This window comes from Vespa crabro, chromosome 1 (genome assembly GCF_910589235.1).
Source record: "Vespa crabro chromosome 1, iyVesCrab1.2, whole genome shotgun sequence".
Classification (NCBI taxonomy): Eukaryota; Metazoa; Arthropoda; class Insecta; order Hymenoptera; family Vespidae; genus Vespa; species Vespa crabro.
Genome location: NC_060955.1, coordinates 15,614,233 through 15,897,171, shown reverse-complemented (window position 1 = coordinate 15,897,171; position 282,939 = coordinate 15,614,233). Strand labels below are relative to the sequence as shown.

The following is a 282,939-nucleotide window of genomic DNA, read 5'->3' as shown; positions in this document are numbered from 1 at the left end:
ATGTAAAATAAATTTTGTCTAATTGATATGACATTGTAAAAAAAAATACATTAAGTATCAAGTTGTATCAAGCAAAGGATTTTTTTCATGATAATGATAACTATATTAACTACAACGAAACAAATGGATTATTACCTACACATTTCACATATTCATAATATTTAAAAACTTACTTCAACATTTCATAATTCTATAAACATACGATAAAAACAAAATTTGTAAATATGAAAGAACATACTCCTTTAAACCGTAGTGGTAATATATTTTAGGACAATATTCCATGAAATTTATCAAAAGAGAGTTTTCTTCGGAAAAAATAATTAATATATACGTAGAAAGTAAGCAGAAACCTAAAAAGAAAAGAGACGTTTATTAAATTACCAAAGATGAAATCTTCGAATAAGTGAAATTCATAATTTGTAAATCAATGATCCATTAATTATTATTTATTATTGATTATCCAATTCGACTTAAAGGGAGAGGCGATAATTATTTTATTTCATGACATAAAGATCGTTCGTCTTTTTTTTCCATAAACACGAATAACATAAATAGCACGAATCAGTTTCACTTTCTCTATACGATCAGAACTTAGAGGTTGTGAATTGCGCATCCGATTGGTTTCACTTTATGAAGTAGTAAGTATTATAAGCATTCAACAACGGATTTGAGGTCGCGCATATGATCGTCTCGCTATGATTAAGATTGAAACAAACAGGGAAGGAAGGATTTGACACATGGGTGGTTCGCCGTCGAGCCACTTTGATGAACTTTCTTCGTCCACTTCTTCGACTCGTGACCAACCAAGTATAGCGAAACGCAATTACGCATAGAAAAAGTGGTACAGCGATAAATCAAACGGTTTAATTCATGCAAATAGAAAAATATAACGATCGAATATCGCAATGAATGCTATCGTATCAGTATTTGTCAATTTCTGTTTTATCTTCAAATGGACATTGACAGGATTGTATTTTTAAAAAGCAGACCCCGATAAATGGTTATTAATCAAATAACAGCAGAACTAGTTTATATTATATTTAAAAAATAAACATATTTAACGTTTACTCGTAGTAAAATTCTTATCATTCCTGCTCACTTTCTTAGCAATCAAAGTAGTTTGAATAATCAGAGCATACGGCTGATATCTTTGAACTTGCAGATTGTAATGAGTGAAACTGATAATTTCCTTTCCTTAATGAGAATTCATTAATGAAATGATTATCTTCACTGGTTAAACTTCTTTTTTTTTAATTAATATCATATTTGCACGTAAAATAAAGTATATATTTTTATTAATTCACTGTATTTAGCTTTTGACATATAAAAATTCTTTTTTAAATAGAAGTTTGTAGAATCGCATATAGAATCGGTTAAATTTCGATTGATTTCGAATGACCATCGGTATAAACATATATACGATGAAGAAGCAATTTGTTCCGGTCACTTTGATAGACAAAGAGTGGCGAAAAAACGGGGATACTGTATAGCAACTTTCGTGGCAAGAGCGATATTCATTCCTTGCGAACTCGCAGTCTGCATTCGTTCAGCACGATCGCGGTGTGCTTTCAGACGCGCTCACTTTCTTCGAGTTCCTCCGCAGGATCTCTCCTCAAACGATTACGAGTATTATCTCTGCCTCTTTTCTCTCATCAAATTTTAATCGTTTCTTTAATGCCTTTGCTTCAGATTGCAAAGAATTAATAAAATTGTCGAAGATGTTTTTCGAGTGCGTATTACAATGAAAACAAAAGTAACGATAACAACGGCGAAAACAAGACAACAATAACGATATGTAACGACGAATCTGTATTTATTTCTAATCGATTGAAAGAATCGTTAAACAATTTCACGTGCAACGGACATGAATTATTTGCGCTGTGGATTCGTAGCGATTCTTCTTTTCCTTCTCGCGATGGTCGATTGCACCATGATGAAAATCATTCGAGACGATCATTTAAGTAAGTTCAGATGAAGTTGCGAGTATTTGATTTTTTCTAAAAAAAAATTGTTATAAGAAAGAATTTTGCTACCAAATTTTTCTAGGAAACATTTTTCAATGTTTAATATTATTAATGTTTTATTAATATTTTACTTCGTTTCCTTGTTTTATCTCAAAGAGAAAATTTTTAATTCAATCCTCCTCTGTGAATTAAATTTCGATCGGTCTCGCATGAGAATTCGCAGAGGGCAATTGAGGAAGAACCAAAGTTTTTGAAATAATAGAGTGCGGATGTCCAGCAGCATCTCATAGGCAACCACGATCCACAACTTTTGAGAAGAATAAAGTAACATCCACGACGTCAATGACGTCCAATCGACAAACGGCTGTTTCTACAACTATCTCTACGACGGGACGAATCTTTAACGGAAAACCCAGTAGAAGAGGATCTTGGCCATGGCAAGTCTCTCTGCAGCTACTACATCCAAAATTAGGTTTTATCGGTCATTGGTGCGGTGGAGTTCTCATCGATCCTAAATGGGTCATTACGGCGGCACACTGTATCCACAAGTTAGCATCCTACTCGAATAATCTGAGCATTTCAAAAAGTATAAAAAAAAAGTGATGTCATCAATCTTTTTGCTCTTAGCGATCTCTTTAATCTTCCAATCGGTGCCTTATGGACGGTTGTGGTTGGAGAAAGAGAATTAGATTCCGGTAGTCGTGGATCAGCCAGATTACCCGTCGAACAAGTGATACTTCATGAGAGATTTAATAATTATGTTCACGATATCGGTGAGTATATGTTACATCAAAAAAATGGTAATACTTAAACAACGAATGGAATATCAATTAATTAATTATACGAACTTGCGTCAGATTTAGAAGTAAAATAAGAATCACACATGTCAGTAAATAGTACATATATACCAGCCACCATTCAAGGTGATTGAATAAACAGAAATATATAGAACACTGATCGTATATTTTTTTTATCTTTTTTTAGCTTTAATGAAACTTGCTAGACCAGCGCCTCTTTCCAAAGTAGTGAAGACGATATGTCTTCCAGACGCGGAGGAAAAACTCACGGACAGCAATTGCGTAGCATCCGGTTGGGGTCGTTATGGACCTTCACCATCTCTCTCGACTGCACTCCTCGAGGCTTCGGTGCCATTGTTAAATCTCGAAGAGTGCTTACACGCTTACGGAAAATCCGTTCCTATTGTTAATGGCCACTTGTGTGCTGGACACATTGATGGCTCTTCAGGAAGTTGTGTTGTAAGTATTGACGTATAGTCATAGTTAAAAAGAGCATAAATAGAAAAGAAAATTATTTAAATCAGTTTATTCTTTCTAAAAATAAATTCTCGTATCACGCTGTCCCATTTTCCGACCGAATCGAACCAAGTGCTGTACTAAGATTACTATTATAATGTCTTCTTTCGATACACTCAAGCAAATTGTACCCCGGCGCCTTTCGTCAAATTAACATTAACTCGTTTGAGATTGGATTATATTGACATGTAAATAAAATAAGAAATAAGAAAAAACAGAAAAACAACATTAGAGGATAGCATCAAGAAAATGATGTTGCTTTTCTTTCTTACACTTTCTCTATTTCTCTACACCGTGTGTAATGTTTTTTTGTGAAAATACGAACGCAACGATTAGTCTGATCGATCTATCGTCATGAAATGGTCGATTTTAATGATTATGCGACGCATCAGTCCGCTCATTTATACTGAATCGGATTTCACGTCGAGTAATAGAGCATGTTTTATGTTTCGAAAGTGCTAATTCAATTCTGATTAGTCTTCTCTTACGCTTTCACGTAATAAAACATCGTGGTTACAGTGTGCTTGTGGTATTAATGCTATCAACATAATCGGTAAATGTTGAATCATTTTTAAAACGTTTACTTTATCTATCTGTTTTTGCATCAGGGAGATTCTGGAGGCCCCCTACAATGCCGTCGTTCAGACGGTGTCTGGCAATTAGCCGGTGTTACTTCTTTTGGTTCTGGATGTGCTAGACCAGGATATCCCGACGTTTACACCAGGATACAGCACTATTTGAATTGGATAAGAAACATTATCGACAATGATAGTGACATATAGATTATTATTCATCGTGATTGGATTATATGAAGCAAGTTACAATTTATAGATTATATTCAATTATTGCATGTTTGTATATATGTACGTATGTCATGTATGCACAAAGTGAGTCACATAAGTTATTAAAAGTCAATATCTATAATGTTTACAATGTATTAATAATTTATGTTTTTTACAAATAATTTTTAAAATCTTTGATGTAATCTTTCCGAAATTTTTCGATTTTTACTATTGCTACATAATGAAATAATATTTTGTAAGAACTGCGCCATTCTGAACTTTTGCTGAATGTGTTTATATACATTTTATTTTTAATTTTACGTTATATTTACAACGTACGATAAAAAAGACATTTGTTACCTGTATAACTTAAAGAAGAATGAAACCTAATAGAAAACTACCTAGTAGGAAAAAAGTGTAACGGAAACATTCTCTTCTTAACTTTCGAAAATAGCTTTTCGAAGAAAAGCTATTTGCCAGCAGATAGAAAAATTCATCCGCGTACTATTGCGATTGATATTCGTTTCCATACTCGAGACAAGGAGATCTGCATTTATATAGGATGTATTACGAACTTCCGTTTTCATAGGGACGTTGCATAACATCAACATTATATATGTAATACAATCAAAGTGGTTGCGCTTCTTCGATGAAATTAGAAATATCGATTTATAGCTAGGCGTACGCAGTACAGTCCAAGTATCCACGTATATACATATTATTACATTGAAGTGAATACATTAATTAACGTAATACGAAACACTCAACGTAGGAAAGCCTACGTAAGAGTATCTACCAATAAAGCTACTCGATGCATCATCTGAAACAAGAAATCGTATTAAGTATTATTGTTCCAATTTGACAATAAGTGTAATTTAATTTTAAATAACTCTATTACATTCTGTATACTAATTATTATTATTGTTGTAATATATATGTTACATATAGATATACATGTAAATATATTGTCTTAAAAAAACAAATGAGAAGCAAGACATTATTATAGAAACAAAGTATGATATTGTATATATCTTCTATTGATATAATTATAAGAAAAAGCTAAAAGCCTGTAGTTGAAGGGTGAAGTTTTAATTCTTTGGTACTAAGTTCGCAAGTTTAATAACGTAGTTAAATTCTGTGTTATCGAACAGTAAATGCATCAGGTATGAGCCAGACAGCTATTCAATTATTTAATAATATATTTATCGCATCGTGTTATTTTAAGAATAATGAAAATATATAGAATAACATTATATTATTTAAATAATCTTATCATGCTCTTTCTATATTATTTCCCTAAGTTTCTTGATTCAAGTACTTGATTAAAATAAGCAATCACAAAATGAAATCATTAATCGAACTAATATGATAATAATCAACATAATAAATTATTATTATATACATATTATTTTATCTGTTTTAGTCATATTTACTCGAAACGCGTCATTTATCATACACACACACATACACACACACACACATTTACCAATTATATTATATGCCTTGTTACGTTATTGCGCACCTGGTGTTGTCAGTATTACTGTTCCATTTACATAGGAAAGATAGAAATATGTTCGGACTAATTAAGCGTTATAATGAAATTTCTTTGCTGCTTAGATATCCACCACATGTGTCATATTTTTTTAATGTCATATAATAATGCACACCGATAATAAAATAACATTTACTTGAGAACTTAACGTTTAGATAACAACAAAAAAGCTAATATGAATCAGTCTTTGTAATTTGATATTAAAACAATATATAACAGAGTAGCGCAGACTTACAATTAGGTAGAAATTTTGTCGGGGGTAAATATTAATTTATACCATTAGTTGATTAACTATAGAATTCTTTCCCTGGGGACAATGCGAAAGGGTGTGCCATTTAATGTTAATAGCCATATTGTACCACTATCGTAAATAACATACAGACTTAATCATAAAAAGTTCCTTTTTTAGAGAAAAACAAATCACTTTTTATTTTTATTTTTATTCTATAAAAATATATAATTTGAATAAATAAGATATTTAAATATATATTTATCAGGTTTAAAATTACGTAGGTATATTTAAATCTACAGATTTATCCCGCGCAAGCCAAAAGTGGATCACGTGACCCTTACTGTATACGTCATCGTAGTCGCCTGAAAGACAGAAAGGGACGCCAAGGGTAGATTGGGAGCGGCGTGAAGAGGGAGGGTACGAACCAGCGACGACGCACGAATACACTCCACCTCTCGCGTCCATGGCGAGCGGTACAGTCGGGAGTGAGAGTGTACGTTCTCAATCAGTAGGACACTTTCATCGAGCTGAGGAAAGTGAGGGAGACCGTCATTTCTTCGAGAAAACCTAGGTGGGAAAGAAAAAAAGTGGTTAGAGACGATTAGATGGGGAAAGAGAAGTGAAAGACGAGAATCGCGAGAAGAGAGTGTTCAGTAGAAAGAAGAAGAGAGGGAGAGAGAGAGCATGGAGAAAGGGAGAGACAGTGTTGCAGTAACGTCGACTCATCGTAAAAACATGTTTCAATTCCAAAAGAGATCGTAGCTTGACTCTATTACTTTCTCTTTCTTCCTTCCCCTTCTCTCCTTTTTTTTCTTTATTTCCGTCGTCTTTCGAATACCTATAGGATTCGAATCGAGATATATACGCGAGAAAGTAAAGAAGAAACGAGAAATGCGAAGGATAGAGACGCGACATTGACCGCAGAAACAGGCAGGAAAAGGACGCGAAGGAATAGAATCGGTTTCTCATCGTGGAAGGGAAGAAAATGATGACGACTGCACGTGCAGACGCGCTCAATACGAAAATGGAAAAAAGAAGGAACGAGAGGGAGACTCGATGAAACATTTCCTGAAACGGTAGACGGAAGAACGTCGCCGGGGGAAGCCTTTTATTCCAAAGGGAGTCCCTCGGAAGGGAGAAAACGGACGCGCCGACTACTGCGACACGAAGTAAGAGACGACGTTGAATGCTTCGATGCTATTATATTAGATTCTTTTCCGTGATCCGATTACAATGTTATTTCTTTTGACCTTCGATTTTCTTTTCTTGATTTCGAGAACTAAAAAGTAACGCGCTTTAAAGGTAAATTTTTCGCGAGAAAAATGGGTGCGTCGAGAAAAAGAGGGTTTAACGAATATCGAATTGATTCAAAATGGCTACGTCTTTTATAGTCCGCATCGTAACGTAACAGAACGATACGTTTATATTTATGCTTCAGCAGAATGGAATACGTTGGTAACGGTGATTTTTACGATGCCGACGATGGACAAATTCAAATCAGGAGAAACGTTAATTCGAACTTTTCGTATAACCTTCATGCACTGATTATGCCTTTTTGAACTTGAAATAATACAGAATGCGTTAGATTGTACAGTACGTAACAAGACGACGAATTTGTATGACCGTTGAAACGTTTCTTTCGATCATTTAATTTTTTTCTTATATCTATTAGTTTATAATCTATTTATCATCGTTATTCGTTTTTTCATAATTTCTTATTTTCTTTTTACAACATGTACATACAATCACATATATAGGATGAGTCATTCAATTTGTTAAAAGTCAATATTTCAGTAACTAGACAAAATCTCGAATAAAAGAACTTTCAAGCAAATTTTATAGAATTTTTTCCTTTTTATATGTAACAATAATATTTTTTTTTCTAATATGTATGATGTTATAAATTAGATATCCTATATACTATTTACAAACGTTTGAAAATTAAGCTTTTCTGCTCTTTTCATTAATTAGTTTGTTCGCTCAAAACATCTTTATTTCAGGTACGAAAATAGACAAAGCTATTAACTGGATGATATAAAAGGACTTTCGTTGGCTGATCAAACATGAACAGAAACAACAACAATAACAATAACAACAATCATAATAATAACAACAATAATAACAATATGTCATTAACCACACCGCCAGCGATACATGTCGGTCCGATAATAACGCCAGGTTCGAATGAGACCATTTCTATAGTGATACCGTTGTCCGCTCAATTGGCCACTGTTTCCGGACAAAAGGTCGAGAAAGCATCTTGTAAGGATTGTGGGAAGGATGCAAAGCAACGTTCACCGAATGGAGCTACACCGCGAATTAGAAATGATAAGACGAAGGGTTGTCCTTATCCCACTTGTACACGATACGGTCGCGCTTTTTCAAGGGCACATGATTTGAAGCGTCACATTGCACGACATGAAATGCGGAAAGAAAAGCTGATGGATGGTGAGAAGGGACAACTGGTCATCGGTTGCCTTGAATATGCAAAGAATCTCGTAAACGATTCTGCTTTGAGGACGAACGAGTCCTTTAAGACAGAAATTCCTAGAGATACAGAAACTAACGTTAAAACGTACACATGTCCTCGTTGCAAGAAAAGATACTTAGAGGAAGGCAAATTTAAGGCTCATCTCGCTATGCATGACAAGGTAATCATTGTCAAGGTAATCACAGATAATAAAATTACTTTTAACATTGTATAAAACTAATATCAATCCTTGATCTTCAAATATATAATATCGAAATTTCAGACAATGGCGAAGAACGTATGCACTCTATGCGGGTTACAACTTCAGAATGAAGCCGATATGCAGGAACATATGAAGCAACACGCGGGTGCTATCTTGCACACTCAGTCGGCCCAGTCGATGCCACAAAATGAAAAGGAGGATGATTTCCTTCTCGAAGAGATGCTTCTACTGCATAAAAATCCACGAAGAACATCGTCTTCCGAAAAAACAGTCGATGTTGCTAGTGGCAAAGTCGCGACAAAAATTAGGTGCGACTACTGTTCGAAGACTTTCAAAACAAAATGGACATTGAGCTCCCACGTAGCCGCACACGAAGGTCGTTATCAGTTTGATTGTGCCCAGTGCGGCAAGAAATTTGTGAGAAAGAGTCATTACGAGGGACACGTACGTTCCCACGAAGCAGCGAGGCCTTACGTATGCGAGCAGTGCGGAAAGACGTTCAAGGAATTGAAGCACAGACGCGAACACACCAAAAGAAAGCATCCTGGAAATCAGAGTGCTATACAAAATCTCTTGGATAGCATCAGTCCGTGTGCATCTGAGGAAGTGCCGGTCGATCAAGCTAAATTTACTCTCTTGATGCCGGTGAACTTTACCGCTTAACAATAAGACGTATCGAATGTATTGATTTAAAAGCTTTTTCTCTCGTATGTATATCTAGAGATATGATAGACTTTACGTTGAAATCTTTGTTAGTTTTCTGAAGATGCACCGATAAAAAAAAAATTAGCATTAATGAGTTTCAATTTCTTATATATGGCGTATTGAACTTTTTTTCTACATAGTCTTTATATATCTTTTTTAATGGTAAAATCAATGTATTATGTATAACAATGATGAAGTTATTAAATTATTCTTTTGTTTTGTCTCGTCGAAAATTCTTATACAAAATTTTGTTTTCGAAAAATTCGAAAGAAGACGAATAAATCTTAAATTTGCTTACGATGGAACAAAGAAGATAACAAATAAATGTAACGTTATTTGCTGTGCACCATTTCTAGAATATTTTAATAAAATTTTAATATCGATGTGTCGACGAAATGCCAGAGTCATTAACTTTATTACTCGTAATTTTAATACATCTATAATATCATCCTAATAGAATACAAATATTATTATATTACTTCAATATTAGGGAATAATTTTATATTTATAGGTAATAGCGGGTATTTACCAAGAATCCTGCGATTTGCGTTTTTATAACATTACATACTTTTAAAAATATTAATTGTGTTTAAACACGATTATAATGAACGAACTATTTCAAGGAACGATTCTTTTGTTTTATTATAGCAGATATTATATGACATTTTAGTTTTTACTAAATTTTCACTCGAATATATTTTAATAATAATATACGAATATATTTATTTTCTAACGACGAAACGATATATTACGTTGATATGTTTAACAAAATAATAATATTTCGTTGGCTATATTTGTACAAAATTTGAAACGCAATACGAAAAGACAAAATTTTATCCAAATTAAGAACATAGCTTTTATTAGGATTTCTTTTCAAATGAACCCAAATAAGCGTCGAAAAACATCATCGAGATGCAAAGAGCAGAAGAATATGCAAAAGCATACGGTCGATGAAAGTTTTTACTACCACACTCTGGACACACTTCCACCAGAAGTTTTAGAAATAGTATTACGTTTATTACCCTTACATGATGTAGCTACTGCAGTTCGTCTAGTGTCCAGGTGGAATATCTAACGAATATTCATTGAAATATAATAAATTCTCACCTTGATAAAAATATGTTGATATAATCACTATCATCATTTATTTATTAACAGGAATAAGTATTAATCGGTGATTCATATTTGTAATCAGTTATTATACTTGCATTTTTAAATGTGATTACCGGTTAATATTTATACATAATAATAGCAAATAAATCAAAAGACCATATGATTTTTTCAGACGTTGTTCGAACGTCGCTACGATAGTTTTGAATACTTCATTTCTTATTGCTGGTACAAAACTTGAAAGTGCAATGAAACATACAGAAACAATGATAATGAAAGTTAAGACAGGTGCTGACCTACTAACCTTCAGCAGAGTATTCAATATCCTAGAAATGGTCATGGCACAATACAAGATGCTCAGAGCTGTAACTTGGAGATATACACATCCTTCAAAACCAGAGAAATTTTCACGACTTTGTTTTTATGCTGGTAGTCTGCTTGATAATTTAAATAGTTTGCTTCATCGTGCTATAAATTGTCCTGTTTCTTTATTTGGGCTCCATCCGCCAGATTCTAGCATTATTTTCTTTATATCTGATTGCAAGCGCTTTATGAACTATTTTGAAAAAAATTCTGAATGCAAAGTGAACAGGTAAAAAGAAATATACTTATATGATAAAATGCAGAAATATATAAATGAATAAAAGATAAATGTACAATACCTCCTTTTCCAAATATAATTTTTATTTTCTATGTACTTACAAAGTAATTTTATGATTAGATCTGTTTTGGTGTCCGGATGTAAAGCTATAGATGTTCTAGACTGTCTTGCAGAAGGACGTCAAGTTTTATCATTTAATATATTGTCTAATGAAGGAATCAAAAATGGTATTATTAGTATGAAGCTAAAATATGTAATAAAACGAGCTTGGTTCACTTGTCTAAAAATTCCAAGTATACCTGATGAAAATTCTTGGAAAGACCAGCAGCGTTTTATGTACCTCAGATTACGTCGTTTAGTTAGCAGTGTCAATGAACATTATTATGAAAATTTACAATATGAACGAGAATTACTTTTTCAGGTAACATTTATGTTATAATGTGATGACTAATATTTTTATTTTTTTATACAATTTTATATTGTCATCTTTTAATAATTATTGCTATATAAAATTTAATTAAAACTCATCATATTTTTTATCTTAAATAACTTTCTTTCAATTTACATGAAAGTATAAATATTTTCATAATTTCATACATACAATATTAAATAAAAAGCTTTGTATATAGGAACCGTCCATACCACCTCCAAGAATACCACCAGTATCCACATATTCTGGTTATGGAGAATATGGTGGACAATTTTTTTATTATGGGAACATGAATAAGTATGCTTATGAGAGCAAAATCAAATCCTTACCAGTAACTGATCACGAAAATGTCCAAGAAGATATTGAAAAAATTCATGGAACACCTTGTTTCAATCTCATCATAGCTGTAGAATTAAAATGTTCACTAGAACTGGCACCTTTTACTGTAAGAACTTTATTGCAGTCCAATGAGCTAGAAATATATACGAAAACAACTAATCGGCCAGAGCTTTATTTAAAACTCGATATCATGTGTCCTGCTTCATTGGCTAATAGATTACCAGGAAATTTTACTTGGGAGCTTAATAGTTCTCGTCATATACGTCATTCTTCTTAGTACATTACAAATAAATTTTTTAATTATAACACAAAACAGAAAAATGGTATACTTTTGTTAGAATTGATGTAATCTTTTGATAAGCAAAAGATATTGGAAAAATTGCTATATAATTTTTAAATTTTTGACATATAATCTATTATATTTTAACATATAATCTATTATATTAATAAGAATCAAAATTTTTATCATGTTTTATATATTATCATCAAAATTTTGATTATATGTTTATAATTTGTCAGGAATTCATTTAAAAAGCATCCTTCTAAAACTAAAAATTTATATATACTATAAACTATATACTAGATTTTATCTTCCAATAACTTTATTATAATGTCTCATTTACTTGCATAAAATTAATAATAATACTTCTTTATGAACATTTTAATTTATTTTTCTAAAAATTTTAATATTAAAATTATAAAAATGTTAACAAAATTAAATGACTTCCGCATTTAAATTATTGAGAAAATAGAGATTATATATATATATATATAATCTCTATTATATATATATATATATATATATATATATATATATATATATATATATATATATATATATATTAATATAAATAATTTTATCAATAATATTACAATAATTAAGTAAAATCTATAAATAAAGAATCAAATTAATAAGGAAAAAAGTAGGGTTTAAACAAATTAATAAAAAATTACAATTTATAAAGTTTATATGCATTTATACAATACTTTCCAACTTTCTAATTTTTAATACCTAATTGCATATTTTCTGCAAAATCTTCTTCCAAATTTTTCTGTGGTTGCCACATTACATCATTTAGTTTTTTAGCACGATCTTCCAATATACTATATGCGAAATGATTGAGGAGGATACCTTTAGGAATAGCGATTCCTTGAAAACGATAAATAATTTCGTCATCGTCTGACATTAACTTATGAACGGCAGCAACAGTACAACGTCCTATTATATTTGTATTACTTATCATAGGACCTTTACTAATATCTATATGATCTCCTATTCTATAAAGAGTAATTTTATTATCAATACTATGAGCAGCAATATCAGGTATTTGTCTAAATTTAAACGGATTTTCATGAAACATTTCTTTGGCAATATTTTCTGTTGTTTCTAGTCTTTCTACAGGTAACCCACTATTTATCAGTTTTACAAATAAAGCAGACATTGCTTTTAACTCTGCTTCCGATGGTTTCCAATCATGTAAATCAATAAATACATCATGTACAAAACTCCCAGACTTTATTACAGGTGTTGGAAAACTGTGTAAATGTACTGTTATGTCATCTTTAAAAGCAGTATCTGCTATAGCACCCAGAATAAAAGAACAAGTTCGCCAAAAAGCATAATTCACTGTACTTATCTTTGGAGTCAACATGCTCAAAAGTTCTAAGTTGCAATTAGATGTCAAAGGTTTATGCATATCCCATGGATTTCCATCAACTAATGCTAAAGCAGATACATTAGTAATACCTTCAGAAATATGTTTCGCGCAATCATGAGGAGTTGAGATATCTTTATTCATAACTAAAACAACTTCTTCTATTGGTGATTGATATTTAACTTCAATTTTTTCTATTCTACCAATAGCAGCTCGTTGAATTTTTTTCTGTTCATCGAAGAGCTCATTTCTTCTTTTCTTTGCTTCTGTTTTTGATAATATACTCACATATCTTGAAGATATATGTGATTGCAACTTCAAATTATTTAAACACAAGCTTCCACATCTACAAAAAATCATATAATAAAACTTATAAATTCACAATTTTTTAATATATTACTAATTACTATTGAAAATATCTATAAAGAAATTAGAAGATTGTTTTGCCCATAAAAACCTTTTACTACTATGGTATATTTAAAATATTACACAAACCTTTGAAACATTTTTGAAAATTTTGAAAGGTTAAATGAATGTTTTCATTTGAATGAATCTTCTTATTTTAAGTATTTTTTCTTATGTCGGAATGTAATAATTTATTTTTTATGCCATGAATAGAATATTAGATAATTTCATAAATTATTACTTTAGTACTTATTTATAGATTTTGTCGTAAATCGCTAAGCATTTAATTCATTTCCTCAGTACGCCTTATTTAATTATTTGCAATAGTTATAGATATAAGAAATCTTAGTTACAATATCAAACATAGACTACAATTTCAACCTTGCATTTGCAAAGTCAGATGGCGCTATGAGTACATCAGAATATTGATGTAAATATCAGGGCGCGATTGAATATTACATTAAAATTATATTTTTAATAAATAAACAGCATATCGATAAGTAACGTGTATTTAATAATAATTCATACATCATTCAAATAAAATAAAGAATTCGATAAATTATTACGCCACCTAACGTTTAAAATATAGAATTAAAATTGTGGGCAGATTTTTTAAAAACTGGAAGGTTCTGAAAAGAGTCAATAAGAGAAGTAAGAGGTTATGGACGCCTGATTCACGTGTTCAGCTTCGAGAATATTGTAAATACTTAGTAAGTTTAATTACATTTTATGTACATAATCAATAATACAAGATTATTTTATGACAGATATACAACAGAAGAAAAGAATCCATATATCTTCTATATAAGTTTTGTTAAAGTCTAAATACAATTTCAGTTGGTATCTATTAACGAACTAAACAAGTTAGTGTGAAATTATTCTATAATAAACAATTGAATTCAATAAATTTATTGTTATAAAAATTGGTCGTTTTTAGTTAAATGGGGCGAAAAGCGAAATTCGATAAGACAGTTATACCTAGTGGTAAAGGTAAAAAGACGAAAAAGCAAGGAGATCCAGTATTTCCTGGATTGGCAGGTATATTAAATTAATTTATTTTAGTTACAGATTTAAGTATTAATTTATTTTTATAATTAACATAAAAAGTTATTGTATATGCTATATATTACAGTGAAAAATGAAAGCACATTAAGCCATCGTCAAAAACAAAGAGTTAAAAAAAGATTATTAAAGAAACAAAAATTAAAAGAAAATGCACAAAATATTAAAAAATTTAAAGATATACAGAATAGTATACAAAGTAAAGGAGATATAAAGAAAAATGTAGTTAATGCTATTAAAAATAATATTACTGAAGATATAAACAGTAGCATGGAAATTAATGAAGAAAATACAGTGTCTAGTAAAAATGATGAAGTACAAAACAAGCTAAAAAGGAAAATAAAAACAAAACTTTTACCTAAACCTACAAAAGAAAACAATACAGAGTTTGATGAATTAACAAATAATAATACAGAAATTGATATTGATAATAAGCAATACGATAGAAATAAGAAAACACAAAGTAAGAAATCTAAGAAAATTAAAAGCACATCATTGAAAAATATTGTGAAAGCAACAACTATTAATACAGAATCTAGTTTAGAAGAAAGTAGTGATATGGAAATAAATAATAAAAATGAATTATTAATTATATCTAATAAAGAACAGAATAAAAAAATAAACAAAACTAAAGATAAGACATTAGTTCATGCTATGAAAACAAAAAATGATTATACAGATTCAAGAAAAGAGAAAAATAATGAGAAAAATAATTACAAAAATAAAAAATTTGATAAAAATAATGAAGTACAAAGTAAGAAATTAAAAAACACAAATAAATTATTGACTGATGATTTGGAAGAAGAAACTGATGATATGGAATTTAGTGAAGATGAAGAAACTGGAAACATGAATTTTGATGAAAAAGATGATTTATTACCTATAGAAAAGGCAAATAAAAAGTTAAGAAAAAAACAAGAAAAAGAAGAGTAAGTAAACAAATTATTATAACAGATTCATTTGTAAATAATTACAATGTTATTAAAAAAAGAAATTATAGAATAAAGTCAAAATGCAGACACATTACAACAAGTAAAATTATAATTAATAAATCATAAGATGCGTATGTTATAATTAAGAATATATAACTTATTGTATGGTTTATAATTCATCATATATATTAGTATAAAAAGTTAATCACATTTCTATAGGTAAAATATACTTAAATATTTGAATCTAATAGGGAACTTGCAGAAGCAGAAATGAAAGAAATGGCAACCCAACAAAATATGTTTTCATTTCCAATGGAAAAAGAACTTGCAAATGTTACAGACTTAAAAGAAATACAACAACGTATACGAGATGTTATTATGGTGTTATCAAATTTTAAAAAATTACGAGAAGAAAATAGGTATATTTGCTAATATGTTTCTTTTTATGTGTGTCATGATTATTGTAAAGAAAATAACTACTGTTATATTGCATTTTAGATCACGCTCAGAGTATTTAAATTTGCTTCAACATGATCTGTGCACATATTATAGTTATAATAATTTTCTTTTGGAAAAATTAATGCAGATATTTTCATTGGATGAATTACTTGAATTCTTAGAAGCAAGCGAAGTACAAAGGCCTATGACCATTCGTACAAATACACTAAAAACTCGGCGTCGTGACTTAGCAGAAGTAAGTTCATAAAAAATAATAAATATTTATAATTTTAGTATTTTAATTATTTTATTATTACTTATTATTTATAACAATTTTTTTACTTCCTTAGGCATTAATCAACAGAGGTGTTAATCTAGATCCTATAGGAAAATGGACAAAAGTTGGATTAGTAGTGTATTCATCACAAGTACCAATGGGTGCAACTCCAGAATATTTAGCAGGATATTATATTATTCAAGGTGCATCAAGTTTTCTTCCTGTTATGGCATTAGATCCTAAGGAAAATGAAAGAATTCTAGATATGTGTGCAGCACCAGGAGGAAAATCCTCTCATATTGCTGCACTTATGAAAAATACTGGTATTCTCTTGTCTAATGATATAAATCAAGACAGGATAAAAGCTATTGTTGGTAATTTTCATCGACTTGGCATTGCCAATTCTATTATTTGCAGTTATGATGGAAGAAAATTATCTTCTGTAAGTATAATACACACACACACACACACACACACACACACACACTAAAGCTTGTTATCAATATGTTACTTTTGCATGATAAAATGTATTATTTATGCATAATTAATTAAATTATATATTTCTAGATTATTAAAGGATTTGATAGAGTATTATTGGATGCTCCATGCACTGGCACTGGTGTTGTTGCAAAAGATCCTAGTGTAAAAACTAATAAAGATGAAATAGATGTACAACGCTGTTGTACTTTACAAAGAGAGTTATTACTAGCGGCTATAGATTGTGTAAATGCTAGATCCGAGTCAGGTGGTATTATAGTTTATTCAACATGTTCAGTTCTTCCAGAAGAAAATGAGTGGATTATTGATTTTGCTTTGAAGAAACGTGATGTCAAATTAGTACCTACTGGTTTAGAATTTGGTGCTGACGGTTTTACGAATTATAGACAATATAGATTTCATCCTTCTCTTAAATTGTCTAAACGGTTTTATCCACATGCGCACAACATGGATGGATTTTTTGTAGCAAAACTTAAAAAATTTTCTAATATTATTTCTAAAGAAGAACAAATAAAGGAAACATTGGAGTGAAAATTATATAAACAATTTAACATTCTTTCCAATTAAAAATATTACTACAATATATATTTAAGATCTAACATTACTTCATTAATTTTTAATATTGATATTAAAATATTAATATAATATAAATTTAAATTAATTTACATAAAAATGTAAATGATTTTATAATGTTTATATCGTGCCTTAAGAAAATAGATACTTTTAAATATATATATGGATATATTATATATATTTTACATAACATTGAAGAAATAAATTATACAACTTGTTTATAAAATTGCAATTAAAAGATCAGTTCTCAAAAAATGTATTATTGATACATAATTAAAAGTATTTTTGTTTATCAAATTACAACTACAAACAAAAATGAATATTATTTGTTAAAATATACATTTTCTAAATTTTTTGAACACTGGAGATTCAGTGGAAAAATATACTTTTTAATTGTTTGTCACAAAGTCTTTTTACTTCATCTGTAATAGATATCAAGAAATTAACAATTTTGAAAATATAAAAAGAATAAATATTTTCTTAGAGTATATAGATATTTTCTTAGAGAATATAAATATTTTCTTGAAGTATATAGGATAATTTATAACAAAACAAAATTGAGTCTGTGCACATTTAAAAAAATGTACATACCATCGATCTCTAGAATACTGGCACTCTTTTGCTGTATTACAACAAAAAATTCTCTCAAATTCGATAATTTTCCAATAACCCAATAATCACTTATAGTTTTAATAATGATCTCACCAGCTTCTTTTAATCTGAATAACAAAAAAGTATGATAACCTCATAATGTCAATTCATAATTTAGAAAATTACTAAGATATAACTAAGGATATAAAATTCTTACCTATTAGTATCGTTATATATATCAGTAATGATTCTTAATACTTCAGGAGTAGTTAACACATTAGAACACCTTCTATTATCTAAATGTATTGTACTTTTGTAAGCAAGATTAAGTTTATTAAAATATAAATATTTTGTAGATGATTCTGGTGTCACTATAACATGTTTTGCACATTGTTCAGCCACACAACTAACTAATGTAGTTAATTGTGGGCCAAGAAAACTATCTAAACTCTTAAAAAAGTCTATTAACAGATTTGTTTTACCTGAAAAAGTTTATATATAAATATATATATTTATATATATAATTACACCGTTACTTTATTATATATATATATAAGTGATAATATTATATATTATATATAATATATATATAATATATTTAAATAATTTAATAAATATTTTCTTTTAAACATGTTATCTCGACAATAGTTCGTTGCAACTTCTGAATAATCATAATATTTAATTACCCTGGTATATAACATAAGGAATTATATTCTCGATTAACTTACTGTCAACAAAGAGACATATTGTAGCACTTAACGCACGATACACAACTAAATATAAAGATACAGGTTTGGTTGAATAATTAATGAAAACTGTGGGAGATTTTCCTATTAAACTTGGTTCATTGATACTGGAAGGTCCAATAATAAACCTGTTGATATAAATGCAGATAATAATGTTTTGTAATACATAATAAAAGATTTATACATACTTTCCATAATGGGAACTTGTGAATGGTGATGGAGAATTTCGAGGCATTGATCCTCCGTGTAATTCTTTTTCAAGATGAGCTGGTAATAATGTGCTTACTAAATAATTATATACTACTTGCATATCTTCTGGTTCTAATCCACTCCTAAATATATATTAGAAACCATCTGATTTGTATCGTATTTATAATATAAAACTATTAAAGCATTAAAACTATTTACCATACAACCTGATCATTGTAAAGAAATGCTGTATATTTGACTTGAGAAAACATTGCTTCTACAAGATTCATAAAGCATTGTACTTGTAAAAATGTGATTTTGTCAAGAGGTAAGAATTGCAAACCTTGAAAAACATCCAAAATATCACTGTTATTTAATTTTAATGATAGCAGGTACTAAAACAAATATGTATAGATAAATCCTTGTAACAATGTAAGATTGTAAACATTTGTTATAAATTATATTAATGTACAATATATTGCTATATTTAATACATAAACTATTACTTACTCTTGAAAAGAAATGCTCAAGTTTATGTTTTAATAGAGTTATGGAACCACAATCAGGATCATTGATTATCGTTTCAAAGGAACCCATAAATAATCGAAACATAACATAAGTTTGTTTTAATATAGCTTGACAAACACTACTCGAGACTTCATCATTTTGATATTCCATATATTTGTTACCATCCTTTTCTCTACAGACGTATGGTATACCAACAATCTGTGATAGAAATATAAAATATAGCCTTTATTTTACATTATTCATACTTATAATGTTATTTCACAATATCTTACCATTACCATCCAAAAATCTGGTTCTGGTTGATAATAAATTTGACGAGTTTTATGTGTATGACAATAATCACAAGGTTGTCCAGGATTAAAAGATCTAATTTATTAAATAACAATAGGAATAAAAGTAATCTAAATTAAATCATTTTCATAATAACATAATAAATAAAACATGATTATACATACTCTGTGAATTTAATAATTGCTTCACTAAGACCTATATTTTTAATTTGTACATCTAATTCTTTTTCTGGGTAATAATAAAGTATTTTTTTCTCCTCCTACATGAATATGAAAACACTTACAAAAATGATAAAGGTTATGTTTATGTAAATTTACTGTTTAATCTATATAATTCCTTTTTAAACAAATTTACAGTATTATAATTTGAATAATATGAAATATTCTTAATATTCCTAATTATATTAAGATACTCACTTCGCCTTCTTTTTTTGCATATGTGCCATTGAAGATATAAAAGTGCTCCAAAGTAATTTCAGGTTTTGATGTCATTTCGATTAATAGTTAATAATTACAATAATATTAAGAAAATCTGAACACAGATCTGACAAATGTATATACACAACTTTCATATGATTATTTATTTGACATATTAGTCAATAGCTGAAGTAAACATTGTGAATAAATAGATAGTTTGGTGTAAATATTAATAAGCACTCTGTTTTAATCAATCTTCTATCATGTAGCCATGCTTCAGTCGAACGATTTAAACCAATGAAAACAAAAAGGTCTATCGATAAATCGATACATAGTCTAAGAATATATTTTAAGTCGAGTTTCCAATCTTTTTAATCGCTGTTTTTCCGTGATGTATTTCAATTTTTGAAAATGACGAATAATATATAAATTAATATATATTCGTATATATTGAAGTGCCATTTACTGCATATCATATAAATTGTTAATAAAAATTTTTTTCTAAACTAATTTATAGAAAAATAATGATATAACAATAGTAAATATTTATTACATATCAAAATTAAAAAACATTGTTTCGACATTTAATGAGGATATATGTATGTATTTACATACATGAAAAAGAACAAAACTTATTGATATATTATATTTACCAATTACATTCATATATCATAATTTTTATATATATGTATATATCATAACAGTAAAATGATATACATATTATCCTTTTCTCTTTTAAAGAATAAGCAAACTTATTATGTATATTGAATTATTTTGAAAATTAAGTTTATCAGTAATGAGCCCTTTGTTTTATTTAAAACTATGGAAGTTACATTAAATTTCATGTAAATAATTTTAAAGAGCATAAAGTTTAAGGACGACAACGTTCCAAAAAGCGTGGATATAAGCACACTTCCCGAATATGATACCTATTTAGTAGCCAACAAAGAAATCGTTCCAGACCTAACCCATATCCTCCATGTGGACATGAACCATATTTTCTCTAAAATCAGTAACGAATTTTAAGTATATGGTTATAAATAAAGTAATCATATTACTATTTTATTTGGCTATTATTTACCTGATCCGTATACCAATAGTATGGTGAAGGATTTATATTAGCCCGAGTATATCCTTCCATCAATTCTTTATAGTCCCAAATACGCATTGAACCACCGACTATTTCACCTACACTTGGTAAAAGAACATCTACAGACTCTGTAAGTTGCTTGTCTTCTGGACAACGTTGCATATAGAAAGATTTAATTTCCATAGGAAAGCGGCAAAGCATAATAGGCTCATTAATCATGTCTGTCATTTTCCTTTCTGGCATTTCTGGGATATCCTGAAAGATATCATTTAAAATATAATATTCATGTTTCTAATGAAATTATCAAAACGCAAAATTTTATTATACTTCTCCAAATTCGTAAAAAGTTCCATCTTCTTTTGTTATATTATTAACTTTTAAAAATTCAATAGCATCGCTATAGTTCATTCGCTTAAATGGTTTTTTAGGCGTTTTAAATTCTGGATTTAATTCTTTAACCAGATAACCAAGGGGAGATTGTAATACACGCTCCACTACATCACAGATCAAATCTTCTACTCGATCGAGCAGGTCATCGAATGTTATAAAAGGACATTCGGCTTCAACATGTGTATACCTACAAGTTTGAACTTCATTTTAAAGTATTATTCGTATATCTATTTATATAAAAAATAAATATATCATTATCTTTACTCAGCAAGATGTCTTCTTGTCTTTGATTGTTCTGCTCTGTATGACTGAGCAATACAATAAACATCTCCCATTGCTGGAATACATGTTTCAAGATAAAGTTGAGAACTTTGAGTTAAATATGCTTCTTCTCTGAAAAAAATATTCTATTTTGATTTATCTTCTATATGCAAAGTTATCTAAAAATTTCTTTATATTTGTTATATTGATTTACCCAAAATAGTCTAATTTAAATAAAGTTGAACCACCTTCTACTTGAGTTTGTACCAATGTAGGAGGCGTTACTTCATAATAACCTCTTGCTTTATAGTGATCTCTAAAAGCTTGCATTAATACAGATCTCATCATTAGAACACGTGCTGTCTATACAAAAAATATATTAATAGAAAATTAATAATACAACCTAAAATTATCGTTGTTACATACATTTTCACCGCGAATCATGATATGTCTATTATCTAATTGTACATCAGGAAGAGCTTCTTCATTTAAAATGGAATCAGCACCTCCAGGTGGAGCTTCTCCAATCAATTTCCAATAATCAACGCACAATTCATGTCCACCAGGTGCCTATAAATTATGAATGTTAACATTTACATCTTTAATTTTGAATAGAATTAATTAATAAATTTATGCTTAACATCAATTAAAAATATATAGTAAATATATAAAAGTATATATGAAAGTCATACACTTTTTCCTTCAGGAACACATTTTAAAGTTCCAAATAATTCTACTGAAGCTTCAGTAGAAAGTGTTAATGCATCATAAGTTTGACACAGTTTATCATTTAATACGCATTGTAAGAAACCTGTTCCATCTCTTAGTGTAATGAACATAAGAGCTTTTCCTATAAACGAACAATTTGATTAATGATTTAATAAAATTACATTATATAAATAATTTTTTCATACCTTGGCGTCTCAATCTATGTATCCATCCAAATATTTTAATTCTTTTGTCTCTATAATCTAAAGCTTTATTTATTTTAATTCTTGTTGCATCTGGGAAACTCTTATCTTCTTCAATGACAATTTCTTTAGCTTCCTGTAAATTTTTTAATCTTTTTTCTTCATCTTCTTGTAGTTTTGCTTGCTTTTCCTCATTCTTATATTGCTCTCTTGTCCAAATCTTCTGAATTTTCTTTAATTGAGATTTACTAGCTGGTTCATATCTCTTTTCACTATCTCGTGAATCTTGGTAGATCAATGGGAAAGGCTCTTTACCAGCATGTCTCATTGCTTGTAAAATCGTCTTAAAAGGATTTTGTTCTGTGCCATCTCCATTTTCATCACTACCATTTTTTTCCGATGTATAAATTTCACCTAGAAAAACACAAAGTTTGTAAATAAAGGAAATAATACATAATTACACAAATTTATTTTTAATTATTATAGTTTGAAGTATTTTTATTATAAGATTTATTATAAGATTTTATTATAAGATTATTATGAAAGGAGCAGCTCTATTTGTTAATACATATCTGCTTGATAGCAATTTATAATGTTTTACAAAATTGCATCATACTACTAAACACGGTATTTTATCTTTTTTTTCTATATTATAACCTATCATATACGTACCTAAAGTTAAGTTCGACAATTTCGGCAATGTTTTATCGGGCATGATAAATATATTAATTCTGGGATCTTCTATAAAAGATTTAAAAAATAATTTTGTTGTAATTTAATGAATTAAAACAATATGTAAATGTATAAGAATACATATACTACATAAAAAATCTGTTAATCTGCCGTTTTAACAGTAAGGTGTATATATATGCAAATTAAATAAAAAAAAACTTAACGGTGTTAATCACGTCTATATTTTTGTAACGATATTAATGTACCTTCTAATACTTCTATCTTCGAATAATTATATATATCGCGGATTCAGACGCAGTATTCACTTTCCGGATCAATCTTCTTATTTCAATGGTTTCGATGGCGCTAGTATAGTGCCATCTTGGGACAAAATCAGGTGGTAGTCAATTTTACCTATAATATCGATTGTAAATAGATTCGTTATGCAAAAACATTTTAATCATTCACCATTGAATATTTTATAATAGTTAATTCATATTTTGAAATAAGTAACTATTTCTTCCAATATCGTTTCCATTGTTGCAGATTATTGCTTAATAATAGATTAAAACTAATCAAATATTTATTCAATATGTTTATACGCGTAATCACTTGCTGATAATAAGAAATCAATCGAATCGTAATAATAATTTATTCTGTTTCATTTATGTGGTAGCAGGACAGCCATGATGGTCGTGACATAAAACATGAATCACTGACATAAATATATGCTTTTTCTAAATGTGTACCATATATTCAATTAACTATTAAAGCGTATTTATTATTTACGTTATATAGTATTATAATATTTTAATATATAAATAATTTAATAATCACTTTATAAAACTATAAAACTTCCATCGTATTGTAAAATTGTAAGAACAAATAATTCTAATACAAAATGTTTACAAAATTCATTCATATACACAAAAATCCTTAAGTCTTTTCATCGATTTTATTGTTTCGAATAATTATAATAAAAAATGTTCCAAAAGTATAAAAATCAAATCAAAAAATCACGTTGATATTATATCTCATATCCAATATATTAACCTTTTCATTTTTTTCGCGTAACGTGCACATTTTCGAGCGTAAAATGCTTTTCCGCATAAGATTGCGATAGACGTTCCGGGTGCGTATAAATAAGTAGATTTGGTTGTTCGTTTGGAAGGGCCAGTAAACGCCTTCCAAACATCTATTTTTGCTGGGAACAGGAAGAGATGAGAAAACCATCTTTCTTTTCTTATTCCCTTTTCCTCAGATGAGGCAAACATAATGTAGATATTTACCTACTAGTAAATATGTACGTATATCGTATATACATATGTTGCATTTTTTATGTACATGTTTTTGTCTGCAAATTTATATCATGCATATATAGGTATGATAATCATTTATAATAGAGTACATCCTCTCTTTCTTTCTTAGCAAATTTTTGAATGTGTAAAATAAATGTAGATATATTTAATAGATATTTATATTATTGTATATGACTATGCTACTAAAGATATAATATACCTGTTATACATACAGATATAGAATAAAATGGATACTAAAAATATTCCTATATATATACACATGTACACATTCCTTTACGTGTAAATCTTCTCCTTCATCTTTTTCTTCGTGCCTTTCGTCGATCAAACGCGCATGCCTATTCGCGTTACCACTCCAAGTTGTACATCGCTGTAAATACGAAGCCGAGACGACGTTGCCTACTGAAAATAATCACGAGAGAGAAGGGACGCGATGCAAAGCCATGTCTTCGTTCGTCGCACATCGCGACGCCACAAAAGCGATCAACGGGCGTCGGCATCCCCGTAACAGCGATCTCCTTTGATCCTGTTTTTCACATAAAGGCTATTCTTTTAAAATTATCAATAGATATATAAATAAGCAACATGTTGCGAAAATTTTTTCTATGTCGAGAGTGAATCGACAGATTTATTAATATTAACTGTGATTCCATCGTGATTTTTGATTCTGGTTACAAAAGAAGTTCTCTAGAAGAAAAGTAAAACATTTTTAGGCGTGGCAGATTCATGGTGCATCAGAGTAATTTCAAAAATAACATTCGAACATATTCGTGAACATTTGTAATCGTATTTTACGTTTCTAAGACAAGATGCGATATTCAGGATATTTAAATTGTTACTATTTTTGATAATAAAAAGACTGTTTTACGTAACTATGAGCGATAAACATCCCACGAGGAGGAATTGGATGGAACAAAGAGCTTGTAAACGATCCGATCAACATTAAGAGCCAGCTTTGAAATTCGACTAGTTGATTAAACATTGGAAAGAGTCAAAAGGCAGTGGTGAGATTATACCGAAGGCACCTTTCGGATGTCGGTGATGATTCGCAGATTCATACTGTTCCATACACACATTGCCAGGGTAAACAGTGTCCGAATAAACCAGATTCTAAACTGATTATAATCATTCGGCACGCGATCGTTTCTTCGGTTTTGCCAAATATAATTGAGAGAATCGATAAAACTTTGTGAGTCGGAGAAGATTTTGCCAAAAATCGTTGTTGATTCATGGATCGATGGTACTGACCTCGGATTTCAACGTATGTACGTATATATGTTATCAACTTGAAATCTTGTCGCTTGGGCAAAAATGGCGAAAAACGGTAGACCCGTAGTCGAAGAATGTAATATTCAAGATTTCGATAAAAGAGCGCGAAAGCATAACAGAATCAATAAGAACAAGGAAAAATTCGAGGAAACAAATTTACCGTGTCCACCACCCGATCCTTGGATGTCTCCGAAATACTCACAACCTGTTCATAGTTCATCCGTAGAACCATCGCAAGAAGAAGACGACATTATCGCTTACTTAGCGAGTATTCGTACATCACCACCGTGCGATAGTCGTAACTCTGATTGTTTATCAAGAAATTCAGCGACGTCGACGATGGCCGTGGCGAATCTCTATACGGAGGAATCCTTCGAGCAACTGGACAGGATCTACGAAATGGCGGAGCAAATACTGGAACTCCGCGATCGTAGCTCGAAACTATTCAAACGTGTTAGAGAGTTAGAAAGAATAAAGGTATTGAGAACGGCGGATTTGCGTGCGGAGAAAGCAATTTTGGCTAATAAGGACATAAGTAGTGATTTACCAGATGAGGATGCTGGTTTTGCTGAATCTTTATTGGACGCAATAATATCGAGCAGTCGAGATTCTCAATTTCAAAGACGAAATCCGAGATCACCGGCTTTTTCGAGACAAAGAAGTCGATCGCTTGCCATGTCTGAACAATCCTTACCACGATCACCGAATCTAGGTAATCGTTCGGCACTTGGTATAGAGAAAACTATCTTCAGGAATGAAACTTCTGGTGTACCGAAAGTTTCTAAATGGACCAGAGTAAAGGCTGCTTTTAAGTGGGAGAGAGCCTGTCCCAATGATATGACAGATTCAAACATCGAACAAATATCAACGACACCGAGCACACCGACTACGAAGTATCTTCGAATTCCAGATATTACATCTGGAAATTGGTCCTGTACAGGAGAACTCTCGGGACCCTCCACGCCACTCGGCCGACCCTCCTCAGCTTTTTCTTCCAACGAAGATGTATTCGATCGTAAGATTTAAAATTTTGAAAGTTTACTTTTATGAGAGCAATTTAATTTGCAAACTCAAAAAATAAATTTTTCTTAGATATTTTGTAAGTCTTCGAGATTTTTTCAAATTAAACATTTATTTTTAATAAGAAATTAATATAAGATTTCTTTTGAATATTTTTTTAATATCTTCTAAATTGTCATTTTTTTTTTAAATATATTATTTGTTCTATCTTATAGGTCAACGAAAATACATATCTGACTCTGCTGATCAACGAATGTCCCGAGCGAAAGAAGTTCCGAAAAAAAACGAATCTAACAAATCGTCCGAAGATGACGTTACCGTAACTATCAATGACGACACGGTACAGCATGCGAGGGAAATATGTGAGGTAAAAGATCTTTTGCCAAATTACGTGTGGAATTTGATATCATGTACATATGTGTACGTAACACTTAACCTACATATAGAAGAACCAAACGATCAAGGTCTGCTTCATGCAGGTGCATCGTTAAATGTCTTGACGAATTTATGGAGTGAGTCATTAACAACGCGTTTATCTATTATATATATATATATATATGTATATATATATATATATACGTGTATATACAATGAATCCGGAAAATATATGTATGTACGCTCTTTGAAATTGAATAAATCCTTTTCATATAACCAAATGCTTTTAAAATTGTTAACGCGTCTAGAGAAATTAATTAACTATTTAAAAATACTTCATCGTTTTGAAAAAAAAACAATTATTAATTTTTAAAGATTGTACGAGTAGTTTATACATTACCGTAAATACTTGAAAAAATCCAATATGAAAATTTTGTACAAATATTGATAATAAAGAAATTCTTTTTCATTCGAAAAAATTCCAAGCGTTTGCCAATAAATATTCATAAATTTCGTAAAATTTCATGTACGCAGAATTTTTCTCTTCCGAGACGGAATCGGTCCACGAGCTTGTCGATTTAAAAATACATCGGACAAGCACGCGTGGGGTACGCCCGCATCTTCTGAATACGTTGAACTGACATCGATCGTACTCTTGGCCGTTAACGATTCAACTTGTTTATCGAACATTATTGAGTAAACGCATATTTCTTAATGATACATAGGATATTTGCAAGATCATTGGCAAATCTCCAGGATATCGTGTTTACCTTATAAATACGATTTTAATTCTAAAATTGCACCAAATGCAAATATCGCGAGAACGCCAAGTTATAATCTATTTTATTGTTACTAACGGAAAAGCAGAAGTAACGATTTATTTTCAGTATATGCGTGATCAACCTTACCAATACTTCAATAAAATTTCAATATTTCATCAGGCATATTTAAATTTTTGTACGTTTAAATTCTAATTTAATTTTTTCGATTTTCATAGACTAATCAAGAAAAACCATTAATTCGAATTGCGACGGAGAGCACTCCTGAATTGCAAGTCAATATATCTGATTTGAAATCTTCATCGAGTTCTGATAAAGATACAGAACCTACGCTTAAAAATCTAACACCAACTTTAACTATCACAATACCATCTAGCGAAGAGGAATTCAGAAACATTACTTCGCCAGAATCTACTTCACCACTTCCTTCTAGCACGCTTGACTCCGGTCAAAATTCACCGCATCAAGGAAAAGCTCGTCAAAGTGGCCAGAGTTTGACGGAATTTAAACAACAGGTATAGTAAACAAAATAGAAAATGTAAAGATATACGATTGTCTTTTAAAATTATGTTATTTTTTTATCAATCTTACAGCGATCCATTGTGGAAGAATCGGCTTCAAAAATCCAGAGAATGGATTCTAAGTGGAACAAAGTTAGACGAGCTTTTCTATCCAATACTGCTTTCAGTGTCCCACCAAGTCCAGTGAGAGTAATAGCTAGACAATCTTTTCTTCAGGATGGTAATATTTATTTTTATTCAATTATTAATAAATATTACAAGTTTTTCATTCTTTGTCTTATTATATTTATATCGACACGATTTTATAATAGCATATTACGTTATCGTTTATTATTTTAATTTTTTAAGTGCAGCTATACAATCATCTAAATATTTAGAGAATGCTTGCATCTCTAAAGTGTGTTCTTTCGTTGCTTCGTTCATCGCTTCTTTATGACATTTCAAAATATTCTTCTGAAGTCTTTTCACTTCGTTAAATTTCATCCGTGTTTCTCTCATCGTTTGCTCTAAAATCTTTTCAGCTTCTTCCGTATATTTCAAAAAACATTTTTTAGAGATCGGAGATGAGTTGTCGTAATAGCACAAATGTATCAGAGCAGCTGCTTTTTCAATACATTGAAAAGTCTCATTTTGTAGTTCTTCTAAAATCGATTCAATTTGTCTGACACCAGGCATTAGGTCATAATATAAAGCAATAAACGTGTTTCTTGCGCGATCCTTGAATCGAAGGACTGCTATTCGTGTATCAGATGCGAAGGCAGGATCTAATTGCATCAATTGTTGAAGTCTTCGGTCCAAACACTCTGAGATACTTTTTACCCATTGACATGCATCAGTTTTATCCACACTTATCTCTTTCTTCAAAGATTCAATAATTGCTTGTTTTTCTTTGTTAACAAACTTAGTTATGCTTTCGATCTGGTTTTTCATGCGTTTACACGAGTCATTACATTCCGAGGCTATTGTTTTGCTATTACTCTGAAAGGTTGAAAAAATAAAAGCATATACCTGTATCTAAGTGTGTGCAAGAGAGTTAGTCTTACTTCACTCAAAGCATTTGATTTTTGATAACACAAATGAAAGAGAGTTTTCTTCGGACATCGTATGGGAGTCTCTGCATTCTGCCTACATGTGTCATATGGTTTTGATTGATCTTTTATATTACACTCCGATTTACTATTCTCGTTAGAAACTAATCTTTTGCCGATAAACTTCATGTAATACAAATACGGTGGGAGTTTTGATGCATCATAAAGAATTCGACCTGTTGTGGAAACGTAAAATTTATACGGCAGCATGCCAAAATAATATGATCAGGTTAATCCACTTTGTAAAACAAATGGTATACGCAAGTAAATGTCTAACTATCGACGATGCATCGGCATGAATAACAAATTATATGATAGTAGTGTAATAATATTATTATATGCACATATAAAAGTATGTTATATGCAACGATTAAACAATTTAACATATATTATATTTTAGAATCAGGAACACCTAGAGCTCGTAGTTGCAGTGGCAGTGTAGAGGATTTATCCAAGAACTCCTTCATGTCAAACACTCAACTGGAAACTCGACGAGATTATCAAGCATTGCGCGAAAAACTTGGAGCTGAGTTTCATCAAAAACTAATAGAATGGGAACGTTTAAAGAGATCTACGGGAGGCAGTACGAAAAGCACTCGAGATGCATTTACTCCCAGCAATGGTATAATATTTACATACTTTAACAAAAAATAATTAATCACTAAGTAGACATACCATTTTGTTGAAAATTTTATAAATATGTATACAATTTTGAAATTTGTTTTTTTTTTTATTTAAGGAACAACACCAAGTAGTCCTCACGAGAGTTTGCTTTTGGCGGAAGAAAGATTAGCTCCAGAATTCAAGAAGAAACTTCAAGAGTGGAAACGATCGAAAAAAGGACGAAGAGCAAGTGCTTCCACAGAATCTCAACGAGTTAATCGACGACGTTTAACGGATTGGCAGCTTTGGCTGTATCCTTCAAAACCGGAAATAAAAGCTCAGGAAGTGATGGGTCCTCGTCGTAGCTGTGGAAGCGTTGGAAGTACCGGTAGCATTGGAAGCGATAGCAGACTTCACTTATGTGAGGATTTTGTAAAAAGAATGGAAGCTTGGAAAAAACTTAGCGAGGTATCAAGAAGGCCACCATCTACTCGATTAGGTTTCACCTCTGGTATCGTGGATGAGACAGAATTTCTTGCTTTGGACAGAATTCTTTCACTTTTCGAAAACCTCGAACAGGAAACTCAACAGGATAGTGATTGGTTTAAAAAAAAATCAAAGTAATTGTCAAATGTTTCGTTACATTTGATAAATTTCAGAATTCTTTTAAGAATAATTATGAAATTTTTTTGTCTAGTTTGACCGAAAAGTCGCAAAATTTAAAATCTGGTAATGAAATTTTAATCCGGACATCAGTTGGCTCTTATCGCTTCGAAGGAATATCTCAAGAATTTACCAGAAAATTATATGATTGGGAAAAGTCTCGTGGCATATCCCCGAGATCTTCAACATTTCGTTTATTAGATCCAGCTTATGCGTCTCTTAAAGAAACGGTGAACGATTCAACGACGACTGATGACACAACTCCAGCAGGTTGAACTTAATTCTATTTTTTTAAAGAACATTAAATTAATTCTGCATTTTTCGTTGCTTGATTATAGATGAAGAGGAAGTCTTCCTTAGTGGTATCAAAAGATCTAAATCGGTTGGAAGTGTTGTCGAAGCTAGTGAACGTATGCAAGTATTTGTTCGTCGCTCTGCTAGTTTATGTTCGTTGAACTATTTGACTGAAAAATTGAAAGGAACAAATCTTATGGCTGATTCCCCAGCACTTGGTAAATAATCCCAATTAAGTTCAATATTCGTTATTTACAGCAGTAAAAATTTATGATAATGATTTCAAATTTTATAGTAGATTCAGAGAGAAGGCCAGATACCTCGGAAGATGGGATCATTGACGATTTTGAACCAGAGGCTGTGATAGTCGATATCGAAGACGTCATCGAAGAAACGGCTAGTCCCTTGAGAAGAATTCAGCCTCATCAGACTCCAGTTTACTCTGTAGCAGCCAGCGAAACGACTAGTATAGCTGTACCTCTTGGTATGGTGACGTCTAGTCATGAACCATCTCCAGCGATTTTGATGGAAGTCGAAGATGATCCGGATAGAGAATATTGGGAATCAAGAAGCTGGAATTTGAGGGCAAATTTTTCGAGTCGGAATTCTTCTGTTCCAGGCAATTGGCTTCCATTATGGGACGAGAAGACACATTTTTCAGCATATGATAAGACTAACCCAGAGTTTGAAGAAGATCGACATCGAAGATCAAATCATTGCTACCAACATGTTTCCGATCAAAAAACGTGGCCGACTGTTGGCTGGAATAAAACAATTAAGTATCCATCTGATCGCTCCTTCGAATTAATTCAGAATGAACGATTGTTTGATAATAACGAGGAAGAATTTAATTGCATGAATTTGAAAAGGTAAGAGAAAAGCGTAAAGAAAAGAGATCCCGGAATATAAATATATATTTTTACATTAACACATTGCGTACGGCGCTCTGCGCGCTCAACGTGCTCCCAAGACCCGCACATTTTTGAACGCTCTAGAAGCATACTTGACAAGCAATAGGATGCGTATATACACATTTTTAATTTGCATTTGATATTATATTTACATAAATTATTCTTAATTATAACTTAAATTTTCCACGCCAAGGCTTCATCTGGCGACAGGTTCTGATGAGGAATATAAACGGTTTAAAATTTTTTATCAGATAATTGTAAACAAGTTCTATTTTGTAGAGTCTATCACTATTTTCATTCATTTTCATGTTATCGTTAAAATGTAAATATCTTATAACCTGTTCAAACCTGTTCCTACACATTAATTTTAAAAAGATAAGTATATACTAGCTATACTGAATGATTATTTTTGCATTTTTGGAATGTCAACATTTAGTTATTTCGCTAATCATTTGTCATAAGAATGCGCAAAGCTTCATTACCCTGGTAACGTAACAAAAACATTTGTCTCTGGTTGCTTATGTCATCGATTCAGTCGAAAAAACATGAAAACGAGATATCTCGTGATCCGTACGCAATGTGTTAATAATTCCTTCTTTGGATTGGAATTGTTATTACGTTTTTGAAACTGGCATCACTTTTACATTCTCGCAGATTTTATATTTTGATTCCAGTGATATACTAGGTATTCGTTTTGGTGGCAACAAAGATGATAATACGAACAAAATTTGGATGATGACTAATGAATGTATTGGTAGGTATATATTTACCGTTAAAATAAAGAAATAATATAATACGTATTATTATTATAATATCTTTTTTAGAAGATACACTTGTGCATAATGTGTCCAAATGCGAGGATATTCCGACTACAACTACGGAAACTAGAGCTATGGAAGAAATGGAGGAACCAATGGTACATTTTATATATATCATTACTTCGTCTTTTAATTCTAAGAATATTTTTATTTATTTTTTCTTCGGTTTCACATATAAGAAAAATTATCGAGAATCTTATGATATTGAACAATTTTGTTTAAAAATCTTCCGAGAAGATAAGTTTTATCATAACACGATCGAAATTAGCGTCCTGTCGGTACAACCAGGAGTTGCCGTACGAGAATAACGAGGAACAAAGGAGCGAAAAGAAGGAGCTGAAAAAAGACGAGGATAAAAACGACGTTGACGACAAAAACGATGACAAGAAAGAAATCCCTGATAGAAACAAGAACGACAGGGTCTTAAACTTCTCTTATCATCATCAATCTGGAGCTGTACACATTGTCGATAATATAGGAAACTTATCGAGAAGTTCTACTGTATCTTCGAAGTCTGGATCGGGTAGGAATATAAATGTAAAATAAATCAATTTTTAACGCTTAATCCATTATTATTTATTATTTATTGTATATAATTAATATAAATTTAATCATATACATTAAATATACGATATGTATAATAAATATTTCCTTTCTTTTATGTATAAAGACTTCTTTTGGAATAATGATGTTGATGCAAGTGAAATCTCAAAGAAAGAAAAAAATATTGAAGATGAGTTCTGTAAAGATAAAAAAATATTTCCATTACGTCAATACACTGATGTTAATGCTATGAAATGCTCTCACGATTTTTCTTCCTCCAGTATTATTGAAAACAAACATGACAACAGTAAAGAAATTCGAAACACAGAAATTTCGAAGGAAGAAGAGATTGCGAGGGAAAACATATCACTCGTAAAAGAAATTGAAACAATCAGAAAAACAGAAGAGAAACAATACCGTTCCTTCGAGAGGATTTCAACGCCGTTTAAGAACGGTAATCTGGAATATCGTGAGCCAACTATTAGAACGACGCCATTAACTGTATTGACTCATGGCGGAGCACGTTGCGTTGAAAGGATCATCATCAACGAAGAAACTCTAAAGAAGATAGTCGTTCCTACGGCGAGTAGCGACAGTGCGAGCAACTCGTCAAGATCGAAGAAGGATGAAACTTTGAATATTTTCAATAATTATTCAAACTTGGATGGAGCTTGTAACGACAACAATAAGCTTCCTCTTGAACTTGACTCTCACGTTGTAAATCAAAATGTGAATAACGGCGTACGAGCGAAACAGAAAGCAGAATCTACTTCTCGAAACGTTTTCATTAAGACCAAACGTATGATATTTTCAACTTTTCGTCGTGCTTCTCATGAAAGAGATATCGACGAGTCCAATTCAAATCGAGTGGAAAGACCAAAAAGCAAGAGTAAGAGTAAATCGAGATCGGCATCGCCGAGAACTTCGCGACATGAGACAGTGCCTCGTACGCCTCTATCTCTTCCATGGATCCTTCGATCTTCTTCGAAAGAGCCGGAAAAAAAAAAATATCACAGGCGTACATGTTCAGGGGAAGACCGTGTTGTTCAGAACAATAAAATAATAACTGAAAAAGAAGGAAAGAAAATTAGTATCGAAAATGTGGAAATTAGCTCAAGTACGCGTGACGAAGAAATTAATAAAGAGATCGCATATGCTGAAGAAAAAAAAGTAATAGAGAAGAAAGATGAGGAAAATAAAAAAGTTTATAGAAATCCTATTGATGACGGGTACGAAGAAATTATAGTTCGAGAGACTGAACAGGATCATCGTTTATCTGGTACTTTAATAAATTCTGAATTGTTTAGTTTATACCACACACATATTTACATAGAATTTAATTAAAAATTTAATTCTTCTAGTCGTACCAATTTTCGGAATACAGGAAGAAGATGAAACAGAGCGTTCCATGATAACTGAGGATAAATTGCCTTCAGATCTTGTACACAAATTACGGATCCTTTCAAATGCGGCGGCGAAAAGAGACGGTAGAATTGGTAGTTGTATTGCTACAACGACAACAGAGTCACGGAGTTCGAGAATACAACGGGCAAAAGAAGGCTTTCTATCGCGTCGTGGTGGTCCCTTATGTCAGTCCATGCTAGAGCCTTTGACACCCGTAACTTCAAATCAAAAGGATAATCCACTTTCCATGGACGATCATAAAGATTTGACTTTGAACATCGAAAATATAAATTGTGAAGATACAAATCAGGATCTTACAGTTGAGTAAGTGGCTGACAATAAATTTAAAAATCGATATTATATTATGAATCAATTGCGACATTCGTATTTTTACTATAATTTCTAACGAATGTAAAACTTATTTTAGATGTCCGATTCAACCGTCATCCGTTTCACAATCAGCAACCTTTTCTCAGAATTCGAATTCCAAGTCTGATTTGGTAAAATCTGCGAGCGCAGGAATGATAAACGTCGATCCGGATACTTTTGGTCGGCTTGCTAGTAGTAATCGTGGATGTGAATCCTTACCACGAACGATATCGAAGCGACAAGATTCTGATGGACCCTTAGCAAGAATAGTCAATAAATTAAGGATTTCAAAATTGATGCGAGGGAAGGACAATGAAGACGGAAATATGAGTACGATCTCCACGTTGTGTCGGCAAAGTTTACTTATTGACGTTCGCCCCGATCTCGAGGAAAGCCATGAAAACGAAAATCGGTCGGACGAAGACGAGAATGAAAATAGCAAGGAATATCGGTAATGCTAAAGTGATAAAAAGAAGAATTGAGATTTATGATTGACGATGTTTAACGGTTTAATCCTATTCCGTAAATTACAATTAATTATTTTATCAAATAGAAATGAATAATGCGAAGAGCTAAGTATATCTATTCATTTTCATAATCTACTATTTTCATACATTAATGATGCTTAAGGAAGAGAAATTTAAATAATAAATGACACGAAATATTTTATTAGTCTAGATTTTATTTTAAGAGTGTACTGATATATTGAAAATATCTTCTTAAATATCAATTTATTCATATTTGATAATTAATAATCAATCCTTTCGTCACTGAATGGATTCATGTCCATCATCTTACGATGAAAATCATAAAAAAAATTGAAAATACAACTCCGATCCATGAGAGACGACGAAACGAACGCGTGCACAATACAATTACGCATCCGAGATTGTGAATGTTCTAAACAGAGTTTACAAAGCAGTAGAGTAAAAATAGAAAGGAAAAAACAGAAAGAGAGAGAAAGAGAGAGGGAGTGATCATTAGCTTGAGTAAACACACGCGTAGGACGATGCCGAGTTCGAGTGCTCGCTGGTGCAACGGGCGGTAAACAAGAATGGCGGCTGAAGAGGGATCGGGTCCTTCCGAGCCGGTGTTCGATTAAATGGGATTAATGTCCCTGGGGCAGTTTCGAGTGGCGAGATACGCGCGTGTCACGCGCAACCGGCTTTGCCGCGTGTTCCCTCTCCCCTTTCTCTTCCTCCCACTCTGCACCTTTTTCGTCCATTCTTCTCACCCTTGGGTTGCTTCGTCAACCCCCACTTTCCCATCAATTTGACTTCCCTTACTCCTTGATCATTAGATTCTTCTTCGCGTTTTCGAGTCTGTCGCCGTACTAACGTTCCACCATTTTCCAAGCAAGAAAGACGGAAGACAATTAAATGCGTAACTAAATAATAGTGTATAATAGGAAAAGAATGTTTCTCCTGTGTTAAGGTTCTTCGGTCGAGTAAAGCGAATATCATTAATTTTCTGATTAATGAACAAATCACTCGATCAAGGATGTTAAATTTTGTTCACACGTGTAATACGCCAATTGTATGCTCCCGTGACATCGGAACTCCAATTGTCTTGAACATTATGGAAAGTATTTTATTTCACTACACTATATTTTTTTTGCTCCAATAACGGTTCAAAATATTTATTATTAATTAAATGTCTTTTAAATGTAACATTTTTGAATGCTATTTAACTAGATAAATACTTCATGAGAATTATTTTAAATAATCAGAAAACTTCATTTTTATAAAAAATTTCTTTAATTAATCCTTTCGAAAAGAAAGTAAATATTTTTTCTCAAATAAAACATTTCTAGTCTCGCATTATTTTTTTTTCCGATAATACTGATCTTGCAATTCTACATTCTTTTTTTTTATTTTGTTCATTTAGATATTCGACGTAGTGGATATTTTCATATTTTTGTGAAAGAAGAAAAACTTATTTTTAAACAATATTTATCAAGCGACTTCCTTAATATAAAGAATGTTTTAGTATCCTGAAAGAATAGAAGGATAATTCTGAAAAGAGAAGAGTATCTCTAAGAAGTAACAAATAGAAAATATAATAAAAAGAGAAAGAAAGAACCTAGAATCAAAATCAGGATCTTTTACCGATTTATGAGCTTAAAGAGTCGGACGCGTAGAATCATGGAGGCATTGCACAAAGGCGGTCGTGTTTTTGGTTGCATTCGGTGGGATCGACCTCTCATCTACCTGCGTTTTATAATCCGGAAGTATTCGCGCGAACACGCATCGAAAGTCAAAACTAAATGGGACTGCTGTCATATTGACAAAGCATAAAAGAAGTTTACACGGAAGAATTCCGATTTTGATTTCGATCTCCTTTAGTAGCTTTTCCTTTTATTCAATAGACTTTCCGTTGTAAGGATCACCTTATTGCGTAGGCGCGTTAGGAGATTAAAAGAACGACATTGCAAATTCTCACGTTGAGCTTTGAATTGGAAGTTTTTGTGTAAAAGTTTTACAACAATATTGTGTATTGTATTATTTTCCAAGGAAGCTGGTAAATTTTTTTATATAATAACAGCGTAATAAAATATTTAACGGAGTATTTAGTACTTAAATGTTAAAGTAAACATTTTTTAGGAAAAGAGTATACTCGAGCTAAGTGCGAAATATGGTAAGTCGTAAAAGAAAAGCAAATATAATTTGATAATAGTACGAGAGAATTGAAAAGTTAGCTTTTCAAGTATCCTTCTTTTAAGAAAGCAATCGGATGTAGTTTATACGACCTAAATAATTCTAAATAAAAACAGAATAATTCTAAATATAGCTAAACATATTTGATCATCTTCACTTTATTATAGTATTCTTGGAAGTTTTAGTGGCATTGTTCGCCATCATTGAAAGATTTTTCGACTGAAAAAAAGGAGAAAAAGAAATAATTAAGAAAGGTAGGAGATAAAAAAATGTAAATATTTCCAGCGAACAATTAATTATTTAAGGATGTAAGGAGCTTCATCACGATATCGCTTTGCAAAAAAGAACGGTAGTTGCTCGTCCAAGCAAGTGACCAGATCGCCAATGTCAAAATACTTCCATCGATAGAGGGTGGTTTAGCGAGAATAAGAGAGAAAGAGAAGAGACGAAAAGGATTGGAGTGAGAAGGACGAGAGGACAAACGACGCCGCATCGTTGTCTGATCGTGGAGATTGCTTTATTTGAGAAGCGGTTTAAGTTAAGCACGCTGCACGAGTAGCCCTAAACTCTCCGCAAATACCTAACGTCGTCTCGTCTCGAAGGAGGAGACCGCATTAAGGCGTAACGCATTAAGCATCGGAATAATGTAATCTTGTGGTTGGAATCAAGCGATAAATATAATCGGTCCGTTGAAATTTGTCGGTAGCGCGCATTCAGCCGAATCCCTATCTCCATCACTGCACCTGTGTGTGTGTTCTCTCTTCCTCTTTCTTATTCACCTCTTTAGGAACGCCGGATGTATCTGGTTTTATCGGATGAAGTCGATCAAAAATTTTGATCTCACTTTGCGATATCCGTCTTGCATTTTTAATTCTACACGATAGGAGATTTTTCTTTTCTGTTATCGTCAAGAAAAGTCTTTCGAAGATCAATTCGAAGAAGAGGAAATATAATGGTCCTCACAAAAGAAATCGCAAAAACGAGTTATGAACTCATGATCACAAATAGTGATTTAAAATAAAATTTTTCAATTTTCTAATTTTCTAGTTCAAAATAGTTCCCATTCGATTTCAGCTCAGGTCGCACAAAATTTCATTTCACAGTAAACAAGAGCAGACAAATCTATAAAGGAAAGAAATGAAGAAAAAAATAAAATGTAAAGAGGAGTCGAGCGAAACGATGCGCATCCACTTATACGTTCGGCCGAGTATTACAAAGCGACCGATTCGGTGCACATATAAATCAGTCGACTTCCAACGAGGACGTACAACAAGCCGCTATTCTCTCGCGCGACAAACTCGCGCAGGAGTTGCAGAATATCTTTCTCTTTCTCTCTCTTCCCTCTCTCTCTCCTCTCTCTCTCTCTCTTTTCCCTTTCTCTTTCCCTCTCTCTATCTCTCTCTTTTTTTCTCTCCTGTGGGGTAAGATCGATCGTTCAATTTGAAGCTCACGGCTGTGGGATCGTTGCTAGGCAGGGTGGTCCGATATTCCTGTCGAATGTTTGACGGTCACATCGAATAGCCCGCTTTATCGGAATATCCACGTTTCAACCTTTGAAGTCAAGTGTAGACTTTCTACGAAAGATCTTTTTGCGATCAGTTGCTTGTTCTTTAACAATGAAAGTATGTATAGATTTTCCTAAAATTAGTTATAATTTCTTGCGAAAACTTGCCTCGTAAATACTCATAAATTATTTACAATATAATTCTGATTATCTAAAGATAATTATTGGATATTCTTGTATCGGAGATATTATAATTTACTTCTTACTTTAAAAATTCTTTCAAAAAAAGAAAAGAACAGCGGTAGTTCTATGTAAAAGCAGAATACCAACAACTTCCCGTGTAGTAACTCATTTGGATGGTAATTTTCAATGCTTTTCAAAATCACGGGACTATCATTTCGTTTAATTTATATCTTCTGTCGTGTAAAGATACTCATTGAGTTCCTAGGGTCGTAAATTTTATTAATACCGTTATTGTTAACCGATGCATTTTGAATTGCAAGAAGAATAGTTATTATATAATTCTATTAATGTTAAATTATTAATTAATCAAAATTAGATATTATCGAGATAAATAAGAAACCAATTTTGATTGCATTTTTAAAACAATGAGAAATTTACTTCGTTCCTAGATATTCTACATCTTTTTAGATAGATATCCTAAAATATCGGCTTAATATAATTTGTCGGAATCACGTAAAGGACTCGGACGTCGGAATCTCGTGTTACGAGATCATCCTGAAGCTTTTTAAAAGAAGAATGTAACTTCATAGATTCACTTATACGATAGACACAAGTGATATTTTGAAAATTTAAATATTTTGAGAAAAAGAGACCTTCTTTGCGAGAGGATACAAAAAGAGTAGGAAAAAAAGACGGGAGAGAGAGAGAGAGAGAGAGAGAGAGAGAGAGAGAGAGAGAGAGAGAGAGAGAGAGAGAGAGAGAGAGAGAGAGAGAGAGAGAAAGAAAGAGTGAAAAAGGAGTCATCGTCATCGTCATAGGAAGAAAATACTGCAGGTTCTCAAATTGCGATGAAACCGGGCACCAAAGTGTCGTGCTGGTTTCGTATGACGGCCGGACCACCGATGACGATGATGTTCCTTTTTGATCGAACATTCTTTGACTTTCCTGAAACTCATTAATTTATACCTGTAAATTTGTTGGAAATTGATTTTCTTCGCAGAACTCAGAACTTCGTGTTGTGAAATTTTCTTCTAAAATTATTAGGAAAGAAAAGGGAAAGTTTTACAAGATGAAATTAATTTATCTGCAAAAATTTTATTCACAAAAATATCACTTTGTTCTTCTTTGTCACTTATCTCAATTACAATAAATTATATGTTATGCTATATAATACAAGGTTTAATTAGTTTTATTTATCGCTTAATTAGTCAGACTATCGTACAAAATATACAAGTTATCGGTGGGTGATAGTATATACAGAGGATATGATTGATATCTGTAGAAAGGTTGTACGCGTAATGCTGCCTGCATGATCTCGTTTTCAAAAACAATTCATTATCATTCGATACCCTATTGTTCAAGATAATACTGATATTTTCGTTTGTCACAAAGTATATCGGTTAATTCGATTGATATTATATATATCTGATTTGTTAAAAATTCGAAAAGAGATTCAAGATGAAGCAACTCCTATCAAATGATCGTTATTGTAAAAGATCGTAAAGTGCCGTGATGTAAGATTGTGCCATTTGAAGAGTTTCGTATTTGGATAATTGCCTATCATTTCCAAGCGAAGGTAGATAAGCTCTCAACCTATCGAAAGCTTTGTTAAGATTCTGCATCCGTCTTCTCTCTCTGGCATTGGCAGCTAGTCTTCGTTTCCTAACCGTTGTAGAGCTAACGTATTTGCCTCGTCTCCTTGTATCTCGTCCAGAAGAAGTAGGATTACCGGCTGAATCAGGACCGTCGCTTGTCTCTTCATTGTCTTCGCTATCAGCATCCATTGTTCTGTCCGAAAGACCACTAGAGTTGCTGATGACGCTTCCACGACAGGACTGAGCTTTATCGTGTTCAGCTTCCCCATCAGCATCCACATCCAATTCTTCTCCAAGATCTACGGTGTCCAAACGCGAGGATCGTGTTTTTCCAACCACGACACAACCAGTACTATTAGCCATTCTCTTGGTTGTATATCTTTGGTCTTCCACTGTCCCGGATAAAAGACGATAGGAGGGACCCCCGATTATATTAATTTCTGGTTCCGAAGAAATCGAGAGTGTCGTAGCAGGGCTGACGGATCGTACACTCGCCGTAGGGCTTGGAGTGTGCCAGCCGTCGCTTCTGTTACTTTCATATAACACGCAACGAGGTACAGTCAAAGTGCTCACTGGAGGCAAGCCAGACTTTGTTTTGGTATAATTCGGTAATTCCAAGTACGTACATGTTTCGACTTCATCCTCGCGTGGTGGAAACATATAGCCGTAACGAAACATTTCCTGAAGTTCCATAGTACGAGAATCAGTATGATATCACACTGAAAGCTCCTCTTCTCTTTGATCTTGATCGTTTGCACTGATCCTAGATCTTCTATCAATAAATGATTCAATCTAATTGAGAGACAAAAAATTTAAAGCTCTTCTTTTTTATTACACTACTTGAAAAAATAGTACCATACACGAGATCAAAAGTGTTTCCGATAATCTTAAACGCGTACACACCGAGTCGGCCCTCGGGGTGATTCTGAAGTCTTGTGAAAGCGCGCCAGGGACTTTATGCATTCGAGGAGCAGGCACCCTTGTGGAGCACGTGCCGCCGAACCAATCGGAGAACGTCCAACATCCCCACCACATTTTTAGTTAACTCTTAAGTGCGGACCAGGCCCTGTACGCATTCGGATACCGCAACAGGTGGCCCGGCGCCTACGATGGCTACACGAGAAGGGAGGAAAAAGAAAGAGAGATCCTCAATGTAGGCTTTGCGTTCTCTCGGAAAGTCTCACTCTCTCTCTCTCTCTCTTCTCTCTTTCTCTCTCTCTCTCTTCTCTCTCTTTCTCTCTCTCTCTCTCTTTCTGTGTTAGAGTGCCATCTTCTTTGGGATATTCGTTACTCGTTGCATAGATCGTGTGACTCCCGATGAAATTCTTCGTGTGAAATTCTCACGGTCTATCGATCGTTTTCTCACTTCAATACAGACGAATCAAATCCTTTGCTTTCATCAAAAGATAGTAGCTATAATTGTTTAATATTAAAATCGATAAAATAATAAAGAGTAGATGCTACTAATAGGCTAATAAATTGTAGTGCTTTCAATATGTGATTAACTTTACTATGTCAATTTTTAATCAGACTTTAATTCAAGTTTGCCTAAAGAAAAAGAATAACTTACAAATTTCATATTTTTATAAATAAAAGAATTAACAAGATATCTATTATTAATTTTACGGAAAATCTTAGTGTAACTACTTAGTTCTGGTAGCGTAAAAAAGAAAGAATGCTTATAAATTGGTTAAGATCTACCTCCGAAGAATTTGGTGCTCACAGGCTGCGATGGCTTGGACTGAGCCACAGAGTACAGGTCCATCTCTTGCGTTCACCGAGCTCAGAAGAGAAACGAGGATCGTATCTTGCAAAAAGGGTGCAAATACCTTAGGGACGTAAGGTCCAGTTACATCTTTACTCGCTCAATTAGCGAAAACAGGTAGGATAAAGTTTGTGGCAAGCATGAAGGTGGTCTCGAGGCAACCCGATCTCTCTGTCATTCCCCTTCGAGGGACACAGCCGTCTTGGATTTCGAGATCGTCCGAACGCCGTCCTAAAATTCTTCTTAAGTAGCGGAACGATAATCCTCTACTTAAAAACCTTTCGTACTTTTTCGTACACCTTCAACGAGAGCGCATGAACGAGCGCAAGCAACAGCCACGAACTTCCTAAGAAAAGCCTATGCGATTTGTCCACGATAACTGTTCCTTGCTTTTTTCTTTTCTTTCTTGTTTTACCTTTCTTCGCGAATTCATGATTCTTCCTTGTTCCTTGTCGACTTGGAAAGAGTAAACCTATACAGGTGGTAAGAAAAATGCTTTTTAAGAGAAAAAAATTGATCGGCCGATTTTATGAACTTTCTTCTCTCATATCGATATCGTCGCGTAGCTTCGCGAGATCTATCTTTTTGCTTAGACAGGCGTGATACGAAAATCGATCGGTTTCATTTAATATCATCTCGTTTTGGAATAGAATCGTGGCGGAACCAATAATTAGGACCACAAGACGTAAGTCCCACCGCTTGCCCTTGCCCCGTACAGCTATAACTTCACCCACCTTTCTCGTCTACCTGCGTGCTTTCAGACCGAAACATTCGCTCAACCCGCTCCATTCTGACATGCCGTCGATTTAGCTCGGTCGAATTCATCGGAAGGATCTAACATTTTGAACATAGACCCTCGGTGCAACCTCTCTAATGTAAGAACAATAACAACCGGGATGTACATCGGAATAGCATTTTTTTGGAAGCTACAAATGAGCCTTTTAGAAATTAGAAGAATACAATAGAAGCAAAAAGGGGGTCTTTTAGAAATCATACGAGTACGATTCTTAAGAAGAATTTATAAGATATACAATAGCTAGATAACTAGATATAGTCAGTAAGTATTATATTTATTCAGTTTGTAAATGTTTTCAAATTTGTTATCTTTATAAATTCTATTCATTATAATCTGTGATAAATATAAAGTAAACAAGTATTTAAAGAGAAAAAACATATTTTACACAAGGCTTATAATCAAGATTATAAAAATAATTTTACTTTCTTAAATTTCGGTCAGAATTGCGAGGAAAAATATAAAGTAAGAAAGGAAAAAAGAAGCCATAAGAGATGGGAATGGAAAGATGTTGGAAGAGAAAAGGATGAGAAAATACTGTCGGAGGCGGCTCGAAACAAGGTGGGTCCAGCCACGGTGATACGCCCTGGGCGTGAGTCCAGTAATTAAATACAAAGTGAACTCATTTGTGGAGCTCGGTGGCAAATAACATGTTAGCCGCCAAGTAGAGCTAATTTATGAGTGCGCCGTATGATGCACCAGCTCTTGGCCCTCCACGAAGTCAATCTTTACCATTTATATGTTCTAAGATCTACATTTTGTTCCATAAATATGCATTCGACCAATAGAGATGTAATGGCCATCGCGGAAAAATTCTAAATCAGAACGGACTGCCTGGAATTTCAAAGATTAACATTTATTTCTACTTTTCTTTCGTTCTTTGTTTTCCTCCTCCTTTTTCTGCTTTCGATCTTTCTTTCTTCTTGACGAATTTACCCATCTCATCAATAATTCATCAGGAGGAACATGCCGATATGGCCCTGAAATACGTGATTTTAAAAACATACGAACACGTCCGACGAGAAATCAAGAAGAATAAGATCAATAGTTCGTGATCGAAGAGGGCTCTCGATCGTTTTTTTCAATCGACAATAAAAATTTTATAAGAACTAGCATACATAGATAATAAGATTTATCAGTCCATAAATATCTTTTTAATAACTATGTAAAATATTTTATATCAAATTTAATTCTTTATTCTTTAATTTACAAGTATCAACGAGTCATACATTTCAGGAATAAATTTCGTGTTATCAAAGATAGCAAAATAGATGAGGTATGTTGTCAGACACGAGAACAAACCGATTCTCGTTTCATCGGGCAGTTATAGTTTCTTTCTTGCCGTGTCTACCATCGTGTCAGACGGTCGAAGAAGAAGAGGACGGAGACTCGTAGAGGCCCTGTTAAGGAGAATGCGTGCCGCGCTGATTCTCGGAATACAATTATCGCATTATCCGGTTCCGCTTTGAAATTCCTCATTTTGTCGTTTGAGGTGCGGTTCGCCATCGCGGGAGCCATCGTTATACGTTGTTAAAGATCAACAAGCGTGCTACTATGCGATGTTTTCGAATTATCTTTCATCGAAAATGGGAAGAAGAAGAAAAAGAAGGAAGAAATGAAGAAGAAGAAGAAGAAGAAGGAAGAAATGAAGAAGAAGAAGGAAGAAATGAAGAAGAAGAAGACGGAAGAAATGAAGAAGAAGAAGAAGGAAGAAATGAAGAAGAAGAAGAAGAAAGAAATGAAAAAGAAGAAGAAGGAAGAAATGAAGAAGAAGAAGAAGGAAGAAATGAAGAAGAAGAAGAAGAAGGAAGAAATGAAGAAGAAGAAGGAAGAAATGAAGAAGAAGAAGGAAGAAATGAAGAAGAAGAAGAAGGAAGAAATGAAGAAGAAGAAGAAGGAAGAAATGTAAAAGAAGAAGCGTAGGGTCAGTTTTCGTTCTCCAAATTTCTTTTATCCATGTCTTGTGATGTGAACCTAATAATAACGGCACGGATAGTAAATAATAAACGAGAGATGCATATAACCAACTGAGATTGATAAATAACAGAGAAGCGAAAGGAAATCTTATTTTCGGCACGAGATACATCCAAAATGTGTCTAGTTTCGTTTTCAGGCCAATATTCCAGTCGCGATTTCGACGTGTCATTTTAAGACGCTACATATGTATCTTTCCTGCGTGTTTCGCAGAACCATAGTTAGACTAACTATGATAATAACAGATACTTTCGACAGGTGGAGATATATTTCGCGACTATTTTGTGAAAAGGAATTTGTCGATCCTTTTAAATGAGTTACTTTTAAATAGCTAGGTAGATATAATATTTTCTCTTTACCTATGTAACAAGATACAAATTTGTTGGACTAAACACCTTGACTTATCAACCTTGTTAGATAATTTTGGAATGGTTAAGATGATATATGCATATTTCTTTTCTTCCCTTCAATGTCTCACTACATACATAGTATTTTTGTTGTCAATGATATTTAGGTTTAAGATTATAGATTTTTTAGTTTAAAATTCTCAAAAAGTTCTCGTTTTTTTCGTTAAACAATTCTCAAACATATTGGTCTTGCTTGTCTAGCTATAAGATGATAGCCCAATGTGTCTTTGACATACGATCATCTTACCAACCATATTTCGATGTTGATCGTAAAAAGTCAGTCTTGCGGTTTCGAAAGAGAGCCACACACATTCGTCGAAATCATAAAAACCAACAACATTAGGAAACAACGAATCGTTTGTCGGTTGGTAGGGGTGGTCGATTCGGGACAGAAAAGTCGTAACCTCTTTTAAAGTAGGATAGCTAGTTTGTGAGCTGCTGCTCCATTTCCCTGAAAGCTTCGGACGATTAGCGATTACTACCAGCCTGAAAATGGCATATCGGTATGTGCTCAAATCACTAGGCGGCGACGTGATGTGATCAGACGCGGAGAATGGTGGACAACAATGGACGAAGAGAAAAGAAAATAGTTTCACCGTGAAATAAAGTTATTGTCCATAATCGGTCGCCCTAGCCGGATAAGAGGCGCCGACGGCGATGCGAAGCATTCACTTCGGTGGTCACCACCGGACGTGCTCACGTTTGGAGACACCAATAGACCTCAATTTTTGGTAATGTACATCTGTTTTTTAACAGCTACCAGGATATTTTTTGCGCTTCTTCTAAAGAACTTACTTTTTATGTTTACTTCTAATTCACAGTACGAAATATTTTTATGATTAGAAAAATAATGTAATTAAGAAAACAGATATTTAACTATAGAGAAACAAAATAGAATCCAGTTGTCATAGGAAGCTATTTAAACAAAGAAACAGGACCAATTACACACGACGCGTGGCCACACAAGGCCCGGTGATTTAACATTACAAAAAAAGAAGGTAAAAAAGAACTTCAGTGTCGTTACGGACGTAATATATGTATTGTAATATAGTAACGATCTTCGTTGGTTAGAACCGCAGAAGGTAGTCGTAATTAACTTAAGCCTAATAGAGCGTTTAGCGTAGGTTAGTTTGAGGTAGGTTCGTCGTATTAGCATAAATCATGGAGTCAAATTCCTGGCGGTAGAAGGAGTGGTAGTTTATCATAGTTTAGAAATGAAGGGGTTACCGCTCTGATACACGTCGCTCGTTATTATGATAGTGCTCGAGTCAAATGGGTTTTCCAAGATGATCCAACTGACGTTAAAGTCTCTGACGAGACTGCATATATCTAAACAGTTGAATGTTTCTCAATGGCGCGGAAGCAGCATGGTTAACATGGTATTGAAATCTAGACATTATTATACTATTACAATGATCTAATGGAATGCGGTTTTTTTATTCTATTAGATTGAACTATTTAGGGTGAAGTAATTGATAGTAAATGACAATTGTTGCAGAAGTTTCAATGTCAAAAAATTGACTAATACTTAATTATTACATATGTTTATTTTTGAAATTATTGAATGATTCTACGGATTTTTAAGCTTTAAGAATAGAGTAAACTCCAATAAACCAAAAAATCGTTATTTCTGAGGAGTAACGTAATCAAGAATGCACATTAATATGATAACCATAAAATACTCCGCGAACGTTATCGATCTCAAAATAGCGGGCAACAGGATGCGAAGACTGCTTAATATTCAATATATAACGCAAAAATTGAATATAACGTTACCGGTTGTTCGCGAATTCTGCATGCAAAATTTAATGCGCGTGCAAGCGACTTGTGTGGTCCCGCATAATATACAAAGAACTTCGTTCGTTCGTTTAGACCTTAATCTTTCAAAAGAACAATTCAATTACAAAACGAGAAGCACGATAGAATAAGAAAAAAGATAAAAAAAAGAAAATGTTCTTCTTATTTCAAAAATTCGCTGCGCGCCATTGAAAAAAAAAATTTCACCAATATATACTGTGAGAAAAAGATCTACTCGTATCGTTTCCACGCCCACTGAGAATGTTTCCGAACTCAAAAGAATGGGTCGCGCGTGCTCGCGATAGAAGAAGAAAAGGAAGCTGGAGAAAATCGAAAAATGAAAATAATTTTTCGACTTTTCGATCGGTCAAGCGCTTGGCATCCATGCGCACGATTAAAGAAGGTTCTGCCGGAAAAGGGTTTCCAATCGACGAGAAAACGCATAAGGTCGTATCCCAGAATCCCAGGTCGTATCCCAGGATGATGGTACTCTCGCCCAAAACCCATAAAAACGCCCATCCTCTTCTGATTAACGCCGCTTTAGCGTCACGCAGAATTTTCTTTTTTCGTTTCTTCAAAAAATCAAGAGAGGGATAATTAAAAGAATACATGTTTCACTTTTTTTCTTGGATCCTGACGTAGCTTTTATTTTATTACTATATTCACCAAATCTTAAGTAATTATCATGTATACTTATGAAAACTATTGTAAGGAACTTATAGAAGGATCACTTCTATTCTACATGACAGATCACATCACTCGAGTTTCGATCCACTCACAATCAGCAGAAAACGAGTCTTATTAGCAGCGGAGACGGAATAAACGGAACTAAACGTTCTAAACGATACCCGCACAACACAATGCAACAACAGCGATCTCGCACGAATGCAACGAAGAAATATTTTCGAGTTTCTCATTGGCAAAAACGCCGAGTAGCCAGCAATTCGTACTGGCCATAGAAATGCTAACGCACCTTAGAAACTATCAAAGGGACCGCTTTTGAACCAATGATCGATCGTGTCCGAATGGAAGAAATGTTGTATAGTTGGAGCTCGCGTGCCGATGCCGCTCATTGATCCGCGGCATGAGAAAGTTCCAAATTAGTACTATAACGTTTTTACCGTACCTCTCGTTTCCTTCCTTCCTTTCATTCTTCTTCTCCCTTATTTCCCCCAAGAATTCGGAGAACTGACAATATAAGAAGTCTAAAAACAAATTATGTGTTAAAAGCTGATGCGAGTTGTGCCGTTGTACCATAAACAAGAATACTTGAATTATTTTCTCTTGATAGAATGTGAGGATCGATTAAGAGATTTCGCGCGAATATCTTTTTTATCCTATACATATTACCGTTAAAAATCGGATATCAATTTTGATAAGTCTTCTTACGTAGATATTTTCATATAATTATTTTGCTTTAATATAAAATTGGTTAAATAATGTACTAATCAATAACGTCCAAGTGTGTATACGAATTACTTCAATAGTAGAAACTGAATAAATTAGATTGCTTATCTGAAACTCATTACTTTCAAATAAAGAACGTACATAATTTGTCAATTATCACTCATAGTTTCACGGACGTCTGAAACAGTTTACGCGCGAGCCGCAACATTCATTAGCATAATCCTCGAAAACGTCAAGTGTTCGTACCACGGTCAGCCGTCGGCTTATAATAACAGGTGGTTCGATTGTTAGGAATTAAATTATCGCCTGGGGTCGGCACGCATACAGTAAAAATCGATAATCGATAACTTGGTAGCCGAATGAACGAACGTCTGCACGTAAATCACAAGGAACGAACCATCATAATAGTTTAGCTTCCATGTTGCACATTCCTAGTAAAAAAATATCCACAAATTTTTATTGCGTTCACTTTATCGTTAATTCGCAAGAAATTTTATCTATATTATTCCATAAATCGTCTGTTAATTTTCAAATTATTCACCGAAAGATTATTGTCTTTAAAATATCCTTCCCTGCAGGGAGAGACTTTAAGTCATTTCGTATTAACATAATTACCAGCGAATTAGAAACAAGCAAACGTTTTACACCTTACATAAATCATCTAAAAAACGAAAAGTTAAGAAAGTCACGACAGAAAAAAAATTAGGAATTATTTAGAAGAAATTATTAAAAGATTCATACTGAAGTTCATAATTTCGAATTAATTTTATCCTGAAGTCGATAAATAAAACTTACTTCACATGACTTAACGCATACGATCAACTTCGATTGAAGAAGAAGAAAAAAGGCATAGAAGATGACAGACAGAACACAAGTGTCAAGTAGAGGGGGATAAGATAAAGAGAGAGCGGGACAGAGGTGTGTGCCATAGCTCGCGTGTTCTCAAAGCGTGACCGAAGAAGAAGAAGAGGAGTCCGACGGTTCGGTCGAAGAAGAAGCAACGATCGGAAGCAAGTTAAGGGCGGGGAATCGGAATCGAGGACTGGCAGCACGCGCCAGCCACACGCCTCGAGTCCTCCGGCCGGTCGAGCAGCCCTTCTTCGTTCTCTCTTCGCCCTCCTCTTCCTCCACCACCTCCTCTTCCTTCACCTCCTCCACCTCCTCCTCTTCCTCCTTCTTCTCCTCCTTTTCCCCTTCCTCCTTTACTCTACGTTCTTCGTTCTTCCTTGCGAACGCATACACCTGGGACAGTTGGCAGGCGAGAGACAAGAGTCCGAATCGTCTACTAGACCGTGTCTTCTTTTCCTTCGCTTCGTACGAGAGAAGTGATGAAGAGAGAAGCAGAGGAAGAGAAAGAAATAGGGAGGGACGTACGAATCAAAAAGTTACGTGCGAGAGAAAGGTGTCAGAGAAAAAGAAAAAAGACACAAAGAAGAGTGAGAGAGAGAAATAAAAAGAGAGAGAGAGAGAGATATTCCCTAATCGTCGACCTAATCGTACCACCAGCATACCCTTCGAATCGATCCCTAGATTACCGTCTTTCCACGCACGTGCGTTTGATCGAAACTTTTTTCTTTATCTTTCTTTTTCTTTCTCCCTCTCTTTCTCTTTCTCTCTCACCGAAAAAAGGGAAACGTACTACGTACGTAACATAAAGACGTTAATGGCGGAAAGGAAGTCGCGGCGAAGAAGTTTGGTAGATACCTGATTTCCTTGGACGGTAGTTTGCCCGGTCGGTAGATTAAACCCTCAAGGGAGAGCGGGTGCAGCCTGCTGCTAGCCGTATGCTCTCCATATGGCCCGGTCCTCCCTCAAAAAAGCAACCCGTGCAGCTCGAGCTCGCGAGTGCCTTCCATTCACCCTATCGCTTATTAGACTACCTTTGAATCCCTTTGTGACACCTCATCGATCGCTACTCCGTAAAGAAATCGCGAAGATCGAACGTCATTGATCTTTTTAGTAAAATAATTAGCCTCAATATCTCGAGATAGATTAGTAGAATTGACCTGAGCGAACTATGTCTTGTAAATAATAAATAGCAAATAGCTTCTTTTATTTTCTAATCTAATCCGAATGTTAAAATTGAAACGAAATAATATTTTAGTTCTACAGCAATGAAAATTACAATTTTGTTTGGTATATTCGTTATTTCGTATGTTTATTTTTTCGTCGTTGAAATTGAAATTGATAAAAAAGACAAATTCGTTAAGTTCTCACGAAGTTTTAACGATAAAACAGGGGCCTAAACGCCGTGCGAAGAAGGCGGAGAGAGAAAGAGAAAAATACAGAGATAACGAGAGAACCGAATATATCGGAGCCGCCCACATCCGGAGGTTGCAACGGCATTACATCGAACACCTTCGGTATCATGGCACAAAGAGTTTGTTGGTTTTACTCATACGGCTAACTACGCATTTATCCTGCTCAATCTGGCATTCTATCATAAATTGAGCGGCAGCCATAAATTCACCAAGCCGTCGGCCAATTTCGGATAAACGTGGCCATGCTCCTCAATATGGGAAAGAGGAACCAAATTAACGGTTCTCCTTTCGATCCTTTATCAATCTCCATATGAAAGAGAACGTCATTTCATCAGATCAATTGAATTTTCACTTTGTCTTTGTTTTTTACAATATTAGGTAGTAATAAAGGAATGAAATCAGAAAATAAAAACACATATCTACACACATGTATATTTAGACACAAGTGATTAGAAACCATTTAGATCAAATAAAACTAAAACGATTCTTAAAATCTAAAAATTATATCGATATCCATAAAAATCCATCTTACTGTTTTATATCTCAAAAGAAAGATACGACATCCTCTTCTAAAGGATTTTTCAAAATTAATATTAGGAAACTATATAATAAACGAGTTTCCTTTCCGGTACCCAATCGTCAACCCTAAAAGAGAACCACGATTTACATTCGAGCAAGTTCGAAAAGAAGAATTGACTTTCTCGTGAACGTTTTGCTCGTCCTTTTTAAAATAAATAAAAAAAAAAGGAAAACATGAAGATTTACCCTGTCTTGAGAACACGAAGATCGATGTCTTATCGTTCTCGAGATCCAGATACGGAGGCGACATAGTAAAGGACGACAAGAAAGAGAAAACAAAAGACTGAGATCTTCGTGAAATGGTACCATAAAATTTCTAGCATTTAGGAACGACGCAGACCGATCCGATCCGACGATAGGAATGCCTCTACGCGTTGAAATAGGTGCGAAGAAGGTCTTTCGAAACGGCGACATCCAAGATCATCTCTTTTTCTTTTTTGTCCGCTCCCTTTCTCTCTTTTCTACTCTTACACAAAAAATTTACCTGACTCTCTTCATCTGTGGACAGTGTACGATCAGATTACAAACGAAAGGGGGACTTGGAGAGAAAAGAGAAATTTACAGATCCTACTTCGTTTAACAGAACATCGACTCTACCGGCACCTTTGCGATCCGCGGATCCTTCGTCCTTTTTTTCCTTTTTGTTACTCCCTGAAACATTATACATAATCAATGAGACGATGAGATAAACGACAAGAAACATGCTTGTTCGTTAGGTTATTCGCTGTTAACGACTTCCTGTTCGTTGGAAAAAAGAAAAACAAGAGATTTTTTTTTAAGGACTTAAGAGATGGATTGATCACTATCGACAAGTAAAACACGAAGTAGTTGTGTCGAGAGTAATCACTTGATATATTAAACTCGTTTCTTGATTCATTGGAATCTTGTACCGATATACTTTTACATTAACTTTCTCGATAATTAGTCATCTGTTTATAGTCACACTTCAGTCATTAGCTATGACATAATTTGTTTTTTTGTCTATTAAAGTTACTTGAAATGAATGGTTTATTATTTTATCCATCGAAAGGACACAAATTACATATATGAATAGAAAATAACAGTGATATTATGTTTAAACGATTAGTACAATCGTTGATATGCTAATATAGTAAATTTCCGAAGAGAACCGCTCATTTGTTCTAACTAATATTAGTGGGCGGTTGAGAGCCGTGGGCGGGCAACATGGTTTTATCACTCTTTCGAAAGGCTTTGTCTTATTGCCGATGGTCAAGACCACCCCGCATTTTAAATTTGCCTTCCAATCTTCCACGGAAGACAATACCTATATACACTTTCCCTTTTTTCATTTTTAGTCGTCCGTTATACAAACAATTTTAATGATATCAGTTCAAAAAAATACCCTAAATCAGCGAAAAGTTCGTTAGAATCAAGCTATAGGAAAAGTCGTTAAACTTTTATCATTAGTGTAATACTGTAATTTATGTAAATGAATCTATGTAATAGTTGAGAGGTATACATGGGCAGTGATCACATTAGAACGCAAAATAGATTAAGATTTTTAGGATATTAGCGTTTATTTTGTCTCGCTTAATTAATGCTGACAAATGGAAAATACAAAAAAAAAAAAAACGAGAATCAAACTATAGCGCGTGTTGTAGATCTTCCCTCATTAGGACAAAACTTGCTCGATTTATCCGTTTACGGTTGTGTGGGCCACCCACAGTTTTGATCGCGAAATCTTAATGCGATACTAATAAAAATTATCGTAAATGTAAAATGTTTAATTTTCACAATACACAAGTTATTTATCCAATAAGTAAAGTATTTAGTTATGGTTTAAAGAAATATAAAAAGATTGAACTAAGGAGAGAAAGATATCACCGAGTCTGTTCGATCGGACATTAATTTGCTTGTTATCGAAAGAATGAAATCTACGATAGAATCCTCACAGCCGGAGAACGCAGATCTATCGGAGGCAGAGATCTATCGGTGGGTTGAATATTCGATCTTATGATACTTAAGAAGCTTGTACGGAACCCATTTGATTAAAAAAAGAAACGATTGGAATTTTCGTTTATCTTCATGCGAAACAGGTGGATCCTTTAAAGAAAAAAAGATATGCACTAGCATATTCGAAAATGCATCCTCGTTGAAAATTAGTTTCGTCAAAGGAGCGTCTTATTTTTCAGGAGGCATAAAAGGGGAGCCACGAACTCACGATGCGTATAATTCGTTCGGTTCTCTTGCGTTATATGCGGACGATTTCACAGCAGTCATTTGCCCTTTCTTTTATGAAAAGTGGTGCAGAGAATTTTTTTCCCGTTCATAGGAGGGTGATCATCTCGAAAAAGAAAAAGAGAGATCGTATAGAGATAGGTGGGATCACCGAAGGACCACCCTGATATGTACCCTGATGAGAGGAACCATAATGAAAACGGTGTCCGATGTCTCATCGGGAACGTTGACACTTGTAAATGTCGTTAATGTACTGGACATCAGTAGCAGTAAACATTGTTCTTGCGACTAAACATATTATGAAACACTATCTTATTTGATTCTTAACAATACAAGATCTTTGTAAACTGTTGGTTGTATCTCCAAAATAAAAAAACATAGTATCTAGCTCATAAATAATTTCTTTAAAAAAAAAATATTTATATCATGATTAGGATCAAAATGAAAATAAAACAAGTAGTAAATAGAAAATATCGAATCAAATGTCATACGGCGAAAGACCTATTCAGTCTGTGTAAAAATATTGACGTTTAAAGACACGAAATAAGTGCCAGTGCTCGACGTAAAATACATTGAAACGTTTTTACCGGTTGCATTTAACTTGTCGAAATGATGAGCTTCTTCACGTACCGCACGTACGAAATCATTCGTTTTGTAGATCGTTTAGTGTCATACTTTCACGACTACGATCACGCGCGCATTGAGCCATCAAAACAGATATATTGAGGAAGAGGCGGAACAGTTATTACAGACGAATGGTTCTTCTCTTTTTCTCGGTTACAAATCAAATAACACTTTACCTTGACCGACAGCACAAACACATGGCCGCAAACGCAACGCACAAGGTGAATGCACGCGCCGTACCAACAATAAATGTAATTTAGTTTTTCATAAAGACTTTCACGGGAAAACATATATTTTTTGTTTTTACATGATATTGGGGATATTACATCTACATATGTCGTTCTGTATAGATAATATAATAAGATATTACATATATACATGTTTGTATATTATGTGTATGTATAACTAACCACGATTTGATATAACGCAAACGATGTATTACGAATCATGTCTGACAAGCGACCGGAGGAAGATCTGAGAAAGGGAGAAAATTATCCCGTCAAGATATTAAGACGAAAATAGCAGAGCAACGTCCGCCCACGCTCGCAACTCATTATAAGCTCGAAGGTGTGCGTCTACGACTTCTTTGACCCCGTGATCCTGTTTTAACACCTTTCGGTATCGTTACATTGTAATCCGGTAATTGCCGACCGGCAGGGGATTGTCATAATGTTAACTGGACTGGTCTCGGTCTATACGAAAAAGAACGAACTTTTTCTTCATCCTCTTCTTCTACGCATCGTCGATCGTCCGAAAAGAGGCAGAGAAGGAGAGAAAGTGAGATGTTTGTGGTAGCAAGTATCATAACTAGCGCGATTATTATCCCGAAGTATATAATCTCAAGAAGCGTCGATATAGTCAATAAAATCTGTAATATTACCGATGGATTTTTACTAAGCCATTGAAAACGAAGCAAAATATTTCCTCCAAAAATAGATTCTTTTTAACTTTTAAACAAAGAATATATTTAAATCAAGAATTATTTAAAATAATAACACTCTGATCAAATGATATTAGGAAACACTTTATGAATAAGATATCGCAGGAAATTCTTATGAAAAAGGATGGATACGTTGTGAAATTAAATTTTATAAAAAAAGAAAAATATTCCATTTTAACGATAACTTCCGTTAACGATATCGAAGGAAACGACGCATTGTAAGTGTTCTTTTGATCGATTAATTTGCAATTAAGTTTCGCCACGTGTCTCCCACCGCTAGGAGCGGAAAGAACGCATGCACATTGAGCACACGTGAGCCGCAACACGTGTATGTGGTAACACAGCTGCGAGGATTCACCTCGGAAATGATCCTTTCGCGTATCTTCTTTCACGATGCGTAGCTGAGAAAACAAAGTGGCAATTGCAAAGAAATAAAAACTGCAGAGGTTTCCTTTTGCTACAAATTTAACTTACTACTCTATGAAGGCTTATGTAATTTCTATAATAATTTGAAGAAGAAAAGAGAACAGGGCAAGATTTTTTGAAATAAATTCGATCTCGAAACTCGATCCAGGCCGTAAATTTCTTCCTCTCCGGATCTCATCAGCGTTTTAAAACAAACAGCTCCACCCTTTTCGACGAACCATAAGACGCGGCCAATTCGATAATCAAATAACGCCGATTCGATCGAACTTTTGCCTCCATATAATTAAAGGAGATATAATTAAGGTAGACTCTTTTCGAAGAGAGAAAAAGAGAGTGAATGTATTAAGCTATTATTGGTTATTAGCCGCTTTATTAGATTAGGCTATCGAAAGAAGGGATGGTACCACGAAGGAAAAAAGGAAATACGTCATCAAGCGTGTTAAATTTTGTAAGGATTACTCATGAATGAATCATCTATTATGAGATAAAATAGTTCTTTATGTCTCGACTTAAGAATGAAATGATTTAAATGAAATATGTAACATAAAATCGTAAATATATTTATTGACTGCATCTAAAAAAAATGAAAATCATTGAATCGAGAATAGCAACGAAAAAGAATTCTATTCATCTGAAGAATCGGACTTATATGTATATCGAAAAAACGATTGTGGAATATTGTTGAATGGGTCGAGTAAAAAATAAACGTTTGTAATAGAACGCAGCCCGCGAGAAAGTCTTGCCGCGCTCTACCTTAAGACGCCGATCAGAATCCCTTCGTCAAGATCGATCCTCCGTTGAACAGAGAGCCCAGGACCCTTTCTCGCGCTGCTTTTCCTTCGTGAAACGTCCACACGAAATGTCTCGTGAAAGGAGGCCCTATAAAAATGCCCTCGTCGTTGTCGGCGTGTTAGAGAAAGAGAGAGAGGGAGCTGGGCCACGAGGCCGTGACTCGAAGCACAACACTCGAGTCGCGACGAGAGATCGATCGATTCTCCTTCGAACTAGAAAGAAGCATACGACCACCTATATATTTAGCATATCCCCTATAACTGACAGCATGTTATTTCACCAACAAATAATACGCAAGGACCATTGTGAATCCGAGCCGAATAAGTGTGTGTAAGAAAAAGAGAGAGAGTGAGCACTCGAGACTGAGAGAGCACCCTTAAACGCTTTTAAATACGCGCGGACGCTGCTTCAGGAGCGAAGAGGAAGAGGAGAAGAGAAAGAGGAGGTGGGCCAAGGAAAAGGTCGATCGGCTGCAATGGCTACGTCAATCTTCTCTCTCTCTCTCTCTCTCTCTCTCTCTCTCTCTCTCTCTCTCTCTCTCTCTCTTTCTCTCTCCATCTCTTTCTTTCTTCTTTCTGTTCCTTTGCTACCTGCTAAATTACTATAGCGTCGAGAGACGACGATCGTTCGAGGAATACTTTTCTCTTTGGAGGCTCCAATTATCGCACGGCGTCGATGAGCACACCCGTATCGCGTTGAAGATACGTCGTACATAGGAGAATGGCACCCGGACCTATTCTTGCCGTCATTCTCCGAAGCTTCTTTACTTTTTCTTTTTCATTTTTTTATAGCCTGTACTTCTGCCGACTATTAAGTGTTAATCGTTCCGACAGTCAAATCGGGAAGAATTCATCAGTTAGGTAAAGATATTCATTTTATACGAAATATATATTTGTACTTTTCTTTTCATTATTCATTAAAGCATTCTTCTTTTATATCCCTTCCTCTCTTTTCTTTTTATCGTAAATAGGATGATTCGTTCATTCAATTTCACGCGACGCTATCGATCAGATTAAGAACAATAGTATATTGGTTAAATCGCATTGTAAACAAACTGCCATCTACATTAAAGGGTGAGAAAGAGAGAGAAAAAGAGGACTATTGAAGGTGAGGAGAGTAGAAAGAGGGTCATTATCCCTCTCAAATTTCTGCTGCATGCGATGGACCAGAAGGAGAAGAGTTTAGCCATCGTTCAACCGTCCCTCACCCTTGCCGTCCATTTGCCCTCTCACCGTCCCTTCCTTCCTTCCTTTCTTTCTGTCTTCCTTTCTTCCTCTCATCCTTCTTCTCTTTCTCCTCCTTCTTTTCCTTTACCTGCGCCCGTCCTGTCCTCAATCTCGCCGCAATCTGCAATTCCCACGATTTCTAACTCGAGACATCCATACGGAATGAGTGCGTGTATTATATGCAAATCCTTAAATATACGAGTATATACATTAGTAATAAATATATACTATATCTGTAAAATAAATAAAGTTTACTTATATTTTGTAGCTATACATACTGTGTAAATATTTTACATCGTAAAAAAATTGTATTTATTTTCAAAGAAACGAACGTAAGTCAATCGACGGAGTTTAGAAAGATTGAGAACTTAAATAACAAAACTTTCTAAAAAGATGCACTGTAAGAAAGTTTATTGATATGTAAAGATATAATGTTCAATCATTAGAAACGATATCGCTTTATAACCTATGATATCTCGTGAGACACGTGAGATATTCAGCTAAACGATGTTCTGATATTCTAATCCTTTGAAAGATGCTGGTCCCACGCAAAAAGATGCTGTTTCGCGTCACAGCAAACAGGATTACTATTAGTTCCATTTAGCGAATATTTAAAATTGTCAGACACTCGTAATATACTTTAATCCGACCTCTTTTGCAACATCCCGGCTCATTATTCAGTCGTATATCTCACGAGATTAGGAGAATCGAAATGAACTCGGCACCTATTCGTAGTTGAAAACGATTCCTGGACTCTCTTATTGTGATCCAACGATCGTCGATTTTCGTTTTTGTATATATTTAAATCACCGGCTAACAGTAAAAAAAATAGAAAAAAAAGAGGCAAAATGAGAAGATGGGCAAACCAGAGTCGACTCGGCTGTCCTGGATCAGGTCAACCGAATACGCGTAAGCCGATTATTACTGAGAAGAGTAGAGAAAGAAACGAGAGGGGAAATGGAAATGGAGACCTCCTTAGACAAAATGTCGCGTCGACGCGTTCGTAAATGTGCACCCGTTCGATAGGTCGTTTGGTCCTCTTAATGCTAGATCTTGTTGTTGTTGAAATAAACCTAGATCGTCACGAATTGTATTACCAACAAAAAAAACGATATATAGATTTTCAAATGATTTTGACTATAAAGTAATTTATTGACTATTTATTACTTAAAACATATATCTATGTATTTCATGAAAGTGTGTAAACGAAGAAAAAAAATTACCATCGACGCATCACTCTTATATCTATCGGAATTATACCGCACTGACTAATTGCTTGAAGGAAAATAAATCCAGCCACCTTCTTTTCGAAGGGATTAACGAGGAGGAGTCACGGGACTTGAACGTCCAAGAAAGGATCACGACCCAAATTTGAAATTTGTATTAGTTGGGTGAAGAAGAAGCGATTAGTGGCTCAAAACCACCGCACATTCAAGTCCGACCTACGTCGAAGACAGAGAGTTCGTCAGAAATTCGAGCTAATTGACGCCAAAGTGGAAAAATTGATTTCCAGGACGCTCTTCGGCGCGTAGAACGGCTACCGGGAATTGTTTTCGATGGTCCAGATTTTTCCTCCAGAGTTATTCGTTTTAAGTATCTAAAGTCTAATTTTATTTCATGGTGCTTGTGAACTCCCACGATATGAAAAAACTAACAAAAAAAAATAAAATGACTTCTAAATAAATCACTTATCGTGAAAAATGCTCAGAAACAAAATTTGTTTTTATACTTCAACTTCCTTTTCAATTTTCAATGGCATAATTTCGAGAAAATTATATTTGAGCTATGTTCAAAAATATGAACAGATTTGGATATAAAAATTTTTTCAACAAATCTCATGATAAAAATATTCTTATATAACATGATACATTATTTTTATATAACATTCAACAATGAATGTTTAATGAAAATGTGTTTAATGAAATAATGAATGTTTATGTGAAAGGGGTGATTACGAATAGATAAATCTTTAATGTAAGAGTACGGAACGACCGGAAATGTCGGCGTCATGACATTCGTTAGAAATCGAACTCACCGTTCATAGTTACACAGCAAAAAAGCAGGAATGATTTTTCTTAGGAAGATGTGGGGGATCTTGTTTCCGAAAATTAATATTAGACGATGGAACGACGGTACCCTAGTTATTAGGACCTACGAAGTGCCTTTTGAAACGAGGGGGTGGCGCCCGTGATTCGGGGTTGTAACAAACTTTCCACGTTCAATGTTCCGCTTTCTGTAGCTTTCACATCCCAAACCAAAAAACATATGAATGGTACATGTAATTTTACTATACATTCACATATGTATATTTACACGTTACGTTTACAATTATAATTATTACATTTCTTAGAACGCTAATAAATTCTATATTTGTAGTTTCCACACACTTATAAAAAAGACGTAGTATATTATCCATTTTTAAGGATTAATTCTCGCCAAATGAATGTTTTCGAACAAACCGATTGTTCACGGTCAGATTTTTACATTAATTTAACCTATAGGCCTTAAAAAAGAATCTGTTGCAATTCTAGCAGCGATCAGAGGCCGTCGGCAATTTGTCTGACACCAAAGAGAATAGAAGGGAAACAATCGTGCGCTCTTTTCAAAAACAATTCGTGTATTGAAATCGGCAATACAATGGACTTTTTGGTGGTGAGCACCAGGGAGCGCCCGATGAAATAACGAACCAAGAGAGAAAGAGAGAGAAGGAAAGAGAGACAGTGGTGGTTATAAAATAACAATGCGGCACCCTCCTGTGTGACCGACAGGATCCTTTCGATCGGCAATAAGATCCATTTTCTCAGCGTTGAACCAATTTCGTGCCGCTTGATTCTTCCATAATGAAGCATAATTGAAATAAAGAATCTAGGAGAAAAGTGTAGGATACATATAAAATGTTCAATTATTTATTTTCCAATAATATTTTTAAACTATCAAGATCAACGAAATACATGAATTCGAAGCAAAGTCCTCGATTGAAACAACCGGTAGACCGAGCGCAAAAAGCACGTACTTTTACCGAAAACCTAAAATTACACAGTGCATCGAAGAAGCGCCCCACATTCTGACGCTTGCCAAATTTCAGCGGGCCACGATCGTACCTCCGTGATCCCCAGTGATTATCCACTTAAATCGTGAAGTCGCGAGCAATTATGTGGGGGTGCTAGGGTTAATTCGATAATTGCGAGTAATTACCACCTATCCGCGAATGCAAATCCCTTGAGATCTCACCGCGGTACTGTATTTAGGTATGTTTGAAACTTTCCATATTATCCTCCCACGAAAAAGGCATCAATATGCTTACACTACATAACTGTGAATTATAAAAAGAAAACCTTTACTTCTGTTTTAGTTTTCAACTCTACAAGTTGAATCAGAAAATAAATAATTTCACAATAAAACTGTATCTATTATGATTATTAAATAATCTAATAATTTAATTTTTCTAAATTAAATAAACAATCTAGCTTTAAATATCCATTTTAAAAGTAATAAAATATCAAGATTACATGAGCTAACAAAAAGTTATTAGAACGCTTCTTCGTTGCGTACGCGAAGCCCACTAAATTCTCTTTTAGCGGACACGTGGCTATAAGGTTTTAGTGTCGAGTCACGAATCGTTCTTCTAAAATGAAGACACTAGTCCCAAAATGTTTTCTATGAAATTTCCGAGGTAAATTCGGTTAAACTTTGATCAAACTGATTTCTAAGCATATCATTCTCATCATCATCACCATTGATTAACCGCGATAGTGACATCATTTATACTCATAAACGAAAGATTAACCAGAAATGTTTGATGAAAATAAGTTAGAAAAAGAGAAAGAATCGAGTCAAGTTCATTCGGTCGGGCGCCCAGACGAAGGCTAAAGAGGGGAGAAGCACGCGTCGGCCACGCTCCCCGTGCACACACCTGGGGCCAGTTGGCTAGCGAGAGGAGAGACGAGACTCCCTTTCCACTCTAGGCACAACCAATGTCCAATTATTAACAAATTATGATCGCGAAATTGGACATCTTCCGGAAATACGGGAACGAGCTCAAAGCATCCTGATCGTGTCGGAAACTTGCTCTGTCGGTAAAGAACGAAGAAAAGAGTAAAAGGAAAGCACGAGCGGGAAATTTGTTAGCGTGAAACGAATGAAATGATGACACGCGACCGATATTTCGAGAAAACAATCAAATTTCGAGAAAAGAACAAAATTTCACGTTAATTCTCATCGCGATTTTAATGAAACGTGTCGGTCAAAAATGTATCGTTTTATTCGAGAAATTATGATGCATAAGGTTTAAAAGAACTTGCATAATATTAAAAAGAGGAAGTTGAGAGAAAATCAGTCAAGCGAATGTCCTTCTAATAGATTCTGAATTCGGTCGGACGCAGTTCCTCTCATATGATGGGCTTCGCTAGTATTGTGATCATTTTGCAACGTGACTTTTGTTTTACAAAGATCGATGAACGAGAGAAGATCAATAATAATTTGTCTTTTTAACTATAAACAATGCCGACAGGAAAGGAAGCGAACTGAGCATTCCATGTCAAGCATTAAAGTCGCATTAACTGAAGTCAAACAGGAAAAAGAACGGTCTTCCGGTCCTTTAGTTATGTGCTGTTACACCTTACAACACGGAAATCACACGGGAAAGCCCAATTTTTCTTACGTTCCCAATTTTGCGCCTTTCAATTATAGACAATCGCTTTCGAAGATTCATTGTCATTTAGAAATTCAGTAAATTATATACTAAAATATGATTATAAATAAATAGAGAAGAGAATACATCAGTAATTTTCACTATGGATTTAACTTTTTGATTTAGATGCATTTAGAGATGAAGATTAAATATTTCAATAACAATCATTTCAATGCGTCTATTTTAATAAAGAAAAAAAGGATAACGTTTTTGTTTGAAGGATCAATCGCATTGTCGATGAATATGAGTAAAAAAATAAAGAAAAAGAACGGATGGGATCTCTTATATGAAGAAATTAACGAGATCTCGTTTAGTCTCGCCATAAAACGTGCAAAAAAAAGGAGTAACGAATCGGTGCCGGTTTTGGCGCTCTCTAAGACGCCTGAATTCGGTGATCGTGCGCCTGATAACCCGGTTAACCCTACCAGCCCGTTATTATAATATTTGCCGAACCGAAATATAGTAATTGCTTATTTGTTCGAGCCCAATTACCGCGTGGCCCGCGCACGCCCATGGATTCTCTACGCGGTACCTAGTATCTTTACGTGTTTCCTTCAGCTATACAGGGTGAGTCTGATTGAACTGAGACAAACGGGCTATAATTCTTTTCTAAACAAAAAAATAAATATTGCGCGATTTTATGAAATCTAATTTTCTGTACAACTATCATTTACTTAGAATCAATATACTTATCGAATGCAATTATATCTGATTTTTGAACACAATTATATTTTTTTTAATTCAATTGATTCTTTTCATTATTTTATGTGTAAAAATATTAAGATAAATTTGTCGAAAAATGAATATTTGGTAATATATTCGAAGTTTTATGTTAAAAATCTATTTTATATTTATATTAAATATAAAATATCCATCCCTATATATCCATCTGATACTTGATCAATTCAACCACCACCCACTTCTACAACTTGCACCTATATATTCCTTCTTTCTTTTCTTATTTTTCATCCACCTACCTACCTGTCCGTTTACTCCCGCCCTCGCCGACGACTTGCCGTAACGATTAGGTTCAAACAATCAGATACAGCCGGATCGGCACGTAATGTCTATTATTGCGTTCGACGTCAAAATAACGACACGTTAGTTTGAATGTTTCAAAGATATTCGACGTTTCTTCTACCGCAAAACGTGCTTACGTTTGTTTTTTTGCGAATTACTGGTTTCATCAGAAGAAAGAAAGAAATCGAAATTTACAGGCAGAGTAATTTTTTTACTTTTTCAAAAAATTCGTTTTTTATTAAACGATCCATGACACATAACTTCTTATAAAACTGCTATATCTTCGGTTCTTTTTTCTCTTTTACGGATACAATTTAAACATTCATATACATTATTTATTATTCATTGATCATTGACTGTATTTATGATATAAAAATTAGTAAGGTACAGCAATACTATTGGATCATAATCCTTTAAAAGAAATGAACCTGCGTTCACTAAACTTTGAAACATATTGTGATCTCACATTACAAAGATAGATTTAATCCAGAAAAAATCAAAAATGCTTACATTCATTCTGTTCATGGCTTCCATAGCTTTAATAATCCATCTTCACTGTACGAACATAACAAGTTCTGATGAGGATGATGCGCTAAACCGATTACGTCCTTATCATGTACCTATGATCATAAAAAATAAAAAAAAAGCATTAAAACGGAATTTATAAATGAACTTTCATTAATAATAGATTACTTACGTTAAGAGTTCTCTCCAATTTGCCAGATGATGTGGAAAAACAATAAAGTACGAGATCTTCGCCAACACAATAAATGAATTCACCGCGTGGACTTACAACCGTACATACAAAGTCTCCACCTTCTCGTTTACCACTCGAAAATGACCTTACTATCTGTCCTTGCATATTCATAATAACTACAGTATTTGATCGATTACAAACAACAAAATGTTCTGGATTTCGTGGAAGAGGATGTACACTGTTTACTGTTAAATCGGCAGCACCCAAAGATTTATAAGTTCCTATGCACTCTGTTGTTTTTAAACTCCAAACCTTTACAGTACCATCTGAGGAAGCACTATGAAATAAAAGGTAATAAATTTGTATATATGTATAATAAATGCCAACAAAATTATATCGGCAATTATTTTTGTACCTAATAATATTATGACCGTCAGGTGCAAATACAACCTCATTGACAAATGAAGTGTGCCCTCGAAATTCCTTAAGAGTTTTACCAGACTTCAATCCGTGTATTCTAAAAATATAGAAAATAAAATAAAAAGATAGTATATCTAATGTGAAACAACTGCTAATATAAATTTTTATTATAAATTTGCTTTTATCTACCTTATAGTGGTGTCAAATGAAGCTGACAAAATTTGACTATTATCTCTACTAAATTGTAAACAAGTAACGCCTTTTGAATGTGCTTTTTCAAATCTCCTTAGACATTGACCACTTTGTACTCTCCATACTTTCATTTTTCCATCTTGCCCACCTCCTGCTAACATTTCACTATCACGACTAAAAGACATTGATAAAACAGCTTGTTCCATCATCATAAAATTATCTTGAGCTTGATATTTCAAATCTTTTCTTATTTTCCCTGTTGTGAAATTCCAAACTTCGATAAAACCATCTACAGATCCAGTGACCAAATATTGACCATCTGGTGAAAAACGAGCACATTCTACATGTGATTTTTGTCCAAATTTGATTTGCTTCGATAACTGTGTAGGGTATTTTTCATCCTCTTGATCTCTCACTGCTGCTTTTCCTCTAAATAAATCTATCGTTGTTCCTGGTGGCAATAAACCTTGATGTTGTTGCCATTTTAATGCTTGACCCAAAAGAGCAAGCAATCTGCTAGAAGGTACTACAGAAACTTCTCCTGCAAGTGCAGTTGCTATATAAGCTCTTCTTTTCTCTTTTGTACTTCCATCTGGATAAGCTTCACGTGGATCAAAATATGAACGAGCAAGCAGATTCTCTATATAATTAAATAAAAAATGTTATTTGTAGGAATTAATATATAAAAGAAGATGAAAATATATATAAATAAATATATTATCGCTTTACCCAGATGTATGTATCTTTCAGGTTCTTGTTGTTTCATCATAATCATAGGATCTGTTTGCCTTAACAAAGAACGTGCTGCTCCCAATTCTCTCAATTCAATTAATTCTAAAACAACCTTTTATACAAAAACAAGTGAGATAATTAAATTATTTTATATATTTCCAGAAACTACTTACCTGCTCATATAAATCTATCAGTTTTTTATCAGGTAACTTCAAAGATTGTATAGCTTTAAGCACTGTGTCCCAGTGACCATTATTTATATCAGCCACAAATCCATCTACACTATCCACTGTATTAAGTGATACTCCTGTTTCCTCCTGTCTCATTACAATCGTATATAAATAAATAAAACAAATAAATATAAAATATAAATAAATGCAATACGTCAAGTACCTGTAAAGTTTGTAATGTTTTTACAAGATTAGATTCTTTCAAATATTGTTGTATCAAACGAATCACACTGAAAACAAATAATTTGATATAATATTCACTCATATGATAACAAATAATATCGACATTATAAATATATTGCTTACTCAGCAGATTCTATTTCAATAGACATTGTATATTTGAAAAATAATTTACATTAAAACAGATTATTAATTTGGTTATGTTGTGTCAATAAAATACAGAATACATTCAATCATAAATATATTCTATAAAACGAAACGAAATAACAAGGTAAAATTGAATGAGCTAAACTATCGGTTAAAAGTCTATTCTGATTGGATTATACCGCTCATGAATAACCAATGAGAATACAACCGTGTTATGCTAAACATACTATACATAAAGTTATCATTTTCAATGTGCGTAAAAACATCAAATAAAATCATTTCTATAAATGATGATTTTAGCATTCATAATTCTATACATTCTATTAAAATCTATATAATATCGATAAAATTTTATAAATAAAAATCATTTTTAATACACTATACTTTTTATCCATCTTTGCGACAAATTCGATATCTCAACATTGTATTTTACCACAAGTAAAAAATAATATTTTTAAATTAAGAATTCTTATTTAAATTCTATAAAAAAAAAATAAAATTTTAAAATCCATATAAAAGTTATTTAACCTTAAGAAGACGTATTCGATAGATCCAGAAATCAAATAACATAAGATTATTGCAACTTACTTCATGCATTGACTAGTATTAGATATATACGTTACATATCATCAGAACGCACTTAGGCTTTTCTCAATAACTTTTTAATGATTGTTCCAATTAAATTCTTTTTGTCAAATGTTTTTCACACGTATATTTAAATGTCGTTTACTTTATGTATCTGCTCAATCTTTAATATTCTTCAGGTACGATACTACATACATACACATACATACATACATACATAATACATACATACATCCGCGTATCTTTACCTTGTAACTACCAACGTCGTTATTCAAATATAACCTATATAAATTATCGTTAAGTTGTGTTGTGGATCATACATGCTTTCCTTGTTATAATTATTCGTGTTAATATTTTTGAGTGGATATAAATATACAACTTAAAGTAAACATTTAAGAGAACTTAGAATTTATCGATTATATAAACAATACTAAATAATTATAACCAATCGTTTTGTTACATATTGTTGAAAAAATTAAAATCATAAAGATACATTTTTAACATAACATGACATTGATTATTTTTCATTATCAAGTATATTCAAATAGAATTATCAAAAGAAACTATTTTAAATGGTAGTTTATTTATAATTTTTATACGATTATATCAAATAAATTATTATTATTAATTTTTAAATAACTACTTGCTTTTTATAATCTACTTTTTATTAATAATTATAATAATGTCATCTCTTCAACAAAATGAAGAAACTTCACACACGGAATTTATTATTGTTAAGTAAGAATTTACATATAATGATATTATTAATTAATGTTATTATATGTGAAAATATATATGAATGCAATAATAAAATATTTAACTTCTTTGCGTTTACTTTACATTTGAAGTATATACTTTAAATATATCATAATTTTTAGACGTAGTTCTCCAGAAAAAAAAGCATCATTTGCAAATATGCCAGTTCGTGATTATATTGAAAAACGATATGAAATTATCAAGTCACCAAATGATAAAAGGTTATATAGAGGCTTATTACTTTCTAATAAAATGAAAGTATTATTAATAAGTGATTCAACAACCGATAAAAGTGCTGCAGCTATGGATGTTAATATTGGTAGTTATCATAACGCACGAATTCATTATATATATATATATGTATAACATATTTTTTATTTTAAGGTTACATGAGTGATCCAGATGATCTACCAGGTCTAGCTCATTTTTGTGAACATATGTTATTTTTGGGTACAGAGAAATATCCTCAAGAAAATGATTATAATATGTTTTTATCTCAAAATGGTGGTACAAGTAATGCAGTGACTTATATGGATCAAACTAATTATTATTTTGATGTTACTCCAGACAAATTAGAAAATGCTTTAGATCGTTTTGCTCAATTCTTTTTAAAACCATTATTTACTGAATCACTAACAGAATTAGAATTAAATGCTATAAATTCTGAACATGAAAAAAATATAACAAATGATTCATGGCGCCTTCGCCAAGTGGATAAGTCATCATCCAATTCTAATCATCCATTTTCAAAATTTGGTACTGGTAACAGAGAAACATTAGATATTATACCAAAACAGAAAGGTATAAGCGTTAGAGAAAAATTACTTGAGTTTCATGAGAAATATTATTCTGCCAATATTATGGCTTTATGTGTTCTTGGAAAAGGCAAGTAATAATGATGTGATATTCTTACTTAGAGTTAAACTATTTGCTTATTAACCCCATAGATACTATAGTAGTTTTCCACTAAAAATAAAGAACCATTATAGTAACTATATAAAAATATAACTTATTCAATTATTACTTTATAGTAACGTAGATAGGAATAAATATATAATTAAAAACATCAAAATACTTCGATCGATTGTGGTAATAATATACTTAATACACACTCCGTGATACTAACAGTTAATATACACTTAGCGGTAGAGCTGTCTATACAGCGATATAGCTACAAATCCAGCTCAGCCTTAGTGAAAGTATTAAGATATATATTTTTCTATATCAATATAATTTTACATCCATTAATTAGAGAGCTTGGACGAACTTGAAAAGATAGTAGTGAATCTGTTTTCTGAAGTAAAAAACAAAGAAGTAGAAGTACCAGTCTGGCCTGAACACCCTTTTGACAAGGAACATTTCCAAACTAAATGGTACATTGTACCGATAAAAGATTTACGAAACTTAAATATGATATTTCCTATTCCTGATATGCAAAAATATTATAATGCTGTGGTAATCAAAAGGATTATTAAAATATATTCATGTTTTTATGATCATATTTTTCTAATTTATATTTATTCTTCAGCCAACACATTATATATCACACTTGTTGGGACATGAAGGAGAAGGTTCATTACTTTCAGCCCTTAAAGCAAGAAATTGGTGCAATTCTTTGGTAGCAGGTAGACCAGCATCTCCTAGAGGTTTTAGTTTCCTGCATATTTTTGTTGATTTAACTGAAGAAGGTATTAATCATATTGATGATATTATCATGCTAACATTTGCATATATTAATATGCTTAAGAAAGAAGGACCAGTTGAGTGGATTTATAAGGTATAAACAATTTACATTTATTTATATTATGTTTTATATATTACTTGTAACTTTACTGTAAAATATATTCTGATTTGTAGGAATATCGAGATATTGCAACAATGAATTTTCAGTTTAAAGAAAAAATTTCACCACAAACATATGTGAGTTCAATAGTACAGGCATTACAGGAGTATCCTATGGAAGAAGTCTTAACTGCAGAACGTCTTTTCCCAGAATGGAAACCTGAGTTAATTAATTGGGTAATGGAATATCTCATACCACAGAATATTAGGGTACAAATAGTTGGAAAAATATTTGAAAGTATAGCTGATGAGACAGAAAAATGGTATGGAACCAAATTTAAAAAAGAAAAGATACCACCAGAAATAATTGATAAATGGGCAACTTCTAATTTTAATTCAGATTTACATTTACCACTTAAAAATGAGTTTATACCAACCAAATTTGATATGAAACAATTACAACCTGATGTACGTAAATAATATTAATTTTTTCTTTATTTCACGTGAGTAAACATGGATATACATATTGTAATATGTAATAATTCGTTTTACTTTTAGTTAGACAAATTCCCTGTAATTATAAAAGATACTCCATTATTAAGAGTGTGGTTTAAACAGGATGATGAATTTTTAATACCTAAAGCTAATCTTATTTTTAATTTTGTGAGGTACAATATACATTCTCTCAAAATTATATGCGAATATAAATTCATATTTATAAAATGACTAACTTCTTTTTATAATTTTTTGTATTTCCACAGTCCACTTGCATACATAGATCCTATTAATTGTAACTTATTATACATGTTCGTACAATTGGTTCGTGATTCTCTGACTGAGTATGCATATGCTGCACATTTAGCTGGTCTAAAATGGGAAATAACCAACAGTAAATACGGAATTACGGTAAGCTAACTTATTCATTAATTACATATTGTTTGAAATATATTATTAGCAAAACTTACATTCATTCATTTAAACTTCATAACAATCTAATTTCTTGTTAGTGTACAGTTATATATAATCATACAAAAATATATATTTTTCTAAAAGTGTCACAAAAGTAGCTAGTAATTTTATATATTTTGATTTTAAATACATTAGTAGTATAAAACATTATACTTCTAATCCGTTTTACATAAAATAATACAAATTATCCATGTTTCTTCTGTAATGAACAAATAAATATTTAGGAAAAATAATATAAAAACTTTGATTAATATGTAAAAAAAATATATATATTAAATTCAAAAATAGCTTTCATTATTTATATAATATATCCATATATCCAATATGTACAAAATATATCCATAGAATAATATTTTATACTATGATCTTTATCTTTTCTGTATTTTACTCTAGTTCAGAAATAAAAAATATATATCCTGTTCGAAATATTTTTTACTATATGGGTTCTTACAGAAGAAACGAGGAATTTAGAACAATATATTTTTGAGTGGTCAAAATAAATAGCTTCATCCATCATTGATTTTTAAAAGAATAAAAATATAGACTCAACCAGAGTCATTATTAACTATGCCCTCAGCTATTGATTGGAGGCTATGATCACAAGCAAAGTGTGCTGCTAGAGAAGATCATGGATAGAATAGTCAACTTTAAAATTCAACCGAAACGATTTGAAATTTTGAAAGAAAATGTATGTATAATTGCATATATTCTAATAACATTAACTACAATATATTAATATAATATCTAAATTTCAGTATATTCGAGGTTTAAAAAATTTTGGAACTGAACAGCCATATCAGCATGCAGTGTATTATCTTGCTATTTTATTAGCAGATCAAGTATGGATAAAAAATGAATTACTAGAAGCAAGTTCTCGTAAGTGCACATTTAATAATTATTCTGTTATAAATCTGTCAAAATTAATTCTAAATTTGTATATATCTTAATTTATTTTGTATTATATCTATATGTATGTATATTTTCACAGATCTAACAGCTGAAAGAGTATTAGAATTCATACCACAGTTTTTAAGTAAAATACATATAGAGAGTTTAGTACATGGTAATATGACAATGTCAGAAGCCATTGACATGGTTCACATAGTGGAATCAAAATTAACTACAAGCATACCACATATGGTACCACTTTTGCCAAAACAAATGGTACTCAAGCGTGAAATTAAATTAGAAGATGGTAATATGTAATGTACTTATATCTGATTTAATAATATTAATTTTATCACACTTAATTCAATTTATAGGGTGTCACTTTTTATTTGAAGCAGAAAATCAATTTCACAAAAGTTCTTGTACTGAAGTATATTACCAGAGTGGTCTACAATCAACAGAATCAAACATGTTACTTGAACTTCTAACACAAATAATTTCAGAACCATGTTTTAATATCCTAAGAACAAAAGAACAGCTGGGATACATTGTATTTAGTGGTATAAGAAGAACAAATGGTGTACAGGGCTTAAGAGTTATCATTCAAAGTGATAAACATCCAAAACACGTAGAAAAAAGAATCGACGAATTTATGAATACTATGTTGGTAAGTTCAAATTTCAATAATGATAATATTTTTCATCTATAATTCCTCTTAACTATTTCATCTAATGCTTCAATAACTTCTTAAAATTTTTCTATTTTTAATGAAATATAGAATCATATATCAACTATGTCAGAGGAGGAATTTAATAGACACAAAGAATCATTAGCGGCGCAACGTTTAGAAAAACCAAAAATGTTAACTTCTTTGACTACTGATTTTTGGAATGAAATATCATCGCAACAGTATAATTTTGACCGTGCAAATATTGAAGTTGCTTATTTAAAGACTATAACACAAGAGCAAATACTACAATTTTTTAAGGTATATGTAATTATTAAAGAAATTATCTATTATTACTGTTTCATAATCTATGTTTATAGGAAGTTGTTTTTAATGAAACACGACATAAGTTGAGTATTTACGTAATTTCCATGACAGAGGATGGTGCAGGATCAATAACAGAAGAAATTAATGAGAAAAAAGATGAAACTTTAAGTAATGCAACTATTACATCAGTTAAAACAATTGATGACATTATGTCATTTAAAATTAGCCAACATTTATATCCGCTATTAAAACCTTTTTGTAATATACCTAGAAAGGGTACATGCTCTTCTAAATTATAAAAATGTTAATTAAAATAAATTAATATATGTATACTTAATACATTAAATCAATACAATTGATTAAAATGAGTATTAATACTTGTATTTTTTATCAAATTTTGTTTCATTTTCTTTTTAATATCATGAATCAATAGAAATATAGTCTACAAATATTGTCTTTTTAAAAATTATGCTAAATCCTTAAGTAAATCTTCTCGATCTGAATGAAGTAAATAAGTGAATGATAAAAATTTCTTTTTTCTTTTGTTTTAAGTTTTAAGTACAATTTACAAGAGATCTGTCGAAGGCAAATCAAGGTCCACTGACCAACTTCGATTAACCTTAATCGATATATATGTAGTACTATATATATGTTAATTAATGATTATCTCTATAACAAAAAGTAAAGCCATATGTCTTTTTAATCTATATTTTCATAATATCAATAACCATTTAAAAATTGTATACATAGTATGAAACAAACAGAATATTAATTAAAATAAGTTAAGAAAATATATATATTTCCATACTACGTATACAATTTTTAAGTGGTTATTAAAATCATGAGAATATAGGTTAAGAAATATGAAAGTATAGGTTAAAATTATAAATAAGAACAGTTAAAAATCTGCTATTGGCTACATTAATAATCGAATTAATCGTTGATTAAAGTTACTCGAATCAGTCGAAATGGGCCTAAACGAGGATTTGTATTGTTTGTCCATCATGACACATCTGCACAGGTTAAGCCGTAATCAGATTATATTGAGGATTAGATAATACAAATAATAATCAATTAATCTCGTATATAATTATGTGATTATTAATCGATTCAAATATCGTTTTATACTATTTTCTATGGCTTAAATTGCACCAATCAGTGATTGTTCTTTGGAAAGAGTTACATCCTATTTTTGATCATATTTGTTCCCTTGAACACTATAGATGGCGCAGAAGATATGTGATGGCAAGTTTGTAAGTATTGTTTCCTTATTTCTAATTTGCTAACTATAGCTTCTTCCCTGACTGATTCTCTTTGGTTTCGCTGACCTCGAGTGTCCAGAGTCCTCCTTGAAGCACCTCATATCACTCATACGCCTGTAAAAGAGTGGTTCTACGGTTGTACGTGCTTTAATGTAAGCAAAATTTAAAAATAATCTTCTTTAAGGCGTATCGTGTATTCACTGTACGATTCGTACGTTCCACAAGGTTAAAGGATTTTCAGAGATTTCGGCCATCGTGATCTGTCTGCGCGACCTTAACCTCAGACTTACAATACTCCGATATTTATACGTGCTATGTTATATTTCTATAATTAATGAATGTTATTGTCGTGTGTGATTTTAACAAGTTAAGTACAGAGAATTAAAAACATTAGTACACGCAATTTCTTGAAATATACAGGTAATAACTTGGAAGTTAAATATTACAGTTATACACGGTCATTAGAGCGTCGTTTGTGACTTCTAACAACTCGTGTGACAATGTCTGTACTCATCTTTAGAATAATTTTTTTCTTCGCCAAACAATAATACAAATATAAAAAGTAATATACACGCATTAAATTATATACATGAAAGAATCTTCTCTTAATTTTTCAATACTTTTTTTTTCTTTATGAAAATAATAAAATAAAAATAAGATAACACTGAAAGCATAAGTATTTCATATATAAAAATTGATTACAATTTTTAGTATTATTTGAAACTTTTGCAAAAGAAATCATATAACATCTTTGAATAATAATTTTATTTATTATTTCAGAAGGGTATTGTATGAGTCAAAAAATAGAAAAACCGATACTATCTGGTCAGCGCATAAAGACCAGAAAAAGAGGTAAAATCTATTTATATATTTTTCATACATTTGAAACAAACAATGTTTGGTCTTAAATAATTTCTCTATTAAGAAAAAATGACATGCTACATGTAAATATTAAGTAGTAAATCATATATTAATAACAAATATTTAATGATAAATATTTGAATTGATCACTGAATATTTAATGAAGTAAAATAACAATATCATCATTATACTGTTTTATATTGAACAGATGAAAGAGAAAAGTATGATCCAACGGGTTTCCGAGATGCAATTTTACTTGGTTTGGAGAAAACTGGTAACGATTTAGAAGCAATTTCTAAGTATTTAGATTCAGCTGGCTCCAAGTTAGACTATCGTCGATACGGAGAGGCTTTATTTGACATCTTAATAGCTGGTGGCCTCCTTGTACCAGGAGGTTCTATAGCTCAAGATGGCGACAAGCCTGTTAAAACAACTGCCTGTGTTTTTGAACAACCAGAGGATATGGAATCTATGCGGAATTTTGAACAGGTATTAATGTATTTAAATCATATAATATAAAAAGAAAAGTCATACGTTATCATTGTCATATTAACAGGTCTTTATCAAGCTTATGCGGCGTTATAAGTACTTGGAAAAAATGTTTGAGGAAGAAATGAAGAAGGTGTTAGTTTTTATGAAAGGGTTTTCACCTAAAAACAGAATCAAGTTAGCAAGAATGACAGCATTATGGATCTCTAATGGATCTGTACCACCCATTGTCCTTTCTGTTCTTATAAACGAGCATTTGGTTAAGGACAATTTAGCATTAGACTTTTTACTAGAAGTCTTTGTGACTTGGAAACAAGAAAAAGGTCTGCCTAGTTTAATGACTGCGCTCAAAAAAGGTGGAATTGAAGGAAGGTATAGTAGAATTTGGTTTACTAAAATTTCAATAAAGAATGCTCATTAAATTAGCTTGATATCACTTTAAGTGAAAAGGAAAAGTAATAATTATAAACTAATCAATATTATTCTCTTTTTAACTTGATTAATATATAATATTATATTTAAATACATAGGTTAATGGAATTTGTGCCACCAAATAAACGAACAGAAGAATATTTTCGATCTGTCTTTGAAGCTGTTGGTTTAGCTGACATAGTAAAGCTTCATAAAGCTCAGGCAAGTCAAGAAGCAAAGAGGGATTTGCAACAGTCTCTTATAGATGATTTAGCTAACAAAAGATCTATGAAGGATATAATATTAGATGTCAAAGAAATGGCACAAAGAAGTGGTATACCTGAACATGAAGTGATTGGATTGGTAATTGCAACATTTGATATTTTTATTGTTTATATATCTTCTATATTTTTTATTGCATTTTATTAAATTTATGTATTTTCAGATTTGGAGCGTTGTAATGACTCAGGCTGAATGGAATAAAAAGGAAGAACTGGTAGCTGAACAAGCAGTGAAACATTTAAAAATGTATACTCCACTGTTTGATGCTTTTACATGCACTGCCAAATCTGAGCTTGCTCTACTTCTTAAAGTCCAGGAATTCTGTTATGAGAACATGTGCTTTATGAAAGTCTTCCAGAAGATCGTCTTACTCTTTTACAAAAGTATATTTATATACAAGAATATTATTATTTTTTCTGATGTTATATATATTTACAACTGTTAACTTATCTAATAATAAATTCTTGTTGATATACATTTTAGCTGATGTAATATCAGAAGAAGTGATTCTGAAGTGGTACAAGGAGGGACACTCTGTCAAAGGAAAAATGCTCTTTTTGGACCAAATGAAAAAATTTGTAGAATGGTTACAAAATGCTGAAGAAGAGTCAGAATCAGGAGAAGAAGATTAAACGATAGATGTGAATATAATTAGTAACTATTGATATCAGGAATATGTAAAGTTCTTACATTCAAGAGTTTCATTTTATTTCAGACAAATATAAACATCATTGCCAATAAGTAAATTGCATTCTGTCCAAAATAATTGAGACATTTTAAATAAACGATGAAATTACTAATACTACATGAAGAATTGAAAGGACAAACAACAATGCGTGGAAATCGGACACACTCCAATTAGACAGATGCAAAAAGATGTTTAAATTGTTAAAAGAAAGAAAACAACAATGATAATATTGACTACCAATTAGCGTGGAAGATGACTTGTAAATTTACAATGTCTCTGAATTGTATTACTTTAAGAAAAAATATTTTGTGTTACATTTTTATAACTCCGCCATAAAATATATACGGAATAACAAAGAAATTATTAAAAAAAAATCTTTATCCCTGTGTACGTACAATTTTCGGAATCCCATCTTTCTTTGTATGATAATATTGTATTAGTTTATAGAAAATATACTATCAGGTGGTGTGTGTTTAAGACTTGAAGTTTCAGTGAATCCTATTTTCCTACAAAATGTAGAGTTGATAGATCAGTGACATAATAGAATTATTCAAAATATGGGTTTATTAAACAAATAATATACAAAATATTAATTTTTCATGTATTTTATTAATTTTATATTTTTAAGGATTTATATATATTATAAGCAAGTTCTTCTCTTATAACTTAAACTGTAACAATGTAACAATATCAATTATACCACTTTTCTGAACTCTTATTTATATATGCTTGTTGATGCAATTGATTGTTTTCGTATTAATGTTTTACCGTTCATAAATGGTATTAATGGTTCCGGAATTTTAATACGCCCATGTTCGGTTTGATGAGTTTCACATAATGCAATTATCATACGAGGTATTGCACATGCTGTACCATTTAACGTATGAACATGAATAAATTCTCCATTATGTGATTGATATTTTATATTTAATCTGCGAGACTGATAATCTGTACAATTACTACAGCTTGACAATTCACCAAATAGTTTTCTTCCAGGCATCCAACCTTCCATATCTACTTTCCTGTTAAAAGCACAAATTTTTAAAAAATTTATAAGATTTATAAAGTTTATAAAATTAAGAAGCTGAATTATTCATTTATTCTAGGTAAAAACATAAACTACCTATAAGCAGAAGCACCCAATTCATGAGCTGGCATATCAAGTATTTGAAAATGTAATCCTAGAGAAGAGAATAAATCTTCCTGTATATTTTGTAAATATTGAAATATTTCTAAAGATTTGTTTTGTTCAGAGCAAACAAACATTTCAACTTTGGTAAATTGATGAACCCTGAATGAATAAAGAAAGTAATAATTCAATAATACTTACAACAATAATTGATCATAATAATTATTTCATAATTAATTATTAATTATAATAATTATGAAAGTAGATAATATTTCTTACCTATATATTCCTTTTTCATTTATGAGGCTTGATATTTCTGCTCTATAACATCTACTAATAGCTGCCATTTTTAATGGTAAATCTTTATAAGAAAATTTAGAATTTATCAACTTTGCAGCTAATGCCATCTCAGCTGTTCCTGACAAACTGTAATCATCTCCATAATTTTGACTCAAATTATATATAAGTGTTCTTGGACCATCTGTTAGCAAGCCACATCTTTTTATGATTTCAGTTGGTATGATGTCCGGTACAGACACAAGTTGAAATCCATGTTTAATTAACTTTCTTACTGTATAATTGATAAGAGCATTTTCTAATTCAGCCAATTCACCTTGAAATATATAACATCGACTTCCCATTAAAGATCCCAATCCTTGTGTCCTCATAAGTTTTAACTTTTTAGCTAAATAAGAAAATTCTTTTGGCTCAAAATTAAATACAGGCTTAGATCCACATAGTTTTAATTTGTGTGGTGTATTTCCATATTTAAATACAACTGAATCTGTATCATTTGGTATTTTACTTAATTCATTTAAAAACATTTCACGTTGTTCTGTTTGCTTAGATAGTTCAAGAACTTTATCTATGTTACCAATTCCCTTCCGCTTTTTCACATTATTTATAATGTATTCACGATTTAAAGGATTACATAAAAATTTTATATTATATTCTGGTTCTGGCATATGTAATTTTGTGTTTTCAATGTTCTTTTCTGTTAAGTTTTTAAACTATAAAAGAAACGTTTATAATAATTTTAAAAATTAACTTTTCAAAATAACAGAAAAAATCATTTCAAAATGAATTGTATTTATCTTATTATTTTTTTAAGTTTCTTTATATATAAATATGAAACAATGTATACAAATATTTACTTATTTTTAATTTATGTAAAATTTTTAAAATTATAAAATACGCACCTGCGTACAAAATCTCCTCATCTTTATTAATTGTTGAAATCCTTCTTTCAATTTCATTTTAACTTTTGAGTAATTCATAATAACATTAAAATATTATATATCCACAGATTATAGATAGATAACCTATATAAGAATTCTCTACTTTAAGTAGAACATCGTGTATATACAATTGTATTATTAATCAAATTTTTAAATCACATATAAATAAATAGAATTTAGATCACCACAAATATGAATGGAAGCATAAAAAAAAAATTCTCTCACATTAATTAATTTCTTGCCTAAGATCTCTACGAATTAATATGTATATCAATTAATGGATAATACATAATATAATCCATTTTATGTATTTATTTATAATTATATAAATAAATAGTTTTAAATTCTATTATAGATATAGATATAGATATAATTGTATAACATTAATATAATCATATTCAGAAATTGATTTCCATCTTCAAACTTCTAATTATATATATTAAATGATTACATCGAGATTATATTAAGGTTTGATAGCGCACTTATGGACAAAAGAAAGTTTAAGAAAATTATTTTAAAAAGATTTGTAATAAAAATATGCAGTGTAATTTTATAAGAAGTATACAATAAAATATTATTGTATCCTGAAATCGAACAAGTTATAATATAAAGTTCTTTAATGTAATGTAAACTTTTTCATAAAATTTACGATATAACCAATATTAGTTGGTATCAAATCCTTTATGTTATCGAAACTATTGCCTATATATTTAGAATATAAACGAAGGCAGTACTTTTTATGTAATTTTTGTTTTCCTATTATAATATAGTGTAAGTGTAATGTTATAATTTATTATTTATAATCCTAAATATAAATTTTAATATCGATTCTGTAGTGCATATTAAAAATATGAACTCTAAAACAAACTTGAGTATAATAAATAAACTTTTTGTTTATAGTTTTGTTACATTAAAAGAAAACCATGGCTGCTAAAACAATATTTAAAAATTGGAGCAAATTTCATGGCATTTTATATAATCATTTAACTAGATCTTACAATAAAGGAATGACTTTAAAATTTCTTGGAGCAGGTGTTGCAACTGGAATTGTATTATACAATGTAACTGATAGTAAAGTTATTGCAGCACAAACTACATTAAATATCACAAATTTTATGGCACAACCTATTACTTCTGTTGATAAACTACAAGAAAATCCTGATCATATGAAAACAAAGATGGAACTTCTAATCTTAAAAATACAAGGTGATTTTTGCAAACAATTAGAATCTTTAGAAGATGATAATTCCCATTTCAAAGTAGATCGTTGGGCTAGAGCAGAAGGAGGTGGTGGTATCACTTGTGTTTTGCAAAATGGAACTGTATTTGAAAAAGCTGGTGTTAATATTTCGGTAGTATCTGGTTTACTACCATCAACAGCAATACAACAAATGAGAGCACGAGGAAAACAAATAGATGAAGGATCTTTACCATTTTTTGCAGCTGGTGTAAGTGCTGTTATTCATCCACGTAATCCCATGGTTCCTACTATACATTTTAATTACCGATATTTTGAAATTGAAAATAAAGATGGTTCAATTCAATGGTGGTTTGGAGGTGGTACAGATCTAACACCTTATTATTTGAATGAGGAAGATGTGAAACATTTTCATAGCACATTAAAAGAAGCTTGTGACAAGCATAATTTATCATATTATGCGAAGTTCAAAAAATGGTGTGATGATTATTTTTATATTAATCACAGAGGAGAATGTCGTGGTGTAGGAGGAATCTTTTTTGATGATTTAGACATTCCAAGTCAGAATGAAGCATTTCTGTTTGTAAAATCATGTGCAGAAGCAGTTATACCATCTTATATCCCACTGGTAAAACTACATAAAAATGATGGCTATGGATATGCCGAAAGACAGTGGCAATTGTTACGCAGAGGAAGATATGTAGAATTTAATTTGATATATGATCGTGGTACAAAATTTGGATTATATACACCTGGTGCTCGGTATGAAAGTATTTTAATGTCTTTGCCTTTAAATGCTAAATGGGAATACATGCATGAACCTAATCCGAATTCAGAAGAAGCAAAACTTGTAGAAGTACTTAAAAATCCAAGAGATTGGTTAAATTCAACATAAAATTGTTTATTGTCAGAAATTGATTATATAAATTAATTTGATGGGGAATTAATTTTAATAATATAAAGAATATATATTTTTAATATCATACACACACACATATACATACATACACATAATATTGTGCAATAATAATATTGTGTGTAACTATTTTGCTGAATAATTTTAATCTTGTAAAATATAGTTGGTAATATTTCTAAGATAGTATTTTATATTTATGTATATAGAAAGTAACAAAAATTATGCATAAACAAGCGTAATGTTTATTATTATTTAAAAAACACATGAAATAAAAAATAAAAACTCTGTCTTCATTAAAAATAAAAAATTATATATTAAAAAATATACAAAAAAGTTACACAATGATAATACTTTTATAATTGTGAAGACAGTCTTAATTATGTACACACGTTTATGAAATAAATACATTTTACATAAAATAATGTATACAAATAATGCAACTGCTTTGGCACGTTTACTGATAATGGTAATCAAGAATGAAGTGTATATATGATAAGTTTTTATCTTTTATCTTAAATTATTTAAAAATTGAATACTTTCTTAATTATATGATCAATATATCAATTTTTAATAAACATATGACAGTTCATATATGTAAAATATAAAAAGCAAAATATTCGACAGATCTCTTTTATATAATTGAAAATTAAAATACAATAAATATAATGTTTACAGTATACACATAAAAATTCTTATTACATTATACACTTGTTTCTTTTTTCACTATAGATAAATGATTCACTGAAGCATCTACATATAAATCAGTGGCTACACTTTCTTGTACATTTTCGAAAATTGTATTCGTTGGTATATTTTCTGTTTCATTTATGGATTCAAAATTGGTGCTCATCATACATAAATTTTCAGTAGATGCAATATCTGTCAGACAATAAAAATTTGATTCAACATTTTTCGTTAATTCGTACGTACTATTATTTTGTTCTAAACTTGATAGATGCAATTCTTTAAGTAAATGGAAGTCACATTTTTCATTACAATTGGAAGTATCAACAATATTAACTACATCATTAGAAATTGATGATTCTATATTTATTAATGTAAATGCATTGTCACTGATAAAACTATTTACTTCTGTCAATGATTGTTCTGATTTACTATTTAATTTTTTGGATTCAGGAACTGTAACAAAGAGATTAGAACTATCAATATTTGCTACATTTGTGAAAGATGGTTTAGAATATTCACAATTTCTAGTTGTAACATCGTTTAATGAACTGTGATAGTCCTTTTGAAATGGTTTAGTATCATTTAATGGAAGATTATACATGCTCATAGACTGAAATAACCACCTCGTAGTTGGCTTTGTTTGTACTTCTAGATCACTATCATTAATTTGGGAATATCTTCCAGTGTCTAGCATTTCTGCTGTTTCACAGATATCCGGTAAATTTTGATCACTCCTTTCACTTGTCATTTGTGTAGTAGAATCAATCTCAGAACTATACTCTAAACTACATTGTTGTGAAACACTCTTTAGATATTTTTCTTCATCAGTTTTTATGTCTGCATCAGATTCATGAGTAGTTACAGATTTAGAATATAATCTTTGACATGAAGTTCTTCTTGAAGAATCCGGTAATGTATTGTTTCTCGTAAATTCATCTTGCAATGTACGATCATTGTTTACCTTTTTTACATTTCGTACCAGATTATCTTGTCCAATAACAAAACGCATTGGAATATTTCTTTCTTCAGAAATACTATCACCACTATCAGAGAGAATATTCACGTTCTTCGTATCACTAACTGCTTTCAATTCTACATGTATATTTGTATTATTTACTTTAGCACTACTATTTAAAATACTTCGTTCAATATTACTTTCCACGTTTACAGTAGGTCGGGGTATAGAAATGCAACTACCACCATCACTTGTGCCACCACCATCGCCTTGTTTTCTAGGACCAAGATTATTGTGTTTTGTATGTCGTCGTTGTTTCTTAAAAAATTTCCTTGCCACTCCACTTTGATGTGGATTATAAAACATTTCAACACATGTTGCTCCTTGTTCTGTGTAAGTAGTTACAGAGTTGTTTGATCTATATTGTTGACGATGTAATACTAATAAATTTACATTGGGCACCTTCTTTGCTGTGATAATTAGAGGATCTTGATTACTTACAAGATCTGTAATTTTTGAAGTATTACATGTATGAGATCGGTTTGCTGTCTGTCTTGAAGAACTCATAGAATTTGTATCGGAAGTCACTTGTGTAGCTTGGGAATTAGAAAGAGGAGCTACAATATTCTGTACTAATGGTTGCGTTGGAATAACATGATTTGCGTCTGATACGCTCCGCGTTCTACAACAACGATTCTTTTTTCTTTGTAGCCAACAACGCATTTTCAACCATTGTGATCGGACATCATTACGTGCAATTCCGTAAAACAAAAATATGAATATACCAAGTGAACTAACAGAAACGGCATAAATAATTGCAAATATAATTTCTACAAAAGGAATATAAGAGTTGAAAGGTTTTATAGTCACTGCAGCAGCACTAAACCAAGATATTAAATATAATAATAAGATTACTGTCTGGCCATTTAATTGTGCAATCTGTGAATGTTCCGGATCTTCAACATCTGAGGAAACTGTTTGTGTACTATGTACGCTATTTCTATCTACTGGACTTATATTTGGTTCAAGTAACTCTAAATCCATATTTTCCGTAGCCTGAGTACTCTCAGATAATTGAGCATTTGTATCTATATTTTGAAGAGTACATCTAATTAACAAATGAAAAATGATGATATAGACAATTAAAATTCCAGCTGGTATAAATAAAGCAGCAAGTGCAGGCCCAGTTGTAAGGAAGCAATATGAATATCCAGCATATTCGCGAAGATTAATTGCACCAGATATTCCACAGATTATTAAAGCTATACCCCATCCAACCAAATAAAGACCTAATAGTGGTTTAGGTATAGGTTGATCTGGAGGCTCATCGTCTGATATAACATCAAGGTCAGATTTTGACAATTTTTTATACATGTTACTGTAAATAAATATAATCAATTTTTAATTTTTGAAATATAACTAAAAATAATAACATTATTCATAGTAAAAAACGCTATAACAGAATATACTCACCTAGCAGATGTTGCCATCCATAACAGACAACTCAGTGATAGATAATGTAAAACAAGACCAATGCCTTGACAAATTTGAATACTTTCAGTTTGTTGAATACCAACACTATAAATAAATGATAATAATGCCACTGCAAACCAAGTGTTAATAACGCAGTGTTTTACTTTCTTTGGCATATTGATAGAGGAGTAACATACAATATATGTTACTGAAGTAACTAACAAACATATTATTATAATGAAAGTTCCAACATATATAGCAGGATTTGAGTATTTAAATTTAGGTCCATTGATACTGAAAACATGTATGTTAAAATTCTGTATAAAACGATAAAATATACAATAAAGTTAATAATTACCTAAAACCATCCTGACTAAGATATGAAACATCTTGTAAAAGTCCATAATATCCTAATTTATTACATTGAAATACTATTAAATTATTGAATAAATTTGATAACTGACATCCATCACTAATCCAACCACCAGACTCGTTCAATGTTTCATCCCAAATTACAGGTTTTGGTTTTTTACCAACATAATGATGCAAAGGAGCTCTTAGCATAATATAAACTGGCTCAGATAAATTTTGTAATGTTAATCCAACTGAAAATAATGATACATATATAAATTACTGATCAAAGAAGTATATAATTTTTATATTAAAAATAATTTAAATTCAAGTCAATTTTCTATTTGCTTACTCAATTTGCTGCCAATTACAGAAGTTGAAATATCCATATTGTCAGTATTTACAATTTTAGGAAATAATCTATTATCATTGTACATTGAAATCATAAGTTTATGAGATACTATGGTATCTTGTACGTTTTGTAATAATGTTGCTGGTAACTGAATGGAAGCCTCAATTATTTTCTCTTTTGTGTTGACAGGAATTGTTCTGTTATTTGTTGTACAATGTAATGATCGTTTATCTAAATCATTAATTGGATTAATATTAGTATACCAAGTGCACATTAATCCAGTGAAACTATCACGCTTAACTCTAAATTCTTCCAATGCTATATTGTTTTTATGCATTTGTATTGTTGGAGTGAATTCCGTAATCGTTTCTACAGCTTTAATTAATCTTGTGCATGATTTGTAATTCATTTCAGCAGTCGCCAATATCTCTTTTGGTAAACTTAATAATGCTTCAACAACATCAATAAGCATATTACCCAATTCTTTTTCTTCATCCAGAAAACTTAGATAATTTTCTATTGTCAATGTAATAAAATTAATTTCTATAGGATCAGTTAATTTAACACCTTCGCCAGTGTAATTTTTAAAACGTTTTGCTGTCTCTAATAAATTGCCTAATGTGAGAGACAGATTTACTTTAGAAAATTGTTCCAAAACCTTAGTAGTGTGAGATACAAATGGACACATGTCTGTGTTTAAATCTTCCCAAAATCCAGATGCATTGCAATGATATGTTGCTCTCAAAGATACTTGCATTAAATTTGATAAGAGATTACCTTCACAAGGCAATTCTGCTTTCCATCCTACTACTGTTCTAGGCCATGTATATATTCCTTTATTATTTCTAGTTACTGAAAGAGAGATTTATTATTAATAGTTTATCGATAATATAAATGAAGAAAATAATATATATTTTATACCTGCTAAAGGACAATAACGAGTTTGTTCCGATATAACTATTACACTAATTTCTTTTGATCTATTTCCATTCATAGAAGTTAAAAAACAATTCCATTGTCCATTGTGTTCATCCTTTACTGGAACAATACTAAGAGAACTAAATAAAAAGAAATAGGAACTGTATTATAAATCAGAAATATAAGAAATTGTGCATAAGAATAAAATCTGTGATATATAGCATTACCTGTCAACAATACCACTGTCAGAAAGATATCTGTTTTCGATCTTAATATTAGGCAAACTACTTTGTGGATCTTTATATATATCCAGATCAAAAATTTCAGTGGTTGTATTAGGATACCATAACCAATTCAGTCTTGCATTTTTATCATCTATAATGCTAGGTGCTCTACACTTTAAAGTTATTGAATCTCCAGCAAAAACTATTTGGTTTTGAATTGGTCGCAATTCAACAGATGGTGATGCCCATTGGCAATGAAAATTTTCTAAAAATCTAAACTTTTTTATAAGTTGTCCTTTGATATTTGTTGGTGATGCACATTTAGCAGGTGGACTACAACAGTAAATACTAATTAATATTAATACAAAAAACATGAGACACATATCTTAATTTATTTAATTTTTATAAAACTTTACCTTAATCTGATAGAAGTATTGTGAAGCCAATAACGAAACCAATATAGTTCACAATCACATTTCCATGGATTATTGGATAGATCTCTATATATAATAAAAAAATTCTATCAAATTTGGAAATCTTATTGATATTAAATTATCAGTATACAAATGTTTTCTTTTACTTACAATTGTTTTAGCAACTTTAATCTATGAAATGTACCTTCTTTTAAAGTTGTTAGACTATTTCCACTTAATTTTCTGAAACATTTAATTTTCTAGCAACATACTTTATTATAATAATATACGCATGCACCATATGTTTGTATAAATAAATTGACCTATGATTGCATACTGAATAGAATTATAAAATATAATTCACAGAATAGTGCTTAGCAGAAGCAGCATAAGTAAAGTGACATATAGGACAAGAGATGCAAAATCCCACTTACAAGCGATCTAAATTCAGCAAATCATTAAATAAAGATGGCATCACCATATTTATTTTATTTCCAGATAAATCGCTAGTAAAAAAAAAAATAAATAAAATATAAGTCAAAGGAAGCACTCATGAGGATATCTTTTCACATATACTTAACTTACAGTCTTCTTAGATTAGACAATCGTTTAAAGGCATAGGTATCTATTGTAGAAATTTTATTTTTACTCAAATCCCTAAAAATAAATTTAAAATTACCTCTTTAAATCAATATTAGAAATATTGTAATCTAATTATTTTCTCTTACAATCTTTCTAAATTTTCCAAGCCATTAAAACATTCTTCATCTATTGAAGAAATTTTATTTTTTGACAAATCTAAACGTTTCAGATTTGTTAAATTCTTAAAAATATTAGCCTCTACACTAAGAATTTCATTTTTACATAGATCCCTATAAAAAAGTGTTTTAAATAAAATATGTTAAAATACGCTCCACAATACTTTATTTTGCAATTAATAATGAAGTAATATTTACAATTGTACTAATTCTACACTGACTTCATCAATATTGATTTCTTTAATTTCTTGTATATGTCCTTCACACTTAACACGTAATCCCTCTGCTTGTGCACCAATAAGTTTACACATGCATTGTTCTGGACAGGGATGACTTATAATCCCACTTATTTGGACCAAAATTAAAAGAGAAAGGACACCTTTCATGTTTGTCAAAAGTTAGCCTTTTTCTGTATAAAAAGACTTTAGATTAATTAATACTTAAAGATAAAATGAATACAAAAATAATGTATATAGAAATATACTCTTCATATTACATTCATTCATAATATTTATTAATATTTTTATAATGAAAATAAAAAAATGTAAAAATATACATATGAAAGGACAAAATAAAAATTAAGATATTCATATAATTCATAATTACTTTGTATACATTTATAAAAATGCTATTGTTCATTCTTAATGATAATTATTCGATAAAACATTAAGAAAAAATAAAATAATATTGAAATAAATAACATAATGGAAAAATGTTTCACTTACGGCATTAAGACTTGGCACTTACGGCATTAAGACTTGGCACTTAGGCCAATAATTCAATCGTGCCTTTTACATTGTGTCCACATTTCTTTCGTACATCATTTTTAAAATCAATGTTTGTAATTATTATAAAAATACACAAAATAACCGAACAGTATTTCAATGATCGGAATGAATTCTTACACAAATGTCATGTAGCAAACTGCTAAACTCAACTGAACTTCAGTCTTAATCTCTAAACTCATTGGATGCCTTTCGAATATACTATTGTATGTGACGTTATAACATCCTCATGGCTGATTGGTTTAATTTAAAACGACATTTTTGATTACTTTTTAGGGAACTATAATTTTGAATGTTTAACAATATGATATTCGGACAGATTTCTAATTGTTGTGTGTATTGTGCGTATTATGTTCGAAAAAATTGTCGAAACTAAAAAAAGTGAAATTGAATTAAGAGAACTTTTACAATTTCATGGTTTTATTTTTTTTTAAACAGTATTATAGATTTTTTGTTTACGATGTCTACTTATTTCTTTTATACACTGTTTTATTGTTTAATATCTGGTTGTATTATTTATCCGCCAGTGGAATTTGTTTCTACTGGTTTAACGATAAAGACTATATTTGCAAACTGGTTGGGTAGTGAAACTGAATCATTTATAAATTATCACATTAGAAGAAGTGTAATTACGTTATTCATACATTCTTTATTGCCATTTGGTAAATTTAATTTTCCTAACAAATATAAATGTAAAACAATCAATTTTATTTGTATTGTAATACCGTATCATAATGTAATTGCATAAATTTTGTTTTTAGGCTATATTTTAGGTTTGATATTATTTGGTCATGTTGATGCAGGAAATATACAATTGTTTTATCAAAGCCCTCTATGGTCAATTCTTGTTATTGTTACGATAGCAGGACCAGCATATATTTTATATACAATTCTTAAATGGTCAGAAAAAAATTGGAAGATGCATCCAATAGTACAAAATCTTTCAATTTATTGTGATGATAATACTAATTGGATGTCTGTTGCGTCCGAGATTGATACAGAATATAGAAGGTTGATAATTTTATATAATAATTTTTATACATTCATATAAATTTTATATATATTATAGGATTGTGTTGCCCATGATATCTGAACTTTTTTCAGAATAGATAAAATTTTAATTGATACAAGTAGTGTAACTAGAGTCATTGTAACAGATAATTGGATAGTTAAAATAACTTCTTATAAGCTGTTTATTGCACGGCAAAGTGAAACTGCTTTAATAATAAGCAAAAGTGATACTCATGCCATGTCTCATACAGCTAGGGGTGAAGTCCAGTTTATTAATATTGAGGTATCAATTATTTATTTTTTAAAGTATATATTACTCTTTATTGAATAAAAACAAAAATGATGATGCAGGTCAAACCTACTAGGATAGGAGCAGAAGCGTTTGATATAAGAATAAGTACATTTACTTTCAAGGATTTGCAAGACAAAGTACAACAACCAATAGTCATTTTACAAGATGTTACTTTTCATAAAACACTATTAGATAGATTTATTGATGTCTTCAAAGAACAAGCATTAGAAAATCCTTTTTATGAAACTGCACAGGTAATAAATATTTTATAATATATATTAAATATTTAATGACATATTCTATTTATTGTTATATTTTATAGGAATTAGAGAATTGTATTGGATGTATGCAAGTACGATCTAATGTAAAGTTAAATAAATGTTGTGGAAATATTACTGAAAGACCAAATTCTGATGAATGTACAATTTGTCATTGTCGACCGATGTGGTGTATTGAATGTATGGCAAAATGGTTAGCTTCTGTTTAATTTCTTATTGGAATGCATTTTTTTTCTATGATCATCTTAATTTCTAATTTACAAATATTTGTATTAAATACAGGTTTGCATCAAGACAAGATGAGAATACACCAGAAATATGGTTATCTTCTAAATGTACTTGTCCTGTGTGCAGAGCAAAATTTTGTCTTTTAGATGTATGTCCTGTACAAACTGTAAATCAGTAACATATGGAGTATAATCATACTAATATATGTTAATATATTAGATCAATACTAAATTCTTTCTACACAGATATATTTTTAAAAATATTAAATTAAAAATTTATAATTTTTTATATGATAGAAATATATTTCTCTCTTATAAATAAGAACGTAAATAATAGCAACATGTATATATGCAATTTTGGATTTTCAGATTAGAAGAATACAAATTAATAAAACTATTTGTGTAACAACTCATATTTTAAATGAAGATATGTTATTATGTGATTTTTTTGTTTTTATTTATTCATAATACGTTGATAACAGTATACAGATTTTTTTCTTTCTCATAGATAAATATAATATCAAATTTTAGATACAATTTTGTATAACAACCATGTATTTATTGTACTTAAATTTAACTTAAAAGTAATTATATAACTAGATATTAACAAATAATACTAAAATAGTTAAAAAAATATACGCATTAAATATATTTATGCTACCATTAATCTTGGTGCAATATTCATAGCCATTAATTCTTGGAAAAGTAATTTTGCTGCATATGGTAATCTAACTTGTGAGATCTGTGTTTTGTTCTTACAACCTTTGCATTCGAATGTATTATTACGTAAGTTCGCTATTGCGATTAATCCACAAAAATTGCATATATGAATTCTGTATGGATCAGAAACCTCAAATAAACGCTCTCTCAAAAATTGAGCAGCACCATGTGAAATTTGACAATCACGTTCCATTTCACCAAAGCGCAATCCACCATCTCTATAAAATGAATACAATGTGATTATGTACTTTTTTTTTATAAAATGATAAACATTTCTTTAATAAAATAATGCTATAGAAATTTGTAACTAAATTTACTAACCTTGCTCTACCTTCCATTGGTTGTCGAACTAAAATCTGTACAGGTCCTCTTGCTCTACTATGAATTTTATCATCCACCATGTGTTTTAAACGTTGATAATAAGTTGGACCTAAGAAAACTTGAGCATTAATTTTACGCCCAGTATGTCCATTATACATAACTTCATTGCCTCTTAATTGATATCCATATTCTTGTAAAAGCGTCGAAATTTTTTGTACATTAACCGCATCGTTAAATGGAGTAGCATCACCAATTTCACCTATATAAATCCAATAAAACAATATAAATTACATGAAATATTGTTACTATAAAATAATATTTTTTTTTTTATAACCTTTTATGATAATGTATACCTTTATTTGCTGAAACTTTTCCTTGTATACATTCGATCAAGTGACCAATAGTCATACGAGATGGAATAGCATGAGGATTAATAATTATATCAGGCGTAAGTCCTTCACATGAAAATGGCATGTCTTCTTGTCTGTATTGGATACCACAAGTACCCTTTTGTCCATGACGCGAAGCAAATTTATCACCAATTTGCGGTATGCGTACGCTACGAACTCTGATTTTACAAAATTTATATCCTTCACTATTCAATGTTAGCATCACTTGATCTACAATTCCAGTTTCACTATTACGTAAGAAAGTAGATGCGTCCCTTTTCGTAAACCGTTTAGTTGTACTGTCCAACTATAAATATTTATAATATATAATTAAATACAGATGGAATATAATAATTTTACATTAAATAACTCCTAATATTTACCTCGTCATCTGTTTCTGGAAGAGTAATAGTTTTGCCTATCACAACATCATCACCTGATACACGAATACCAGGAGCAATAATTCCATCGTCGTCTAATTTATCATATATCGCATTGCGCATTCCCTGACAAGTTTGTCGTGTAGGTTTTTCAAACTGTTCTTCCTGATCACCAATTCTTTTAGATTCAGAATCCTTGTAAGATCGGTAGAAAACAGACCTAAAGAAACCTCTCTCAACTGCACTAGCATTTAGAATAACACTATCTTCTTGATTATATCCAGTATAACATAAAATAGCAACTATACTATTAATCCCTGCAGGAAGCTCTCTGAATCTAAGATATTCCATAGATCTGGTGGTAACCAATGGTTTATGAGGATAATAAAGTACATGAGCTAATGTATCCATTCGCACATGGAAGTTTGTTATATAAACTCCCATAGCTTGTTTACCCATAGCACTCTATAATATATAAAAAAAGATAAATATCTTATATCTAAAAAATAATCTAAATATTGTATAAAATTATAAAACTTACTTGATAAGTATTCCTAGGGCTCTGGTTATGATCAGGAAATGGAATAATGGAAGCACAAACTCCTAGAATCATAGCAGGATGTATTTCACAATGTGTATAGGTTGTACAATAAGCATATTCCTTTTCTTGCCTAAGGTCTTCAGGTGACATAGCAATCATGACAGTCTCTTCTTCAAGTGTATCTATATATTCTACTACTCCACTGCCCACCAATTCTTGCCACCTACAAAAAATGATTACAATTAATAAAATTTATCAAAAAGTATAAAAGAGAGAAGTATATTTTTCTAAGTGTACCCATCATTGTTATAATCTCTTTCCTTTAACATATCAATGTGTCTCTTTTTTAACAATAAGTTTTGCCCCTCTACAATCAACAGAGGCCTACTGATTCTTCCAGCATCTGTATATATTCTTATCTCACGATCTCTAATATCTCGGATCATTGATACCTCAGACACAATGATGTCCATTTGTCTTCTTAATTTACGCAAAGTAGCCATTAATTGATCTGGATCTCTGTGGATTCCAACCCAACAACCATTGACAAATATTTTTGTTGCATCAGCAATTGCACTTGGTGCTATTTCTTCTAAATTTTCCATAGACCATTCTTCCAGAAATTCTAATATCGGAGATGGTTGAGATCCAACGCTAATATATGCCATCAATGCCAAGTTTTTAACTAAACCAACAGCTGCACCTTCAGGAGTTTCTGCAGGACATAACATACCCCATAGTGTATTATGCAACTGACGTGGTTTTGCAAGTTTTCCATCCCTTCCAATAGGAGAATTTACTCTTCTTAAATGTGATAAAGTTGATGCAAAAGTTAATCTATTTAATACTTGTGAAACTCCTGCTCTTGCTTGATGAGCTTTTTTTTGATCTCCCCAATTACCAGTAGCCAGTGAATACCTCAGACCATCGGTAATTATTTTTGTTTTAATAGCAAGTTCAAGATTAAAATCTTTTCCACGATCTATAAATTTTTGTGCATATAAACGTACTTCTTTCATAAGATTTTTGAATAAACCTCTAAATAAAAATGCCAATAGTGGTCCAGCTAAATCTAATCTTTTATTGCCGTAATGATCTCGATCATCCAATTCTCTTCGTCCTAAAGATGCTGATAGTAATCTATGTACCATATAACCAAGGAAATAGGCTTTTTTTGTTTCACAAAAATCACTGATACCTACATGAGGTAACATTTCTTTTTGTAAAATTTCTCTAGCATATTTTATACGCTTTTCTTTTGTTACTCCAGGTCTAGCACCTCGTGTACCAATAAAATTTAAAGCTACGTTTTGTTCTTGTATAACAAAAGCTTCATCTAATGAAGGCTTTACCATCTCCATCATTTCAGGATCATCGAAGTCATAAATAATATGCTCCAGAATATCACGATCAGCTACAAAGCCAAGTGCACGGAAAACTATCATAATAGGAATTTCTTGCTTAATATACGGTATAATAGCTATAATACGTTGCCCAATTGCTGATTTTTTAATACTCTATAAAAAATAATTATTGTTATCATTTCAAATTACATTATAATTACTTCATCTAAAATATCATTCTATATTACTACAATACATACAGCACCACTTTTTGCCATCATGTTAATCCATAATGTAGAGGTAGGACGTGAACTATGTTCCAAACAAGATCTAATCTCAGCTTTATATGCATATTTACCATCCTTCATACTAAACACATAAACTGTATTTGTTGCCATTTTTTCTTGTGCTATAAGTACCTTGATAAAAAGTACACAAAAATAACATGTTAATATAATAAATAAACTAGAATGATAAATATATTCAAAAGAGAAATATATTCAAATACTTTTTCAGATCCATTAATAATAAAATAACCACCAGGATCCAAAGGACATTCATTTAATTCTGTTAAATCACGATCTGACAAACCAGCAAGGAGACAATATTTGGACCTTAACATAATTGGAATTTTTCCTATAAATGTTTTCTGATGCTGTGTTTCTGCAAATGCCATTTCCAGTTAGTTCTGTTATATTTGTTATAAGTATAATCTAAAGATATTATTAAATATAATTACAAACCAATAGGATCTTCACCATCCTTTTCAATAGTTTTAGTGATATCAACATATAAAGGTGCTGAATAAGTTAAATTTCTAAGTCTGGCTTCATTTGGCATCATAGGTGATGGTGCACCATCTTTTTCCCAATGTGTAGGTTTGGATAAATAAATTTGTTCGAATTTCAATAAATGTCTGACAGGATTCTCTATTTCTCCAGAAGTATGCTGAGCTTCTGCTTGTAAATCAATTTGCGGAGAATCCTCTACGATTCGCTGAACGGACATTTCTATGAATTCATCAAAACTGTCAAGTTGTTGACGTACAAGACCTTTTTCATCGAAATAAGCATTAATAACAATCCAACATGCTTCTTGCCATAATTTCGAAGAAATTTCTTCAGCATCTTCATCATCATACTGATCTGTATAAATTATTTAAAATTATATATAAATTTATTGCAGATTAGAATTCTGGATTTTCATTTATTCAATGTTAATAATTATTAAAAATAACAAGAGATTGATAAAAAATTGAAATTACGTTCTTTAAATTCTTGCACTCACCATCTTCGAGAGCATACATATTGTTTTTTAAAAAATGTATCAATGAGTTTGAAGAAAATAGTAAAAAATAATAAAACGATCAGAAGCGAACACCAGACCGTCAATGAACATCACCAAATAACCAAATCGATCTAAATGATATGGTGCGCAACATCCATAAATATATTAAATATTGTAGTTTAGGAAAGGTAAATTGAACTATACTAAACAGTGTACCCAATAGATCAATGTAAAAAATTACAAGATCAAAAACTGAGAACAAAAATATCACTAATAAAATATTACTAAAATTTAGTGTGAATCTACTTCTTGAATCAATATGACTATTATTTATAGTTCTTTAGATGCTTAACCAATCAAATATCCTAAATCAGTGATATGCAATCTATGCAACCAATATAATTACATTTCTTAGCTATGTAGGGAAATCTGTAAAATTGCTAGTAGTTTGTCTCGTATATTCACGCAAAGCAGTTTTGTAATGACTATTCATCTGTTTGTTATTTAGCTAAATGTGACGATAATATTTGAATATAAATACAAAAGTATACTTTTAGTAAATGCATTGAATGATCTTAAATCTTACATTAATCTACTTAAACTGTTTTGTTGTGTGATAAATTTTGAAACATTGAAGGTCATTATGTATTGATCATAATGATGCAACATTAGTGTGTTTTATTCGTTTTTTTTTTTTTTTTATTAGATTAGATAAACAGAGGAATTATACTTCTTTATTGAGTATAAATTTATCCTAAAATATAAAACTTATTTAGTGTTATGAAGTTTTAAAAACCGATGTGTCTTGAAAAATAATTTTTTATATAAATTTTTTATATATAACTTGTATTTTTACAATATTTCAATGATAATAATATAGAAATATAACAATGAATTAAAGTAACTTTTTTCGTTGTACATAATATTCATTTATAGATATTTAATAATGTCAACAAAGTATTTTCAAACCAAAATATTACAAAATAAATAAAGATAGTCATTAAGTTTTTAATACTATCCAATTTAGTAGATCTATAAAAAAGGATTAATTTATTGTAAATTACAGTTTTATTAAAAATAAATAGTAATGTGTATCATAAATAAATTCATAGTACTATGGAGAATATAAAAAATACCACAAGTTCGCTTTTAAAAATAATATCATTAAATGATTTGCCAAACATTGAAACAGACTTTACATTGAATAGTACATCTGAAACAGAAACAGAATTTTCACAGCAAAGTAATAATGTGCAACAATTATGGAGTTTACCTAAAACAACTGTGAATTCATTGGAAGATAAATCTTTAACATTTAACATATCAAGGAATACTGTACATGTTTCTACAACAACCTTACAGTCTACTGATGAATTTGGACCACCAGAAGGGATAGAATATATTTTTGTACCACTTGGTGTTATGGTCTTCGTCATTGTATTATCTGCTGTGGTATGGACCATAATATCATTCATTATTAACATATTTTTATCACATATACCATCTCTTTATTTTATTGCATTGGAATATAGTTTGATCTTTACCGCATTTTGTAAGCATATCAAAAAGTAGAAATAAATATGTTATAAAGTATTAATTTTGTTATAAATAAGCATGTATTTCATATTTAAATATCATACATTTTATATATAAAGACACACACACTCTTAGATATACATTTTTTAACAAATTTCTCTCTTTTGAATATATACTTTAAACAATAGATGTAAATAATATGTATTTTATCCATGCGTATTTTTTTGCTCTTTGTAATGTTAGAATTAAATGATGTTTCATACTTATCTTGGTATTTATTTTTTGTAACATCCCTATTCATTATATTTTTATTATAAAAGAAATATATAGTTGAAGATTTATTTTATAAGTTAAATATAGTAGAAATGGAAAAAATTATAACATTTTTTATATATGTACATATTTATTAATAATTCTAGAATGAATAGATAGATTAGAGAAAAATCATACCATAGAATATATCATACTTTTATCATTAACTATAATCATTATGAATCTTTTCATGTAGTAATGTGATATTGATATATCGCAAATAATATAAAATATATATTTGGAAACTACAATCTTTTTGAAGGTATTTATTATATCAAGAAAACGAAAGTTGGAGCGCTTAAGACATAGACTAATGCCAATGTACAATTTTGATCCTGGAGAAGAAGAGGAAGATGACTGGGAAACTGAATTATTGGATGAATGTTATAATAATCATCAAAGACGAGTGTGTATATATGTAACAATGAGTGAATATAAAAGTACATTAAATATTAAAAGGACTAATTTTACAGCAAGGGTACCAATCCATGGACATAGATGATAATGCTGAACTTTTTGGTGATCATTGACAAGATATCAATTAGTGTTTGACCAAATTTCATTTATCTTTTATGTATTAAGAATATAGTTCATTAAAATATGCTTGATATAACAGTATTAAATGATGTCAAAAAATGAAATGCAGATATATACAAAAATATTATATAACACAGTTCATAAAATTTATAGTTTTTGTAATTAACTACATTTTTCTTGTATCTTCTAATGCAGCTTTTATAGAAAACAATGTATTAAAGTACAAAAACAGTATTTTAAACTTTTATCTATTTTATCATAGTAAAAATACAACGTAAAATTGTCTCTAACTCTAGTGCCTTTCGTTGTCTAAAAAAGCTTTATATTATTTTGAAATTTACTGATTGTTATTATCAATTACTCTCATTAACAAAGTACTGTGATTATTATCTATTGCGAATAACATTGTAACCATATATATAATTCACTCTCCTATTTTTCCTGATGTAACAATTATTACATAAATATATTCTCTGTAACATAACAAATTTATATTTATAAAACTTAATTTGTATCTGTTTGTTTAACAAATTATATGCATATAGCAATTTTTATACATCCAAAATTTTAACGATTATTGGATATGCAAATCATTACTGAAATTTTATGTTATATGTTTATAATTAAAATACTAATTTTTTACATTATATAATTTGTAATTTTCAAAATTAATAGTATCTATGCAAAATGATTCATATAACTACAACTATTCACAAAAAATATTTTAAACGAAAAGAATAGGACCTTTTGCAAATCAGAGCAAGAAAATATTTCATAAAATAAAAATCTAATTCAAAAACAAACATTAGAAAGAAAAGAATTTAAGATGACATGTATAAGATATCGTTACAAGTTTTAAAAATAAATTTTATAAAATAACAATAATGTAATTGCAAGTACTTGTAAATATATACTGTTCTGCATACAAAGTACTTTATTAAAATATTTTATCAATAATATTGAATTAGAAAGGGAATTAAAAATATCATTAATAAATTTTGTTAGTAAAAATGACTTAAAGATAAAAATAATAAGAGTATTTCATGAATTTATTTACTTTAATACAAATTTGACATTCACACATATGCTTGTTTCAAAAATGCTAATATTCCCTTGTTTGTGTTCTATCTCTTATAATGGTACATCATCTTGTGTTATAGAATTATAGCATAAGATATAGAAGTAGAGGAGGTAGTGGAAAAGTGATGCAAGACCATATAATATACCTTATAAAATACAAAAATTTTAAATGCATCTAGGAATTTTAAATTAATTTATGAAACATAGATATCTTGATGGAAACTTGACGCGATTAGAACTTACATTTTCTTGCAATTAAAGAACAATACATAATACAAAAAGTATTTTAGTGGACTAAAATTATTTCATATATTTTATACATTTACGATCACTTCTCCAAATGTGAAATATGCAAATATATAATATTCCAAATAATTTTCAATATACAAAATCTTTCTTTTTAGGAAATTATTTATCATTCTCACTAAATTTACTTTTTGATATTTTCATAATAATATAAAAAATAATTTTAACACAAAGATTGAATAATTAGCAAAAATGTTTTAGATAAAACAGATGATTTCATATTGTTCAATTTTCCTCTTCTTCTTCTTCCTCTTCCTGTTCATCTTCTTCTTCTCCAGTACTTTCAGGTTTCTCTTCTACTTTTTTTGGTCTACCACGTCCTCGACCTGAAGGAGCTATGCCTTTTGGAGGTCCTTGCTATAAATTTAAAATTGTTATTTTAATAAATATTTGATTGTTATAGAGTTTACCTAAAACAAAAGATTACAATTTATGTTTACATACTTTTTTCTTATGCGAACCTTTCGGTCGACCTCTACCCTTTTTAACAGGTCCTGGTGGGGCATCATCCTCATTATCAGATTTTGTTGCACGTACTGCATTATATTTTTCTGAAGTTGGTCTTCCTCTCTTTTTTGGTTCTTTAACAGTATTCTTATCTGTTTTCGCTGGCCGACCTCTTTTTTTTTTCTGTTCTTCCACAACAGGTGAATTGTCGTCTGACATATTTAGCGATATTTTTCACTATGAAAACACAATCATACAGATTAATTAAAGAAAATATTGCTATCTATATTTGAGTTCGATATTTTTTTTTTTTCAATACAGTATTTATAAAACTTTTATCAGCAATTGCATTTTTCTTATTTAAAAAAAGATCAGAAATTATATAAAAATTTAGAAAGTACATTTATTGATTTTCAAAAGTCTGATAATACTATTAATTTTTCAGTATTATGTAATGTTGTAAATATAAATTCTTAAAATAAATAAGTAAATATCAATCTTCCGTTGCGAATTAGATATTTTGTACATTTCCGAACGAAATTCTTTCAGCTATTGAAGGTAAAGTATTTATGAAGATTTTTAGTAAACATTTTAGTTTGATTATAAATTGAATTCATAACAAAATACAGAAAAAAAATAAAATATATAATTTAAAAAAATGAATTTGAAAAAGAAACAAGAATGTAATATATTGTTATTTTTCCAGATTTATATAGATCTCTTTCGCACGAAAATCTTGTCTGAAATTTCCGCGCCCGCCATTTTCAAAATCTTTGAATAAATGTATACTATTTATCCGTCACAATATTTTGTCTGAAATTTATCTTGGATACTAAAAATGTCTTGCATTACATATTCAACGATTTTTAAATAATTTTTGCAGGTAGAGAATGTCGATAGAGTTTCTATCAAAGTACATTCTAGTAAGCCTCGCCTTACTACTGGGGACGCCATGGCCGACAAATCATGGCATCACGCAAGAGTCGAGAACCTCGCATCCATCTACTGTCTCTTTTTTCCTCCCTCGTTTATTTCCACTCCCACCCTTCGTTTTTTTCTTTCGCATCGCAAAAAAGTGATTTTAATATACTTATAAGTAATAGCCCAAAAATTTTCGAAAAATAGACGAAAATCGTTTTCGATTTCATCAAGGTATAACAAAAATGGATAGGTTTAGCGGCGCAAATAATCCGTTAATGATCACGTCATAGAACGAAGCGGACTCACCTCGGAATTTGCGTAGTGTGGCGGACAGACAAAGGCGATTGCCGGTGCGCGCGTCGTGATATGCCGGTTACGAGAGACACCGTGCGTTTCTACGCTATGCACTGAAGATACACGGTCTTTCACGTTAAGTCGGCAAGAAGCTTGACTCTTTACGCTCTTCTCTTTTTCTCTTCCTCTTATTCCCGCTCTCTCTCTTTTCCCTTTCTTTCACCCTTCCCTCTTTTTCTTTCACTCTTCTCTTTCAGTTTTTCATTTTTTGATAATAGCGCATCGTTTTCTTCTTCAGGCTATGCTTTGTATACGTATTACAGAAAGCGACTCGTATACAACTCCCTGCACGAATAGCGAGATGCGACTGATCCAACCGAAGCGATGCATCGCGCTCCGATTCGCTATACGTCTATGAAGCTTTCCCCCTCTAACATGACGCGCTAACAGATTCCCGCCAAAAAATTGCAATCCACTGTAAAATTAACGTTTGACAATGTAGAAATTTACATTTATCTTTGATATTGTTCTGTAAATAAATGAATAATTTTTTTACAAATAATAAAAGAGAAGCCTATAACAAATACATTTGATGCAGAATACAATCGCAAATAAACAAATATGGTGTAAGGTTAACGATTTTGCCTAACAGTAACCATATCACAATGGCGAGCGTCCACATTGATTTCACATTTCTTAGTTGAATTATTAATAACTGCATATTATTTTTCCTATTTTTTATTAATCTATTGTATCTACTCGGCAATAATAAATTATTTTTCGGATTATAAATGTGTTATATAAATAAGTAGATCTGAATAAATAATTTCTTTTATTGCTATATAATTAGTCGAATGCAATGTATTCAAATGATTTATTCGTACATTGTTTTATTTTTGCAATTAAATATCTTACATACAAAAAATTTATTTTATACAAATAATCTGTAGGACCTTCAATCTGTCTTGAATATTAAAATATTGGTATAAATAAAAATAAAAATGTTATAAGTTTAATCCAATTTATCGTATACACATGATATAAACATATATTTATAACAGATGTATGATGTATATATACATAAATTAAAGCATTTGAATAAATATGATATAGTAAGCTCGAATCACATATTAGTATAATATGGCTATTCTTTCTGCGTCTTTGCAGCAACGGTTCTTTTTACAAGCTAAAATTGGTTGAGATCATAACCAATACAAATCGAATAGTTTCCTGATTAATTCATTGAAAGAATTAGCCATTAAAGATAAATTGTCGTTATAGTTTGGCCTTACCTTTACATTTTGGATTATTCTACAACAGCGACCTCACTTTCCACAAAAATACCTTTCGTCGGTATATGTTTAAGAGATGATTATTGAAAAATTTTGTAATTGTCCAATATTTTACAGTACTATTTTATGTGTATATGAGGAAAAAATATATCAAAAAAAAGATAACAACGGTCAGTAATTATGTATGCTTATACATAAATATATAAAATCTTCCAAATTTAAATATCTAATTTAATATTAAACTCTACAATAAATTTTTGTTCAATAAATAATTGTATTAAAAGTAATTATAGAGTTAAAGATAATTACAAACCAATTAAAAATGTTTACGACATATTTTGTTTAAATTGTTAGCGCCAGATGTCGCTTCACAAACAATTTTCTCTAATTGATTCTTTAAGCCATGATATATGTTAATATTAGTAAGATCGAATTTGTATGTGTTGTTACATCTTTTGATCGTAGGAATTGTGAATATTATTGTTAAAATATGGCCAACGCTGTTGCTAATGTACCTGTATCGAAAATCTTAAAAGACAAAAGTGCTTGTGAAGATGAACCAAGGAAAAAGAGCCGAGAAGATTGGAGAAAAGCAAAAGAATTAGAAGAGGCAAGAAAAGCAGGTACAGCACCTGCAGCTGTCGATGAAGAAGGAAAAGATATTAATCCTCATATTCCTCAATATATTAGTGCAACACCATGGTATTTTGGAGCACAGGTATTTAATATTTTTTAACTCTACTATGTTATTGTATTATCCATTATTGTTTGATATCATATGATTACTACAATAATAGTTCTTAGGGTCCAACATTAAAACATCAAAGACCTCAACCTGAGAAACGAAAATACTTTAGTGGAATAGATGAATGGTATAAACGTGGTGTAGATACATCTAAAATTGCAACAAAATATCGTAAAGGTGCTTGTGAAAATTGTGGTGCTATGACGCATAAGAAGAAGGAATGTATGGAAAGACCCCGTAAAATAGGAGCGAAGTTTACAAATACAAATATTGCACCGGATGAATTTGCACAACCTGAACTATGCGTTGATTATGATGGAAAAAGAGATAGGTACATAATATCATGTTTTATAATTAATTTTTTCCTTGCTTTAGTCACTCAAAATTAAATGCTTGCTGTATATTGAAAGTGATTGCAGTCTCCTGTTAAAATTCTGTTTGAATTAAAAACTCTAGGACAACATAATATATCTTGACATTTCCATGCCAACCAATGCTTTTCTGACCTATATTCAGTTATAAATCGATTTATTTTAATTTCATATAACTTGAATAAAAAATTAATAATTTGCATAATACAAGAAAGTATCAAATGTTACGGTAAAATTTATACTTATGATTCAACCGTCTTATACAGCAGCAGTATATTGGTAGCCAATTCTGCCATAGTAGGAAAGTTAAACTATTTCATTTGTGTAGATTTATGTGCTTATCAATTTAAAATGTATTTTATTTATGTATTAAAGAATTTAATTGTTTATGTAGGTGGGCTGGTTATGACTTGTCTGAGCATAAAGCTATTGTTGAAGAATATCAAAAAATAGAAGAAGCTAAAAGACAAATGCGCGCAGAGAAACTCAATGCTGAAGAAAACGATGAACAAGATTCAGATAAAGATGAAGACAAATATGTGGATGAAGTTGATATGCCTGGAACTAAAGTTGATTCTAAACAACGTATTACTGTTCGAAATCTAAGAATTAGAGAAGATACAGCCAAATATTTGCGTAATTTGGATCTCCAATCTGCATATTATGATCCTAAAACTAGGTCTATGCGTGATAATCCTTATGCAGGCACAGATAGAGAGTATGTTTTATATTCCTACTGTTTATTATATGTTTTATATATAAATTTTCTTCTATTACATATAATATATTTATTTATCCGTGATGAATATTTTGTTTTTACAGAGTGGATTATAAAGGAGGAAATTTTGTACGTTTCTCAGGAGATACACAGCAACATGCAAATGCTCAATTATTTGCTTGGGAAGCACATGAGAAAGGAGTTGATGTACATTTACTTGCTGAACCTACAAAATTAGAATTATTAAAACAAGAATATGATAAGAAGAGAGATGAATTGAAAGATAAGGCACGAGAGAGTATTATCAAACGATATGGTGGTGAAGAACATCTTCAAGCACCACCACCTTCACTGTTATTAGCCCAAACAGAACATTATCAAGAATATTCTAGATATGGAAAGATGTAATGAGTTAATAATGTAAATAAAAAATTGAATATAATTAATTTGTCTTCTGGAATAATTATATGTAGTTAAATTAATTAAGTTAGTTAATATTATCGTAGTTAATAATATATAATCAACATGTATCTTACAATATATATAGAATCAATGCAAATTATTACAAATCTGTAACTTTGATAACGAAAACTTCTTTATTGTATAAAGTATAAATAAACATACATTTTACATATAAATATCAATTTCCAAATAAATTATATTCTTAAAAATATATAAAATAAATATATTTTCTCTAAGATCATATTTATTTTCATAAAAAATTTAATATCATAATTAATTGAAATATTAACAAACCGATATTAATTTAACCATACATAAATAATTAAAATAGTTATAGAAACGTGATGATTAAGAAAATTCTCAAACGAGAATAAACAATAAATCTATGAATCTATTTTACCCATTGAAATTATCGACTGAGTAACAAAGTTCTTCCATCTTTCGTAATTTTTCATTGGTTCACAATAAAATTACTAAATGAAATTTCTTTTATAAAAAACTAAGCAAATTGAGAAAGAACTATAAAGCATCAGAAACGGAAGTGTTATCTTATTCTAATTCATATTAACTGAGCAACGAACGTAGACGCGATAAACTTATCTCAGAAGAATCACAGTATAGATATATACATATATACATATATATATAATGCGTATTCATAATGTTCTCTTGAACAAATTATGGCGTTGTCTCTTATCAGGGGTAAGGGTCTACGGTACACAAAGACGCAGTTACTGTTTTTCAAAACTTATTCAACAATGAAGGTGATTATAAAAGTCATTTCTGTTGTTAAAAAAATGTTTTACAATTATTTTAAGAAATTGTCTACCTAGTGTTTTTTGCGTGCTAGTTCATTGAAGCATAGATTGTTAAAGCAGAACATGCTTATTTTATCTACACGTTTTTATTTATTAGCACAATTATAAAATTAATTATATTACAAATAAGAAAGTAATAGCATATTATTTATCTTTTAAATAAGGTATATTTAAGTGGCATAAAAATTTCTTATCTTTATCAAAATTCAAATAATTATGTTGATTTAGCTATGAAACTTAATTACATAAACGATTTTATGTATTTATATAATTGTAATGTTTTATTTTTCTATAGAAAGGTTTGGTGCTTGGAGTATACGAGGCAGATGATGAAAGTTTTACACTAACTCCTGCAGCAGCTAAATACAATGAACGAGTTCAGGGGAAACTACTAAAACATATTTGCTTGTAAGTTTGAAATTTTTTATTGCGCCTTGTATCTTTAATAACATATATGTCAATTATTTTTAATGTAATAATTCATTCTATTAATTTATTTTATTGATTCATTTATTTTCTTTGTAGTATATTTAAAAATTTACGTATCTTTTTTTATACATATGGTTATCTAATTCTACGATATATGCTTTCTTTTAACATTAAACTGCTTCATTAATTTATTTCTTACAGTTTTTTCTTTTATATATATATATATAAATGAAAATATATGTTGTTTTATAAGGAACATTAAGTATTCTACTATGAGAAAACAATGAATATAAAGGATTTTCTGCAGATTGTATAATCTTGCATCTGATCTTTCACTTATATATATTTGATATATTTAGTATAAATATATTTACATATATTCTTCACATTTCCAGCCTGAAACAATTGTTATAATGCTGCTCGAGCTGTATTCTTAAGATATAAAAATTCTTTCCTTCTTTTGTATGACAAATTTTGTAAAAAGTATTTTTTTAATACAACTTTCAATATAGAGTAAATTATTTTTATTTTTAGAGCTCAATAGCATTATTTTGATTGTTTCAGGAAAGACTAGACTGAGCAATGATGCAAGAGTAATGTCGTCTAATGGGGATGGTAATTTAGGAAGTGATAGTGGGGCAGGAAGCAGTAGAGGTATAGGGGAATCTAGTAGAAATGCGAAGCATCACTTCCATTCCAGCAATATTTTACTTGGAATTGGCAGTTCGCTCGAAGACAGAAATAATGATTATCAATGCCCAATTTGTTTCGAATTAATTGATGAAGCACATATCACTCGTTGTGGTCACACCTTCTGTTATCATTGCATTGTGAAGTCCTTAGAAGCTAATAGCAGATGTCCCAAATGTAGTCTTGCTTTAAGTCAGCAGGATATCTTTCCTAATTTTTTATTAAATGAATTAGTAACAAAATATAAAGCGAGAATCAAGGGCCTTTCAGAATTAGGCTCTTCGTATGTAGGAGATGGAAAAAATAGAGTTGTAGGAACAGAATTATCTGTACTTTCGCGTGATGGTTTAAGAGATATAGTTGCTGTAGAAAGTGCTCATTTAACTTTGCCTGATGTAAATGTAATGTTAGAAGTATTGACACAAAGAAAGCATTTACTTGAAGCTGAAACATGTGCTATACAAAATAAACTTCTACATGAATTTTTAAGACATTTGTTACAACAAAAAGAAGAGCAAAGAAATCAGTTACAAAAAGAGATGGCTTTGATTAAACGAGATATGGAAGAAGTTGAAAATATTCTAAGAGATGTTCAAAATAAATGTCCACGTGTAGAAGATTTAAAAAAATCAAGTGAAAATGATACAGCACAAGTATCTGCTATCAGACGGGAAATGATTGGTCTTATAGATATAATTGATTCGAATATGGTAAAACCTAATGAAAGAGTAGTGGGAAATGAAACATTTGCAAACCCGTCTGGTAATCAAAAACAAATTGAATATGGAAGTAGTTCAACCTTAGCTATTCGTAGAAAAAGAATGCACGGCCATTTTGATGATTTTGTACAATGTTACTTTCATTTACGTGCTAAGGAACTATTACTTGGACATAAACCTCAAAGTCAAACAGATGTAAGTCATAGTACAAGTTCTGGCCTTGATATTTTTCGGGAAAATCTGGTAAAATTTTCCAGATATAATACATTACGACCATTAGCTACTTTAAATTATTCTTCTGATATTTTTAACAATTCTACAATTGTTTCAAGCATAGAATTTGATAAGGATAATGAATTCTTTGCGATAGCTGGTGTCACTAAACGAATTAAAGTATTTGATTATGGAGCTGTAATACATGATACAGTTGACATTCATTATCCTAGTATAGAAATGGTTTCTAGTTCTAAAATTTCATGTGTTTCATGGAATTCTTTTCATAAAGGAATGTTAGCCTCATCAGACTATGAAGGAACTGTAACAGTGTGGGATGCTGCAACAGGTCATAGAACTAAAACTTTTCAAGAGCATGAAAAAAGATGCTGGTCTGTAGATTTTAATGATGTTGATACTAGACTTATAGCATCTGGATCAGATGATGCAAGAGTTAAATTATGGTCTTTGAATACAGATCATTCTGTTGCATCATTAGAAGCGAAAGCTAATGTTTGTTGTGTAAAATTTAATCCTTGTAGTTCGTGTCACTTAGCATTTGGATCTGCTGATCATTGTGTTCATTACTACGATTTACGTAATATGAAAGAAGCTTTGCGCATTTTCAAGGGACATCGTAAAGCTGTATCTTATGTTAAATTTATTAATAAGGAAGAGATTGTATCAGCAAGTACTGATTCACAACTCAAAATGTGGAATATCAATAATCCCCACTGCCTAAGATCTTTTATTGGACATGTTAATGAAAAAAACTTTGTGGGGCTTGCCACAGATGGTGATTATGTAGCTTGTGGTTCAGAGAACAATGCACTTTATGTGTATTATAAAGGACTAACAAAACAGTTATTCTCATATAAGTTTGATGCTGTGCGTAGTATATTAGAAATTCAAAATCGAAAAGAAGAAGATTTGAATGAATTTGTCTCTGCAGTTTGTTGGAGACAAATGTCCAATGTTGTAGTAGCTGCAAATTCTCAAGGAATTATCAAAATATTAGAATTTGTTTGATTTTAATTAATACATTAATGTGGAAGTTATGCAATAAGATTAATAAAAATGTTCAGAATTTGTGCTGATGTATTTTCGATATGACCTAATTTATGCTCACATATAAACAACGAGGCAGGAAAATTATTCTAAATATTATAACTTACTACAGGTTGAAAGAAAGCTTCCTATTATAAAAATTTTTATTATTAAAGGCTATCTAGTTCAGAGAGGTATGTTATGAATATTGACAGCACAAATACTTTTTTCTATTTTATGATCAAATTGAAAATATGGGTAATGTTACTTACAATATTTACATCTGGATATAGTACCCTTAGGTATAATTGAAAATATAGACTGAATGTTAACCATAAATGGTTGCTAGGAATGTGGTAGTAATGTGTTTTGGTGTATACTAAGTTATAACTTTTAAATATCTTTCTTATAATGTCACATTAAATTGTTAATGTAACTTACATATGCTTCTTACACATTGAATTTAAAAAAACTTTTTTCTTGGCAATTGTTACGAAATCAACATTGATTTAAGTATTTCTGTATCTCTAACAAAAGTATTATAAAATTTCTGTGACTGAGAATCATAATTACAAATATAACTTAGAGGCATAATGTCCATGTGAAAATCATGTTGGCATGTATACAGAGTGAGTACCTAGAAAATTAAGTTTATCAAATGATTCTATTTAAAATCTTAATGTGCAGTTCATAAAAAAAGTAATTGATGCATTTAATGTCAATATACATTTGATGTTAATATACATTATGCATAGTACATAAATATATACTATTAATATCAATTATCTAATATACTAAAGTAGCCTAATTTAAATAATAAACTAAATAACTGGAATATATAAATTTTTATGAGCAAATAAATATAAAAATATAAAAATATAATTTGTGCCAAATTTTATCATAAGACAAAGAGAAATTATTTGCACAAATTCCTTGAAGTAGATTTTACATTTAAGGAATAGCATTTATAGTATACTTTAATAAAAGTAATTAGGCTATATTATTCTCATATTAAGTTCCTACTTAATTCTGGATTATTATATACTTTGTTTAAAATAAATATGAGATTTCCTATATATCAGATTGTCTTACTTTGCAAGAAATTATATATTATGAAAAATTTGAACATTTTTTCTAAATTCACTTTAAAAATATTTCAAATGAAATCCCCTGACAAAATCATTATATGTATTACTAGATGTATATAAAAACATATATATAAACTATATATATGAATGTTTACCATGAGGTATAATCTGTCATTAAGTCATGTTGTGTATCATTAAGAACAGATTCTTAAATAGGTCTAAAATGAAAGTGGTATACAAAAAGCATAAACAGCCAATTGTGATGTCTAGTTTCAACGTTTTTATTTTAATGCAGATTAAAATATTTTATTGAAACGATATTGTTGTAAATCACTATATAGTTTAATCTTGAAGGCATAATTATAAATGTGGTTATATGTAGAATAATGATAAAAACTTATATTCTAAGGCATATAATGTAAAAAATAGTATATTTTTAGAATATATTTTAAAATTGCAAATAATATAGCATATGACTCATGTCGAAAATGCCTAGATTTTATTGTAATTAATAAAGATATAAATTCTGTGTGTCTCAATTGATCTGTAATATAATTTACTTAATGCATGTGCTCATCATCCTTATCTACCACTTCATTGTTAGAATATGTATAAATATTAATAGTGAATAATTGCTTATACTGCTACAGAGCAGGTCCAAAGATTCCAAAAGGTCATGCTAGAGTGTTTTGGGGTTTGGACGAAACGGATTATACTGGTGTTGCAGTAGTTGGCTTGGGAAAATCAAATCTTGGTATCAATGTATTAGAAGAAATTCATGAAGGAAAAGAAAGCGTACGTGCAGCTGCAGCAGGTATGATTTGAAATTTTTTTATGTTCATGATATTATTTATCGTATTTTTTATAAATTAAATATCAGAAATGTAGATTATTTCATACATATAAAAGTTATTATTTTCTGTAGCTGGCTGTCGTGCGTTAAATGCTCTTGAAATAAAAGATATAAAACTAGAACCATTAGGAGATGCAGAAGCAGCAGCAGAAGGAGCTGGTCTTTGTACATGGTATTATCAAGGATTAAAAAATAAACAAAAACGTGAAACATTACCACAAGTTTCTCTTTTTGGCGAAGAAGGCCAGTGAGTGAATCATCTTAACAAAATTAATTTAAAAGTTATACATAATAATATAAATTGATAACATTTATACATATGAATGACAGAAATGAGTGGCAGAAAGGAATTATTAAGGCTTCAGCACAAAACTGGGCACGAAAACTTGCTGATACACCAGCTAATTTAATGACACCTACAATATTTGCAAATGAAGTCTTTTCGACTCTAAACACATTAAAAATTAGTGTGAAGATTCATGACAAAGAATGGGCAAAACAAAAAAAGATGGGCTCTTTCTTAAGTGTATCACGTGGTAGTTGTGAGCCACCTAAATTTCTTGAAATTAATTACAAAGGTACTGATAGTAATGAGGCTCCAATAGCGTTTGTAGGTAAAGGTGTTACTTTTGATGCTGGTGGAATTAGCATAAAGGTAAGTTATTTAAATATGCTAAAACTATAAAAAATGAAAAAATATTAAAAAATAGTATTCTTCAGCCTTCTTCTGATATGGATGAAATGCGCGCGGATATGAGTGGAGCAGCATGTGTAGCAGCATCTATAAAAGCAGCTGCAGAGCTGAAATTGAAAGTAAACATTATTGGTTTAGTTCCACTTACGGAAAATTTACCATCTGGATCCGCAACAAAACCTGGCGATCTTGTTGTCGCAATGAATGGAAAAAGCATTATAGTAGACAATACGGATGCGGAAGGGAGACTTATACTTGCAGATGCTCTTTGTTATGCTCATGAATTCAAGCCGAAGTAATTCTAATACTTAGCTTAAATTGCATTTGTATTATTGCGTATATTAATTATTAATAAATAAATTTATTATAGATTTATTTTGGATATTGCAACATTAACAGGAGCTATGAGAATCACGCTAGCTGGTGCAGCTACAGGTGTATTTAGTAATAATGCTGAACTTTTTGAAACTTTAAAACAAGCTGGCATGTTTTCTGGTGATAGGATGTGGAGATTTCCACTGTGGCAATGTTATACAGATGAAGTAACAAGTAAGAAATCTGATATTAAAAGATTTATTTAGTATCTATAATAGAAACTGAATACTTTATTCTGCTGAATTCTTTATTTACTTAACACTTTCAGAAAAAGTTAAAGCAGCAGATGTTAATAATGTTGCAAAATGTAAAGGTGGCGGATCCTGTACTGCCGCAGCTTTCTTACGTGAATTTGCAGGAAATGATGTTCCATGGATGCATTTAGATATTGCAGGAGTAATGGGTCCTGGAAATGATGAGTTACCATATATACCGGCAGGAATGACAGGGCGTCCTACTCGTACCCTTATTCAATTTTTACAATTGATTTCTTGCACTTCCTAATTTAAATTACAATTGCAAGATTATCTTTTCTATATATTGTATACGCGTGCATATACATACATAAAAGATATAATATAAAAATAATCCAATATAATATGTACATTAAAAATGAAACTGAGTGAGGTCTATTAACATGTATAAAATTGACAATCACAATTTTATATCTTATTGTTAATGATTGAATACCTATGAAAGTTGTATTTATATCATTTTATAAGATGAATGCATTTACAGTACAATTATAGATTTTTACATCATTGCATGTTCAATTTTTTTTATTTGAAATAGCATTTTTTTAAATCAAACAGATTTTTAAATAAAAATCGTATACTATTTTTAGTACATTTTTTAACTGAATAATTGACTTTGTAAGAAATCAATAAGATAATGTAATATACTTGTGTGCATAATAAAACAATAACTACTTGTTCATAATAATGTAACCAATAGAATTAAATGAACAATATATAGCGATTATAATTAAATAAATGTGCTTACTATTTCTGTTACGTACATACATACATACAACTTCTTACATCTTCGATATTTAAAAATTCTTTTATTAGTTAATAGTAATTATAAATTAAAGAAAATAAAATGATATTAATTTATATATATCATCGCATTTCTATGGTATAACTTTCCTTATGTACAATTCTTGTCAATTTTATACGCAATTAGAAACTCTTTATGATTTATTCTGTTTTATAATAACATCGTTGAATTCTTTTTAATTTGTTATGTTTTTAAAGATCAATACAAATTGATATAATTTATAAATCATTGTAAACTTTATACTTAATATAGAACAAGTACATAGAATAATCTTTGTATATTGATAATTTTAATTCGTAATAAAGCAATAAAACTAGTACTGTTAAAATATGTTATTTCTTCGCTGTGTGTGTTGATACCCTGATATTTATAAATTATTAATTCTAGAAATCTGTACATAAGTAACTTCAACACACAATATTCTAGACCCGTACCACAAGCTGCAAAAGTGTTAATAAAAATCACTTTAATTGTTATGAAATTCTAAATAATACAAGATATGAAGGGAAAAGTCTAACACAACTTTGTGATAAAAATTAATTGCTAGAAATATCCTCATGTACACGATGGTGGAGGCTGCTGCTGTTGTGAGGGAAGGGGCGCTGCCGTAACAGCTGCGACTACGGCAGCAGCAGCATAGGACGAAGGGTCCGATGGGTCGAGAAGAGACGGCGGTGGCGGTAAACTTCCTCCTCCACCTCGTCCTCTTCCTCGACCTCTTCCTCGACTCCGACCACGGCCCCTTCCCCTTCCGCGTCAACTCCGCCTTTCAGGCATCCCTATGTTGCTCGTTGTCTTTTCTAGGAAAGCCAATGGGCCTTGAAGTGCACTACTTCCAACACCACCAACTGGAAAACTTGTAGGTCTACCACCAGTTACTCCTACTCCACCCTGAGCCATGAACATGCCTTGCTGTCCAACTGAGACACTGACTCCTTGGAGACTTGATGTTGGTGGAGGACCTGTACCTTGTTGCACCTGAAAATCCAATTGATACATGAAAAAAAGTTTCATTGATTTTATTTTATAAGTTATAACTGAATATTTTGTATTAAGCTTATTTGAAGGGTTTAATTGTAAATAATACAAGTTTGGTACAATGGTAATTTTGTTACAGGTCAACATTTTTATCATTTAAGAAATTTTTTCTTATGCATAATATATTCCTAATGTCAATTTTCTACTGAATTTCTCTACATGCATGCATATGCACAGACAAATAAGTATTTAGATAAACATTGAGATAGGTTTTTATGGTAGTTCCAAACTGATAGGATTATACAGGAATGACAATATTTAGGCAAGGAAAATGAAAGAAAGCACAATGTTTTGCATGAACAGAGATTTATTCTGCAAACTTCTACTTGCATGTAAAGACAACATAAATAAGATATATATATATATATATATATATATATATATGTATATGTATATGTATCAGTATATATAATATATAATATACTGATATATATATACATATATATATATATATACATATATATCAGTTTGCAATTATTTAGGTAGATGCAAACTTTTCTTTTCAACTTCATACTACATCTACTATCTAAATATAAAATTGTGTATATTCATACATAATGTATTTTAAAGCATTTGCAGCAGGAACTTTACATGTAACTTTATGCTACCCCATTTAATAGACTTTTAACTTATCTTTATAACCATTGAAATTTTGTTTGATAATCCTCGATTTTGCAAATGCATAATGCATACATGTTTACATGCAAGAAATAATTTCTTATAAATAGAGAAGTCTTATAAATATACAAAATATTTGAAATCACACATACACGCGCACGCACACACATGTGTCTCTCTCTCTCTTTCTCTCTCTCTCTCTCTCTGTTGCGTGTATATAAGTGTATGTGTGTGTGTATGTATGTATCACATATGTGCACATTCGCGCGTGTATATGTATAAATACAACGACAATGACAAAGAAAATGTACTAACCATGAGATAAAAAGTGTAAAAAAATAGGAGTTTGTCTGTATATATTTTTATCTATACCAAAATATGTGGAGTGGCACGAGTTTCTTTTTTAAATCTACAAATGATATTTGTATATACAATAATTTGTGAGGGTATATAATTGAGAGCTTATTAAGTCTGTTAATGTAAGCAGCCATACCCTATGCATAATCTTATATTTTATTATTGCCTTTATCAGTTTTATTATGTTAGTTTTGGCTAAACATTTGTACATATTTTTATATTAGTTGTTTGGCACCATTTTACAACAGTGATACTTTCTTTATATAGAGTTCATATTTTTGTATTTTTATATCGCAGTTAATTATAAAAGCACTTTAAATCTTTTGCATTATATATTACACTTCTATAAATAGGAATTGTATAAGGCACTGATTACATACAACAATAATATAAATTTTTTGTTCTACATTAGGACCATTCTATATATTGTCCTATGTAGTCTATACATTAAAATAAACAAAATAGATTCTAATATCTTCATGAGTATTCCAATCAAAATAATTTACTTAACAACTATTTTTTTTATACATATGTACTTTTTTACACATACGTATACATGCATGATTTGGACATATATTTCTGTTCACATGTGCACCTATATTTAAATTGTAAGAAATGATATAAAAACTTAATTGAAGATAATAAATATGCTGTTATAGTAAAAATGAAAATACTACATTGAGTACAATCTTATAATGCAAATGAGATTGTAAGATGCATTTTTACCATTAACAATCTTAAGAACTTTTCAACTAAATTAGTACTCATTTATATGAATACATTATATTTCAGACCCCTTCCCATTATTAATCCAAATAATTAGAAGTATACTATATTTGTTGGTTGATCAAATGTAAATTTTATATTAATTAATGTTATGGAATAATTTTTCTAATGCCTATGATTTTTACTACCTGCTATAAAACAGGATTTATGACTTTAGGTTTAACGGTATTACTTAAGTACCTGTTGTTGATGAAGTTGTTGTTGTTGCATTTGATGTTGCTGTAGATGTAATTGCTGTTGTTGTTGTTGCTGTTGTTGTAATTGTTGCTGATGTTGTAATAATTGCTGTTGTTGCTGCATAGTGGATCCTCCACTGCCATTTCCAGTTTGTTGATTCTGACCACCTTGAGTTCCATTTGGTAATCCTACGAATCAAATAAACTGTTATATAAATCTAAATAAAACGCGAAAGCATATTATTTACCATTAGGTGCAGGTCCTTGTGCAGGAGATTTAGCCCATCCTTGTAAATCTGATAATAAATTTTGCCAAACTGCAATCTTATCATAATGTCTTTTAATTAAATCTTCTTTTCGTGCTAATTCCAGTCTTAAATCAGAGATGTCTTCTTTTACTACCAATTCTGGTTTTAATGCTGATAATAGAAATCTTTTTTGTAAAAAGAAAGCTTCCATTTGTCTAGCCAAATCTGTAAATCTTAAAGTGACTTGGTCTACTTCACAACGAGCTTCTTCTTTGTCTATTGTTAAACCACTGCTTATACCCATTCCACTGCTGCTTGATCCTTCATCCTTTGTTAATATACTTAAACATTGCTATAAGTTAAAAGTTTTATAAAAAATTTTACTTTAAGCAATTAAGAAGATAAAAATTTTAATAAATATTGAAAATATACAAAAATATAAATATTTATTTATACTTTCAATAATATGAGTAGAACAATAAAATGTAATAGAAAATAAATTACTTTTAGTACAACATCAAAGAATTTACCTGAAACGCTTCTTCAAACTCGTCAACTAGGTTACCATTACCATTGGTTGGTGTTGCCATTTTGATTGCTATTCATATATAATACTTTCTATATAATGTTTAAAAATTGTATTACTCCTTTTTCTCAATAACCAGCTGTTATATTTATGAGCTGGTAAATATAAAAATTGAAGTTGATTATGCAGTTGCTCTAATTTTAAATTCATAACCAAGAACTGCTAAATTCGTTTTAAGTTCAAAATATTGAAGTTGACTCAATTAACTTTTATAACATATTAAAATCGTCTAATTAAATAATATTTACTTTATTTTGCATATTAGAAAAGACCAGAAATTAGAGATTTAATAAAACATTAAATCTTTTTATCACAGAAATCTTATGTGATAGTGCCACCTAAGTTATTATTGTTTAATACAACTTAGAATAGTTTGCACAAAATATACGTTTATAATAGATATAATATGAGCAAACCTGGCTGCTAATAAAGTTCATAATTACGGCAACGTTATCTAACCCGGCTTAGGCACTTAGGTTAAAGAAAAACTGGAGACTGAGCTGATTCATTTAGTAACTTCAACTTCAGTGATCGAAGCGCTACCTAGTGATAAATTTTTTACTTTTTTGATTTTAATCACTTTTAAAACTCGAAAATCTGTTCGTATGTCATACAACATACATACATACATACATACATACATACATGCATGCATACATACATACATACATACATACATACATACATACATACATACATACATACATACATGCATGCATACATACATACATGCATGCATACATACATACATACATACATACATGCATACATACATACATACATACATGCATACATACATACATACATGCATACATGCATACATGCATACATGCATACATACATATATATATGTATATATGTACACATTGTGCGCTAGATATCGTTATCGCTCATATTTGTATTGTCATTAGTTTTTTTTAATTCAAAGTATTATGAAAACTGAACTAAAAGTATATGTATTGCATACGAAATATGAGCTTTTTATCATAGATACATATATAGGTAAGCTTTTAGTATATCTATTTTTTCATTCTCACCTGAAAGATATGTGTATAATGTTTTAATTAAATTTATAAAAATTATTTATATAAAATATTTGTATATTTAGATATTCATAAATCTTTAAATGTAACGTGCAAAATTCTAGAAATTAAAATTTAGATAACTGCGCAAGCGTCGTATTTCCTTTCGTCTAAGTTCACGGTGTACATCTACAGTCACGGTTTCAGGTTTGGCTTTGGCCTGTTGGCTTGCCATTTTGTGACGCCTCGGAAACGATTTCAGGTAAACAGTTTCTGCTGTTGCTTGCCTGCGAGGAGACAAGAATTATGTCGAAACGTAGGATTGATGTTGTCGATCCCTATGTCAAACGAAGAACGTAAGTAATACAAATGTTGATTTAATTTTTAAAGAAGAAAAAATTTAATGGTGGATTTTGCCATGTGCATTGTTACTCATTTTCTGGATACATAGTGCTATGTTACATATGTGTTTTAACAGTTTTAGATTGTATTTTCGTCTGTGTTAAAAATTATCATTTATATGAAAAATGAAAGAAGAGAATTAATTTTACTACAATATCTTAGAATGTAACAGAAAAAGTATTCTATGTCGTCGATTGTTTGCTCTACTCATTCGTAGTGGTTCTCAACCAAGTTTATTTTGCACGATTACCGCGTGCAGCCGATGTCAATATACTAGTTATAAAATCGAAGAAGATACAAAGACAATCATAATAGATTGTTAGTAATGTGTCTTATTGCAATGATGTTATGCATTCAATCTACATACATGTATAATTATTTTAAGTCATTTATACTTTTGGAAATATAAAAAAGTTACTATTGTTTTTAGAATTGGATCAACATCTAATAATGTGCCTGCAGCTCCTACTGACCCAAAAAATCAAGTTCAAATTAACCCATATAATGGACTTCCTTATACACCACGCTACCATGAATTTTATAAAAAGAGGATAACACTACCTGTGTTCGAATATCGTGTTGATTTCATGAGGCTTTTAGCAAATCATCAATGCATAGTGCTTGTAGGAGAAACAGGATCAGGAAAAACTACACAGATACCACAATGGTGTGTGGAGTATTCAAGATGTATAGGAATCAAGGGTGTAGCATGTACTTCACCAAGAAGAGTAGCAGCAATGTCTGTTGCACAAAGAGTTTCAGAAGAAATGGATGTTTGTTTAGGTAAAGTTTAATTAAATATTCTTTAATTTATACTTTATATGAATTTTCATATCCAAATATTTAATGGTATTTATTTTAAACAGGTCAAGAAGTTGGATATAGTATTCGTTTTGAAGACTGTAGTTCTCCAAAAACTGTGTTGAAGTATATGACAGATGGTATGCTTCTACGTGAAGGCATGTCTGATCCTATGCTTGAAGCATATCAAGTAATTTTACTTGATGAAGCTCATGAAAGAACTTTAGCTACTGATTTACTTATGGGTGTTTTAAAAGAAGTGATAAAGCAAAGACCAGATTTAAAGCTTGTAATTATGAGTGCAACTTTAGATGCTGGAAAATTTCAACAGTATTTTGATAATGCGCCACTCATGAATGTACCTGGTAGAACACATCCAGTTGAAATTTTTTATACGCCAGAACCAGAAAGAGATTATTTAGAAGCTGCTATTAGAACAGTTATTCAAATACATGTGTGTGAAGAAGTGAGTGGAGATCTACTTTTGTTTTTAACTGGACAAGAAGAAATTGAAGAAGCTTGTAAAAGAATCAAAAGAGAAATGGATAATTTAGGTCCCGAAGTTGGTGAACTTAAGTGTATTCCACTATATTCAACATTACCTCCAAATCTTCAACAAAGAATTTTTGAACCTGCTCCTCCAAACAAACCTAATGGTGCTATTGGTCGAAAAGTTGTAGTATCAACTAACATAGCAGAAACATCATTAACAATAGATGGTGTAGTCTTTGTGATTGATCCTGGGTTTGCCAAACAGAAGGTAAATTTTATTATCAATAATTTTCGTTTATTATTTACCAAGATACATTGATTGATTAGTGGACATGTTTTGATAGGTCTATAACCCCAGGATTCGTGTAGAGTCACTTCTTGTATCACCAATTAGTAAAGCTTCTGCACAACAACGTGCTGGTCGTGCAGGTCGTACTCGTCCAGGCAAATGTTTTAGGCTGTACACAGAAAAAGCATATAAAAATGAAATGCAAGATAATACTTATCCAGAGATTCTGCGATCAAATCTTGGTAGTGTTGTGTTGCAATTAAAGAAGTTGGGAATCGATGATCTGGTATTTTTTATTATAATATAAAAATATTTAAATGAAAGTATAATAAAATAATAAATATTTAATATGTTCTTACATTTATTATCATAGGTACATTTTGATTTTATGGACCCACCTGCACCTGAAACTTTAATGAGAGCACTGGAACTTCTCAATTATTTAGCAGCTCTTGATGATGATGGAAATTTAACAGATCTTGGAGCTATAATGGCAGAATTTCCTTTGGATCCACAATTAGCCAAAATGTTAATTGCTTCTTGTAATCACAATTGTAGTAATGAGATACTTAGCATTACTGCCATGCTTTCAGGTAAAGTTTTATAACAATTAGAAATATATTAATGTTATTAGTTAGCAATTAAAAAGAGAATTTAATATGTATAAAATTTACTATTTATATGATTTTTTACTACGAGTAAGCGTTAAGAAATTATTTTAGATGTAATTAAACGAATTTATAATAGTAAGAAAAGAATTAGAGTCAAAGTCGTGGTAAGTTAGCATGGTAGTGTATTGATGAATGACGTTGTATTAGTCCCACAGTGTTTTGTGAGGCCAAATGAATCAAAGAAGGCAGCAGATGATGCAAAAATGAGATTTGCTCACATCGATGGTGATCATTTAACATTACTCAATGTTTACCATGCTTTCAAACAAAGTAAGTAAATTTTTATTTTATTTTTTTTCCGTTGCTTTTTTTTTGCAAGATATTTTTAACTAAATATTGTTCCTTAAAATTATATTAGATTTGGAAGATCCACAATGGTGTTACGACAATTTTGTCAATTATCGATCTTTAAAAAGTGGAGATAATGTCAGACAACAATTAAGTAGAATAATGGATAGGTTTGCTTTGAAACGCACTTCTACTGACTTCACGTCAAAAGATTATTATATAAATATAAGGAAAGCTCTTGTGAATGGTTTCTTCATGCAGGTATTAATGCACTACATTACATTACTATAGATACTAATCACAGTTATAATAGTCTGTATCCATTCTTTGAAACTAGGTGGCTCATTTAGAAAGAACAGGCCATTACTTAACAATTAAGGATAATCAAATTGTACAATTACATCCAAGCACTTGTTTGGATCACAAGCCAGAATGGGTGATTTATAATGAGTTTGTACTCACAACCAAAAATTATATTAGAACAGTTACTGATATTAAACGTAAGAATGCTCCTATATGAAATATACAAAATACAGTTTATTTTGCGATAAATGTTTACAATAAATAAAATTTATATTTTTAGCTGACTGGTTACTAAAGATAGCACCACAATATTATGATCTACAAAATTTTCCTCAATGTGAAGCAAAGAGACAATTAGAAGTTATTCAAGCCAAACTGGATTCAAAACAGTATCAGGAAGGATTCTAACCTCTATACATGTTAGATATATTTAAATATCACATAACATGGCTGAAAATTTTCGATCAAATAATTTATGATAGAGAAGGACATGTAATTGATTGGAATATCAAAATCTAAATATGTCACATTACTGATTAGAAAATGTGACTTAAAAGTAAAGTTCCTTTCTCTTCAATTTCATCTTATAAAATGAGATGCAAAAATAGAAATCAAGAACATTGCGACTTCATAAAAAAACGGAAGCTTGGATGCTATAACAAATAAAATATCCGCAGCTTAAAATAGGAAAGAAATGGAAAGTAACAATCTATTGACGTGGATCGCAATTAAGACACAATTGAATGATAAATGATTATTTATGTACATTTAATAAAATCTAGTGGTTAAGTGATTTTACCAGTAGAATTTGTTGGAAGACATTTACACATTTCGAATGTCATGCTAGGAAAAATAGATTAATTTTTGTATTAAATGTTAAAGGAATACACCAAACACAGAATAAGTGAACGGTTACTTACGTAATTAAAAAACCATTTTTGTAGCCTGTAGCCAGAGAATTTCTATCTTGTCTTCGTCTCACTTTTTACCTACGATATGTGTAGGCTTTGGATATTAATTCATCGTAACGTATCAATCCCTTTTCCTTTTCTCATACAATGTATTTATTTAATTTTTCTATGTTGAAATGTACGGTTGCTGTATTATGCACAAGTACTGTCTATCTCGTGCACGGCTACGCTGCTATGGTTTAGTTATGAAATATGTTACAGGGTGACAGACAACGTTACTCGAAAAGCAGTGAGACATTTAGAGGAACTACAATAAATGTGATAGTTATATTACACAAAGGGGGACCCAACTTATAATTACAAATTATCAACAAAAAAGAATGAGAGGAGATAACTTTATAACTTAATATAAAAGTTAGCTCTCATTAAAAAAAAATCAAATTGTTCTAATTTATGAGTATTAGTATAATGAAAATTACAAGTTGCTGTTATTTTGTAAAGAAATAATTTTCAATATAAAGATTCATGAATTATATAATTTAAATTTTTTCATACATGACATACATCTTAATAATTATAATTAATAAAAATATTACATTTATTATCAATACTTTTGATTAATCTTAGTAGACAAAGTATAAATAGAAAAATGTATGATGTATGCTATGGAAATTTAGGATCCAAATTTTCTAATTATAATAAGTTATGATTGTAGTTATGATCAGTTAATTAATTGAAGGTAAAAATTCTTTTCATATCATAGATTATAAGTAATTGACAAATGCCTTTATAATACAATTTCGATATTAGAAATTAAAATGTTAGATTTTATTGACTCAATTAGATTTGTCAACGAAGTAAAAGAATTTCACATGTCCTTACTTTTTTAATTCAGCATAGCTGAATGATAAATACGAGATTATATTTATCTAGTATGCATTATACAGTACAAAGAATATACGGTACGATGTAATACATATATATATACATATATATATATATATGTGTATATATATGTATATATGTATATATATATAATATGTATATATATACATATGTATATATGTATATATATAATATGTATATATATACATATTATGTATATGTATATATATGTATAGTGTTTAAATTTATTTTATGAACATAGATTTTGATTACAAAATTAAGGTCTCACTGTTAGTAATAATTGTCTTGCTACACTGGAATATAATTATTTCATTTTTAAATAAACAGTAATAATATTGCAAAATTAATAAGGTATTGCAGTAACCGCCTTTATTCTCACAAATGCTGTTTTATTATATTGTACCACTTCATTCCAATAAAATAACACGATTATATATTTGGCTTTTGTTTAATTAAATTCTCGTGAAAATCATTACTTTAGATGTTTACTATAAGAAGAATATTATAGTAAAAATTATCAAATTGGATATATCAAATTGTAAACAGATATTGAAATTAATTTATTAAATTTATTGACTAATCTTTTTAAGCGTATAATAATAAGAATATATATTATTTCGGAATTGTGATTTAAAAAAATGAGAACCACTGTTAAAGCACAAGACTCGTAGTATTTCATCATTCAGTATACACTTTCGTTAAAATCTTTTGAAAATCATGGCATCGATCACGATACCGGTAGCAATGAAATTTGCCCGTTTTACAACAGATATCGTATATCAAATGAATAAAAATTCATTGCTCAGGTAAATATTTAGAACAGTGCATCATAAATATGACCAATCAAGTTCGATTCCTTTTATAGTTAGTTCTTTTCAATGATATTTATGATGCATGTAAGGTTAACTATTAGATAATCTATTCTTATTAGTTGATTATTACTTAATATTTTATTTTAATAGTTTAATTTTACTGATTTTTGTAATAAAAAATTAAACAATACAATTAATACCGTGTACGAAATGTATAAATTAGTTTGATTATTTGTTTGATCACTATATACTGAGTATGCATGAAGTATTAGTACCTGTAAAAAAATTTTAGTCAGTGAAAAGATTGTAGTCAGTGGAAAAGTTTAGCAGCTCTTTTTGCATATTTACATTATTTTGCTATTTTGTTTACATTAATATATTTACATTAATTTGCTATTTTATTTTATGAAAAAAATTATTTTAATTCTAGGTTGTCTCGAACATCTCGCATTTTTCCTTGGCAAAAACAAGGATACAGTACAGTAACAGAAGAAAAAAAGAATGAGGGAGGTGCACAAACACCATTGCAAGAACCAACAGCGACTGAAAAAAAGTTAAAAGGAGAAATGGAACTTCTCATCAAAGAAATAGTGGAACTTAAAGAAGTAAAAAATACTTTAGAAGATAAATATAAGAGAGCATTAGCTGATGGGGAGAATCTTAGAGTTCGGTTGACCAAGCAAATTGAGGACGCCAAGCTTTTTGGTATTCAAGGTTTCTGTAAAGATCTTCTAGATGTAGCAGATGTGTTAGGAAAAGCTACTGAAAGTGTGCCTAAAAGTGAATTAACAGATAAGAATCCGCATTTAAAAACGCTTTATGAAGGTCTAATAATGACTGAAGCACAACTACATAAGGTAATGTATAATTAGTAAATACAATCTATTATAATATAGATTACATAATGCAAATAGTTACAGTAATATATTGATAACAGGTTTTTAAGAAGCATGGTTTAGTATCCTTAAATCCTATCAATGAAAAATTTGATCCAAACCAACATGAAGCATTATTTCAACAAGTAAGCAATTTTAAGTAAATATAATATATATAACATATAATATAGTATATAATAGATATTCTATCAATTTTTAAATAAATAATGTATAAATGACTTGTTATATTTTTTTAGGAAGTAGAAGGAAAGGAACCAGGAACAGTTGTAGTTGTATCGAAGATTGGATATAAACTACATGAACGGATAGTTAGACCAGCATTGGTTGGTGTAGCAAAAGGATAACTTTTATATACTTAAAATAAATTCTATAATATGATAGATTATATAAACATGATAATTTGTTAAGTGATATAAAATGGAATGACATAATATTACAGTAATTTAAGATAGAAGACATTTAATAGATTTACATAACAAATGAAGTCATTAAAAATATGTCGAGTTTATGACAACTGATAAACAATATCTTTTATTTATTAATAGACTGTCATACAATGTATGTTTCATTATGAAATAATTCTAATTTTGTTTACATTACAGCATTGCAAAATAATACTTAACATTTTTACAAATCTGTTGATATTTTTTTTAAATGTAAATGAATTTTTACTTATTAATCAGTATAAACAAATATCTTTAAATATTTTATATGATCAGTAGAAGATTATTAGCGGTAAAAAGTGTAACATTTCTATATAATATATATTTTATCGGTTCCATTTTAATTATAAAAAATAAATATCAATGAATAAGTACCAATAATTATGAATATACTACAAATTCTACGTAAGTGATGGAAATACGATTTCTATATGTGATAATATATATGTAACTGCTAATATCACAGGTAAAAATATGGTATGAAAAAATTTATTACTTAACATCTTTCAAATACTTTGTACAAATTAGGTAAACTGGCTATTTGCAATATAGTTGAGTCATGAGCAAAATGTTTTGGAGGTAATAAACTTTCCTTAATTGCTGGATATAAAATATGTTCTGTAACATATTTCCAGTCATGTGTATTATGAATAGGATTCATTTCACTGAAGTATTTTGCTGTTTCTCTGCAAATATTTTGGAAACATGGCTGTTCGGTAGTCCAATCAACCTCTGTTGATAAGCGCAAAATATATATTGGTAAGCCTCCCTCAAATGGAAAGTACTTATCTATAAAATAAATATATTATTTTCATATAATATCGAACAATAATTAACAATATATCATTATTACCTAATAATATTGGTAATGATTTTAAATTTCCTTTTTTATCTATGACTATAGAAAAATATTCTTTCATCATATCTGCTTTTTCTAATAATAATTCTTTCACATTCGTAGCTAGTTCTTCTTTCGAACCATCTTCTTCCGTCCATCCTGCTTCTTCAGTTTCTAATCCTAAGATGGCTAAATCATATAAAGATATTGGATCCTAAAAATAAATAAAAAATAGTAAAAAGTAATAAAGAATCATAGATATTCTAATATTAAGATATTATTTTTAATAGAGAACTTATTTTACATGCAACTTACTGAGAACTTTATGACACCATAATTAGCAAAGTCATATAGCATAATTTCATAGAATAGTTCCTCTCTAATTATATAGAACAAAAATTGATTTTTTAGTTTTAATTATATACAGGAAAGATATCAGATATGTATCAGAAAATTAGACTTACGCTAATTTTTTGGTATTGCATATATATAAATTTACACCACTTTGTATTAATGTAGATACTTCATCAATACACCCAACAAATATTAAATTTGATAAAATTTCTCTTAATCCTTGGTGACAGTTATCTTCTACTTGTTTTCTCAATTTTAACACACTAGTTAATTTTACTTCTCTTCTAAAATTGTTTACAGAATAAGATTTGAATTCCTGTATTGATTCATTTTCTTTTGTAACATTTGGTTGAGATATGCAATCAATATTATCTATAGTACATTGTTCCATTTTATTATCATTATTTTGTTCTTGTATATTAATAATTGGTTTTATTTGTTCTCTTTCCAAATCTTCAATATTCTTATTACCGAAATATTGATATACTCTTTTACGTGCATTTTTTGCAATTGAATCATTACATTTATTTATTTCGTATTGTTTTTCATTACATGAATCATCTGAATCAGCTTCTGACATTAGTAAAACTTCTCGGTAAGTATTCAGATTAATATTATTAGTAGTAATAATACTATTATTTGATGTAGATGCAATTGCTTCTGATAAAATGGGTTGTGTTGATTGGTTTGTAATGGTATTTAAATGTCCAGATTCATTATTTTGTAAATACTTTTCATGTAATTCATTATTTTGTTTGAGAAATGCATTTTTGTTTGTTATATCTATCTTTTGTACATCTACAGAAATATTATCTGTAACAACATTATTTTTAGTATCATTTGACATTTTTAATTCAAGCACTTTTTCAGATTGAAGATTTGATTCTGTCGTTTGTTCAGAACTATTACTTCTAGCTATTTTCATAGCAGTATTTATAGTAAAATTAAACTTATCAAGCTTTTGATCAGAAGAATCAGTTCTGATTAAATCTCTTTGATGTATTTTCTTTTGTTTTCCTGAATTCTCCTTCTCAAAATCAGGTAGAACTTCTTTCAAAGTTTCCTCAGTGACATCTACTTTTGGTAAGCGTGCCTGCAAGTAAAAGGTTCTTGAAGCACTATCACCAGCTAACTTTTCATCCAAAGCCAATTTTACTTTTTCAATTATAGAGTCTTCATGAAGAAATCTAACTTCATGTTTTGTTGGATGTACATTAACATCAACATTATTTGAATTAATCTCCAAGGATATGTAACAAAATGGATGAGTCTTTTTTGGAAGATATACTGTATATGTTTCCTCTAACATTTTTTTAATTGCTGCAATGAATAATATCTATATTAATAGGATAGAAATTTTATATAAACTTTTTAAATTATGTTTATAATATACTTACGAGTAGACTCTACAAGACGGTTATTAATAAATAATAAAAATATCATCCGTTTACTTGTGTAATTCGGATTTGTTATTAGAGCATGCATTTTAAATTGATAACTTTCATCTTGAAGCTCAATCTCTAATAACTCTCTTGCCACTGGATTTCCATATAAAATTCTTATATTATTCATTTTAGTAGAATTATGTGTTGTTCGAACCTTATAATAGTATAATAAATTTAGATATATAATGAAAGATAAATGCTATTTTAAATATTTTTTAATTAAAATAACTTTGAATGATTATTTTACTTGTGGTGTTGTCTCTCCATGTTTTTTTAATATAAATCCAACTTTGGGATTATGTATAGCATATTTTATTACCACATCTGTAATTTTAGTAAATTCTTCGGATACATTGGACAATGCTTTTCGTCTAGTTGCAACATTGTAAAACAAGTTTTCAATAGTTATTGTTGTACCTTGATTACCAGCACATGGTTTTGGTAGTTCTTTCAATTTACTGTCAATATATGTTGCTCTAAAATATTAATTCAAGTATATTCCAAATATAATAATAACTATTCTTTCATTTCTCTTCATTTATCATTATAAGTAAAATATAATACCTATATGCACATTTTTCATCAGATGTTTTAGTTGTTATAGTTAGAAGAGCAACATGACTAATACTTGCTAAAGCTTCTCCACGGAATCCAAATGTTGATATTGCTTTGAGATCTTCAAAATTTTGTAATTTACTAGTAGTAAATCTTTCACATACAATTTCCATGTCATCTTTCTTAATACCTGTACCATTATCTTGAATCTGTAAAGGATATACTTTTTAATATCATTTTAATATGCTCGATAAATTAGTATAAATACCTGTAATAATTTCAATCCTCCTTCTTTCACTATTATCTGTATATTTGTGGCTTTAGCATCTAAGCTACGATATAAATATACATATAATGATAATAGAAATGCAAGGAATTTATATAATTTATAATATTAAAATGATATTACCTGTTTTCTATTAATTCCTTTAATGCATTTGCTGGTCTTTGAATTATTTCACCAGCTGCGATTCTATTTACTACAACTTCATCTAATTTCTTAATTTTGGCAGGTAAATTCATTTTTATAAAAATAAATAAGGCTATCCAAATAAACTTTTATAACAAAAATTTTCGAAGGTTATATATGGCGAGTTGACTTGAAATGTTCTCAGTTCCCGCCAGATTCATACGAACTATACCAAGCTTCATGGAGCAGCACTAATGTGCCTTTTATTTATCAAATGCCAATCGGAATATGTAATAAAAGTTTTTTTGCTCATTAGTTACTTTTAACATTGTTATATTGTATGTGTAAACATATGTGTGTGTCGTGTGTGTGTATATAAAATGCAAAATATTTATATTTGAAATATTATATTCGAAGTTTATTTTAAATTTAAGAAATTTCACGAAATTGGCTAAATTTATTTTTATTTCATAGTTATATATTCAGATACTATGGTCACAGATTGAAAAAATATATCGTGATTAATTTTTATATAGATAATTTATGTTCGCACCATATAATGTATCGATTGAAAAAATTTTTAACAGCCAATACTCTTTGATGATTATCTATGGTATTTTAAGAAATGTAGTTATTTGATACATAACTTTGATAATTTACGCCTACGAAATTTCATATAGAAATTTCATATTTTACATATAGGTTATCTTTATTTTTATCGCGAATAATTATATATATATATATATATATATATATATATATATATATATATATATATACATTATTTTATCGTGTTAAATTTGCATTTCTTAATATAGTTTCAGATTATACATAGAAGTTTCGTTGTATATCGTACTAGAAATGTCATGAACGTTCATGCATGTAACAACACAACACGTATTTATTTCTATTCAAGAATGCCTTACAATGTATAAATAACTAAAAAAATTCAAAGGAAATAAAAAGAACATTATAATTGTTATATAAATTTGTTAATTTTAATATTAAATAAGTAATACGATGTCCGATCATTACGGAAAAGTCAATATTTAGATCAGAAGAAATATTTGGCGCAGTAAAGAGAAATGTTTTTCGCGGTGTTAATTATAGCTACGAACGATTTACGATATAACACGTCCCAGTACTTTCATCCCTTTTCTTGCTTCAAGTCAAACGCAATTATAAGCTATACATATATACATATATACCCTTATATGCATGCCAAAGCCTGACCACCAATGGCGAGCCAAGATCATCGAAATGGACATTAGGATTGGTCGGTCGAAGAAACTTCTCGAAGCGGGCGATTCAGTCTATTAAAACTTCCTCGTACGGAAAAGTTACAGAAGTCTTACAGGCACGAGTGACAAACATTGTCTAAGTATTCGCGACAATTTACAGATTATCATTTTTATTATCAAAAAAGGAGTACAAAGAGTAAGTACATTTTATTCGTTTCCGTTTTCTATCCCTTTCCTTCTTGCTTTATTTTAAATTTAAAAAAAGTTGGGTATTTGGACAATTTTTGTTGGATCAACTTTTTATCATAAATGTTTCAAATCATTCAAATTTGATCGAAATTGTCTACTTTCTTTCTTGTATTCTTTGTTTTGTGAGATTTAAGTAAGCAAAGGATGAAGATGAAATAGAATATGTTCTTCCTTTTATATTCAATACTTATAATGAGCTTTGAATGAGATAGTCATTACGGAGATCGATAAATCCTATTTGGTCGACTGTGTTTAAAATTTCATTCTAGGTGATATCGTACAACGTATATTTGGAGACAGAAAGAGATATAAGATAAAATTTAATTTGATCGTAAGACTTATTAAAAAAAAAAAGAAAAGAAAAAAAACAAAAGAAAAATGAAACATTACATAATCATATCTAAATTGAAAGTGTTATTTTCAGTTCTCGTAAAGTAGAACGAGATTCGAGAAACTTCGACTCAAGTTGATGCTCGAAGCGTATCTACGTAAATCAGTATAAGCGTTAGCTGACGAAAAACAGGTTATTCTTAACTGTCCGCGGGAATATATGAAAACGATACGATATAATATATTTTTATTTGTCTTTCGACAGAGACAAAGTGTGAATCATGTCAAAGGCTCCGGCGGTTGGAATCGATTTGGGTACTACGTATTCCTGCGTAGGTGTCTTTCAACATGGAAAAGTTGAAATTATTGCCAATGATCAAGGAAATCGGACTACGCCAAGTTATGTAGCCTTCACCGATACTGAACGATTAATCGGAGATGCGGCAAAAAATCAAGTTGCTATGAATCCAAGTAACACAATTTTTGGTACGTATTTGTGTTGTCATTAAATAAGTTGAAATGAATTAACAGTTACATTTTGGTTTTGTTATAAATTTCTCGATTATGACGAGCAAACATAAGTTTTTTCACGTTTCGAAAAATCGATCGGATTTTCATTTTTTATTTAATGATTGCATAGATATTACAAAGTAAATGAAAATTTAATCAACTTAATTATCGATGATAATAATTGTATCAAACGTATTAAATACGTTTTGATTTTCTTTATTTGTCTTATGCTCACGTTAACGACTTCGTACAATAGCATAAATGCAACACATTATGTTGTGTCGTGAGCGCGTGACGACCCAAGATCAGCGTAGTATTTATTCGTTTTGCGACATATAGTATCATGTATTATAACTCGTAGAGAAACTCAGCATGCATTTTTAATGTTTCTGGAGAAAAAATATAACGTTAAAGATAACATTTTACCTTCTTCGCAACACAAGTTTTTTGGAATAATATTTCATCATTTTTAATTATTAATCTTTTTTAAGATGCGAAACGATTGATTGGTCGCCGTTTCGATGATTCAACGGTACAGAGTGATATGAAACATTGGCCTTTCATTGTGGTGAATGACGGAGGTAAACCGAAAATTCAGGTTACATACAAGGGCGAAGTGAAGACTTTCTTCCCAGAAGAAGTGTCTTCGATGGTCCTGACGAAGATGAAGGAAACGGCAGAGGCTTATCTCGGAAAGACTGTTACCAACGCCGTTATTACTGTGCCGGCTTATTTTAATGATTCTCAGCGGCAGGCAACGAAGGATGCCGGTGCAATAGCTGGTCTGAATGTTTTGCGTATTATTAACGAGCCAACCGCTGCCGCCATAGCCTATGGTCTTGACAAAAAGACATCAGGCGAGAAGAATGTGCTGATTTTCGATCTTGGTGGTGGTACTTTCGATGTTTCCATTTTGACGATCGAAGACGGTATTTTTGAAGTGAAATCGACGGCTGGCGATACTCACCTTGGTGGCGAGGACTTTGACAATCGTATGGTCAATCATTTTGTTCAGGAATTTAAGCGAAAGTACAAGAAAGACTTGAGTAGCAATAAGAGAGCTGTTAGACGCTTGAGAACGGCTTGTGAGAGAGCAAAGAGGACCCTTAGCTCATCGACGCAAGCTAGCATTGAAATCGACTCATTATTTGAGGGTATCGATTTTTATACTTCTATCACTCGAGCTAGATTTGAGGAACTATGTGCCGATCTCTTTAGGAGCACTCTAGAACCGGTGGAGAAGGCTTTAAGGGACGCGAAAATGGACAAGTCACAGGTGCATAGCATCGTTTTAGTCGGTGGATCTACCAGAATACCGAAGATTCAGAAACTCTTGCAAGATTTCTTTAATGGCAAGGAATTGAACAAATCTATTAATCCTGATGAGGCTGTGGCTTATGGAGCCGCTGTACAGGCCGCTATTTTGCACGGTGATAAGTCCGAAGAGGTTCAAGATCTGCTGCTACTCGATGTTACGCCGTTGTCCCTTGGTATCGAAACCGCTGGCGGTGTTATGACGACTTTGATTAAGAGAAACACTACGATTCCTACGAAACAGACTCAAACGTTCACCACTTATTCGGATAATCAGCCAGGTGTACTTATCCAAGTTTATGAAGGAGAGAGAGCTATGACCAAAGACAACAATATCTTAGGAAAGTTTGAACTCACGGGAATTCCGCCAGCACCGAGAGGTGTGCCACAGATCGAAGTTACTTTCGACATTGATGCCAATGGTACGTTTGAGAAGGTTCGCTTGAACAATTTAAATCAAATAGTCAATCAATAATAATCTTATACATGTTATACGTTCTTTATCATGTATGCTATTTAATATACGTTTTTTATTTAATTTTTCAGGCATCTTGAATGTCTCTGCGATTGAAAAGTCAACTGGAAAAGAGAATAAAATCACGATTACCAACGATAAGGGCCGCTTGTCAAAGGAAGATATCGAAAGGATGGTAAATGAGGCTGAGAGATATCGGAATGAAGACGAACAACAACGAGATAGAATCAGTGCTAAGAATGCTCTCGAATCTTATTGCTTCAACATGAAGAGTACGATGGAGGACGAGAAGGTGAAGGATAAGATAGATGCTTCAGACAAGCAGAAGATTCTTAACAAGTGCAACGAAGTCATCTCTTGGATGGATAGTAATCAGCTAGCAGAGAAGGAGGAATTCCTGGATAAGCAAAAGGAGTTGGAGTCAGTTTGCAATCCCATAGTTACTAAATTGTATCAAGATGCTGGCGGTGCTGCTGGTGGGTTTCCTAGCAGACCTGCTACTGGTGCCGGTGGTGGCGCTGGTAGTGGACCCACCATTGAAGAAGTTGATTAAAAATCATCTCATTATATCGAGCATTTTTTTTTATTATGTCTTTTATAATTTATTTATTTCTCCTTAGCTCTTTGAGATGAACTAAATTTGATACTTGGTGATGCATACATTATTTGTGTGAATCTATACTATCGGCTCCTTTTGTCTTGATATATATTTTTTTTTGTTGAATATGACCGTCACTGTACATGTTTTTATTCAGATAATGCTTGAGAATATTTTTTTAATCTTCAATAAATGTTGTTTTTAAGAATTAGATGTTGAGATTTATCCGACTCGTCCTTATTTTTATTAGGATTACCATTGTTTGAATATTATTTATCATTCTATTGATTCTCATTAATGATATTTATTTGATTTGGACGTTCTCAGGTTGATAGAATTGAACGAGGATTATCAAGTAAGTCGTAATAACACCTATAAACTAGAAAATATGAATTATATTACTACTTGATCAAAGAATATAATGAAATATTAGGATAATTTGTTTATATTGATCGAATCCGATGAACTTACACCAGTCAAGAGAGCGTTATTTATTTCAAAGAAGTCGCAGGCCGTAAAAGAGATTGGTTGTTGCTGAAGTTGATTCGAGAAATCGTTTATTTCATTTCTGACACAGTCACGTTCGATATTTGACCGTAACAGATTTTCCATGCTGAAGTAGTTTAAACCGAATCTACCGATGTCGAGAGAAATTCGTCGACGATCTTCGTGTTGCTGTTGTTGATGCATTTGTAACGAATAATCGTGTTCGTTGCAAATCGCCAGAATGGACAACGGTTTATCGCGATCCTTTTTCTCATGATTTGGAATGATGGAGTGTATTAATACACCTGTCTTCTTGAATTCTCGATTGGTTAGCGTACATACCCAACACATCAGCGCGAATTGTCCTGCATAGATTATCCAAATGATGTTATTTATCAGCATGAAAGTGTAATTATGTTCAACAACACTCATGTAAATTCGAAAGAGCGTCGCAACGACCATCGTGAACGAATTGGCCGAGCAAAGAAGAAGCTGTACACCATGTATGTCATTTATGAGAGTCACCAACTCACAAACACCTACGGAATTAAGTTTCGAGATTAAAATATTGACGATAAAAGGTCTAATTTTTCTATAATCTCATTTACCATTGTGTAATTCTCTTATACGACGAATCTTGAATGCGATTAAGGAGGCAACCAACTTGTTGTCTAGTAGCTCAATCATTCTATTGATCTTTCTAAATCTATTACAGATCACGTAGACGACGGTATCGAAAACGAAACTGTTGATTGCAGACTGAGCGATGGTATAGTACAGAAGGAGGTCGGAAGCGAATATCTCTTCTGGTAAAGTAAAATAGTAATAGAGAGCATGTATTAATAGAGATACTGGTCCCAAAAAAAATGTCAATATGACGGCTAAGATCTGAACCGTCTTAATCGATCGTTCATTCATCGATACCTCTCGTATGATCTTTTTATTTAATTGTTCTATTTTATTCATTAGCAGTGGCCACTTCCCGTAATGGCTGATGCCATGGAAAACGTAATAATAGGATGAGACATAGCACATGACCTTGTTCATATAGTACATGATCTTGTAAATATCACTCTTGAAAATAGTACCAAAAGTGAAAAAATCAATGGCTCCGTATGCGACGATTACTGTGCAGATTCCAAAATGAAGAACGCGAACGATTATTGTAACAAACTTTGGTAATCTTTTCGGACGGGCTACACCAACTCCCAGAAACCAAGAGACATAAATTATCACGCGTAAAGTTTCTTCGGTCATCGATGTCGTTCTTTGTTCAACTTGCTCGCTCATTTCGTCTTCCATTTTGTCTAATGTTTAAAACAAATAAGAGTGAGATCACTTGAATGTCGCGTTTATTTTTCAAGAATACTGGATGGTTTGATACTAAAGCTCGTAGGAACGTTTACAATTTTGAGAGAACGTAAAAATCATGCGTTATGACCTCGTGTAAAATTTAAAAGATGGTGATAAATTTAGTCGAAAGGACTTCATCGTGCCCTTTTAGGGAAATTAAATTTGGTTTCTATGTAGTACTACGCACGAAAGACACGCATTGTTCGTTCGTTACACGCATGTATATGTATGCATATTGGAAAAAACGAGCTTTATTTGCCCAACGACTATATTACAATTTTTATTATACAGTAAACATTTAAAATGAGATAAAACGATAACGTGTTGGTTGTACATCGACCTTTACAAATCATGCGGCAAATCGAGTTAAATTACTTTTGGAGATATGCGGACTGAGATATATTCTTATTTCTCTTTTTGTCATTTAAATATCTTTTTTCTTCCATTAATGAATAATTAGCAGCTCTCGATCGACGACGATCTATCGGGTAATATTACATTTTGCTTTTTTCTTTTTGGTTTTTTTCTCATTTTCTTTTTTTTAATCTTTGTTTTTATAAGTGCAATCGTTGCCAAAGACGCATATATATATAATTTTGTGTGGCTGTTGCTTCTGTTTCCTTTTTTTGCTTTTTCCTTTTTTTTTGGTATTTTTGTTTTTTTAAATGGATTATATGTGAAGATTCGACTTTGCAATTGAAGTGTATGAATTGCGGTCTAAGGATTTTACGAGGGATTCCTCTCCAATGGTATGTATATATATCGCTCTTCTTAGTTTTTTCGTTTATTTTTTTTGTTTACTCTTATAGGGAAAGGCAGCGTGAAATTATTCGAACACGGAACGCGTGGATGTACATTTTGCGACGACCCCGAATTGGTTTCTTTTTCGCAAAATAATTTCCTCGGTTCTACGCGTCGTTCTTTTCTTTTATATTAAATGATTCGAAGAACGAGTAGACTCGCTTTTTACATGCCGACACTGCTTAGACTGATTTATTTGAAACGACGGCAGTTGTGAAGAGACGAAGGACGATCACGATAAAAAAATGATCGGAGAACATATTTTGTTTTAATAAATAATTAGCAATATGTTTGATAAAAAAAGAAAAAAGTAGAAGAGAAAACGAGAGAGAGAGAGAAAGAGAGAGAAAGAAAGAGAGAGAGAGAGAGAGAGAGAGAGAGAGAGAGAGAGAGAGAGAGACAGAAAGACAGATAGAGAGAAATAAAAAGATAATGTGAGATAGAGAGAAATGATAAATTGGTAGAACGATCGTATAGAATTGCGAGTAAATGCGTGACTCTTGATAATTAAGAAATTGGTGTACCGTCAGTTGACATAAACTAATGTAAAAAGAGACCTTCATTTTTATCCTTTTTTATCAAAACAATCTTCTCGATGCGTTTACGTCTCTCGATAAATACTAAATATATAAAATAAAAGTATAAAAATAAAAGGAACTAAATGTTATCAAATATTTTCTAATAACTATTCTCATACTTCAAATCGTTTCGATATAAAGTAATGAGATCGGGAGATTTACTAATAGATCAACTCCTCCTTTTTCATTATACAGAATGAATCATATTGCATTAATTATTCTAATGTGGTGATGAATCATTATCCAGTCGTTTTCAAACAATTAAATATCTAACGATAAGTGATTTTAGAAGACAAGTTTAGTCTCGATTTTTCGAGAAAGAGAGGAAAAGTGCCTTGTCAATCGTCTTTCCATTGACGCAAGATTTTAGAAGAGTACGCAAAATAATATTCAATTTGCATATATTCTTCATCATTACCGTTTGTCCATCAAATACCATTTTTCGTTTGATATGTCGTTTAATTATCGACGAAGAGCTGAAACGTTAACTGATACGACTTACATGGCCCATGTAACCACGATTTACCCATACGGAACAAGTCGATATATTATATATATGTATATGGATATACTGCATATAAATATTGTAAATATGTTACCGATACAATATAAATAAATATATATTATGTAGTATATGAAAGGCATATATATATCTATATTATATCTTTTGTTTCGTGTGGGTTATCTAAGAACACATGAGATCGCTTAATAATCAATCGCGCAAGGATTCCATAAAAATCTTTTTTCTCACAACGAAAACGTACGTCGTTCACAGATTTTATGCATATATAATCTGTTGTTGTTTTCTTCGAAATACTGTTTCTTAGATAATGGTAATTATCATATATCATTAATATTGTAATAATAAGATAGAAAAAAAACAGATTGGTGCCGATGCAAAAACGACAGATATTACTAATCGCGTTCCTTTAAAAGATCTAATCTTTCATAAGACCTTCTTCTTCTTGTTAATTCGGAATAAAACGCTAGTTACTTGAAGTTGCCTTATTGGCATACATTTTTAGTACGAAACTCCATTTTATGACGACGCCCGTTCCGCATTATTGTTAAGCATTATTAATAAGTCGAGCGTTCGTAAATGAAGCTCGACGAACATTGTTTTTTTGTTTTTTTTTTGTTTTTTTTTTAAATTAGTCACGATTTTATTAATTATATTTTCTAATTAGATCGGAAGATGTATCGTTCGATCGTTTCGAAGAATCACGATGACGAAGACTCACAATCTCGATCTATACTTGAAAAATGTCTACGGAGGCGCGCGGCGCTACGTTCGTGTCGAAGATGGATGTTGTCGGGATTGCGACAGATGGAACGTCGACTTTTCTGTTGGTGGCCACTGCTTTCGTCGTTGATAACGCTGTTTTCATCGTCTCTGGTGACTCCGAAGTTGTCGGTACCTGCTGCGATTTAATTATTTAATCATTTTGATCGTTTATATTCGTTGTGGATACTAATGAATATTATTTGTAACTTACAAGGAAATATCTCAATCCGCAAATACGGAAAATTATGAAACTTTGTGCAATATATAAAACATATATAGATATATATTATTCAATTCTTTTTGTTCAAATTCACTCTAACGGGGATAAAATTGACCCCTGACAATTTGGTTATTTTTTTTATTTTATATTGTAACTAGCAAACTGTAAGAGACGGAAAAAAATGTTAAGACAGAAGATATTTCTTTTAATTAGGACTATTATTCGATAAAAGATATATCAATTATTTATATGATTAGAAAAAAGATATAAATAAATACTTCAATAATTTCATTGTTCTAAAATTCATTGTTTTGCGTAAAATTTTAATCAGTAGTTTAAACGATTATGAAACACAACACTACTTTTTTTTAATACAAATACAAGTTTTGTTCTATTGATGAATCGTATTCCTCGATAATCGAAGAAATTTTGGATCCCATTGTATCATATGTATACTGCATGTTTTTCTAAAATTTATTATGACATGGAAACATACATTGAAATAGTAAGATTTTTTATACAGTTGGCTCGTAATCTGTGGCACAAGACAAGCTAGGAAGATTCTATGGTTCAAAATAAGAAAAAAATCAAGAATAACAAAATTACTTTGGGGCATCGTTTTCGAGGAAAATGCATTTAAAAATTAATCGAGTACATATGCACGTAATGACTGATGTTACAATTTTCATTACACATTGTTGCTGTGACTATTTTGTATGATGCTTCTCTCTATGTAAGAGATAGTATATTAATATCTCTACGATACTATATCTCAGATGAAATATCTATATGAAGAATTTCACCACCATGAAGAATAACTCATAATATTCACATTACATATGTGTTTTCAAAGTTATCTAACTGAACTTGAATTGCTTATTAAACTTTGTTTATTAAAAATTGAATTGTTTATTAAAAATGGCACATTAAATTGAATTTCATTATTCCTGCTTCGTGAGAAAATAAAAGAAAAATTCAATAATTATGTTAACAGTAAAAAGTTCTAGTAAAGATAAGTTATATTAAATAGTTCTCTTTTTTCCCTATATTTCCATCTAGTATATTTACCTACTGTGTAATGTGCGGAACAAAAGTATATGAAATAAATTACATTACTTTTGTTTTAGAGGAATACTGTTTGTCACGTACATACGTATGATACAATAGGATCCAGAATTTTTCGATTGTCAAAAAACATCATTCATTGATACAACAAAACTTGTATTTCTATTAAAAGGAAATTACCGATTAAGATATTACATAATAAATGACTTTTACAAAAAATTATTAATATCTTTGTTTAAAACTTTTTTCTTATTATATAAATATATAATTAATAAATCTTTTATAAATAGTTCTCATTAAAAGAAGTAACTTTTGTTTCAAAAATTTTTTCTATTTCTTATAGTTTGCTAGTTACAATATAAAATCGAAAAATAGTTGATTTTCAGAGGTAAATTTTACCTCTTTATAGTCAATTTGTATAGCAAAAAAAATTGGTTTATATATACCTATATATATTTTACATATCCCCAAAGTTCTATAATTTTCTGAATTTTCGTTTTGGGGATCTTCCTTTGTTAGTTGTTTCTAAGATATTTACGTACCTCGTTGTAAAATACTTCTTTACCCTCTTCGACTGATGGTAAAAGTTCGTCCGTAGAATGAGGAGTTCTAGGACTTGGTGTAGGTGCTATTTGTTGTTGCTGTTGTTGCTGCTGTTGCTGTTGTTGTTGTTGCTGCTGTTGTTCACGTTGTTTTTGTAACCTTAACTCCTGGAGAGCCTGTCGTTGCTCTTTTTCATTCCGTTCTTTTTCCAGTCTACGTGCACTATAACTACGAGCCGAGGACGTTGAACTGTGAACCGATGCTAAGCTAGGTCGACGGGAACCTGCCAAAAAGAAGATCTAGTGTTGGTTCGAGAATCGAAGACTTCGAAGTTGTGTCTTTGTTTTATCTAAGATAGTTCTTCTATGACTCCTAGCAGCCGAAAAAGGAAGAAAAAAGAGGATTCTAGCGCATCGGTTTTTGTCTAATGGCACGAATTATATATATATGATGCGTGAATCTAGGATATTTCTGTAAGAATACTAATCAAGCGAAAATAAATATCGCCCGTAAGCCATCATTGTCGTACAGTCAAGCTTTTTACAAGCTTTCGAAGAATGGTGAGAATTATTATCATATATTTATTTTTTCATATCGATATATATGGACCGTCGGACCATCGTTTCGCGTAGTAACTTGGATAGACGGAACAGGTTCGCAGAGACATGTTGGTGTGGATATCGTGTGAATGAAAAGTGGAGCACAAGTGGCGGGGAGAATTTTACCGAGCAAACAGGCAAAAGGCCAAAGCGGAAGCACACATCGTTTATATTTCATATTTGAGTGCTACGCGGAAACTATCGATTTTATATGTAGCTATTAATGTAAAATTTCAAGTCTTACAAAATTATTTAAGTAATCTTCGTGATCTTAATAATGTCTAGCTCGTTTTCTATTACTATTCTCTATTTTTAAATTAATATATTTTCATTTAATGATCTTACGTAAAAAGAAGCGTTTATTTAAAATATTCGAAAAAGGATCTTCGAATACTTAATTCGTCACTGTTTCAATCTAAAATAATATTTTTCTTTACAAATGGACATCATTTTTGCTTTGAGAAAAGGAAATAAATTTTTTTTCCATCATTTTTTCTATCAAAGCGTGACAACATCTTGAGAATCATATGCACGGAAATTGTATTTGAAAAGCAGAACGCAACATCCGTGAAAAATGAAAGTTGAAAATGCATACGTCACTCGATCATTGCTGTTTTTTTCATTTCTAAAGGGCGTATAGGAATTATTAATTGATAGATATAGCGGAAAATAATAAGAGATATAGCGAGATAGATAGAGAGAGAAAGAAAGGAAAAAGAAGGAAAGAATGAGAGGGGGAGAAAGAGAGACAAACAGAAAGACAAATAGACAGAGAGATAAAGCTTCTTCAAAGTCAAACACTTTGTTCCGCACTACATATGTATATGAAACGATAACGAAGCAGTCTCAATGTTCGATCGATAAAATTTCATTGACGTTTCCGACTTTCGAACGTCAAACATTGTCCATCGAAATATAGGAAAAGCAGATTTTTAATGGTACATCGAGAGGAATACTAATAAGTGGAAGATGAAAAATAGAAATACTATTGAAATAGTTTGTCGTAAAATATAGTGAAATGTGATATGAATGGAGTACCAGAAAAGTATTTTTATATCTGTATCTTCAATTACAAATCGTTTTCAATGTTTAAAATAAATTGGTATAATATGGAGAAATTAGAAAAAAATCAGAGAAAAGGAAGAAAAAGGAAGATATAAAAGAGATATAAAAGAGGGATAAAGAAAAATTTCGCGTCACCTGCATTACACGATGCAATGCAAAAGAAATACAAGCAGAAAAAAAATGTCGTACATTATAAGCCAGTTTTGTGAGGTTCATGTTTTGACTGTGAAGAAGATATATTGATATAATAATCTCGCTAGTTCGAGACGCAGAAGATGCGTTAAATGCTACATACGTAAAGCCGACTACTCTAAAAAGACAAAGTCGTGAATGACTTCTCCTTTGTTCGCCGGTTTCTCGGTGAAAATGTTAAACCTTTTGTCCTTCAATTTATTAATATTTTTAATTATAATATAATAATAATTATATTTTTAATTATAATTTAATAATAATATTAATATTTTTGGATTCACTAAACGAATAGGTAAAATGATCATAATTACGTCGAATTTTAAATCTACATAAAAAAAATAACAGCTTGAATTGTATATAGAATTCGTGACCGATAATTTTCATTTTTTTTATTATACCGAGAAACTGGCCGCGAAGCGTTCCATGCGATTTGTAATTATATTAAATGCGTTATGTGTGCAGCGAGCTAGCTAGTGCGTAAAGATTTCGCGTCTCTCTACAAATCTTACCAGAAAACTTTCGTTCGTTAACGAGCAACGAAATCGGCCGCTGCCATCTTGCTATCTCGTAACACACTCGCGAAGCACACATTGTGACGCACACTTTACTTATCGTGTGTGTAAGGTTTAGTGTTTTTTTTATAAATTACTTTTTTATTTATTTATCTATCGTGGATGGATATGTCTGTATTTTGCTGTCGTGTAAACACGATCGAGAGCGATCCATTCGTCTTCTCGTAGCAATATTCCGGATAACTTCCAGCCCTATCATAGTTTTCTTAAGCGATCATCATGTGTGGCTTGTGTGAAAGAGATCGGTTATGTTTCTTTCTTTTCCTATTTTATGTTCTTTTTATATCTTTTTTCTTATTGTTTTTTTAGATAGAAGAACGTTGCGACCGATGGTCCGTCGTGGAAATAACGGACAAAAAGCTGTAAATTTTTTTCTTTCTATTATATACAATATAAGATCGGTCGCTTTTTAGACGTATAACGGAATTAAATAAGCCGCATTCATTTTCTGCTTTAGTTAAAAGGAATATTCATCATGATTTTCTTAAAATAATTTGGAGAAATAAAAAAAAATGAAGATTAAGAAATCTATGCGAACGATCACAGGTCGATCGTTGAGTTTTATAAATTAGAAGATCTAAATCATGTGATTGACTTTTGGCTGACCAGAACTTGAGGAGAGTCGGAAATGTAACTGCCTAGATAAGCAGCGATTTTTCTACGACACACACGTATACATAAAGAAACGATATAGAAGGAGAAATCTCGTTGAGATGCGAAGATTTTTTCAACGCCATTGTAAAAACGGCGTCATCTTCGTTGTCGGTTTCATGAAGCGAGTCACGTTAAAAGACAGAGAGAGAGAGAGAGAGAGAGAGAGAGAGAGAGAGAGAGAGAAAGAGAGAGAGAGAGAGAAAGAGAGAGAGAGAGAGAAAGAGAGAGAGAAAGAGAGAGAGAAAGAGAGAGAGAGAGAGAGAGAGAGTGTGTGATCGTCTACCGAGGCCGTCGGACGATCCCTCAGCTACGTCACTAAGGGTACGTCGGTGCTTGTTTCCGCCTTTGGTCGCCTGCAGGTGACACGATATAAGCAAGATGGCGGCGGCTCGTGCCGCACCTGCTCTCGATGTCGGTACCAGCGGACCGCGACTACCACCGCTGCTAGGCCTCCTGGTGAACGCGCAGCTTAGCGATCCGCCGCCTCCGCTTCTCTGGCTCGAACGCGAAGATGGCCGGCCACCGTGCAGCGTCAGAGGTATACCTAAGGACCGTTGAGAAAGAGAGAGAAACTCTAATACTTTGTCCACCTTCCTTTTTTGTATTTCCTTTTGTTTTGCGATGAACATGACGAGTTCAAGATGATTGCGTATTTTTTTTTACGTTTCTTGAGAAAGTATGAATAAAGAAAATAGATTTTCTATTTTTTCTTCTTGAAAGTTTTTACGTTTTTGTCCTTTTGAGAGTCCCTAATTTAGCGTTTCATAGTCACGCATACGTTCTGGCTCGATATCCAATGTAGGTAATGAGGTGAGACGAGAATAGATGAACTTCGGTACGGCAACCATGCTTGTGATACGATATAGTTCGCTTTTATTGATTTCTTATAGGCTATAAGATGGATGCTTTAATGGAATATGTAAGTATACTCGTGATACGAAATTGGTGCATGCAAATAATATTCAGTTAATGATCGATTATAAATAAAACTCATCGTTCTGAGTTTTGAAATGATGTTAAGGAAATCTCTTATTAGACTACGATAACGAACAATGATGATGACGATGACGATGACAGTGGTGCATGTACGATATAGCTATATGAAATGGCATGCGATTTTCAGGCAAGCGAAGGCAGATCGATGTTTTTCTTCGCGATATATTTTATCTAACTTACCTGTATCACTAGAGAATAGCATAGGTGGTGCATGATTCGCGTTAGCATAATGGCGTGGTCTTGAGTATCTCGCACGGCTGAATAGTTTCAGGACAAAACATATCATGCCCGTGAAAACAGCTATGCCAGATGCTATGCAGAGTAGAGTCGGTATATCTGTAGTTATCAGCACGAGATCTGTCAAATGATGAAAGATTTATGAGAGATCTTTAATGTTTTTTTTCTGATAAACGTCGTCGAAGAGTAAATGTAATTTTAAGACGTTCGATCGTAGACACGACTTTTTAAGAGGCTACGAAATTTTGTGTTTTTCATTTAAAGGATCAGACAGCAAGTTGGCACTGCTTACCTTTGGCGCAGAAGACCTTCTTTGTTGGTCTGGACAAGGTGACTCTGTGATAGCCTTCCTCGCAGTCGCATACCGCATTGTGCTGCACCTGTGTGCATGTCGAGTGTTGATCCGTAAAAATGCAAGTCGCACGGTAAAAACACTGCTCTCCGAGTCTTTTCGCTGAAAGAAGGTGAATTTCTTATTAATGTTTTTTATTTAAGTGAAGCTATAATAATTTATAGCTATACTTAATGTTAAAAAAGCTAAGCGTTCGAAGAAGGAGTTTGGAGAGGTAACGAAATTGTGGAATTCATCGCGTACGTTTGGCACATCCTTTGCTAGGCCCAAGACGAACGGGGTAGAATTTTTCACACTCGCACAAGCCAGTGATGGAATCACAGATCACGTGCTGCAGTTCCGGATTGCACGTAAGTTCGCACGGCGAGCCCAGATACTGGCCCTTCTCTGTAAAAGATACAGAAACGACAGATATTAATCTTTGTACATAGGAGAGTTATTGATCTGGAATTTAATTTTGAAAATTATCAAGGAAGATAGGTTGAGGATGCAGAAGAGAAGCATAGCATCGAGTCGTCTGCAAGTTGTAAATTAACAGAAGGATAATTGGAGCGTTCGATAATGAATTCCTTGGCAGTCCCATCTCTTTCTGTGGTAAACCGAGATATTCCTGCATTTCGGTTTTGGTGTCAGCGTGTCTATGTACGTATGCGCATATGTATATTGCACAGTCTTTGCTGAACTTTGCCATTTGCCAAGGACCGTAAGCTAGTGTGCACATATTCTAAACGATTAAACGACCAGTAGAATAAGTCCGTGTATAAACCGACCAATATGGAACTTGCCCAGCGGTCATTCAAAATTTTCGTTCTTAAATTTTACTAGCTTGTCAGTAACGATATAACCTAATCGAGGGAATACACCGAGGAATTTCGTTGCTCTTTCTCCGATTGTAATTGGACATAAATCGGAGAGTTATTAAAGCATATTGCGAGATTTGTTTATATCTTTGAGCGGGCATTTTGCCAGCTCACTTACATTCGTTTTGCCATATCCCGTACAACTATATATTGTTATTACGTATATTAGTCGTTGTAGTCTGCGTAACAACGGATAACTTTATTGGCACGCTTCCACAGAATAATATTATGTTAATAGGATGCATTCGTTCGTAATTAAAGGTTCTTGACCAAATCCTTACTTCTGTGACGCAATGGATTATTAATATTTCATGAATTATCATCAATTTATTTTCTCTATCGAAAAATTTCTACCAAATTAATTTACTCTATCGAAAAGTTCTTTAACTGGGACGCTCGATAAATTGATGAGAATCTTAAAGTCTAAATACTAAATGAACATTTTTGTAATTTGTAAACATGTCATTTTATACAGTTGAACAATTTGCGTCTTTCTAATCGTAACATATTTCGAGTGTAATGTCGAAAGAAAAGAATATGTGGAGTCGTTCTTTTTAGCCTCTTTAATTCTCTCTTTTTTAGAAAATAGTGGAAATACAATATTTAAAACTATAAACGCGTCGAATTAAAGGCAATTGTGATCCTTCACACGCTTCTACATGTGGAGCTTGAGCGCTTGCAGCATCTATTAAAATCAATACCGGTGGCGTGCTTGGCGCGAAAATCAAGAAGAGCATTCCTTTCTTGGTACTGAAACTAACGCAAGCGCAAATCCATGTGCAAACTGCGCACTGCAACGTCGTTACTTTTTTCGACTCCGCTTCAATTATCGGAGTATTATATAACTTTGCATTCGTTTTCATTATGATTCTAAATAAAATTCATTTGATAAATCTGATAAATTTTCCGTAAATTTTTAAAACATTTTTAATAGTCTTATTAAACTGTTGAAAATATTAATCATATTTTAACATATGAAATATCGCTTAATAACATATGATTTACTAATTAAATTTGTAGAAAGAAGTCGATGAAACATTCACGAAAGAGAAACAGTTTATGTGAGTCGTTTGCGTGAGTCGAGAACATGATTGGGGGATTATTTGAAGTGGCTTAGCTTCAAATTCGTAAAACATTGCCTCGCGAATTGGGTAGAGAATGAATGTTTATCGAATGAATGTTCTCGAGAAAAGTAGCACGATTTTTATAGAGCAGGCGCAAAAAAGGCAATGAAGATATACCTTCAGGTACATCATTCGCTCAATCTTTTTTGTTCCTGTAGAAATGAAATAAAGTTTAAGAGATAGGAGGGGACTTTATTGATCGTAAGGATACCGATAGCCTTCTATCGTTTCGGTTTGTCGTACTTTTAATTAAAATTTCAAGGCAAATAAACGATCGATGTTAGATTTCATCGTTGTTAATGGAAGATAGGATGACATAATGTGCCTTTAGTCACGTCTTTGAGAACTAATCGTCTGTAAAATAAAATAAAAAATCAAAGATCGAAGATCCTATCGATTTTCCAATGCTTTATATGTTACACTTGTTTATTTTTTAACTATGAAAAGGTACGATCGTAAAATTTTATTTATAAGTCCAAAATCTATAATCGTTCAGGTAGGATTGTCATCGAAGAATATCTTTATGTTTCCTATGAAGCAAAAGATTTCATTTTCTTTCATTTTACATTTTTTTCTGACGTTATTTTTTCTGAACGTGAATACATGTAGCAAAAGCTAATAACATGGAAGACATCAGAGATTATTTCCGTTTGTTGTCAAATTTTTAAAAAGGACCTTTGTAGAAAGTTATTCTTTTCCTATAACTTATCGAGGTCATCGTTGATGGTAGTTGAGTGTGCTACTTTGTCACTTCAACCGATGGGCGTATCGAAAATAATGATAAAAGAGGAAAAGACTGAAGACTCGGGATCGAGGAAAGGAATGACCTTTGCTGATAAGAACAGCTCACCTGGAACATAATTGATTCCAGCTCGAGGCGGAAAGAATGAAAGAAACGGATGAAGAAAGGAAGAAAGGAAAGAACACTGAAAGCAGTTTTCAATACTTTAGGATTACAGTAAAAAGGTTAAGAGAAAATTGAGAAAAATTTTAGATGAATTTAAGGGTAAATAAATGGGAAAGGCGTAGGTGATTACTCACCTGCAGTAATATTCGCCTCAAAGTAGTCGTCCAGGTCGTCGAGTATCTCGCCGTCGTCGTAGACGGCGACGTGGTCGTCGAGGTAGCTCGATGATTCGTGCACGTCATCACCTCCCACCTGCCGTCGAGAGATTCGAGGACGATTCCCCGAGGAAGAACGATCGGCAATAGTGGTGGTGATTAGATTCGAGATCAGGAAGACGATGCTGCAGCCGAACAGGAGCCAGGAACGACAGGAGAAGCGGGTTGGAAATCTCAGGGCGGAGGGAAATGCGCTCATCGCCCCCGCGGCGCGAGTCAACCCCCGAAACCGAGCACCGCTGGCGCATCGACATCCTTTCCCTTCGCCCGTCCCCTCCCCCACTTCTTCCTCTTCCTCTTCCTCTTCTTGCTTCTGCTACGAGCCACCCTCGCCCTCTATCCCGAGACCGGCACCTTATGTCGTCGGCTGAGGGAGTGCGCGAGCTCCTCCCTGCTCCTCCTTCTCCTCCTTTCTCCCGACTCACTTTATGCCTTCTTTTTCTTCTTCTTCCTTTTTATCTTCTTCTTTTTCGATTTTTTTTGTACTCTTATCCTTCCTTCCGTCGTCACGTTGCGTCGTCGGAGTAACTTTTCCTAAACGTAGGTGCAGTTTTATTGTTTTTCGGGAATAAAACGCGATCTGAACGCAGACGTTACCACGCTGCTCCAGCAGCGAGTACACTCTGATCGAAGAGAAACCGCTCGAAACTGCTAGTTGCGTCTTCTCCCGCATTGCAACCCCACCGACACGGCCCTTGGCTCCCGTTTAACGCCGCTCACCGTCCGTCACCCGCCGACCACCGACCGTTGCCTGCAGCTGCGCGATCTGCTCGATGCTCTTTGTTGCTTCGCATTGCGATCAGGAAGGCTTGTTTGTTCGCTCGCTTACTCGTTTACTTATAATATTCAGCACTCTTCGGATGGAGATGACAGACGATAAATGATCGATCAGAGGTCTCGGAGAAAGTATATTGATGCGGGTTTTCACAAATATAGTTTTCTGCGATATTCTTTATATGCGTAACTAATTTTTATGTCTTTAGTATTGCATGTGTAAAACTCGTAGTTGCAGCCATGCATTTATAGTCTTGTACTGATCATTTTTTCGAATTTGCATATACACTTAAATTCAGAGAAAAATATTGTATAATCCAATAAAAATTCATGTAGGACATGTTATTGAATTGTTTTCTCTATCTTCACTTATTTTGCAAGCTTATCGAGTGCTTTCTTATAAATGATTATAGCTCCAATCGTTAACTATAAATTTTCTCCATTAACATAAGTTACGACTTTCTCTCTTTCACTAGGCTATAGAAAATTTTAATAAGTTAAAATGTCGGCTAATTATTATTGTATAAAATTATACCATATTTAAATTCTATTGAAAAAGTGACGATTTCGACGAATAAACGTTCTGTGTTCTAAACGCCGATACTGACCATTGTTTCTGGAAGAGACATTATTGAACTAGAATAAATTCGTCGCATTGAAAGATAAAAAAGTACACGAGCAATGATTTTTCTCTTTCTTGATCGTTTCTTTTTACGATCTACGGCGTAACGTGCGAATATGAAATATATAGAAATAATGGAAAATTATTTGATCGTTTTAATATTGTAGCTAATAAGGGAGGATCTCCAACCCGGAAATTTAGAAAATTATAGAGCTTTAGGGATATGTAATATATATGTATATATATAACCCAATTTCTTTTTATTATACAAGTTCACTCTAAACTTCATCCTTAGAAATTCGGCTATTTTTCGATTTTATGTTGCAATTAGCAAACTATAAGAAATAGAAAATAAATTTTGAAATAAAAGTTACTTCTTCTAATAAGAACTATCATTCTAAAAAAGATTTATCAATTATTTATATAATTAGAAAAAAGTTATAAATAAAGATATTAATAATTTGTTGTAAATGTTGTAAAAGATATCTTAATCAGTAGTTTAAATAATTATAAAATAGCATAATAATTTTTGTATTTATATTAAAAAAAATATTATTTTGTTCCATAATTATTTAAACAATTGATTAAGATTCTATGTAAAACAATGAATTTTAGAAAAAATTATTAATATATTAATTTTTTTCTAACCATATAAATAATTGATATATCTTTTATCAAATAATAGTCCAAATTAAAAAAAATAACTTCTGTCTTAAAATTTTTTCTATCTCTTACAGTTTGCTAGTTACAATATAAAATGAAAAAATCATCGAATTTTCAAGTGTCTATTTTATTTCCTTGGAATGGATTTGAACAGTATAAAAAATTGAATAATGGATATCTATATATGTTCTATATATTGTTCAAAGTTTCATAATTTTCTAAATTTCCGAATTGTAGATTGTAAACATAATAATAACATATATAATGTATATTTATAGGTTTATACATATAGATATGTATATGTGTACATACGTGTAATAAACAATCTATAAAATTACCATAATATTTTCAGTTATGTTGATATAGGATTTTTGTTGATGCCCGAGAAGACTTCTAATTTCTTACACATGCCATTGTTCGATTAGATAATCTTCGTCTCTAATTATCAGAGTATCATTATCATATATCAATGAATTAGTTTGCTCGTTCGGTACTAAAGAAAATAGAATTTCATTATATAAAAAGAGCTAATTATTAAATATTAAAATAAATATTAAAATTTTTAGAATTACATAAATTCGTTGGTTGTTTTCGACATTTGCGAATAACATATCCACCTATAGCTGCAGCTAGTGTGATCGCTATTGTGATTGCTATGAGCAATTCCGTTATACCAAAAGAGCTTTTTAGTGTATTATTATGTGGTCTCCTGTAGCATGGCAACTCTGGAAACGCAAGATAACTCGATTAGTTTTGTATTTTCACTTTGTGTTGTAATACAAATTGCTAATTGCTAGCTGTAGGCACCGTACCTATACTAAGGAAACAAGCAACTGTTGGTATTGTAAGTGATTCATTCGAATGTACGACGAAACACAATGTCGCATTGTCAAGGGAGTTGGAACATTGATAACAAAGTGCCGCGTTATCGTAGCTTTTCGTCAATGTGCTGTTCGTCTCATTTATGATTGTAAGCCTATTAAACGGTTTGCATTATCGATATAACATATTTATATTATCGTTTATAAAATATATTGGACAAAATACTGTTTTATTCTTTCATAATATTCTATTAATTTTCATTAACAAATTCTTTTTAGTGGCGTTTTAAAGAAATGTTCGATAATTCGTAGCAATTAAACGATTAAAACTTAATATTTGTCTTAGGACAAATATTTTCTGTTCTTTTTATAAGGAATATAAAAAAGGTTTATTGTATTTAAAAAAATGCATGTTCTTGTGATACTTACGAAGAGAGGAGAGTCGAGTTGAGAGTTGTTTCGTAAACGCAGAGGCTGGCTACGTCACAATTTATACCGATCCATCCAAAAAAACAAGAGCAAGAGTTTTGTCCATCGAAGCAAGTACCATGTTCACTGCAGTTTTGAGAACACATCAAGGTACAAGCGGAAATATTGTTGTTTTTTATTTCGAAATAACCTTCGTTACATCGACAAGTATTCGGTGCAATGCGTGTTCCATTTGGACAAGAATTTTCGCAAAGTGGCTCGCAAAGCGTTTCGTTTCGTAGAAGGAAGCCCTCGTAACAAGTACAAACGTTTGGTTTGGTGCAAGTGCCATTGATACAAGAAGAATGGCAAATCGCATCGACACATCGACTCTCCTCGTTTTTTTTATATCCCTCGTCGCAGGTGCAAACATTTGGAGTCTCACACGTACCATGCTCACAGTTTATATCGCAAAAAAGTTGACAAATGTATTTACCTTGTATATTCGTGTTATGATACGTATTGTTGCATATACAATTATCAGATGCGTTGCAATTGCCATTCAGATCACAGACTTTTTTACAAATTGATGTACAAGGATAATTATGTACGTTGTCTGGTATCACTTGTACCCAAATTTTATCATATCCTTCTTCACAGATGCAAACATCAGGAAGGGTACATTTGCCCTTCACGCAATCTTTCTTACATATCGGAACGCAAGTAGTGCCATTTTTGTTATTCGATACCTGTCGTGAAGATCGAGATGGTTAGATTTATTTTGTTATGGTCTATGATAAAAAACTATTTATTTTCTTAAATTTTCCCGAATAAGATATTCTACCGCATTAATGTTGTTCGTTGTATCATTTTTCCCAACGAAACGATATCCTTCATGACAAGTGCAGCTATCAGGTGCGGTGCATTCAGCATTAAAACCACAAGGAGAGGTGCAAAAGGGTTTACAGATTGTCTTTGTTTCATCGTCTTCATCGAAGATGAATCCTTCGTTGCATTTGCAAATGTTCGGAGCAATGCAAGTTCCATTGAGACATTCAGGATCGCAATGTGGTTCACAGACATGCACGGAAACGTTCGAAAATTTGTAGCCAACAACGCAACTGCAGATGTCAGGTGCTATACAAACACCCATTACACACGATTGACTGCAGATTGGCTTGCAGTTACTTTCGTTGATTGGCTCATATCCGATGTTGCATGTGCAAACGTTGGGAGCTGTACATGTTCCGAAGAGACAATTGTGTTCGCATTTTGGAATACAATTGAATGAATCGTTGACATCGAGTTCGTAATCGTCGTAGCAGCTGCAGATGTTCGGTTCGATGCATTTGCCGTTGATACATTCACGCTCACAAATTGGATCGCACATTTCTGATTCGTTTGATTTCTTATATCCAACATGACAAGCACAAGTATTCGGTTCAGAGCAATAACTGTTATTAGGATCGCACTTGTCTTCGCAATTGGGACGACAAGTGTAGCCATCAGAATCTATGAAGTAATCCGGAGGGCAAACACAAACTTCGGGTTGAACGCATTCTCCATTCCAACAACCATTCGAACAAATTGGTTTACAAATATGTTTCTGCTCTGTCGATATGGAGTATCCTGGAAAACACTCGCATACGTTTGGAGCTTCACATAATCCGTTCTTACAGTCTGGAAAGCAATCCGGAACGCATTTATTTGATATCTCTTTGTATCCCTTGCAGCATTTTTCTTTTGTGTGATATGTCGGATAATACTGGAAACGACAAATCAATCACCATGCTGATTGGTGTAATTTTATGAGAATTGATTCATACGAACACGACACGATACTCACTTCAATTTTATAATTAATGCGATGTCTTTCTTGTTTGTAAATTCCCAGTACACGGTGCCAGTATGTCTCATAATAAGGAACGTTATGGAATTGCATCTTTCTATCGTTAAAATCGATCAAATTTGATTTAGAAATTAAGCTCAAACTAAAGATGATTAAATAGGTTAATGATATTTCTTTCAAAAGAATCACTCACTGGGCACTGGTTGTTCATCGATGCAATCATCTAAGGTTGATAAAGATCTATGCACGTCTTACTTACGTTATGATTTCCGAACAAATTGACTGGTCGTTCATGTCTTTCCAAGGAAATAGAGTCGATATTTTGGGCAGGTCGACCATCAAATAAACGATGATATATAAGGATGCGATATTAAATCTCATGTTAATGAAAGATATACTTGGTATTATAGTGAAACAATGTTTGTCTGGTAGCCAGAGAATATTTTCCTGACTTTAAATATCGTTCATTTTATCTTGCTTCGTTTCTTTGTGAAATCATTCAGTGTTATCCAAATGCGACAGGATGCTTTCAATTATCGTTTCTCGGAAATTCTTCATATAGTAGAAAATAAATCACCGGAAGCAGACTATCTTGGGTTTTATTCTTTATATTATTCTTTTTCATTATTTGATGAAATTTTTAATGTTTTTATACTGTTAAGTGTTTACTTTAATTTCGTTTATGTATATAATAAAAATGTATTGCATGATGTACGATCCATTATCATTTAACATAGCTTATTTATTTATTTTAATGATTTTATAATTTCAGGTATAACATTCATATAAAAATGACACAATTATGCGAACAATATATCTTGCGTAAATTCACGAAAGAATTTCTATTTTTTCTCTCCTTCTATTTCAATGCATCTTTGATGGCACTATTATTAAAGGTTAGTGTTATCTTTGGAAAACATATTCTTTGATATTTTAAATCTAGGACGACTTATCTGTAATAAGAATATGTATTAATAAATTGATATAAGTACTCTGTACAAATTATTCAGTTTAAATATTAATTTTACTAATTAAATTTACTATTTCATATTTCTTAAAATAAAAAAATTATTTACTTATTCTTTTGCTTTTTAAATTTATAACAAGCAATACCAATCGAAGTGATTATAATTAAAATGGCTACTCCCCCAACGGCGACGCTAACTTTTATAACTTCTCTTATGGGACTGTGCGTTATGTAACACATTGAATCTTGAAAATAGAAGAAATGTGTGACATTTAAAATTCCTTTTGGCTCATTAAACCAATTTAATTTTTTGTCATATACCTGCGTTGACGAGACATACGGCTGAGTAATTTTGTTTCCTGAAGATATTGTATTGAAATTCGAAACAAATTGTCTGATTATTGACTTCGTTCAAGCATTGCTGACAGGTTGGGTAGGTTTCACTCATTAATATCTTTGGATAATTTTGTTCTTTTATGATTGATAACCTATAGAGAAGTGATAAAAAAAATATAATTTGTAAGTCTTGAGTTGAGATTAAACTTTAATGTTTCATTACAAAATACGTTTAAAGATAAAAGCTCAGTAGATATGTTGTACATTTTATTCTATTCAAGCTTGAAGTAAACCTTGGAATAAAAGGAAAAGACAAAGACAGTACTCACGTTTTATATGCTTTGTATTCCTCTAAAATGTCGACTATACAAAAAGTCGGCTCTTCGCAGGCGGTTCCATTCCATCCGAAAAAGCAATCGCAGTTACCTTGCTCATCAAGACAAATGCCATTCTTGTTACAAGCATTTTTGCAGGCGTTAACACATATTGAATCGCTATCATTGCCGTTCTTTATAAAACCGTCGTAACAATGACAATCGTTCGGCGCCACGCAATTGCCATTAGTACAATTATTTTTGCAATATGGTTCGCAAGTTATACTTTCCTCCGTTAATACGTAGCCTTCATCACAACTGCAAACTTCTGGTTCTGTACAGGTTCCATTACCGCAATCAACTGAGCAATAGGCCACGCATGAGCCGTTTTTGTTGTTAATGTAGCCTATTTCACAGCTACAGGTGTTAGGCGAAGAGCAGATACCATTTTTACAGTCGAATTCGCAGATCGGCTCGCAATTCATAGAATTGTTATCATAGTATGGATGATAACCTTCTTTGCAAAGACATCGTCCTGGGATTTCACAAATGCTGTTAGGAGGGCAAGCAGGCTGACAGTTCGGTTCGCACTTAGACGAATTCTTTTTGTTTGTTGTTAAAACATAATTTTCATCGCAAGTGCATACGTTAGGTGCCGTGCAGCTACTATGCGACCAACAAGAAGGTTCGCAGATTGGTTTACAAATATTGGACTCGATAGAGTTCAATTTTTCGTAGCCTATATTGCAACTGCATTCATCTGGAGTACTGCAAAATCCGTTAATACATTCTTCATTACAAATCGGCTCACAAGTGTAAGTTAGATTATTATTCTCTATATTATCTATCGTTAACTTGTATCCATCATTGCAGATACATTCGTTAGGTGCCTTGCAATAGCTATGTAATGAACAAGTGGGATTACAGACTGGTATGCAAATGTTGTTTATGTCGGAATGTTCATATCCTAACGAGCAATTACAGTAATTTGGTGCCGTACAAAATCCATTAACACATACATTTTCACAGATAGGTTTGCATATCGATTCTTCATCAAAGTAAATAGCTTCCTAAGAAAAGAGAAGAAGATAATAGATAAAAATATTTTTCCATCGGTAACCATTTATCGGTATAGTAGTTTGTCTTACGGTGTTATCGGCGAGCGAATATCCCGCATGGCAGGTGCAAGTATTAGGTGCGGTACATTCTCCATTTGGTTCGCATGGACTATTACAATGAGGTATACAAATGTGCAAACTTGTCTCATCGCCTGTCACTTGAAATCCTTCATGACATTCACAAACGTTAGGATGTTTGCAAAAGCCATTAATACATGCCTTTGGACAGATCGGCTCGCACACGTTCATCGAATCGTTAAGAAAGCCATAACCCTCATGGCACATGCAAGTTTCAGGTGCGATACAGATACCCATATGACAAGACTTACTACAGATTGGCTTGCAATAGCCTTTCTCATTCAAAGAATAACCTTGATTGCAGGTACAAATTCCTGGTGCGGTGCAAATGCCATCTACGCAGTTGTCGCATACTGGTTTGCATGTGAACTTATCGTAAAGATCTATAGAGTATCCCTGATTGCAAGTGCAGGTATCAGGTGCCGTGCAGTTACCATTTACGCACGGTATGCTACATATAGGCACGCAGATCGTGTAACCGATTTTTTTTTTATTTTGGTATCCTTCGCGACATGTACAGACATCTGGCTCCGAACAGTATGCAGTTTTCAAATCACAGTTTGGATTGCAAATAGGTTCGCAAGTAAATTTGTCTGACTTCATCCGATAACCAGGATTGCATGTACAAACGTCGGGTGCCGTACAATGACCATGCACGCAGGGATGTTTGCAAACGGCCACGCAAACTGGGTTGTGAGAGTTTATTAATTGGTATCCCTCGTGACAGGAGCAAATGTTAGGTCTCACGCAATCACCGTGACCACAATCATGGAAGCATATGGGTACGCATTTCTCGTTCTGTTGCTTGTACATGTCACAGCATATTTTTTCTGTTTTCCATGCCCAGTAATACTGAGAAATGGTAATTTATTTATTTCATGATCATCCGATCATCTAGAAAACATTAATGAGAGTTCTCTTACCTCAGTTCTATAGTTCCATCGATACTTTATTCTATAAAAGATTCCCCAATTTTTTTCTCGATAACTTTCCCGGTATGGAACACTTTCCGATTTTCTATAACTGCAATGGAAATATGACCGATGCGACGTTATCCCCGATGAAATCTGGCAATAAAAGTTTGTTTTACCTGACGAGTTTAGTGCAGTATCCTTGATTGTTAAGTTCAGAATTTTCTACAGAATATTCGATTTCCATGATGAATATACAAAGAAGGAAGAAAAATAACGAATTCATGGTATATTTTGATCTTTTTCTTATTTAATATAATATTGACTTGTTATTTGTTTTTATGATTTTATTGTGTATCGTACAAAAGACTATTGGAGAGTGACACGTTGTGACTTTTCCTCTACTCATCAGGCATCATATCTCCTACTATCGGTAACAAGCAGGATGTTACATGTCAGTTGTTATCACGGTTATTTTAAACTATTCCAAAGATCCTTGAATACATCATAACCTCTTTTTTAAACCGAATAGAAATTTAAAATGAGATTACGATCGATGTCACGCATACACATTTGGAAAATTACATATACAAATCACAATTGTAAAAACGGAGATGGGATTACGATCGATAAGATCTTTTGCATTGACCAGAGGGTATAAGATTCATTAGTTAGAATATTATATTCTTGATAATAATCTCTCCAAGCTGACTCGACTCTGTTCGGTAGAATTGTTTGGATAATAGCAACGTCATAATTTCGTAAGCTAAGCTTAATTTTAAATTAATAGCGTTTCCGATACCTACTGGCTGCTAGGTAAAGGTTCCTTGGAGGATTTTGGAACGGTGTAGGATGCGTATGCACATGTATGAGAAATAATCGATAGATTTCCTTCGATACGATTTGAATTGACCACTTTGTAAATAATATTTCTAATTTTTTAGATATAATAAAAGGAAAGAAACTATTTAATTTAATTAATTTAACTTTGAATAATTTTCTGTTCATTTCTTCCTTCCTACTTCAGGCAAAGGAGCCTAATAACTCGGTATACATCTTTGTCTGCCTTTGACACCGAGATCTTTTTTGTAGCCGGGATTGCAGATACAATGATTTGGTGACGTGCAGACTCCGTTGGAGCAACCACCAATGCAAACGGGCACGCATCTTGTTCGCGTCAGATCATTCTGTTCGAATGTGTAACCGTGTCTGCAGGTGCACTGATTGAAACCAGTGCATTCGCCATTCAGACAAGGTAAATCGCAAATAGGCTCGTATTGGTTACCGGTTGGTTGACCGACCGGTCGTCCGTGTGGTGATTGATTAACCGGTTGTCCATAGGTTGGTTGACCAACTGGTTGTCCATAAAGTGGTTGATCCGGTTTTCCATAGGGTGGTTGATCTGATCGTTTATCCAGTAGACATCGACCCGTGTCTGGTTCTGATTTAAATCCTGGTTCGCATTGACAACGATTGTAACCAATACAAATGCCGTGGTCACCGCAACCGTATCTACATTGATTCGACACGGGATCTGGCGAACATCCACCATTTGAGTTACGTACGTAACCTTGGATGCAGTTGCAAATACCGGGTGAGATACATTGACCACCGTTGCAGTTATTCTGGCAATAAGGAATGCAAGATTCTCGTTCATTCGGTGGATTCGTATACCTAAAAAGAGGTTAGGCATGGGCTTGTAGTAAGAATCTAGATAAAAATTATAAGAAAAAAGCCATAAGAAAGCTTACCCTTCATAACAAGTACAAATACCGGGTGCGGTACATTCGCCATGGGGACAGCCACCCTCGCAGACAGGAACACATTCCTGAAGATTGTTTAATACGTAACCAGACTTGCATCTGCAAACGCGTGGTGCGATGCAGTCACCGTTTCTGCAACCACCGGGACAGATCGGCCTGCATTCACCATTCACTTCGTCATATCCCAATTTACACGCGCAAACGTTCGGCGAAAAACAATAAGCATCTTTTTGACATGGCTGCAGACAAACAGGCATACAGACTCCATTTTCAGGAAACCAGCCGGATTTGCAAGTGCATTGATTTGGCCCTGTGCATTCGCCACCGAAACAACCTTGCTCGCAATGAAAATCGCAGTTGCCATTCGTAATGTTACGCTTGTAACCCTCGCAGCAGTCCAAGATCGTTATGAATCCATGACTATGAGCCTGATTTTACAGAAAAGAACAAAGAAGTTCTTTCTTCAGTTTCAGTTTTAGTACGAACATCACAAATGAAAACGAAAATACTCACATAATCCTGATTGTCCTGTGGCAAAGGGATTGTATTGTAAGGTACTCCGCTAGTAGTATTATAAGCCAATGCATGATTGTATCTAAACATGAATAGTGTTTTTGGAACGCATATAATATAAATATTCTCGCGGTCAGAGATCGCCTAACATTCTCTCGATAAGTAAATGAGAAATGCGCGAAGGAGTACGCATCATGCAACCTTGATCTCGATTCGTATTTTTTGCGAATATTTTATTGGCAAACATTCTACTTTATTTTTTTTTGATTAACATTTATTCAGTATCTTATAAAATTTCGAAAGAGTTGTATTCTTAGATTTTTTAAATCACATTATACGATATACTTACATAGACACATAGTATCATAATGTTTATTTGAAAGATATATTCAATATAAAAATATGCATTACATGGTTTACGAGTGAAATATTAAGGAAAGAATAGAAAATCAAAGATCTTCGTTCTCGAAAAGAGTTACAAATGTTTCACTTACGGTACTGTTTTGTAGCAAAGCACATTATTGTTGTTCCCACCGTACTGATTAGCGCTCGTTGGATAGCGAGGACGATGGCCACCTTTGACGCCGTCGACTGCCCAGGTGCCAGCAACTACGAGAGATGCGAATAAAATCGTACCGATCAGAAATCGCGTCATGTTGAATAAAATGCGATCTGAATAAGACTGAGATTTACATACGTCTTTCGTGTTTTCGATTGCTCTGCTAACGCAATCTATTCGATAAGAACAATATACAGAGGTCATCATTTTTCACATCTTTAGCAAGAAATTGTATAAGATGTTTCTAAAATAATGTCATCAAATTTATTGGCTTAATCTAATAATACAAGGCTTTGTACTCGGTATTATTCATTATATTGTAGATACGTCCCAAATTATTTCTTATATATGCAACTGAATACTTAGGACCTCTTTTAGCTTTAAATTTTTTTTAAATCTTACAAATTTCTTATATATCATCTTAGAAATAACTTGTATACTACATGAGCAATTCTGCTATTCGCGGAAATGTTTATTGATCTCACTGTGTCTTGGTCATATGTTGAAATTATTCCATCTATCGGGATTTTTAAGCGAAAAGGAGAAAAAGAACTTCGCAATATAAGGAATTTTGATTGAAGCATTATCGCTTTTTTATGCATCAACACAATTTTTTGGTCTTCCTCTTATTTATTTTCTTTTTTTCTTTTTTTAATGATAACTCAGTGGGAAGGACATAGGGTGATGAGATAAGATTCGAATGCATAATGACAGTTATACTGCCCTAGTTTTCATACATCGATAAGGAAAACTCATATGGGATTAGTCGAATATATCATAAATTAGATACATACATATGTTATATAAAAACGGTTTTAGTTTTCGTTATAATAAAAAATTAAAAATATAATAAGATATTTATACGAAGTAAATAACATAATCTATTCTATTGTATACATACGAATTTCGAAATTTTCGGTTTTGAACTTTTAATTACGAGACAATATAAAATAAGTATTACATTTCTAAAACTATATCTACTGTTTATCTATAATAACGAACACTGACGACTTCATTACAAAATCCTGTCACTGATAAGACTGTTTATATAAAATGATGATTACGAATAGTAATTAGAAATATTAATCATCTTCAAATACGACATAACATTTTATCTCTCCTTCAAATAAACAGTGTCTAGTTTTGATTCGATGCATGTAACTCGAAAAAATACTTGTACGTAAGCTTATGAAAAAGAAAAAAAATTAAATAAATAACGGCATTAGTTTCTTTGAACTCTACACGTTCCACTGAGTAAATTTATTACTCGTAAGGAAGTGTATTACTGTTCGGACTGTTAGGGAACAGTCATCGTTGTTATTTAATTTTTTATTACTTTATCGAATCAATAATCAATAATTTACATGCAACCTTGCGCGTTCAATTGCTATGCGTAAAGACGAAAACCAGTTAGGTCGGATTTTTCTTGGAGAATTTTGTTTTGAACACATGTCTGGCACGTACATATGTATATGCATACATATACTTTTCTATTTATCCACACCTAATATTTCATTAATAAATGATACGTTTTATTCCATATGTATTTGTACGAAAGAAGGATAAAAAGAGATAAAGAAAGAGAGACAGAGAGAGAGAGAGAGAGAGAGAGAGGGAGAGAGAGAGAGAGAGACAGAGAGAGAGAGAAAGAGATATAGTCAAATAGAGAGTTAATCATATTCGAGCTGATCACGTGCTTTTACGCTCGCAGAAGCCCGTCGATTGTAAAGGAATCTCGTCATAGAGGTGTTCGCCGTTCGACTCGAAGTCCGTGTGTAGGCGTAGCAAGGTCGTCGGTGGCCTGTCATAATGATCTTCTTGCAGCAGCTCTGAAACAGGGAAACGGTGAAAGTCGATTTAGAACATAATTTCGATTATTCGTAGTATAATTGTTAAGAATATTTTTCTTTAGCTTACCACGAAGATGACCGGATATTCGAAGGCCGATCGTTGCGGTGCCATTAGCGTAACTATTTACGGGTTCGATGTTTATAGTAGCTGGTAAGATTGTACCGACTTGTTCAGAATTTGAAAAGAAGTCTGGATTCGTACGTACAGGTATCTCTTAAACATTATCATAATTTGTTAAATATTTTAATAGCACTTGTGTGCTTGTGTAGGAATATGTAAAAAATATTAAAAGCATGACTATTGATCCTTGAATTTCAAAGGATTTAGTTTTTTTGGATTCAAATTTATTGTAAGGTAATCTTTGCAAAAGCGAGCAAAGTTATCAAAAGTCATCGAGTGAGGGTTTCGTGAACATGAGAGAAATGATTAAAGTCAAGGACGTACAGATTTCACTGGCAAGTTTTATCGCAAAAGGAAGCGTGAATTACGTATCAACTGAGAGAAAATGTAACGTCATTGACATAACTTACGAGGTAGAGTACTATTAATGATCGTTGAAATTCTTCTGGGTGGTCGTTGTTTCTCGCTTTCATGGTTACTATTCTTCTCCTTTTCGTCGTTGTAGATAGAAAGTCGTACTGTCTCAAAAAGTTTCGTCCTTGTGTGTATGATTGTCATAATTGCGATTGACATTAGACTGAGAAATACGATCGATGCGATAATAATCAACGCGACATCCAATCGGATTGATGCCGCTGGTGTAACATTTTCTGTCGAAAAGCCAAAATACAAATTGACGTCAGCTTTATTTTCTTTTACGTATATACGAACCTTTATGAATAGTTTTGATATAATCAGTTTTCAGTGGTAGGTCATCATGAAGTTCTCCTTTTTCTTCCAAATGTCTCAAAAAGGTATCCTTTAATGCGAACTTACTTCGATCTTTTGTCAAGATAGTTTTTTGTCGTTCCGGAACAGAGACAAGGACGATCAACGGTCGATTTGTGCTGGTGCTTGTGATATCATTTTCTTGATTATGCGTTTTAATTTTAACATTTGAATCCGTTTGAGAGATTGGTTCGCTGTTTGTGTTTTCGAAACTACTATCCGTGCTCGATGGTGTAACATAATTATCCCATCCTATGAACGCGATTGTTGGAAACTACTTGGGAACTAATAAAAGCTCTTACAGTATCTAATCATGATAATTAAAAGTTATACAGAATGAGTCATGTAACTTGGTATCAGTCACTACTTTGTCGATTTTAATGAAGGAAATAAAAAAAGAATTTCTTGTGTTAAGAAATGATAAGTTCACGAAAATATTATTTTATGTAATTCATTAATTTATAACAAGTTACAATGATTCGTTAAGAGCTTTTATTATCATCGTATAAAAAATGTATACCTTCTTCCACGATATGGTCGGTCGTCCAAGAAAGGTCCGTCGTTCTTTTTTTGAATTCTATGTTTTTCGTACTGAATAATTGAACTGCATTTGTGGTTTTAGATGTAGAATGTATGTCGGTAACTGTGAAAGTACAGTGTCCGGTTTCAGGATGGCAATGGTTAATATGTCCCTTACAGTTGCAGAAGTTTTTACATCCTCGACCCCAGCGTTGTGGTGGACAATTTTGTTCACATCTAACGATAAATATTATGATCATCCATATTATTCTATTTAAAATAATTTATAGAATACGATACAAATGTTATAAGGAAACGAAACGCCGTTGAATAATAACGATTCAGTATTACCTTGGTCCCCAGAAACCTGATGGGCAACAAGTACCATTTCTGAAATCGCAAATAACATCTTCGGTGCATTCGCATTTCTCCATGCACTGCACGCCCCATAATCCTGGAGGGCATTCTAGAAAATAGTCTGAAAGTTTTATTCTTTGGACGTTTATAATTATATTTGACGTTCTAATATTTATCTATTTATTTATATGTATTTCTATATTATTTTTAATTGTTGAAAAAATTTTTCAAAATTCAATAAAAGATTTCGGTCTTATTTTATCACGATCGAACAATCGTATTTAAAGTTCTAAACGATTTTTGTTTACTTCTGTAATGTCAATTCTCTTTGAATCGTTTCGAGTCGAGAGAGTTCCACTGTGTTCAAGCTTCTCGAAACTCGTCGGGAAAGTGAGGACTTCGTAACTTCCGCGCATCCGTAACTTTCAAAGAGTCCTCGATCGTGGATATAATATTTATCCAGACGGATCGCGAGTGCCCACAACGCGTTTTAGTAACAATATGCGTGGATCTATTGAAATATGCTTTGGCAATAACAACAGATATACATAACGGACATCGAGCAAAGAATATTCTTGCTTCTTTCAGGCAAACGCTATTACAAAACGTGTATGCGTAATGTGAAAAAACGTTCTATTCTTGGCTTGCTATCGCTTCTACACGTTTTTCCTTCCTCTCTTATTATGCAGCGTCATCGTGGGAAATACGTCTCTTCACTTCGAAAGAATCGACATCAAAATTGTTGCTTCAATCGACTCAACGCGAAAGAAAGAAAAACAAGTTTAAAATTTACACAGATTAATGTGCATCAATTTTAATATGGTCAACTTTCTAAAAGATCTTAATTTACTTATTTTTTTTACTCGTCGCTCAAGGTTTTTCTCCTTCAGCCTATCAAAATCAAGATAGGGATGCAATTGCGAAAGAGATTGTTTCTTATTACTCATAGCACACCTTCGGTGCTACATATACGCTAATTATTCACATTCCAGTGTTTAACACGACATTAACGTTTAGACTATATGTGCTGCATGTTCTTTATACAGAAAGAAAATTGTGACATTAAAATGAGATGCGTACTTGTAAAACGCTGTAAATTGTTAAATGGGTCAAATAGTTTTGCGCAAGGATTCCGCGAATTGCAAAAAACTGGTCTATTCTTGGACTACTTCCGCTAAGAATACTATATATAAATTTATAAAGAAATATGTTGAATAACTCGTCTAGAATTAATCTTCGAGAAATTAAATTTCTTCAATTAGTATAAATTTCGCGTTAAATCTGAGAATATTCTAATATTCGAAATTTTCTTATTATTTTAATAATACAGCTGTACATTGTATATTCATATAGATACAAACGTTAAGTTAAAGAAAATATACTGCAAGTAATCATGGACGGCCAAGCCATTGACTTTTTTATTAAGAAATCGTTCTAGCAACGATGACGTACCGAGCGGAAAAACTCTCGTTTATCGCGATTCGCGTTTGAACACGCGTATTTTAAAAAGCATTTTTTTCTTATTTTCTCTATTTTAAGTTGCTTTGGCAATCTTCGTAATTTGGGAAGGTCGGTTCGTTTCGCCGAGCGTGAAATTTATTCGTCCTATCACGGTAAAGCTTTGTGTGTTTTATATTAATCGGATATATTCACAACTTCGGATTGTTCTCATTCGAGCATCGAAAATGTTAACAAATAAATTTGCGAAAGCTGCTACACGAAATGATTGTTTTTTAGCCAAGATTTTTCCACGATATTTTTAAGCATCGTAATGAAATTACGCGTGTTCCTGTAAATTATTTTCATCAGAGGAACGGCGGATTATGCAGATTTCCTTGATTATCCGACGTTAATTCGAGCTTAGTAGGTTAGCTCGAAAGTATTGAATCCAATCTAAACACGTCAGAGTCTGCTTTGTAGTATCGTGTTTCTAATGTTACTCAACATCGATGAATTTGCTTCTCGCAATCTTGTCCCTTTGCACGCTGGACCGATTTAACCAATCGATTATGTTACGATAGTTGTGAAAGGTATCATTTATATATTATATTTTTCAATATACATATATCTACATATCTATATACGTAATAACTAATTCAATAACTTTTCATAAAATAGTTATATAAATATCTTAAGACGAATATATCATTTCAAAGTAGCAGGATTTTCAGATTGAATGATTTATTGTATAATCGTAATTCACAATCGTCCAGTATGAAATTTATAATCATCCATTTGGACCGTTACCAAACATTAAAGTATTTCTGTTGTGTAAGAAAGTCTGCGGGTCCCGATTGATGAAATGATGATTCTATAAGGTGTTTCATTTTAAACAATATGACCAAATATATCTCATTTTATTGATTGTATAACCAAATATTTCAAATGAAAACTACTAGTTTTCGAGAGGGAAATATAATTCATATTGCAAATATTTCCTAGAGGGTGCTGTTGTCAAAATGCGAAAGTTATAACAATCTTTTTAAATGGAAATGGATATTTCAAGTCTACAACAAAAATAAGATAACAAAAATTATAGAAAATATCAATATGAGTTTGAAAGATATCTACATTGTACTTTTTTATTGATATTTCAATATTAATAAAATATAAAGTATAAAGTTATGGCGCCTTGAAATTTAACAAACTGTATAAACACTATAATTTCATTAAATTTCCTATAAACATCTGATAACCAATGAATTTATTGATAAATTTTTTTTCTTGTTATTTTTTTATCTATTTATTTATTTTTGTTCATGCATTTTTATAGTTGCAATTATATAAAGCACGATGCCCTTCAACAGTCATAAAAAATATTATTGTGATTATACAGTTTATTCAACTTCAAGGCGTTATGACTCGATGAAATATCTGTGAAAAGGTATACTACAGGTATTCCTTGAATTCGTATTGATATTCTATACAACATTTACTCGACTGAAAATATCGATTTCCATTTAAAAAAAGATGTCATGAGTTCCGTATCTTGACAATAGTGCCATTTACAAAATAACTACAATAAATATTATATTTGCTTCTTAAAACCTAGCGTCCATTATTTGAAACATTCATTTATGCAACCAAGGACCTGAGATATTTGGTCATATCGTTTAAAAAGAGATACCATGTATAGATTCTATCTTCTTTAAAAATCTCTTCATTATTTTTTTGTCTTCTTTTTTTTGGTCAAATAAGCGTTGCTAGGATTTAGTATAGAGATATTTACATCTATATCTGGTTTTTTTTTAAGTTATTAAAAGGTGCGAAAGAGAAAGAACGAAAACTGATAAAGAGGTTCGATGCTTGTCACAGTTGGAAACGGTGGGAGATGAATGAATAGCGTAACCTTTAAAGATATGAAACGGCAACTTTAATCTTTATTTTGTTTTATTTGAGAGAGAAGGAGAAATATGCGGAAGGAAATAATTATTATCTCTAGTTATACAAAGCTATAGAAATTTTGTATTTCTTAAGTACCTTATTATAACTAATCTAAATATATTAAACTTTTTAATGAATATTATGTTCTATTATACTTCTATTGTTTTCCGTCTTATTAAGACTCACCTTTCGAACAATCCGTTCCTTGATATCCTGGATCGCATTGACATTTGTTCGGTGAAATGCAAATACCCGCGAGGCAGTTCTCGCAAAAAGGCACACAGCTCGCGTCACCGTCCTTCTTGTCACGAATTTCCAGTTTGTAACCCTCGCAGCACTCCTTCACCTTCCTGGTCTTGATTTCCGACTGGAAAAGAATTCCATTCATTCAAACGCTTATCTGAACATTTCTATCCTCTAGATCAACTGTCGATTGCTTCGGTGTACTTATATCGATATCTTCGACATCTTATCGATTTGTTTCATTTCCCGCGATCGAGTACTTTTCTACAGGAAAATAGTCTTAAGATTCTGATTCTGAAGAGTAAGAGGGAAAAAAGAGAAAGAAAGAGACAATGAGATAGATACATAGAGAAAGAGAGAGGGAGAGGGAGAGAGAGAGAGAGAGAGCGTATCCGTGTAACGGTTTAGTAATCTCTCTTAAGTGGATATCACTGGAGGAGGCTATAATAGATGTTTATAAATAACTCGTTAAAGACGGCAACTACGTTCGTTACATTCCTTGTCCATCATCTTTTTTCGTCCGATCGTAATTTCATTCTGCCTTCGACTACGCCCACGTATATAAAATATACTATTGCATACATTACGAAAAAGTCGAAGTAAAAGGATTCGTTGGTTTGCATATTATTTGAGAAATTTCATAGCAAAATCTTCGTGTTTACGTAATTTTATATGCTTGATTTCATATATGTAGTAACCTACATGTTGCTAAACTCAAAAAAACAGTCATCCTTTTTTTTATACTTTTAAGATCAAAAGTAACAGATAGTAATATGTTCTAATTTCTGAAAAGAAGAATTATGAAGTACTACTTTTTACCTTTGTAAGCAGAATGTACTGATCCTTTTTTGAAGATTAAAATCATGTCTATCTAATTGCAACCTATGCTACTCTGTCATTGTACCGATTTTAAAGTGAAAGTGGAGTAGTCATTCTCCTCTATTACGGAATACATACATACATATGTATGTATGTACTTTCCATAGATTTCAATATACTTACTCAATTATCTTATTTATTTCTGCTTTAATATTGGTTAAATTATATTTTTAAATATTGTACACTATTTTTAAAAAGAAGAATTTTTCATTTATAATTTTGTAGCAATATTATAGAATGAGAAATTTCATTAAATCGTAGTTAGACGAATTCTGTTGATTCGAGTTATTAAATCTTGAACGAAAAGTGAACCGTACTGGATATAATGAGAATATATCGTAATTTCTCCTAGATTTTTATTTTGATACAGTTAAAGGGAAGGGTTAAATGATCTTATCGTCGAGAATAACGTAATTTTTCACAATTCGATACAGATTCGAAACTGATCCAAGTGGTTGAATTTTTAAATCCTGAAAATCTTCTCGTCCCAGTTAATTTCAACAAAAAAAAATTATAAAAAAGAAAGAATGGCATCACCTCGATTACGTTATTCTCTTTATCTTCAAAGACCGAACTATTTAGTTTTTGTTCTTTTTATTTACGACTTCTGATCATTCCATTCTCCTGTGTTTTTCGAAAGATTCTGTCTTTTTTCACTGTTCTTTTTTTTACAGGAAAAGTTTAATAATTCTTCACGTTATTTTCTGTAACGATCTTTTACGCGTGGAAAACGTTTATGGTTGTATTTTATGTTACAAGGACCTCTCATTCTACGAATGCCACGGTCGAATAATTATTTATCGGTGAACGGTCCAGATGGGCCGTTTAAAGACAGAAATTCTGTAAGAAGCTCGTTCAATGTGCATGACTATTACAACCTAGAATTACGAATTACGTTATCGATTTGATTCGTTTCGTGTCATATCCAGCTTAGCGCCGCGTCTTACAATACTCATGCTAGATGTAATATCTGCTCAAGATTTTGTTGTATGTAAATAAGACCTTCGCCAGTTGCTTGGCCGGCAAGAGGCCGATGAAATTATGAGAGCGTGATCAATCTAATACTTTAATATGATTGTTTCGTCAGATGCATTTTTCATCGAACTAATCTACTTAAATTCTTGCTTTTCTCCTTTCTTATATCGTTTCATTTATGTTCTTTTATATGCGTTCTTCGATGTAAGAAGAAATCACTTTGTACAGCATTAGATCATTATCCTTTTAATCGTCGAGATATAATGGATTCGATAAAATCGTGCACTGTGTTCCGGCACGACGAGAAAATTTTTCTATCATTTTTTTTTTTTCACTAAATATAAGACGAAGAAATCGTGTTGTTCGTATAGTCTAAGTTTAGACAAACATTTGCTGTATGTTGTGTAAATTTCCCGTATTAATCCTCGTTCATATGCAATAAGGAAAAGTTCACCGTTATTTAATTGCAAAAGTTACTTGAAAAATTAAATTCTCGATGTTTCTAAGATATCGATAACGTAAGTATCTTATGTATAAATAACAATAAGAAATGTAATATATTTGAGACACAACTTTCGTTTGGACTACCTATTCTTTCTATTTATATGTTCGTGAAGGAATGCCTTGCACGATCCAAGATTTTTCATTTTTATCTCGATTACCTTCTCTTTTTTCTTTTCTTTGCCTTTTATTAAATTATAATATGCGGGCCGATTATGTTATGTACGAATCGCATATTCTTTAAATTCTTCTGGTACTTTACTTTTGGCAATAACTTTAACGAAATAGAGAAATCGAATCGAATTAGGTTGCAAATCTTATTGTGCAAATGATCTTTCACGAAAAGTTCAATGCGTAGAACATAAAAAAAAATCTGCTCTTAAATCCACTTTTTTGTCTCACACGTAACAAACTCTCCTTTCTCTTCTTTCATCTTTTAAATTATCGTATATCTTGTCAGGAACACTTCATCATTCAGATAATTTTTGCGATTAAAACAAAAATTTAGGATGATCATATTTGAAATGCAAAAATGATGAGCCACGTAGGTGTCTTCCTTTAAAAATTTGATGGACTCATAATGATTTATATTCGTAAATTCGTTTCTCGTAAATGTAGTTACATAAATACTGAATAAAATGAATAGCCTTTCGAAATTCTAGAAAAATACGTGGATGAGTGTCTTACGTTTTTAAAAAATCACATGTCTCTTATTGGATAAATGGAAAGAACTTTTGAAACGGTAAGATATTTCGTGATTTTACAGAAATAATATATCCAAATACTAAAAAGACGTGTAATATAGAGCTGATAGTTGAATAATAATATTCTGGACTCGTAAGTTTTATCGATTTATTGAGAAGCCTATACTGATACATTTAGTATAAATAATATATGTATGTATAAAAATGCTATGCATTTATAAAAAAAATTCTGAGATTAAAAAAGATATGTCAACAAATTATTTCATTGTATTTTTTTGACTCGATTTCATAACTTCTCTCTTATCCTTCGCTCTATGAGCTCCGTGCCTATAAGGCGCGGCTCCTTCTCTTCCTTTCTTCGTTTCTTTTTATTTGTTTAATTAGACATTCGAAGCGGCCGTTTTCCCCGTAAGGCATAATTAACGCATTCGACCACGCTCGAGTTAACGAAAGAGATGACGTTGAGTGAAAAATACAGAGAAAGAAAGAGAAAGAGATAGAAAAGAACGATAAAAAGAAAGGAAGTTTCATCAAACATGATATGAGCGATTTTATCATAAGGAAATATTTTATAATTTTGCGTGTCGTAACTTTTTCTTACACACTTATTTGCATCATTAATTGTTTAATCGAACGACTTCAGCCTAATAGACCATCGAGACCCTCTCGTTAAGTGTCCGATCGATTTTCTTGTTATATAACGTTTCGAGGACACGTTTACCGTACATATCTATGTATATCGAAACGAGCCGAGCTCCGAAGCTTTCTAGGAAATGGAATGTTTGCTCCAGTAACATCGAGCTCGACGCTTTATACGAAAGTAACCGGTGGAATTACATTATGCTGTCTCTATAATGAACGGATTGCTTGATTAACGATACAAGCGAAGGGAGAAACAGAGATAGAGAGAGAAAGGAAGAAAGAGAGAGAGAGAGAGAGAGAGAGAGAGAGAGAGAGAGAGAGAGAGAGAAAGAAAACTTAGACGTAAAATTCTTAGAGTTACATACGTATAACACGGGTATGCTTAAGACATTAAGATTGGATCGAGAGAAGTTTCTTGAATCTTTTGGCATTAAATAATGATTCTTTTTCTTATTTTGTTTCCTTTTGTTATTAAGGGATTTTCTATAATGTATAATTTTGTCTATTACGTCTTTAAGATTAGTACTTCTTTAACATTAGTTGTCTAAGATTATCTGATAGTATATGATTTAATATATCTGATGTCGTTTACCTTTATTCGATATCGTTGTCTCATTTCTGTTCGTGTTCTAGGACATCTCGGTGGTACTTGTAGGCACCACGTGAATGTGTTTACGACTACTGGTTGTACGTATGTTTCCATCGAAGTGACCGTGTAACTGTAACGTTCGATCAATTAACCATTAACCTCTTTGGCGATTCCCTTATCAGGATGGCTGTAGTGCCACGCGAACGCGACAAGGTGAACATGGAATAGAATATCTAGTGAAGCTAGCCAAGATCAGTGTTAAGGTTCTTTCGTATCAAAGCTATTAAGCGAGTAGTAGATATAATTATACCTTTTAGATATTATTGATTATGAGAAATTTAATTAAGTATACACATTTTTCTCTCTCTTCATTATATATTTTATAACTACTCACTTTTCAGTTCTGGTACAGATGTGGTCAGTCGACAACGCATATGACGCTTTTATCGTCCAGAGAAGAAACAACCACACTCCAAAGACGTTCATTTCCAGATACGGCAATACTACTTAAAATTCATAATTTCCTTCTTAATTATTCTTTTCAAATAAAGTTGATTAGTTTTTCCGAATGAAGATTATCCCTGAAACATGAAATTCGTGTGAACAAAGAAAATACGAGATACTTCGTTTTTTGAAAGCATTAAGGAAGAATGATATTGATCTTGTCAATGGTCTTTGAATACTTATGAGATATCTCGTTACTATCCGTAATGCGAGACGCGGTAAAGGTGCAATGTTACGCTTATTGCTTGCTCTTTGGGAGAATAAAAGGAGAAAGGAAGAGAGAGAGAGAGAGAGAGAGAGAGAGAGAGAGAGAGAGAGAGAGAGAGAGAGAGGACAGAGAACCATTGAGATTTTGCTAGGGAAAGTGTGCCACCCGCAAAACTCGCGACGGATTTCCTGGTAGAATGGTAGAAACCGAATGGTTGGAGAAAGTAGTAGAACAGTGGATAAAGTAATTTGGAGATTTTGAAAATATATTTTATGGTAATTAAAATTTTTTATACATAATATTAGTTATGTCAGAAATATTTATAGTAAAGATAACGAAGATTCTATTGTATTTTTCATTAACAAGTTACTAAATGCATTTCGCATACTTTATCTCGTATTATGAAACATTCGTAACGAAGCCACAAACACATAATTCTGCTGGGAGATCAAACATACTGATAAGCCATTTTAGATTCGACGCGCAGTACATAAAGCAAATTTAACTATACGTTAGCGTACGCTATCAAATTTCGGCCGACAGGACGCACGTGCAATAAACTAATTTAAAGTTAGCAATATTTGTTCCTTCGTATGGACCTAACGAGAACAGTGAGTGATTTATCACACGTGCTATATTAGAGCAGTAGAAAGTACATTGATACTCACAGATAGACAAATGAAGATTATCGTGGGAATTGAAACGGGGACGCTATTTAATTTTTTAAACCGGTTGTCGTCATGGCACCGGAAAGACCGAGGTACGACATAAATACGAGGCGCGTCCGTTTGAGGGATCATTTTCAAAGGGTGTATTCCGACGGGAAGTATGGACTTGATGGATAATTCGAGTAGGCACGACACTTACGAAGGGGACATCTTAATCGTTTTCTTATCAACGCTTGAAGAAGAAAATGAGCGTTACGTTCCACTGCACCTTTTCTGTCCGATACTATTACTGTTAACTAATATTATCAAGTATTTTTTATACATTACATGTATTAATTACACACATACTCTTTGATATTTCCCCGCGTTGTGTCAGGTGCATTTTCATTTGAAGTGTCTTGACACTTTCGAAATTAATTTTATTTTACACAACGATCCGTCCTTAACCTTTTTAATGTCATGATCTTGTTCAACAAAGGCTCTATCGTTTTTACGTCGTTTTTTTTGGTTTAACGAATGGATTCGTTGTAAATGAACAAATACGTTCAAAACATGTTTAATTATGTGAGATAATAATTTAAATGTTTTGGTGCGCTTTAGAGATCGTTGTATCAAGCGACAAATTGTGTCGGCTGAGAGAAGAAAAAAAAATATCTCGGTGACATTTAGTCACCGAACGTATATACGATAACTGTATATTTCGTGAGAATTGCTTCTTGATCTTTTGTATGATATTCCATATAGAGAATCACGCGCATTAAAAAACCAAATCGAATTCACGTTTGCATGTTTCACGTCTACGAGAGTATAATTCAACTTTCTGCCGTTTCTTCTACTCTTACTCCCATTCTTTTTTTAATGCGTCAAATGTGTTCTGGTGGGGATTTTTGAATCTAGTTGGAAAATTAATTAACGTATATACCAGTCTCAAGTAGCCCGAATTAAAAGCTCCAAAATGAATTCGTATTCGTTATTTTAATTTTATTATTTAATATTTCCGTTAACGATAGCTCGGAATAACTTTTATTATTTTGTTAACCCTTTTATCGATATCGTTTACCAAGAACGTATCTGTACATTTTAATAATCATACTTACGTTCATTGATGTATGCAAATATATTAATGATATAATCCAAACAAGAATCACTATTCTTTATGAAATTTTTTAGAATTGCTTGAGCCACTAATTGAAACTTATCACTATTGGTATTTGAGCTCTAATGAAACTATCGAATCCATTTTAAATGAAAGAAGAGAAATCACAAATATTTTGAGCTTGTCAGACGAAATTCATACGTTAGATTCGCGAGTTGAATCAGAACTGCTAGCAGAAACATAACGAACAATTGGCGTGGTCGACACTTGGAATGCACTTGTGGCACAATGAACTCCGACCCTCTCGCAACGATCAGGAGGATGACGATAAAGACGGGATACGAAGAGAAAAAAGAGGGATCAGCTTATTTCGGAGGGGGATACGATTAACAGAAAGGGACGAAAAGGGAAACGATACTCCAAACAACGCTATGCACATTAAGAATATCCTGTGGAGACAGATTTTGCTTGAGAAATAAGAATTCCTTTTGTTTGTTTCTTTACTTTGTACTTTCGCTTTTATACATATTCTTTAATCTATCGTTCGTTTATATAACGGATTTTAAATTCCTGTAAATATTGATAGCACCGAGTATTTTTCATCATGCATATTACATATGCTATGCAATCTATATATTACAAAGATTGTTAAAAGAGATTCTAATTAAGAACATAATTGGATAACATGTAATAAATTATTACTTGTAACTATCTCTCTATCTATTACCTTTACTTATATGTTAAGAGAACGAATGAAAATTATTTCAATGGTAGTGCAAGATATTTTACTCAAAAAAAAAAAAAAAAAAGAAAAAAAATGGTTATATACGTGCATCGAAGAAAAAAATTAAAACGATCGTTCGATTTTAACGATCAATAGAAAAACTCGAAAGTACTTTCCGAATAGTTCGAAGGACAACGCTCGAACATTCAAATCCTCTTATTCTAACTCGTTTTGGCTCTTAGGAAAGTACATAGTTACGTTTGAAGAAAAAGAAGATAAAATCCGTATAGACAAGCGAAAGTGAAGTTGGGCTTCTCGTCGGTTGTCGGACTGTGACTACGAACAAGCAGACTAGTATAATAGGATGATTGGTCAGGGCAATTCCCTCTTTTCTTCTTCAATTCTCGCGGCACGCAATGAACCGGACTCTCAACGTTGCAACGTTCAACGAGCTATCGGTCGTTTAATCTTATAAGCCGAGAATAATGCCTTCCTCCTACGGACATAGACTAATTAGCTGTCACGAAAGAACGATCGGTTGTTCTCCAATGTTCGAATAGTTAATTCGGCTATAATTTGTTTAAATTTATAAAATATTTCGTAATTCGCATTTCAATGAATATATAATTTCGAAATAAGTAAACTTCGAGATAAGGAGATCCTCGGTTTTCTTATCTTGTTATTTAAAACATATGAAAATGCAATGTAACATGCTTTTTCTATTCGCCTGATTCCATTTTCTTTAAGACTACCCATTCTTATTTTCTCGTGAATTTTTTTTCGGAGATGAGATTCGATTGATATCATTTCGTGGAAATATTTCGAGAGGAGAAGTTTTTAATTTATTCCTACTACTTGACCTTCATGTTTTTTTATGTTCAACGAAAGAATCCTTTCGCGACTTTAGCGATGAGACGATAAAATTAATGTAAACACTGTCATCGACATAATGTCTGGATTAATTTCTTGATTGGTTTATATATTTCGTAATAGTCTTATAAAATTAAACATTATGGAGGCAGTTTAATAAATCTTCACTTTGGATTATTTCTTAGATTTAATTGTAAATAAAAAATAATAGCGTTTGATTCGAGAAGCCACAAATTGAATTTATACGAATTTCGCCGTCGTGAAATCGATGTAAGTATAATCGACAGATTATATTTACGATATTAAAAATAGTTAAAACGTTTCCGTTTAGAAATACTAAAAGCGAAAGTATTTTTTCTAATTTTATTTATATAGTTGTTCCTTTTTATTTAATTTCTTCTTCTATCTATCTATTTATGTAATAAAACTATTAACGAAAGGCTGTTTTGGGGTTTTTCTGGTTGTAAGAATATTTAATAGAATTAACGTTAAAGATAAATGAATAAGAAAGTTTCTCGTAAATACCATACGAAAAATGAAATTCGATCTAACAGAATATTTTCTTGTCGATTTTGTCTGTTGTTATTGTAATGTTTTGTCGATGTACGCTATCACTTTTTGTTGACAAAAATCAACATATAAAATAGAAAATACATGGTTGAAAGGTACCTCTTGCATAACGATTGCGTCGATTAGAGATCATTCGACGTAGTCGTTCTGAGATCGTTTAATTAACGCCTAAGCGGATTGCGTGATCTATACGCGATTCGTAAGAATTAAAAAAATAGAAAGTGAGATTCGAAAAAAAGTTTCTGTCTATAGATGTACGTATAAACTTATCTGCCTTCTCATCTCATTTGACTATTAAAGAAGACAACGTATGAGATCATAAAGACGACTCGTTAGAGATACGATTGATTTTACTTGTCTTCGATAATAGTCTAAAGTATAAGCATAAAGTTATTGACTATTAATAAGAAATTAATTACATTCTATTACTATATGGGTAATATATCGAGGAATTTTGTTTTCGTTAGGCAAGTGTCCGATAAATTTATTAACTCGTGCATTAGTATGCAATAAATAAAATTAAAAAAACAATTTCGAACGGAACGTAAGAATTCTACTCTTCTTTCGGCCTTGACTTTTCGACGGAAATTCCAACAACTATCCAAGCGACATCATAAAAGCTAAATTTCAGTGTTCAGAGCAAATCGTTCGAACGATATTAATAAGACGAGTTTTAACATTTTTGAAAAATCATATTGTTCGATTTTATTAGGAGAAGTTAATAAATAAGCTCGTATTGAATATAGCAGTTTACTTGAAACGACAATTTGAATAATGTTGTTTATCACGTTAATGAAGAAATTCACGTATATTCGAAGAAAAATATATGAGACGCATTTAGGAAAATAAAGTAGGCGGCCAGATTATATTGTTTGTTAAAAAATTTTATTTTTCTATGGGGAGACAGAAGAAGCGGAGACAGGATCCGAGAAAGTTGCTCGCGCGTGGACTCGATTGGAGACAGTGACATTGGTTAAACAACGCCGAGAGCTGTGTGATATTACGCAAGGTGAGCATTGTTTCTTTGTAACGAGCCATCGTAATAAGTCTCATTATCTTTCTAATAACTGATATTAACTTAGTGGATATATCTTTGATATCTTAGACTTATGGGCCACTAGTTTCATGAAATGAGCATGCATTTAAGGTATATGCTCTAATGATTGATAAAGATCCACGTTTCGCAAAAATGCGATTACAATGCTTCGTCTTTTATTATATTTTTTAATCGTTTACGTGAGAATATATATAGCGGATTTCTTTTATTGAACATTTCTTTCAATAATTTTATAATTAATTGTTGGTTATTCATTGAAATCAAGCGTATCGATAAAGTGATCGACATTAAAAATGAAACGTATCAATAAATCCGCCTTAATCTCGTTTCGTTGTTGTGGAATCGACGAAGACTCCTTCATTTCCCGTTACTTTCTTTTCTCTTCAAAATAACTTTCGCGGTCGATCGTAAGAATGCATGTATATCTCAGCATACATGTTGAAATTAAAGAATGATTATTATTTGGTTCGAAACAAATGAAATTGGTTCGTTCTTATTTTTGACTACTTCAGGAATTTCGATTATTTCTTAAAAAGATAAAAAAAAAAAAAAAATGAAAAAGAAAAAAAAGATAAAAGTCAGCATCGGTTTCGAACGACGCACTAACGTCAATGTTCCTTGCGTGTATCCGTGAATGGTGAAAGTGGCTGGCTGCTAGCTGACCAATCGGTTCATTGTGCGCGTTGCAGACGTTTCGCGGAAAGGGTCGACTTCCCGGTCTTCCGATTACGCAAGTGGACGAACCAGTTTTGGGCCAGGTCGCAAAACTCTTCCTTTCTACTCGATGTCACCCTTCCATTCTATTACGCTCGAAGGAACCTTAAATACTTTGGTACCTTCTTTATTTTCATCTGTACATGTATTTGTATATCTTGTAGCTTATTTTTAACATTAATTTTATATAATTTGGTATTACATTAAGAGTATGTACGATTTTATGATATTGAATAAATTAATTTTGAATAAATAAATAATCATGTTATAATTATTTTATTTTAATCTTCAAATTCTTTTTTTATTTTCGTTTCGCAATAAGGAATCGAGTGGGCGATTTAATCAGGCAATCGATAATGCGTTTCACACGTATCCGTAAAATCGAAATTGCGAATAAGAGGAAATCTAGTAGACCGCTATCATTATTAAAAGAGAATTGGCTTGTTCTGCTCTAACGCCAATCATTCGAATAATAGAACAGAGTTCTCATTTATCACGAACGTTCAATCAGTCGAGCAGTCATCCAACACGTTCGATCTAAGAACACTAACGAATTACGTAAGTGTATGACCAAGACCATACGTGGAATTGATTCAGTCATTAAACATGATGACAAAACATCATTTGGTTAATTGTATTATTTTAACGCATTGATGTGACATACTTTTCAATAAAACTTTCTCGACAATATAATCGATTATGATTCGTATCTGTTCATTTTAAAATAAGTAGTCGAAGAGAACTTCGAATCACCTATGGACTGTAACGGATCACTTTGAATTGTCGTGTTTACTCGACTTTATGAAAACGCACGTATCTCCAACTTTCCTTGGCTACTTTTTCGACATTCCCGGGATGCTCGTCGTTTCCGCGTCTTCAAATTACGAAACTGGGCGAACCACTTTCTGGACATCTCTTCCTGGCTACAATTGTATTTCACCGCATGAAAGCAGCTATGGTGTCTGTGTCTCTCTCTTTCTTTTCTCATTCTTTTCCATCCATCTTCGAGAAAGTAGTAAGATTTTAAACGCATGTAATTGCGAGAAACAAAGTCATTCGAGCAAATGATAAAAAGTACGAGCGCGAATTTTATACTGACGAGATCGGATAGCAGGTTCCTGTATGATTTTCTTGCAATGATTTCTATCAGTGGATAGAATATTATATATTGTAACTGCTTTTCCGATGTAATGATCGATGCAAAAATAGTTTGATTGTATATTGTTAAAATTGTAAACAAATGAGACTTGTATAGTTTTACGCAATTGCGAATTGAATGAAATTATTAATATAATAATTATGAGAAAGTCGATAATTTTATTCATGTTTTATCAACGCTTAAATCAAGATAATGAAAAGTGCTGAGTATATTGATTACAGATGAGCGTGGAATTAAGACTTATACGCTCGTGTGACACACAAACATACATAAGTTCGGCACATACCTTATATTAGAGAATTACATAAGTATTTCGTGCACCGAGTATTCATTAAAGAAAGATCAAACTTAATGATCAACGAAATCAATATTTCTTTTACACTGGCCCCTTTGATTAAACTTCTTGATTTCAACTTCTTTATTCTCACTTTATAGTTCTTAGGCATATACTTATCCATTTTTAGTAATGTTCATAGTTCACATGTTTAGAATTTGTATTCATATATAGAATTTGTTAATCGATTTCTTTTAATAGAGAAATACCGCAATTAAAAGAATGATTGTTGTTTTAAGTACCCGAGACGTTTCGAAGATTGAAAATGCAGAATTGTAATAACCACTTCCGTATACCTGTAGTCCGGCTGTTTCTATACTACGTTTACAGTAATCGCCATCTGAAACAATAAATGAAAAACATAAATCTGTAGAAGTTCTTGTTCGCGCGATCGATTTAGTCGGTTGTTAATCGGTATGATCAGAATTGTTTCAAAAACCTTCTCTCTGGTCTTTAAAATTGCTTATAGTTTCGCAGTTCAGTAAATTGATCAGTTATAAAGATCGAAATATCTATTTAAATAAATATCTATTCGAATGCCCATTAGACCATAGTTATTTATAGTAATATCGGATACGTTGATTTTTTTTCTAAATGTGGATTAAATAAATATGTATAATATTGAATACTTTAATCTACATATCAGTCTAGTTGGTTCATAGATTCAGATAATGTTCGGCTTGAGGATCGAATGGGAAGCTCTACGAAACTTCGGAATTCGTACAATCTAGATAAAAAAAAACTCGAGGAGATACGATAGGAGTCGCGGGATAAAGAGTCGAGTGGTACTCGTTTCTCGGCCTACTTCGATGTTACCGATTTACACAACGTATTCGTTTGAAGAAACTTTCCAAGTAAAATTCACGAGGTAAGAGAATCAAAAGGGTTCTTCGCGAAGTCGATCGATACAAGTCACGTACGCATCTGTACTTTCCATCGGAATCGCTTATGAGGAGACGGTCTTTTCATTTTTCTTTCGACATTCGATTTCAGCAAGTTTATATTCTCTTCATATATATTGCAAATATTCAGTATACATTTATTTCCATACGTACTAAATAAGAACACTCCATAGCACGTTAATTATTTGTAAAATCTTCAACTCCATCCTTGGTCCAGTTTTATAGTTCCGTGAATATAAATTGTCGTTACTTTTATCGGAATTACCATTAGAAAATATTTAACTTCCAAGAGAGTAATATTTATGGGACAGTAAATAGTGTGTTGTGTGTATAGTACGAGAACCTCGTATAAAGGCTAACAGACGGTATTCGGTTTACCATTCCTAGAATCTGTGACTAGGAAATCAAATTTAAAAACTTTCCTTTAAAATCGATTTACTCTTTCGGAAAGAAAAAATTGTAAGATTAAATATCAACATATACGAATATTCTTGTTCCGTATAGCTGTATAGACGAACAAAGACCTACGTAGAAGGGAAAAGGAGAAAGGAAAATCTACGCTTGGCATTCCAAGTCGAGGAGGAGTTCAGAAGCTCTGTTAGAATCGAGAGTGAACGCAATTTTGACGTTGGCTCACGTAAGAAAATACGGAAGAGGTGTGCGCGCGCGTCCACAAGAGTTCTCTCGCCATTCACTCACTTGTTTTGTTGCAGGATACATACATGCAGGAACGTCCGAGGTGCGTCACTGACTGAATTGCATGGATGGTTATGAGTTTTTAAGGTGCAACGTGCAATGGAAACGAGAGTGGAATCGTCGAACGTGTCTCACGACTATAGTTTCCCTCCTTTCCTCTCTTTCTCTCTTTCTCTCTTTTTCTTTTACTCCATTTCTATCGCTATCACACCTTTCTTCCTTCTCACACTCTTTTACATTACCAGAGACTACTCCGATTTCGAAATTTTTCAATCCCACGAGTCCCAGAACTTTACGATCTGTTATCTAGATCGGTGACCGAGCTCGCGTTTCTATGTTTATACGGAAATAAAATCGATCTGTTTTGTGTTTTTTCTTCTTTTTTTAATCCTGGCATGAACAAATTTTTTTTAAAGAAAGTATTTTTCTTAAAAATATGGAATATTGATCATCCTCGAAACTCGTGCAATGCTCCACAGTACAAATTTGTTGGATAGTGCTAGTTACTCAAGTTCGAATTTGGTGAACGAGTGATCGCATAAGATGAGAAAGGTACACTAGCTCGATAATTCTAATAATTTTAACGGTACAGTAGCGTATCGTAATTTAATCGTGTGTGTCGTCACATGAAGGAGTATTTGTAGCGTTAGCCGGTAAGTAGTACGTGGGAATCGCAACCTTCAATCTGTTACGGTAGGATATTGCATAATTTGTAACAAGTTACTAGTAGTGGTAAACACGTCACGAGAATTAGATTTGTACATTTTACGCGTAATAGTTAAAGGAAATATGGTTTATAAACAAAATAAAAAATAAAAAAGATTACAAAAAATGTTGGATTAATTTTAGTTATATGAGATAATTCTTGTTAAGAAAATTTTCTTACCGTAAGACCAACCAACAACCTCACCGGTTCTCAGATTCTCTGTTCTCAACCAGTCCTCGAGTGGTCTGAAATATTCTCTTAAAGCGGATCCATCCAATCTGTTCTCTCCGATTGCTTGTTCGAGTGTTTCTTGCCATGGCATTGATGAGCCCTTTTCCATCAAGTTTCTGTGATAAACGGATTTATTTCGTTAGAAACTTTTTTGATGAATTACGTCGATTTATATTATATTTTCTAAGATGGATACCTTTCATATCACATGCATACATGAGTATTAGGGAGACCGAAAAGTAATGTCGTTTCTGCGCATGTCGATATTTGATTGTGATTAAAAATAAAAACTTGTTAAAAATTTATTTGTTTGAATTTAATTTAAGAAAGCGACATTACTTTCCGGTCTCTCTAATATATTTTGATATATTGACGAAATTTTTTCTTATATTCGGAGAGAGTATTAATTAAATACATTTTAAACAGTTTTTATTTTGTTTGTAATAAATCGAAACTTTCCAGATTCGATATTTACATGGCATCTTCATATCACAATAGAACTCGAGTCGTTTCTCAAGATAAAGAATTGTATATACGCGTATGTAGTTAACTTCTTATCGAGAAAAAGTAAGAAAGGCGTTGTTCGCACACACTATATAATTAAGCCCATCCGTGAATAATTAGATCGAGCTACATTTACTTACCTAGTCCTGCGATCCAACAATGCATAATTTTATAAAGAAAATCATCAAAAGTTTATACATATATGTACGTAACGAGTGAGTAACGAGTGAGCGTGTTTCATTTTCTTTCGTTTAAAATTACTTGCTTTGAATCGTATAGTCGTTGAGAATCTTGCATATCCAATTAGGTTTGTGCGAATTCTACGTGTTAACAAAATAATCTTTGTTGTTAAATTAATTCTTTGAGATGTCTTCTTTTTTTATTCATCATAACTTTATAATCGACTAAATAATAAACAAATTATGCGATTACTTTTAATTTTTCTATCTATTTTTCTTATAACGTATATATTATGTTATTCAATCGTGCTCTGCTCTTTATTATAATTTTATTCTTGGAAACATCTTCTCAACATTTTTGTTATTTGTCGTTCATATTTGTTTAAAGAGATGTAATGATGCCAAATACGGACACGAACATATCGCGTTGGATCAAATATAAAAAAAAGCTAGAAAAATGAACGGATTCTTATTCAATGTATAACACGTTTTTTTAATAATACTCGACAACTTTGAGAAGTAAAAGCGATGAATTACGATGTAACTGGACCGATTCAGCGAGGGAGTCGTTCTCTGTTACGATGTGACGTCTAATTCTGTTGGCGTGCGTACGCCCTCGTATAATATAAACTTGCTTTCCTTGGAATTTCCTTGAAATTTTCCTCACGTCGATGTCTACCTCGTTAATAATTCTGTCTTTGCACGACCTCGAAATTTTGTTTTGTTGAATATCGTAGTCTATTTTCGAGCGTGAGCATTCGATTAAAAGATTTCATAAAAAAATTTCGTATTTGCATCGAAATGAAACAATTAGAAATTTATTGATTCATCATATCTCCTAGTTCTATTAAACAAGCGTTTTCCTTTACGTAGAAACGTCGTTCGAAGTCATTCAAATAGAGTCATTCGAACGTAATTTGAAACATTTGAAATCGTTGCACAGTATACTGCCGAGAGAATGGTGCAATTTTACTCGATAAAGATGCTTTTTAAGAAGCCGCGAAAAGTATAATTTCGTTCGGTAATGAGCTACAAAATAACAAACATTTCTATTTTTTATGGGTTTTGATATTTGCTCTTGAGAATGATCGAGCAAATGAGAAACATTAAAAGTGTTAATATCAATGTTTTCTCGAGCTTTTACGATCGATCGTTTTTTTCTTTTGAAGTGAAAATGTGAAATATATGATTACATAAAACAATGATAAAAAATTAATATTATATAAGAAATCTTTTTTTGTTATTTAGAGTAGAGAATTAAAAAATTCTTTTGGGAAGCAAACAAAATAACAATTATACAAAAGTTTCTTATCAATATTAAAACGACATACAATACATTCATTTATACGTTCTCAGGTGAGTTCCGGTTCTTGTATATAACATAGAAAAAGAAAACGGATAACTTTCTTCGTGGGAAACTGTTCGATTGGTAAAAAGGAATTCGGTATGTCGGGAAGGTTCCCCTCTCTTTCGTGAAACTAATTTATGTTGATCTCATAATTTCCGGTACTCGACGAGGAGTATGCTCGTGCCTCGTGCTCGTGCTCGCGCGCGCCTGTTCTAGCGAAATCAGACACTTTCTTACCGTCGTAAGAATTTCGTAACACGGGATGCTGAGAGCATGGCTCGTTATGCGTGTCGCATGTGTTGTTAGCATCGATCGTACGAACGAATCTTTTCATACCATCGAAAAAGCTCCTACCGATTTGTAATATTTTTTGTAAATCAAAAGAGTACCTTCCAAGATTTAATATAATTTTATAATCTATTTCTTCCTTCTGCTATCGTATACATTTATAAATTTTTATATTTATAATATTAATATCATATCATCTCTATTGGAAGATAACAAACGTTTAATTAAAAAATAAAATAATTACGTTCAATCTATCGAGGAGTTTATCGTTCCACTCGAGGAAGTTCGAAATAAAATCGTGTGCGTTCGTGCGCATGCTGTTACTTACGCAGTGAAAACGGAAATGTAACCTGTAACAAACTGCTTACATTCTACTCTCTCTCTCTTTCTCTTTCTTTCTTTCTCTTACTTTCTCGCTCTCTTCGAATGTCTCCAGTTTCTTTGTTTTTTACATGGACGATCGTTTTACACATATGGCGACACATAGAGTTTTTTTTCTTTTTCTTCCTTTTTAGTTGCGACGATGATTGTTGAAAGTTATTTTTATATTTGATTATTTGAAAATTAATTTCGCGAGCTGTATACTGCATAAGACGAGAGTTCTAAATCGATTTTCGATTACAGAAAGTTAAGGCGATGCCTTGGAACAAGTACATATATATATATATATATATATATATATATATATATGTATATTATGTATATATATTATGTATATATATGTATATATGTATATATGTATATTATGTATATATATGTATATATGTATATTATGTATATATATGTATATATGTATATTATGTATATATATATGTATATATGTATATTATATATATATGTATATATAGGTATGCGACTGATCCGTCACTCTTATCTAGTCGTTTCCAAATTCTACTTAATTAATCCGTAAAAACATTTTTTTTTAGTCGATGACCGACTGATTTATATCTGTCTTTGTTTTTCTTCCAAAAAGAACAGATATATTTTTACCACAATAATTTTAATCTATCGTTGAAAATGGATCACGTAAGTAAATGATTATAATTATTTACTTGCTTAGTAGAACGATTGCTATATACATCGAAATTTTCGGTCCAACTTTCACGTCTTTCTTCGTATATTATTACTTCGATTTCGTTTCGTTCTTTTATTTATTTACGTTGTATAAGATATCGCTATGTAACAAGATCACCTTTAGAAAATGGTATGATAGACCGTAATTTCGATAGTTTCATCTTTGTGACAAAAGTCGAAGGACGAGAGTTGCTGGCTATCCGCAGCGAAATTGCGAAATGAAATAAAGGTTTTCCTCTCGGTGACCCAGATAGACATCGAATACCGGAGATTGCCGCCGAAGTAGGCGATCTGATCGATGATCGATCTGACGGTGATTATTGTGAGTCTCCTCGATAGATTGGATTATTCTTATACTACGTACTTTTCAGTCTGTAACCTTGGCTGATTCACTTCCCGTTTTATGTAGAAATTGTATATCTATAACTACATTTACCTATATTATATACATATAATACAGTAATTAAGAAAAAGAATATTATCCTTCAAAGTATTTCGTAATTTCCTATGATTAATACTTTTTGTCAATTAATCGTGCAGATTAGCTTTAAAATGAATAGCAACACGTACTTATTCTTTTATAAATTATGAATCATACGAATTTTAAGAGCGTTTTGAAAAATCGTCTTATTTATGTCATATCGAAAGAATGCTGTTCGATTTTGTTGTAATATGTAATAATGTGTAAAAATCTACATGGATAAATAGATTTTTGTGGCTGGTTTGTCGTATCCAATGAATTTTAACCTTGAATTTTAATGAAACTGAAATGTCAAGACCCGGGTTAAAACGGTTGGCCTAACTAGATTCGGGTAATAATTTCGTGGCTTTAGCTAATTAAGGCAAGCGATATTCACAGATAGCTGACATTTTAAAAATCGGACTACGGCAGGATAATAGATCAACGAAGATGAGAAATATTTGTAGAAATGAGATAATCATGTTATGCATATTTAAGTATTATATAGATATAGATATGTGTTGCCTGAAGAGATGACTGTAAATTATTTAAAAAATATTCTACCAAAATTCATGATCTAATTTACAAAGCTAATTATATACCAATATTTTGATTATATAATAATTGTACCAGAATTAGAAAGTGTATCGGTGATAGATATCTTGATTTTATTCGTTTTTTGATTTGACGATAAATAGAGGTGTTCGGCCTAATGACTTTTTTCATTTTCTTTCTGCTTTTTTAAATTTTTTTATTTACAATCGCACGATCGTGTACGGCAGCAGAGCGTGTAAATGAGAATGTTCGTTTTCCTCGTGAAATGCGCTCAATCCAAGCAGTTCCCGCGATTTATCGCTTTCCACCATCTTAGAAGGAACCAGTGAAGGTTCGAAGTTTCCAAGTAATGGACGTTGGGGATGGAAGAGACGGTATCATTGAACCGTTTCTTTCTCCAGTTTCCCTTCTCTCGCTTTGCCTATTGTCTTGTTTGTCACGATTCATATTCTTTCTTCTTCCTTCGTCCGCTCGGAGAGTTACACGAATGCGTTAGATAATTTTATCGACGCGAGATCGAGACACATAATAATAAGAACATTGCTTCATTGTACGGAAATATTCGATGTAAATTCGTTGGATCTATAGGCATAAATAATACAGTGCTTTGTCTGAGAATTTCGATTATATAAAGAAAAAGTTTCGTGAATATGTTAGGTGCCGTTTCAAACAAATGGTTGAGAATGAAATCATAATAGAATTTTGTCCTATACCTAAAATATGTTTTTTAAACACATTTAAAAAAATGAAAAAAAAAAAATAGAAAGTAAAGACTTCTTAATTTATAAACGGGTCTGGCATTTTTCTCGTTTCGTACTTTCATCGCGTGAATATTCACCACTTATTTCGTTTCTCAATTTCATCAGAATTTTTATATTATTCGTATAATATTAATATGAAGGTATATTTACCCGAGAAGTCTTCCAACTTCGGGACTTCTATAAAAGTCACATTTATGCAGTGGTCTTCGTGGATCATCGGGAAATCTTTGGCCTGCAGCCTGACATAGAGCACGGTAGATTTGGAACTGAAGGATTCCAGCCACGAAATTTCTGTAAATATAAACAAAACGATGTATCGATGGATACAAAAAAGTAACTTAGGTATGACACTTTCGAATGGTTGAAAACATATTATTTCTAATAAAGTGCATGAGATTATCTAAATATAGATATGTCATTATCATTTTTTATAAATGTAATATATAAATAATTTAAAAATTTTTATGATGAAATTTTTGATAAAAATAATATTTGTCAACGAATTATAAAATCCAATGATCTAGCTTGAAACGTTTCCGTGGATTTTGAAAAATGATTTTCAAAGTCAGGGCTATCGAGGTGAAGCTCTATTCTCGGTCTCTTTTCGTCGAGTAATTCGATGCCATCGTCAATACTTATCTTTCTCTAATAGATTGATTCTACGATAGCAAGAGAGAAAGAGAGTGTCTATATATGCTTATATATACGTGTTTGTGAGATGGGGTCATCCTGAATACGAGCACGCGAAGACATCAGCGTTTCACTGAGATTCCTCATCGGCAGTGACCTTTACGTAATGGCGATGGCGGTAGATCGAAATCGCGAATGTCGTTTCTACTTTCCACAATTAAGGTATGATTTTAAATGGTTAAGCGATCATTTTATTACTCGAATATGTTGCGACCGATTTTTCTCTCTTTATTTTGCTTCTTTAACATCCAATACATCTAAATTTTCGACAATGAGCTCACAATTTTATTGACTTTCATTGTCTTTGAGAATTAGGATGTAGAAGTAGTTAATTAAAATCTTGAGTTCTGATTGGGAAAAATTGAAGTAACATTTAATTTATTTTTCTTTTTTTATATCTATATACAACATTATCACTTTTTCGCGTAAAAGAATATATAATTCGTGCTCTTTCGCGAACGTTGAAAGTAACACAGTGACGTTTTCATTTTGAATTATACACGATAGCGTAATATCAAAAAAGAAACCGAGGAAGTGAAAATATGTCATTTAAGAGAATCAAAGATCGTTTGAAGTTTTATTGAGTGACCTTTTGCGAACGTGCTCATGTTTCTAAGAGAATGTAGGCGAGTGTACTCGAGGTATTATAAAAACGGTGAATTTAATTTAATCTTGATTTCCTCGAGGGAAAGAAAATATAGCTGTCTCGTTTGTCTTACTATTAGATCAGGTTTACATGCATCAATGAGTTTGAGATCTTCGCCGTGAATGGCGAACCGTGATTCATCCATTTACATTGATGATCTAGCTCCATTCACAATCGGAAATGAACTAGAAAAATTGTTGGATCGTCGATAATTCGTCCACGTTTTTTCATTCTCAAATAATCTCACGATTTCAAATGAATGCGTGCTTGCCAGCTTTAAGGAGGATGTTACCCGAGTTTTATTGATATTTTTTACATGTTATATATACATTTTACATCGTTGTTTTTTACGCCTTGTAAACATTGCGAAAGTTAGTTGCGTAAAGTTTGAGAATTTTGCCAGTTGTACGATTCTAAACGCGGAAGTCGTTTAATGTGGCTGGTAAATTTGCAATAGAAAATGAAGATCTTATAAACAGGAAAATAAGGTGCTGAAATGAAATACTAAATGAGAATGTAGGAATTAGTAGGATTGTTCCGGTTCTTTTATTAATCATGCTAAAGTATTCATGGCGAAAGGTTGGGTCGTTCTTTTGCATAAATATATACATATGTATCTATAAATGGAGTAATAATTGCTAAGTAATTACGTAGTATAATCGTAAAAGGGGTGATCATAGAATATCGGTAAATTCTGATAAAGAAAAAATATTACTCAAATCTTTTCGAATATGACTTATTCATAATTTTCGCTTTCATATAAGAAAGAAATAAAAGCATATCTTACACGGTAGAGAATAAAATGGGGATCGCAAGGCTCGCCTCGTCGATCCGCGTATCCCACGAAAGGGAGTAATGGTTTATGTAGCGGTGCGATCGTAGAGAGATAAATCGTAGGTGAGCTTGTCTCGGGGTATGTAACGTGCCATAACTATAGCACGATAGGCAAACGGCTCTTGCTTCTGTCTAGAGCCGTTTGCCTATAGACGTGGATATATGTATCTGTGTATCTGCGATCTGAGTTAAATGAAGGAAGAAACGAAAATGAAACCGTGACAGAGAAAGAGAGAGGATGGTTGATGACGTGGGAGTCGATTCGTGCCGATCGTTGGACTTGTTTCATGCGATTGAGAGCTAAGAGAAAAATAAAATTCTCTTTGTACATTTTGTTAGTACAACTGTTTCTAAGATTACTGCTAATGTTACCTACATAACATTAACTTAACTCTAGAATAGTTTTATTAAAGAAAATCGAATATTTATAACATTTGAATATTTAATTATCTCAATTTTTTTGAAAATTTTCCCTCAGATTCAACGCATAACGTGGGAAGATCTCATCTATTTAAAGATATGATAGTTAACTAGAATTGTCGAACACTTTTGTAGACGTAAAGGAAGGAAAGAAAAAATGATCGAAGAAAGGAAGCGGAGAAAAAAGTCACGTTGACAACCAGAACACGGACTTTCGCTTTTTTTTTTGTAAACCTCTTAGAATCAAAAATATTGTACTTATTACGAATCGGGAAGATCAAAGACATTTGTGCAAAGCTTTCAATTTTTTAATTGTTATTGTTAAATGTATACCTCCTTCTGGAAAGTGTCTTTTACTGAAACTTGTATTATTGCGCAAGAATCACCATGTCAAGATGCATTGATTCTATTTATGCGCGATGACTACAAGCTTTACGATTTATGCGAAGGGGGAAGAAAATTCTGAGATCGATCGGTAGCAAGAGAGAGGCGTGAAATGAACGGTTCTTGGACGAGTGTAATAGCGATTGGAACGAAAGAATTCTCCCTCTCTTTCTTTCCATCATTTTTTGTAACAGATCGAAATATAGAAAAAAATATTGACGACCACAACGACAACGACGATAACGATGACGAAGAGAACGAAATCTAAAAGAGAAAGAGAGAGCGGGTGTGTATGTGGGGAACCAATCCCTATCTTTTTCGCTCTCACTCTCTCGCTCGTTTCCTCGTTCGAGTCTGTTCCAAAGGGGAGTGGTGGGACCATCGTCGTTCGAAGTGAACAAAGAGGTGTAATGTGGGGGGTATATGGCGTGCTCTTGGGCCCAGGGTCCGTATTGCGAAGGCGAAAGTGTGCCGTGTATATAAGGCCCCGAACGAACAGCAATCAGCATCCAGTTCACTCCTGGACGTACCCAGAACATCGTGAGAGCCAAAATGAGAATCCTGGTACGTCGAGATTATCAGAGAAGCGGTCCTTCGAGAAACGCGAGAGCATAGATCGATTATAACGCGTCAGTGAAAAGAATAGGCAAAAGTTAATTCAGAAAATATCGGAAATATTCGGGAAAGTGACGATCGATTTGGTGGAAAAATAATTCGCGAAATAAACCTGATTATCGTTATTTATCGTTAATTTGTCTGTCAATTGTCTCAATTATTCGACCAATCATCCGTTTTGGAAAAAAATCGTAAATCTCGGTATTTTCGGAATTACCGATCAAGAAGATTCGAACATAATCGAATTTGTCCATATTTTTTAGATCTATTTAGCGGTAGTCGCTCTTATATTCTCGGTCGTTTGGGCCGAGGAAGCCGGAAAAGCGGCGGAAGACAAGAGCGTGGCATCAAAGAAGCAGGAGAAGCGTGGCCTTCTTGGTCTTGGATACGGCTATGGCTATGATGCTGGATATGATGTCGGATCGGCTGGACATGGTGGTGTGGAATTGGGCCACGGATATGGTGGAGGATATAGCGGAGGGTACGACGGCGGATATGGCGGAGGATATGGTGGCGGATACGGACACGAGCACGTTAAGACCGTGACCGTAGTTAAGAACGTAGCCGTGCCATATCCCGTGGAGAAGCACATCCCTTATCCGGTGGAGAAGCCAGTACCAGTCCCTGTAAAAGTTCCAGTACCACAACCCTATCCGGTAGAGAAGCACGTGCCTTATCCAGTGAAAGTTCTTGTCAAGGTCCCAGTCCACGTGCCGCAGCCTTACCCTGTCGAGAAGAAAGTTCCCTACCCAGTACACGTTCCCGTAGATAGGCCCTACCCTGTCAAGGTCTTGGTCCCGCAACCCTACCCGGTTGAAAAGCAGGTACATGTTCCTGTAAAGGTCCCAGTACCACAGCCCTACCCCGTTGAGAAACCCGTTCCCTATCCAGTCAAGGTTCCCGTTCATGTACCAGCACCCTATCCGGTTGAAAAACTCGTACCCTACCCAGTGAAGGTACCAGTTGATCGTCCGGTCCATGTCCCAGTTCCCAAACCCTATCCAGTTCACATTGAGAAGCCTGTACCTTACCCAGTTGAAAAACCAGTGCCCTATCCCGTAAAAGTACCTGTCGACAGGCCCTACCCAGTAACCGTTGAGAAGCCCGTAGCCGTTCCAGTGAAAGTACCTGTACCTCAGCCCTATCCAGTAGAGAAGCCAGTACCATATCCGGTGGAGAAGCCTGTACCATATGCGGTCAAGGTGCCAGTCGACAGACCGTACCCGGTACATGTCGAAAAACCGGTACCATACCCAGTTGAGAGACCAGTACCGGTTCCAGTAAAGGTACCGGTAGCTGTACCAGTCCATCACGGTGGTTACGAGAATAGTTATGGTGGTTACGAGGGTGGAAGCGATGGATATCACTATGGTCATCATTAATCAATCAACAGGCATAACTCCCTCATCATTAGTGGCTTCTAGGTCGAGGACGATCGACGACGACAACGACGAGGAATCAGTTTGATATCCAGCATTTCTCATAGTATATTACGCATAATAGGTATGTTGTTGGCGTCGTCATCGTCATCATCGTCGTTGAGCTGCACTTCGATAGACACGCACTTGTACCTGGATCCGATATCTCGATGAGAGAGGTTCGTTACGAGTTTGTATCGGATTTCGATCGTATCCTCGAGATCGGTCGTAATAATAAAGAATAAAAAGAAATCGCGGAGCCCGCGGCACAGCGACGTGTGCCAAGCTAAAGAGGGAGAAAAAAAATTAGTTAAGATGCTCGAGCTTTTTAGTGAAACGCGTTCTCTCCCTTATCTTACTTTTGTACCGAGATAGCAAAGTATGTATTTTTTTTTATATAAAATAATATAATTGTGACAGAAAATTACTCATGCTCTCGTTATTTTTTTCCTACTATATTCCTGTATCTCTTTTCGTTTTATTTTAAGTAGTTCAATGAACATTGAACTATTACAAAATTTATATAAATATGTTGAGAAGATGACAAAATTTTCTATTTCCTATTGGGGGACGTAACGTTACGTAAGATCAATGCTTGAAATTATTACGTTGCCACACGATGAAGGAGAGCCATTTGAAAAGCATGTAGAGAGAAAAGGAAGCGAGCAACGTTGACGTTACCTTCTTTCACGGTACGTGCAGCTTTCCAATGAAAACTTTCGTTTTTCGAGGAGACTTACACATCGATATGTTCTTACGTATGTATATCTTGAGAGAAGTGATCCTATCGGTGTCACGAAATTGAGTGAGACATCGCTGACCCACTTGATGGCCTCTGCCAAGTTGTTTTCCTTAAAATCGATAAACGATTACCCTCTCAACTCCTTACTCTTCGTGTGGCCATCATTTTTATGCATCTCATAATTTTTTTTTTCACTTATTCAGTTTCTGAGAAATGTACGAGACTATCGACTGCAGACGGTGCGTCTTTCTGACCCAGTTTTTACTTGGTATAATAATAGAGATGATACGTTGAAAAGAATTCTATAATTTACGAGCTCGCGTAATAAATCTCATACCGAAAATGAAGATAAGTATAATGGAAGCGATGGAAGCGTAATAATTTCAGTTAACTTCGAATGTCTATTTGACGAACATCGATGGTCTTAAGAAATATGTGTTTCATGGACGTATAATATAAATATATATGTATTAAGGAAAGTCTATGTAAAGTTAATGCGTTTATGTAAAAATATACTTAATCATTATTCCGATCTTGAGCATTCAATAAAATGTAGGAAGATTGAAGGAAAAATATCTATCGGTCCTTGCTCCACTTTGCTCGTATAAGAGGAATCGAGACGATTTGATTGCCTTTGCCACTCGATTTACAAGTGACTTGTTCATGGAAGAGGTGTTATGTAATCCGACCATTAGCGCACGCGACACCGAGACAGAAAGTAAGTCTTCCCGTCGCCACGAAACGAGCGATCCTTCCGTTAGAAGCTAATTCCTTCCTCTTGTCCTTTATTTACTTACGATACACGGTTTTACTTTTACCTATTTCTCTTCTGTTAATCTTTTTTTTTTCATCAATTTCCTTTTATTTGCTAATTCATTTTTGTATATAAAAGTAAAATATTTAACGATTCATTGACAATGAATTAGCGTGTAAAATGTCGAATGAAATTGTTGATTTTTTATTATACTTCCATCTACATTTTATTTATTATTTTTTACCGACTGATCTACTACGGTGACAACAAGAATCACTTGATGCGTCATGTCGGTAAGAAAGTACTTCTCACTTTTCAACGGATGCTAATCCTTAACTTGATAATACTGTTTTGTACCCTTTATTTAATTAAAAATAAACAAATAAAAATTAAACATTTATATAAATCAAAATTAATGAAAAGAAAAAAATATTAAAAAAAAAAATTCTAAAAACAAAATGTTCACAGAAAAGAACAGAAAGGATATTACTTAAAATATAAAGATAGCAATGACAAAATCAAAGCAATTAAAATAGCTAAACGCCAAAATTTGTGTTCACCGTGGCAGACGCTGTATTTCTTATTGTATTATAGAAAAAAAAGATATTCCTTGATCCTTTAGCTTGGTTGCTAAATATCCGGCTAGTATGTGTCGAGAATTGACTACAAGATAGATATGATACGTGAAGTTCGAGATAATATGGTACATCATGATATCTAGGCTTACATTGTTAGAGATAATATTAAATGCGAAGATAATCATGCCTTCGAGACATCATGTCTACTTGTTGAGGTAAAAGAACTGAGTTTCTTCGTGAGAAGTAAGCGTACGATTTCTTTTTTACGGAAGCTTCTTTAATGTGAAAAATAATATTCTATTTTGATTAAACTTTCATCTATTTTTTTTTGTAATTAAAGAAACGTGATTTAAGTAAATAATTATTGCAGATAACTAATGTAAATAATTCAGGATAGAGAAGTATTTTTGAATATTATTTTATGCAGAAGACATTCTTAAAGTACTTTTAATTTGTGTAAAATTTTCCAATTCTGTTTGTAGAAAAACATATATCTAAAGAAACACAATATGGGGAAACATACCATCTAGGTATTTTAATCTTAAGAAAGTATAAACGCTGTTTATACTTGGCATGGCATGGTAAGGTACAATTTGATCATTCATAAAATTAAATCTCATTTTATAATGAGAAAACAAGCTTCTCGCGGAATCTAGCCAATTGTCAATACTTCGTGCTCTCACCGTGGCGTGTTCTCCTATCATTCGAAGGCATCGAATGAACGATCGTGATCGTGTATGTACCGTGCAGTTAATTACATCTATAACACCATTACCATAGAGCATTAAATGCTTGGCACGAAACGAGATTTCGCTCAGCGTATCTAAAAGAAATTTGAAACGTATACTAACAGCGATACTATCTTCTATCTGTCGAGAAACTGTGAAATGGTTCGAAGGAATGCAATTGATCTTTTTCATATTATCAATTGCCATATTTCAATTATCATTGAAAAATATTATCAATGATTTCGAAAGAAACATGTGCATTTAAAATGGGGATACGTAGAAATATACTTAGCATGGGGTTGATATTAGTATTAAAAATATACTCTATATTTCTCTGTTACTATTTTTGTTATATTTTTCTATTAGTTCTTTCGTTGATACGACTACACAGAGATAAATTCTCTAAACAAGTTTGATAATCGTCAAGAATATACTACGCCGAGCCGAGAAAATAGAGGTTCATGAAAAAGAGACTCTACCAAAACGAGTAGTCGATAGAAACAGGACATATCGTCTACGTATCTCTCGTGCATCACAATCCGATGTTTTTTTTGGAGCGACCAGGCTTGTTATCTCCAAGTTTAAGTTTCACTCTTGACAGCTTCCATCAAGAGTACAACGGCTTGAAAATGCGAAAGTGGTTTTATTCCCCTCTCGCAAGATAACCAAGAACAAGAAAAAGGTGCATGTGCAGCCTCTGGATCAGCGGCAACGTTGAAGACGTATATAACGTAGAAAGATCGCAGAAACGATCTATTTTATTGTTCTTCGTGGTTTAAGATAGCTACATATATCTAGAAAGGCACAAGGAGACGCGAAAGAAAGACAAAAAGAAGCCTTGAAGAAGTTTCCTCAATGGGTTGTACGGTGCGTTTTTCGAGATTTAAGTGTCAAGATGATTTCCTAATGCGATTGTGAAATTTTGGTGTTAATGGAGGTGATAGAAATCCAATCGTTTATCAATTTGGTTCTTCGACAGAGCCACGCAGCGATAGTCCTGGGGTTTTTCGTAGCCGCTGCTGTTAGTAGTCCAGCTCAATCCAATTACCAGAAAAAGATCTATTTCTACGAAGATGTACCCGTTGAAAGGTACGAGCAAAGAGTCTTTTACGTTCGACCACAAAGATTTATAAGCAAGAATAGACGAAATTATCTGAAGGAGGAGAAATATAGAGAGAATGAATCTATGGCACATAATTTTGATTACAAGGATCCTATTGCTCTTCCATGTACGTCAACTTCATCTTATTCGATATTTAAGTTTACTATTTCGAATTATAATAAATTACTAAAAACATAAACTATTTATTTCTAGCCGAACAATACGACGATCATAACGAAGAGGATTATAGCGAGGAGAATGGTTATTCGTTGGAGTCACACGTTCCCGAAGAAAACTCACACGAGAGCCACTTTCTGGGACATGACTTAGATGAAAACGTTCACAAGACGATCACAATCATTAAAAAAATCGCCGTACCGTATCCTGTAGAGAAGATTATACGATATCCTGTGGTAAAAAAAATACCATATCCGGTAAAAATACCAGTATCGCAACCCTATGCAGTAGAGAAACAAATCCCTTATCCCGTAAAGATTTATGTAAAGGTTCCCGTGAAAATTCCGAAACCGGTACCTGTGATAAAGGAGGTACCGTATCCGGTGAAGATACCAGTTGATCGACCTGTTCCTGTTAAAGTTTATATACCAGAACCCTATCCTGTAGAAAAGAAGGTTCATTATGAAGTTAAAATTCCAGTTCCGGATCCCTTTCCAATTGAACGAAAAATACCGATTCCTATAAAGGTTCCGATACATGTTCCACAACCTTATCCAGTCGAAAAAATCGTGCGTTATCCTGTGAAAATTGAAGTTGAAAAGCCAATACCGGTACCAGTACCAAAACCGTATCCGGTTCCTGTTAATAAACCAGTTCCTTATCCGGTCGAGAAACCAGTACCCGTTCCGGTGAAGGTCGAGGTGCATAGACCGATTCCAGTACCGGTTGATAAACCAGTACTGGTAAAGGTCAAGGTGCCAGTGCCTGCGCCTTATCCGGTCGAGAAGGAGGTGCCTTATCCGGTGGAAAAGCCAGTAGCTGTGCCAGTGAAGGTACCGGTCGAGCGACCGATCCCTGTTCATGTGACTAAGCACTTGCCTTATTCCGTTCCTAAGCTTGTTCCCTATCCTGTTAAAGTTGAAGTACCTATAGCAGTACACGACGAGGTCAACGAACATCATATAGTCAGATCTGAATATTATAATTCTCACGAAGAAGGATATCTATAAATTATTCTTCATAATCCATGTGATATAACTTTCCTCCTTCATATTCCTTTCGTAAAAAAATGGCATTGCTACTTTATGATATCATGACGTGGATTATCTGAAGCTTATGATTATTTTTGTTATTGTAAATAAAAAATCATGTTGATAGTATACGATCGTAGAAAGTTAGTTTCTAGAAAGTAGCTTTTAAAAAGAACATTTTAATTAATTGTAAATGTAAAACCGTAATTATAAGTTCTTTGACTTGTCTTAATGGATTAGTAATGTAGAAGACACAAATGGCGCCATCTTATCGAACTCTGTGAAACATTAATCTTTCCTTAGACAGGGTCTAATACCGGTTGTTGGAAAAGAGATAATCTATGTTATTTAAATAAACAAGTTTAAAAGGTTTTTGTTATTTTTTTTTTATGAATCCTATCCCATATAATCCTATCCAATAATATTATAAATTTTTTTCATTCTCTATTATTTACATATATTTTTAAATAGAATACCGATGGTTTAGTTATCTGCAGGCGATAACTCATCATTTTGTTCGAGTCACATTCACTATAATTTCACATTCTACGGTGTTAATTTCGAGAAATTTTTCCATTTATCAGATTCGAGAACCTAAGATTACTTGCATATCATTCTTTTTAATAGAATAGCATTAAAAACAAAGAGTTCGTTTATCATATCATTAATTATGATACACCTCGATGGCTTCAGTAAGATATATCAAATTTAAGCGGAAGGAAAGTATGCTCAGCTAGGAAGCAGCAAATAGCGTTTTATCGAAGCTCATTACAAGAGATATTGTAATTATTATCATTAGTTAGTTCTAGGAAGAAACAACATTTTAATGCGTATTTCTCAATGTTTATTATAAAGTCGAAAAGGTTTTAAAGAAGTCATGCGACACATAGAGACAATTAAAAGATATTACCGGATTAGTCGAGCGAGAAAGTTATACGCCAGTTTGTAAAGGCATAACGGATAGAACTTTTACACCTGTTTCGGTTTCACTGCACTTGATACATGAGAATCTGCAGAATGCCTTAATGAATATTATATAGTAAGCGAAAGCGCTAGTTTTGTAATTTCATCAAACAAAAGGTGCGATAGCCGTGAAATGAATCAATGAGGAAATGATTTATAAAATATTTTCTTTTTTTCAGAATTAAAAACTAGAAAGGGAAAAGAAAAATAAATGATGATAATATTCGTTAAGAAAAATAGATAGTATTCTTATTTAAACCGGATGTTCTTCACCAAAACGTACGATCGATTTTACGACGACTCATAGAAAGTATTCGTATACTTTTGTCGTTAGCCAGGATTATTATTACTTTTAAGTAGTCGTCATAAAACTGATGGGTTAAAAAAATATTGCGGAGCGACGTATACAAATGTATATATCTCTTCCTTACGCATTAAATGCGTAATACGATTTTGTTCGATCCTGCCTTACTTAAAATTTCAGTCTTCCATTAATAGTTCGGTAATACCAATTTATCACACGTAGCTAATTCTTTACTGGATCCATGCTTCTAGTTATTTGCTCAAAGAATTTCGAATACTTTCAAAGACATATTACTCTTCGTTACTTGGCAGGTAGCGTTGCAAGTATTAGAGTCCCATGAAAAAATAATGGCGACCATTTAGGCGTGGATAATTGTCATGAACACGAGCTTGTACGGACTATAAAGGTCCAGCAGGTTTAACTGGGGAAAGTGGTTCGAGGTGTATAAATAATAGTCGGATAGCACACCGTTTCGTTTCAGTTTACATTGATCTCTAGTATCGATTCGATTCATTTCATCATGAGTCATCTGGTACATTCATTTCTATATGAACTTTATAAACATTTATCTTATTCATAGTAGTTAATTAACGAAACACTATTCCAAAATACAGGAACAAATTCTGATCGCCTTCTTATGTCTTGGAACCGTCTTAACATCCTCGGCCAATCGAAAAGAAGATCTCGAGAGGGCAGCAGAACTAGCAGTAGAGAAAGCTGCTGAAAGGGCAGCGGAAAGGGCAGTAGAGAAAGCTTTAGAAAGTGGGAACACAACTACAGAATCAAAAACAGTTCGGGAATCATATTCGAGCATTAGAAAAGATGGAAGTCAAGAGAAGACTAGTAACGAATATTCGGGTATTCGATACTCCGATTTAGGAGACGACGAAGATATAGAATCTGATACAGAAATTGACACTGATGACTGGACTCATTCCAGAAGTAGCTGGATCGGAAGACAGGAGTTTTGGAAAAGAAGTTTCGGAAGCGAGTGGATAGGCGATCATCAACATGGAAAAGTTAAAACGATCACGGTAGAGAAGAAGATACCGGTACCAGTGACGGTAGAAAAGAAAATACCATTTACAGTTTACAAACACGTGCCCTACGAAGTTAAGGTTCCTGTACTTCAACCTTACACCGTTGAGAAAAAGGTACCCTATCCCGTGAAAGTGTTCGTGAATACGCCCGTAGAGATACCGGAACCGTATCACGTCGAGAAACAGGTGCCTTACGAGGTGAAGGTCGAAAGACCTGTGCCGTACAAGGTCGAGGTGCCGGTACCACAGCCATATACCGTTGAGAGGAAAATACCGGTGGAGGTGAAGGTACCAGTGCCACAGCCGTATACTGTAGACAAGACCGTGCCGTACGAAGTAAAAGTACCTGTAAAAGTACCAACACCTTACGAAGTCGAAAAAAAGGTTGCCGTACCTGTCAAGGTCACTGTAAATCGACTATACCCCGTTCCAGTACCCAGACCTTATCCCGTCGAAGTTCAAAGACCTTATCCCGTTGAAATAAATAAACCTTATCCCATTAAAATCAAAGTTCCAGTAAATGCACCCTATCCTGTACCAGTGGAGAGACCTGTACCAGTACCAGTCAAGGTACCACAACCTAAACCCTACACAGTTGAAAAGCCTGTACCCGTGGAAGTGTCTAAACCGTATCTAATACCGATTAAAGTCCCTGTAGATAAGCCTTACAAGATTTACGATGAAGCACGCGTACCTGTACCAGTTCCGAAACCTTTCCCTTATTGGGTCCAAGTCCCGCTGCCAGTTAAGCTAGGTAGGCAAAGAAATGGACATCATTCCGTAGAAGCTTTCGCGAGTAGGAACAATTCGACGGATAGTAAAAATACAAACGATGCTTCTTATAATTTGAATATGTCCTTGAAAAGTTGATAAATTATAAGTAGTTTGATGAATTTATCGAATAATTTATTATTTCTTATTGTTAAGCTGCGTAAATTTTTATATTCTCTTACATGGTTTTACGATAAATTTAAGATAGATTGAAAAGACTAACATGCTTTGTTAAAAACGACATATGTATATTTTGGCACTTTATACTTGTATCGAATAAAGATGGAACGTTTCATTTTTTTTCTATGATTTCTGTGAAATAATTCTTTGACCTTTCTCCAATAAATAATTCTTGCGCATTTGATTTAGTCCGTTCTGTAAGAAGTAATAAAGCGAATTTTGTTATTGTTTGTTGATGAAAAAAAATTTTTTATTATGTTAAATGAGAAAATTATTCGAACAAAATTAGCTTCATTCTATATTTCCTCAAATTATTCACGGACTATCGAAATTGTTTTACCATCGTGAATTAATGATAAATGAAAATACATTTATATATGAAAATTCATGATAAAAATAAATGAACAATTATGAACAACCAGAACGTCTGTCACGAATTACATCGGAATATAAAAGATAGCTCTTCATCTCGCTTGGCATCACTCAACTTTTCCCCTATCCCTTCCCTTGCTACTCTTTATATTTATCCTTGCGTTTACTTCCTAGGACTCTCTCTTTTGTATCAAAGTTGAGTTCCTCATTTCGGTTGAGAAGAGCCATGCTGTTGCGAATGCTTAAATGCAAGTGTGCCGCGTCACGAGACAGTTGGGAGATATGTATAAGTGATCAGAGTAGGGAGACGAGAAAGAAGAGATGGAGAAATGGGAAGGGGAAGCAGAAAAGGAGAGGAAAGGGAAAAAAAGACTTTTAGCGAAGAGAATGTATGTATACGAAAAGCTTGGAACGGATCAAAAACGTAGAATAAAAAAGAAAGATATCTAAATGTCCTACAGATTGCTGGGGGAATACATTATAATATTTAAATGTAGTTGTCCAGTCTAATATACTAGAAATAGTTAAGATGATTAAATCAATTATACTTTACCTATAATTTAGAAAATTAGTTAGGCGATAGCTCCGTGACGGTTAGAATGGAATAAATCATCCATGGTTGTCTAATACAACATTACAATTTCGAACATTATAGAAATGATTTAGATGGTTAAATTAGTTATGTACTAATGTAAAAAATTAGAGAATCAATTAGGAGGTGGTTGTTGCGTTTTAAGTAAAATCGCGAGTGGCTTCCTAGATATCATTTACGCAACGTTCGATAGATCGCTCGAAAGGGAAGTAAAACGAGAATGGAAACGCACCAAAGCGCGTTACGGAATCATCGTCGCGTGCATTTAAGATTTAGAAAAATGCCTACGCGTCTACGTGAACGTCTACGGAGTGTAATAGAATGTTCGCGGTATAACAGACGTGGTGTGTTTCACTTTTCCGCAAGTGTGCAGAGGGGCTCCCCGTTTTATGTCAGGGGAAAGCGGTCTATAAAGACGGTGCTACTTTCGGGGGAAGTATTCAGTAAACTCTGGACATTGGCTGGGCCGCGCGAGAACTGAGAATCATGAGAATTTGGGTGAGTTTTCAATATTCTACATATTCTCTAATCGATGGATAGTTAAAACTTATTGTTCTTTTGATATTTTATTGATTATTCCCGAGAATGAAGAAAACTAATTTCTAATCAATTTATCGCAGCACATTATATTTTTTCTTGGCCTCCTGACTTTGGTGGTTTGCGAAGAGAATGAGAAAAATATCATCAAAAATAAAGACGCCGAAGCTGAGAATAAGGCCAACAGTGCTTATACCGAGAAACGACAAGACAAACGCGGACTCAGTCATTTAGAGGGTGGTTATGAGGGCCATGACAACGGTTATGGTGGTGGTGATCATGGGGGTGGCGAAATCTCTTCGTCGGGTGGTTATGGAGGTGGATACGAAGGTGGATATGGAGGTGATGACGGTGGCAAGGTCAAACAAATAACTATTGTGAAAAACGTTAAAGTCCCTTATCCAGTAGAGAAGAAAGTACATTACCCGGTTGAGAAAGAAGTTCCATATCCAGTCAAAGTACCGGTACCACAACCATATCCGATCGAAAAGAAGATACCTGTACCTGTGAAGGTTCTTGTAAAGGTGCCCGTTCATATACCACAACCGTATCCAGTGGAAAAGAAGGTGCCTTATCCTGTGCATGTACCGGTCGAAAGGCCGGTACCTTACAAAGTTTATGTACCACAACCGTATCCGGTCGAAAAGAAGATACCGTATCCGGTGAATGTACCAGTGCCACAACCGTTCCCGATTGAAAAGACAGTACCATATACGGTAAAAGTACCAGTCCACGTACCAGCGCCCTTCCCAGTGGAAAAACCAATCCCGTTTCCGGTCGAAGTCCCAGTCGAGAGGCCCTACCCCGTACACGTACCGAAACCATATCCGGTGGCTGTGGAAAAACCTGTACCGGTACCAGTAGAAAAACCAGTGCCTTATCCTTTCAAGGTTCATGTGGAAAAGCCTGTGCCCTATCCAGTCGAAAAACCGGTACCTGTACATGTTAAAGTACCAGTACCGGCGCCCTACCCTGTAGAAAAACCTGTACCGGTTCCAGTCGAGAAGCCTGTGCCTTACCCCGTTAAAGTACCAGTCGAACGACCAGTCCCCGTTCATGTATCTAAACCGGTTCCTGTGCCAGTAGAAAAACCAGTACCGGTTCCCGTGAAAGTACCGGTTCCGGTACCTGTACATCATGAATCCGGTGGTTCTTTCGAAGGATCCAGTGACTATGGATCCAGTTACGGTGAACATTCCTACTGAGAGCTTTTAATTTTTTCAGATGCATAAATTATATTTTTTATTCTTTTGACGATGGCGGACCGCCGACCACGATGATCGTCTTCTTGTGAGAAATCTTTGAGAAGGTTGCTCTCAAGAATACGTCCAAATTTTTTCTTGCTCGAGCAACAATGGTCGATGATATTTATTCGTCGAGCCTTTCTTTTTTTTCTTTTGTATTGAGAAAAGAACGCGAATGACATTAGTATTCTTTTCTCAAAGGGCACTTATATTTTTGGTAGATGTAGCCGATGATGTCACTTTAATTTCTAAGGAATAATATAATACATTTGATACAGTCATACTTGGTGAGTGCACTATGTGGAAACGTTTGTATATTTTTCATAACGGCGTCTTTTGTATCATCTTTTTCACTTCTTTTGAATAAAACCAAAGAGAAAAGGAGAATGTCTTTTAATGATATACTCATTATGTAATCGCAATTACCACCCTATTATATCCTTCACGCTCGATTGTGAGTAAAAGTAGACAATTTGATTTGGCATAATATTCTAGAAATCTTTTCATGAAATGTAAGCTACTATTTGCCTAATTAAATGTTCCTTATTAACGTTCAACTATTAACATGGTAAAAAACTTTCATAGGATTAGTAAGGCGAAGGATAGCAATCTAATTTAATATTCTTTGACAGCGATGAACTTTATATATTCCGTTTCTACAATAAATTAATAGTAATGATAGCCGATCAAAATTTATCGTAGCTCGTACATCAGATGTAGGTTTTAAGTGCGAGGAGAAAGGCTGTTGATCGCTACTCTGGTGAAAACGAAGCACAAAGGAAAACATACATCTATCGAAAGTGAAATCATTCGCTTTCAGATTTTGATGCTCTTTAGGTAGGTACTTACATCGTAGATGTTATAGTGTTGAAATCACATAATAATGTGATTAAAAATAAAAGTATGAACGTCACCAGATATATATGTGTGTATGCGTGCGTGAACATATATGTGTATATATTGAATATTATGTTAATAATAATTTTAAAACTTACCGAATATATGGAATATTAGCGGGAATGTGATACTTTGCACCAGGGTCGAAATCATCTTCGGATCTGAGGACAGGTGGTTTCACGCCGCTATATTGTTCCTTCAATCTGTGCCAGTGACAATTATATTCTTCTCGATTGATGTAGCCACGAAAAATGTCCCATCGCCATTTGTCCACGGCGAGGCTGAACGGAAGAAGGACCAATTTTTCCATGGCCAAGGAAAAGAGATAATTAATATCAGCCGCAGGCTCGTCGATGTATTTGTTTGCTAATCCCAAAGTCTGAAGATGACGCGGAGTAGCTACACTCAGTGCCACAGCTTCACCGATAGCTTCGTGGAAGCCTATTTTTTAGATACAATCGTTTACGTTAGATTGTCTGAGACAATTGAGTAATAAAACATTATTAGCCTTAACCTTACTTTCTTTCTTCCAAGTAATAAAATTAGATTTCAATAAAATTCTAGCTCATTAGTTACTCGAAAACGAATCTGATAAAAATACAATATATAGGGTGTTTCCTATTTAAATGCTTTGTTCTATATGTTATAAAATTCTTAAATTATTGTATAAACGTCACGGTTCGATTATCGAAGGTTATTATAAATTCTGGACTTAACGAATTTAACATTATCGTACTATTTCTTTATGCTTGATTTCTAAATTTCATATAAACCCAGTTCGATATATTGACTTTTTCAATCGATTTCCCGTGTACCGGGTGGCAGTACGTTCCGGTGAGGGCGAACGACCGAGCGTTGCGACGGTGAAAGCGTGATTATACTGTAATAAAAATATTTTAACATCCAACGTCTCTTAGCTAGTAGACCGTTCGCTATGAGAGCGAGTTTATTCGTGAAGCTCGCGAATCTACCTCGAGCGTATCCGTTCGGCTCTCGCTTTCGCCCTATTACTTGTAAAAACAGTAGTGTAGCGAGAGCCCTGGGCCTACCGGAAGTGAAGATAGAACGGACGAGATGTTTATGTAATCGCGTGTCGTCCGTTGTGTCTTGGACAGTTACGTTGACCGTTTTAATTCGCTCGAGTGTACTCATGTTGTTTTCCTTGCATAACTATTATTTCGATTCAAATTATAAATTACGATTGCAAATAGGATTTATTTGTGTAAACTTAAAGTTTACAAAATTTGTCAAATAGCTCTAATGTATGCTAACGGCATTATCTTATTTATTCTTAATTTTTATATAAATATTAATGTTTTTGACAATTTTATAATCTCAATACCTGGATTAGCACCATCTCGAAATTCACGAGGAAGTCCACTGTATCGTAAAAAGTACTGAATATGAGCCATCTCGTGATGTACGGTGATGAGATCTTTCATGGTAATCTTCGTACACATCTTGATTCTGTAATCTAGACGATTGCAGAAATCCCATGCCGAGGCTTGACAAATCAAGGGGTGATTACCGGGATCGACGATAATGCTACCTGCCCAGAATTCTGGTGGCATAGCGCTCAGGTTTAAGGATAAGTAGAATTCTTCACCGATTCGGAACATATCTATCGGCGTGTAACCCTGTATTTATAACTGTTCATTGTACTGCATGTTCGTTGAATAAAATTTAAATGTTTAAAAAAAAGTAACGATTTGTGAAAGTATATTGTATATACCTGAGCTTGCATTTCTGGTGTAACATCTAAATAGTTTTTACCGGGGTAAGGAATTGTTATATCTTGGATGTTCATCCATGATTGAGCCCATACATTTCCTGTATATATGTTACAATAATCATGAACTTAAAATGTTATATTTAAATAACGTCTATAAATATATATTATTGTTTATACCTAATACGTGAGAGGGAAGTGGCGCGTGTCCACTGATTTTTTCAGGCCCATATAAATCTCTCAACTTTTTCCTAACGTAAGCATGAAGTTCTTCATAAAGTGGTCTAATAATTTCCCATACATTTTCAATTTCTTGTTCAAAGTCCAGAGATTCATAAGGGAACATCCAATACTGTGCAGCATCCGAAAAATCTATATAGGATAACAATCGTTATTCATATTTAATTTTTATTTATATTATTTTCTATAAAAGAACTTACTGTTTAATTTGGCTGCTTCGTTGTTTAATGTTACTAGTTGCTGATAAAGATCTCTCATTGGAGCACCGCTACGTCTTCTCCATTCCGTCCACACGTATTGCAGTTCATCCCAATTTCGACTTTTCGCCATGATTCCAGCGATATCTTCGAAGTAAATATACAAAATAAAACAATTAACACTTTTTCATTTAATGCAATTGCTCGTCGTCATGAGTTTTCACTTTATATTCGTGATTATGTTTATATTTTTCACTTTCACGATGATAGATTAGCCAATTTATTTTATTCTTTTCACAATTCAGGATCTATGAGAAATCATTTTTTATCAATACTTCTATAACTAGCACAATTTGATTTTTCAAGAAACGATAATCGATTCGTTTTAATTTAAATTGTATATATATCTTGGAAAAAGAGAGAAAATTGTTTGTGGATTATATAAAGGTAAAGAAATTGTGCGATGAAAATGGGAAGATAGTACCGAAGATACATAATTAATTTACACCTATAGAAGCTATAAGAGATAGACGTTATACGAAGCGGAAGATGTTTTGCATCGAGTTTCTTCTAGAATTTCTTTGATTTAATGACGCTGAAAAAATGTAGCGAAAATTTTCTTTTTGTAGTCTTTCAAATTAGTTTGATGAATTCTTGTATTGATTGAATTCTGTTATTCGCAAAATTTTTATTTTAACCATGTGGAACAAAATGAGTAGAGTACATTGCTATATATTATCTTACCTGGGTACAAACGAAGTCCACAATTAAACGGATCGTTGTACGCGCATATGGTCGCTCCATTGTAAATTGCGAGCATATCGTTAATTATTCGATTATACTGCAACGACAAAGAGTATTTAATAATGTACATTTTATTGCTTCTATTAAAGAAATGAAAGTACATTGATTACAAAACTTACTCTGTCTAATTGGTCTAAAGGAAGAGCTGATGGACCAACTACGGAGAGATATCTTAGTCGACGTCTTATTATTGGATCCCTTATATTGTTGGTGTCAATTCTAGAGATCAGCTGCCAAGCTTGATTTTGAAAATCAGCGTACAGTTGCTGGGCTTCGAGCTAAAAACAAAGATCAATCGATAAGTAAATATTAAATATTCCCAGTGAGTCTTGTGAAATTAAGATAATTTAATCTATCTCTCTTCCATCGTGTATTTCCGTTCTTTTTCTGTAATAAATCACGAAAGAAAGTTTAAATATTAACTGACGATTTAAAATCGTTACATCTTCGATTTCACCGAGCGTAAGTGTCTTATAATTTTATAACATATTCACCGATCAAGCCTTTCTTCCTCGTATGATCATTCATCATTTGGTGAATATAAAAAAAAGCGTTCCGTGTTGTTAATTCATTTAAAGATCGTAGCTCACGCATAACCGAACGGAGTCGCCTGTCGGGAAATTCTGGTTTACCGTTAGAGATAATAACCTTATCGTTGCACTTCTTCGTGAATTTAGTACATACAGGGAAGCGGAGATTGTACGTAATATGAAAGTAAAAGGCTTTCGAGATAAATAAAGTTTCGAAGAAAAAACGAATAACATTTAAGTTTTTTCTCTACTAAAATGAATTGCAAAACTTATAATAAAGAGTTTATTTCTGGATATTAAGTAAACTTCTGAATTTAAGAAAAAGAGAATAATTGTGTGTTATCTTATACAAAACAATGACAAGTTATTTAGATTCACTAATGAGATGACGATGAAATTCTCGCCGAGGGAAGACCAGTGAAATCATATAAGTACAATGGAAAACAATAATGAATATGGTGGAGATATATTTTCCACATTATTTCGTATATTATTTTTTATAAATTATTTAAATAAATTGATAATTGTATCTGTTCGATTTCTATCTTAATATCGATTAAAATACGACGGATGTAAGAGAAGAAAAAAAATGAGAAGACTTACTCCCACTAACCATTATTGCTGCTATTTTTTTTGTACGCACTAACATAAGCAGAGGCACTTAATTATCGTAACTTTTAACTTCATCACACCGGAGTCACGTTCATCGGATTTCACATTCTCAACACGTTGAAAAGGCGGGTATGATTTTTGATGTATGAGAGAAAGAGAGAGAAAGAGAAAGAGGGAGAGGAAGAGAGAGAGAGATTACTTGATTGTACAATGCACGATCGTTTGGGATTGATAACAATAGTAAAACATGAGAACATTTCTCACGAAGGCGTTTGGCCTTTCTTGTACAATGCTAGTCTGCCTGCTGTGTCATAGAAATCTATCGTACACGAAATTACGATTTACTATGGACTTAAGGAATATGTATAAGACCAGACACGCGCGCAAATTTCTTGAAGGATGAGGAACGAGAAAGAGAGATAGAGAGAGAGAGAGAGAGAGGAGGTCGAGGTCTTTTCGGCGAAGATACGAGCAGATGGCTTATTTTCCACGGTACTTCGGACGCACGTTGAAATTTAACTCCTTTCAATCTTAGCCACCTAAAATTTATTGCTTTAAGATGGTTAATAAATACAATGAGAGATATGCTAACGGATGATTTACGATATTACATAGTTTCTCTTTCTCTCTCTCTCCCCCTCTCTCTCTCTCTTCTTCTCTCCTTTTCTTCTTTTCCTAGTAAAACTATTTCGCATTAAAAGTTATTGCAACGTAAAAATACGAGTGGTACGTGTTAGCCCCGAAATTTATTATCGTATTATTTCCAAAGTTTCGAATGCATGCGGGTGATCGTCCATATGTAGGACGATCGATGTCGAAGTTTTGAAAGGAATCCAAGGTATAGGATAGAAAAAGTTTCGTTGATAATTCAATGAAATGAGAAATACATATAAGCTAAATATAATAAATTGTAATTTAAATCTTACTGCTTGCAATTGTGTATATTCGTTGATGTCGGTTTCATAGCCCCACTGAGCAGCTACATTTGCACTGCATCGTTCAGCACCGAGAAAATCTAATCTCGCTAAAATATTTCGGTAATCCAATTCGTTTGAAGGAAGTTGACGTCCAAATCCGTCGCCATTTGACTCACGCAGATCCAATTGTGCGCTTACAAACGATAAGAGAAAGAGAAATAGCGCTGTGGACGACATCTGAAAAAATGAAACGTATGCTATTAACGAATTTAATCCTATTTTTGTTTCCCGATTAACAAGGAAAACATGATGATGGAACAACATTAGAATGAAGGATAATAATAATTAAAGAAGCAATTGATTCATTTCTATTTTTTCGTAGAGGATGAAGAACCTAAACATGTTGAAAACAGCTCGATTGATCGTTATTGTTTGTCCTTGATTTACAAAGAGTAGATCAGAAGTAGAAATGTTTTTTTGCTATACATTTTCCCTATCTTTAAAGAATCTAAGAAAGAATACGATTTGACCTTGACAAATTAAAGTATAAAAATTGCAGCATTATTTTATATCATTTAGTTACGTCGTGAGTAAGGCGTTTACATGCAATTCATCTGTTGACTTCACGGTCACTTGTTACGTCTTGGCGTTACGTATTTCCTTTTCACCATGAAACACGGCAACTCCTTATGCTCATACATACAGGTAATAGTAATACGAAATTAGGTTAAAGATTCATTAGTCTTATTGTTTACAATGTTAACTGTCGGAGGATTATTATTTCTTGTGCTACATAAATTTCATTCTACTCATAAAAAATATAATGAAAATAATCTTATTATATAGGGAAGCAATGCTCTTGTGATAAGCTTTAATGTTTTAAAGGATTACTAAATTAAATATATGATCTTAAAAGCTTAAATTTTAGAAGCTTAAATCTCAGAAAATAATTGAACTTGAACTTAGACAACAAACAGAAATTTCTTTAGAAATGTTACTTCGACTTACAATTAGATCATTGCTATAATCGTCAATAAATCAAATTCAAATTAATAGATTATATAATTGAACTTACAACAATACCGGACGTTGACCATCGTACAAGTTCCATTATCTGCACTCAATATCTCAGGGTGAATGTTCACAACCGATGATCATCAGTCGGTCCCGAATCGACCTCGAAAATTATCTTCTTAGCACCTCCTTTAGGAATCTTGACACGTCGAAGAAGAAGACGCAGCACACGGTCGACGCGTTTCGTCAAGTCGTCACTAAAAGCCTCGTGTCTGCCGGCAAATGTACATTTATTCCTGTGAGGTAGTTCGAACGCAACCACTAGGAGGTCATCCGTGGTATGGAAGGTGGGGAGATGCGTATTACTCACACCTTCCAGGATCCATACAGTTTTTCTCCTTGTTCGTTCCGTCAAAGACGAGACGCTGTCCTACGAAGAAAAAGATGAAGCGGAGAAGAAGAGGGCTAAAGTAAGTAGAAGTAAATGACAAAGAGTCGTGGATGAGACGAGAGAAGAGGACTAACTCGTTGATTGCGACAGCTTTGAGTTCTCACGTTGACAACGGCCGCTCGACTGATACTTTGAAAGACTGCCATTGTTTACGGTAGCACGCGCCTTACTGCCGAGGAACTCTTTTCCGACTCATGTTAATAGAAATTTTGAAGTTATTTTCGTATAAGTATTGATAAACATGAGTCATCGTTGACCTCCTTTTCTTACTTAATGAGGAGATAAAAATACTATTATAGATTATTCAATGGATCGAATTCTAATATATATAATATATATACATATATATATATATATATATATATATATATATATATATCATATTACTAGATTTAAAATATAGAAGTTTTATTTATTTTAAGTCTTTTTATGTAATTATTATTATATCGAAGGTTTATTGCAACATAGATACAATGATAGTAAGATGTCGATCACGTTTCCAGGACAATCATCATTAATCGTTCTGCTCGATCTACCTAAACGATATCAAGGTGAGTTCAGACAAGAAAGTATCAAAGAGGCTAGATATTTACGCTTGGAATCACAGAAGATACGTGTTGATCAGACTTTGTTTTATTCTTTCGTGACGTAATGATTTGAAATTATCAATTTTGTTTTTAGGTGGAATTTTCACGTCTATTTATCGTTGATTCATCTGATTATATCATTCGTTCTATATCATTTATATCATTCATTCAATCCATAAAAGAAAAGAAAATGAATGAAACATCAATAAGTTAAATCCTTGCAAATTATTTTGCGATTTGAGTCTTTCACTGTAATTTTATGTGTTAGCAGATGATTCATCGTTCACATAACCGTACCATCTAATTACATGATTTTATCTTTTCGCATTGATCTCACACGAAGTACAACGATTCGTGTCGAATCTTTTTTCTCAATTTTATTGATATTATTTTTCAAGGTTTCTTTTGATATTACTTCAATTCTTTTTACAAACTTCTCGTACATTATCCAAGACGAACGCATATGACTGCGGGTTTGCATGGACAATCAAATTATGTGACTAATCGTCTCATCGTAAAATGCAAAGTATAAACAACCAACCGCGCCTATTTACAAGTCACAACGAGGATTGTCTCACGATCTGGAATGTATGTTTATCCTATATACCTGACTGAGAGAATCGTCTAGGCTAGTTTAAAAGTCCTTGATTGTTTCAATGCATTAAAATTTCTACACGCGTTATATTTTATATATTACCTATATACCGAACGATCAATTTCAATCTAATTTTTCAAATTTGATTTGAAAGATTCAACTCGCTCAATACCAGATATCGTGTAATTTTAAAAATGAAAAAGATTTTGTTCTCCGTGCACATAGTCGAGCACGATAATTCAGTTTCGTTTCGTTGCCATCGTAGGAACTCACTTATTCCGGTAAGACGTAAATTTATAAAGAGAACGACCGTGAAATTAAATTAGCTGGTTACAGAAAGAAATAGCAAAGAAAGAGAGTGAGAGAGAGAGAGAGAGAGAGAGAGAGAGAGAGAGAGAGAGAAAGAGAAAGGTAGAGAAAGATAGATCGTGTAATTTTTCGTATTGGGAATAAGTAGTTTTAATGGCAAATCATAAAAAACACGATTTAAGAACGCAATGAACATGCAAAGTGCCTCCGTTGAAAAGCGTAGGCCTCGTTCTCGTGTAGGTTGGGTTTCGACAGTGGCTAATCTCATCGAGAGATAACGCTCCCACCACGATCGTACAGGTCTCACGTACCGGCCGCGATTCTGGGTTCAAGTACGCTTGAATCTTCAGCACACCATTTACACACGATGCAACGGTGCGTTTATTATTACTGTCCTTTTCCGTTTCGGACGAATGTCTTGTCCTTTCCTTTTCTCTAAACATCTTGTTATTCGTTGAATAATAAACATTAAAGAATACATTTATATCTTCGTTATTCATCGGTTCTCCTCAAACATTTTTTCTAATACGGTGAGAATCTGTTTATTCTTGATTATTCAATCTTATCAAATTACTTATTGTAAGTTTTACTCGACAACATTTAAATAAACATTAATGATATCGGTGAATTGTTTTCGTTTATTCTCATTGTATTATTTTTATGAATGATTTTATATTTATTATAACTTTATCACTTGACAAATTTGTACGATTATGATATAATTGGATAATTTTTTCTTATTATTATTCTATCCGTTTCAATGATTTAATATTTATGATTTATTCAATCAAATTTAAATAAAGGCTTATGATATTATTAAATTTGTTTGTCCTATTTCCATTCTATTTTTTTTTATTAATAATTTCATATTTATAATGATTTTTACTCAGCAAAATTTAAATAAACGTTTACATTTATTTCTTTCATCTTTATCTTCTTTTTCTTATTGAAGATTACATAACATTATACAGAGCTCTTATTATAAAGTCACGTTTGTTAGCAATGAAAACGTGGGAAAATATGTAAGCACATTATTGGTATTACACGATCTCACTAGAAAATTATGCGTAGAGCGAGAATATTTACAAGGGCGATCCTCGAGATTATAGATACATTCAAATCTGAAGATCGTCATAAGAAAAAAAGAAAGAGGAAAATTCGAGCATCGATTTAAAAGATATTGGACGAATATATTTTTTATGATTACAATGATTTCGTAGGCAAAGTTAAGTGCAGGAAGTAAAGAATGTCATTTGATTGTTCGATAGCCTTCGAAAAAATATTCTCGAACAAAATTCAATTATTCTCCTTTCAAGGATTTATGTTATATATTAGCTCAAGTTGAGGTTGTTAACAAGAATGACATTTTACAATGTATATCCATAAACACTTAATATAAATATTTTATACTTATATAATGTATGAATATATTATATTTATATAATATATGAATATATTATATTTATATATTATAAAGTAGACTTAAACGAAATATTCACGGTACATTACATCAACAAGGCGGAAGGCGTCGCATGATAATCGCGAAAGTTGGAAACGAGATTTTCATCCTTTTATCTTTTTTCTTCTATTTTTGTTCTTTCGTCGTTTTCTACGTAAATGAGAAGTGAAACTCGATTTTTAAATGAATGCTCATAAGTATATGTATGTATTGTACACATCTACAAGTTCTTTGTTATTCTAAAAACTTTCTATATATATACACGCATACAAAAATAAGTACATAAATAAATATACACATCCATATTTGAGTGAAACGTAATTACCTAATAATAAAATAATTTCGAAGCTTCAGATTATAAATGAACTTATAAAAAAGACCACAGGAACCTTCAGAATACATCGAATTCTTTTGCTGAGTACATGATTTTTCAATTTAAACTAACATAACACTTTTCTTTCTGATTATGTAATGAACAACGAGATTACGGTTCCTGCAAGTTCTTAAACATCACACCGATTAAGTAACAAGCTGATTTCTTTTTTTAATGTCCGCTCTTTTTATTTCATCAGTCCCATGTACCTACACGTCGAATAACTTTTAGGAAGATAGAATCTGTTTCGTCTCATAATCACGCGTCATGAAAGTCAAGGTTATTCTGGAAAAATGAGAACTTCTTTTCTCGAATTATCGTTAATTGTAACAGAGAAAAGATAACTTACTCTTTAATAGAAGTAATTAATGACGATGTTACGAATGTACTTGCTAAGAACTCTACTTGGTGAGACAAAAGGATAAAGTTAGGATTGTTGCGATGTTAACGAGCTAATAATTGTAAATATGTAATAATCTAAAATGTAAAAGTGTTAGTTATGTACTAAATACATCGTAGTAATTGTAAAAACTAATTTTTATGTAAGTCATCGAAAAATCATAAACCAGAAATTCTTCGTCGATTATTATTTGCTCGTATATGCGAGATAATTCGAGATTCGTGAGTATTTTATTAGTCATATATAATGCATCATAGTTCAGTTATAATTATGTTTTTCTAGAATGTTTGTAATATCATGTTCCGTTCGTAAGAATTGATTTAATATATTCATTTCTATATATGCATATATATACATACAACTTAAAATTTATAATTTAAAATTTTATTTACTTATAGTTAATACCGTGAAATATTGTTTTTTTAACTAATTGTAATTAATAAGATAAAAATTATCTATTCGACGAGAGGAGTATTTGTAGTCATGATTGTGTATAAGAACGATAACATGATGCTATCTAGTGGAAAAGTTGAAAGTATGACTGTACAAAGTTACGATCTTACCATTACTAAATAATGTTTTCTGTATTACCGACAAATATTGTGGAATAACGAGATGGTAAGTATAGGGATCTCTTATGCTCTCTACTTTATCGTTTGGTGTTATTTATATACTTAAATAAATGACACTATTTATAATTGCAAACATAGTATCATTTATGATAATAATGTATTATATTAGGAAAATTATTTTGAGCGATCAATTTACTTTAAAATTTCCAATTTTTTTAACTTATAAAGAAAAAAATATGGCTGATTAAATTCTTAAATATTTTGATTAATGTTGAACGTAATTCACTTTTTATTTAGACATAGTAAAATCAATATATATTTTCTTTTCATTTATAGGAGTATCCATAATTTAATTTATATTTCATAATCAAAGAGAAGAAGAGGTTGAGAGCAAAATATGAATATATCCGATATTCATATTTTGAAAGTATGTTTTTGAAAGTATTATTTATCGGTCGTTGCATATTCTAAAATTATTATTATGATGATGACGATGACGATGACGATAACTATGACGTAATCAATGTTCGAATATGTAGTACGCGCTTAATGGAATTTCATGTTACGCAAATCCAGATCACTTCAAGTTTATCACAGGTTGAATAAGTTTTTTCTCAAATAGACCGTTTCACATAGTTAGCTGGATCTAATAAAATATGCAACTATGATAAATTTCTGAATCATTTGATTAGCAATGAACAATTAAAAATTATCAAGGTAATGGTAACATGTAATTAGTGAAGCGGAATGTGACACGAGTCGAGATATTGTTCCATGCGAATAAGAAATGAAAAATTGGCTCGTCACACTAAATGAACGTCCTCGAATCATTCGCATGATCAATCTTGAACTCGTTAAATTATTTGTTCTATTTATGCTCGACAATTTTTGAAATTATTGTATCGATATTTTTAGAACTATACGTATATAATTATATACGATTATATACGTACGAAAATGTATTGATCGTGAAGAAATATTAGTGTATAGGATCGATCCTACATACGAACAATCCTTAACTTAAAGTAAACGTGTATTACGAACCAGATCATGCGTGTCCCAAACAGTTTGTAGTATGTTCCACCTTGAACCACGTACACACTCGAACAATCCTTGATACGCCGGAATCGTTGTAATGTGATTTATAAGAGCGTTCACCTGCGAACTGGAATCAATGTTTTCTACACCAGGATATACAGGGTGTTTCAATTAAAGTATAACACAAACTTGTTCTCTATTGGTGGTGCTTTAGAAGAAGCAAATTATACCTTTTTGTTTCTAATCGAATCGACTTGGAGACATTATTTTGATTATCAATAGCACTTAAGATCAAAGGCGCATTTTATTAATAAACTCCCATGAAAAAATGATATTACTCTAACCACCGGAAGTGGACACTTCGAGTTTCCGCTAAAAGAAAGATTCAGCTCATGGACACTCAATGCGCGTGACGCACAGAGAGTAAATTGCTGGTTTATTAAGGAAGGCGGAGTTATCCGCCGAAGGCGTAATTATGAATGCACCTTTTATGAGGTTAAGACGTCACCTTCAAACGTGGTCTGCTCATTAGCCGTTTTTCCTATATCTTCTCTTTCTTCCCCCTCTGCATCATATGTATATACAGAAGCATGTTTTTTCAAAGATGATTCGTTGATCTTGTGTCTCCCTTCATTTTTTTATTTAATTCTTATTAGCTATTCTTAATAATTTTTTACAAAAAGATCCTTCCTGATGAACATAAATAATCATATGGCTTTGAGTTTTTCCATCTAACTAAGCAAATAAACATTTATTTATTTTTTATTCATTCAGTGATCTTCGCAAATGATCTTGATTCTTGGAGTTTGTTCGGTCTATATATCCGGTCTCAAAAGGTTTCCGCATCCTTCCTCGAAGTATGATCGTAATATATCCATAACTGAATGGAAATTATTCAAGATTAATTACTTCTCGAATAATATCGATTTCATTACGATACTACACTGGTTAGCCTTCATTAGCACTTTATCAATGATATTTCTTCTATCCTTGCTACATTTTCCTCTCATTCCCCACCTGTTTCTTAGGAAAAAGTATGGCCTTTTCGTCACAGTAAATTAGATACGCGTTTCGTCGTACGAATTCATGCTAACTAGCCACATGACGTTCTAGTAAGCAAAGTCACGAATAGCTAATTATATGGAACGCGCTCCTAAATCGCAAACGAATCGATGCACGTGATCTTACTTGTCTTCCTATCCGATAACTTCTCGAACGCGATACAATTAATTTACATAATGCATTTCCTGCATGTCGTATAATCGATCAGTTGAAATAATTTAGTTTGATCGTAAATAAAAAAAGAGAGAAAGGACGAGAGAAGACAGTATTTATCCGAGCTCAATACCTATTTGAAATGTAAAACGAACAGGATTAATTATAATAGTGTTTAGACTTGAAGATTCGATTAAGTCAAATAGTAAGAAAGAGGCAGATAAAGAGAGAGAGAGAGAGAGAGAGAGAGAGAGAGAGAGAGAGAGAGAGAGAGAAAATTGATTAATACTAGTATACGTTTTATGCAATATAAGCAACTAACTTCCATCTCGTCATCCTCTTTAACAGCATCGATAAAGGTCTCTTTTTAGACTTTCATAAGAGAGACTCGGCATAGCGAGATTAATTGTTCTCCAATTTTACGATGACGCGCTTCTGCTCTTAATTGGCCCGTCCTCGACGATACGACGTTCCTTCCTTTTTTTTTCTTTTCTTTTTCTCTCTTTACCACTTACTCACCCTTTCCGTTTACCGAACGATCGAGGCTTTGTAATAGATAGGAAATGATCGACGGTGATCTTGCATGATATCGAAAATACATCGAAGGTCGAACATGGCGTTCGAGCGAGACGATAATTTATCGATGAGAATGTTTATTTAACGATATTTCAATTTTTGTTGGCCTTTATTAATTTTTTGTTGTTTCACATGAATGCTTCCAGTGAACACTCGATATCCGCTTAGATATCATTGGGTTTCAATCTCTCTTACGATTTCGTACTAATTTTTCGAATTTCGTCTTTGAACAGCTCATCGAGAGAGATGGCCTGAGACGATCATAGAAAAATGTTTCTACAATCGTGACACGAGTACTATTGTGTTCGCACGCGATTAGAATCTCTGCGTTATCTTGAATCTTGATCTTGTGGTGTAAAATTACGAGATTTCATCGATTGCTTCGATGTTCCGTTAGTTATAAAAATTCCAACGCGTTTTTTTGTCTTGATTTTTTAAATTAAATTATTTCATTTCTTTTCTCTTTTTGAAATTATTTTCATTGATTTTTGTATCATTCTTGTACCTTCCTAATTCTCTTTAATCTTTATTTATTTTTTATTCATTATCAATACATTTTCGTACAAGCCGTAATAAGAAAAAACTCGGATTATGAACGTATTAACTTTTTTGTACAATACTTGTAGATTTTTGCAATTTAGAAATAACAAAAAATTCGAGAGAGTGTCGTTTTTCCTTGGCAACTTTTAAAACAACAGTCGAAAATGTCACACCTTTTAATTTTTCGTTCAAATTAATTAGAATGAATTTAAGCGATTAAGGTCGAGTGTTCGTTCGTAATTCAACCTTCCAACGAATCGGTTACGTCTCGCTACGAAAGACGTGTCGGCGATATTGGAAATAGCATCAGTGTTTCTCCTTGCTCGATGTCCCGGCTGAAAGAGCGCTAATTAACGGGTTAAGGTTAAGAATTCCATTCCTAAAGAAGGTCAAGAAATCATTGCGTTTCGTTACTTGAGTCACGTCGACATTATTGACGATTCATATGACTTTTCCAATAAAGAAGCGCTTTGTATATTTCATTTATCTCATTTTTTTTTTCAAAGAAAATATAAAGAAGAAATAATTTCATAAAACCTATATCTGAATAAAGATACTTTTCTTCTGTTACTGTTATAATCATTACGCAGGTTACGTATATGTATGTGAATTATGGCCCGATACTACCGTCTGGTATTATGCAAGAAAAATAGATTTTTCTTTAATGGAGCAACGCTATGCGATGCGTCCATGCAATTAATCACTCTATTACTTTAATCATCGTTGTAACGCCAGATGACACCGATCTACGGGAATTGAATTCCTCCGTCGCTCGCGGTATTTCTGGCTAACGTATCCAAGAAATCTTATTACACCATATGCCTTTTTGCTTTGCTTCGATCAGATTTATTCGATCGATTACTCTATTACAATAATTGCCGCATCGTGTTCCGAGTTGCGGCGAACGTGACTATACGAACGGTGCGAGACAAGTCTCGTGGGACACGAGACGCGTATTATCACGTTTTTGCTGATTGTAACATGACGAACCTAACACGCGCACCATTGTCTACCCTATAGTTATGTAAGTTTTTCATTCTGGTTATTCTTCGGAAAAATTGTCTTATTGTAGAAGACGAGAACTTTAAAAAAGAGAAGACGTTCCATTGCGATAGATTTCTTCTCGATTTGCTTTTGTTTCGGCTTTTGAATCGTTGATTAACCATGACATCATCACATTTATCGATAGATCCGGATTCCATCGCGGAAGGAATTATCCGATTAACGATTGTTAAAGCTGGACACTGAAAAAAAATCAACATTAAAATGTACATGATAATCAGTAAAATTGTTGACAATAATCGTCATTCGAAGACGTAATTGGAAAATCTTTCGATCGATATGTTCGATTTATTGAGCTGACGTCATTGTCGGATGACGAAGAATTTCGTGAAATTATGGTAACGGTATTCGTTCACGAGTATAAAAGAAAATTATAATAAACGATATAAAGGCAAGAAGTAATTCTTTAAAAGGAAGAAAATGGTCAAATTTTGACAATTTTAAAGACAAAAAAGGAAAAAAGATCACACTTTGGCAAAATTCGATAATAAAATATAGTCGACAAATAAGAAAATCGTTTATCGACCTATCTCACCGAATGAAAAGTAAGAAACTTGTTTGATTTCATCCTTAACCTTGTTTATCTTTCTCTCTCTCTTTCTCTCTCTCTCTCTCTCTCTCTCTCTCTCTCTTTCTCTCTCTCTCTCTCGATGAACTTTAAAAAATCTATCGAAAAAAAATCAGCGAGAATGTTTCTTCTCGATCGAATGTTCTTCTTCGTATCGAAGTCCAAGGTCACCTTGACCATCAGAGGTCTTCTCCGGGGAGAGTACTTCTGCGGGTGTCCAGTAGGCAACGCTAGTAGGGAAGAAGAATGGGGGAGGTGGGTCAGGTTGGCCTCCACAGCCGACATATAAGTCCCAGGATCGGCCCCCACTTCGCGTCAAACGGTCGGACACGGTACGGAGGCAAGCACAAGCGAGCAATTCTTTGACGTGCATCAGCTAACTTCCATCCATTCTCTCCTGTATTCTCCCGTAAAGCGTGCTCTTCGTTTTTTTTCCTTTCGTTATAGTTAAGTCTTTCAATCCCCACTCCAAGTTTCTTCCTCTCCGTGCCGGTTATCCGACCACTAACAACAGTAGCGACTCCATCGACACCCCGAAGAACGTAACCCTCTTGCGAATACGCGAGAGTACATGCGAGCATAAGCGAGTACACGCGAGAAAACTCCTCGAACGATATCACCAGCCAAGTAGCCGGTGAGACGGTCAGTTAATATCGACTACGGTTAACGAGACTTGGATCTTAGTCGTTGGCGTGCCGTTGCTTTCAGTCGACGACGAAACAGCCGCGCGGAGAACATTTCTCTCTCCTTCTCTATCTTTCTATCTTTGAAACGGTGCTCGAGTGGACTGCGAGGCGCCATGAAAATCGTAAGTAAATCAGTTCCACGCTGTACTTCCTAGCGTATACTACTTACACTCACTCCAGGAAGTATTCGTACATTTCCTGAAAGGAATTCTTTCTCCTTTTGTAGTGAACGAAGTGTTCTGAAATTGTCAATCTTTAGAAAATCAAGATAGTAATCGAATTTGAGATAATGGTAATTGTTATAATTTCATAATGTATTGTTTTATTGACAGAAACTTCTATGAAGAAAGTTTTACAAATATTTGTTGAATCCTAACATGTATAGTTTGATGTTACATTTTAGAAGGTCTTTGAAAGTACTCTTCGGAAAAGCTAAAGATACGCTCGCGAAATGCACTGCTAGTTTGCTTGCACGCCATTGCGGACTAGGTGTAGAAAAGCGAGTGCAGCAGCCCGATTCATCTTGATGGTCGTATAAAAAGGCATATAGCAAAGTGTATCGTGTTTCGCCTATTCCATCTTGACTTTCTATATTCACTATTCCGGAAGACATCGATCGTAAAACGGAACAACTATATACCACGGATCTTTTTGACTTTTTTTTTTTTTCTTGTTTTATTGCGATCGAACATGTCGATTATGTTCGATCGAAACGCATCGAGATGATGTAACGCATTGTCTCAACTGATTCTAGTACCCAGTGGATCACGCCGTTATATTGACGCACGTAGCTCTAATGATAGTCGTAATTAGTTTTGTTTCTTTCATGCAATCAATTGTGGACAATAACCAACTTGTAATGGTTGAGTACAATGATTGATTGATTCGACATCGCTAAGTGAAAGTTCCGGAATCATTTTCGTGAAAAAATATTTTACTTTCGCTCGTCAAAAATCTATGGTTTTTTTTCTTACTTTTCTGTCTTTTTTGAGAAGTAAAATTACGATCAAGGTTATTCGTTTAGATGAATAGAATATTTTTTTGTTAAATAAAAGAGGTTTTAAGACAATGAATTGTTCGATGAACAAAGTTATTGCATAAATCGATGAGACGCGTTTTTTCGGTTTATACGAAAAAACACTTCAGAATAATGAATCACTTGATAAATTAAATCATTCGTAGAATCTATGAACGGCATTTTTTCTAACGAATATACTCATTTCATAAATGGATCCATTCGTTTCAATACGTAGAACAGAAAACAGTATAGATAATGGATTACTGGATAAAAAAAAAATCGTTTAAAAAATGAACAAACTGACAGAAACAGAAAACATTTCAAAGGAAAAAAATGTTTGATAAATATTCTAAAGTTCTATTGTAAGGTCGAGTGATCTATTGAAATCGCTTCGAACGTAAGTAAATCCGTCGAGTCGTATATACCTCTCTAGTTAAATTTTACGAGATAGTTGTTTTATACGATAAGAACGCGATAAAAGACGGTTAGTTTCGTTGTCGTCGTTGATGACATGTTCTTTGGATTGAGTTAGGCGGGTAAAGGAAGGAACGTAGAATAGGAGAATAGGAGAAACGGAAATCCGTAATATCTTGTTCATTCACCAGAGTTCATAGCCGTCGGCGAAACAAGTTTGCGTCCTTGCCGCAGGCCCAGTTACGATGAAGTTTCTTGTTAGTCGAGTATAAGTCTACTAATCTAGATTTATTTTTATTTATCCATAATATATAAATTGCGAATTTGATCCTTAAATTACATGGATTTTTTTCCATGTATTAACTCGATCCTTTCTTCGAATAATTTTTTTCATTCATTTGAACAACCTTCGATTAACTCTATAATTACTCAAGTGAAAATGTATAATAGCTTGCAAAATTATTCATGAGGGAATTAATGCCAAGATATTAAACATAAATAGACATGAACGCATCGAAGATATTGATCAAAATAAAAAAATTCCTCGATGTTTGCTTTGTTTTGCTACGAAAATGAAAGAGAAAGAGAAAGAAGCACACGGGATGCGTGGCTACTGATTATTTACACGATTTTCTAAATATTAATCTAGATTGCATGGTCTATTGAGAAGCCCAAAGTTGACCGAGAATATTCATACTGCTTATATTAAATTCTAACGTATATTTTGCAACATTCACATTTGTATCAAATATTTCATCGTTTACATTTGATTATTTCAGAGAAGTAATCGTCCTTGACACTAACGTGAGTTAAAATTGATCATATTTGATTATAATTTGACTTTTGTGAAAAATAATTGATTGCACAGACTTTTCTTTTGAAAGCTCGATAATGAATGAACGCTCTGTTTCCTTAACAAGACTTTTCTTACACTTAAATTTTAATACTTTGAGACACAGAATTTTGTTCCTCTACGTTCTTCAATGTCGTATAAGAACATGCCATAATGCGCTAATGAAACGTTTCCTCGCATCAGTATGCAACGGTCGCAAAAACTCCATAATGATCTACGATTACTAGTTTGAATTTTATGCGAGTTCTCTTTCTCTCCACTTTTCTAAGGGGCAATAATGTAATTTTTTAATCGTTTAATACATATTGGAGAAAAGTTATTAAAATAATATTATGGATGTAATTATCCACACGAATATAATAATGATAACGTTTACATTTCCAAAAAAATACAAGTACGTATATTTGCATAAAAGTGTTAATAAAGACGATGTATGTAAGTGTCGAAGTTACGCGCTAGGGTAACAAATCACACGTTGGATCTCGATATCGATACGGAAAATCATTTTTTCCGTATTCGTGAGCGAGAACGAGAGTTATATACGTCGTCGGACGAGCGATGTAATTCATCGATAACCGTAAATTATTCTCTATGAACAAAAGCTAGCTATCAGTCTGTCGAGCGTTATAATAAATCACCTGCTCGAAAGCATGATTTCATCGACACTTTACGGTTCCTTTATGGCTCATTCTCTTATCGGTGTTAACTAACAAAGATCGAGAGCAGATCGGATAATTAATATCGACTTTCGAATCAGTCGTTAAGTACAATTTTCGAATCAAAAAGCTATTAGCGTTGGCTTTCTATCGTTCATCGCGATGTATACTATTACGTCAACCATTACGAATTTCGTTAGTATTTAGTTCCTGGCGAGATTTGCATGAAAGCATTATAGATCGAAGTTCCTTTTAGGCTCCCCGGAAATTAGAGATTATGTGTTCCATGAAATCGATGATTTCTAAGATAAAATTTATTAAGGATATTACGAAGAACTTGATGTTGTTACAAATAAAGCGATTTTTACACTTTGTCGATTGATCGAATTATACTCAACTAAATTCTTAAGACTTGTGCAATTTATATAACATTCGAAGTTTACTAATTTTCCATATATTATCCATAGTAAATGATATTTTAAATTTTATGTCGCAGATTATCATATATGGACACATTGAAACTTCGATATAATATCGTATTGATCTTTATTTTTCGTTCTTTTTATACTATTATCATCTAATATTTAATCGCACGACTTCTTCTCAATTATAGTTACAATATAGTTCGATCGTATAGACAAAGGAGAAAATCTTTGCAGCATGTCAGCGATATTTTAACGTTCAAAGCTATCCCTTTTATTGGTTCCGTTAAGAGATTGGTTCTATAAGAGAAATGTGACGTGGCACCTTTTGCCGGTTTTTGTGCCAACCGAGCGTGACGATTTGCACAGCATCGAAAATAACCTTCTCTTTTGTGCGCGTGCGCACTTACGTGTGTCACAAAAGATTTAATCCAAAAAATATTTGCTCCTTTCACGAAATATTTGAGAAAAAGTAAGGATTCTGTAATAGAAATAGCTACACGTTCTTTCCCAATGTTTTAAAAGAAATGCAATTTCAAACTACATATGCACGTATACATTCTTACGTAAACTTTTCACGCTAAATTGTGTACCGTAACATAGAAAACTGTTAAAGAGAATCGATGGAAAAAATCAATTAAAAAGTGATATACTTATGCGTGTATAGGATATTCGTAAAACGTGCCGCGAAAAAAGTTTTTACGAAGCTTTTTTCTAATCAAAAACATCCAGTAGAAAAGAAGCATTTTATAAATTAGAAAATTTATAAACGGTTATGTATAACATATTGCTTGATGTGACGTAAAAATTTTTATAAATATACTCGGTATATTTTGCATACAAGTATGGACATCGAAAAAGTGATAAAAGTGCAATAAAAATTGTTGGAATTATACGATGTGATTTTCAATTAAGTTGCCTATGGTGTTTTTATAATCAATGATACGAATTTTGTAAGAGTTAACGAAAAATACGCACGTATATATGTATGTACGCAGGTATCTATCGTTACGAATTGCGCATTACACCTGCTAGAGCGTTCCACTTTCTAATTGTAAACGACACGTCGTTTCTAACATCTTCAACCCTCTTTGTCTTCTTTTTCGTTATTTTCGTCCTTATCCTCATCCTCATCCTTTCGTAACATTTGGCTTACTACCAACAACTGAAACGTTTCCAATGACTAAGAGACTGTATCGGAGTTGTTTAAAAGAAAAAAAAGTACAGTGTCTATTCTTGTTCTGATTGATTGGTACATGTAAAAAACAATTATGAAATATCATAAAATCTAGTAATTAAAGGAAGTCTAACCAATCGTGACGAGATCAAAAGAGTAGGAGGGATAGAAAGGGAGGGGGGGGTAGGCGATCGGATGTACAAGGCAGTCGAGAGGCGAGGACCTTCGTGAAATTCCTTGACGATATATAAAATGAAGGTGAATGAAAGTTGCCGCAACGAGGAGCGTCGAGGTCGCGAAAATTATCCCCTACTTGGTATTTTCCGGTATACGAATTGTCTTTACAATTTCGCAAATACTAGTAATTATTATTATAGGTTGTATAGATTGTATAGGTATTGTATAAAAATTTTTCTTTTGAAATATTCGACTTTTTATTCCTTCAAATTTCAAGTCTAGATCCTTATCGAGGTCCACATTGTTCATAATAAAGTGCCGTTTCGTTGTTCGATCTTAATGACTGGTTGATTTCTAAGATATATTCCAGTTAACATGTATTTGTTTTTCATCATAATCGTTACAAAATAACGAAAGTTAGAAAGCAATGCCCATAACAATTCTACATTTCTTTGATAGCGTTATCTTTAAGAAATCGACTCGAACTTGTATATCTTCTTTATTTCATATTTTAACCTTTCGCCTTAATAAAATGGTGCAAGTATCCGGAACGAGAACTTGATCGAAATATCAAGCCAGCAAGATTATCAATATTCTCAGTCTGAGTACATCGACTTATTACAATGTCACTACTGTATTGCACTTATGTCAGATTCTATTTATATACATGTATACCTATGGAAAGCAGTCGGTCGCGCGCGATAGGAAAGGAATGACGAGCTGCTGTCTTTGATAGAATAATAAAGCTTTTGTACGCGTTTCTTCTCGTTGCGTAATAGTGGACGACGCGTGGCTTCGAGATGGACGCAATATGGTTAACTCGACCTACGATATTAATGGTCTATAGGTTCCTACGGGAGAGATTTACTTACATATACACAGACAAAGGAGGAGCGCGTTTGTAAACACGCTCCGTTTCACTTGGCGTTAAATGCGGAAGTACTCGACGCTAATACATAGCTCTTACTAAGTATCTATGTGTAAGTTTACTATCTAATAGCTCGTATAATAAGCTTTCCGAGATGATTTTACCAGTGGCCAATTCACTCATAAAGGATATAAGGTTCTTATTATATAAAAAAAAAAGAAAAATATAAATTAATTACATAGACATTTTAAAGCAATTTCTTTAACGCTCAGAAATATTCTAATCTTGGTTTTTATTAAAGTTTTATGATACATTGAGGATATTAATCTTATTGACATTTTGTAAAAATACATCTTCATTTACTTCCGGCCAAAATTAAAAGGCATGTTTTACCAGACATCACTGAAACAAACACCAACTTATTTCTCTTCCTTTTACCGACATAACTTTTAACGGTACGAAGAAGGACACTTTCGTGAAAGTCTTCTACTCGTTATACATTCACATAACTGGTATCGGCCATTTTTTTATAGAATAGTTTTTGAAAACTGGTCGTTTTATCTTGAAATTTTAATAGCAAATTTAACATATATCAGCGTATCTGTACATTGAGCAGTCTCGGAAGTGATTCATTATTAATCATTTTTCCCATTATCATATTGCAACACTCCACTTTCACATGAAAAGTCGACCAAACGCGTCGAATCGATTGCATTCTATAATTCTTGAAAATCGATCAGAACCGGAAAACAAGGAACTTATATTGGAGTTATATGAAACAGTAATCGGATTAAAATGGTTATCCTCTTCTCGCGAAATTGTAGTTACGCGTACGTATGTGTTTTTCTTCATAAGTTATGTTTGGGATATCGCTTTGGCATGATCTCGCGTCACGGTGCTAGCACATGTATGTCAGCGCTTCGAGAGTGACCTCGTGCCTTTGTAGAAACGAAGACAAGCTATATCAACTAATTTCTTTAAAAATGGTTTCCAAAAGGTCACTTTCCTTGCTACTAATATATATTAAAATCGAAAATTTAAAACTTTCTTATAGGATAATTCGCATAAATGGAATGAATTTTCATCTTAATATTGCTACGACTGAAACAAGTCCGTGAAAGAAATACTTTTTGGAAAAATTTGGATGGAATTCGCAACATTTTAATGATTCCATTCGATGGATTCTTTTTGTGCGTTTATCCCAGCTCGTGCTCACATAACATCAACCGAATCATTATCGTTCATAGGATTACCGATGTGATTTTCCGTCCAATCCACGAGCAGATCGTAAAATTTCATTGATTTCATCAACGGCTTTACGTAAGGCTGTGTATCTTCGAAATGAAGACCTTCCGACATTCTTATTGCCGAGTAAGGAGTTGATATAATTCGATTAACGACAAGAGACTTACGATTCGAAATTCGATTTCAAATTGGATTCGCATAGTGAAGTTAACGTGTGGCATATGAGAATTATGTCACTTCGTAAATTTCACAAGCGATTTCTCTGGAGTAAATTGATAGATGTTACCAATATTTATATAATAGTTTACTGCTATAGAACAAGATATAAAATTTTCTGAAAGTAAGAAAATTTTAATTAAAGTATGCGATATGTGTCAATGATCGTAGAAAACGTACAAAATTTTACAGTCTCATTTGTAAAAAGTTGAACGGTATGATAGATTTCGTTATATCATCGTAAATTTCTTTTTAAATAGCATTATGTATACAAAGCGTAAATTAACGTTATTAAATCGTATAATTTAAGATTTATATTTTTGCGGAAAGAAATTAATTGTTTTCAATTACTCAAAGAAAGGAAAATAGTCATTATTCATAGATGTCGTTAATTGAGTCGTAGATAATTATTGAACTATTCCACATTCACTTCCGATTATTTAATTCAAATTTTTCAAATGATATGATTTTATAATTAAATTCTAATCACTCGAGGTTATCTTCGAGAAATATTTTTTATATCTACGATTCCATTTTCTTCAGCGAATAAAGGGTCAATAAAGTCGATGAAGTTCATGTTTGCCCCTTACGAAATAGATATTATTTAGTGTAATCTTATAGAAGGTTTTAATGATGCTATTTACTCAATTGTTGGTGATAATCGACGGCCGATAAATTGGCTAGAAAGGCGCGTTCGTGAGATTTTGTTAGACTTATCTGTGATCTCGATCGCCTATTAAAAGACTCCTCGACTTCTTCTCTCGTAGATAACTCGTTCTCCTTTCGCCGATTTATTAACGACACCCGGTCAATTCCATCTTCTAGCATGTAGTTGCTTTTAGTTTACATTTTTTACGAAATACACGTTCCTAATTTGGAATTTCTTTAATTTTTCTAGATCGCTTTAATCGCATTCCTAATGGCCATCCTGATGGGTGTCACGGCCCAGAATTATAGGCAACTCTATGCTGGTTTCGGGCCTTACTTTCAACAGAGCGCAGGATTGCGGGATCCAAGATCGAACAGAGGTCAGTTTTAACTATACTGTTCAGTTTGATTGTTCTCATTCGACCGTGAATTTCTATGAAGGTCAATGATTATCCTCATGAAATTGAAATAATGATCGTATCTCTTTCGACGAACACTAACGATGTCATTTTTTATTTTTTATCAATGATCTTAATCTTTGAAAGTATGATATGCTCCAACTTCCAACAGTTTGAAACAAACTTTTACCGGAACAGATTTAACGCTCTCGAAGCCAGGATAATAATTTAAGATCGAGGCACGTGCTGTAGGAGTACACCATCGGTGAAAGGATAAATATAAATAAATGTAGATAGTTGTATGTGTAGTTGATTTTTAATTTATAAACAAATATAGTTCGCAATATATATATAATATATATTATATATTATACACACACATATATATATTAATTACTCATCCATTATTCAGTGTATTAGGTATATTGCATTCATATCTACAATACAATAAATATGTGTATGCATGTAATTATCTTATCAAATTATCCCTCAATCTTGCTATGTCGTGATATTTGAAATCCAATTGAGTCTATAAGTCAATTAGAATCGATATTTTTTAAGCGATATCAACAAATCTATTATTACATGTACAATATTGCTCAATACGAACAGATATTTAATCGAAATAAGCAATTAATTTTTCAATATATAGTCTGTAAGTATAATTTCTGTTTATCTTGAAAAAAATTACTTGTAAGGGACTGAAAATATTATCAAAAAGATTTTGTTGCATATTTGTTTGGTATAAGGAGGGATATTATAATACTGTGACCAATTTTTGTTATAGATCGAGTAATATGAGAAATTTCAAAGTCAAATTCATTTTTGTTAATAAAACCATATAGTTCTTTTTAAATAATACGATAGCATTTAATGAGATTATTTATTATTATAAAATGTTATTAATTTTGTTTTAAATTTGTTAATTTCTTAGGAGCATATCGCTATTTGCTGACTGTCCCTTATGCCTCTTAAGTTACTAAATGTATGTATATATATATATCTATTAAGATTAATATTACAGGTCTTTGTTTATAAAATATAACTGAACAGCTAGCACCCAGCGATATAAGCTTACACTTAAGAAATGACAGAAATTTATAATATAATTTATGACATTTTACAATAATAAACGATCTCATATGACACGTTGTTGAATTTCTTTCAACAAATACTATCGTATTATATTAAAAATATCGTATTATATAAATAATTATATTAAAAAGAAAAATATATGATACCATCGGAAAAAGTGAATTTGATTTTGAAACTTCCCCTATCTCTCGAACTGCGAAAAGAAATTGACACCATATGATGTCCTCCTTATACCAAACAAATTTATAAAAAATGTTTTCGATTGATTCAACCCTTCACGAGATATTCCAATTTTTTGAACTTATAAATTATGACAAATTAACAAATTTTATGTGGATTACTTAAAACGAGTTACAAGGATATTTCCTTTACTCGTTCGCATTCATTTACAATGGTGTTCTGCTGTGCTAAATTCATCGTTATTTTATTATTTGTGTTTTGTAATATCTTATCTGATTTTATTTTCGGCATGATGTTATCGACTCAATATGTTATATATAATTCAGGAGAGAAAGAGAGATATATGATTTCTTTGAATCGGTGTTAAAAGTATAAGTCGGAGTCGGATCTCGTGCCAAGTTCAAACGCGTTTGCTTTTCTAGATATTGTCGATAATATCAGCTAACGTAACGTAATATTTCATAAAGACAAACGTTTATTGACAGCTAGTTCAGTGTTATATGCTTGAGTGAACAAGATCGACACGAAAGAAATTGTAATACAAAAACATAAAAAAGAATTATTTATTTTAACGCTCGAATTGGTAAGAATCCTTTTGTATGGAGTCCTATTTTTTTTTCTTTCTTAGATCATCCAAAGGATCTTTAATTTAATTCGATTATCTAAATTATATCCGTTTCTTCCGATTCACTTATAAAACACATTTCTCGGTAATGCTTGCGCGTGATTAATAATACGTATCCAACAACTTTCCTGTTCCTAGGTTTTAGAAAAGATTGACGTTAAGTTTCTTTGAATAAATGGTTATTCATTAAGGAAACGTAGGAAGAAATGACGATAAAATGGAAACAAACGAGTCGAAGATTTCTTTGCGAGTTTTGTAGTCGTGCACGCGTGTCGGTCGGGCACACAAAGAATGGTATAAAATTGGTAAAGAATCGATCGATCGTTCTTTGAAAGAAAAGATCATAGAAAAAGAGTGAAAGAAGTTTCGGATCACCGCCGGACAAAGATATGGGGGTTTGATTTATTGGAGCGATCTACGACCGTGAAGGCTGAATATTCTTCTTTGAGTTCGTTCAATTCTTTGTAATAGGATTTTTCTTCAGTGAATGAACGAAATATGAAGAAAGTATTTACAAAACGAAAAGAAGAAAAATTACTTTTTCATATGTCAAATAATTTTATTCAAATTTGTTTGTCTATTCGTTCGCATGTTCTTTGACTGACTTCGTCAGAGTTCAGGCGAGAGTTGATAACTATCGTAATATCGACTTTTTTCACAGTTACAATGTCAATCGTTGCATTTGCTCGGCTTGCATATCTTGTCGATCATTAAGGTCATTAACAGCTAACATACCCGACATTGTAAAACATGTTCTTATACGCATATATGTGAATACGATTTCATTGCAAATCTCTGCATTATAGCATTGTCACGAGTAACGACATACGAGACGACCTTTGCAATTTCCTCGCTAACGAATTAGCTCACAGAGCGCGTGAGGAATTAATCTATGATAATCTATGAATCTACGATATCGACGTAGATAATATTCAAATTAATCGTCTCGCGTTATCGATTATAAATTATAATATAAATTATGAAGATTGATAGCTAGGATCTATTATTATTATTATTAATATTATTATTATTATCATTATTATTATCATTATCATTATCATTATTATTATCATTATCATTATCATTATCATTATCATTATCATTATTATCATTATTATTATTATTATCATTATTATCATTATCATTATCATTATTATTATTATTATTATTATTATTATTATTATTAAAGCAGTTCATTAACAGCGACCTCAATAATTTTTACCATTTCTAATTTGATTTCAATTTTTTTTAGGTCCAATTCTTTTCCCACCTGGTCCAGAACCGAACCGGGCTGACACGAGCGGTGTGATCGTAGGTGCGAGTGGATACGGATTCGTACCACCGAATACAGGTAAATCCATGAAGAAATAATTAGCGAAATCGAATTGACAATCCTTCGCTGTTCCTCTTGAGATGCAAAAAGGGAGTAAAAGAAAAGCAACACAGAAGGTGATAATTCTCCGTTTGTAAATAAGAAATCCAAAGATGGTATGATAAAAGAAAGAGGCCATAATAAAAACTAGAAAGGGATGATCAGGGAAAGAATGTATCCACCCCACTCGCTCCATCTCTTTGACGTACTCGCACCAGTTTGTCTTTATCCTTGTGCACTTAACTTATAAATAAAAACACTATTTATTATCCCTCACACTAGTGAAGTAACTGTCGTTAGTAACTTTTACCTTTTCCTCTCTATTCCCAATAATCGTATATAAAATATCGTACATATGTACCTATACTGGATGTCCCATTTTGATTAAACAAAAAAACCCTGTATGTTATACTTGTAAATTATATGTTTGTAGTACTAATCACATTATCTAAAGATTTTGTTATATATTTGAAATGTTCATCAAGCGATCAAATTCCCCAAAAAATCCTTAAAAAATATATTAAACAAATGTGTTACAATTAATCCAACATTGCATCCTTTATCTTAAACAAGATCGTTCGAAGTGGGATTTCCTTAATTAATACTTAACGATGGAATGAAATTGATAGATCCGTACTTTCATCTACGATTTGAATGAAGGCCAACAGATATAAGTGTGTCTGAAAGGATCGATCCTTGACGTATCGTGAACATACTCATGTATTCTCGAGAGAGCTTTATATTATGTATATATGTGAATGTACATTTGGCATTGTATATGTACGTAAAAGCATTGCATGTCTGTAGACAAGGATATCTCGTGTTCATGATCGTGAACCCATCTCTTCTTGTCGAAGACGATAGCTCGTTTCCTTATTTCACTTCATCCTCCTTCGAGACGTTATAATCGCGCCAACAACGCGGAAGAAAATCGTTTCGATGTTAGAAGCTTTAACCTTCAAGCGCTCTTTCAACTAGCTATTTCGACAGCACCACAGTCTCGTTTTTTTTGCGAGTTATTTTCGACTACGATTTAACTAACTCGATTGGATATTAACAAAATGACTTAACCGAAAACATAGAGATATCGATAAAATTTAAAATAATATCAGGCAGGTAAGTTGTCTAGCGAATAATGTTAATTATTCATAAAGTACTATAACATAAAAAATAATGGCACCTGTAAAAGAGTAGTAAGTACAATGAAATAGTAGTATGAAGCAATTAATCGCATACTTCCTGAATTCCCATCCTGGTATGGGATTAATTCGAAATACCGGTTTTTGCGAAGGTGAAAAGAAGAATCCTGAAAGAGAAACCTTGGAAGAGTCTCGCACCCGCTGGTCGTGGATCAGTGAAAGTGCCGTCAGTCAAACTCGTTTACGCGTAACGCTTCCTTTCGCGTTGCCATTACGTGAAACGTAACAGGTGTTATGAGGTCGTTTAGGTCAACGACAAGGTCGACTTTTTTCGACGGGTGCTTATTACGTGTTCTTCCTCAGACAAGATCAACGTTTGTTTCCACATTTTTATTCGGTCAAGTTCAAATGTAGATTGAGTTTTTCATTACTTGATTATTCTATTAATGTTGTTTTCTTTTTTCTTTTTATATATCCGTTTGAACAGGTTCTTTTATAGAAAATATTCAAATGATTCCAAACGTAAAAAAAAAAAAACAGGACATTCGAAAGTATCCAGGTTAAACGGCGTACCAAATCTCTTCTCTTTTTCGAGACGCTTTAAACTCGACTCGCATTTAATTACGCGACACGCGTAAAGCTACGGCTCGCCCTTCCGGACGTCCTTGAAGGAAATTTATCCGAGGGTTGAAAGGAGGGCTGAGAGAAAAGCGAAGCTCGCCTTCGCCAAAGCGAAACTCGTAATTTAGCGATATCTCTGTTAAGTACTTTTTCACGAGACGTTAATTCCAAAAGCGGAAGTTTGAACTCGCGAAAATGGAATAAGAATATCTTTCCCTTCTTTTTCTTTTAATATATAGGGTGATCTACGTGACCGGGAGTACCCCGATAACTTTATAAATATTAACTTTAGCAAAGAATCATATCAAATTTAAGTTCACCAAAGGCGTCATCGTTAATTTGTCGTAACTGAAGTTGAAAATATCAGACAATATTCCTTCGCGTTTGGTAGAGAAGCTTATCGGCCTTGGAGATCCGTATTATAATCAACTCTGGTTTTTCTCTTTCTTTTTTCTCCCTCTCTTTCCTTCCCTCCCTCCTTCTCTCCCCCCTCTCTCTCGTCTCCCTTTCGACATTCGAAACCTGCTTGACTTTATATTGTTAGAATGTCGTGGTCGAACATACCAACTCGGTGAAGGGAATCCGTGTATCAGCGAAGCATAGGACCAGAAAAGCGAGCACTTACCAATCAAAGGGAGAACACGCGAAAGGGATGAGGTCAATCATGCTAAGAGAAGGAAGGTGACGAGGGTGCTTGTAATTAGTAGCTTTGAAACTCTCCCCGCTTCTCTCTTCATCTCTTGCGCTCTCTTAGACTACCCTCTCATTATCAACGGTCAGGTATATCTCTGACTTTCTCATTGGTGTTCCTCCTACTGTCAGTTTCTGTTAACTCGTTTAACAGACTACTCCTCCAGCCGTTAGCGGATTACGTTGAATTCGTCTTTGATCAAGTACATGAGTTTCTCATAGAACGAGAGCGAGCTTGTTCTTTGTATCGAAAGGAATAGGTAGCTTAAGTTGCTTCATAATGAATTTTATAACAAAGAACTATTTTCTCACGTTCTAACATTATCTAACAATGAAATAATTGAAAGATTATGAAAATAAAAGCGATTAGATTACTATATCTGTTAATTAAGAATTAGCATTTCAAGTAAAAATGCATGATATTTTACACATGACTCAAGATATGATATTGCTTAAAGGTTAAAAAGAAACATTTCAAAGATAAATATCTGTTATTGCTTTCCGCATACACGTAATCATCTATAACTGTATATGGATACCGTTTTATGAATTGACTTGTCTATTTCACACGACGCGTTCTTATCGTTTGTTTCAGGCTTCCTAGGTTATTACTATTATTAAATCAACCTGAACGAGATGGGATAATGAACATAGGTGTTCTCCTAGAAGACAACAAAGAGGTAGTATGGAACTATTGTGTCGCGATATGCTCATTTAACAAAGGAATATATTAAGAAGTACGTAAAATTAGATTCTTGCCATCGAGCAATGAACATGGAAAAACGAAGGAAGAGAGTAAAGAGAGATCAAAGTAATTAATTAAAGTCCAATTAATTCGAAATTTTAATATCAATGTGTACCAAAGTTACATGCGTCAATAGCTGTGAATGAAAGTGGTAAATCAAACAGATCGATAGCTTTGAATATAAATTTGTAAAACAATAAAATAACTTATGCTACTTTGATTCTCATAGCTGTTGATTCACGAGTTTTTAACCGCTCGTAATTGTAAATGAATTTTTCTATATCTTGAAGTTCATATTAATATACTTTTATTTATTTTTATTATAATTAATAGTAATCGCGCTTCGATGGTGCGAAGTAATAGCACAGATTATATCCGTCCAAACTGATTGTGCTCGAAATGTTATTATTATTGTAGATAGAATAAATATTAATAATATATTTTACAAGTGTAATTGTTTATTGATTGATGAAAAACCCTTCAGAGTTAAGAAAAGTCAATTTATCCTATTTTTTAAAATGTTTATATTGTAATCCATTGGCTATTAACGAACGACTAATTAATACTTGAGTCATATTCGAATGCTCTCGCGGTGCTTATTTCTTAAATCGATTTTGAAGGTAAATTATTCGTTATTTCTGAAACGTTGAGTTAAAATATGCATCATTTTACATTTACAGAGAAAATCTTGTCTTAGAAAGATCAGACCATGATCATTTATCGTAAAACTGACGCTCGGCGTCTTAGGAAACGGCTAAAAGTGAACGGATAAGTTTATCAATGAGATCGGATCGATAACGAAATAGTAATAAGCTGTAAATAACCATACATTATAATGGAATAAAAATTAAAAAACAAAAACTTCTTGAAAAATATGTTTCTCCATGTGATTCATTTCATTTTATTCGTCCCAAATTTGTATTCCTTTCGTTTCCATAAAGAAAAGCGATTCTTAGAACGCAATTATCGTATGTTGAAAACGACTTTGATATGAATTAATGTATAGAAAGTTCAAGCGAATGGATCTACATACATACGTTAATTAAGTAATCTGACGTCGCAATATGTTTCAAATGAAGCTGCATAAAAAAGCTAAAAGTGCAAAAATTAGTTTAGAAACTAGGTTATAGATCAAATGTCTCATACAGAACATTATCGCACGATAGTTGACGAATAATTGATTGAATTATATAAAGATCGTCGGTACACAAACAAAATAAGAACATAACAAACGAAGAACGAGTGTTAAACGATTTTTAAATGCGTCGTAATGTTTTTATTTACAATAGTGAACAACTGACTTTGAAATCTATCTGATACGTCTTTCTCAAATATTATGTCTACGCGATTTTTCTTTTATGCTTACGTCTTTATTGGATGTCGTATGATTAAAGAATCATCATATAGGTCGATCATCATTCTGTCTCCATCAATACGACGATAAACGAAGATAGCATATTCTATGATCGCTTCCAAATTCGATTTCAAATATTATGACTGACAATGTCGTATTTAACAATCATAAGGTTTGAAATTTAGATCAGATTGTTTTTTGTTGCATCGCATGCATAATACGTCAATGTGAAGAAAATATTACTGCACTTCCTAACGCTTCTCATTACTTTTATTTTATGTATATAATATTCACTATTATTCTGTAGCGATTCCAGATAAAATCTAAATGGCTTAAAATGCTTAATAATATTCTAATATTATTAAAATTTTTGTAGACGGACACGAAAAAATCATATGAAGATCAATTTTTTTTTTTTAAATATGAACATACGATTTTTAATGTATTAATTTTTGATGAAGGTAGACATTCTTTATGAAAAAGTATTGATCCGTATATGTCGAAAAATTATTAGTCTGAGAAATATTTTTATTTAAATATTGTTAAGAAACCATTATTCTTTCTTACTACTACCATTTATTTACTATTACTCTTACATTTTAGTAAATGTGTATGTGTGTGTGTGTGTGTGTGTGTGTGCGTGGATTGTTTAGCAATATTTAAATTAAAATATCTATTAAACTAATAATTCTTTGATTTATATCTATATAGTCTCAACTTAATCTTTGAAATTCAAACCAATTTATTTTTTGTCGCATTGCATGCCCAATAAACTAAATATTACAGCATGTTTATCGCATTTTAAATCACTTTGTGATGTCTATAATAACAATGTATAATTTCACGAAGTTATTGATTTTTGAAGTGAAGAAAAGGCCTATTTTAGTGTCGTAAATAATACTCGACAACAGGTTGTGTATGAACACTGTCGCATTATCATACTACCAACAGATTTTGATTGGTTGAACAACAATAATTTTGTTGTTAAGCGACATCTAGTTAGAACGTAGTTATAAGATATAACGTCATATAACACACACGTTTGAAGTCCCATATTTATACATTCGTATTTTGTAAGTCTTACTTCATTTCCTCGCTACAAAATTTATTACTTCGCTCCAAATTATTACTTTATACTCGAAGATTTATTTTTATTAAGAATAAGATATCTAATATAGAATAGTTGTACTTATAATTGTAACTATACTAAATTATTCTATAAATGTACATTATATAATTTATAAATAATGAAGAAAATTGGATTATAAAGAATTAATGAATTAATGAATACAAATCGGAATCCTTGATTGAGATTTCGTAATCAAGTCATGGTAGAAACTGTCATTTAGCACGACAAGGAAGAATGTATGACTAACTTCTTAGAAAGTAGAAATGCATGTATCGGAAATCATACAAATAGGGGTATCGAATGACAAGATAAGCCACGAAAAAAATAATCATTCAGTGCTCAATGATCTGTTATTTAAACACGCAAAACCGGTTCAAATGAAAAAGGTGAGTATAACCACTAACTTAGATAATATTCAAAAGTTTTATTATGTATGGATATGTATGTATATATATCGAATAATCGAGCTATTATATATAGTATATTAACGATTTTACAATAAGTATAATTTATAATTATATGATGCAAAATTAAACATTAATTTTGCAGCAAAAAATGAAATAAATATGTGTTGTATATATACATATATCTTTCTTAATTTTATATTAATGTATATGTATATGTATATGTATATGTATATGTATATGTATATGTATATGTATATGTATGTATATATATATATATATATATATATATATATATATATATATATATATATATATATATGTCAAAACATCATTTAGTATTGACTTCTACTTAATTTACTACGATTTTCAAACGATTGTTTTATTACCCTATATGTATTTTCACATTTCTCGAATTCTAGGTACAAATGCGATGAAGTAAAATACGACTGTTTTGCGAGATGAATCGATCGATACGGTCGAAAATTTACTGCTTCTATGTAATTCACTTTCTTGAAAAACTAAGAATTCGCCTGTACGTTCCGTAAAGTAGCATTTGTATCGATATCGATCTGCAAAGCACTCCCGGAACATTTATTGCGTCGTAAGAAAAGCATCGTTCGTTACAATGAGACTATAGTAGGTACTCGCTGGTGGTCGACCATCGGCAAGATTCGAAAGCGTGCAGAAACGGCCAACCACTCAGCCAGCTGGCGTTTTATTCCTCCGTGTGCTACGAAATCGCTTACCGATGTAGCCCGGAAAAAGCCTGGCTGAGTCAGCGACTTGATTTCCTCTTCGCGAGATTCGTTAAACGATTACAACTACGAACGAACGATTTAAGAACGATGCAAATCACGAGAGTAACGGAGAAAAGAAGAGAGAACGTGTTAACGACCATGATCGATCTTAGTCAACCGTGAAGTATAATCTACGAAATGAATGCAGATAGCTTGGTTCGTTGACGTTCTTCGTGGATCGATTTTTACGTCGTAAATGAACAGACGTGTGTGACTCGTCTGCAGTAAAAGGGAGCCGTAGCAACTGCGAAAACATTACTTTAGATAAACAAAATTTCTTCCAATTTCTAATATTATTCTTAATATTAAGGATAATTTTTTTCACCTTTGGTGAAACTACGTAATTTTTCTTTAGATATTTATAGTATTTGCCATTCTCTTATCTAGTAATAATAAGGGCACAATAATTATAACTTACAATTAAACTACGTAATCTTCTTATCTTCTCTTATGTCTATCATATATAATCTCTATGGAAAATCGAAATGCGTTCTATAATTTTTCGCACAGTTGTTTGCGACATCTTATCTTTTATCCGTGAATTTCTTCTCAGATGAATTATTTCTGTTTTAATTTTTGTTCTCTTCCTCTCTTTCTCTCTTTATTACTCTCTCTCTCTCTCTCTCTCTCTCTCTCTCTCTCTCTCTCTCTCTCTCTCTCTCTCTCTCTCTCTCTCTTTTTCTTTAGACATTGTCGTGTCGAAAAAAAGGGGAACAAAGAAAGGACAGAGAAGAATAGAAAATAGAATACGTTGAGGTTGCGCAAAGAAGCGCGAAGATACTCTGCACGCAGTCTAAAAGGGAAAGTGGAAATATTCGATCGGGAGTATAAAACGGCTTATCTCAAGCGTAAATTCATATAATTTTGGACTCGATTCGAGATACACCGGGACATGAGACGTGTATTTGACAGCGTGAAATGCGCGCTATCAATGTTTTCTGCTCGCGCGACCTCCGTTACCTTCGTTCTTCTCAAATATCGCTGCTTCCAGTCTACCAAACAAGCCTTCGATAGATTATATCGAACTTTTACTTCAACCGATGTCAGCTATTTGCTATTTACCTACATCGAATTCATCGGAAATCTTTCAAGGTTTATATTTTTCCTTTGGTCGAAATACTAGATACAAATTGATCATTGATAATTAGTAATGATGATTGCTACGAGGCATTAAAAATGATAATGAAATATGAGATTGTTGAATTTAAAAAATATAGACTAACTCTTCATTTACATTCTCTACATAAGAAATACGATTACGTCAATTACAGTGCGCTTTGTGCAATTTCGTTATATCAGTGTTAATATTGTTAAATATTGATTCATTAAAATTTGATAATTATTGATATACATTGTTACATATTGAAAATCTCATCGTCGTTTCTCTTGTTGACGAGTAGTTTTCTTTCGTTTCGTCGTTTATGGATCGTACGATTTTCGATTCTTTGAACAAAAAACGAATCGTTACTAGATAACATCGAATCGAAGATTCAATGTGAAATAGACAGAGAAAAAGAAAAAGAAAAAGAGAGAGAGGGAGATAGAGAGAGATAGTGAAAGAGGGTTTGAAAGAAGGCACAATAGAAGGTTCCCCAAGCCAACTTTTTCTATGGAATCACCCTCACTTTCGCTCTTTACACCTTTCCTCACTCAAATAATTTAGATCGAAATCTTTTCATTTACTTTCGATATTTCTTTCGAAGAGCAACGAAGGAGAAGGATAAATATATTGCGTATAGAAAAACCAATGCAATTTATGCGTGACGCGTAAGCTCATTAAGAAGTTCTTGCACAGGAAATATCGAGCCTTTTCTCGATTGCCTTAGAAAGAAAAGAAAGGGGAAGAAAGAAGAAAAGAAAAAATAAATGAGAGAGAGAGAGAGAGAGGGAGAGTAACAATGGTAAAGCTGAATGAATTTACGTGCGAAGCCGCTCCTTCGTGCGACCCTCCGAGTTTGCCTTGATTACGTATTCACAACCTTCGAACGAGTTAATGATAACATTCCAAACGAATTAAGGTGCAGTGAAGGAAGATTGCGACTCGTCATCGGCCAATATCGGTCCGCTATATCTTTACAATTACGTTCCTTTTTTTATAAAGAGAAAAAAAATGGACATTTTTTTATAATAAAGAATTTTTTACAATAAGGGACATTTCTGAAGACACATTTGTATTAATAAATGTTTAACTCCGATGTAACAGTGCATGGATTCGTCAGATAAATAAGACTCTATAACAGATAAATAAGATTCTATTTTATATATGCAGCCACAATAATTACGCATAAGACGAATACATTACATTCCTGTTTGTAATGATGGAAAAAGATTTTCATATATAATATTTCTGTAGAGAAAATCGAAATGTCTACGCACAAGAGTAAATATTGTGATCATTAATAAGTTGGATACTGCAAACTGCTATGGTTAAGATTGGTAGTTGGATAGAATTGTGGTATAGCAGGCATTAAGGACACTGTTTTATGAGAGAAGAAAACGAAGGAAAGAGATTTATGAATACTTTGTGCTTGGACCGCGAACATGTCCGGAGAACATCTCGATAGACTCGACTAAACAAGTTCGAGTAACCTGTATCAGTCCACAACGTTAACGAGTTTATCGAGAATCTATTACTTTTACGCGACGTATACGCTAATAATATTTCTATATTTTTCTATTCTCTTTTCTTCTCTTTCCACGCAACCTACGGAATTGGCCGAGGTCGCGAGAGTTTATGATCGCGAGCACGTTTCTTTACGCTCGATCGAACGCATTCTTTGATGGATCGGAATGCTCTCCATACTGCGGTTCGTGAGTTTAATGAGAAATGAGTTTACACTTTGTTGGTCTGATTATCGTTTGCTTCCCTTTGAATCTCGTAAACAAGTATGGTTTCGGTTAAATCGCCCAGTTTCATAATATATTTCATTTTGTTTACTTTATTAATTACTTAAATAATGATGAGTAATCATTTGATTAAAATAATTGAATTTAGAAATAATAAATATTAGAGTATTAGAGTAATTGGAAATCAAATTGATAAAATTTTAATACTTAAGGAAAGGGATATATAAGAAGAAATTAAAAAAAATATATATATATATATAAAAGAAGATCTTTTAGGCAAAATAAATTATTCTTTCTTGTTTGATATTTTGCCATCATTGAAATAAAATAATTAAATTTAGAAGGCTAATAATTGAAACAGATAAGACTTTATAAAATACATTTATTTATTTGATCCAATTGATGTAAAAGTTATAAAAGTTTATCTAATCTAATTGCAATAATATGATAAGGAAATATACAGTATGATAATATATTACATGCAGATATTTGATACTTACAGAAATTTTAATTTTTTTCTAATATTGAATATGACCATTAACGAATATTTATTAATGATTTATACGCAATAATAGATACTTATTTAAGTCATGATCGATATTTTATTGAAATAGCGAATAACAATTTAAATGTAGATTTGCGAAAGTTGCGATAGGAAATGACATATGTAGGTAGTAATGTAGTATAAATGCTATCGATAAAAAGAGTATAACCGAAAGTGTAAGAGAACAGTTTAACAAATGCCAAGACACGTTTTATTTAACATCTCGTGTAAGCAGTAGACAAAAGGCGATACTAGAATCTAGTAGGATTGATTTCAACGTTTGCGTTATTATATTATTACATAATGGTCTAATCGCACGCAAGGAACCCACATAACTAATAGAGCATGAAAATATGCCTATCGGAATATGACTGACAAGTAAAGAAGTCACAGAAATGTTTATTAAACCCGCATCGTGTCTATCGATAGAATGCCATTTGCGAAATGAATTTGATGAGCTCTTTCTTGTAAAACAACGTATGTAACGGTTGTCCGAGAATATTTAAAAAGTACATTCATCGAGTTGGATCTATTATTGAAAAAATAGATCTGTGTAAAATGTTCGGAAAAATAAGACGGGTACCTGCATATGTGATATCGATTTGAACGGACATCTTTGCTAATATTTGCCAAAGATGAAGAAGAAAGACAGAAAGTTACCTAAGCGATCGTAATAGAAAATTACTGGCTGTAGTCTACTTACGAAATAACCGTTCCACCTTTCTGTTCGTAATTGCTTATTGTATTATAAGGAGCAGTAGCCCGACGATCGTTATATTGGTTGAAACTTATTACGGATGATGAAGAAAACAGTCAGAACCTATTCGGAAATTAATAATTTCATAAGAATTTACATCGAACATGCTTTTTCACACCAAGAAAATAGCGTTATCGTATGTACACCAAGCAAAAACGAATTGAACGCGAAGACAAAAATTTCATCGACGTGTTCCAGACTCGCTCGTTTCGCAAGTAACACCCACTTTGTAAGATACATCGCGGTCGCTCGTTTAAATAAAAAAAAAAAATAAAAATAAAAAAAAATAAAAAAAAATAAAAAAAAAATAAATAAATAAATACAAAGAAAAAAGTATCGGCAGAGTGTTGAAATAAAGTTGGCGAACCTATTCCGAGACTGCCGCAGTCGACAGCTACTTCGAAAGCCTATCTCGAAACGTTGATAGTTCTTACCTCGGTTCTGACAGGTGTCGGGCAGATTGCCAGCTTCCGAACAATTCGCACGGAGTACTTTCGAGCGCAACGAAAGTCGCCGGAGCAAACTTTGCTCCGTTCTCCCATTCCTGTAGCTCACGATGTTGACTTGAATGAACGATAGGATAAGAAAGACCAGCACGAAACAGAGCATCATGTAATATGCATGCATTTTTTTGTGATAGTACGTATATGTGTGCGTTTTACGTACGATAAATTCTATTATTTCTAAAGTAATTCTACGAGTCTCTTCTACTCAATGGAATTTGAAAGGAGGAAATTAAAAATGTAGACGTAAATGGGAGGGGAACTTCGTTGAGAATATTTCGACGAAAATAATGAAAGAGAAATATATGAAAACGCACGATAATTATACATAAGAGATGTTAATTAAAAAAAAAAGCTTATTCGATTGGAAAACTCATTCGCGAGATAATTGGAAAACTCTGGAATATGCATTGAAGGAAAGAAAGAAAAATAGAGAAAGAAAAAGATGGAAGGAAGAATGGAAGGAAGAATGGAAGGAAGAATGGAAGGAAGAATGGAAGGAAAAAGGGTACAAATTCTCATTTCGAAAGGTATATACGAGAACGTTAAAATATGAGCCGATCTATGGACGGTTTCATGATCGGATTATTCGTAGGATAGTGATACTTCTTCATAAAGTCGTCTTCTATGCCGTTTTATAAGTAGTGTATGAAAGAAGTAACGAAATTGGATTGAGCACGGATCAGAACTCAATTGAAGCGAAAGTGCACATATGTAGCCGGTTTACCAACGTCGTGCAATATCGATCCGAATCGACTAACGTCGAGACGACGGTTTCTTCGGTTACCAATAGGTGCCACCTGCCGCATGTGACTTACGGACAGTTCTTCGGTTTGAATACCGATTGTGTCGAATCGTAAATGTTCTGCTATTCCTACTCTTTTCATATTCCAATAAAATCAATCTCGATTAAATTTCAGATTTGTTTTTTAAGGGATCGGCTTCTTGAAACATAAACTCTCCTCTTTTTATAATCTATCATGGTAGAAATCTAAAACGAGATCCACATAAATATATGATATTGCGAGATATAATAGGTTTATCACAGGGTTCTATTCAGAGTGAAACTTTCCCGATTAATTTTAATCCCTCAATTATGATCGTCATTTCAGACTTTAGCGGTGACGTTAGCCGGAAGACCAACAGACGTCTACCATGTCAGGTCGACGACACGAAATCACGTTAGCGAACGAAACGACGAAGCCCGTCAGTTCGCTTCGGAGTTGGAAAGGTGATTGTGGAGTCGATGGTTTTAAGCCCTTGACGCGATTACGTTCGTTTTAGGAAAAGCATTATGCGGTTCACGATTTACCTTGTTGTTTTCATCATCTAGGAGGTATTTTATTGATGCAAGCGAAGCCTTCAAATTTCAACATTCAAAATAGCTCGATATAATGATAATTATGTGACAATTATACGTGGAAATAATACAAACGCCTTCGGTATTCAACTTTTTGGGATTATATATACTTTTATATCACAATATAATATTAATATAATATATTAATATGTAAACGTGCATATATAAATATTTATATATATACGCTTGCATTAAATAAAATATCTGAGATCTTAAAAACAAACTGCATGCTTCTTCGTGAAATATTCACTTGTAATAATATAATATAAACGATGAAATATTTGACAGACAACTATCATTAAAATAACAACTATTGGATTTATTAGTATAGTGATAAATGCGTAAGGTAAAAGAAAACGAATACTTGTGTATTAACTGTCGAAAATCCTAAACTAAAAACAATTAATATATAATTTATGTTTATAGGCTAATAGGTCTACTTTTTCCAAAATATTAAAAATTTCAATATTGTTATAAAAATAAATCAATTCATCATAAAAGTAGATTAAAGTCATAATATATTTTTATGAAAATATTTGAAAATGATTTTAATTTGTCTTGAAATAAATACCTACTTTTAAATACCTAGAAAAAGAAAATTCAAAATTTGTTTAACAAATCAAATTTGATATTTTCATCATAAATTTAATTTTTATTAATTGTAAGTTGGAACTTTTCAATTCACATGATAATCACATAAATGGGCCAGTATTGTACCGACTGTAATATATACCGACAAGTATATACCGACCGCATGTCGATATTACTCGATATTATAACAGAAATAATATATGTGGTAATATCGATATTATCGATCGATAAATCATTTATGTCAATATCGTAGATATTAAACTTATAGATCACATAAAGAGGAAACATCAGCTGGTAATATGAAAAGCGAATTTTTAATTGGATTTTCTATTTCTTTTGAAAGTATTTTTATATAAAAAATTAATTATACAAATTGTAAAGTTTTCTATATTTATTATATATTTGTATATTTATTACTAAATTTTGTCAGTTTTTTTTTGTATAATAATATCTCATGATTAATAAATTTTTCTTCAGATAATTACCGAGTGACTTACTACATAGACAATCGTAATTGGTTTAAATCATAAACGCTTTTAAAGACAACTGTACTTAACATATTTTAATCTAATGAATTAACATAACATTTTGTCTTTATGATGAAATTAATTTCATAAGTATTTGAAATATATTGAAAACTTATAAGATTGATCATACATTTAATGTTGTATTATTTGTTGTGCTTTCACTTTAAAAGAACAATTTAATTTCTATTTATTATACATTTTAATTAAATTCGAATCTCATCACTATAATAATAAATTCAATATTTATTACTATAATAATACTTATCTCTGAAATAATTAATCGTTTATGTTACAGTATTACAAGTGTATATGGTGAGAATTTCGTTTAACATGTTTACTATATTAATAAACACATAATAAAATAGAATTCAACGAAATCGATAGAAGTAGAAAGAGTGCAAAGTATCTTTTTGGAAAAGGCATAACGATGGTTTACATGCTATATCGAGGTGGACAGATTTATGATAGCAATTAGTGCATAACATCTTACGAGCAGTCAGCTGATGTTTATTAGCTATTATCGTTACTTCCGTAATACGATTCTCATTTCTCTTCTCCCCTTCTCTATTCTTAACGTGATACGACGAATTTTTACTGCCCACCACAAACCATACATTATGTTGCTTGTTTAGTTTTACGGTATCTAATGTTTGGGATGGTTGGAAGAAGCTTTGAAAAGAGAGAAAAAAAGAGAACGTTCCTTGTGGGACAGGGAACAGAGAAACAATTAGTACCAAATGTGACTCGCTCTATTGTTATTATTATACCGCCTGAAATCATATACTTCTCGTGAATCTTCTTCTCTTTTATTGCACGTTTCTCTCGTCATCGAGTATTATTGGCTAGGAAACTGGCCATAGAAATTTTTTACGTGTATACACGCAACTATTTAAAGATATATCTTTTTGAATTTTTCACGTTATTTCGTTCGATAAAGAAGATTTATTGACAAGAGCCATTGACAAAAAATAAAAATACATACTCGGGACTACTTTTTTTTATTGAACTTTTTTTATACTACATTTGGTCAGAGATTTATATTATTGATCTATATTGCTAGCAGTCACTTAAGAGGAATGAAACTTCATTTCCGGTGAAATTTCTCTCGTCTCTATATCGGTAAGTCGTGGTCCTCTGGCTTATCGCAACGTCGACGACGTTCTCTATGTACTTTCATCTAATCACTGGCAGTAATATTAATAAATTGTTCCCTCTGGGGGTGTATTTTCATCCGTTCTTCCGACCACCCTCTACCTTCATCGACGATGTTATTATTGTTTGCCTACGCAGGGTCGGAGTCGACGAAGAACAATCTCCCTCGTGTCGATCTCGCGATAGCGAAAGCCATGGAGGGCAAAGGGATTTCCCTGCAGATTGGAATAAAGAAATAGGAAAAGAATCAGGAAGAAAAAAGAAAGAGAGAAAGAAAGAAAGAAAGAGAGAGAGAGAGAGAGAGAGAGAGAGAGAGAGAGAGAGAGAGAGGATACAATTATTTCCCTGAATTTCATATTTGTGAACACGATTTATTGTTAAGTAACATAATAACCGATCCAAGGGCAACTCCTAAAAGCCTAATCCCAAGTTACGAGGACCCAGGAACGATTTAGTCAATCGCCATAATAACGCCATAATATCGCATCTTGGCGCGACTAAAAGTATCGCCAGATACGATGGGAAGCCTTTGATAAATGAGTATCGATGAACGTCGATGAATTTTGATAGAAATAATATGTATCTTTCGATCGATAATAGCAATGCTCGTTTGATCGTTCTTAGTATAAATGAAATTCGATTGGAATAACTTCTCGAGAAAAATATTCTTGTGATACTATTCTTTTTCTTTAAGAAATACATACGTTCAAACACTTTAGACCATTAGATTTACTATGCATAAAAGTTTTCGCGTTTCCTAAGAGAAGAGATAAATATATAGAAATACATATACATATGTATGCATATAAAACGCTTGGTAAGAGGTACCCGCTCGTAGGACCGTTTTATCTGCAGTACTTTTACGACAACATTTTACGACGCTTCTTTGTTTCCGTGAAGATTTTCCCCCAGGCTGAAACGGCGGAAAAAGGAAGCGGATAAAGGCCATTGCCTTGGCCCAACACCAATCGCATCTTTTTTTCTTTTTCTTTCTCCCCTCCCTCTTTCTCTCTCACTTTCCCTTTTTCTCTTTCTTTTTTTTTACCACAGAACATTGCATCAAAATCGACCTTGTTTGGATATTGATCGATGGTTGCATCGATAAGATTACAAACAAGTTAACGAGCAACCAAGAGGATATTTTTTCCACATTTTGTATCCGCTACCTTCTCAATTTTTCTCTAAACAAACTGAACCTTCGATGATAAGGAAAACTTAATGGAAAACTCACATTACGCAGCTACAAAGAACCTTACTTTACGTTAGAATTTCTATCCAGATGTTAGAAGTTATCGAATTTACAAGATTTACATTCTGTGAGATAAAAAGAATATATGATTCCATTATGCTGGAAATGGTTAATAGGAAATAGTTATTTCATTTCTCACGAAAATTTAACTTTTCTCGTGGTAGAAAAATAAAAAAATTGTTTTGTTTTCATTCCTATTAAGAAAACATTATACCTTCTAATTTCTTCTTTACAATTTATTAATTTATCCAAAATTTTCTATGTACTTCCGTATCATTTTATTTTTAATCAAAATAAATTTCATGTACGTTTATCACTTGAAAATCTCCTTAATAAACAGGTTAAAAATTTATAGATTCGTATAAGATTAAGTTAGAAGTTAATTTATCTGATGATAATATCATCTGTCTCGTTTCATGTGTCCGATTGATATCATTTATCGAAAATAGCTGAAAATACAGGGCGGTGTCGCGATAGAAATGGAAGAGATAAATGAACTATAATTCGATTAATCTCACTTGGTTGATTTTAATCGACGAAAAACACGAATATGCGCTCAGTCTCGGAGAAAACCAATGATCAAGATCTCCTGGTTCACGAAAAAGAAATAATTACCGCGGCGTGTTCAGGAAGAGGGGGGCGAGACAGGCGACATTTTTATCGTGCCTTGAACGTTGTCCGCCAACCAAGCGTCACGCGAAAGAAAGGTTGGAAGACGTAGGAGGTAGTGGGTGAATGAAAGAAAGGAAAACGAATCCGTTTCATTTCGTTGCGTGGAAGATTAACGATTCGAAAAGATAACTTGTCTATTCGAATGGATAAACGTAAAAGAAAGTCTTCCTGTGTACTAATATCAATTCTTTCACTCTCATTTTCAGTTCTTCTCTTCTTCTTTTTTTATCTTTCCTTTTTTCTATGTCAAGAAAGACAACGAGGGTCATGGAATCGTGGGAGAACAGACGGTACGTCGTCGAATATGGAAAGGGATGGAAGAGAGAGGGAGAAAGAAGAGAAGGATGAGTAGAGTAAACTTAGTTTGCGAGACAAATGACGCCGCGGATTTCGGAGAGAAATTGTCTCGAGATCCCTAGAGAAGAGCCTTGAATAATCTTTCTGTTTGCGTTTGATCCTTCCTCGGGAATCGATAAGTAGAGAGTGGTGTGTATTAATTGATACCATCTCAGGAAACGCAACAAGTACATCCTTGGGGAATACGAGTTAATATTGTCTGCAAAAAATAGTCTTTAACATAAATGAAATACGGTTCTTTTTTTCAAAGGAACAACTGCAACTGATGGATCAAGTGGTAATATTTTTCAGAGTCGACTATAAAAATACAATATTATTATATATCGAAAAGTGGAAGAGAGAAAGAGAGAGAGAGAGAGAGAGAGAGAGAGAGAGAGAGTGAGAGGAAGAGAGAAAAAGAATAAGGAAAAAAAGAGTAAGCGAAAGTTGGTGAGGAACGTCTGGGACGGTCGACGCACCCCGGTGGCCAGTTCGAAGCCCGAAGCCAGTTCACTCGGAGCAACCTTGGATGAGTTTAGCGTAGCGTTGGGGGTTTCCCGACGGCGGCGGTTGTCGACTAAGGGAGGGTAGAAGAGGACAGAGGAGAAGGTGGGTGAAAGTGGGTGGTACTACTGGCGCGGGGAGTTCGTTTCTAGAGCAGACAAATCGATGCTCGGCGGTAGGAGCAGTAGTAGTAGTAGTAGTAGCAGCAGCAGCAGGAGCAGCAGCAGCAGTAGCAGCAGCACTAGCGGCAGAACCTTCTCCACCTCCGACTCCCTTTCGCAACGAGTTCAATGTCTCGCCCGGGCCGTAGCCTCGCGGCTGGCGCGAGCGGACGGGCGGGGACCGTGGCCGTGGCCGTCGACCGGCGGCACTGACGGCACTGCCAGCATTGCCAACACCCGCCTTTAGGGATGGCGGCCGGGGGTGGAGGCACCTCTCCACCTGCCGTCGACCTCCAGCCGACTCCCATCCCCTCTTCTACAGTCGACCCGCGATGTTTGCCCGGCGTTTGTCACCGTCGGGAGCAAACTCTCGATCGATCAAACCGGTCAATAAGAATTTTCCAACGTCGATTCGAACGGTATTTGATAGATCTCCTTGCATTCAATGAGCTACCAATACTAGTCTTCGTTTGATATCACATTTTTCAAATACTAGAACAGTTTCGAGTTTAAGAAGGAAAATCTTTCGACCGGCTAGAACGAAAAACGGCAGATCCGATAAAAACTTTCGGCGTATTCCAAACAAGCAAATATACGGCGATCTCTCTCACTTTTTTCGATACGATCAAAGTTCGCCTATTTCGAATTCTTTACAAGCGACGGGCCGCGAGATATTGTCCCGCCGAGAGAGTTTCTGCTTCTCGAATTTTGCTATGGCCCAACCCCGTGAATAATACATATTATTGCGTCAGCCAAATGTACCGGAGATGGGATTCGATGTTTTTACAGTTATCGCCGATCGAGAATAAATCCTTGAATGACTCCAAGTCGTTTCTGCTCGACTAACAAACTCTCTCTTTTTCAAACAAAAAACTAGAAAAAAAGAGAGGAATAGTGCGTCGAGGTAGAAGAGCACGTCTGAAATCGTTACGAGGGAATCGAAGCAACGTGATGAATTAACTAGACGCTTAAAAAGCCTTGGTAAATTGGTTTTCGATAAAAAAAAGTCGAGTGAAAGAGAGAGGGGGTGGAAAGCGATGGTGAATGGAGAGGGAAAGAGGGAATCGTGGGCGTTCGCATCGATCGGTCTGCTGCGAGAAACCGACTCAGCCCTTAAATATATGATCTTGTCTAGTCCGGGAACAAAGTACCTTCGTCAAACTTTTAAATACACTTTTTTCTATTATAATCTCTCAACTAAGACGTCGTCATCCTCGTTGTAGCCATCGTTGTCGTCGAGATAGAGGAAGATAGAACGAGCATGCTGTCGCGGAAATGAGATTTATGAAGCGAGACCAAACTTCTGCCGTAAAATGAAAATTCACCCACGATCCCTTCTCGGCCTTTTTGATTTCTTGCTCTCTGAGTCGACTTTTAATCGTGGGCATGCCACGGAAGTCGAGAAATGAAGGAAATCGAAAGAGATGGTCGCGATTTTCGAAGGAGAAATAGAGTGGATCTCTCTCTCAACTAAAACGTCGTCATCCTCGTCGTAGTAATTGTGGAAAAAGAGAAAGGAGAACAGAGATTGAACTCAATCTTTAAAAATCTGAATTAATTTTATACAATAAATAAAATTTGTTGTTCTTTCCTTGAGATGCCTAAATTTATCGGCGGAGTTGTTTCATTGTTATAGGAATAAATGATTGAATTTGACAAAGGAAGAGAGAGTGAGGATTTATCTTTACGGAACGAAGACAGAACTTCGTGCTTCGTGATATTAACACGAACGTTGCAATCCGATGTTATCCGCGTGTAAACGATAAATAAACCGTCCACCGTGTGATAATATCGTTCTCGAGTCCTTTCTACTTCTCTCAGTCTTAGTGTACATTGCTGTTGTTATTACTACTGTGAGCTCTCGTACCAGCTATCTTTGAGTTCTCTTTGTAGAGAAAGACCGAATGAGAGAGAGTCTCAACACCATCTACACGAAAACGTTATGGTCTTAAGGGTCTATCGACCCCGCTCTTACAATGCGGAATTCCTCAAACGCCTCGGCCTTTTATACGATAAGACCAGGTCACGATAAGATTTTTATGTCCCTGCATGCGTTGTCGGATCGCCCATATATCTCAACGCTCGAACAAATGGTGGGCGGTTCCGGCACCCTCTTTCACATCCAATTCCTCCTCTACGGCTTAGAAGTAATAGGTTCGAGCGTCCAATTTCCCAAATACATGTACAAGCTGTATCCGTTATGATTGAAAGCGTATTAAAATCACGAAATTATATGTATATCAAAAAAATTATTATTCCACGTTCAGTTTTTTCTTTGAATAATCCAAATCCCTCCGTTTGTTCTTTCACATATTTTATTATCACTTTTTATAAAGATAAAATTCTTGCAAAAAGTATTAGAAAAAAAGAAAGAAATAATAAAATTTGTTTAAAATCAGCTATGTATATAATTATCTTTATTTATTCCTTTGCTACCTACAAGCCAATTTTCAATTCGCTTCTCGAGTACATAAGGCACGTAGCTACGAAAAAAAGGGATGAAGATATTGCGGTAGTGTTCGTCCATCTGTGTCGTATCTTTAAAGTATCTGTGTATTTGTGTACATGTTGATGTCCAGTTAGGTTTGTATGTATATGCTTACTATGGTGATATAAAGAGATGCTTCACCGGGTGGGATAAACGCTTAGAAGGTGACTGATGTTACGGTTACAACATCGCCCTTGCTTGGACACCCCATGGGAGATGATCGTAAGACATTGGCACGCGTCATCGGACGGCTTTACGTCTTCCGTACGACGTTGTCCCGCTTTCGAACGACAGAGTAATCGTTTATTCGATGAGGAAATGAAAAAGAAAACGGTTTCTCTACTATTTCTCTTTTATCTTCCAATGTATAACGATTCACCGATAAAACGATTGAACGTGATTAAACTTGCTCGTTAATACGGTCCATTGCTTATCACCGAATCGAACGATGAGTCTAAAATATTGGTACATGTTGTTGGAGTATCTTTAAAGTTCTACGGCACCGAATTTGCTGTAGATTTATAACGTTTTCTCATCGACCTAACATCGGGAAACGCGTCATAAATGTGAAGGTCCAACGAGGGAAGGCGAAGGCTTTAAAGGGGGCGAAGGGAGGACCCTTTATTAATGCAAACTCTTGTTATCCGTGTAAAGTCGTAAAGTGCACGGCTTCTGCACCTACACAAGTTCATAACATAGGAACGATCAATACCTTTGGCTTTACAATCACGAAAGGCTCGTAACCAACCCCCCTGAGAGAGAGAGACTCCTCGTATTTCGCCATTGTGTAATACAACGTTGTACTTCCTTAATTCCCTTATTTATAGCCACCCTCTTCGAAGTTCTCTTCGAGAACGACTTCCGTCGAATCCATCGATTATACGAGCTATTCCTATTTACTGAAAAAAAAAAAGAGAGAAATACGGTTAACCGATCAACGATGACATTTCGTTAACGCATGTGTATATACGAAATGTTTCGTAACCATGGAGAATCGACATAAGATTTTTCTTTCATTTTATCAAACGATCCCTTCATTTGATTCGAGCAATTTTCGAAGTAACGAAAGAAACGTGAAAGGTCTCGTGAGGAGAGGCAACCCCTCGATCTTTTCAAAAACAGATTTAAGAACTTCCAATCGGAGCTGTCCTTGATCCCCGCGGGAAGGTACGACTCGCGTTCTTTTTAGGCACGATAAGAAAAACATAATACGCACGTAATGCTCAACGAAGGGTGTGCTACCACTACCCATTGGACCATCCCTACTTTGTGAATTTTCTTAGGTTAGTTAAAAAAAAATGTGATCTTTGCGAAAGCCACTCGTCCTGGGATCTCAGTTGAGAGGAAAACAATTCAATTCCAATTTCTTTTCTTCTATCTTGCATCGTTTGCTTTCGGTTGACACCCTTACCAGATGTTTTGCCGAATGGTTATCGATTTAGAAATCATACCAAAGAACAGAAACGGTTTATCCTTCATTTCAATTTTCCAGGTTTTATCAAAATATTTTCTTTAGAGAAGATATTGAAATTCACTTGTTAATTTATATACCATTGTTCCGAGTTGGTGATCGCTTGAGATTTCTTTCTTTTCTATTCTTTTTTTTTTGGTAATAAAAAGAAAGGGAGAAGATGAAAGTAAAAGGCATGAAAATAAATATTTGAATAACGGTGGAATTGCATAGAAAATTGCGAAAACCTGGCACGTCAAAGTCATTTCCAATGGCCATGGCTCCTCTTTTATCCTTTTCCTTCCTTGCAATCGTAAAGTCTTTTTGCCTCCTTTACCTCTCATTCTCGGCCGCCATCCGTAGGAATGGCAAAGTAGCTCGATATATACGAGAATTTCGCGGGCGGTCGAAGAGCGGACGGTAATAAAATGTATAACATTAATGAGGTAGTAAAACTAAATCCAATCCTATCGTCAACTGAAATACTCAGTATCCTGAAGATAGCTAAAACCAGCCAGCGAACTGAAAGCTCAACTTAAATGTTATTTCCTTCTTTTAAAGGCCATTTTAGTTCTTTCCGTAAGAATCGTTCATTTATAAAAGAGATAAGAATACATTCATACGTTTCATGGTATGAATGCCAAAGTGCAATAATAGTTACGATATATATATACTCTAAGGAGAATCTAGGAAATATTTTTGGTGATTAACGGGCAATATAAATCGAATTCGAATTCGAAAGGCAACTATATGTCGAATGGCATCGAGTAGCGTTGAGTTAAACGAAGAAAATTGTAAAGATTCGTAGAACGAACACACTAGTCAAAAGGAAACGCGCCGAGAAAATGAAAGAGAAGATATCGAAATTGAGGGAGACTATAACAAAGAAAATAAAGGATGGAAGATGCAACGTCCTGTATACAAGAAAACGTCGTTTTGTTATAAAGGGTCCAAAGTCTCCTCCTCTCTTGTCAACTCTTTGCAACCTCGTAAGATGACATTACATTAATTTCACCTTTACGAAGGAAATTCGTTCTACATGATGGCGCATAATAGTGTGCATGCTTCTTGACAAGGACTACAAACAAACGATGTAAGTATGAAACGTCTAGAACAATAATTCTTAACCTTTTTGCCGTGCGACCCGATACATATTTCTAATGATACCGCATCTTAAATGTTTATAATACAAAACTTTTAAGAATCTGATAGATTGGCGTTACACGTATTATTTTAAAGATACGACTGTTACTGCAATATTTATACAAACTCGCAAGGATGTTCTGTTTTTTGAGAGCTTTTTGGGTATCTCTTACAAATTTATCATTTCGCGGTTTATTAAAAATTTAACACGGCCAAATGTTGGGTCACGATCCATAAGTTGAGACTGGTTTACAAATCATTGAGCATTTATAAAAAAAGATAAATAAGATAAACAAATATACATACATATATACCAATAAATTATGAAATATCGTTTTCCTTAAAATATAATAAAAAATATATTGATACTAATTGTGTTCAGTTATTCTTTTAAACGCCTCAATGTTCTTTACAAAAAAGGAACAAAGGGATTAAAAAATCGATCAATTGTCAATTTTTCTTCCTCACATAAAGCGAATACACAAAAATAGTGGACGCATAAGAAAGTGAATAACGATTTTCATGTGCAGCATCGGTGCGGCACGCGATGCTCTCATCAACAACACTTGGTGCAATCTGGTGCAAATACAGAGTTTCGGATAATTTTTTTTTGTTTATAAGATAGATATTGAAGATTTATCCTTGTAACGCAATTGAACTGCCAAACTGTTTCATGAAATCAATGATTATATACATGCAATTCTATTTACTACTATCACTATTAATGTTAAGAATCCAGGTTTCTTTCTTCTTTGGAATGCAATTTGTATATTTTACATTAACCTTTTAATATATTATTTTTTAATATTTTAAAAATTATTAAGAAAACATTATACTAACTATTAAATAAACATTAAGGCGGATATATTAAAATAATTATATTATCGTAATTTTTATTATGAAATTTAATGAAAAATCTAAATCGTTGGACATGTATTATATTGTATATTTAACTATATTAGAGATTAATAAGTTGTTATTTCGCAACCACATGTATTTAAAAGGTCACTACATATAGGTATTATATATAATAATATCTTAGATATCGAAATGAAATCTCTCCAAATCAAGATTCATTGTTTTCGAATAGCTGTACGTGAGAGATAGTAGAGGCACTTACACATTTCAAAGAGAAGGGAGTACTGGGAGAGTCTGATGTACGGAACCGCATTTACCTCCCTTGGATTGCACCGCAGCTAGTCCCTAACCACGCTGGAATTAATTGCGCTTGCTAATTACCTCACGTCACCGAAACAACGGAATCCGTTATTAGTTCCGGATACCTTGATCTTCCTACTTTCAGTCAATTGAAATATAATGGCAACAAATGAGCAAATAAAATCAATTTTATTTTCTATTACCGAACAATTTGGATATATCGATAGCGTGCAATTATAAAATAATAATTTAGTAAGTATATGCAAAAATTAAAAAATATATATGTCTATAACATAGAGTGATAATAAACTAAGGATTTTCTTGGCCCAGTTTCCCTTCATATACTGACCAAGTTTAAGTTTGGCGAACAATAAGCCCGGATTTACCTTACTAGTTCCACACACGTTATTCTCGAGGCTTTAGACGGTGCCTGTAGGAGGACATTTACAGGGTGGCACGTGTATTCTCTAGAGCAAAAGGGAAGAAATAGTTTCCCTTGAATTCATAGCAGTTAACGGTGCTCGTGTTCCATTCAATCGGATTTAATTCGCACGACAAGAACAAAAAATAAATAATAGAAAATGATTGTAATGAACAATAGTCTAAATATAAACAAAGATTTAACATTCAAGAATACAAACATGATAGAGACAATTTAATGAAGATTTTTTCTTTACCGTCTGATTATAAACGGATATTCAAAACGTTTATAAAATATTTATTTGGACGTGGAGATAGCCAATACACGTTGTTTACAATGTGGTGATAAAATGGACGAGGCAATTTAAAAAACGGAAATGTGAGTAGCCATCCAATCAGCAAATACGCGTCACTCGCTGGATTCTCCGTTCGACGTTAGGTACGTTGGCCTTGTCATTTGCCTAATCGAAAATATCGAAGTCCAATTAATGCGAGAACCGATCCGGTACAAGCCGCGTAAACATGACTGGATCAAAAGCTTAGTCGTCCAATAACGGATGAAACCAACCATTTTATCTCTTTCTCTCTTTTTGACATGCGTTTCGTATAATGAATCATGTATACATCCATCGTGCTTCCCGACTCGACCAATTTCGCCATGCCGATCGAACGCAAACATGTAATAAAGTGTCTCTACTTTTGCAATCTCTTTTTCACGAAAAAGAGAGAGAAGAGAGAGAGTGAGGGAAAAACAGACGCTGAGATTTTTAACCAATTTTATCAGGGCTCCGACAGCTGTTGAAACGGTTTCCTCCTCTTTCATTTTTTCTCTCCCCATTTTGTTTGCTCAGAAAAGAATGTCATTCGTCGAAGCAAACCCAGTGTCTGTACTCTTTTGTCTATTTGCTCTAAGATAATTCAGTCATATTTGTCCAGACGAGAGATGAACTTTCGAAAAGTCGCTGAATCGTGAAACAAAGCATTCATTTTCCATTCATTTAACTCGTTTATCTCTTTTAGATTATTTCAATTCTTTTTTCGATGATTTGGATATATTTCTTGAATTCTTTTCGTAGTAAAGTCCGTCGTATCGTGAAATATTCGATCGTAGTAAAGGAAAGAGCTAACGATGGCGGTTCGATTTGAAATTCAAACCCCTTCGCTTTTCCCTACTCCCTCTTATCCTCTTCGAAGCCTTGTACAACCCGTAGCCTCCGCCCTTCTCGTCTGATATTCTACATGGCGTCGAAAGTAGGGGTCCAGAACCGCGAAATACGGTAAAGTTTTATTGTTTCGAGGGTAAAGTTATGACATTCTCTCTCTCTCTCTCTCTCTCTCTCTCTCTCTCTCTCTCTCTCTCTTCTTTTCTCTTTACTATCTTAAAATCCACGTCGATACTTTGAGAAGTCGCTGAGCCGTTCAATTTTTTAGGAGAAAGTTGAGTTCGGTGTATGTCAAATCAATCTACTTTACGTTCTTTTTTTAACGACTTGAAATTTGTATGAAATTCACAACCCAAATACGTACAATATCACTCTTATAAATGTTTTTACAAGTTTTGACAAAGTGTCAATTATATTCTAAAGTATATAGAATAGCGAAAAAAAAATATATCATGAAATGTAGCACGCGATTTATTATTGATTTGAGAGGGAGAGACATGATAAAGTGCCGATAAAAGCGTAAGAATTCAATAGCGAATACCAGCTATTTTCATAGAAAACCGATTGACTGGACGCGACGCGACGCGTCGGGGAAAGTTTTTCGGGAAAAGAAGGATGTGGGGAAAAAAGAAAAAAGAAAAATAAAGCCGAAGATAAATCGACATATGAGCTAGTTCTGCGAGAGACATCTACGATAGGTTGCGAATCGTAATAAAAAGAAAAGAAAAAAATAAATCCACTACTATCAATTCGAATTTCATTTGAATAATTCATCTAATTCACATTATGTGCGACCTCAAAAATGGAATTCCATTTTCGTGCACGCGTCCTTTTTATCCTATCCGAGAAACGAAAGTGAGGGTTAAAGCGACACTCCTTGTGTGAATCTCGAATCGTCGAAGAGAAAAGAAAGATATGTGAACGGACAAGGCTAGTATGGGGAAGCAGCCCTTTCTACAAAGAAAGGTTTTCTTTCTGGACAGAGATATTTGAATTCCATGTTCACTTACAATTACATCTTCAATTTGAAACCTAGTCCACCCTTATCGATCGATTCGTCTATTCCTTTCGAATGTTTCATCTTTCGATAAGAATTGGTACGAAAAGTTTTCACGGTTTGTCATATATCAAATAATACTAATATCTATAATGTTCTTTTCAATAACGAATGATTTTATTATAAAATCTTTGTGATAATAATATTATTGTTTCTTTTTCTTTTTTTGATAATTCTTTATTAAAATATCACCCGTGTTTATTTATGATCAATTTGAGCATACAGAGAAGAAAGAAAAGAACATTATTATTCGTTTAAAGGTTCGAAGGGCGGCCATAAATTATGTACATTTCAAAGAGAAACAATGACGAGGGGTTTCGTGAATCAAACCTCCGGCCCTGATGCTTCTCTCTTTCTCTCCCTCTCTTTGTTCGTTGGTTCGTTGTATCGATCACCGTTCGTCCATCGGTGTATGCTAACTACACGAAATACGTCTAGACTATTTTTATGTTATACGAGCTTGCAGAAAATAAAGGAAAATAATGGGAAGTCGTATGGTTGGCTCAGTCCTCGTTTTAAACTTCTGTACTTTCCCTTTTTCATGATTTTACCTTCTCTCTGGTCTCTTTGCCATCTCTGCATTTGATTCTCTTCTTTTTTTTCCCCCGTTAAACTTGGGAATTGAAAAGCGAACTCACGACTTCGATTTCACAGGAGAGACCATTTTTTTCTCTCTTTTTCTTTTTATCTGCTTGGCAGACTAATTTTCAGCCACGTAGAGAATGAAGTCTACGACGGCAAGTTGATACTTTTGTGTGCCAGGAATGGTCTGATTAAAGTCACTCTTTTTCTCCTTTAGACATACAGCAAGATTGATCAGATACGAAAAGATATTTCGTTTCCTTTTGCCTAAATTATTCCTTTTTCAATACCCATTATCTGTTTTGGAGACAATTCTATTCTTTTTTCTTTTTTTGTTTTATTTAATAATCGTTATCATCATATTTCCGGTTAAAAGTATTATTTAAAATATCCCTATCGTGGAAATGTATCAGCTCGATCATATACTTTCGGAGACTGGACGAGTTCGTGTGTATTCAAAAGGGACGAGGATAAACTCGATCGATATGTAAAATTCACTCTGGTGAACCGATAAATCCTTCGCGAAGGAACTCGAGCGACTTGGTAAGGGTGAGAGGTGAAAAGGACCGGGAGAAAGCTGCTCCGAGATTTATACCTTCGTTCTTCCTTTTTCTTCCTCGAAGATTCCGAATTCGATCCGTAAACGCGTTCGATCCTCTCCATCTGACCTTTCCTCCTCCTGCCCTCCTGTCCCACTAACGGAAGTCGTGACGTCGTTCCTTCGAGGACCCTCTCTCTCTTTCTCTCTCTCTCTTTCTCTCTTTCTCTCTTTTATTAACCCCTCGAATTTCGCTTTGCCCTCTTTAACGAAGAACGCCCACTGAAAGGACCAGCTGAGTGTCAGTGCACGCAGACGCTATTTGCTAGGACCTTTGTCCGCCTTTTCGACCTCATGCCAACGCCATTCCTTTGCAGAAACCAACACCAGACACCCTCTCTCTATCTCCATCTCTTTCCTAATTATTTGCCTCGACCCCGAATCGCGCGACTGTCGTACGCAGAACAATAATAAATTCTGCGAAACGCCAAGCTGCTTTGCGTGTTTCGCTCGACGAGAGAGTTTCCAATCGCGAAAAATAACTACAATAATTTTAACATTACTTCTACAAGGATTAATATCAGTTTCGGTATCTAATAGTAATTTTTAATAAATTTAACGAATAAAAAGAACAAAGGAAAGTTAATCATCGATATTTCAAAACTTATAGTTACGTATATTAATAAGAATAACAGAAAATAGAAGTATAGGAAAGAACGATGGAAGACGCATCGGACTAACGAGAAATCATTGTCATTATGCATCGTGAGCGTCTCAAGAAATTCAAAAGATTTTCCGGATAACGCTTTCACTCTTATGCCGATAAGTTGTTCGTCGAAAGTGGGTGACAGCACTTTCACGAGAACAAGAGTGATATCCGCGTGGGAAAAGGCCAGGCTTGCTACCCTTGCGGTTTCCCGACTGGTTTCTACCTTCGAGTGTAGCACGAGTTTTTGCTTTTTATCGCACCCAAATAATATTTTATTTTTTGACCTTCATTCGACGTAAACTATCATTACTTTTCTATATACCTAATTCCATACATCGCTTAAAGTATAATATGTAGATAGAATACAGGTAGCCAGTTTGATCCCGGGAATCTTTCGTATTGCTTGTGCCGTTGACCGAAATTACTGGCTACCATGGTATATAGCACGCAGCTGGGAAGACAAAGCCGACCCGGGATTACGGGTACGTCGTTATTATTATATTACGGCTTTCGAGCTTGGCTCTAAGGAGAGGGCTCGAGCGTTGTTTCGATAAAACAGTCTAAGAGGAGTAACGAAGAGAGAAATAGAGATAGACGGACAGAGATACTAGACGATCTCTTCGTCTATGTAATGCCATCTCTCGGCGTTCTCGAGTTATATCTTTGAATTTACGCAGCTATAATTCAAAGTAACGCGGTGCGGTGCGGTGCGTTTCCTTTGTGATCGAGGGAGCCTTCGGTCGCGGTATGAGCCACCCTTCGCCACCCTTATCGAGCCCTTGCTCGTCCTTAGTCTCCTCCCAAGCTTCTCCGAGAGCTTTGCCTCGAGACTCGGAATACTCCGGAGAGGAAAAAGGGCGAACTCCCTGAGCGTCGGATGTAGTCGACGGGACAAAGAACCTGACCCCGTTGTTGCGTTTCGACCCTCTCCTCCTTTTCCCTCCTTTTAAACGTCGAAAGATAGCCGACGGTCTCGAGGTTAAACTCGTGAATTTACGTGACAGAGTTTTCTTTCTTTCTCTGTCCTTTCTTTTGCTTCTTCGATCCAACCAAGGTTAAATTAAGATATTTGTAGATAAGTATGTTTATCTCCATGTTAATTATTATTATATACGAAACTTTGTTCTTGCATCATCATATTATCGTTAATGTATATATTACAATGATGTTATACGACTCAGTTGTATACAGAAATAGAAAGATAGTAAGTCATAACCCAAGCGAGTCATATAATCGTTCGCCCTGCTAGATGAAACCGCATCCTGCATGCGAATTAGATTTAGGTACCCGTACCATAGACTTCACTCCTAGATATCGCTAATATTTCGCTTTATGGCACATTGTGAAGGCTATTACAACGTAACCTCACTATGAAGTTAATGTTCGAAGGACGTATCGCGTAAGGAGAAGCTGGCCCACGCCATTTCTCTCTCTTTCTCTCTCTCTCTTTCTCTCGTTTTCTCTCTCTCTCTCTCTCTCTTTCTCTCGTTTTCTCTCTCTCTCTTTCTTTCTCTTGTTCTCTCTCTCTCTCTCTCTCTCTCTCTTTCTCTTTCTCTCTTTCTTTCTCTTCGTCTCTCTCTTTCTCTATAAAGCATTTCAGATGCGCCCGAAAATTGGCGCGCTTCGTTCCCGAACGATCACGGGCCATGGCATGAATCGTAAAAACGTTCGTGGCAAGTCACGAACAGGGCGAAGACGAAGGCCCATCTCTCCTTTACGGGATCATAAATTAATCCGTAGAAAAACTAAAAGAGAATCTAAGAGCGATTCTCTCCTCATAACTCGAACTCACCATTGTCGTTGTTCGTCGTTTTCTTGAACAAAGGAGATTATCAAACTAGACGAACTTATCGACAAAATCGAATTTGGGGACGATCTATTCATGAACTTTTATGGATCCCGATGAGCTGAATAAATATAAGGATAAAATAAAAGTCTCATTCTTGTGAACAAAGAACAGAATTCATTTGTGAAAATATTCTTATGAGGTAGAAAAAATCATAAGATGGGATACGACGCTTTGTCTCGAAGAAATATTTTTTTCATTCGCCTTTATCCTTCTTTTTTCCCTCGAATGAAGGAACGGATCTTTGAAGGGATGGACCAAAGAGAGAAAATCGTTCGAAGCGTTCGAGTAAAAACGTAATGTTACCGCCTTTCAAGGCCCCAAGACGGAATTGAATTCGCGTGCGTGCGTGTGTATGCGTGTCGTGGTCTGCATAAACAGACTAGAAGAAAAGAAAGATGAAAGGAAATGGTCGGGTGGTAGGTGATGGTAGTTTAAGAACGAGTGCACTCAAGCGACAAAAGAAAAAAGGGACGAGAAGACAAAACTGATGCGATGAAAGTGGATAAAACAGAATTAACCGAAAAAAAGGTTCAGGAGGATCTCGTCAGTAAAAAAAAACGAAACCCTTCTCGTTCTCCTTTCTCTCTTTTCTTTTTTCTCGATCTATCAAATTAGTTCTTCGTATGTCTTTGTTGCGTCGTGCTTTCTCGATGAAAGTACCAAAAATTTCTATCTTCCTTCATTTTTTCAATCTTCAAATTTCGTCTATCACTATGCATTCACTATATATTTGTATTGAATCGATTGTATCGAATTTAGTACAGTAAAATAACCTTCTCTTTTCCTCTGTCTTATCATACGGTTATGTTACAGTCGAAAGCATGCCGATAACAGAAACTACCATTCCGATTTTTCTATCCATTCGTATCTCGGAAGCTAAGATGATCCCTTCGATCTTAGCAAGTTCCTGCGTTCGACAGGTCACTGTGCTAAGGACACCCCAATCATCTTGGAAGATGGTTTTTAAGATGCCCTTTGTTGGTCGAACAAAGACGAAGGTCTTACTGACACGAGTTATTATTATTAGTTTTCTTACTGAAAAACTTTGTAATTAATGACGTTAGCAACGGACAAATTTCGTAGATTTGTAGAATATAAAGGACGAAAAAGTAAAGAGAGAGAGAGAGAGAGAGAGAGAAAGGATTACGATAGACAGAAACTGAGAAAAGGGCTCGTATATTTTCTTACGATCCACCGTCCACCCTCCAACGTGTCTCGTAAAATTGAATTCAGAAGCGGTTTGCTCGGCCCTTCTCTCACGTAGGGCAAAGGTCGGAAGTTGATTTTCCCCGAGTTAACCGCTGAGAGTGACAGGTCGTCGGAAACGGAATAAGTTTGAAAGCGCAGAAAACTTTGGGAATGGCAATCAGAAGTGTTGAAACGCACGTCTACTTGTGTATGTAGAACGTACCATTGACATAGGAATTTGTCTTTTCGACAATTTCTTTGCTGTGGGTTACCCCTTTCGGATAAAGTGAAGCAACGATGATATAAAAAAGATTCAGTCTGATAACGAGACACGCCTACTTTCCACTAGGGACTTCGAAAGCAGCCGTTGATATTTAAAAAAGTACTTTTGCATATTCATAACTGAAACGTTTACAATTAAAGATACTATATTGAGGAAGGAGGTAGATGGGCAGGCGAGCTTAATTATCCGCGCGGGAAGGAGTCGGAATCAATTGAAAACGAGTTTACAGTAATCTCCATCTTCGTTAAATGAGAAAAGTTACCGTTCGTTAGCGAGGGTGCGGAGTGCCATCGAAGAGGAAGTGGAATCCACGCCGTCGTCATATACCGTAACGAGTTTCGTCGTTAACGACTGACTGCATGATCAAATACAAGCCAAACATTTTCGCGAATATAATATTTATATCCGTATGAAGAATTATCGTCGAAAAAATTAATAGCGCTGAAAGAAACTTTGATATATTTATTTTCAATAAATATGAAATTGAAATATTTAATCGATTTCAAATATTTCTTTCACGGAGGAATTTTAATCGGTTCTCACGACATTCTGGAAGAAATAAAAGGAGAGAAGTTGAAGAAGATAGCTATGTCGTTCGCGCAAAGATTGCCTAATGAATCCACGCTGAGACAATGGGGGAAGAGATTTGGTAGTTTCATTCTCCTTTCTCGTCTTTCTCGCAGCCTCCGGGACTGATCCATTGTATGGGAGGACTATTTCATTACAGCCAAACAGAACCGAACCTCTTTTCCAAGACATTGTCGTTTCTGATTAATTCAGAGAGACGTCCGAAGCCATGGAACATCCTTACTTTCTTTTTATTATTTTGTTATTTATTTCTTTTTATTATTTTATTCTTTTTAGTATTTCGAAAGTATTTGAAATGTTGTAAGAAGAAATGCCATAATAGTTTTTCTTTCTATTAATAATTGGCCAACGATGACAAAATAAAATGTACTTCATCTATATCTATGTCTTATACGAGCGAATTTATATCAAAATAATATCTACGACTTATGATACGTTTTTTATTTTCTACAGTTTCATGAACTTTAAAGTTTAATGAACTTTATTAAAAATTGGATTGAACTGAATTTTCGTTACCACTGTTGCTTCTTTATAGCGTGGAATCATTCTAAAGAGAGAGAGAGGGAGAGAGAGAGAGAGAGAGAGAGAGAGAGAGAGAGATAGGCCAGTCCTCGCCCTTGTTATAATCTTCCGAAAATAAATCATCCCTGTGCTACCCTTCCACCGAACGCCCCCTTTGTCCCTCGTATGGCCGATGCGAGTAAATATTCAGAGCGTCTGTGTATAACATTTATGATAAAGTTCGGCCGACGCTTTATTTATTATTCATGGATGAGATTGGATATGGCAGGGGTGTTAGAGAAAGAAGAGAGAAGAGGGTGTAAGTTCGTGCTAGAGACGGTGAATTTCACTTATAAGAAAACGACGTTCGAATTAAAAAAGTTTTCCTTTAATTAATACAACTGTTGGCTTGAAGTGCATTTCAAATTACTTCGTCCTTTCTTTAGCGTTTTTCTTCTTTTTCTTTTCTTTCATTCTCCTCTTCTTCGTGAGTTCAAAATGTTTGAAAAATGTTAAAAGACAAAAGTCATTTGTCAAGAAGAATAATCATTTCATTTAAAGCTTGAAAAACTTTTATTTCGATTCGTCGGGTATTAGATATATTCCTATTTCATTTTTATATATTACCGTTATAACTCGTGTTACCTAAAATTGATCAGGACGAAATATCTATGTAGCTATTTCTCTCACACACCAAAACGATTTTCCCTTTTCCCTTTTGATCCTTTTCGTGGGACAGTTTATCGTTCTTCGCTTTCCTCGGCCTTTTTACATTGCTCGAGCCAAAAAGCAGACGTTGGTAGGGTATATGAGTTACTTTCCTCCTAAGAAAAACTTCATAAAAATAACGATATTATGAGTCTCGCAAGGGATGCGAGGTCCAAGGGGGTGGCAATTACCTCGGCGCTTCTCTTGCAGCCGGTTAAATATAACACCGTCTCCGGTGCGACAAGATGCTCCACCCGGTCAGATATATCATATCTGATATTGCTATAGTCTCAGGGAACTCCTGAAAGCACCAACAGCACACTACTGTCGTCATCCTATCGGCGGTATTGCTACCACTATTGCCCGAACTGCCTTCATCCTCGTTAAACGATATCTCGAAAAACACGAGCCTCCATTCTTGCGCAAAAACACCCCTCCCATTTACGAGCTCGGTAAAAAGCGTGCTAAGTGAAACGTAAAGCTGATGTTATTTTTTAAAGTTAGAGGATAAAATTGGGAGATCTGCAGGGTAAGAAAAGGCCAAGTTTCTATTATCGATCCTTCTTTTCGCTTCTAAAATTTTTTAACCGATATCTTTGTATAGCAAGCTTAAGTTTAAGCTTACACATTTTCATAATAAACATGTATTTCACATTAATAACTAAAAATATTTCAAATATTCTTTATACAGAGATTGAATTTTTTCTATAACGTGTACTATTTTTTAAGAATTTTTAAAACTTTTGAAAATCTTGAAATCGGAGGACGAGTCGAACCGAAATTACTTGTCGATCCTCATTGCAAGTAACCTCATTTTTATATAAATTTCAAGTCAATTCGTCAATTCCTTTAAACGATAGAATGCTACATGCTCATACACACTTAAATTTTGAAACGAAATATGAAGGTCCAAAAAAGTTTCCGGATATCTCAGGTAATTTTGAAAATGATCTGTTAAAATTTTCTTCGTGTCGAAAGCATAAAGAATTTCCTATAGTCATGTGAAAAATTTGCTACGATTTTGTTAAATTTGTTTATTTATTTTTGTTAGAAACAAGAAGAAATAATAAAAACGTTTTCTTATTTCTAAACTAGAAAGTGCTTTATTTTTATCGTTTGGTATAAATCGCACAATTATCGGACAAGCACGATACGAGGACTAACCGCAGACCCAATGGTAGTTGTGACAAAAAATAAAAATTGTAACGTGGTCTGGGCAGCGAAAAAGAACGCGGGAAATACGATATGCCGGTGGTAATAGTCATACCAGCAACAACGATGCCGGTTGTAGCTGTGAAGAGACCATCATGGAAAAGATAAAAGCGAACCCAAGCTCATACGGTGGCTCTAATTATCGAGAATTTACTGTCCCGGGGTTGGCCCACGATCGACCAAAAACCGTTTAGATAACAATCTCGATAACATAGTCGGTCCAACGAGGAAAAAGGACCTGTTCTATGGCGATTTTCGCACTCACCACAAAATTGGTGCCCGTAGTAAAAAAGAATGTCGCGTCTCCATTAAAACTGTACCTAACTACAAAAAGAAGAAAGACAATATCGTTTATCATCGAACAATCGTTCGCTCGTCAAAACGTTGCTTTTGAAGTCGACCTTGTGTATATTTCAAACTGAAATGGAAATTTCATTTGTAAAAATCGAAAAAGAAGGAGGATCGATATCATGGAAATTTAATATACAGGATGTCCCAGAATAAATGAGAAATATTTTAGGGGTGATTTCAGTACATCTAAATAATAAAAAAAGTTCATATAAACAAATTAGGCAGGCCGGAAAGTAATTTCGCTTTCTTAAATTAAATTCGAACGAATAAATTTTTAACAAGTTTTTATATTTAATCACAATCAAATATCGACATGCGCAGAAACGACATTACTTTCCGATCCTCCTAATATATAATTCACATTGAATCATTCATATTTCTTTTCTGACATTTTGTACTAATTTCACTTTAAAAAAGAAGATATAGTATGTTATAGTTCTGTAAATTATCGAAGATTTTTTTCAAAATATCTGGTGAACTAATCATTTTTCGACGTTACACTTTGATATTTTTTTATTCAAAATGGTACGAGAAGTCAATTTATATAAAAAAAAAATTGTAATTCTATTTAAAAAAATTCCGATAAACTTGAAATCTTGTAAAAAAATGGTCTTAAAAAAAATGATTTTTTAAGATTTAGATATGCCCCTTCAAATAGTTTAATTTTTTCTTTTTCTATCCATAAAACCATAAATAACGAAGATATTTAGGTGTTCCGATCTAAATGCCTCACCTTGTATAATAATTCAATTAAATTTTTCCCGATACCGAAAGAGACGACTTCAAATGTTTCAAGAGTTGTTTCGAAGTTTTTCGGTTAAGCACAAAAAAGTGATTGTCGAGCAACGAGACGATTACGAGACGACGAGGACGACGAAGGAGGGCCAACGAAGGATCGGCAGAAGGGTCGCCAAAGAGAGTGGTTAGGGACGCTGGTAGAAAGAATTGTTACCACGCCGACATCGCTGACTTTTGACAGATTCGAGGGAATCTTCTTTATTTTTTTTCGTCGTTCTACAGACAAAGAATAATTCTCCGGAACGGTTCCGTGAAGAAGTGTCTGCATCGAGATTGAGATCCAGGAAGGGTGGCTAAAGAGTTTTGAAGATGCTAATAAACATTTTCTTTTTAAATATATAAAGAAAGATTGTTGCATAAGAATATATTTTTTTTTATTTTAATAATAAATATAATATTGAGAATGATATATAATTATCCGTAACCGTATTTCGATTATATAGGTTTGTACGACCAATGCAGTCATATTTTTACATTGTGTCCCCACTGATCGTTCCTAAATGCATATCGATCGATCTAAGTTTAAAAAATCGATGCAAGATACTTACAGAATTCTTTTTAGCTCTTAGCTCCTAGTTTCTAATTCGGCGATAAAAAACAATGCACAAAGAAAAATCAATGCCGACTTGATGCGATAGTCAAATCATCCATTGTATCCTCATCACGGATACCTCAAACCAAAAGATCACGAATCTAAACTGATCCTTGCCATCAATCGATCTGATTGATTTCGTATTAATTGAACATGTATCAGAGTCATCGCCTAACTAATCATCGATAAACAGAATATTCGTCACATTAAATTAAATTTATTATTATATTTTTTTGTAATAGTCGCATTAGTATCACCATGTCATATCATATTGTCGAATCTATATTCTTTATATCTTTCTATCCAATGATACCCTGGCTACTCCATCATGTACTTATTAGAAATATCACTCAGCTCAAAAGAAAATATTCTACAGTCGCTGTTACCGTTATTATTACGAATGGAGTTAATCACTTGCCAGGCCAGTTTTGAGAAAAAAATCAGCATTGACGAAGTCATAGAACATGGTACCGAAGTAAAGTTTAAACTCACTTAATAAAAGTGCCCGCTTCTGAACTCTTGCGTGTCCCGTACTAACTGAGTCATTATGCGTGTCTCTCTAAGATATTTCACCCGAATATCCGACTGAATGAAAAGGTACTACAACGAAGGTCAATTCGCCACGCTTCTCTCCTCTAATGAATCCTATATCCTAGCGATCCTATCGATTTGACATATGAGTTCGAAAAAAGCACAGTGAATTTCCTACATTATAACATCTTCGTAACGGATTAGTCAATCTTATTTGTTTATGATAACGCGAGCATGAACAAGACGATCTATGTTTCCTTATAATAATTAAATCATCAATATTAAGGATATTATTGGATAACTATCATGATCATAAATTTTTTTCAAACTATTCATAAGTTGGTAAACAGAAAAATTGGCGAGAACAGTAGAACAGAAGAACTGGCATATCATGTCAAATCAATATCACAATTGTCGAATTTAACGAAATATACAAATTAATAGTTGTTACTAAATATCTATCTAGAGCTCTTTTATCTATATAATTCTCGATAATCAGTAAATTAAATTGTCCATTTTCTTCATTCTGTAAAGTTAATCGCACGTATATTAATCGGGAGACAGTTAAGATCACCAATTTATAGTAAATTCCTATATAAAAATTCACTCTACAGCTATATAACATTGGTTACAGAAGACGTTCTTGTCCCATACAGTATTTATCACAAATATTCGCGATCTATTGCTTCATTCGAACATATAGAGTCTCGAATGCAATAAGAGATGATTAATATCATAGAAGAAAAGCAAAGCAACATTAGTAACATTACTCATCAAACTTTAGTAACATACTTATCTGTCGTTATTATCGAAGCAATAATCGATTTAACCGTTCAACGGTCGATTATACTTTCTGTTTCCTTTTCTCATTACTCCTCTTTATTTGTTTCTCTCTCTCTCTCTCTCTCTCTCTCTCTCTCTATCTATCTCTCTCTCTCTGTTTCTCTAATAAAACAGAGAGAGGGCATTGTACAAAAGGGCTTGTTTTCATGGTAATTGCTTTCATTGCGAAATTGCATTACGCGATGTGGTGAGCGCCTGAAAGCGAGCAATCCGACAGTGATGCTGTCGAGAATGCAACGCGCTTTCAAGGGTTTCACTTAGGGAAAACAGTCTCCGTGATGTGTATCTACAATACATGCTATGTACTGTAGATACGGTATATATGTACGTGATATGTATGTAAAGCAGGTTGAATATGTGTACAATATATAGATAAAACAAAATCGATATGCGAATAATTAAAATTTGAAAGCTAGATAATTAAAAAATTTGAAATCAAAATAAAATGAATATTTCTTTCTTAGTTAATAAAATACCGAATGTTATAGATCAGTACGAATAAATTATGAGTGCTTAAATCACGTTTTTTTATTTCTCCCAGTGTAACTTTATTCCACAACGTCTGAACGTTTTTCATTTAATCCATCGAGTCTCATTTTATCCTCAAAACTTCATATTTCTCTTAAACGTTGAGCGTCATAAAACTCTCCGGTAATGAGAAATTTTTGAGAATTCATGACCGTCCGCAGCGTAACGAGAAACGTTTAAAAATACGACTCTTTGTTGGCGACACGAGGCATTGAGAGGGCTTTCCGAAGGCACGAAGCTTCGTTTCAGTGCGTTGCCATTTCCCTATGCAAAGCATAAAAGAGTTTGTGGAATTTTCCCGGTTTCTCTTTCAATCTGTATCTGTCTTTTCGAGTCCTCTTTCCAACAATTTCATAATTGGAACCGACGATACCGTCGCTTTCATGATAACGAAGATATTCTTGGAATACAAATGTTCTTTTTCAAATGTGACTACTCACTATTGTTTGAAATTATCAAGAGCGAAATTATTTTTCGTTATTTCCGAAAGTTTATATAACAATCAATTCTATTATTTTTCATGAAAAAGCTACGAATATACACGGTTTCAAATGATTTACAAAAGTATTTCAATTTTTTAACGCGTATTTTAAAAAGTCTGATCGAAAAATTTAATAAAGAATCGAATTCATTTTTTTTCCCGTTATCTTTATCTTTTTAATCCCAACAATATTTCGCTAGGTACGTAACCGAATTCGACGGTCCCTCTGAGAAGGAATCGTGACGCATCAACGAGGATCAACCCCTCTTGGCACGGAAAAGCTCTATGACCAAGCGCAGATCAGCGCGAGCACGAGTTTTTACGAGTCAGACGCGACAGTCGCAGAATAAGAAATTAAGGGGTCGTGCCGAACGAAAGAACTCCAGGAAAAGATCTAGAGAGGAAGAGGCAGAGTTAACTCATATGCCCTACCTTTTTCTCAAACCCTATAGGAAGCAAGGTGAAATTTTTGAAAAAAGAAAAAAATGAGATTGCAAGATAAAGTAATGTTGTTAGTTTGGGACGTTATACGTTCTCCCCCCTCTCTCTCTCATTCTCTCTCTTTCTCTCTTTCTCTCTTTGTCTTTCTCTCTTTCTTTCTTTCTGTTGTTTTCTATGTGCGTACCTTTCTTACCGAGGCAACTTTCGTTCCAGAGGAAAGAAAAATGGCGGTTCCAGAGAAGGAGAAAACGTCGTTTGCCCCCCTCCGTTTTTCATAACGACAGGAACACGCGTATTGGATGAAAAATGTTAGCGAAAAGGGTCAACAGCCAGACGGCCTTGAATATTGCGATTCTAAAACGAAGACAATCGTTGCTACTCTTTTCTCTCATTGTCAGTTATTTCTATGCGAAGGTAAGAAAAATTATGAGTTTGATGGCCTCCATAGAATACGTTAACGAAGAATTTTTTTCTTCCTTCTCGTATCATCTCTCCTTTCTTTATCTACAATAAAGGGCAAACTTCAAATAAAGGTCGAAATGCAAAAAAGGGCCGGTAACCTCCTCTATTCCATTTTCTATGAGATGCAGAAGTAAAAAGAGAGAGAAAAAGTCGTCCACTAGCCAAGGACAAGCTGACAAATGGCAAGGATTTAAGCAACGCAACCGCTTACGAAAAACCTGCGTTTTTCATCGCCGGAAAAGGGCGGTTACTTTAAGTAATTGCATCGCTATGCTTGAGAAAGAAAGAAGAGGATAAAGAATAAGGAAAAGGTAAGGAAATAGAATAAGATACAATAGATCTAATGTAATTCACTCTAGAAAAATCGTATCTAGAAAATCGAAGAAATTCGATAGAACATTCCAGTAAAGATAGGTTACTCTAACGGTTTAAAAAAATTAAAATTTTATTATTACATTGAAATTTAAATCTTTAACGAAATTGTAACAGTGTTGTGAAATTGCAGATCTGCTCGTTATTATTAAAACTACTAAATACTACTAAAACTATAGTTTCCTAACTGGACGCATACATGTCTGAATAAATTTTTTAATTCGTTAATGTATGAAATTTTTTTTCGAAATTGCGCCTTTGTAAAATGAATCACTTGTCAAAAGATCCTTTCGTGCAATTGAAATTATATCGATTGAACAGATTCTGTTCGACCAGAAACTGGTCAAGAATGTTTTGCGAACAGAGGTTGACGTTAAAGCGCTCAGCAAATAACGAAAGCAATATTTCATCAGAATATATTTTTATATTATTTCAAAAACATTTAATTCTATAATACAAAAGAATGTGTGTATAGACACATTGATTGTTTAACCAAAAAATCTATAAAAGCATGATTTTTTGATGCCATCATAGTGGCTTCCCTTAAATAATATACAGAGGATAACATTGAAAGAATACACAAAGTCATAACGTTTTGGACTGGCGATTAGAAAGGATTAGACAATGGAAATAACTATAAACAACCTTGCTTACCAGAACTAATACCAACAGAGTCGTTCTATCTACCAAGAAAGTTTCTTAATGTCTTCGCGAAAGATCGTCTAGCGAAGTGTCGAGAAAGAGAGAGAAAGAGAGACAAAGAGAGAGAGAGAGAGAGAGAGAGAGAGAGAGAGAGAGAGAAAGAGAGAGAGAGAGAGAACGAAAGAGCCTCGGCAGACGAGAGGATTCAGTAATACGAATTTCGTAAGAAGCATTAAGTTCCGCAATAAACGCCACTGAGAAATGAACGGCGAATCGTGCGAAACTTCTTGCGGAAGTACCGTTAAAATTGGCGGAATATCTTGAGGACTCACGGATAATAACGTCAAGACATTCGACAGCTCCGATCCCTTAAATAAATGCTTCGTACAGATCGTTGCCGAGAATTTAGAGAGCGGTCTAATATTTTATATGACACATGGTAAAAGCACGCCTGTATAAAATCAGCGAAATTTTAAAAAAGTCTATAGACTAGGACTTGAAAAGCACCAGTGCTTGAAAAGCTATTGAAAAAGCGCTTTTTTGTTACCTTCTTATCAGAAATCTATTCCTTAAAATAAAAAAAACATGAACATTCACTTCATATGATCTTGAAAAGTTTTTTGATATAAATGGCTTAATCAAACATTTTTTCTCATTTCTGTAATTTCTGTAATTTCTTTGTGTATACTTAGATTTATATAAGAAACATAATAAAGAGGACGTTTTTTTATTTTTAAAGAATGCAGAATATAGTAATAATTTTGGATAACTAACCAGATCGCTTTTAGCTTGAGACAAGTATTTCTTTTCTATTTTTTTTTTTAATTTCAAGACTATATGATTTACTTGAGTAAACTAACATCAAAGCCACGATATATATATATATATATATATATATATATATATATATACATATATATATATATTGTGAAACTTTTTACAATCCCACTTCTGAAACTGTGAGACTTTTTGTAATACCACTTCTGAAAACTATAGCCGTTTATATATATTCAGAGATAACTGAGGTTAATAAAGAAATAAAACAATAGATATTTATTAAGAAATAATAGAAATAATAACAAAAAAACAAAAGAAATAATATAATATACAGAATGTTAATCTTTTCCAGTGCGGATATACTACAACTTTTCTTTGGCCAGAAATTACTAACTCACGCGTTTGTTTTCTCCAGACTTTCCTCTCTGTTGTTCTGTTCTCACGTACGCCCCATAGTATTTTTCTCCGCTCACATCCGACATACGCATTCGGCAATCCTTGTTACTCTTTTTCCTATCTCTTGTTTTGTTGCTCATCTCACTCATACTGTATCTCCATTTCACTTTCTCTCTTCCAATCTCGGCCCCTTCTGTACTTCTTATAAACAATGTATCTTACCAAGGACAGACTACGCTTTGCCGACTGTTGATTGACTTATTTACCTCATACACGCACACACACAGCTAACTAATTCTCGACCTTCCATCTTTTGTCTAATTCCCGACAAGCATATCTCACACACACATACAACTAGCAAAATCTAGAATCTTCTACAATAAATACAGTTAATTAAAAAAGTCTCCGTACACCGTATCAAAATTTTCTTAACGTTATTTCTCTACAACCGAGATGTTAATAAATAAATAATTTTTACTCCAGTATATTCAATTATATGACATTTATTATTAATGAAAAAGAAAAAAAGATATTTATTTATCAAAACATAAAATGAAGAAAAAGACAAAAATAACAAAAATAACATTAGAAAAATCTCCGTACAAGACTGAATTTAACAATTATACAAAATATTAAAAATTCAGCATGATGTTTACAAACAAAATTGAGACAGTGTTCCAAAATCAAGTACAAGTTAGTTTCTCTGCCAAAAAAGAGAAAAGATCATACACGATAACATTTACCCGAAAATGGAAATACCGATAGCAATTCGCGAGTTAATTGTAAAATTAAGAAAAGAAGGCAACATTAAGAAAAATTGCTTAAATTGTAAAGAAATCACACTCTTCTGTACAGTACGTTCTTGATAAATATAATAAAACTGAATCATTGAAAAATCGACGACGAACAAAAAGACCTCAAAAATTAAAAGCACATCATAAACGTGCTATTTTGAGAACAATAAGATATGATCCATGTACAAGTGCTCTAAATTGGTAGATATGATTGAAGCTGACTACAATATTAAAATAATACCTGAAACTGTTCGAAATGTACTTAGGAAAGCAATGGCCATACAACCAGAAGAAAACCTTTCATAAGTGCAAGTAATAAAAGTAAACGTTTGGAATTTGCAAATTCGCTTATTAACAAAGATACAAATTTCTGGAATAATGTTATATTCAATAATAAATATAAATTTAATATTGTTACTTCAGACGGATACACTAAAGTCTGGAGAAAACCAAATATACAAAAGGAATGTAAAAATAGACGTCCAACAATTAAACATGGAGGTGGTTGAGTGATGGTTTGGAGGTGCATGAACTAAAATTTTCTTAACGTTGTTTATCTCTGGGGTGAAATATAAAGGAATGTAAAAATTTATGTCCAACAATTAAACATGGAAATAATTATGTGATAGTTTGGGAGTGCAGCCGGGGTTGGAAATTTAACATTTATTAATAAAATTATGAATTAAAATGTCTACTTCAATATTTTGAAAAAAAATTTAAGTAGTAGTGCAATGAAATTAAATCTAGAAGAGTCGTTTATCATTCAACGAGATAACGACCCAAAGCATATTACAAAAAGTAAAGGAATGGATAATGTTCCGAAGTAACTTCATACACCCCCTCAATCACTTGATATGAACCTCATAGAACATTTATGGAGCCATATTAAAAGAAACTTAAGGAAATATAATATTAAAAACAAAAAAGAATTAAATTCCAAAATTTTATTTGAATGGAATAATATTCCACACAGTGTGATTGACAAATTTGTTGGCACGATGCCAAGAAGATTACAAGAAATAATTAAAGTAAAGGAAGAACCGACAGATCATTAATTTAAGATATTATGATTAATAAAGTTATATATATATATGCAAACTTTTTTGACCTTATTTTTGTTATATTTTCCTTTTCCTTTATTTTACTTGATAATTAATTTCATTATTTTACATTGATAAATAAATATATTGTTTTTTCTTTTTCATTAATAATAAATGTTATGTTTTTGAATATACCGGCATAAATATTATTTATTTATTAACATCCCAGAGATAAACAACGTTAAGAAAATTTTAGTTCATGCACGTCCAAGCCATCACTCAACCACCTCCATGTTTAATTGTTGGACGTCTATTTTTACATTCCTTTTATATGTTTGACTTACTCCAGACTTTAGTGTATCCATCTAAAGTAAAAATATTAAATTTACATTCATCATTGAATATACGAAAATAGTTGACTAACTATATATCTGCATTATCGACATTACCTGGACTTTTGTTAAATAATCTAACAAATTAATGAAAGTAAGATCGATATATAATGTTTCGCGAATTTCGTTGCTTTTAAACATCACAAGAGAAAGGTTGATGCACGGCAGCCAATTAGTCGTCCATGTTTCCCAGAAGATACCGGCGACTCTAGGGTAAACGTAAATAAGCGACTTGGAAATTTTCAAAGCTTCTGAAGTTCTACAAGAAAGCGCGTGGCAACTGACGACTGAAAGAGACACCAAGGAAAAGAGAGAAAGAGAAAGAGTGAGAGAGAGAGAGAGAGAGAAAGAGGGAGAGAGAGAGAGAGAAAGAGGGAGAGAGAGAGAGAGAGAGTAAACTAAGAGCAAACGAATGGAAAGGAACGGAGACAAAGATAAAGAGAAAGAGAGAAAAGTATGGCAAGTTTACATTTAATTAGTCGGTCGCCGGTAACTATGCTTGAAAGACCACAGAAGGAAGGTTCGCTTGCAACAGCGAATCGCCCATTTAAATGCCCTTTTTCCGCTCTTCTTGCCGATAGCTAGCGAGCTCCCTAGTCGTTCTCTTAGCTTGTAATTGCCGCATAGAAAATGAGATTCTCCAATGTCTTCTTTCCTACTCCTTGCTCTCTAGACCCTTCTCGCATCTTCCGATAATTTCCTGTAAAGTAAAGTGAGCGTTCTCCGAAAAAAGTCCCATTGTTTTCTTTTTCTATCGAAGAAATTCAACGCTAAAATAAAGAGAATATAAAGAGAAGCTAAAGGATAGAGGTAAAAAAAATATATATATATATATACACATAGAGTGAGAGAGAGAGAAAGTCGAAATAAAATGCTTAAAAATCATATTCTCAAAAAATTGACACTCTAAGATTTTCCAGTTCATCATTAGAAAGATTTCGCTTAGGCTGTTAATTAGATCGAACGATAATGACAGAATTATTCTCTCTCTGTCTCTGTCTCTCTCTCTCTCTCTCTCTCTCTCTCTCTCTCTCTCTCTCTCACTCTGCCTGCCTGCCTGCCTCTATCTCTCTCTCTCTCTCTCTTTCTCTCTACCAGACTGGTTGAAGGGCCGAAGATCAAAGACATACCAAAAGCGAATGGTCGCTTTTCCCTTCTAATTATGGAAAATTTCCCCGTCAATTTACACATCTTGCTGTCAACGCTTCCGACAAAATCACCAGCTAAGGGTGGAAAGTAAGACGAAACTTTGAGAACTCTTACTATGTTTTTCTTGGAAATATCAACTCGACGATACGAATAGTTTGATTTCTTCAAACTTTGAGTTTTATATATATACATATATAGTTATATATATATATATATATATATATATATATATATATATATATTATTTTCTTTTGATTTCAAATATATTAATCAGCATTTTTGTCAGATGAAGTAGAAGGAGGAATAACTCTTGTTTCTCGGTCAACGATTAATGGTCATCTGCAAAAGCAAAATGGCCACGCCTGCCAGAGCAATTAGGCAGCTTTATAGCCCGTGAAATCAGATGCGACCGTTCGCATGGTCCTTTATCTTGACAGTATCCGTATTACTAAGACACGATATTACCTTTGTAAAAGAACCAATATAAATAATATTCCCTGCTAAAACGTGTTTTCTATTTTTGAATGAAATAAAAGATATTTTAACAATTACTTCAAATTTTCTTTTCCTCTTTCATGAATTTTATATATTTACGATACTCGTCTAGTTTATTCTTATTATGTTCGTTTCTATTCTTCCTACACTTTTCGGTTCACTTTGTTGGATCCTTTAATAAATATCTCTCTTACTCTCTCTCTCCCTTCTTCTCTTTGCAAGCTCAAATGCGTCTAGAAGTAAAGGAAGTAAAGAAGGAAGCCGGGCCCACGTCTTGAATAGGCTGCTACGAATCGACCCTTCTCGTACATTCCCCTCCTTCGTTCTCGTTCAGCTTCGATTCGCGTTCGACAAGTAATTAGAGGAAACTTCGCTTCCTCTCGAGGGTAGCCGATATTCAACTTCTACCCCTCTCTCCCTTTTCCTTTCCTTCCTCGAACTCGCTCCTTCTCCGAACTCGCCAATAGGTAGCTACTTGGTGCGTAAAAAAGATAAACTTTTAATTTATTTAAAACTCGACCCTACGACTGTGGTCAAGAGAGAGAGAGAGAGAGAGAGAGAGAGAGAGAGAGAGAGAGAGAGAGAGAGAGAGAAAGAGAGAAAGAGAGAGAGATAGAGAGAGAGAGAGAGAGAGAGAAAGAGCAAGAAAGAAGCTTTTACCCTCGGCTCTCGAGCCATGCATATACACTAATGAATTCTTATTCGATGTTAGTATTAAAGAGGTCGCGAATGGAGTTGGTAAGCTCTTTCATCGAGGGACTCATACATAAGCTATGTTACGGGCCTGGAACGAAAATTGTTGGAATGGTTCTGTCCGTAAAAGATGTTCTTGCCAGTAAAAAAAGTTTTTCCTCTCTAAGAATTGGTTGAGGGGACCGAAAAATATCGTAAATAAACGTTCTATATTCATTAAAAAATTTGTTTCGATTTGTAATCACGTTTTTGATTTCAAATATTAATAAAAAATAAAAGATTAATTTTACCTAGCCATATATTCGATCTTAACGTTTTCGTTTTATATTTTCAATCTTTCTTGAACATTACTATTATCTACCACTATATCTGATATACCTTTGAAACCCTTCCGATAGTCGACTTTTAGGCTTCCCCAAAGGATTATCTTTCGTGAACGGATATCCACTTCATGCTAATCGAAATGAACATCGAAGTGAAGCTTTTGCATCGAATGTCCTCAATTTTCCTTTATTTCGTTTCATGCATTGATAAAAAAAAAAAGAAAGAAAAAAAGATTTGGCAGGACGTCGATTCTAAGATATTTCATTGAATCGAACGTATTTTCGAGCAGGCCTTGGGAAATGAGAGAAGGAAATACGCGCTGGGAACGATTTTTCTTGGAAATGGCAGATAGTAATATCGCTAATACATTTTTCGAAGTAGTGGCTGAACAGTCATCTTGACCTCGTAACAAGTAGCTACTAGCTTTTTTACGCGTTCTCACCGTCGTGGCTTTCCGTTGGAGATCAAAGTAAATCTGTCATCAGACCTTTGCTTTCCCTATTTCTTCTTTCCTCTCTCTCCCTCTCTCTCTTTCTCACTTATAATTTTCATTTCTTTCTATATATTTCTCTCTTTTTATACGCCACATATACATTTCCTATACTCATATACGAAAGATTTGTAGCATCAAACAAATTTTCGATTCACAACGATCAAGACATCAGTTTTACTTTCGTCTTAATAATTTATTAATTTAAAACTTTATTAAGAATAAAATGTCAGGTCATAAAGTTACTGAACTTTGATTAAAACGTAATAAAATTAATCGGCCACCAGCATTATTGAAATTAAAAGTTTGTTATTATTATTATTATTATTATTTTCTTCTTTTTAAGTAGAAGAAAGTCCATTATTCCTAAGATGCGAACGATCTTACCTTATTAATTTATCGACTCGCGGTGGAGCTACCATCCCGCAGCTTGGAATATTCGCAAACTCGTTGCGACGAGGTCCCGTCGCGTTGCGGAAATATTTCAGAGAACCCCATCTTCGTGAGTACGTCCGGCTCAATTAACGGCAAACACAGTCGAGGGGTGCGCCTTTTCTCCTTGCCTTACTTTTATATATGAAACTAAGAGGGAGGATAAGGGGGAGAGAAAAGTAAGTCCGTGTATATTCTCTAAGTTAACGTGTGCCAGGGGAGACACTTTTGCATATCAACGATGATCTGTACTGCCACCTTACAAATTAATTCAAATAATTTTCGAAATGAGAATTATTATAATAATTTAACATTATCGTGCTATAAAATACATACTTTATATCAACGTATTATAAAAATATTTTCGAATAACTTTATGAAAAATAAAATAAATGCAGCGAAAATAAATTCTAATTCAGAAAAATAAATTATAAAATTTTTAACGATTTATTATTGAAGTAATAACAATTTCAAAAGATGTAACGAACAAAGTGAAACAATCATAAAAGTGGTTGATTGCGTCTTGTCGGCAGCATTATAAAAACTATCAGAATCATGAGTGGATTTCATATAAGCTAAGGGATACTTTATCCAGTGTTTGTAATATAAAACATCAGTGTAAATTCCAGGAAGTTTTGGTCTTGCGCAGCCCTCTCCGGCTGAAACGATACCCATTAGAACACCGTTGCAAACCATTCCGCCACCAGAGTCACCCTGCGAAAAATAATTATGATACTTTAAAAAACTTTTCCCCAGGGAAAAGAATGTATATCAGAAGAAAAAGAAAATTTCATTTCGGTACATATGTATACGAAAATAGATATTAAAATATGATATACATAATGTAAATGAAATAGTAATGGATTATGAACGATAATAGTAGAAAATATCATTCGATAGAAATAGAAATCGATCGATAGTTGTTCGAAAAGTATATTCTTTTAGCTTGATAATTGACTCCTTTTTTTATCAACAAAAGTTTCGAGATAACGATTGAATAATGTCTCGATAAGCATCATAAAGTCAGTAAACAATTAATGTAAAAGACGAGTAAGTAAAATATTTTAAATTTAATAAGATAAGATTTAATTTGTAATGAAGATCAATCGTTCGCGACGATTTGCATTCATATATTCTCTGGCCAAATCGTATTTTTTACCTGACAAGCATCTCTTAAGCCTTCGATATAGCCAGCACAAAACATTCCTGGTGGTAATTTTGTTACTTCTACGAGGAGATTACGACAATCTTCCATACTCAAAATCGGCAGATCCACGTACATCAAGTCGTTGGTCACAGGTGGGACGTTCTATCGAATTTCAAATAACTTTCTTCAAAATAATCGAAGTAACAGACATATTTTTCAAACAATCTCACCTCTGCAGGATAGCCCCATCCTGATACTTGACAGATCGTACCAGGTGGAACTTGATCCTCAGCCAAAGGAATCGGTTTCAATTGTGCCGTAAATTGAAATGGCATTTTTAACTATAGAAAAAAGATATGCGTAAGACGAAAGTAAAATTAAACAGAGTCATTGTACATACATGAGTGACACAATGAGATCAGCTTACATTGCCTTATAAATTTTAATCCTAACAATGTCGGTAAGAAAAGAAAGATAAGATTAGATGTGAACTTTCATTGCTTCTTTGTTTATTTATCGGAAATGTGATAGCTGCGCGTATTACAAATAACGAATTTCTAAACACTTAAAATATCTACATACCTTGAGTATAGCAATATCATTTTCATAAGTATCCTGATCAAATTTTGGATGAAGTAAAATATCTTGAACGCCCTTTTTCTGGCCAGACTTTGTCGTATGATCAAGTTGCATTTCTCCGCCAACGACGACAATGGTCCAAGGTTTAATGGGGATTTTGTTACTAAATAATTTATTGATTTTCCATTTTCTTTCAAATGCTTTTTGTAAATTTTCTTATAAGAAGATATAACTACTCACAGATACATGCAATGTGCCGCTGTTAAAACGAAATTCTCACTGATCACGCTTCCACCGCAGAAATGATTTCCAGACCAAGTGCGTCTCAATGATACCTACTTGCATTAACGTCTTTATTCAATGATTTTTTTTTTTTATAAAAACAAGATATACATACATATATCGATTCAGTTGTGATACATACCTGATGCGGAAATTGACTAACCGCTGCTTTTGTTCCATTCACTATACGTCCGGTAATATTGTAACTGGTTATTTCAACATCATCGTATAAACTAACTCTTTCACCTGACAAAACACATGTAATAAAATAAGACAAATAAATATAGATATATACGTAAAATAAACAGGTAGTTATAAATTCCATTCTATTTCAACAAGCGACAAATAATTTTCCTTAATAATTATACTTCGAACGTTATCTTCTCCCTCGAATAAAATTTCAATCATTGCTTGTCGATTGGACGATCAATTAAGATAATTGCAATTTTCGTTGTGCCCTCGGTTTCTCTCAAAACGACGTATTTTCAGTCGATTATGCATATTAACTTTCGACATAAAATAATTACGTGGACATTTCGAATTTTCATGATAAAATCTCGTGGACAGTGCACGATAGAAAAAGTGAAGGGAAGGAGAAAAAAATATCGAGGAAAAATGCTTGCGAACGACGTGGGACAACATCAGGAGAAAATTAATTATTCGTTTTATTATATTTTCATATTATGCAAAACGTTTAATTCGGGCTTATAAAATCAATAAAAATTTCAAATTTTTACTCACCTTCTATGGCGATCGTCTCGTAAAGAAGAAAAGTAATGATTATAAAACGTAAAAACTGTGAATATAAAGGGTAAAGCAAGTGAATTTTCATTTTGCAGTACTTAAAGTACTCGATAAGAAAATCACTAAAATAGCAGTTCGTCTAGAATGTAAGACCATACGATACTGACGATTGAAAATCTTCTGCTATCTGACGTTCTCAGAACGTTTAACAAAAACGTCTATTATCGTAACGTGATAATCAGTTATCGCTTATAGCATCTTGCTTTAATTTTTATCGTAGTGCGTTGGTAATGGTAAAAAGTTCATCATGAAAAATTCATAATACGTTCATTAACAAATTAATTGTGTAAATATTTGTATGTTTCGTTGAGCCATCAAATTGATTAATATAATATTTGAACTAGAAATAATATGCAAGTAATAAAATTACTAATAATTTATAATGCAAAACATCAAGTCGTACGAAATTTTTATCTATTTTTTTAGTTTTGAGGTTATCATAAAACTAACAATTACGTCTTTGCTCACCCAAATAGCTGTCACTATACTGGATCTTGATCGTTCCATTGACACAGATCTACGATGTTTCACACGCACGTGTACGTACACACGTACAAAAGATTTGATCGTAAATCGAGAACGCTCGGTTTATCAATTATCATAATCGTAGACCAAACTAATTATAAATTCGGTGGAATATCAAAAATATATTAATATCAAAATTAATCGAAGGCTATCAGCATTATATGATTGTATTTGAAATAATCAGTATCTTTTATTATTAACAAAACAGTGTCCGTTAACAGTGTGACAGTAGACATCGAGAAAACCGAAATATTTTCTACTCTTCTTCTTTTTGTTTCCTCTATTTTTATCCGTCTTTTCGATCATCGTACAATACATTTGAGGATTACTGTCGGATATAGAAATTTGTTTATTTTCTTATCCTGTAAAATATGAAAATATTTTTTTTTCTTTTATTCAGGTGTCATCCGTATGACCAATCTCCAATTTTTTTCTCTGAAAAACGAGAAGTGAGAAGATAAAAGTATGGAAGATGTAATATTAATAATCAAAAACAGTGGATAAAGTCGATAAAAAAAACCCAAATGAAAAACGTATCAGAAATGGATCAATAGATGTTTTATCGCATATCAATTATGGATCAATAGATGTTTTATCGCATATCAATTATCGCGTTTATAGAAAGAATCTCGTAGAGATATCCCAAAAATAACTTCAATTAAATGTTTCTTATCGAATAAAATTGATATCTAAAATAATTGTACGCAAAATGATATAAGTAAAACCTTTTACAAAAAATCGAAATCATTAGAAAGTAAAAAAACATGACACTACTTCAATATATTTTAGGGATAGCTTCTTTCAAATTGGTCTCAATTATCTATTTCTCCAATAAAATGACAAGATCGATACGAGATAGGATATTGCGTATAATATAAAAAATTCTAAAGGAAAGAATTTTCTATCTGCTTTACGTTCCTAAGTACGATAGTGCGATGCTTGCAAATAATGGTATTTCTAAAATAGGATAATTTTTCTCTTAGTTAAGGTTATTCATTGGAAATACCGCTAAATTGCATGTTCTCAACAAGTATGTAACATGCAAAATACCCTGCATTTAATGTACCATCGACATAAATCAG

General features: G+C 32.8%; 37 protein-coding genes and 1 long non-coding RNA gene across 88 annotated transcripts; 20 read left to right on the top strand and 18 right to left on the bottom strand.

The window, feature by feature from the left end:
• Positions 1–1,453: 1,453 nt before the first annotated feature.
• Positions 1,454–6,464, top strand: LOC124431041 (chymotrypsin-like elastase family member 2A). The gene is made up of 6 exons (XM_046978411.1): positions 1,454–1,961; positions 2,227–2,512; positions 2,592–2,737; positions 2,949–3,220; positions 3,886–4,929; positions 6,143–6,464. The coding sequence occupies exons 1-5, from the start codon at positions 1,865–1,867 to the stop codon at positions 4,057–4,059; spliced, it is 975 nt and encodes a 324-aa protein (XP_046834367.1). The 5' UTR covers positions 1,454–1,864; the 3' UTR covers positions 4,060–4,929; positions 6,143–6,464.
• On the top strand, positions 6,289–9,637 carry LOC124431020 (gastrula zinc finger protein XlCGF57.1-like). Of its 3 annotated transcripts, none has more exons than XM_046978391.1 (3): positions 6,289–6,414; positions 7,844–8,509; positions 8,597–9,637. In XM_046978391.1, the coding sequence occupies exons 2-3, from the start codon at positions 7,907–7,909 to the stop codon at positions 9,197–9,199; spliced, it is 1,206 nt and encodes a 401-aa protein (XP_046834347.1). In that variant the 5' UTR covers positions 6,289–6,414; positions 7,844–7,906; the 3' UTR covers positions 9,200–9,637. The 3 variants fall into 3 exon arrangements, with proteins under 3 accessions (XP_046834347.1, XP_046834354.1, XP_046834339.1); XM_046978398.1 differs by having other exon boundaries at positions 6,299–7,012; positions 7,844–8,494; XM_046978383.1 differs by having other exon boundaries at positions 6,299–7,012.
• A 440-nt stretch (positions 9,638–10,077) lies between these two features.
• Positions 10,078–11,813, bottom strand: LOC124431069. 2 transcript variants are annotated; one of them, XR_006943905.1, is made up of 2 exons: positions 11,712–11,813; positions 10,078–11,158 (listed from the first exon to the last, which is right to left on the bottom strand). It is a non-coding gene; the product is annotated as an uncharacterized LOC124431069 (long non-coding RNA). The 2 variants fall into 2 exon arrangements; XR_006943904.1 differs by lacking the exon at positions 11,712–11,813 and adding an exon at positions 11,252–11,389.
• LOC124431065 lies at positions 10,119–12,228 on the top strand. Its single transcript, XM_046978473.1, has 4 exons — positions 10,119–10,303; positions 10,527–10,943; positions 11,073–11,373; positions 11,582–12,228. The coding sequence occupies exons 1-4, from the start codon at positions 10,119–10,121 to the stop codon at positions 11,996–11,998; spliced, it is 1,320 nt and encodes a 439-aa protein (XP_046834429.1). The 3' UTR covers positions 11,999–12,228.
• Positions 12,229–12,671: 443 nt separating this feature from the next.
• LOC124427298 (39S ribosomal protein L39, mitochondrial) lies at positions 12,672–14,142 on the bottom strand. The gene is made up of 2 exons (XM_046970041.1): positions 13,872–14,142; positions 12,672–13,722 (listed from the first exon to the last, which is right to left on the bottom strand). Exons 1-2 carry the CDS (start codon positions 13,880–13,882, stop codon positions 12,720–12,722), a joined length of 1,014 nt encoding a protein of 337 aa, XP_046825997.1. The 5' UTR covers positions 13,883–14,142; the 3' UTR covers positions 12,672–12,719.
• Positions 14,143–14,241: 99 nt separating this feature from the next.
• LOC124427285 (25S rRNA (cytosine-C(5))-methyltransferase nop2) lies at positions 14,242–17,522 on the top strand. 4 transcript variants are annotated; one of them, XM_046970011.1, is made up of 8 exons: positions 14,242–14,432; positions 14,549–14,644; positions 14,719–14,819; positions 14,914–15,772; positions 16,027–16,194; positions 16,274–16,469; positions 16,564–16,932; positions 17,058–17,522. In XM_046970011.1, the coding sequence occupies exons 3-8, from the start codon at positions 14,723–14,725 to the stop codon at positions 17,517–17,519; spliced, it is 2,151 nt and encodes a 716-aa protein (XP_046825967.1). In that variant the 5' UTR covers positions 14,242–14,432; positions 14,549–14,644; positions 14,719–14,722; the 3' UTR covers positions 17,520–17,522. The 4 variants fall into 4 exon arrangements, with proteins under 4 accessions (XP_046825967.1, XP_046825959.1, XP_046825976.1 ...); XM_046970003.1 differs by having other exon boundaries at positions 14,242–14,480; XM_046970020.1 differs by lacking the exon at positions 14,549–14,644 and having other exon boundaries at positions 14,242–14,491.
• Positions 17,523–17,709: 187 nt separating this feature from the next.
• Positions 17,710–20,718, bottom strand: LOC124422685 (vacuolar fusion protein CCZ1 homolog). Of its 2 annotated transcripts, none has more exons than XM_046959494.1 (10): positions 20,323–20,718; positions 20,071–20,184; positions 19,888–19,981; positions 19,598–19,813; positions 19,307–19,482; positions 19,087–19,230; positions 18,881–19,026; positions 18,370–18,634; positions 18,153–18,280; positions 17,710–17,983 (listed from the first exon to the last, which is right to left on the bottom strand). In XM_046959494.1, the coding sequence occupies exons 3-10, from the start codon at positions 19,894–19,896 to the stop codon at positions 17,931–17,933; spliced, it is 1,137 nt and encodes a 378-aa protein (XP_046815450.1). In that variant the 5' UTR covers positions 19,897–19,981; positions 20,071–20,184; positions 20,323–20,718; the 3' UTR covers positions 17,710–17,930. The 2 variants fall into 2 exon arrangements, with proteins under 2 accessions (XP_046815450.1, XP_046815440.1); XM_046959484.1 differs by having other exon boundaries at positions 20,071–20,165.
• Positions 20,719–21,108: 390 nt separating this feature from the next.
• LOC124424008 (asparagine--tRNA ligase, cytoplasmic) lies at positions 21,109–24,073 on the bottom strand. 2 transcript variants are annotated; one of them, XM_046962448.1, is made up of 10 exons: positions 23,913–24,073; positions 23,647–23,715; positions 22,978–23,388; positions 22,756–22,913; positions 22,490–22,633; positions 22,278–22,426; positions 22,067–22,195; positions 21,740–21,989; positions 21,404–21,667; positions 21,109–21,325 (listed from the first exon to the last, which is right to left on the bottom strand). In XM_046962448.1, the coding sequence occupies exons 2-10, from the start codon at positions 23,687–23,689 to the stop codon at positions 21,194–21,196; spliced, it is 1,680 nt and encodes a 559-aa protein (XP_046818404.1). In that variant the 5' UTR covers positions 23,690–23,715; positions 23,913–24,073; the 3' UTR covers positions 21,109–21,193. The 2 variants fall into 2 exon arrangements, with proteins under 2 accessions (XP_046818404.1, XP_046818413.1); XM_046962457.1 differs by lacking the exon at positions 23,647–23,715 and having other exon boundaries at positions 23,913–24,027.
• A 1,156-nt stretch (positions 24,074–25,229) lies between these two features.
• Positions 25,230–36,288, top strand: LOC124423987. Of its 3 annotated transcripts, none has more exons than XM_046962440.1 (15): positions 25,230–27,246; positions 27,467–27,618; positions 28,624–28,920; positions 28,999–29,146; positions 30,415–30,636; positions 30,754–31,237; positions 31,315–31,550; positions 31,619–31,792; positions 31,873–32,443; positions 33,160–33,239; positions 33,310–33,401; positions 33,541–33,826; positions 33,974–35,125; positions 35,208–35,574; positions 35,678–36,288. In XM_046962440.1, exons 1-15 carry the CDS (start codon positions 26,274–26,276, stop codon positions 36,072–36,074), a joined length of 5,631 nt encoding a protein of 1,876 aa, XP_046818396.1. In that variant the 5' UTR covers positions 25,230–26,273; the 3' UTR covers positions 36,075–36,288. The 3 variants fall into 3 exon arrangements, with proteins under 3 accessions (XP_046818396.1, XP_046818385.1, XP_046818401.1); XM_046962429.1 differs by having other exon boundaries at positions 25,231–27,246; positions 31,870–32,443; XM_046962445.1 differs by having other exon boundaries at positions 25,232–27,246; positions 31,870–32,443; positions 33,592–33,826.
• Positions 36,289–41,135: 4,847 nt separating this feature from the next.
• Positions 41,136–42,353, bottom strand: LOC124427573 (protein atonal-like). The gene has a single exon (XM_046970717.1). It carries the CDS (start codon positions 42,249–42,251, stop codon positions 41,448–41,450), a length of 804 nt encoding a protein of 267 aa, XP_046826673.1. The 5' UTR covers positions 42,252–42,353; the 3' UTR covers positions 41,136–41,447.
• Positions 42,354–52,566: 10,213 nt separating this feature from the next.
• On the bottom strand, positions 52,567–67,782 carry LOC124427107 (WD40 repeat-containing protein SMU1). 8 transcript variants are annotated; one of them, XM_046969882.1, is made up of 9 exons: positions 67,036–67,340; positions 66,893–66,959; positions 66,673–66,816; positions 66,497–66,611; positions 65,765–66,407; positions 65,571–65,672; positions 65,156–65,492; positions 64,969–65,078; positions 52,567–53,192 (listed from the first exon to the last, which is right to left on the bottom strand). In XM_046969882.1, exons 1-8 carry the CDS (start codon positions 67,059–67,061, stop codon positions 64,980–64,982), a joined length of 1,533 nt encoding a protein of 510 aa, XP_046825838.1. In that variant the 5' UTR covers positions 67,062–67,340; the 3' UTR covers positions 52,567–53,192; positions 64,969–64,979. The 8 variants fall into 8 exon arrangements, with proteins under 8 accessions (XP_046825838.1, XP_046825922.1, XP_046825695.1 ...); XM_046969966.1 differs by lacking the exon at positions 52,567–53,192 and adding an exon at positions 58,095–58,936; XM_046969739.1 differs by lacking the exon at positions 52,567–53,192 and adding an exon at positions 58,095–58,869.
• LOC124426998 (insulin-degrading enzyme) lies at positions 67,682–73,401 on the top strand. 2 transcript variants are annotated; one of them, XM_046969432.1, is made up of 14 exons: positions 67,682–67,820; positions 68,520–68,716; positions 68,782–69,282; positions 69,650–69,852; positions 69,926–70,174; positions 70,255–70,647; positions 70,738–70,847; positions 70,941–71,085; positions 71,726–71,836; positions 71,904–72,024; positions 72,137–72,343; positions 72,411–72,703; positions 72,815–73,024; positions 73,084–73,401. In XM_046969432.1, the coding sequence occupies exons 1-14, from the start codon at positions 67,753–67,755 to the stop codon at positions 73,327–73,329; spliced, it is 3,054 nt and encodes a 1,017-aa protein (XP_046825388.1). In that variant the 5' UTR covers positions 67,682–67,752; the 3' UTR covers positions 73,330–73,401. The 2 variants fall into 2 exon arrangements, with proteins under 2 accessions (XP_046825388.1, XP_046825473.1); XM_046969517.1 differs by lacking the exon at positions 67,682–67,820 and adding an exon at positions 67,869–68,379.
• Positions 73,402–74,288: 887 nt separating this feature from the next.
• Positions 74,289–77,500, top strand: LOC124427485 (protein krasavietz). 2 transcript variants are annotated; one of them, XM_046970497.1, is made up of 8 exons: positions 74,289–74,444; positions 75,073–75,144; positions 75,362–75,642; positions 75,710–76,014; positions 76,173–76,416; positions 76,499–76,718; positions 76,819–76,976; positions 77,051–77,500. In XM_046970497.1, the coding sequence occupies exons 2-7, from the start codon at positions 75,084–75,086 to the stop codon at positions 76,965–76,967; spliced, it is 1,260 nt and encodes a 419-aa protein (XP_046826453.1). In that variant the 5' UTR covers positions 74,289–74,444; positions 75,073–75,083; the 3' UTR covers positions 76,968–76,976; positions 77,051–77,500. The 2 variants fall into 2 exon arrangements, with proteins under 2 accessions (XP_046826453.1, XP_046826534.1); XM_046970578.1 differs by lacking the exon at positions 74,289–74,444 and adding an exon at positions 74,485–74,712.
• On the bottom strand, positions 77,340–79,646 carry LOC124427422 (serine--tRNA ligase, mitochondrial). Its single transcript, XM_046970370.1, has 4 exons — positions 79,352–79,646; positions 78,432–79,162; positions 78,147–78,314; positions 77,340–78,045 (listed from the first exon to the last, which is right to left on the bottom strand). Exons 1-4 carry the CDS (start codon positions 79,427–79,429, stop codon positions 77,739–77,741), a joined length of 1,284 nt encoding a protein of 427 aa, XP_046826326.1. The 5' UTR covers positions 79,430–79,646; the 3' UTR covers positions 77,340–77,738.
• A 190-nt stretch (positions 79,647–79,836) lies between these two features.
• On the top strand, positions 79,837–81,675 carry LOC124432783 (oxygen-dependent coproporphyrinogen-III oxidase). 2 transcript variants are annotated; one of them, XM_046981979.1, is made up of 3 exons: positions 79,837–80,161; positions 80,291–80,596; positions 80,654–81,675. In XM_046981979.1, the coding sequence occupies exons 2-3, from the start codon at positions 80,314–80,316 to the stop codon at positions 81,481–81,483; spliced, it is 1,113 nt and encodes a 370-aa protein (XP_046837935.1). In that variant the 5' UTR covers positions 79,837–80,161; positions 80,291–80,313; the 3' UTR covers positions 81,484–81,675. The 2 variants fall into 2 exon arrangements, with proteins under 2 accessions (XP_046837935.1, XP_046837933.1); XM_046981977.1 differs by having other exon boundaries at positions 79,838–80,161; positions 80,291–81,675.
• Positions 81,676–81,793: 118 nt separating this feature from the next.
• On the bottom strand, positions 81,794–88,578 carry LOC124432780 (adhesion G protein-coupled receptor A3). Of its 8 annotated transcripts, none has more exons than XM_046981971.1 (14): positions 88,361–88,578; positions 87,834–88,044; positions 87,606–87,749; positions 87,463–87,534; positions 87,312–87,383; positions 87,049–87,120; positions 86,881–86,964; positions 86,468–86,797; positions 86,244–86,380; positions 85,323–86,174; positions 84,978–85,224; positions 84,620–84,913; positions 82,815–84,524; positions 82,508–82,644 (listed from the first exon to the last, which is right to left on the bottom strand). In XM_046981971.1, the coding sequence occupies exons 2-14, from the start codon at positions 88,019–88,021 to the stop codon at positions 82,638–82,640; spliced, it is 4,209 nt and encodes a 1,402-aa protein (XP_046837927.1). In that variant the 5' UTR covers positions 88,022–88,044; positions 88,361–88,578; the 3' UTR covers positions 82,508–82,637. The 8 variants fall into 8 exon arrangements, with proteins under 8 accessions (XP_046837923.1, XP_046837924.1, XP_046837925.1 ...); XM_046981972.1 differs by lacking the exon at positions 82,508–82,644 and having other exon boundaries at positions 83,424–83,564; positions 83,648–84,524; XM_046981974.1 differs by lacking the exon at positions 82,508–82,644 and having other exon boundaries at positions 83,458–83,586; positions 83,648–84,524.
• A 164-nt stretch (positions 88,579–88,742) lies between these two features.
• Positions 88,743–90,671, top strand: LOC124432784 (E3 ubiquitin-protein ligase TM129). Its single transcript, XM_046981980.1, has 6 exons — positions 88,743–89,082; positions 89,182–89,431; positions 89,525–89,714; positions 89,783–89,977; positions 90,046–90,194; positions 90,284–90,671. The coding sequence occupies exons 1-6, from the start codon at positions 88,881–88,883 to the stop codon at positions 90,405–90,407; spliced, it is 1,110 nt and encodes a 369-aa protein (XP_046837936.1). The 5' UTR covers positions 88,743–88,880; the 3' UTR covers positions 90,408–90,671.
• LOC124432782 (DNA-directed RNA polymerase II subunit RPB2) lies at positions 90,664–95,390 on the bottom strand. Its single transcript, XM_046981976.1, has 10 exons — positions 95,210–95,390; positions 94,666–95,067; positions 94,431–94,585; positions 94,183–94,341; positions 92,877–94,096; positions 92,580–92,802; positions 92,042–92,503; positions 91,623–91,965; positions 91,270–91,528; positions 90,664–91,166 (listed from the first exon to the last, which is right to left on the bottom strand). Exons 1-10 carry the CDS (start codon positions 95,226–95,228, stop codon positions 90,881–90,883), a joined length of 3,528 nt encoding a protein of 1,175 aa, XP_046837932.1. The 5' UTR covers positions 95,229–95,390; the 3' UTR covers positions 90,664–90,880.
• A 252-nt stretch (positions 95,391–95,642) lies between these two features.
• LOC124432785 (uncharacterized protein C3orf18-like) lies at positions 95,643–98,523 on the top strand. Of its 5 annotated transcripts, none has more exons than XM_046981984.1 (4): positions 95,644–95,846; positions 96,322–96,661; positions 97,320–97,463; positions 97,531–98,523. In XM_046981984.1, exons 2-4 carry the CDS (start codon positions 96,326–96,328, stop codon positions 97,585–97,587), a joined length of 537 nt encoding a protein of 178 aa, XP_046837940.1. In that variant the 5' UTR covers positions 95,644–95,846; positions 96,322–96,325; the 3' UTR covers positions 97,588–98,523. The 5 variants fall into 5 exon arrangements, with proteins under 5 accessions (XP_046837942.1, XP_046837940.1, XP_046837938.1 ...); XM_046981982.1 differs by having other exon boundaries at positions 95,645–95,846; positions 96,276–96,661; XM_046981985.1 differs by having other exon boundaries at positions 95,736–95,754.
• A 99-nt stretch (positions 98,524–98,622) lies between these two features.
• On the bottom strand, positions 98,623–101,021 carry LOC124432786 (ABC transporter F family member 4). The gene is made up of 3 exons (XM_046981987.1): positions 100,655–101,021; positions 99,425–99,664; positions 98,623–99,337 (listed from the first exon to the last, which is right to left on the bottom strand). Exons 2-3 carry the CDS (start codon positions 99,644–99,646, stop codon positions 99,206–99,208), a joined length of 354 nt encoding a protein of 117 aa, XP_046837943.1. The 5' UTR covers positions 99,647–99,664; positions 100,655–101,021; the 3' UTR covers positions 98,623–99,205.
• A 1,316-nt stretch (positions 101,022–102,337) lies between these two features.
• Positions 102,338–104,214, top strand: LOC124423434 (pre-mRNA-splicing factor Slu7). Its single transcript, XM_046961149.1, has 4 exons — positions 102,338–102,652; positions 102,739–103,010; positions 103,445–103,768; positions 103,873–104,214. Exons 1-4 carry the CDS (start codon positions 102,425–102,427, stop codon positions 104,174–104,176), a joined length of 1,128 nt encoding a protein of 375 aa, XP_046817105.1. The 5' UTR covers positions 102,338–102,424; the 3' UTR covers positions 104,177–104,214.
• Positions 104,215–104,725: 511 nt separating this feature from the next.
• Positions 104,726–112,543, top strand: LOC124423425 (E3 ubiquitin-protein ligase COP1-like). Of its 2 annotated transcripts, XM_046961136.1 has the most exons (8): positions 104,726–104,994; positions 105,344–105,456; positions 109,885–110,048; positions 110,160–110,334; positions 110,418–110,742; positions 110,808–111,076; positions 111,152–111,330; positions 111,425–112,543. In XM_046961136.1, the coding sequence occupies exons 1-8, from the start codon at positions 104,911–104,913 to the stop codon at positions 111,658–111,660; spliced, it is 1,545 nt and encodes a 514-aa protein (XP_046817092.1). In that variant the 5' UTR covers positions 104,726–104,910; the 3' UTR covers positions 111,661–112,543. The 2 variants fall into 2 exon arrangements, with proteins under 2 accessions (XP_046817092.1, XP_046817082.1); XM_046961126.1 differs by lacking the exons at positions 109,885–110,048; positions 110,160–110,334; positions 110,418–110,742; ... (1 more) ...; positions 111,152–111,330; positions 111,425–112,543 and adding an exon at positions 106,042–109,773 and having other exon boundaries at positions 104,965–104,994.
• LOC124423442 (mediator of RNA polymerase II transcription subunit 28-like) lies at positions 112,433–116,557 on the bottom strand. Its single transcript, XM_046961161.1, has 4 exons — positions 115,969–116,557; positions 115,439–115,790; positions 115,195–115,379; positions 112,433–113,193 (listed from the first exon to the last, which is right to left on the bottom strand). Exons 1-4 carry the CDS (start codon positions 116,026–116,028, stop codon positions 112,972–112,974), a joined length of 819 nt encoding a protein of 272 aa, XP_046817117.1. The 5' UTR covers positions 116,029–116,557; the 3' UTR covers positions 112,433–112,971.
• Positions 116,558–117,241: 684 nt separating this feature from the next.
• LOC124425704 (putative pre-mRNA-splicing factor ATP-dependent RNA helicase PRP1) lies at positions 117,242–121,096 on the top strand. 2 transcript variants are annotated; one of them, XM_046966436.1, is made up of 10 exons: positions 117,262–117,402; positions 117,525–117,766; positions 117,879–118,231; positions 118,315–119,009; positions 119,086–119,316; positions 119,404–119,623; positions 119,849–119,971; positions 120,060–120,250; positions 120,327–120,489; positions 120,573–121,096. In XM_046966436.1, exons 3-10 carry the CDS (start codon positions 118,036–118,038, stop codon positions 120,698–120,700), a joined length of 1,947 nt encoding a protein of 648 aa, XP_046822392.1. In that variant the 5' UTR covers positions 117,262–117,402; positions 117,525–117,766; positions 117,879–118,035; the 3' UTR covers positions 120,701–121,096. The 2 variants fall into 2 exon arrangements, with proteins under 2 accessions (XP_046822383.1, XP_046822392.1); XM_046966427.1 differs by lacking the exon at positions 117,525–117,766 and having other exon boundaries at positions 117,242–117,402.
• A 1,655-nt stretch (positions 121,097–122,751) lies between these two features.
• Positions 122,752–124,641, top strand: LOC124425777 (grpE protein homolog 1, mitochondrial). The gene is made up of 4 exons (XM_046966647.1): positions 122,752–122,915; positions 123,352–123,778; positions 123,859–123,942; positions 124,054–124,641. The coding sequence occupies exons 1-4, from the start codon at positions 122,827–122,829 to the stop codon at positions 124,159–124,161; spliced, it is 708 nt and encodes a 235-aa protein (XP_046822603.1). The 5' UTR covers positions 122,752–122,826; the 3' UTR covers positions 124,162–124,641.
• Positions 124,642–124,733: 92 nt separating this feature from the next.
• On the bottom strand, positions 124,734–129,030 carry LOC124425687 (DNA mismatch repair protein Mlh1). 5 transcript variants are annotated; one of them, XM_046966384.1, is made up of 10 exons: positions 128,897–129,030; positions 127,862–128,121; positions 127,721–127,784; positions 127,462–127,661; positions 127,145–127,373; positions 126,850–127,051; positions 125,563–126,772; positions 125,414–125,477; positions 125,114–125,312; positions 124,734–125,049 (listed from the first exon to the last, which is right to left on the bottom strand). In XM_046966384.1, the coding sequence occupies exons 2-10, from the start codon at positions 127,972–127,974 to the stop codon at positions 124,757–124,759; spliced, it is 2,574 nt and encodes an 857-aa protein (XP_046822340.1). In that variant the 5' UTR covers positions 127,975–128,121; positions 128,897–129,030; the 3' UTR covers positions 124,734–124,756. The 5 variants fall into 5 exon arrangements, with proteins under 5 accessions (XP_046822340.1, XP_046822351.1, XP_046822331.1 ...); XM_046966395.1 differs by having other exon boundaries at positions 128,980–129,030; XM_046966375.1 differs by having other exon boundaries at positions 128,718–128,965.
• Positions 129,031–129,158: 128 nt separating this feature from the next.
• Positions 129,159–132,786, top strand: LOC124425724 (heat shock 70 kDa protein cognate 4-like). 2 transcript variants are annotated; one of them, XM_046966493.1, is made up of 5 exons: positions 129,166–129,298; positions 129,776–129,874; positions 129,947–130,167; positions 130,683–131,927; positions 132,052–132,786. In XM_046966493.1, the coding sequence occupies exons 3-5, from the start codon at positions 129,963–129,965 to the stop codon at positions 132,531–132,533; spliced, it is 1,932 nt and encodes a 643-aa protein (XP_046822449.1). In that variant the 5' UTR covers positions 129,166–129,298; positions 129,776–129,874; positions 129,947–129,962; the 3' UTR covers positions 132,534–132,786. The 2 variants fall into 2 exon arrangements, with proteins under 2 accessions (XP_046822438.1, XP_046822449.1); XM_046966482.1 differs by lacking the exon at positions 129,776–129,874 and having other exon boundaries at positions 129,159–129,298.
• Positions 132,787–132,817: 31 nt separating this feature from the next.
• LOC124425769 lies at positions 132,818–134,511 on the bottom strand. Its single transcript, XM_046966619.1, has 3 exons — positions 133,673–134,511; positions 133,050–133,603; positions 132,818–132,957 (listed from the first exon to the last, which is right to left on the bottom strand). Exons 1-3 carry the CDS (start codon positions 134,364–134,366, stop codon positions 132,883–132,885), a joined length of 1,323 nt encoding a protein of 440 aa, XP_046822575.1. The 5' UTR covers positions 134,367–134,511; the 3' UTR covers positions 132,818–132,882.
• Positions 134,512–134,650: 139 nt separating this feature from the next.
• LOC124425752 lies at positions 134,651–148,269 on the bottom strand. 4 transcript variants are annotated; one of them, XM_046966584.1, is made up of 7 exons: positions 146,602–148,269; positions 143,820–143,963; positions 143,517–143,678; positions 143,168–143,344; positions 142,275–142,535; positions 138,909–139,192; positions 134,651–137,214 (listed from the first exon to the last, which is right to left on the bottom strand). In XM_046966584.1, the coding sequence occupies exons 1-7, from the start codon at positions 146,879–146,881 to the stop codon at positions 137,047–137,049; spliced, it is 1,476 nt and encodes a 491-aa protein (XP_046822540.1). In that variant the 5' UTR covers positions 146,882–148,269; the 3' UTR covers positions 134,651–137,046. The 4 variants fall into 4 exon arrangements, with proteins under 4 accessions (XP_046822540.1, XP_046822533.1, XP_046822549.1 ...); XM_046966577.1 differs by having other exon boundaries at positions 134,651–137,217; positions 146,602–148,082; XM_046966593.1 differs by having other exon boundaries at positions 134,651–137,217; positions 142,392–142,535; positions 146,602–148,079.
• Positions 148,270–149,103: 834 nt separating this feature from the next.
• LOC124425474 lies at positions 149,104–158,527 on the bottom strand. The gene is made up of 18 exons (XM_046965882.1): positions 158,314–158,527; positions 157,820–157,901; positions 157,295–157,734; positions 156,583–157,217; positions 156,350–156,458; positions 155,723–155,848; positions 155,556–155,655; positions 154,585–155,484; positions 153,452–154,506; positions 153,108–153,274; positions 152,898–153,031; positions 152,079–152,272; positions 151,817–151,961; positions 150,815–151,735; positions 149,992–150,719; positions 149,554–149,717; positions 149,314–149,466; positions 149,104–149,234 (listed from the first exon to the last, which is right to left on the bottom strand). The coding sequence occupies exons 1-18, from the start codon at positions 158,472–158,474 to the stop codon at positions 149,143–149,145; spliced, it is 6,306 nt and encodes a 2,101-aa protein (XP_046821838.1). The 5' UTR covers positions 158,475–158,527; the 3' UTR covers positions 149,104–149,142.
• Positions 158,528–158,988: 461 nt separating this feature from the next.
• Positions 158,989–173,520, bottom strand: LOC124425729. 7 transcript variants are annotated; one of them, XM_046966536.1, is made up of 11 exons: positions 172,388–173,260; positions 171,639–172,183; positions 170,305–170,491; positions 169,914–170,040; positions 165,564–165,744; positions 161,988–162,114; positions 161,638–161,873; positions 161,061–161,369; positions 160,760–160,999; positions 160,296–160,442; positions 158,989–160,207 (listed from the first exon to the last, which is right to left on the bottom strand). In XM_046966536.1, exons 3-11 carry the CDS (start codon positions 170,394–170,396, stop codon positions 160,068–160,070), a joined length of 1,599 nt encoding a protein of 532 aa, XP_046822492.1. In that variant the 5' UTR covers positions 170,397–170,491; positions 171,639–172,183; positions 172,388–173,260; the 3' UTR covers positions 158,989–160,067. The 7 variants fall into 7 exon arrangements, with proteins under 7 accessions (XP_046822492.1, XP_046822473.1, XP_046822482.1 ...); XM_046966517.1 differs by lacking the exons at positions 171,639–172,183; positions 172,388–173,260 and adding an exon at positions 173,369–173,520; XM_046966526.1 differs by lacking the exons at positions 171,639–172,183; positions 172,388–173,260 and adding an exon at positions 173,283–173,431.
• Positions 173,521–177,618: 4,098 nt separating this feature from the next.
• Positions 177,619–209,192, bottom strand: LOC124425713 (angiotensin-converting enzyme). 3 transcript variants are annotated; one of them, XM_046966458.1, is made up of 14 exons: positions 209,106–209,128; positions 208,951–209,010; positions 208,642–208,852; positions 207,576–207,803; positions 205,627–205,785; positions 205,448–205,544; positions 204,707–204,850; positions 204,447–204,638; positions 204,270–204,367; positions 203,880–204,174; positions 202,636–202,978; positions 185,669–185,809; positions 180,299–180,465; positions 177,619–178,154 (listed from the first exon to the last, which is right to left on the bottom strand). In XM_046966458.1, exons 3-14 carry the CDS (start codon positions 208,675–208,677, stop codon positions 178,009–178,011), a joined length of 2,046 nt encoding a protein of 681 aa, XP_046822414.1. In that variant the 5' UTR covers positions 208,678–208,852; positions 208,951–209,010; positions 209,106–209,128; the 3' UTR covers positions 177,619–178,008. The 3 variants fall into 3 exon arrangements, with proteins under 3 accessions (XP_046822414.1, XP_046822406.1, XP_046822424.1); XM_046966450.1 differs by having other exon boundaries at positions 208,951–209,188; XM_046966468.1 differs by lacking the exons at positions 177,619–178,154; positions 180,299–180,465 and adding an exon at positions 183,547–185,339 and having other exon boundaries at positions 208,642–209,192.
• On the top strand, positions 188,900–190,952 carry LOC124425773 (proline-rich protein 4-like). Its single transcript, XM_046966632.1, has 2 exons — positions 188,900–189,056; positions 189,371–190,952. Exons 1-2 carry the CDS (start codon positions 189,045–189,047, stop codon positions 190,487–190,489), a joined length of 1,131 nt encoding a protein of 376 aa, XP_046822588.1. The 5' UTR covers positions 188,900–189,044; the 3' UTR covers positions 190,490–190,952.
• Positions 194,259–195,616, top strand: LOC124432655 (proline-rich protein 4-like). The gene is made up of 2 exons (XM_046981695.1): positions 194,259–194,556; positions 194,643–195,616. The coding sequence occupies exons 1-2, from the start codon at positions 194,259–194,261 to the stop codon at positions 195,614–195,616; spliced, it is 1,272 nt and encodes a 423-aa protein (XP_046837651.1).
• LOC124432654 (tetra-peptide repeat homeobox protein 1-like) lies at positions 197,425–198,814 on the top strand. The gene is made up of 2 exons (XM_046981694.1): positions 197,425–197,436; positions 197,519–198,814. The coding sequence occupies exons 1-2, from the start codon at positions 197,425–197,427 to the stop codon at positions 198,812–198,814; spliced, it is 1,308 nt and encodes a 435-aa protein (XP_046837650.1).
• LOC124428412 (repetitive proline-rich cell wall protein 2-like) lies at positions 200,346–201,601 on the top strand. The gene is made up of 2 exons (XM_046972385.1): positions 200,346–200,357; positions 200,480–201,601. The coding sequence occupies exons 1-2, from the start codon at positions 200,346–200,348 to the stop codon at positions 201,599–201,601; spliced, it is 1,134 nt and encodes a 377-aa protein (XP_046828341.1).
• A 9,433-nt stretch (positions 209,193–218,625) lies between the features above and the next one.
• LOC124427629 lies at positions 218,626–234,015 on the top strand. Of its 2 annotated transcripts, none has more exons than XM_046970792.1 (4): positions 218,626–219,133; positions 226,956–227,085; positions 230,256–230,354; positions 233,421–234,015. In XM_046970792.1, the coding sequence occupies exons 1-4, from the start codon at positions 219,125–219,127 to the stop codon at positions 233,444–233,446; spliced, it is 264 nt and encodes an 87-aa protein (XP_046826748.1). In that variant the 5' UTR covers positions 218,626–219,124; the 3' UTR covers positions 233,447–234,015. The 2 variants fall into 2 exon arrangements, with proteins under 2 accessions (XP_046826748.1, XP_046826758.1); XM_046970802.1 differs by lacking the exon at positions 218,626–219,133 and adding an exon at positions 219,150–219,303.
• A 44,929-nt stretch (positions 234,016–278,944) lies between these two features.
• On the bottom strand, positions 278,945–281,453 carry LOC124423854 (trypsin-2-like). The gene is made up of 7 exons (XM_046962138.1): positions 281,270–281,453; positions 280,671–280,774; positions 280,487–280,581; positions 280,250–280,409; positions 279,898–280,008; positions 279,680–279,829; positions 278,945–279,234 (listed from the first exon to the last, which is right to left on the bottom strand). Exons 1-7 carry the CDS (start codon positions 281,358–281,360, stop codon positions 278,971–278,973), a joined length of 975 nt encoding a protein of 324 aa, XP_046818094.1. The 5' UTR covers positions 281,361–281,453; the 3' UTR covers positions 278,945–278,970.
• Positions 281,454–282,939: the final 1,486 nt, after the last annotated feature.

Bases quoted from the DNA above. Each gene is read 5' to 3' on its own strand.
- LOC124425704 (XM_046966427.1), top strand. From the start codon at position 117,353: ATGTCGAAACGTAGGATTGATGTTGTCGATCCCTATGTCAAACGAAGA. The intron at 117,403-117,878 runs GTAAGTAATACA...TATTGTTTTTAG, and splicing joins CCCTATGTCAAACGAAGAAC to AATTGGATCAACATCTAATA. The intron at 119,624-119,848 runs GTAAAGTTTTAT...ACGTTGTATTAG, and splicing joins CATTACTGCCATGCTTTCAG to TCCCACAGTGTTTTGTGAGG.
- LOC124425729 (XM_046966517.1), bottom strand. From the start codon at position 170,396: ATGAACGTCTTTGGAGTGTGGTTGTTTCTTCTCTGGACGATAAAAGCG. The intron at 162,115-165,563 runs GTGAGTCTTAAT...TAAAACTTTCAG, and splicing joins AGGAACGGATTGTTCGAAAG to ACTATTTTCTAGAATGCCCT. The intron at 161,000-161,060 runs GTTCGTATATAC...GCTTTTCGACAG, and splicing joins TATCAAAACTATTCATAAAG to AAAATGTTACACCAGCGGCA.
- LOC124425769 (XM_046966619.1), bottom strand. From the start codon at position 134,366: ATGGAAGACGAAATGAGCGAGCAAGTTGAACAAAGAACGACATCGATG. The intron at 133,604-133,672 runs GTAAATGAGATT...TTAATTCCGTAG, and splicing joins TATAAGAGAATTACACAATG to GTGTTTGTGAGTTGGTGACT. The intron at 132,958-133,049 runs GTAAGTTCATCG...CATATTTTCTAG, and splicing joins ATAACGCTCTCTTGACTGGT to TTTATAGGTGTTATTACGAC.
- LOC124425687 (XM_046966384.1), bottom strand. From the start codon at position 127,974: ATGAATTTACCTGCCAAAATTAAGAAATTAGATGAAGTTGTAGTAAAT. The intron at 127,662-127,720 runs GTATTTATACTA...TATCCTTTACAG, and splicing joins GAGGATTGAAATTATTACAG to ATTCAAGATAATGGTACAGG. The intron at 127,374-127,461 runs GTATTATATTTT...TTAATATTTTAG, and splicing joins GATGAAAAATGTGCATATAG to AGCAACATATATTGACAGTA.
- LOC124425777 (XM_046966647.1), top strand. From the start codon at position 122,827: ATGGCATCGATCACGATACCGGTAGCAATGAAATTTGCCCGTTTTACA. The intron at 123,779-123,858 runs GTAATGTATAAT...TATTGATAACAG, and splicing joins CTGAAGCACAACTACATAAG to GTTTTTAAGAAGCATGGTTT. The intron at 123,943-124,053 runs GTAAGCAATTTT...ATATTTTTTTAG, and splicing joins ATGAAGCATTATTTCAACAA to GAAGTAGAAGGAAAGGAACC.
- LOC124425474 (XM_046965882.1), bottom strand. From the start codon at position 158,474: ATGACGCGATTTCTGATCGGTACGATTTTATTCGCATCTCTCGTAGTT. The intron at 157,735-157,819 runs GTGAGTATTTTC...CTGTAAAATCAG, and splicing joins CACAGGACAATCAGGATTAT to GCTCATAGTCATGGATTCAT. The intron at 149,467-149,553 runs GTACGGTGCCTA...TTGCGTTTCCAG, and splicing joins TGCTTGTTTCCTTAGTATAG to AGTTGCCATGCTACAGGAGA.
- LOC124423442 (XM_046961161.1), bottom strand. From the start codon at position 116,028: ATGGCAACACCAACCAATGGTAATGGTAACCTAGTTGACGAGTTTGAA. The intron at 115,791-115,968 runs GTAAATTCTTTG...TTTAACTTATAG, and splicing joins AGTTTGAAGAAGCGTTTCAG to CAATGTTTAAGTATATTAAC. The intron at 115,380-115,438 runs GTAAATAATATG...TTTGATTCGTAG, and splicing joins ACAAGGACCTGCACCTAATG to GATTACCAAATGGAACTCAA.
- LOC124427422 (XM_046970370.1), bottom strand. From the start codon at position 79,429: ATGAATTACTCAAAAGTTAAAATGAAATTGAAAGAAGGATTTCAACAA. The intron at 79,163-79,351 runs GTGCGTATTTTA...TTTCTTTTATAG, and splicing joins TGAGGAGATTTTGTACGCAG to TTTAAAAACTTAACAGAAAA. The intron at 78,315-78,431 runs GTAAGAAATATT...TTATTCATTCAG, and splicing joins AATGAAAAAGGAATATATAG to GGTTCATCAATTTACCAAAG.
- LOC124432782 (XM_046981976.1), bottom strand. The intron at 94,342-94,430 runs GTATTTGAATAT...CTTTTTATCAAG, and splicing joins TTATTAATGGATCTGAAAAA to GTACTTATAGCACAAGAAAA. The intron at 92,504-92,579 runs GTAAGTTTTATA...TATATATTATAG, and splicing joins GCCCTAGGAATACTTATCAA to AGTGCTATGGGTAAACAAGC.
- LOC124427573 (XM_046970717.1), bottom strand. From the start codon at position 42,251: ATGGAACTTCAGGAAATGTTTCGTTACGGCTATATGTTTCCACCACGC.
- LOC124423987 (XM_046962429.1), top strand. From the start codon at position 26,274: ATGGCGAAAAACGGTAGACCCGTAGTCGAAGAATGTAATATTCAAGAT. The intron at 32,444-33,159 runs GTAAGAGAAAAG...TTTTGATTCCAG, and splicing joins AATTGCATGAATTTGAAAAG to TGATATACTAGGTATTCGTT. The intron at 33,402-33,540 runs GTACATTTTATA...TCTTCCGAGAAG, and splicing joins AAGAAATGGAGGAACCAATG to ATAAGTTTTATCATAACACG.
- LOC124423425 (XM_046961126.1), top strand. From the start codon at position 106,074: ATGTCGTCTAATGGGGATGGTAATTTAGGAAGTGATAGTGGGGCAGGA.
- LOC124432786 (XM_046981987.1), bottom strand. From the start codon at position 99,646: ATGTCAGACGACAATTCACCTGTTGTGGAAGAACAGAAAAAAAAAAGA. The intron at 99,338-99,424 runs GTATGTAAACAT...TTAAATTTATAG, and splicing joins AAGGTTCGCATAAGAAAAAA to CAAGGACCTCCAAAAGGCAT.
- LOC124425752 (XM_046966577.1), bottom strand. From the start codon at position 146,881: ATGAGCGCATTTCCCTCCGCCCTGAGATTTCCAACCCGCTTCTCCTGT. The intron at 143,345-143,516 runs GTAAGCAGTGCC...ATCATTTGACAG, and splicing joins GAAGGTCTTCTGCGCCAAAG to ATCTCGTGCTGATAACTACA. The intron at 142,536-143,167 runs GTAAGTTAGATA...AACGGTCCTTAG, and splicing joins GCTATTCTCTAGTGATACAG to GTATACCTCTGACGCTGCAC.
- LOC124427107 (XM_046969882.1), bottom strand. From the start codon at position 67,061: ATGTCTATTGAAATAGAATCTGCTGA. The intron at 65,673-65,764 runs GTAGATAAAAGC...CTATATTTTTAG, and splicing joins TCATTTGACACCACTATAAG to AATACACGGATTGAAGTCTG. The intron at 65,079-65,155 runs GTAAGTAATCTA...TTATGATCATAG, and splicing joins AATTGGAGAGAACTCTTAAC to GTACATGATAAGGACGTAAT.
- LOC124426998 (XM_046969432.1), top strand. From the start codon at position 67,753: ATGTTTTTCACACGTATATTTAAATGTCGTTTACTTTATGTATCTGCT. The intron at 67,821-68,519 runs GTACGATACTAC...CATAATTTTTAG, and splicing joins CAATCTTTAATATTCTTCAG to ACGTAGTTCTCCAGAAAAAA. The intron at 70,175-70,254 runs GTATAAACAATT...TCTGATTTGTAG, and splicing joins CAGTTGAGTGGATTTATAAG to GAATATCGAGATATTGCAAC.
- LOC124424008 (XM_046962448.1), bottom strand. From the start codon at position 23,689: ATGCCCGATAAAACATTGCCGAAATTGTCGAACTTAACTTTAG. The intron at 23,389-23,646 runs GTACGTATATGA...GTGTTTTTCTAG, and splicing joins ATTGTCGAACTTAACTTTAG to GTGAAATTTATACATCGGAA. The intron at 22,634-22,755 runs GTATGACTTTCA...CATAATTTATAG, and splicing joins GTGTTCCTGAAGGAAAAAGT to GCACCTGGTGGACATGAATT.
- LOC124432780 (XM_046981967.1), bottom strand. From the start codon at position 88,021: ATGAAAGGTGTCCTTTCTCTTTTAATTTTGGTCCAAATAAGTGGGATT. The intron at 87,384-87,462 runs GTAAGTTAAGTA...TTTTTTTACTAG, and splicing joins TTGTCTAATCTAAGAAGACT to CGATTTATCTGGAAATAAAA. The intron at 86,798-86,880 runs GTAAAGTTTTAT...TTACTGTTGTAG, and splicing joins AATACTTCTATCAGATTAAG to TCCACCTGCTAAATGTGCAT.
- LOC124423434 (XM_046961149.1), top strand. From the start codon at position 102,425: ATGGCCAACGCTGTTGCTAATGTACCTGTATCGAAAATCTTAAAAGAC. The intron at 102,653-102,738 runs GTATTTAATATT...AATAGTTCTTAG, and splicing joins CATGGTATTTTGGAGCACAG to GGTCCAACATTAAAACATCA. The intron at 103,769-103,872 runs GTATGTTTTATA...TTGTTTTTACAG, and splicing joins TATGCAGGCACAGATAGAGA to AGTGGATTATAAAGGAGGAA.
- LOC124432784 (XM_046981980.1), top strand. From the start codon at position 88,881: ATGTCTACTTATTTCTTTTATACACTGTTTTATTGTTTAATATCTGGT. The intron at 89,432-89,524 runs GTTGATAATTTT...AACTTTTTTCAG, and splicing joins ATTGATACAGAATATAGAAG to AATAGATAAAATTTTAATTG. The intron at 89,978-90,045 runs GTAATAAATATT...TATATTTTATAG, and splicing joins CTTTTTATGAAACTGCACAG to GAATTAGAGAATTGTATTGG.
- LOC124427629 (XM_046970792.1), top strand. The intron at 227,086-230,255 runs GTCAGTTTTAAC...AATTTTTTTTAG, and splicing joins GGATCCAAGATCGAACAGAG to GTCCAATTCTTTTCCCACCT. The intron at 230,355-233,420 runs GTAAATCCATGA...CGTTTGTTTCAG, and splicing joins ATTCGTACCACCGAATACAG to GCTTCCTAGGTTATTACTAT.
- LOC124422685 (XM_046959484.1), bottom strand. From the start codon at position 20,397: ATGACATCAAAACCTGAAATTACTTTGGAGCACTTTTATATCTTCAAT. The intron at 19,483-19,597 runs GTAAGTAATAGT...TATTTGTTTTAG, and splicing joins TTGAGCATTTCTTTTCAAGA to TACCTGCTATCATTAAAATT. The intron at 17,984-18,152 runs GTATGTACATTT...TATCTATTACAG, and splicing joins CAGTATTCTAGAGATCGATG to ATGAAGTAAAAAGACTTTGT.
- LOC124425724 (XM_046966482.1), top strand. From the start codon at position 129,963: ATGTCAAAGGCTCCGGCGGTTGGAATCGATTTGGGTACTACGTATTCC. The intron at 130,168-130,682 runs GTACGTATTTGT...ATCTTTTTTAAG, and splicing joins TCCAAGTAACACAATTTTTG to ATGCGAAACGATTGATTGGT. The intron at 131,928-132,051 runs GTACGTTTGAGA...TTAATTTTTCAG, and splicing joins TTTCGACATTGATGCCAATG to GCATCTTGAATGTCTCTGCG.
- LOC124427285 (XM_046970011.1), top strand. From the start codon at position 14,723: ATGGGGCGAAAAGCGAAATTCGATAAGACAGTTATACCTAGTGGTAAA. The intron at 14,820-14,913 runs GTATATTAAATT...TATATATTACAG, and splicing joins AGTATTTCCTGGATTGGCAG to TGAAAAATGAAAGCACATTA. The intron at 16,933-17,057 runs GTAAGTATAATA...ATATATTTCTAG, and splicing joins ATGGAAGAAAATTATCTTCT to ATTATTAAAGGATTTGATAG.
- LOC124423854 (XM_046962138.1), bottom strand. From the start codon at position 281,360: ATGAAAATTCACTTGCTTTACCCTTTATATTCACAGTTTTTACGTTTT. The intron at 280,775-281,269 runs GTGAGTAAAAAT...GTGTTTTGTCAG, and splicing joins CGAGACGATCGCCATAGAAG to GTGAAAGAGTTAGTTTATAC. The intron at 279,830-279,897 runs GTGAGATTGTTT...GAAATTCGATAG, and splicing joins GATGGGGCTATCCTGCAGAG to AACGTCCCACCTGTGACCAA.
- LOC124431041 (XM_046978411.1), top strand. From the start codon at position 1,865: ATGAATTATTTGCGCTGTGGATTCGTAGCGATTCTTCTTTTCCTTCTC. The intron at 1,962-2,226 runs GTAAGTTCAGAT...TTGAAATAATAG, and splicing joins CATTCGAGACGATCATTTAA to AGTGCGGATGTCCAGCAGCA. The intron at 2,738-2,948 runs GTGAGTATATGT...ATCTTTTTTTAG, and splicing joins TAATTATGTTCACGATATCG to CTTTAATGAAACTTGCTAGA.
- LOC124432785 (XM_046981984.1), top strand. From the start codon at position 96,326: ATGGAGAATATAAAAAATACCACAAGTTCGCTTTTAAAAATAATATCA. The intron at 96,662-97,319 runs GTATGGACCATA...ATCTTTTTGAAG, and splicing joins TCATTGTATTATCTGCTGTG to GTATTTATTATATCAAGAAA. The intron at 97,464-97,530 runs GTGTGTATATAT...CTAATTTTACAG, and splicing joins ATAATAATCATCAAAGACGA to CAAGGGTACCAATCCATGGA.
- LOC124432783 (XM_046981977.1), top strand. From the start codon at position 80,314: ATGGCTGCTAAAACAATATTTAAAAATTGGAGCAAATTTCATGGCATT.
- LOC124431065 (XM_046978473.1), top strand. From the start codon at position 10,119: ATGAACCCAAATAAGCGTCGAAAAACATCATCGAGATGCAAAGAGCAG. The intron at 10,304-10,526 runs GTGGAATATCTA...TGATTTTTTCAG, and splicing joins GCAGTTCGTCTAGTGTCCAG to ACGTTGTTCGAACGTCGCTA. The intron at 10,944-11,072 runs GTAAAAAGAAAT...TTTTATGATTAG, and splicing joins TCTGAATGCAAAGTGAACAG to ATCTGTTTTGGTGTCCGGAT.
- LOC124432655 (XM_046981695.1), top strand. From the start codon at position 194,259: ATGGAGGTGATAGAAATCCAATCGTTTATCAATTTGGTTCTTCGACAG. The intron at 194,557-194,642 runs GTACGTCAACTT...ATTTATTTCTAG, and splicing joins GGATCCTATTGCTCTTCCAT to CCGAACAATACGACGATCAT.
- LOC124427485 (XM_046970497.1), top strand. From the start codon at position 75,084: ATGAGTCAAAAAATAGAAAAACCGATACTATCTGGTCAGCGCATAAAG. The intron at 75,643-75,709 runs GTATTAATGTAT...TCATATTAACAG, and splicing joins CTATGCGGAATTTTGAACAG to GTCTTTATCAAGCTTATGCG. The intron at 76,719-76,818 runs GTATATTTATAT...TATACATTTTAG, and splicing joins CGTCTTACTCTTTTACAAAA to CTGATGTAATATCAGAAGAA.
- LOC124431020 (XM_046978391.1), top strand. From the start codon at position 7,907: ATGAACAGAAACAACAACAATAACAATAACAACAATCATAATAATAAC. The intron at 8,510-8,596 runs GTAATCACAGAT...TCGAAATTTCAG, and splicing joins ACAAGGTAATCATTGTCAAG to ACAATGGCGAAGAACGTATG.
- LOC124425713 (XM_046966450.1), bottom strand. From the start codon at position 208,677: ATGGAACTTGTACGATGGTCAACGTCCGGTATTGTT. The intron at 205,786-207,575 runs GTAAGATTTAAA...CTTTGTTTTTAG, and splicing joins AATATACACAATTGCAAGCA to CTCGAAGCCCAGCAACTGTA. The intron at 204,851-205,447 runs GTAAGATAATAT...TTTACTTCGAAG, and splicing joins TGGACTTCGTTTGTACCCAG to ATATCGCTGGAATCATGGCG.